This window comes from Taudactylus pleione, unplaced genomic scaffold, assembly GCF_031769625.1.
Source record: "Taudactylus pleione unplaced genomic scaffold, aTauple2 ptg000469l, whole genome shotgun sequence".
Taxonomy (NCBI): Eukaryota; Metazoa; Chordata; class Amphibia; order Anura; family Myobatrachidae; genus Taudactylus; species Taudactylus pleione.
The window spans coordinates 320,756-609,113 of record NW_028284871.1 but is presented as its reverse complement, the minus strand read 5'-3'; the positions used below and the strand labels follow the sequence as shown (position 1 = coordinate 609,113).

The 288,358-nt window shown below is 49.9% G+C and overlaps 2 protein-coding genes across 8 annotated transcripts; one reads left to right on the top strand and one right to left on the bottom strand.

Annotated features, from left to right (window-relative positions):
* Positions 1–46,754: 46,754 nt before the first annotated feature.
* Positions 46,755–243,449, top strand: LOC148504052 (V-set and immunoglobulin domain-containing protein 2-like). Its single transcript, XM_088448858.1, has 8 exons — positions 46,755–46,917; positions 47,256–47,300; positions 139,403–139,563; positions 143,881–144,085; positions 163,845–164,000; positions 216,996–217,115; positions 217,854–217,992; positions 243,155–243,449. Exons 1-8 carry the CDS (start codon positions 46,755–46,757, stop codon positions 243,447–243,449), a joined length of 1,284 nt encoding a protein of 427 aa, XP_088304984.1.
* Positions 243,450–247,736: 4,287 nt separating this feature from the next.
* On the bottom strand, positions 247,737–275,081 carry USF1 (upstream transcription factor 1). 7 transcript variants are annotated; one of them, XM_088448864.1, is made up of 11 exons: positions 274,973–275,081; positions 267,160–267,217; positions 267,026–267,075; positions 266,251–266,429; positions 265,894–265,995; positions 265,630–265,816; positions 265,460–265,547; positions 262,931–262,989; positions 249,473–249,567; positions 248,797–248,925; positions 247,737–248,718 (listed from the first exon to the last, which is right to left on the bottom strand). In XM_088448864.1, exons 2-11 carry the CDS (start codon positions 267,165–267,167, stop codon positions 248,629–248,631), a joined length of 987 nt encoding a protein of 328 aa, XP_088304990.1. In that variant the 5' UTR covers positions 267,168–267,217; positions 274,973–275,081; the 3' UTR covers positions 247,737–248,628. The 7 variants fall into 7 exon arrangements, with proteins under 7 accessions (XP_088304990.1, XP_088304989.1, XP_088304986.1 ...); XM_088448863.1 differs by having other exon boundaries at positions 265,624–265,816; positions 266,251–266,423; XM_088448860.1 differs by having other exon boundaries at positions 265,624–265,816; positions 274,973–275,080.
* Positions 275,082–288,358: the final 13,277 nt, after the last annotated feature.

The following is a 288,358-nucleotide window of genomic DNA, read 5'->3' as shown; positions in this document are numbered from 1 at the left end:
CTGCCTTTGTGTTAGTGTGACAGGTAATGGCTACACCTTGAGGCTATACATATACCTGTACATACATTGCAATGTGACTGTATATAACACACAGATGTAGGATGATTCTGCCTTTGTGTTAGTGTGACAGGTAATGGCTACACCTTGAGGCTATACATATACCTGTACATACATTACAATGTGACTGTGTATAACACACAGATGTAGGATGATTCTGCCTGTGTATTAGTGTGACAGGTAATGGCTACACCTTGAGGCTATACATATACCTGTACATACATTACAATGTGACTGTATATAACACACAGATGTAGGATGATTCTGCCTGTGTATTAGTGTGACAGGTAATGGCTACACCTTGAGGCTATACATATACCTGTACATACATTACAATGTGACTGTGTATAACACACAGATGTAGGATGATTCTGCCTGTGTATTAGTGTGACAGGTAATGGCTACACCTTGAGGCTATACATATACCTGTACGTACATTACAATGTGACTGTGTATAACACACAGATGTAGGATGATTCTGCCTGTGTATTAGTGTGACAGGTAATGGCTACACCTTGAGGCTGTACATATACCTGTACATACATTACAATGTGACTGTGTATAACACACAGATGTAGGATGATTCTGCCTGTGTATTAGTGTGACAGGTAATGGCTACACCTTGAGGCTATACATATACCTGTACATACATTGCAATGTGACTGTGTATAACACACAGATGTAGGATGATTCTGCCTGTGTATTAGTGTGACAGGTAATGGCTACACCTTGAGGCTATACATATACCTGTACATACATTGCAATGTGACTGTATATAACACATAGATGTAGGATGATTCTGCCTGTGTATTAGTGTGACAGGTAATGGCTACACCTTGAGGCTATACATATACCTCTACATACATTGCAATGTGACTGTGTATAACACATAGATGTAGGATGATTCTGCCTGTGTATTAGTATGACAGGTAATGGCTACACCTTGAGGCTATACATATACCTGTACATACATTACAATGTGACTGTGTATAACACACAGATGTAGGATGATTCTGCCTGTGTATTAGTGTGACAGGTAATGACTACACCTTGAGGCTATACATATACCTGTACATACATTGCAATGTGACTGTGTATAACACACAGATGTAGGATGATTCTGCCTTTGTATTAGTGTGACAGGCCCCGGTTTCATGTTTGTGAGCTATGTGTGTGTTTGTGTTACCTGTATACATATGAAGCTCCGTCATTATGTACTTTGTATCTCTATAATAAAGAACAACATGACCGCTGAACTTAACACTATAGCGCAGTAATAAGTAAACTGTAACCAGCAGATTATTTTCACCTTTTATACGACCACCATATTCGCAGCCTCTTATCTGCATTAATCTAGGGCTTTCCAAAGTCTGTAATACCTCTTTTCCACCAAAAACCCAGGTCCGACCCATTTACACTGCACCTTTGATCTGGGTTACTCCCAGGTCAGCTCTGTTCACACTGAACTCAGGTCTGCCCTGCTAAACCTCTGAGGTCATAAAAAGTGGGAGGTGAATGCTCGACAACCTCCAATCCGCTCATTTTAGGCATGATCCAGGTCAGATAACCTGTGTTGCACCGTTTACACTGCACCATGACCTGGGTCCATCCTGGGTCCAACCCTGGTAGCTACCTGGGTTGGATTGCAGGGTCACTTGACCCAGGTTATTTTTCAGGGACCCTTTTACACTGAGCTGCGACCTGGGTAGACCCAGCAAAAACCCAGGTTTTTGCTCTGGTGTAAAAGGGGTATTACTCAGAGTAGCTCCTACCTGGTAATGTCTTCTTTCACCAGCAGGCACCAGCGACAGTGAGGTACGGTACTCCGCTCCATTACTGCGGAACCGGATACAGCCAGGACAGGAATTATACTGTCAGCTATTTTATTTCCTCATCAATGCAAAATGAACCTTAACCCAAAATATAAGTTATGTCATATTGTACCCCCACAAATAAAGTAACTGTATTTGCTTCCAAAATCTACTATATATTGTGATAGGATCACTGGTAAAGTGGTCTGTGACAGGGACATTTATCCCAGATTCCTGTCCTATGTGTTTTACATCCCCAGGAGAAAGTCTGCAGTATAGCAGGCTTGATTCTCGGCTTTTTGAAAAGCCGGTTTGGGACCTGGGGGTTGTGGGTGAGAGGAGAGGGAGGGCTCCACCCACGGCCACTCCAGGTTTTGGTTCTCGCAGCCTGGTAACAGGCTTGTTAGGGTTTCCACCTGAGCGTGGCCAATATAAGCCTAGTGTGTTGAGGGCTGATTGTCTCACCTGGGAGAGTAGACAGGGAGTTTGCTCAGAGACACTTGGAAAACCTAACTGTGAGTGTTGTGCTGTGCTTTGTTGCTGGTGAGGGCATTAGGCCCTGCCAGGTTCTGGTAGTGAGGGAACTACCTGTGAAGTTAGTGCCCCGACAGGGCTAGGATTTATGTTTATGTTTTCTTTATATTTCTGACATTGTACAATAAAGACTGGCGCCGACCAGCTTGTACTCGCATCCAGACTGGTGTACTGCTTCCCTGCTGCTGTGTGTGTGTGTAAGGAAGGAGACCTCTACCCAGGAGAGGGACCCCCTAACCTAACTGTGTCACAATACCTATATTCTGTGTGTGTGACTGCGGGTGTATCTGCATGCCTGTATTCTGTGTGTGTGACTGCGGGTGTATCTGCATACTGTACCTATATTCTGTGTGTGTGACTGTGGGTGTATCTGCATGCCTGTATTCTGTGTGTGTGACTGCGGGTGTATCTGCATACTGTACCTATATTCTGTGTGTGTGACTGCGGGTGTATCTGCATGCCTATATTCTGTGTGTGTGACTGCGGGTGTATCTGTATACTGTACCTATATTCTGTGTGTGACTGCGGGTATATCTGCATGCCTATACTCTGTGTGTGTGACTGCGGGTGTATCTGCATACTGTAGCTATATTCTGTGTGTGTGTGCGGGTGTATCTGCATGCCTATATTCTTTGTGTGTGACTGCGGGTGTATCTGCATGCCTATATTCTGTGTGTGATTGCGGTGTATCTGCATGCCTATATTCTTTGTGTGTGACTGCGGGTGTATCTGCATGCCTATATTCTGTGTGTGTGACTGCGGGTGTATCTGCATGCCTATATTCTGTGTGTGTGACTGCAGCTGTATCTGCATGCCTATATTCTGTGTGTGACTGCGGGTGTATCTGCATACTGTACCTATATTCTGTGTGTGTGACTGCGGGTGTATCTGCATGCCTATATTCTGTGTGTGACTGCGGGTGTATCTGCATGCCTATATTCTGTGTGTGTGACTGCAGCTGTATCTGCATGCCTATATTCTGTGTGTGACTGCGGGTGTATCTGCATACTGTACCTATATTCTGTGTGTGTGACTGCGGGTGTATCTGCATGCCTGTATTCTGTGTGTGACTGCGGGTGTATCTGCATGCCTGTATTCTGTGTGTGTGACTGCGCGTGTATCTGCATGCCTATATTCTGTGTGTGTGACTGCGGGTGTATCTGCATGCCTATATTCTGTGTGTGACTGCGGGTGTATCTGCATGCCTGTATTCTGTGTGTGTGACTGCGCGTGTATCTGCATGCCTATATTCTGTGTGTGTGACTGCGGGTGTATCTGCATGCCTGTATTCTGTGTGTGTGACTGCGCGTGTATCTGCATGCCTATATTCTGTGTGTGTGACTGCGGGTGTATCTGCATGCCTATATTCTGTGTGTGTGACTGCGGGTGTATCTGCATGCCTATATTCTGTGTGTGACTGCGGGTGTATCTGCATGCCTATATTCTGTGTGTGACTGCAGGTGTATCTGCATACTGTGATAGGATCACTGGTAAAGTGGTCTGTGACAGGGACATTTATCCCAGATTCCTGTCCTATGTGTTTTACATCCCCAGGAGAAAGTCTGCAGTATAGCAGGCTTGATTCTCGGCTTTTTGAAAAGCCGGTTTGGGACCTGGGGGTTGTGGGTGAGAGGAGAGGGAGGGCTCCACCCACGGCCACTCCAGGTTTTGGTTCTCTTAGCCTGGTAACAGGCTTGTTAGGGTTTCCACCTGAGAGTGGCCAATATAAGCCTAGTGTGTTGAGGGCTGAGTGTCTCACCTTGGAGAGTAGACAGGGAGTTTGCTCAGAGACACTTGGAAAACCTATCTGTGAGTACTGTGCTGTGCTTTGTTGCTGGTGAGGGCATTAGGCCCTGCCAGGTTCTGGTAGTGAGGGAACTACCTGTGAAGTTAGTGCCCCGACAGGGCTAGGATTTATATTTATGTTTTCTTTGTGTTATTTCTGACATTGTACAATAAAGACTGGCGCCGACCAGCTTGTACTCGCATCCAGACTGGTGTACTGCTTCCCTGCTGCTGTGTGTGTAAGGAAGGAGTCCTCTACCCAGGAGAGGGACCCCCTAACCTACTGTGTCACAGTATATATATAAGAAGTTTATTTGTTTGTTGGTGAATACTGTACCTTCCACAGCTCTCAAGGTACAGCTTCCAAATCTTACATAGTTACTTAGTATAAAAAGGTTAGCTATTTAATTAGACCACATAGCAACAATGTGACAAATCTTATATATAAAATTCAGTGGTCTGTCCGGTTATGCATTGATTGGAATGAACCTAACGCGAGGTGGTCCACTTGGATCTTGCCCAGGTTTTAGGGGGCTTAGGATCCAAATCGGACCTCCTGTTGGTGTACGTTGGGCAGAACTTTGACCCGAGGACGTTGGGCAGAGATTTGACCCGGGGAGCTAGTTCTGGACCTTCCACTGGATGGATTTGGATGATATCACATAATAAAACTTAATAACTTGAAGGTTTAAACCCAGGCAACACCAGGTACTTCAGCTAGTGTGTTATAAGCTACCTATATATAAGAATATTTTATGATGTACAGTACAGAATTATCCTGAGATCACTTTACAAAATCCTAGACACACCATTCCAAGTCAGATGATTATAATTTGTAATACTTATTTATATAACGTGAACAAACTCAATTGGGAAATCCAGAAATAAAGCAAAATAGGGTATTAACCAATACAGAATGGGATTATAAGGGCCCTGTTCAAAGATACAAAGCCGATGTTTGGGGATCTGCGCTTGCACAGGAGCAGGTCTGCGCATGTACAGAACGGGACCTGCGCAATCGCTCGCAGCCCCGTTCTGTACACGGAGACCATTACTGTTCTACAAAACAGGGGCGTGTCTTCCCTCATTGTGCTGAGCCCAGGATGCAGACTTCCTGGACCTGGCTGGCCAGTTCTGATGGCCACTCTGAGTTAGCGTCAGCTTACACAAACTGGCCGCGGGCTGCGATGGTCCCGATGGTGATACAATGCTGTGCGTTCGGACACAGTACTCGGATCGCAGATGCAGGCAGGACGCATCTATTCCCTACAGGCGCCTCCTGCTGCATTTGTATTTTTTTTGTACATTAATGCGCACGGTATTGCGTCTCAGCATAGGTAGGTACACAGGGTCACGGGGTACTACAGTGGCATCAGATGTTATTACTATAAAACTGAATCATTTCTCAAAATATGATGAAGGAAGAATGAGGGGTTGTGTTCTTTAGCTTTTTTTCTATTGTGGAACTATAGGTCCCAGCATGCACAGGTGACCAGAATACTGGTAATGAGGTGCCACATACACCAGCATGCCCAGTCAGTCCTATGTGCATACTGTATGTACTCCAGGGAGTTTTGGGCAACTTGCTAAGTCACAGGGACCTTGCTTGGTAGAAAGGGGATTTTGTTTTGTGAGTTACTTCCTAAAAAACATGTAATAACCCAATTAGGGTTCAGGATGAGCGCACAGGTAAGTATGTGTAAATGGTGGCCTTACCTACGTCTACCTCTCTCCCAACAGTTGCTTCAATTGGTTACTAACTTACTACTTGTAATGTGGTTAGCGCTTACAGTATTACAGCAAGACACTTTGCACCATAAACACTGTTTTTTTATTCACAACTGAAATTCGGCACTCAAATTGATTAGAGTAATAACAATGACAATTGTATACAGGTGTTACATATTATACATTTTAGAACATTCACATATAGAGTAATGATACCTAGCAAGGTTTGGTATTTTATTGTACTGGAACCGCCTCTTATTCCAATATTAGTGTCTGCGGAAAAATGGTTAATACAATGCAATTCACAGTTCAAAACATAACCTGAATATCTGACCCCTAAAAATAGCAAATAACCCTGAACAGCTGTTTTAACGATTAATCAATAATTTACTAAAGTCCACAAATGGCTGGCCAGCTAAGTCTGTAAGGTGGTGCACATTTCATGACTAGTTGAAGGAATAAATGTGTAGGTAACTTTACTTTATGAATGGACTGGATCCTGCAATTTTCCTTTCCTTGCTTATAATATTCCTGTTTAGTGAAAGTTTGCTCTAGCAAAGTAAATGTTAGGTCTGCCCTGTATTAGTTACACTGTTATTCCGTGTATTCTTGTCAGCTGACAATAATGTTGCCACTTATATTCCAAGCTAACAATCCCTCTGCAGTGTTTCTTTTATAGCACTGTGGTTGGTGCAGAGAGAGGATGCATACAATGTAGATTGGCCTTTGTAGAATGCCAATCAAGCAAGTTCTGCAATCACATATTGGTTGTAATACAGTTAACTCCGGCTGTTCCTATACGATATGTAGGTAGCAGCAGACCTAACAAAAGGAGAGGGTGCAGGGTAATTCCCCAGTGCACTGTGACTGTATGTTAATATTCTGCTCAGGGCTGTAGCAGCTTATAGGAAATAATCCCTGCTTTATACTCACCTGAAACTCGCACATGTGCTGCAATGAAGAAATAACAGTTCCTTTTTAATGTCGGAGCTATAAAGGTTGATGAAACTGCCTACACAGGCGGAGGGAGTGTATATATTGGGGCTGGTCTATTCACTGATAAGCTGCGGGCAAACTAACTGATAGCTGCAGTCTCTATATTGTTTATTAGGCTATCACTGCCTGAATTAGTTATTCTCCGGGCTAGTTACACTAAAACTCCCTGGTGTAGTCTCTGTCACCTCTGTTAATTCACTGTTCAATTGTGACTGGGTCGCAGGGTAGCCCCACAGTAAGGTGAATTGGTGTGTGTTGGGTTATAGACCTCTCTGGCAGCTTAAACATGAGCAGTGCAATCACTGAGGTATACACCACCCTCTTGGTTCCTCTCCTCCTCTAGACCAGCCTCCAGCATTCACAGCCTCCCTCAGCCCGCCTCCAATACAGCTCCGGCCCGCCTCCTCTCCCAGCAGGCACCGATCCCCACAAGTCACACCCAGCTGCCGCCTTCCAGTCAGCGGAAAGCTCACTCCGCTCCTCCGCTTCCCATCGGTGAGCTCTGGGTAAGCGCACGGACCCTGCACCACACTCTGCCGCCTCAGGACTGCCCAATGGTCAGCTGGGCAGCTCCTCTTATCGCCTCCATCTGGGTCCTGATGCACACGCCGGCTGTATTCCCGCCGGGCTCGCGTGTCAATAATACAGTCACTGGCCCCCACTCACTGCAGGAGGGCAAAACAGGCTCCCCTGTAAAGTCTGGTGGGGGAGTCCTAGCCTCGTGCCCCTTCATATCAACAGTCCATGACAGGTGCTAGTCCACAAGCTCAGGGGGGGGGGGAAGAGGCAGCTCGGCTGGCACAAAATGGGGCTCACAAAATTCAATGCCGAGCTTAGTACAATACCAATTACAGCCCTGGGGGCAACAACCACACCAAGTCATACAGTAAATTATACAGTAATTTTATTTTGTATCACAGAGGCATTTTGTAGCTCAAAGGCAACCATCAGTGATACTCCCAAAACTCAGGGTATCACAAACACACAACTTTATATGATGCTCTATTGTCTAACTGGTAACCAGTATGAGTATGATATAACTCTCCCCAGTCTCAGAGTAGGACGCTCAGACCTGCAATCTGCATGGCTGCCCGATCTTAGTCAATGTTACCGATGTTTATTCCCTTGTACGTCGTCGGACAGATATGATAAGGCAGCGATGGGCGTCCCTATGCTCAGTTATGCTTTGGAACGCATAGATCCGATCGGTAAGAGATTGCAGCTGAAAGTGCATTAGTGTAAGTCTGGTAATCAGCCCCACAGTCTGTGGCTAGTACATAACCCTTTATGTCCCGATCTGCCCGGCATACTGTTATATAAGATATAACATGATGTCAATTTAAGGAAAGAAATTACTATATCTTAAGGTGCAACGATGGAAACATAGAATTCTATAAGGGCTGTGTGTGCGGTCTCTTAGGTAACGTTGCGTGCTTGACGCTGATACAGGACAAGAAAACGCAGCCAAAGAGGTGAAATCCCTCTGTGATAGGAAGAAGCTGTAGCACATTGTGGTCGCTTATAAAAGTGTTAATCGTTTCCCGATGTTATCTTGTGTGTTGTGACTCTGACAGGAACGTCACATAACTTCTACCAAGAGCCCCCCACAGGATCCAATCACACAGGATCATTGTATGTCTTGTATGTACTGTACATAACAAACAGTTATCATATAAAGGAAACTCCTGACCCACAGAGCTTACAATCTTTTGTGGTGGATCGTACACTGGGAGACAGAGAAAGCTGTTATAAATGACCAGATGTAAGTGTATGAGGACAGTTATTTGCCTGTTGTAAGACTTGAAAATACAAGTCTGGAGAAAATGCAATTTACAGTTCTCCTCGTGTGGATTAACAGATAGTCAGTACAAAGGTCCATAGCGTCTAGATAGACATCAGTTGTTAGACACTCAGTAGGTCGGTCGACTGGGACAAAATGTCGACACCCTAAATGTCAACATGTAACAAGGTCAACAGTACAAGATCAACGAGGTCAAAAGGATGGTTCAAAAATGGTCGACACAAAAATTGACACATTTATTATTATATTTCAGCCCTAATCTTCATCCTAACCCATGCCTTGGTGTCTTACCCTAACACTCCCTTCTGGTGCCTAACCCTCCCTCCTGGTGCCTAACCCTAACCCTCCCTCCTGGTGCCTAACCCTAACCCTCCCTCTTGGTGCCTAACCCTAACCATCCCCCCTGGTGACTAACTCTAACCATCCCCCCTGGTGACTGACACTAACCCTCCCTCCTGGTGACTAACCCTCCCTCCTGGTGCCTAACTCTCCCTCCTGGTGCCTAACCCTAACCCTTCCTCCTGGTGCCTAACCCTAACCCTCCCTCTTGGTGCCTAACCCTAACCATCCCCCCTGGTGACTAACCCTAACCATCCCCCCTGGTGACTGACACTAACCCTCCCTCCTGGTGACTAACCCTAACCCTCCCTCCTGGTGCCTAACTCTCCCTCCTGGTGACTAACCCTAAACCTCCCTCCTGGTGACTAACACTCCCTCCTGGTGACTAACACTCCCTCCTGGTGCCTAACTCTCCCTCCTGGTGCCTAACTCTAACCCTCCAGTAAGTGCCTAACCCTCCCTCCTGGTGACTAACACTCCCTCCTGGTGCCTAACTCTCCCTCCTGGTGCCTAACTCTCCCTCCTGGTGCCTAACTCTAACCCTCCAGTAAGTGCCTAACCCTAACCCTCCCTCCTGGTGCCTAACCATAACCCTCCAGTAAGTGCCTAACCCTCCCTCCTGGTGCCTAACCCTAACCCTCCAGTAAGTGCCTAACCCTCCCTCCTGGTGCCTAACCATAACCCTCCAGTAAATGCCTAACCCTCCCTCCTGGTGCCTAACCCTAACCCTCCCTCCTGGTGCCTAACCCTAACCTTCCCTCCTGGTGCCTAACCCTCCCTTCTGGTGCCTAACCCTCCAGTAAGTGCCTAACCGTAACCCTCCAGTAAGTCCCTAACCCTCCCTCCTGGTGCCTAACCCTAATCCTCCCTCCTGGTGACTGACCCTAACCCTCCCTCCTGGTGACTAACCCTAACCCTCCCTCCTGGTGACTAACCCTACCTCTCCCTCCTGGTGCCTAACTCTCCCTCCTGGTGACTAACCCTCCCTACTGGTGCCTAACTCTGACTCCTGGTGCCTAACCCTAACCCTCCAGTAAGTGCCTAACCCTCCCTCCTGGTGCCTAACCCTAACCCTCCAGTAAGTGCCTAACCCTCCCTCCTGGTGCCTAACCCTAACCCTCCAGTAAGTGCCTAACCCTCCCTCCTGGTGCCTAACCCTAACCCTCCAGCGTGCCTAACCCTAACCCTCTCTCCTGGTGCCTAACCCTAACCTTCCCTCCTGGTGCCTAACCCTCCAGTAAGTGCCTAACTGTAACCCTCCAGTAAGTCCCTAATCTTCCCTCCTGGTGCCTAACCCTAATCTTCCCTCCTGGTGTCTAACCCTAATCTTCCCTCCTGGTGTCTAACCCTAGCCCTCCCTCCTGGTGACTAACCCTCCCTCCTGGTGACTAACCCTCCCTCCTGGTGACTAACCCTAACCCTCCCTCCTGGTGAGTAACCCTAACCCTCCCTCCTGGTGACTAACCCTAACCATTCCTCCTGGTGACTAACCCTAACCATCCCTCCTGGTGACTAACCCTAACCATCGCGGTAGGTGCCTGACCCTAACCCTCGGGTAAGTGACTAACCCTAACCCTCCCTCCTGGTGCCTAACCCTAACCATCGAGGTAAGTGCCTAACCCTCCCTCCTGGTGCCTAACCCAAACCGTCGCGGTAGGTGCCTGACCCTAACTCTCCAGTAAGTGCCTAACCCTTTCCTCCTGGTGCCTAACCCTCCCTCTTGGTGACTAACCCTAACCCTCCAGTAAGTGCCTAACCCTATATAAAAAAAAAAATGTCGACCATTTTTGTGTTGTCCTTTTGACCCTGTTGACATTATTACATTTCGACCATTAGTGTGTCAACATTTTATCCTTGTCAACCTTTTGTCCCAGTCGACCAATTGACTGTCTAACATCTGGTGTCGATGTAAACGTTGTGTAACTAATCACCGTCTATCTATAATCCAGCACCCGCCCTCCTCTGCTTCCTCATCTAACATGCACAGTACATATTTCACTTCTTATATATGGACAGCACGGTTGGCGAAGTCGTTAGCATTACTGCCTCACAGCCAGTCATGAGTTCAATTCCGAACCAAGTCACTCTGTCTGGAGTTTGTATGTTCTCCACATGTTTGCATAGGTTTCCTCTAGGTTTCCTTCCACACTAAAAAAAATAAATAAATCATACCGTATGGTTAATTGGCTTCTGACAATGTGATTATAGTGCAGGGACTGATATGACAAATTATAGTGCAGAGACTGATGTGATAGATTATAGTGCAGGGACTGATGTGATAGATTATAGTGCAGGGACTGATATGATAAATTATAGTGCAGAGACTGATGTGATAGATTATAGTGCAGGGACTATGTGATAGATTATAATGCAGGGATTGATGTGATAGATTATAGTGCAGGGACTGATGTGATAGATTATAATGCAGGGATTGATGTGATTATAGTGCAGAGACTGATGTGATAGATTATAGTGCAGGGACTATGTGATAGATTATAGTGCAGAGACTGATGTGATAGATTATAGTGCAGGGACTGATGTGATAGATTATAGTGCAGAGACTGATGTGATAATTATAGTACAGGGACTGATATGATAGATTATAGTGCAGGGACTATGTGATAGATTATAGTGCAGAGACTGATGTGATAGATTATTGTGCAGGGACTGATGTGATAGATTATAGTGCAGGGACTGATGTGATAGATTATAGTGCAGGGACTGATGTGATAGATTATAGTGCAGGGACTGATGTGATAGATTATAGTGCAGGGACTGATGTGATAAATTATAGTGCAGGGACTGATGTGATAGATTATAGTGCAGGGACTGATGTGATAGATTATAGTGCAGGGACTGATGTGATGATTATAGTGCAGGGACTGATGTGATAGATTATAGTGCAGGAACTGATGTGATAGATTATAGTGCAGGGACTGATGTGATAGATTATAGTGCAGGGACTGATGTGATAGATTATAGTGCAGGGACTGATGTGATAGATTATAGTGCAGGGACTGATGTGATAGATTATAGTGCAGGGACTGATGTGATGATTATAGTGCAGGGACTATGTGATAGATTATAATGCAGGGACTGATGTGATGATTATAGTGCAGGGACTATGTGATAGATTATAATGCAGGGATTGATGTGATGATTATAGTGCAGGGACTGATGTGATGATTATAGTGCAGGGACTGATGTGATAGATTATAGTGCAGGGACTGATGTGATAGATTATAGTGCAGGGACTGATGTGATAGATTATAGTGCAGAGACTGATGTGATAGATTATAGTGCAGGGACTGATGTGATAGATTATAGTGCAGAGACTGATGTGATAGATTATAGAGCAGATTATAGTGAGTGTCACTCATCAGGGCAGTGTATATCTCTAAATCTATGATGAAATTTACGATGAGATATGTAAAATAATCTCTTTGCCCCGTTTTGAATGATTATGATAAACAGTGAAGGTAAACAATGGATCCTTGGGATGTTATATAATCTATTATAAGATAAGTGAGTAGTGAATATGTCCCCAGCTTTACAGGCACCCAAATATATTATTACTTAGAGGAAATATAACGGCATACAATAAATACACAGAAAATTTGGTGACAACACAATTTTATTATTATTGTTTTTGTTACATTTGGACTGTATTATTATATTATCTTTCACGGACAACAATTTTTATTTTAAATAATTAGGGGTGAGCGGGTTCGGATTTCTGAAATCCGAACCCCCCCGAGCCCTCCCGATCTGAGTCCGATCCGAGTCAGGCTCGAGTTTTCCCGCCTGACTTGTATCTGAAATCGAGGCAAAACGTCATCATCCCGCTGTCGGATCTTGCGGGTTTTGTATTCTATATAAGGTACCCGCGTCATCGCTATTTTCTCACTTGGCTGTGGACAGTGAAGAGGGAGGGTGGGAGTTAGGGCTGGCTGTGTAGTGTAGTGCAGTGTAGTAGTGTAGTAGTGTAGTGTAGTGTAGTGTAGTGCTGTGCTGCTGTTGTCCATAGGGGCTGTGTCCACTGCTCCAAAATCCATAGGGGCTGGCTGGGCTGTGTTGTGCAGTTTGTTGTCCACAGTGGCCGGCTGGGCTCTGTTGTGCAGTCAGTTGTCCATAGGGACTGTGTCCACTCCAAAGTCTATAGGGGCTGGCTGGGCTGTGTTGTGCAGTGTCTCATAAAGGCTGTAGTCCTAAAGGGGTGCTGTAGTGTTGTCCAGGGGGTGACCTGTCCATCCGGGGTGCTCCCCCCAAGTGCAAAAAACCCATAGTGGATGCCAAGAAAATATAATAAATTATTTTCTGTCTTTGTGAATTGAGTGCGCAGTAGCCGCACGTGCATCAGCGTGCGCCTGTTATAAATCAAGGGCCAGCTGGCTCGTCTGTTAAAGGGTGGTGTAACCCCCAAAGTGCGCTCCACAAAAAATAAACAATTCTTTTTTTTCTGTGTTTGTGTGCGAAATGTATGCGCAGTAGCCGCACGTGCATCAACAAAGGAGCAGCGCCAAGCGTGCGCCCGTGTCATAAGTCAAGGGCCGGTTTGGACATTCGGTCCGGACTGAAGGACGTGCCAACAAATTCTGACATGTCTACTGTCACTGCATATGATACTGTCACCACTGACAGAATGGTGGAGGATTACATTGGTGACAGCATCCAAGTAGGCATGTCAGACAGTCCGTACCTGTACTGGCAGGAAAAAGAGGCAATTTGGAGGTCCCTGTACAAACTGGCTCTATTTTACCTGAGTTGCCCCCCCTCCAGTGTGTACTCCGAAAGAGTGTTTAGTGCAGCCGGGAACCTTGTCAGCGAAAGGCGTAGGAGGTTGCTTCCTCAAAATGTGGAGAAGATGATGTTCATAAAATGAATTATCAACTCTTCCAGGGAGACCAGCCTCCAGAAGGTACAGAGGGACCTGTGGTTGTGGATTCCAGCGGGGACGAATTAATACTTTGTGAGGATGAGGATGTACACAACACTGAAGAGGGTGAGGAATCGGTGGATGAGGAGGATGAGGATGACATCTTGCCTCCGTAGAGCCAGTTTGTGCAGGGACACGTTAACTGCCAGCTTGTTTTGTGGGGGCCCAAACGAACCAATCATTTCAGCCACAGTTGTGTGGCAGACCCTGGCACTGAAATGATTGGTTTGTTAAAGTGTGCATGTCCTGTTTATACAACATAAGGGTGGGTGGGAGGGCCCAAGGACAAGTCCATCTTGCACCTCTTTTTTTTCTTTGCATTATGTACAGTTTGGGGCCTAGTTTTTCTAACTGCCATCCTGTCTGCCACTGCAGTGTCACTCCTAGATGGGTCACGTGTTTGTGCCGCCCACTCGTGTCGCTTAGCATAGTCATCCAGCTACCTCGGTGCAACCTTTTGGACATAAAAACACTATTGTGAGGTGTGAGGTGTTCAGAATAGACTGGAAATTAGTGGAAATCAAGGTTATTGAGGTTAATAATAGCATAGGAGCAGAAAAACCTACAAATTCTGTGATTTTAGCTGTTTTTATGCTTTTAAAAAAAAAATACAGATCCAAAACATGAAGAAAGATCCAAATCCAAAACCAAAACACAAAACACGAAAAGTGGCCGGTGCACACCCCTATAAATAATTAATAAGTTATATTTTAATTTGCATGGTAATTCCCCAATTTAATTGACATCATTAATGTCAAATAGTTTAGATCACTAGTCCGTGAGTGCCCCATTAAGGAATAATCTTTTCTCTTTTTCGTTTATTTGTACGGTGATATTTATTCCAGGGTGCACCTCCATTAAATGACATTATATTTATGAAACATTGGGATTTTTCCTATGACAAGGAAGGATTATATATATTTATATGTCTTTATTAATATCTGAGCGGGTAACTCCCTTTGTTCTGCCTAAATGTGTCAGTGAGTAATGACTACACCTGTGCACCTGCTGGGTGACCTGGGAAATGTGTCAGTGAGTAATGATTACACCTGTGCACCTGCTGGGGACCTGGGAAATGTGTCTGTGAGTAATGACTACACCTGTGCACCTGCTGGGGGACCTGGGATATGTGTCAGTGAGTAATGAGTACACCTGTGCACCTGCTGGGTGACCTGGGAAATGTGTCAGTGAGTAATGACTACACCTGTGCACCTGCTGGGGGACCTGGGATATGTGTCAGTGAGTAATGACTACACCTGTGCACCTGCTGGGGGACCTGGGATATGTGTCAGTGAGTAATGAGTACACCTGTGCACCTGCTGGGTGACCTGGGAAATGTGTCAGTGAGTAATGACTACACCTGTGCACCTGCTGGGGGACCTGGGATATGTGTCAGTGAGTAATGATTACACCTGTGCACCTGCTGGGGGACCTGGGAAATGTGTCTGTGAGTAATGACTACACCTGTGCACCTGCTGGGGGACCTGGGATATGTGTCAGTGAGTAATGAGTACACCTGTGCACCTGCTGGGTGACCTGGGAAATGTGTCAGTGAGTAATGACTACACCTGTGCACCTGCTGGGGGACCTGGGATATGTGTCAGTGAGTAATGACTACACCTGTGCACCTGCTGGGGGACCTGGGATATGTGTCAGTGAGTAATGAGTACACCTGTGCACCTGCTGGGTGACCTGGGAAATGTGTCAGTGAGTAATGACTACACCTGTGCACCTGCTGGGGGACCTGGGATATGTGTCAGTGAGTAATGACTACACCTGTGCACCTGCTGGGGGACCTGGGATATGTGTCAGTGAGTAATGATTACACCTGTGCACCTGCTGGGTGACCTGGGAAATGTATCCGTGAGTAATGATTACACCTGTGCACCTGCTGGGGGACCTGGGATATGTGTCAGTGAGTAATGACTACACCTGTGCACCTGCTGGGGGACCTGGGAAATGTGTCAGTGAGTAATGACTACACATGTGCACCTGCTGGGGGACCTGGGATATGTGTCAGTGAGTAATGACTACACCTGTGCACCTGCTGGGTGACCTGTGAAACCTGTCAGTGAGTAATTACTACACCTGTGCACCTGCTGGGTGACCTGGGATATGTGTCAGTGAGTAATGATTACACCTGTGCACCTGCTGGGTGACCTGGGAAATGTGTCAGTGAGTAATGACTACACCTGTGCACCTGCTGGGGGACCTGGGATATGTGTCAGTGAGTAATGACTACACCTGTGCACCTGCTGGGGGACCTGGGATATGTGTCAGTGAGTAATGACTACACCTGTGCACCTGCTGGGGGACCTGGGAAACCTGTCAGTGAGTAATTACTACACCTGTGCACCTGCTGGGTGACCTGGGATATGTGTCAGTGAGTAATGAGTACACCTGTGCACCTGCTGGGTGACCTGGGAAATGTGTCAGTGAGTAATGATTACACCTGTGCACCTGCTGGGTGACCTGGGATATGTGTCAGTAAGTAATGATTACACCTGTGCACCTGCTGTGTGACCTGGGAAATGTGTCAGTGAGTAATGACTACACCTGTGCTCCTGCTGTGTGACCTGGGATATGTGTCAGTGAGTAATGACTAAAGCTGTACACCTGCTGGGTGACCTGGGAAATGTGTCAGTGAGTAATAATTACACCTGTGTACCTGCTGGGTGACCTGGGATATGTGTCAGTGAGTAATGATTACACCTGTGCACCTGCTGGGTGACCTGGGATATGTGTCAGTGAGTAATGATGACCCCTGTGCACGTGCTGGGTGACCTGGGAAATGTGTCAGTGAGTAATGGCTACACCTGTGCACCTGCTGGGTGGCCTGGGATATGTGTCAGTGAGTAATGACTACACATGTACAGCTGCTGGGTGACCTGGGAAATGTGTCAGTGAGTAATGAATACACCTGTGCACCTGCTGGGTGACCTGGGAAATGTGTCAGTGAGTAATGACTGCACATGTGCACCTGCTGGGTAACCTTGGAAATGTGTCAGTGAGTAATGACTACACCTGTGCACCTGCTGGGGGAACCGGGAAATGTGTCAGTGAGTAATGATTACACCTGTGCACCTGCTGGGTGAACTGGGATATATTTCAGTGAGTAATGATTACCCCTGTGCACCTGCTGGGTGAACTGGGAAATGTGTCAGTGAGTAATGATTACAACTGTGCACCTGCTGGGTGACCTGGGAAATGTGTCAGTGAGTAATGATTAGACCTGTGCGCCTGCTGGGTGACCTGGGAAATGTGTCAGTGAGTAATGATTACACCTGTGCTCCTGCCGGGTGGCCTGGGATATGTGTCAGTGAGTAATGACTGCACCTGTGCACCTGCTGGGTGACCTGGGAAATGTGTCAGTGAGTAATGAGTACACCTGTGCACCTGCTGGGTGACCTGGGAAATGTGTCAGTGAGTAATGACTACACCTGTGCACCTGCTGGGTGTCCTGGGAAACCTGTCAGTGAGTAATGACTACACCTGTGCACGTGCTGGGTGACCTGAGATATGTGTCAGTGAGTAATGACTACACCTGTGCACCTGCTGGGTGACCTGGGAAATGTGTCAGTGAGTAATTACTACACCTGTGCACATGCCGGGTGACCTGGGAAATGTGTCAGTGAGTAATGACTACACCTGTGCACCTGCTGGGTAACCTTAGAAATGTGTCAGTGAGTAATGACTACACCTGTACACCTGATGGATGACCTGGGAAATGTGTCAGTGAGTAATGACTACACCTGTGCACCTGTTGGGTGACCTGGGAAATGTGTCAGTGAGTAATGACTACACCTGTGCACCTGCTGGGTGACCTGGGAAATGTGTCAGTGAGTAATGACTACACCTGTGCACCTGCTGGGTGACCTGGGATATGTGTCAGTGAGTAATGACTACACCTGTACACCTGATGGATGACCTGGGATATGTGTCAGTGAGTAATGACTACACCTGTGCACCTGCTGGGGGACCTGGGATATGTGTCTGTGAGTAATGGCTACACCTGTGCACGTGCTGGGTGGCCTGTGATATGTGTCAGTGAGTAATGACAACACCTGTGCACGTGCTGGGTGGCCTGTGATATGTGTCAGTGAGTAATGACTACACCTGTGCACGTGCTGGGTGACCTGGGATATGTGTCAGTGAGTAATGACTACTCCTGTGCACCTGCTGGGTGACCTGGGAAATGTGTCAGTGAGTAATGACTACACCTGTGCACCTGCTGGGTGACGTGGGAAATGTGTCAGTAAGTAATGAATATACCTGTGCACCAGCTGGGTGACGTGGGAAATGTGTCAGTAAGTAATGAATACACCTGTGCACCAGCTGGGTGACCTGGGATATGTGTCAGTGAGTAATGACTACACCTGTGCACCTGCTGGGTGACCTGGGATATGTGTCAGTGAGTAATGACTGCACCTGTGCACCTGCTGGGTGACCTGGGATATGTGTCAGTGAGTAATGACTGCACCTGTGCACCTGCTGGGTGACCTGGGATATGTGTCAGTGAGTAATGACTGCACCTGTGCACCTGCTGGGTGACCTGGGATATGTGTCAGTGAGTAATGACTGCACCTGTGCACCTGCTGGGTGATCTGGGATATGTGTCAGTGAGTAATGACTACACCTGTGCACCTGCTGGGTGACCTGGGATATGTGTCAGTGAGTAATGACTTCACCTGTGCACCTGCTGGGTGACCTGGGATATGTGTCAGTGAGTAATGACTACACCTGTGCACCTGCTGGGTGACCTGGGATATGTGTCAGTGAGTAATGACTACACCTGTGCACCTGCTGGGTGACCTGGGAAATGTGTCAGTGAGTAATGACTACACCTGTGCACCTGCTGGGTGACCTGGGATATGTGTCAGTGAGTAATGACTACACCTGTGCACCTGCTGGGTGACCTGGGATATGTGTCAGTGAGTAATGACTGCACCTTTGCACCTGCTGGGTGACCTGGGATATGTGTCAGTGAGTAATGACTACACCTGTGCACCTGCTGGGTGACCTGGGATATGTGTCAGTGAGTAATGACTACACCTGTGCACCTGCTGGGTGACCTGGGATATGTGTCAGTGAGTAATGACTACACCTGTGCACCTGCTGGGTGAACTGGGATGTGTGTCAGTGAGTAATGACTACACCTGTGCACCTGCTGGGTGACCTGGGATGTGTGTCAGTGAGTAATGACTACACCTGTGCACCTGCTGGGTGACCTGGGATGTGTGTCAGTGAGTAATGACTACACCTGTGCACCTGCTGGGTGACCTGGGATGTGTGTCAGTGAGTAATGACTACACCTGTGCACCTGCTGGGTGACCTGGGATATGTGTCAGTGAGTAATGACTTCACCTGTGCACCTGCTGGGTGACCTGGGATATGTGTCAGTGAGTAATGACTTCACCTGTGCACCTGCTGGGTGACCTGGGATATGTGTCAGTGAGTAATGACTACACCTGTGCACCTGCTGGGTGACCTGGGATATGGTGACAACACAGGACAGCAGGGCACAGACCTCCAGACAGGTCTGTCCTGTTGAAATCAGGCGAGTTGGGAGGTATGCAATCTTCCTCTTGTACTGCTTATAGAACCACAACACCTAAATGACAGGCTGTTCTATATAAAATAATTACTAACATCAATCACTAATACATATGTACAGGTTCCATGGAGCAACTATCGATGTTCCTGGCCAAAAGTGATCCGAACCGGGACTGGATTAGAGTGGGAACCCCAAAGTTTGCACATCTCTAGTTACGTGAGATGCAGCCGTACTCACTGTTATACGCTTGTTGGATGGAGCGGAGCAGGGTTATATACAGTCACTAGCCTGTAAGTGTATCTGATGACTGGGTAGTAGGACAGGGATGCTGGGGTTCTCTCTGGAGGTAAGTGGGAGGCTACTATCTCTCATTGTGTCACAACACAGTGACAACATGGCGCCGCACATGCACAGTAGCTAAGTCCATCTTGGAACAGGGAATAAAACATCCCTTTAGGGAGAAAATGGAGTGTGTGCAGTAGTGCTGACCACTGTCATCAGGATGAGCTATGCCCGGCTTACTATGCCTACCCAGCCTCCCTCCACCTGGCATGCGCAAGGCAGCCTCCGCTGGTAGATAGCAGCAGTAGGTGGCACCATCACTAACTGTAGCATCAGTGGAGCCTCAGTGGGGTAATGAATGCTGAAATGGGAATAATATAGTGGCATCCCTGTCACCATTGGCATCCACCTCTTGCATGTGCAGGTTGGGCAAATCAAAGTCATCCTAGTGCTGGTTAGCGGGCACAACAGCACATCCCTCCCTGCTACACCATGAGAGGAGCCACTCGCCTGCCATTGCAAATGAAGTAGAACTTGTACCTATATAAGGTGACAGAACTCTGAGGTAATACCTGATCATATACAGAAGGGGGCGACAAAGTGGCACCTGTTCAGTTCATTACAATTCTCCTGCTATTCCCTATAACACCACTGGGGTGCAGTATTGCAGACCTTTACAGTGTTACATACAGTACAAGCAGCTACACATAGACTGCACTTGTAAGACCCCCAAACCTGGGTATACGTAATGTAAGAATGGAGTTTCTGGGTTCGCTCTTATATACAGAGAGGTGAAGAGATGAGTAAACTGACTTTAGATGATTATAGCTGGTATTTTATTACACCTAAGAAATCACATCGGGTCAATTTGCAATGGGAATCACAAGTTCAATTACAATTCACAAAAATAAACAACGGAACAAGTTTTATTATTCAGGAACACAGCTTCCATGCAATCGCCAAATATTCCTCTCCTCCTGCTGGTGTCAGAATATTAATCCATGCAATACTTTATAAGCAACAATTTATTACAATTACGTTAAACAATATTATCAGTATCGATGCATGCAACAATAACAGCCTACCCCACAAATGTGATAAGGAGAACCGTATATAACTAATTATCCTAAACTTTAACCTTTAACTAAGTTTCACTGGCCAGATAATTAAATGTCCCTAAATACCGGTAGCGCTAAGTCTCTGTAAGTGTACACTGCGTTGCCCGGGTCCTCACTGAGTTTTTGCTGTATGAGATGCAGGGCAGTTTCTAGGGTCTGAGGCTCCCAGTGCGAGCAGTCAAAATGCGCCCCCCCCCCCCTCGAAGCAGTAATATTGTGGAGTGGGCGTGGCGTCATCATGAGGGGGTGTGGTATCACAGTAAGGGAGCGTGATCTAGAAAGACCACAGAATGACAGCCACCGTGACTACTGAGTACAAGGGTTTCTAACCTGTCAGAGGCAAAGCGCTGAAAAATATATGTAGCTAAATAAAAGATAGCCAGCATGCGCGCGCCTCCGGCGCGCGCTCAAAAAATGGGGTGTGGCCTAGCTGTCACAAGTCCACGCCGCATTTCTGTGTGCATGCCTGTGGTGTGACATTTGCAGAAGTATGACCTTGCATCACACCCGGTTTTAGTCGCGTTGGGAGCGAGCCCAGCCAGATCCACATAAAATACACTGCAACAAACCACTTCCACATAAAATATATTGGAAAAGCCAGAGGCACATAAACTACGTTTTAAAACCACATCCACCTCAAATACATTATTAAATCCAGAACCCCATAAAACACATTGAAAAAACATGATTCACATAATACACACTTCATTCCAGCCCCCTCCCTTACCATTCCAGCCCCCTCCCTTACCATTCCAGCCCCCTCCCTTACCATTCTCTACCCTCCCTTACCATTCCAGCCCCCTCCCTTACCATTCTCTCCCCTCCCTTACCATTCTCTCCCCTCCCTTACCATTCCAGCCCCCTCCCTTACCATTCTCTCCCCTCCCTTACCATTCTCTCCCCTCCCTTACCATTCCAGCCCCCTCCCTTACCATTCCAGCCCCCTCCCTTGCCATTCCATCCCGACAGGTCTTAGGCTTCCCCCCCACTGGCTCTCAGGCAAAAGTGCCCATTATGCAGTGCCCCCTGTAGTTGTCCCCATATGCAGTGTCCCCTGTATTTATGCCCCTTATGCAGTGCCCACAGTGGTAGTGTAACTTATGCAGAGCCCCCATTAGTAGTGCCCCCTGTAGTCATGTCCCCTGTAGTCATGCCCCCATCAGTAATGCCCCCAATAGTAATGGTTCCTGTTGTAGTGCCCCAGTAGTAGTGTCCCCAGTTGTATTGCCCCCAATAGTAATGCCCCCTGTACTAGTGTCCCCTTTATAAATTCCCCAGTATTAATGCCCCTGTATTAGTGCCCCCAGTAGAAGTGCCCCTGGCCCCTGAGTAATGCACCCAGTAGTGGTGCCTCCTAAGCAATAACCCCAGTAGAAGTGCCCCCCGAGTAATGTCCCCAGTAGTAGTGCCCGGGTGCCCCCAGTAGTGGTGTCTCCCCCAGTAGAAGTGCCCCCAGAGTAATGTCCCTAGTAGCTGTGCCCAGGTGCCCCCAGTAGTGGTGGCTCCCCCCAAGTATTGTCCAGGCTGCCTGCACACACACACAAAAAAAAAAAAAACCACAGTAACACTTACCTTCAGCCCCGCTCTGGCCCCAGCTCTGGCGTCCGCTCCGCTCGGCTGCTCCTCTCTCTGCACTATGGGAAAGACGTCATGACGTCCTCCCATAGTGCACATTGTGGGAGCCGGAAGCCGGAGCCTCCGTCTCCGTCTCCGGCTGCTCTGCTCTGCCGGGCGGCCGCTGGTAACTGAATCTCAGCGGGCGCCCGGCAGTTAACATGCTGTTTCTTCAGCAGGGGTAGGAGGCAGCGCGCCCCGTGCGATTGCACGGGTCGCCTGCCCCTAGAAACGGCCCTGATGAGATGGGTTTTCTTCCTATAAGAAATGTTCTGCACTGTGAATCCTAGCTGTCAGTCTCAGTTACTATGTTACTATCTCAGCACAGATGTGACAGCAATCCATGTTACTTCCAATAGCTACTTATGTTGCCAGATTTGTACCTTCAGCTGGAGCTAACTGAACAACTTGTATGTAGTCGCTTTGGATACATTTGTAACAATGGCGGAAGCCTCCTGCAGGATGGGAGAAAGTAAATCAATGTTCCTCCTCTGAGATGGTTATTCCTGCAGCTACTCTACGCTGTATTTCCTCTCTCTGCACATCAGGCGGTTATGCTGTAACAGCCTCCTCTCTCCTAATATCTCTAGGGCAGAGTCTCTCCTTTGTGTATGTGCCTCAATGTTTCATTTCACAGGTACATTTAATAAGCAGGGGTGATGTCAATCTGCCTGTTGCTGTCACTTTTTAGTGGCACCGGAAGCTATGTGGGTGGAGGATACTCCGTGTTTTATTGCGTGTAGCAATGGTGACTTATGGGGCTTCCGTTGGTGCTGAGGAAGTTAAGTGACTGCAGATACTGCTACTGTGGGTGCAAGCCTGCGGGGCGGGTGTCAGGAAATTACTTACCACCCTCAGGAACAGCTTCCACTCCCCGGGTGCTCTCTCTCTCTCTCTGCAGTGCCCGTCATGGTCCCGGGATTGCCCAGGCTGGTCCAGCCTCCGCCTGTGATGCGTGTTCCCAGCCTCCGCCTGTGCCGCGCCTCTTCCCGACAGGGCTTCCGCTTCCTGCCGCTGTAGTCTCTGATCACCGCGAAGTTTCCAAGCAGCACCGGAGTCTCTCTTAGCTCTTCCAGACTGGCCACGGACACCGTCCCGTCACCTCAGGTATCTGTCGCACACATACTAAGGTCTCTCCTCTCCACCGTCACCACCGGGAACTATGCACGCGTCTCGCGTCCAGGCTTTTATTTATCTCCTCTCTCCCTCGTGATCACTCTCAACAGCCTTCCCCTGAGTTCACGCGCTGACTCTGCCTATTCCCCCATGTCCAACAGGGATATTTCTCCCCTAGTTAGGTCCCTTGGTATAGTCCTGGCCTCGTGGAACCCCAAGTCGCACAGGGTCACTTTGCCCGGATGGCACCATAACTTCATCATTATGGGGGGGGGGGGGGGGGCAGTTCATACCAGACTATTCTGACAACATTGTGTTTAAAAAACACTCTCCCTTCAATAAAATACATTTTTATATATACATCTTAGAGACATTTATGAGTAAGTTACTGGCACAGCTTTACAGAAGTGGGGTCCCCTAATTTCAGGGTATCACACACTGACATATAATGAATAATATAATAATATGCAGCAGGACCAGAGTAACCATGGGGTGGATGGAGCTACTGCCCCATGTCTCCACATAAATATAGGCCCAATCTCCGTGACAGCATAATGATGAGCAGCTGTCTAGCTGGCCACACAGTCGCTCATAAATCATAAGTATTACAATGTTATATCTAGTTTTCTCACTGAGGGGGAAATGTATCAAACCTTGAAGAGAAATAAATTACCAACCAATCAATATCTAACTGTCATTTTATAGGTGGTTTTAGAAAAATGATAGTTAGAAGCTGATTGGTTGGTCCAACCCCTATCCATTGCCAATGCGAGAAAAAACAACCCCATTCAAGTCCTGCGCATTCATGTAATAACAGCTGGTGCAGCCCCTAGAAGCTAAATAGGACTATAATAAAAGCAGGAGACCCTCCCATTAATATAGCGCTATTTGCTATCGGCAGTCCCAGGGAGGGGGAACTTCTCCCCCCGGGACAGAGTGTCTGACCTGTGATTAGCAGACAGCGCTTCCAATGGGAAACCACTTCTGCTTTTATCATACCAGCCACAGGAGGAAGGTAAGAACCGGGGCCTGGGGGCTCACAGAGGAGGGGTGGGTATTACTGGGAGCACTGAAGGCCCTAAGTAACATCCACCACTGACCCTGTCTGACTTCATTTAGTGCCTTGAAATTTGCAGCTGGATGGTTGAAGATGTCAGTGTCACCAATCAGTCTAGTACAGCACCCAAAGTAATAAAGAGAATCAGTGAGAGGGAAGACCAAGGCTATCATTAATCTTAGTAGTTTGAGGGGTCCTTTCATCATCCCTTAATGACCCGTTACTCATGCAGAAATGCCATTCATCATCAGGGGATGGATAGGACCACATGAAGTTTTCGGAGTTTACCTGCGAGTAAAAGCGACATCTTCAATTGGTTTGAATCCGAGGGCCAGTGGTCTTTATATTACCTGTCATTTTCCCCCAGACTGCATGATAACATTAGTAATACCCCTTTCACATCACAAACCCAGCTCTGACCCGGGATTTTGAGGCTCGGTCAGACTTGGCTGTGACCCGAGTCAGAATTTTTTTACACTGCAGTTTCTACAAGGGTTATTCCCAGGTCGGCCCCGTTCATACTGAACCCTATGGATGTCATTATAAATTGACTTATTACAGCCTCACAGAGATAAGGTCACAAATGGGAACCAAAGGGAGAGGGGTGGGGACAGCTCACAGCATTGCAGCAATCATGGCAGACAGACTACCTGTGTGTGTTCCAGAGCTGGTGAGTGTTAGTGCTATCCTGCTGTTTCATTCAGCCAGTGAGAGCATGATGCAGCCTCTGACCATGTGCAGCATTCAGCCAGTGAGAGCATGATGCATCCTCTGACCATGTGCAGCATTCAGCCAGTGAGAGCATGATGCAGCCTCTGACCATGTGCAGCATTCAGCCAGTGAGAGCATGATGCATCCTCTGACCATGTGCAGCATTAAGCCAGTGAACGCATGATGCAGCCGACCATGTGCAGCATTCAGCCAGTGAGAGCATGATGAAGCCTCTGACCATGTGCAGCATTCAGCCAGTGAGAGCATGATGCATCCTCTGACCATGTGTAGCATTCAGCCAGTGAGAGGATGATGCATCCTCTGACCATGTGCAGCATTCAGCCAGTGAGAGGATGATGCAGCCTCTGACCATGTGTAGCATTCAGCCAGTGAGAGGATGATGCAGCCTCTGACCATGTGCAGCATTCAGCCAGTGAGAGCATGATGCATCCTCTGACCATGTGCAGCATTCAGCCAGTGAGAGCATGATGCATCCTCTGACCATGTGCAGCATTCAGCCAGTGAGAGGATGATGCAGCCTCTGACCATGTCCAGCATTCTGCTAGTGAGAGGATGATGCAGCCTCTGACCATGTCCAGCATTCTGCCAGTGAGAGCATGATGCATCCTCTGACCATGTGCAGCATTCAGCCAGTGAGAGCATGATGCAGCCTCTGACCATGTCCAGCATTCAGCCAGTGAGAGGATGATGCAGCCTCTGACCATGTGCAGCATTCAACCAGTGAGAGCATGATGCATCCTCTGACCATGTGCAGCATTCAGCCAGTGAGAGCATGATGCAGCCTCTGACCATGTGCAGCATTCAGCCAGTGAGAGCATGATGCAGCCTCTGACCATGTCCAGCATTCAGCCAGTGAGAGGATGATGCAGCCTCTGACCATGTGCAGCATTCAGCCAGTGAGAGCATAATGCAGCCTCTGACCATGTGCAGCATTCAGCCAGTGAGAGCATGATGCAGCCTCTGACCATGTCCAGCATTCAGCCAGTGAGAGGATGATGCAGCCTCTGACCATGTGCAGCATTCTGCCAGTGAGAGCATGATGCATCCTCTGACCATGTGCAGCATTCAGCCAGTGAGAGCATGATGCATCCTCTGACCATGTGCAGCATTCAGCCAGTGAGAGCATGGTGCAGCCTCTGACCATGTGCAGCATTCAGCCAGTGAGAGCATGATGCATCCTCTGACCATGTGCAGCATTCAGCCAGTGAGAGCATGATGCATCCTCTGACCATGTGCAGCATTCAGCCAGTGAGAGCATGGTGCAGCCTCTGACCATGTGCAGCATTCAGCCAGTGAGAGCATGATGCATCCTCTGACCATGTGCAGCATTCAGCCAGTGAGAGCATGATGCATCCTCTAACCATGTGCAGCATTCAGCCAGTGAGAGCATGATGCATCCTCTGACGATGTGCAGCATTCAGCCAGTGAGAGCATGATGCATCCTCTAACCATGTGCAGCATTCAGCCAGTGAGAGCATGATGCATCCTCTGACCATGTGCAGCATTCAGCCAGTGAGAGCATGATGCAGCCTCTGACCATGTGCAGCATTCAGCCAGTGAGAGCATGATGCATCCTCTAACCATGTGCAGCATTCAGCCAGTGAGAGCATGATGCAGCCTCTGACCATGTGCAGCATTCAGCCAGTGAGAGCATGATGCATCCTCTGACCATGTGCAGCATTCAGCCAGTGAGAGCATGATGCAGCCTCTGACCATGTGCAGCATTCAGCCAGTGAGAGCATGATGCAGCCTCTGACCATGTGCAGCATTCAGCCAGTGAGAGCATGATGCAGCCTCTGCCATGTGCAGCATTCAGCCAGTGAGAGCATGCTGCGGCCTCTGACCATGTGGTGCATTCAGCCAGTGAAAGCATGATGCGGCCTCTGACCATGTGCAGCATACAGTACACTTATTTCAGGAGGAGGAGGGGGCACAGTTTGTGGCTTAGAAGGCAACAACATATGTGCAAGAGGAGAGGCCTCATATCCTCCACCGTGACCACTATTCTGAAACTGAACATGTCGACTGACCGAAGATCGTAGACTCAAGACCACAAACATGGAGAAGCTTTCATGGTGACTGTGGAAGCTTTTCAGGACGTGCAGTGGATGGCTCACTTTTGGATATGGCGTGTGACGTTCTATTGCCTGCTGGACCTACTGGCCCCAGCACTTTCAAGGCAGTCCACCAACTTTAGGAGACCCATAGAGCCAAGCAGGAGGATAGCCATTGCATTGTGGTGGTATGTTACCCCAGGAGAGTACCGTACACTCTCCTGCCTGTGGTGGTATGTTACCCCAGGAGAGTACCGTACACTCTCCTGCCTGTGGTGGTATGTTAGCCCAGGAGAGTCCCGTACACTCTCCTGCCTGTGGTGGTATGTTACCCTAGGAGAGTACCGTACACTCTCCTGCCTGTGGTAGTATGTTACCCTAGGAGAGTACCGTACACTCTCCTGCCTGTGGTGGTATGTTACCCTAGGAGAGTCCAGTACACTCTCCTGCCTGTGGTGGTATGTTACCCTAGGAGAGTCCAGTACACTCTCCTGCCTGTGGTGGTATGTTACCCTAGGAGAGTACCGCACACTCTCCTACCTGTGGTGGTATGTTATCCTAGGAGAGTACCGCACACTCTCCTGCCTGTGGTGGTTAGTTACACTAGGAGAGTACCGTACACTCTCCTGCCTGTGGTGGTATGTTACCCTAGGAGAGTACCGCACACTCTCCTGCCTGTGGTGGTTAGTTACACTAGGAGAGTACCGTACACTCTCCTGCCTGTGGTGGTATGTTACCCTAGGAGAGTACCGCACACTCTCCTGCCTGTGGTGGTATGTTACCCTAGGAGAGTACCGCACACTCTCCTGCCTGTGGTGGTATGTTACCCTAGGAGAGTACCGTACACTCTCCTGCCTGTGGTGGTATGTTACCCTAGGAGAGTACCGCACACTCTCCTGCCTGTGGTGGTAAGTTACCCTAGGAGAGTACCGCACACTCTCCTGCCTGTGGTGGTATGTTACCCTAGGAGAGTACCGCACACTCTCCTGCCTGTGGTGGTATGTTACCCTAGGAGAGTACCGCACACTCTCCTGCCTGTGGTGGTATGTTACCCTAGGAGAGTCCAGTACACTCTCCTGCCTGTGGTGGTATGTTACCCTAGGAGAGTCCAGTACACTCTCCTGCCTGTGGTGGTATGTTACCCTAGGAGAGTCCAGTACACTCTCCTGCCTGTGGTGGTATGTTACCCTAGGAGAGTCCAGTACACTCTCCTGCCTGTGGTGGTATGTTACCCTAGGAGAGTCCAGTACACTCTCCTGCCTGTGGTGGTATGTTACCCTAGGAGAGTCCAGTACACTCTCCTGCCTGTGGTGGTATGTTACCCTAGGAGAGTACCGCACACTCTCCTGCCTGTGGTGGTATGTTACCCTAGGAGAGTACCGTACACTCTCCTGCCTGTGGTGGTACGTTACCCTAGGAGAGTACCGTACACTCTCCTGCCTGTGGTGGTACGTTACCCTAGGAGAGTACCGCACACTCTCCTGCCTGTGGTGGTACGTTACCCTAGGAGAGTACCGTACACTCTCCTGCCTGTGGTGGTATGTTACCCTAGGAGAGTACCGTACACTCTCCTGCCTGTGGTGTTATGTTACCCTAGGAGAGTCCCGTACACTCTCCTGCCTGTGGTGGTATGTTACCCTAGGAGAGTACCGTACACTCTCCTGCCTGTGGTGGTACGTTACCCTAGGAGAGTACCGTACACTCTCCTGCCTGTGGTGGTACGTTACCCTAGGAGTGTCCCGTACACTCTCCTGCCTGTGGTGGTATGTTACCCTAGGAGAGAACCGCACACTCTCCTGCCTGTGGTGGTATGTTACCCTAGGAGAGTACCGTACACTCTCCTGCCTGTGGTGGTATGTTACCCTAGGAGAGTACCGTACACTCTCCTGCTTCTGGTGGTAGATTGCATCATTTTCAACTCATCTGTCATAGACTGTAATTTGTGGACAGTCACAGTTATACTTATTTATTATCTGTATTTGTTTGTTGTGTCAGCTCGGTGTGTGTGATGGTTACTTTTACATCCACTACCCAGCTGACAGTAACCACCAATTTATTCATTGTACATACGGATTACAATTATCTCATGCGCTAACAATAGCCGGTATGTGTAGCTTCAGGACCTAATAGGCGCTACAAATATTATTGTCTGCTGCCATGATGTATAATTCATTTAAAGTGGTACAAATACTGTATGCTGTGCTACTGTACGTGGTGCTCCAGACTATGGGGTCTATTTACTAAGCAGTGTTAGGAGACAGAGTGCAAAGTGATAAGAAAGTGATAAAGTGCCAGCCAATCAGCTCCCAACTATCATCTCACAGGCTGTGTTTGAAAAATGACATTTGGGAGCTGATTGGCTGGCACCTTATCACTTTCTTATCACTTTGCACTCTGCCTCCTAACACTGCTTAGTAACTAGACCCCTATATGTGTACTATTAGACCCAAAGGACATAGTTAGAATGTACAGTGCTGTACAGGTAACTCCATGTGATTATGCTTTTTCTACCTAACCAATTTATTTTTTCCCATTAGAAATCCAAGACTGTTGATGGGGTGGAGATCCTGGGTCACATTATTGGGGATGCAGCCTATCCTTTACGGCGCTGGCTGATGAAGGCTCCACGCAACATGTACAGTTGGGCCCATAACAAATTGCATTTACCCACACCCTGAGTTCAGCCAGGATGGGCGCTGAGAATGCCTGATGTGGACCTGACGATGATGGCTGACATTGTAGCTGCGTGTTGTGTACTGCACAACATCTGTGAGCTTAGGAAGGAACAATTTCTGCCATGGCGGACTGTGCAGGAGTCAGATTGTGACCTATGTCGGGGACCATAGCTGTAGTGTAGAACAGAGTCAGGCAGCTCTAACAGCCAAACTTCCCTCACTAGTTACTGGAGCTACAGAAAGGCAAATGTCTGGTTTAAAAATAAAAATGGTTTATTTTTCGGTTCAACCTGTTTCTAAATTTGAACTTCAACACACAGTACAATGTATGTGGTATATTATTCTAGGTATACGGTCAGGAAGCCGGCGGTCAAAATGCCGACCGCCGGCTTCCCGATAACGTAATCCTGGGATTTAACATATGCATCGAAATACCGACGCCAGAACACCGACCCCGTCATCACAATCGTCCACGACGGGTAAGTAGAACACTTAGCCTGGGGATGGGGGGGTTTAAGTTTAGGGACCCCCGGGGAATTTAGGGTTAGGCACCCCCCTGTGGAAGGTTAAGGTTAGGCTAGGGAATGGGGGGGATTAGGGTTAAGCAACCCCCAGGAGGGTTAGGTTCAGGGTGCAGGAAAGGGGGGTTAGGGTTAGGCAGCACTGGGGGGAGGTTAGGGTTAGGCAGCACTGGGGGGAGGTTAGGGTTAGGCACCCCCGGGGGGAGGTTAGGGTTAGGCACTGGAGAGGGTTAGGGTTAGGCACTGGGGGGAGGTTAGGGTTAGGCACTGGGGGAGGTTAGGGTTAGGCACCCCCGGGGGGAGGTTAGGGTTAGGCACTGGGGGGAGGTTAGGGTTAGGCACTGGGGGGAGGTTAGGGTTAGGCACTGGGGGGAGGTTAGGGTTAGGCACTGGGGGGAGGTTAGGGTTAGGCACTGGGGGGAGGTTAGGGTTAGGCACTGGAGAGAGGTTAGGGTTAGGCACTGGGGAGAGGTTAGGGTTAGGCACTGGGGAGAGGTTAGGGTTAGGCACTGGGGAGAGGTTAGGGTTAGGCACTGGGGGGAGGTTAGGGTTATGCACTGGGGGGAGGTTAGGGTTATGCACTGGGGGGAGGTTAGGGTTAGGCACTGGGGGGAGGTTAGGGTTAGGCACTGGGGGGAGGTTAGCGTTAGGCACCCCCGGGGGGAGGTTAGGGTTAGGCACAGGGGGGAGGTTAGGGTTAGGCACTGGGGGGAGGTTAGGGTTAGGCACTGGGGAGAGGTTAGGGTTAGGCACTGGGGAGAGGTTAGGGTTAGGCACTGGGGAGAGGTTAGGGTTAGGCACTGGGGGGAGGTTAGGGTTATGCACTGGGGGGAGGTTAGGGTTAGGCACTGGGGGGAGGTTAGGGTTAGGCACTGGGGGGAGGTTAGGGTTAGGCACTGGGGGGAGGTTAGCGTTAGGCACCCCCGGGGGGAGGTTAGGGTTAGGCACAGGGGGGAGGTTAGGGTTAGGCACTGGGGAGAGGTTAGGGTTAGGCACTGGGGAGAGGTTAGGGTTAGGCACTGGGGAGAGGTTAGGGTTAGGCACTGGGGGGAGGTTAGGGTTATGCACTGGGGGGAGGTTAGGGTTAGGCACTGGGGGGAGGTTAGGGTTAGGCACTGGGGGGAGGTTAGGGTTAGGCACTGGGGGGAGGTTAGCGTTAGGCACCCCCGGGGGGAGGTTAGGGTTAGGCACAGGGGGGAGGTTAGGGTTAGGCACAGGGGGGAGGTTAGGGTTAGGCACTGGGGGGAGGTTAGGATTAGGCACCCCCGGGGGGAGGTTAGGGTTAGGCACTGTAGAGAGGTTAGGGTTAGGCACAGGGGGGAGGTTAGGGTTAGGCACTGGGGGGAGGTTAGGATTAGGCACCCCCGGGGGGAGGTTAGGGTTAGGCACTGGAGAGAGGTTAGGGTTAGGCACTGATGGAGCCTAGGGTTAGGCACTGGGGGGAGGTTAGGGTTAGGCACTGGGGGGAGGTTAGGGTTAGGCACTGGGGAGAGGTTAGGGTTAGGCACTGGGGAGAGGTTAGGGTTAGGCACTGGGGGGAGGTTCGGGTTAGGCACTGGGGGAGGTTAGGGTTATGCACTGGGGGGAGGTTAGAGTTAGGCACCCCCGGGGGGAGGGTAGGGTTAGGCACCCCCGGGGGGAGGGTAGGGTTAGGCACTGGGGGGAGGTTAGGGTTAGGCACTGGGGGGAGGTTAGGGTTAGGCACTGGGGGGAGGTTAGGGTTAGGCACTGGGGAGAGGTTAGGGTTAGGCACTGGGGGGAGGTTAGGGTTAGGCACTGGGGGGAGGTTAGGGTTAGGCACTGGGGGGAGGTTAGGGTTAGGCATTGGGGGAGGTTAGGGTTATGCACTGGGGGGAGGTTAGGGTTAGGCACTGGGGGGAGGTTAGTGTTAGGCACCCCCGGGGGGAGGTTAGGGTTAGGCACTGTAGAGAGGTTAGGGTTAGGCACAGGGGGGAGGTTAGGGTTAGGCACTGGGGGGAGGTTAGGATTAGGCACCCCCGGGGGGAGGTTAGGGTTAGGCACTGGAGAGAGGTTAGGGTTAGGCACTGGGGGGAGGTTAGGGTTAGGCTCTGGGGGGAGGTTAGGGTTAGGCTCTGGGGGGAGGTTAGGGTTAGGCACTGATGGAGCCTAGGGTTAGGCACTGGGGGGAGGTTAGGGTTAGGCTCTGGGGGGAGGTTAGGGTTAGGCACTGGGGGGAGGTTAGGCTTAGGCACCACTAAAAGAGGGTTAGGGCAGGAAAGGGTTAGGAATAGTAAAAATACTCCCCTTGTCGGAATCTTCACTGTTCTGTCTTCCGGCGTCGGTATTACTTCTGCCGGGCTTAGGTCCGGCCGCATCTCACACTGATATCATTATTCTAAAGGGTTTTGAATATACATTTTAAAATTGTAAACATATAAAATGTAACATAGCAAAATACTACATTCAAAATAGCCTGTTTTTAGTTAAAGCATTCCCTACTTACAGGATAAGTACATGTTATAACAAGCATAAAATCCACATAAATATGTAAAACATAAAACATTTTAGCACCAGAAGACATAGAACTTAGGCAAAATATTTTAAAACCAAAATGCAGAGTTATGGTAAATTCCTGCACTCAGGATAATCTGGATTTTCCTGGCTTTCAGGAAGTTGACTACGGTCATAGTAATGGGCCTGATTGTATGAGGTAGATTTGGGTAGTGTGGACCCTACTGTTGTGGTGGGACTGTGACCTGGGCTTGACGGTGACTAAACATTCGCTCTAGAAACTCCATCTGAAATTGCTGGGATTTCCTTTGGCGGTCATATGATTCCTTACTGTGACGATCCAGCGTGCCCATGAGCTGGGTAACACATGAATACGGCATATCACGCTCTGCCTGCAGAAACCTGTCTAGACGAGCGACTTCCTGTGCGGACATTGCAGCGTCCATTTCCTGCCATTTTTCATACAGGACACTTGTCATAACTCGGGCAGCTTGTTCTGTGTTATTGGGTCTTTTTGTCTTTGGCGGAACCGTACAGTATATACTATGGAAATAATAAACAATGATTCATCAGTGAGCGTATATAAGATAAGCAGTGGTGTTAGATAACGTGTTTGTGGCCTTCCTCCTCCTCCTCCTCCTCCTCCTCCTCCTCCACACAAGCTACAGTACACTCTGCTACACACATTGTTTTACTCTGTAGAATTATTATTTGAACTGTATGAATTGATCATTGTGTGTCTGTTTAACAAATGAATTTACAGTGGAGAACTGCCAGTCGGGTAGTTATCTATGAAAACTAATTGGTGACCATGAGCACCTTATCCGCTGGCACGCCTGTCCACCTTGTCACTGCATCATACATGTAATCCAGGGTGTTATGTTGTATCTTAATCTAATACTTACTATTTCTGCATAAAGTTGGGGTTTCGGCATTTCTGGGCATCACACTGGCACCAGCCTGTGTCTCAACAACCACCTCAATGCTTGGTGAAACGCTGTCATCATGGGTGCAGAATCTTGCGGAATGCTGTCATCTGGTAGTAACAGTGGCGAGGATGGGCATGCTTGTATGAGGCTGTAGGGCATGCTTGTGCGGCTGTAGGGCATCCTTGTGTGAGGCTGTAGGGCATGCTTGTGAGGCTGTAGGGCATACTTGTGAGGATGATAGGCATGCTTGTGAGGCTGATAGGCATGCTTGTGAGGTAGTTGTGCCTGCTTGTGAGGCTGATAGGCATGCTTGTGAGGATGATGGGCATACTTGTGAGGCTGATGGGCATGCTTGTGAGGCAGGTGGACATGTTTGTGTGAGGATGATGGGCATGCTTGTGAGGCTGATGGGCATGCTTGTGAGGCAGGTGGACATGTTTGTGTGAGGATGATGGGCATGCTTGTGAGGATGATGGGCATGCTTGTGAGGATGATGGGCATGCTTGTGAGGTAGATGTGCCTGCTTGTGAGGATGATGGACATGTTTGTGTGAGGATGATGGGCATGCTTGTGAGGATGATGGGCATGCTTGTGAGCTTGATGGGCATGCTTGTGAGGCAGGTGGACATGTTTGTGTGAGGATGATGGGCATGCTTGTGAGGATGATGGGAATGCTTGAGAGACTGATGGGCATGCTTGTGAGGATGATGAGCATGCTTGTGAGGATGATGGGCATGCTTGTGAGGTAGATGGACATGTTTGTGTGAGGATGATGGGCATGCTTGTGAGGCTGATGGGCATGCTTGTGAGGCTGATGGGCATGCTTGTGAGGATGATGGGCATGCTTGTGAGGATTATGGGCATGCTTGTGCCGATGATGGGCATGCTTGTGAGGTAGATGGGCATGCTTGTGTGAGGATGATGGACATGTTTGTGTGAGGATGATGGACATGTTTGTGTGAGGATGATGGGCATGCTCGTGAGGATGATGGGCATGCTTGTGAGACTGATGGGCATGCTTGTGAGGATGATGGGCATGCTTGTGTGAGGTAGATGAGCATGCTTGTGAGGCTGATGGGCATGCTTGTGTGAGGATGATGGGCATGCTTGTGTGAGGATGATGGGCATGCTTGTGTGAGGATGATGGGCATGCTTGTGAGGATGATGGGCATGCTTGTGAGGATGATGGGCATGCTTGTGAGGCTGATGGACATGTTTGTGTGAGGCTGATGGACATGTTTGTGTGAGGCTGATGGGCATGCTTGTGAGGATGATGGGCATGTTTGTGAGGATGATGGGCATGCTTGTGAGGATGATGGGCATGTTTGTGTGAGGCAGGTGGACATGTTTGTGTGAGGCAGGTGGACATGTTTGTGTGAGGTAGATGTGCCTGCTTGTGAGGCTGATGGGAATGCTTGTGAGGATGATGAGCATGCTTGTGAGGCTGATGGGCATGCTTGTGAGGCTGATGGGCATGCTTGTGAGGATGATGAGCATTATTGTGAAGCTGATGGGCATGCTTGTGAGGCTGATGGGCATGTTTGTGAGGCTGATGGGCATGCTTGTGTGAGGTAGATGGGCATGCTTGTGAGGCTGATGGGCATGCTCGTGAGGTAGATGGGCCTGCTCGTGAGGTAGATGGGCCTGCTTGTGAGGCTGATGGGCCTGCTTGTGAGGTAGATGGGCCTGCTTGTGAGGTAGATGGGCCTGCTTGTGAGGTAGATGGGCATGCTTGTGAGGCAGGTGGACATGTTTGTGTGAGGCTGATGGACATGTTTGTGTGAGGATGATGGGCATGCTTGTGAGGATGATGGGCATGCTTGTGAGGATGATGGGCATGCTTCTGAGGCTGATGGGCATGCTTGTGAGGATGATGGGCATGCTTGTGAGGTTGATGGGCATGCTAGTGAGGTAGATGGGCCTGCTTGTGAGGCTGATGGGCATGCTTGTGAGGATGATGGGCATGCTTGTGAGGATGATGGGCATGCTTGTGAGGCTGATGGGCATGCTTGTGAGGATGATGGGCATGCTTCTGAGGATGATGGGCATGCTTGTGAGGCTGATCGGCATGCTTCTGAGGATGATGGGCATGCTTGTGAGGATGATGGGCATGCTTGTGAGGCAGGTGGACATGTTTGTGTGAGGCTGGTGGACATGTTTGTGTGAGGATGATGGGCATGCTTTTGAGGATGATGGGCATGCTTGTGAGGATGATGATCATGCTTGTGAGGCTGATGGGCATGCTTGTGAGGCTGATGGGCATGCTTGTGAGGATGATGGGCATGCTTGTGAGGATGATGAGCATGCTTGTGAGGCATGTGGACATGTTTGTGTGAGGCTGGTGGACATGTTTGTGTGAGGATGATGGGCATGCTTTTGAGGATGATGGGCATGCTTGTGAGGATGATGATCATGCTTGTGAGGCTGATGGGCATGCTTGTGAGGCTGATGGGCATGCTTGTGAGGATGATGGGCATGCTTGTGAGGATGATGGGCATGTTTGTGAGGATGATGAGCATGCTTGTGAGGCTGATGGGCATGCTTGTGAGGCTGATGGGCATGCTTGTGAGGATGATGGGCATGCTTGTGAGGCAGGTGGACATGTTTGTGTGAGGCTGATGGACATGTTTGTGAGGATGATGGGCATGCTTGTGAGACTGATGGGCATGCTTGTGAGGATGATGGGCATGCTTGTGTGAGGTAGATGGGCATGCTTGTGAGGATGATGAGCATGCTTGTGAGGCTGATGGGCATGCTTGTGAGGATGATGGGCATGCTTGTGAGGCTGATGTACATGTTTGTGTGAGGCTGATGGACATGTTTGTGTGAGGATGATGGGCATGCTTGTGAGGATGATGGGCATGCTTGTGAGGTAGATGGGCATGTTTGTGAGGATGATGGGCATGCTTGTGAGGCTGATGGACATGTTTGTGTGAGGATGATGGGCATGCTTGTGAGGATGATGGGCATGTTTGTGAGGATGATGGGCATGCTTGTGAGGATGATGGGCATGCTTGTGAGGCTGATGGGAATGCTTGTGAGGATGATGAGCATGCTCGTGAGGCTGATGGGCATGCTCGTGAGGTAGATGGGCATGCTCGTGAGGATGATGGGCATGCTCGTGAGGATGATGGGCATGCTCGTGAGGTAGATGGGCCTGCTTGTGAGGCTGATGGGCATGCTTGTGAGGTAGATGGGCATGCTTGTGAGGTAGATGGACATGCTTCTGAGGCTGATGGGCATGCTTGTGAGGATGATGGGCATGCTTGTGAGGATGATGAGCATGCTTGTGAGGTAGATGGGCATGCTTGTGAGGATGATGAGCGTTATTGTGAGGCTGATGGGCATGCTTGTGAGGATGATGGGCATGCTTGTGAGGATGATGGGCATGTTTGTGTGAGGCTGATGGACATGTTTGTTTGAGGATGATGGGCATGCTTGTGAGGTAGATGGGCATGCTTGTGAGGATGATGGGCATGCTTGTGAGGCAGGTGGACATGTTTGTTTGAGGATGATGGGCATGCTCGTGAGGCTGATGGGCATGCTCGTGAGGATGATGGGCATGCTCGTGAGGTAGATGGGCCTGCTTGTGAGGCTGATGGGCATGCTTGTGAGGTAGATGGGCATGCTTCTGAGGCTGATGGGCATGCTTGTGAGGATGATGGGCATGCTTGTGAGGTAGATGGGCATGCTTGTGAGGATGATTAGCGTTATTGTGAGGCTGATGGGCATGCTTGTGAGGATGATGGGCATGCTTGTGAGGATGATGGACATGTTTGTGTGAGGCTGATGGACATGTTTGTGTGAGGATGATGGGCATGCTTGTGAGGCTGATGGACATGTTTGTGTGAGGATGATGGGCATGCTTGTGAGGATGATGGGCATGTTTGTGAGGATGAAGGGCATGTTTGTGAGGATGATGGACATGCTTGTGAGGCTGATGGGAATGCTTGTGAGGATGATGAGCATGCTCGTGAGGCTGATGGGCATGCTCGTGAGGTAGATGGGCATGCTCGTGAGGTAGATGGGCCTGCTTGTGAGGCTGATGGGCATGCTTGTGATGTAGATGGGCATGCTTGTGAGGTAGATGGGCATGCTTCTGAGGCTGATGGGCATGCTTGTGAGGATGATGGGCATGCTTGTGAGGTAGATGGGCATGCTTGTGAGGCTGATGGGCATGCTTGTGAGGCTGATGGGCATGCTTGTGAGGATGATGGGCATGCTTGTGAGGTAGATGGACATGTTTGTGTGAGGCAGGTGGACATGTTTGTGTGAGGCTGATGGACCTGTTTGTGTGAGGATGATGGTCATTCTTGTGAGGATGATGGGCATGCTTGTGAGGTAGATGGGCATGCTTGTGAGGATGATGGGCATACTTGTGAGGCAGGTGGACATGTTTGTGTGATGCTGATGGGCATGCTTGTGAGGTAGGTGGACATGTTTGTGTGAGGCTGATGGGCATGCTTGTGAGGCTGATGGGCATGCTTGTGATGATGATGGGCATGCTTGTGAAGCTGATGGGCATGCTTGTGAGGATGATGGGCATGCTTGTGAGGCTGATGGGCATGCTTGTGAGGTAGATGGGCATGCTTGTGCGGTAGATGGGTATGCTTGTGAGGATGATGGGCATGCTTGTGAGGCAGGTGGACATGTTTGTGTGCGGCTGATGGACATGTTTGTGTGAGGATGATGGGCATGCTTGTGAGGATGATGAGCATGCTTGTGAGGCAGGTGGACATGTTTGTGTGAGGCTGGTGTACATGTTTGTGTGAGGATGATGGGCATGCTTGTGAGGATGATGGGCATGCTTGTGAGGCTGATGGGCATGCTTGTGAGGATGATGGGCATGCTTGTGAGGATGATGGGCATGCTTGTGAGGCAGTTGGACATGTTTGTGTGCGGCTGATGGACATGTTTGTGTGAGGATGATGGGCATGCTTGTGAGGATGATGAGCATGCTTGTGAGGCAGGTGGACATGTTTGTGTGAGGCTGGTGGACATGTTTGTGTGATGATGATGGGCATGCTTGTGAGGATGATGGTCATTCTTGTGAGGCTGATGGTCATGCTTGTGAGGATGATGGGCATGCTTGTGAGGATGATGGGCATGCTTGTGAGGATGGTGGGTATGCTTGTGAGGCAGGTGGACATGTTTGTGTGAGGCTGATGGGCATGCTTGTGAGGATGATGGGCATGCTCGTGAGGCTGATGGGTATGCTCGTGAGGTAGATGGGTATGCTTGTGAGGATGATGGACATGCTCGTGAGGCTGATGGGCATGCTCGTGAGGTTGATGGGCATGCTTGTGTGTGGCTTATGGGCATGCTTGTGTGAGGCTGATGGGCATGCTTGTGAGGATGTTGGGCATGCTTGTGAGGATGTTGGGCATGCTTGTGAGGCTGATGGGCATGCTTGTGAGGTAGATGGGCATGCTTGTGAGGTAGATGGGCATGCTTGTGAGGATGATGGGCATGCTTGTGATGTAGATGGGCATGCTTGTGAGGATGATGGGCATGCTTGTGAGGATGATTGTCCTGCTTGTGAGATAGATGGGCATGCTTGTGAGGATGATGGGCATGCTTGTGAGGTTGATGGACATGCTTGTGAGGATGATGGGCATGCTTGTGAGGTAGATGGGCATGCTTGTGTGAGGATGATGGGCATGCTTGTGAGGCAGGTGGACATGTTTGTGTGAGGCTGATGGACATGTTTGTGTGAGGATGATGGGCATGCTTGTGAGATAGATGGGCATGCTTGTGAGGTAGATGTGCATGCTTGTGAGGATGATGGGCATGCTTGTGAGATAGATGGGCATGCTTGTGAGGTAGATGGGCATGCTTGTAAGGTAGATGGGCATGCTTGTGAGGTAGATGGGCATGCTTGTGAGGATGATGGGCATGCTTTTGTGAGGCTGATGGGCATGCTTGTGAGGTAGATGGGCATGCTTGTGAGGATAAATATTAAAGAAGGAGCGCATGTAAGGAGATGGTGGAGAAATGAGGAAACGACAGAGAATATAGTATCTATCTCATTTCCCCACCATCTCCTTACAAGCGCTCCTTCTTTATTTATTTATCTATTTAACACCAAATTTACCGGAGCTGCTAAATGAACTTAGCGTGGCACACACATAATTAATAGATGCTTGTGAGGATGATGGGCATGCTTGTGAGCAGGGCTGCCATCAGAAATCGTGGGGCCTGGTACTGACAAAGAAGGCAGGGGCCCCACGGGGAATGGCACAGAGGTGGGTGGAGCTTTGTATAATTTGGGTGGAGCTACACAGGGGGGGTTGGACATCAATTAGTGCATAACCGGTTTAAAATTCTCAAAGTTTGGGGTGGGGAAGGCAGGATGGGCATAGGTGGCACAGGGCTGGGATGGCTGGACTGGGAGGGTGCACAAGGCAGGGAAGGCTGGAACTTAATTGGGGGGCACAGGGCAGGGAAAGCTGGCTGGACTAAGGGGTGCATGGAAGGCTAGGTACACTAGGGCGGAGGCACAGAGCAGTGAAGGTTGGACTGGGGAGGGGGACGGGGCAGGGAAGGCTGGTTGGACTAGGGGAGCATGGGGCAGGGAAGGCTGGCTGGACTAGGGGAGCACGGGGCAGGGAAGGCTGGCTGGACTAGGGGAGCACGAGGCAGGGAAGGCTGGCTGGAGCAGGGGAGCATGAGGCAGGGATGGCTGGCTGGAGCAGGGGAGCATGAGGCAGGGAAGGCTGACTGGACTAGGGGAGCATGGGGCAGGGAAGGCTGGCTGGAGTAGGGGAGCATGGGGCAGGGAAGGCTGACTGGAGTAGGGGAGCATGGGGCAGGGAAGGCTGGCTGGACTAGGGGAACGTGGGGCAGGGATGGCTAGCTGGACTAGGGGTGCATGGGGCAGGGAAGGCTAGCTGGAGTAGGGGAGCATGGGGCAGGGAAGGCTGGCTGGAGTAGAGGGTTAGAGCAGGGGAGGCTCGCTGGAGTAGGGGAGCATGGGGCAGGAAAGACTGGCTGGAGTAGGGGAGCATGGGGGAGGGAAGGCTGACTGGAGTAGGGGAGCATGGGGCAGGGAAGGCTGGCTGGAGTAGGGGAGCAAGGGGCAGGGAAGGCTGGCTGGAGTTGGGGAGCATGGGGCAGGGAAGGCTGGCAGGATTAGGGGAGCACGAGGCAGGGAAGGCTGGCTGGAGTAGGGGAGCACGGGGCAGAGAAGGCTGTCTGGACTAGGAGAGCACAGGACAAGGAAGGCTGTCTGGACTAGGGGAGCACAGGACAAGGAAGGCTGGCTGGACTAGGGGAGCACGGGGTAGGGAAGGCTGGCTGGAGTAGGGGAGCATGAGGCAGGGAAGGCTGGCTGGAGTAGGGGAGCATGAGGCAGGGAAGGCTGGCTGGAGTAGGGGAGCATGAGGCAGGGAAGGCTGGCTGGGGTAGGGGAGCATGGGGTAGGGAAGGCTGGCTGGAGTAGGGGAGCATGGGGCAGGGAAGGCTGGCTGGAGTAGGGGAGCACAAGGCAGGGAAGGCTGCATGAGGCAGGGAAGGCTGGCTGGAGTAGGGGAGCACGAGGCAGGGAAGGCTGTCTGGACTAGGAGAGCACAGGACAAGGAAGGCTATCTGGACTAGGGGAGCACGGGGCAGGGAAGGCTGGCTGGACTAGGGGAGCATGGGGTAGGGAAGGCTGGCTGGAGTAGGGGAGCATGGGGCAGGGAAACGCTGGCTGGACTAGGGGAGCATGGGGCAGGGATGGCTGGCTGGAGTAGGGGAGCATGGGGCAGGTAAGGCTGGCTGGAGTAGGGGAGCATGAGGCAGGGAAGGCTGGCTGGAGTAGGGGAGCATGAGGCAGGGAAGGCTGGCTGGAGTAGGGGAGCATGAGGCAGGGAAGGCTGGCTGGAGTAGGGGAGCATGAGGCAGGGAAGGCTGGCTGGAGTAGGGGAGCATGGGGCAAGGAAGGCTGGCTGGAGTAGGGGAGCATGAGGCAGGGAAGGCTGGCTGGACTAGGGAAGCATGGGGCAGGGAAGGCTGGCTGGACTAGGGGAGCATGAGGCAGGAAAGGCTGGCTGGAGTAGGGGAGCATGGGGCAGGGAAGGCTGGCTGGAGTAGGGGAGCATGGGGCAGGGAAGGCTGGCTGGAGTAGGGGAGCATGGGGCAGGGAAGGCTGGCTGGAGTAGGGGAGCATGGGGCAGGGAAGGCTGGCTGGACTAGGGGAGCATGGGGCAGGGAAGGCTGGCTGGAGTGGGGGAGCATGAGGCAGGGAAGGCTGGCTGGAGTAGGGGAGCATGGGGCAGGGAAGGCTGGCTGGAGTAGGGGAGCATGAGGCAGGGAAGGCTGGCTGGAGTAGGGGAGCATGAGGCAGGGAAGGCTGGCTGGAGTAGGGGAGTATGAGGCAGGGAAGGCTGGCTTGGCTAGGGGAGCATGGGGCAGGGAAGGCTGGCTGGAGTAGGGGAGCATGGGGCAGGGAAGGCTGGCTGGACTAGGGGAGCATGGGGCAGGGAAGGCTGGCTGGACTAGGGGAGCATGAGGCATGGAAGGCTGGCTGGAGTAGGGGAGCATGGGGCAGGGAAGGCTGGCTGGAGTAGGGGAGCATGGGGCAGGGAAGGCTGGCTGGACTAGGGGAGCATGGGGCAGGGAAGGCTGGCTGGACTAGGGGAGCATGGGGCAGGGAAGGCTGGCTGGAGTAGGGAAGCATGAGGCAGGGAAGGCTGGCTGGAGTAGGGGAGCATGAGGCAGAGAAGGCTGGCTGGAGTAGGGGAGCATGTGGCAGGGAAGGCTGGCTGGACTAGGGGAGCATGGGGCAGGGAAGGCTGGCTGGAGTAGAGGGTTAGAGCAGGAAGGCTGGCTGGTTTCTTGCAGTAGGTGGAGGGGCACAGAGCAGGGAATCCTACCTTTCTTCAGAGGGCCCGGGGGAGACAGGGCAGATATAGAACAGCAGCCGGTGAGACACAGCGCCGCCGATGGTATGTGAAATATGACGCTCTCTGAGAGCCAATCACAGCTCGCGGACCGGCAGCCAATCAGGAGCGGCTGCAATGGCTGCTCCTGATTGGCTGGCGGTCCGTGAGCTGTAATGTCTTGCTGGGCGGCACTATATTTCAAATACCGCTGGCGGCGCTGTTTGTCCACGGCTTACGATTCATATATTCTGTGCTGCTGTCACCCGGGCCCGTGCTCTCTCTGGGCCTGGGACTCCGGGCCTGGCAGTCTCCCCCTGACGGTGGCCCTGCTTGTGAGGCTAGTGGACATGTTTGTGAGGCTGGTGGGCATGCTTGTGAGGTTTATGGCCCTGCTTGTGAGGTTTATGGGCATGCTTGTGAGACTGGCACACTGCTGGTGGTTTTCTGAGGCATATGGCCGGCTGCTTTCCCCTGCTGCTAAGATGGATGACAGGCTGACAGGTGTACATTAAGCTGTGTCTGAAAACACGGCCACATATGTCATAGTATTGCCACTCTAAGTGGGCAGCTCCACTTCTATTTCCATTGTCATGCACTTTCATAAAAATGTTCTGAGTGCCTTAAGTTTATATACCAGTCCTACGGAAGCCTCGGGATTCCAGGATCTTTGATATACTTTTGTAGATAAGTGTCTTTCACTGTGCTGTCATCTGTCATCTTCTTGTTTCCTCCTGGCCCCTTATGGCCAGCAACTCCCCCATCTCTTCATCACTCCAAATGGACATTGCTGTGGTGGTGTTATGGTATATTACACCCGTTTAATACAGGAATGCCGCCTCTGTTGTTTGCAGTGTGCTGAGCGTGTGTCCAGGGCTGTGGCTGCTGACATCATCAAAGGAGACAGAGGAACATCAAATCATCGCTGTGTCCTGGGTCCAGGGTTGTATCCATTCATACTGCACATCACCCAGCTTGTTTCCGAGTTCAACCCTGCTCGATTGCAGGGTTGAAATGTGAGTCACCGGACCCAACAATATTTCTGGTGGTACGTTCACACTGCACCTCGACCTAGCAATATCCTGGGTTACTTTTGCAATGTGAAAGGGGTCTAAAAGTCTTCTCATGTTCTTGCTCATGCAGTGGCTCAGTGTTCTAGCTGATGTGTACTCTGCTCATGGGATTCAAACCAGTGATGCAGGATTCCAAACCTGGGACATCACCACAACTATGTGCAGTGTTATTTATATTACCTATAATTTTTACTCAGACTGAATGATAACATTGGTAAAAGTCTCACCCAGCTTCGGCATGCGCAGTGGCCAAACATCGACCCGCTCGTGAATCAGGCCCAGAGCACCCAGGGATAGTGGGTGATGGTTGGTATGCTCAGTCAGGTGTCCTAAGTTGGAATGTTGCACCTTAAATGAATAAACACACGGTGCAACATCAACTATAAAGGACAGCCTTCTGCAGGATCATCTACCACAATCTACTAACAGTTGATCTACCTACTGGGGGCCTTTTGTCAATGTCATCCATCTTCCATAGAAGACTCTAAAAATCAGTCACCACATTTGGGAAGCAGGGACTACTACTGTCACTAGAGCACATCCATGGAGCATTGAGGAAGAGAAGACACCTAGTCAGCATCCAAGATAGAGAGATGAGGAAGAGAAGATGTCTTCCTCATCTCTTCTTGTCTTCCTCGTGTCTTGGATGCTGACTACTGTCCCTAGAGGAAGAGAAGACACCTAGAGTCCCTGCTTCCCAGGTGTGGTGACTTCTATTTTAGTGTCTTCTATGAAAGATGGATGACATTGACAAAAGGCCCCCATAGGCAGATCACCTGTTAGTAGATTGTGGTAGATGATCCTGCAGAAGCCTGTCATTTACTGTTGATGTTGCACCTTAAATAAATAAACACACGGTGCAACATTGCAATTTAGGACACCAACCATCATCCACTAGCTCTGTGCCATTGGGAACTCAGCCAGACTTTCGAACCAGGATGTTGATCATCACCAGTAGTAAACCTGGCAGCCATTCAGCATGACCAAGGCTAGGGTGAGACTTTTCCTATTGTCATCATTCTGTCTGGGAGAGAATTACAGGTAAAATAAATAACACTGGTCTTGGGATTCAAAGCAGGATTTCCTTGGTCATCGCCAGAAGTAATCCTAGCAGTCATTCAGCTGAGCACCGCATGACCAAGTACTTAGTGAGACTTTTACTAATATTATCATTCAGTCTGGAGAAAAATTACAGGTAATATAAATAACATTGGTCCTGGGATTCGAACCAGTGACCCCACCAGAAGTATGGGCAGAGTACAAAGCAGTAAGACCACTGAGCCACCACAGGATCAGGGATGGGAGGAAACTTTTACCAATGTTATCATGCATTCTGGTGGAAAATGACAAATGTTATTTATATTATCTGTAATTTCTGTAATTTTCCCCCAGACTGTATGATAACATTGGTAAAAGTTTCTTTGCATGCTTGGTCCTGTGGTGGCTCAGTGGTCTAGCGGATAGGCACTGTGCACATACTTCTGGTGGGGTCACTGGTTCGAGTCCCAGGACAAATTTGATTTACATTAACTGTAATTTTTCCCCAGACTGAATGATAACATTAGTGAAAGTCTCTCAAGATACTTGGTCCTGCGGTGGCTCTGCTGAATGACCGCTAGGATTACTTCTGGCGTTGAGCGTGGAGATCCTGGTTAGAATCCCTGAAGCAATGTTATTTATATTACCTGTAATTTTCCCCCAGATTGCATGATAACATTAGTAAAAGTGTCTTTAAATGCTTGGTCCTGTGGTGGCTCAGTGGTCTAACTCATAGGCACTTTGCACATAAATGTGGTGGGGTCACTGGTTCGAATCCCAGGACAAATGTAATTTATATTACCTGTAATTTTTCCAGAGACTGAATGATAACATAAGTAAAAGTCTTTCTAGATACTTGGTCCTGCGGTGGCTCAGCTGAATGACTGTCAGGTTTATAGCTGGTGATGACCATGGAGATCCTGGTTCAAATCTCTGGCAGTCTGGTTGAGTTTCCTGTGGCACAGAGCACCTTGGGCTAGTGGATGATGGTTGGTATCCTCAGTGAGGTGTCCTAGGTTGGATTGTTGCACCGTGTGTTTATTTATTTAAGGTGCAACATCAACTATAAAGGACAGCCTTCTACAGGATCATCTACCACAATCTACTAACAGGTGATCTGCCTACTTGGGGGCCTTTTGTCATTGTCATCCATCTTCCATAGAAGACACTCTAGAGGAAGAGAAGACGAGATGACCGCGAGGATGAGAGAGGAGGAGGAAGAGAAGACGAGAGAGAGGAGGAGGAAGACGAGAGAGAGGAGGAGGAAGAGAAGACGAGAGAGGAGGAGGAAGACGAGAGAGAGAAGACGAGAGAGGAGAAGGAAGAGAAGACGAGAGAGGAGGACGAGAAGACGAGAGAGAGGAGGAGGACGAGAGAGAGGAAGAGAAGACGAGAGAGAGGAGGAGGAAGAGAAGACGAGAGAGAGAGAAGGAAGAAGACGAGAGAGAGGAAGAGAAGACGAGAGAGAGGAGGAGGAGGAAGAGAAGACGAGAGAGAGAGAAGGAAGAAGACGAGAGAGAGGAGGAGGAAGAGAAGACGAGAGGGAAGAGGAAGAGAAGACGAGAGAGAGAGAGGAAGAGAAGACGAGAGAGAGAGAGAGAGAGAAGGAAGAAGGAAGAGAAGACGAGAGAGAGGAGGAGGAAGAGAAGACGAGAGAGAGAGAGAAGGAAGATGACGAGAGAGAGGAGGTGGAGGAAGAGAAGACGAGAGATCGGGCGAAGGAAGAAGACGAGACCGGGCGGAGAAGGAGAGAGGCCAGGCGGTCTTCTCTTCCTTCTCCGCCCGGTCTCGTCTTCTTCCTTCGCCCGATCTCTCGTCTTCTCTTCCTCCTCTCGTCATCTTCCTTCTCTTCCTTCTTTCTCTCGTCTTCTTCCTCCTCTCTCTCTCTCTCTCTCGTCTTCTCTTCCTCCTCCTCTCTCTCGTCTTCTTCCTTCTCTCTCTCTCGTCTTCTCTTCCTCCTCTCTCTCGTCTTCTCTTCCTCTCTCTCGTCTTCTTCCTTCTCTCTCTCTCGTCTTCTCTTCCTCCTCCTCTCTCTCGTCTTCTCTTCCTCTCTCTCGTCTTCTCTTCCTCCTCTCTCGTCTTCTCTTCCTCCTCCTCCGCCCGGTCTCGCGTCTTCTCTTCCTCCTCTTTCTTTCGTCTTCTCGCACTCTCTCGTCTTCTCTTCCTCCGTAGAGTGTCTTCTATGGAAGATGGATGACAATGACAAAAGGCCCCCAAGTAGGCAGATCACCTGTTAGTAGACTGTGGTAGATGATCCTGTAGAAGGCTGTCCTTTATAGTTGATGTTGCACCTTAAATAAATAAACACACGGTGCAACAATCCAACCTAGGACACCTCACTGAGGATACCAACCATCATCCACTAGCCCAAGGTGCTCTGTGCCACAGGAAACTCAACCAGACTGCCAGAGATTCGAACCAGGATCTCCATGGTCATCACCAGCCGTAAAGCTGGCAGCCATTCAGCTGAGCCACCGCATGACCAAGAACTTAGTGAGACTTTTACTAATGTTATCATTCAGTCTGGGGAAAAATTACAGGTAATATAAATAACATTGATCCTGGGATTCGAACTAGCGACCCCACCACACATATGTGCAGAGTGCCTATCAGCTAGACCACTGAGCCAAGACAGGACCAAGCATGTAAGGAAACTTTTACCAATGTTATCATACAGTCTGGGGGAAAATTACAGGTAATATAAATAACATTGGTCCAGGGATTCAAACCAGGATCTCCTTGGTCATCGCCAGCAGTAAACATTGCAGCCATTCAGCTGAGCCACCGCATGACCAAGTATATAGCGAGACTTTTACTAATGTTATCATTCAGTCTGGTGAAAAATTACAGGTAATATAAATAACATTGGTCCTGGGATTCAAACCAGAATCTCCATGGTCACCACAAGCAGTAATCCTGGCAGTCATTCAGCAAAGACACCGCAAGACCAAGTATATAGCGAGACTTTTACTAATGTTATCTTTCAGTCTGGGGGAAAATTACAGGAAATATAAATAACACTGGTTCTGGGATTCAAACCAGCAACCCCACTATAACTACAGTATGTGCAGAGCACCTATGAGTTATTCCACTGAGCCTGCCTATACCTCTAACCAGCAACCCCACCATAACTACAGTATGTGCAAAGCACCTATGAGTTATTCCACTGAGCCAGCCTATACCTCTAACCAGCAACCCCACTATAACTACAGTATGTGCAGAGCACCTATGAGTTATTCCACTGAGCCAGCCTATAGCTCTAACCAGCAACTCCACTATAACTACAGTATGTGCAGAGCACCTATGAGTTATTCCACTGAGCCAGCCTATACCTCTAACCAGCAACCCCACCGTAACTACAGTATGTGCAGAGTACTTATGAGTTATTCCACTGAGCCAGCCTATAGCTCTGACCAGCAACCCCACTATCACTACAGTATGTGCAGAGCATCTATGAGTTAGGCCACTGAGCCAGCCTATACCTCTAACCAGCAACCCCACTATAACTACAGTATGTGCAGAGCACCTATGAGTTATTCCACTGAGCCAGCGTATACCTCTAACCAGCAACCCCACCGTAACTACAGTATGTGCAGAGCACCTATGAGTTAGGACACTGAGCCAGCCTATACCTCTAACCAGCAACCCCAATATAACTACAGTATGTGCAGAGCACCTATGAGTTATTCCACTGAGCCAGCCTATACCTCTAACCAGCAACCCCACCGTAACTACAGTATGTGCAGAGTACTTATGAGTTATTCCACTGAGCCAGCCTATACCTCTGACCAGCAACCCCACCGTAACTACGGTATGTGCAGAGCACCTATGAGTTATTCCACTGAGCCAGCCTATACCTCTAACCAGCAACCCCACCATAACTACAGTATGTGCAGAGCACCTATGAGTTAATCCACTGAGCCAGCCTATACCTCTAACCAGCAACCCCAATATAACTACAGTATGTGCAGAGCACCTATGAGTTATTCCACTGAGCCAGCCTATACCTCTAACCAGCAACCCCACCGTAACTACAGTATGTGCAGAGTACCTATGAGTTATTCCACTGAGCCAGCCTATACCTCTGACCAGCAACCCCACCGTAACTACGGTATGTGCAGAGCACCTATGAGTTATTCCACTGAGCCAGCCTATACCTCTAACCAGCAACCCCACCATAACTACAGTATGTGCAGAGCACCTATGAGTTAATCCACTGAGCCAGCCTATACCTCTAAACAGAAACCCCATCGTAACTACAGTATGTGCAGAGCACCTATGAGTTATTCCACTGAGCCAGCCTATACCTCTAAGCAGCAACCCCACCGTAACTACAGTATGTGCAGAGCACCTATGAGTTATTTCACTGAGCCAGCCTATAACTCTAACCAGCAACCCCACCGTAACTACAGTATGTGCAGAGCACCTATGAGTTAGGCCACTGAGCCAGCCTATGCCTCTAATCAGCAACCCCACCATAACTACAGTATGTGCAGAGCACCTATGAGTTATTCCTCTGAGCCTGCCTATACCTCTGACCAGCAACTCCACTATAACTACAGTATGTGCAGAGAACCTATGAGTTATTCCACTGAGCCAGCCTATACCTCTAACCAGGAACCCCACTATAACTACAGCATGTGCAGAGCACCTATGAGTTATTCCACTGAGCCTGCCTATACCTCTAACCAGCAACCCCACTATAACTACAGTATTTGCAGAGCACCTATGAGTTAGGCCACTGAGCCAGCCTATACCTCTAATCAGCAACCCCACCATAACTACAGTATGTGCAGAGCATCTATGAGTTATTCCACTGAGCCAGTCTATACCTCTAACCAGTAACTACACTATAACTACAGTATGTTCAGAGCACCTATGAGTTATTCCACTGAGCCAGCCTATACCTCTAACCAGCAACCCCACTATAACTACAGCATGTACAGAGCACCTATGAGTTATTCTTCTGAGCCAGCCTATACTTCTAACCAGCAACCCCACCGTAACTACAGTATGTGCAGAGCACCTATGAGTTATTCCACTGAGCCAGCCTATACCTCTGACCAGCAACCCCATTATAACTACAGTATGTGCAGAGCACCTATGAGTTAGCCCACTGAGCCAGCCTATACCTCTAACCAGCAACCCCACTATAACTACAGTATGTGCAGAGCACCTATGAGTTATTCCACTGAGCCAGCCTATACCTCTGACCAGCAACCCCACTATAACTACAGTATGTGCAGAGCATCTATGAGTTATTCCACCTCTAACCAGCAACCCCACTATAACTACAGTATGTGCAGAGCACCTGTGAGTTAGGCCACTGAGCCAGCCTATACCTCTAACCAGCAACCCAACTATAACTACAGTATGTGCAGAGCACCTGTGAGATAGGCCTCTGAGCCAGCCTATACCTCTAACCAGAAACCCCACTATAACTACAGTATGTGCAGAGCACCTGTGAGTTAGGCCATTGAGCCAGCCTATACCTCTAACCAGCAACCCCATTAAAACTACAGTATGTGCAGAGCACTTATGAGTTATTCCACTGAGCCAGCCTATACCTCTAACCAGCAACCCCACCATAACTACAGTATGTGCAGAGCACCTATGAGTTAGGGCACTGAGCCAGCCAATACCTCTAACCAGCAATTCCACTATAACTACAGTATGTGCACAGCACCTATGAGTTAAGCCACTGAGCCAGCCTATACCTCTAACCAGCAACCCCACTATAACTACAGTATGTGCAGAGCACCTATGAGTTAGTCCACTGAGCCAGCCTATACCTCTAACCAGCAACCCCACCATAACTACAGCATGTACAGTGCACCTATGAGTTAGGCCACTGAGCCAGCCTATACCTCTAACCAGCAACCCCACCATAACTACAGTAAGTGCAGAGCACCTATGAGTTAGGCCACTGAGCCAGCCTATACCTCTAACCAGCAACCACACCATAACTACGGTATGTGCAGAGCACGTATGAGTTAGGACACAGAGCCAGCCTATACCTCTAACCAGCAACCCCACTATAACTACGGTATGTGCAGAGCACCTATGAATTAGGACACTGAGCCAGCCTATACCTCTAACCAGCAAACCCACCATAACTACAGTATGTGCAGAGCACCTATGAGTTAGGCCACTGAGCCAGCCTCTACCTCTAACCAGCAACCACACTATAACTACAGTATGTGCAGAGCACCTATGAGTTATTCCACTGAGCCATCCCATACCTCTAACCAGCAACCCCACTATAACTACAGTATGTGCAGAGCACCTATGAGTTATTCCACTGAGCCAGCCTATACATCTAAGCAGCAACCCCACTATAACTACAGTATGTGCAGAGCACCTATGAGTTAGGCCACTGAGCCAGCCTATACCTCTAACCAGTAACTCCACTATAACTACAGCATGTGCAGAGCACCTAGGAGTTATTCCACTAAGCCAGCCTATACCTCTAACCAGCAACCCCACTATAACTACAGTATGTGCAGAGCACCTATGAGTTAGGTCACTGAGCCATCCTATACCTCTAACCAGCAACCCAACTATAAGTACAGTATGTGCAGAGCACCTATGAGTTAGGCCACTGAGCCAGCCTATACCTCTAACCAGCAACCCCATCGTAACTACAGTATGTGCAGAGCACCTATGAGTTATTCCACTGAGCCAGCCTATACCTCTAACCAGCAACCCCACCGTAACTACAGTATGTGCAGAGCACCTATGAGTTATTCCACTGAGCCAGCCTATAACTCTAACCAGCAACCCCACCGTAACTACAGTATGTGCAGAGTACCTATGAGTTAGGCCACTGAGCCAGCCTATGCCTCTAATCAGCAACCCCACCATAACTACAGTATGTGCAGAGCACCTATGAGTTATTCCTCTGAGCCTGCCTATACCTCTGACCAGCAACTCCACTATAACTACAGTATGTGCAGAGAACCTATGAGTTATTCCACTGAGCCAGCCTATACCTCTAACCAGGAACCCCACTATAACTACAGCATGTGCAGAGCACCTATGAGTTATTCCACTGAGCCTGCCTATACCTCTAACCAGCAACCCCACTATAACTACAGTATTTGCAGAGCACCTATGAGTTAGGCCACTGAGCCAGCCTATGCCTCTAATAAGCAACCCCACCATAACTACAGTATGTGCAGAGCATCTATGAGTTATTCCACTGAGCCAGTCTATACCTCTAACCAGTAACTACACTATAACTACAGTATGTTCAGAGCACCTATGAGTTATTCCACTGAGCCAGCCTATACCTCTAACCAGCAACCCCACTATAACTACAGCATGTACAGAGCACCTATGAGTTATTCCTCTGAGCCAGCCTATACTTCTAACCAGCAACCCCACCGTAACTTCAGTATGTGCAGAACACCTATGAGTTATTCCACTGAGCCAGCCTATACCTCTGACCAGCAACCCCATTATAACTACAGTATGTGCAGAGCACCTATGAGTTAGCCCACTGAGCCAGCCTATACCTCTAACCAGCAACCCCACTATAACTACAGTATGTGCAGAGCACCTATGAGTTATTCCACTGAGCCAGCCTATACCTCTGACCAGCAACCCCACTATAACTACAGTATGTGCAGAGCATCTATGAGTTATTCCACCTCTAACCAGCAACCCCACTATAACTACAGTATGTGCAGAGCACCTGTGAGTTAGGCCACTGAGCCAGCCTATACCTCTAACCAGCAACCCAACTATAACTACAGTATGTGGAGAGCACCTGTGAGATAGGCCTCTGAGCCAGCCTATACCTCTAACCAGAAACCCCACTATAACTACAGTATGTGTAGAGCACCTGTGAGTTAGGCCATTGAGCCAGCCTATACCTCTAACCAGCAACCCCATTAAAACTACAGTATGTGCAGAGCACTTATGAGTTATTCCACTGAGCCAGCCTATACCTCTAACCAGCAACCCCACCATAACTACAGTATGTGCAGAGCACCTATGAGTTAGGCCACTGAGCCAGCCAATACCTCTAACCAGCAATTCCACTATAACTACAGTATGTGCAGAGCACCTATGAGTTAAGCCACTGAGCCAGCCTATACCTCTAACCAGCAACCCCACAATAACTACAGTATGTGCAGAGCACCTATGAGTTAGTCCACTGAGCCAACCTATACCTCTAACCAGCAACCCCACCATAACTACAGCATGTACAGTGCACCTATGAGTTAGGCCACTGAGCCAGCCTATACCTCTAACCAGCAACCACACCATAACTACAGTATGTGCAGAGCACCTATGAGTTAGGCCACTGAGCCAGCCTATACCTCTAACCAGCAACCACACCATAACTACGGTATGTGCAGAGCACGTATGAGTTAGGACACAGAGCCAGCCTATACCTCTAACCAGCAACCCCACTATAACTACGGTATGTGCAGAGCACCTATGAATTAGGACACTGAGCCAGCCTATACCTCTAACCAGCAAACCCACCATAACTACAGTATGTGCAGAGCACCTATGAGTTAGGCCACTGAGCCAGCCTATACCTCTAACCAGGAACCCCACTATAACTACAGCATGTGCAGAGCACCTATGAGTTATTCCACTGAGCCAGCCTATACCTCTAACCAGCAATCCCACCGTAACTACAGTATGTGCAGAGCAGCTATGAGTTAGGTCACTGAGCCAGCCTATGCCTCTAATCAGCAACCCCACCATAACTACAGTATGTGCAGAGCACCTATGAGTTATTCCTCTGTGCCTGCCTATACCTCTGACCAGCAACTCCACTATAACTACAGTATGTGCAGAGAACCTATGAGTTATTCCACTGAGCCAGCCTATACCTCTAACCAGGAACCCCACTATAACTACAGCATGTGCAGAGCACCTATGAGTTATTCCACTGAGCCTGCCTATACCTCTAACCAGCAACCCCACTATAACTACAGTATTTGCAGAGCACCTATGAGTTAGGCCACTGAGCCAGCCTATGCCTATAATCAGCAACCCCACCATAACTACAGTATGTGCAGAGCATCTATGAGTTATTCCACTGAGCCAGTCTATACCTCTAACCAGTAACTACACTATAACTACAGTATGTTCAGAGCACCTATGAGTTATTCCACTGATCCAGCCTATACCTCTAACCAGCAACCCCACTATAACTACAGCATGTACAGAGCACCTATGAGTTATTCCTCTGAGCCAGCCTATACTTCTAACCAGCAACCCCACCATAACTACAGTATGTGCAGAGCACCTATGAGTTATTCCACTGAGCCAGCCTATACCTCTGACCAGCAACCCCATTATAACTACAGTATGTGCAGAGCACCTATGAGTTAGCCCACTGAGCCAGCCTATACCTCTAACCAGCAACCCCACCATAATTACAGTATGTGCAGAGCACCTATGAGTTAGGCCACTGAGCCAGCCTATACCTCTAACCAGGAACCCCACTATAACTACAGCATGTGCAGAGCACCTATGAGTTATTCCACTGAGCCAGCCTATACCTCTAACCAGCAATCCCACCGTAACTACAGTATGTGCAGAGCACCTATGAGTTAGGTCACTGAGCCAGCCTATGCCTCTAATCAGCAACCCCACCATAACTACAGTATGTGCAGAGCACCTATGAGTTATTCCTCTGTGCCTGCCTATACCTCTGACCAGCAACTCCACTATAACTACAGTATGTGCAGAGAACCTATGAGTTATTCCACTGAGCCAGCCTATACCTCTAACCAGGAACCCCACTATAACTACAGCATGTGCAGAGCACCTATGAGTTATTCCACTGAGCCTGCCTATACCTCTAACCAGCAACCCCACTATAACTACAGTATTTGCAGAGCACCTATGAGTTAGGCCACTGAGCCAGCCTATGCCTATAATCAGCAACCCCACCATAACTACAGTATGTGCAGAGCATCTATGAGTTATTCCACTGAGCCAGTCTATACCTCTAACCAGTAACTACACTATAACTACAGTATGTTCAGAGCACCTATGAGTTATTCCACTGATCCAGCCTATACCTCTAACCAGCAACCCCACTATAACTACAGCATGTACAGAGCACCTATGAGTTATTCCTCTGAGACAGCCTATACTTCTAACCAGCAACCCCACCATAACTACAGTATGTGCAGAGCACCTATGAGTTATTCCACTGAGCCAGCCTATACCTCTGACCAGCAACCCCATTATAACTACAGTATGTGCAGAGCACCTATGAGTTAGCCCACTGAGCCAGCCTATACCTCTAACCAGCAACCCCACTATAACTACAGTATGTGCAGAGCACCTATGAGTTATTCCACTGAGCCAGCCTATACCTCTGACCAGCAACCCCACTATAACTACAGTATGTGCAGAGCATCTATGAGTTATTCCACCTCTAACCAGCATCCCCACTATAACTACAGTATGTGCAGAGCACCTGTGAGTTAGGCCACTGAGCCAGCCTATACCTCTAACCAGCAACCCAACTATAACTACAGTATGTGCAGAGCACCTGTGAGATAGGCCTCTGAGCCAGCCTATACCTCTAACCAGAAACCCCACTATAACTACAGTATGTGTAGAGCACCTGTGAGTTAGGCCATTGAGCCAGCCTATACCTCTAACCAGCAACCCCATTAAAACTACAGTATGTGCAGAGCACTTATGAGTTATTCCACTGAGCCAGCCTATACCTCTAACCAGCAACCCCACCATAACTACAGTATGTGCAGAGCACCTATGAGTTAGGCCACTGAGCCAGCCAATACCTCTAACCAGCAATTCCACTATAACTACAGTATGTGCAGAGCACCTATGAGTTAAGCCACTGAGCCAGCCTATACCTCTAACCAGCAACCCCACTATAACTACAGTATGTGCAGAGCACCTATGAGTTAGTCCACTGAGCCAGCCTATACCTCTAACCAGCAACCCCACCATAACTACAGCAAGTACAGTGCACCTATGAGTTAGGCCACTGAGCCAGCCTATACCTCTAACCAGCAACCCCACCATAACTACAGTATGTGCAGAGCACCTATGAGTTAGGCCACTGAGCCAGCCTATACCTCTAACCAGCAACCACACCATAACTACGGTATGTGCAGAGCACGTATGAGTTAGGACACAGAGCCAGCCTATACCTCTAACCAGCAACCCCACTATAACTACGGTATGTGCAGAGCACCTATGAATTAGGACACTGAGCCAGCCTATACCTCTAACCAGCAAACCCACCATAACTACAGTATGTGCAGAGCACCTATGAGTTAGGCCACTGAGCCAGCCTCTACCTCTAACCAGCAACCCCACTATAACTACAGTATGTGCAGAGCACCTATGAGTTATTCCACTGAGCCATCCCATACCTCTAACCAGCAACCCCACTATAACTACAGTATGTGCAGAGCACCTATGAGTTATTCCACTGAGCCAGCCTATACATCTAAGCAGCAACCCCACTATAACTACAGTATGTGCAGAGCACCTATGAGTTAGGCCACTGAGCCAGCCTATACCTCTAACCAGGAACTCCACTATAACTACAGCATGTGCAGAGCACCTATGAGTTATTCCACTAAGCCAGCCTATACCTCTAACCAGCAACCCCACTATAACTACAGTATGTGCAGAGCACCTATGAGTTAGGTCACTGAGCCATCCTATACCTCTAACCAGCAACCCAACTATAAGTACAGTATGTGCAGAGCACCTATGAGTTAGGCCACTGAGCCAGCCTATACCTCTAACCAGCAACCCCACCGTAACTACAGTATGTGCAGAGCACCTATGAGTTATTCCACTGAGCCAGCCTGTACCTCTAACCAACAACCCCACTGTAACTACAGTATGTGCAGAGCACCTACGAGTTAGGCCACTGAGCCAGCCTATGCCTCTAACCAGCAACCCCACCATAACTACAGTATGTGCAGAGCATCTATGAGTTATTCCACTGAGCCAGCCTATACCTCTAACCAGCAACCCCACTATAACTACAGTATGGGCAGAGCACCTATGAGTTAGGCCACTGAGCCAGCCTATACCTCTAATCAGCAACCCCACTATAACTACAGTATGTGCAGAGCACCTATGAGTTATTCCACTGAGCCAGCCTATACCTCTAACCAGCAACCCCACTATAACTACAGTATGTGCAGAGCACCTACGAGTTATTCCACTGAGCCTGCCTATACCTCTACCCAGCAACCCCACTATAACTACAGTATTTGCAGAGCACCTATGAGTTAGGCCACTGAGCCAGCCTATACCTCTAACCAGCAACCCCACCATAACTACAGTATGTGCAGAGCACCTATGAGTTATTCCTCTGAGCCTGCCTATACCTCTGACCAGCAACTCCACTATAACTACAGTATGTGCAGAGCACCTATGAGTTATTCCACTGAGCCAGCCTATACCTCTAACCAGCAACCCCACTATAACTACAGTATGTGCAGAGCACCTATGAGTTATGCCACTGAGCCAGCCTATAACTCAACCACCAACCCCACTATAACTACAGTATGTGCAGAGCACCTATGAGTTAGGCCACTGAGCTAGCCTATACCTCTAACCAGCAACCCCACTATAACTACAGTATGTGCAGAGCATCTATGAGTTATTCCACTGAGCCAGCCTATACCTCTAACCAGCAACCCCACTATAACTACAGTATGTGCAGAGCACCTATGAGTTATTCCACTGAGCCAGCTTATACCTCTTACCAGCAACCTCACCGTAACTACAGTATGTGAAGAGCACATATCAGTTATTCCACTGAGCCAGCCTATACCTCTGACCAGCAACCCCACCGTAACTACAGTATGTGCAGAGCACCTATGAGTTATTCCACTGAGCCAGCCTATACCTCTAACCATCAACCCCACTAAAACTACAGTATGTGCAGAGAACCCTTGAGTTATTCCACTGAGCCAGCCTATACCTCTAACCAGCAACCCCACCATAACTACAGTATGTGCAGAGCACCTATGAGTTATTCCACTGAGCCAGCCTATACCTCTAACCAGCAACCCCACCGTAACTGTAGTATGTGCAGAGCACCTATGAGTTATTCCACTGAGCCAGCCTATACCTCTAACCAGCAACCCCCCTGTAACTACAGTATGTGCAGAGCACCTATGAGTTATTCCACTGAGCCAGCCTATACCTCTAATCAGCAACCCCACCGTAACTACAGTATGTGCAGAGCACCTATGAGTTAGGCCACTGAGCCAGCCTATACCTCTGAGCAGCAGCCCACTATAACTACAGTATGTGCAGAGCACCTATGAGTTATTCCACTGAGCCAGCCTATACCTCTAACCAGCAGCCCCACCTTCACTACAGTATGTGCAGAGCACCTATGAGTTATTCCACTGAGCCAGCCTATACGTCTAACCAGCATCCCCACTATAACTACAGTATGTACAGAGCACTTATGAGTTATTCCACTGAGCCAGCCTATTCCTCTGACCAGGAAACCCACTATAACTACAGTATGTACAGAGCATCAATGAGTTATTCCACTGAGCCAGCCTATACCTCTAACCAGCAACCCCACCATACCTACAGTATGTGCAGAGCACCTGTGAGTTATTCCACTGAGCCAGCCTATACCTCTAACCAGCAACCCCACTGTAACGACAGCATGTGCAGAGCACCTGAGTTATTACACTGAGCCAGCCTATACCTCTAACCAGCAACCCCACTATAACTACAGTATGGGCAGAGCACCTATGAGTTATGCCACTGAGCCAGCCTATACCTCTAACCAGGAACCCCACTATAACTACAGTATGTGCAGAGCACCTATGAGTTATTCCACTGAGCCTGCCTATACCTCTAACCAGCAACCCCACTATAACTACAGTATTTGCAGAGCACCTATGAGTTAGGCCACTGAGCCAGCCTATGCCTCTAATCAGCAACCCCACCATAACTACAGTATGTACAGAGCACCTATGAGTTATTCCTCTGAGCCTGCCTATACCTCTGACCAGCAACTCCACTATAACTACAGTATGTGCAGAGCACCTATGAGTTATTCCACTGAGCCAGCCTATACCTCTAACCAGCAACCCCACTATAACTACAGTATGTGCAGAGCACCTATGAGTTATTCCACTGAGCCAGCCTATACCTCTAACCAGCGACCCCACCATAACTACAGTATGTGCAGAGCACCTATGGGTTAGGCCACTGAGCCAGCCTATACCTCAACCACCAACCCCACTATAACTACAGTATGTGCAGAGCACCTATGAGTTAGGCCACTGAGCCAGCCTATACCTCTAACCAGCAACCCCACTATAACTACAGTATGTGCAGAGCATCTATGAGTTATTCCACTGAGCCAGCCCATACCTCTAACCAGCAACCCCACAATAACTACAGTATGTGCAGAGCACCTATGAGTTATTCCACTGAGCCAGCTTATACCTCTTACCAGCAACTCCTCCGTAACTACAGTATGTGCAGAGCACCTATCAGTTTTTCCACTGAGCCAGCCTATACCTCTGACCAGCAACCCCACCGTAACTACAGAATGTGCAGAGCACCTATGAGTTATTCCACTGAGCCAGCCTATACCTCTAACCAGCAACCCCACTATAACTACAGTATGTGCAGAGCACCTATGAGTTATTCCACTGAGCCAGCCTATACCTCTAACCAGAAACCCCACCATAACTACAGTATGAACAGAGCACCTATGAGATATTCCACTGAGCCAGCCTATACCTCTAACCAGCATCCCCACCTTAACTACAGTATGTGCAGAGTACCTATGAGTTAGGCCACTGAGCCAGCCTATACCTCTGACCAGCAGCCCACTATAACTACAGTATGTGCAGAGCACCTATGAGTTATTCCACTGAGCCAGCCTATACCTCTAACCAGCAGCCCCACCTTCACTACAGTATGTGCAGAGCACCTATGAGTTATTCCACTGAGCCAGCCTATACCTCTAACCAGCAACCCCACTATAACTACAGTATGTGCAGAGCACCTATGAGTTATTCCACTGAGCCAGCCTATACCTCTAACCAGTAACTACACTATAACTACAGTATGTGCAGAGCACCTATGGGTTATTCCACTGAGCCAGCCTATACCTCTAACCAGCAACCCCACTATAACTACAGTATGTGCAGAGCACCTATGAGTTATTCCACTGAGCCAGCCTTTTCCTCTGACCAGGAAACCCACTATAACTACAGTATGTACAGAGAATCAATGAGTTATTCCACTGAGCCAGCCTATACCTCTAACCAGCAACCCCACCATACCTACAGTATGTACAGACTACCTATGAGTTATTCCACTGAGCCATCCTATACCTCTAACCAGCAACCCCACCGTAACTACAGCATGTGCAGAGCACCTATGAGTTAGGCCACTGAGCCAGCCTATACCTCTAACCAGCAACCCTACTATAACTACAGTATGAACAGAGCACCTATGAGTTATTCCACTAAGCCAGCCTATACCTCTAACCAGAAACCCCACTATAACTACAGTATGTGCAGAGCACCTATGAGATATTCCACTGAGCCAGCCTATACCTCTAACCAGCAACCCCACTGTAACGACAGCATGTACAGAGCACCTATGAGTTATTACACTGAGCCAGCCAATACCTCTGACCAGCAACCCCACTATAACTACAGTATGTGCAGAGCACCTATGAGTTAGACAACTGAGCCAGCCTATAACTTTGACCAACAACCCCACCAAAACTTCAGTATGTGCAGAGCATCTATGAGTTATTCCACTAAGCCAGCCTATACCTCTAACCAGCAACCCCACAATAGCTACAGTATGTACAGAGCACCTATGAGTTATTCCACTGAGCCAGCCTATACCTCTAACCAGCAACTCCACTATAACTACAGTATGGGCAGAGCACCTATGAGTTATTCCACTAAGCCAGCCTATACCTCTTACCAGCAACCCCACCATAACTAGAGTATATGCAGAGCACCTGTGAGTTAGGCCACTGAGCCAGCCCATACCTCTAACCAGCAACCCCACCATAACTACAGTATGTGCAGAGCACCTGTGAGTTAGGCCACTGAGCCAGCCTATACCTCTAACCAGCAACCCCACTATAACTACAGTATGTACAGAGCACCTATGAGTTATTCCACTGAGCCAGCCTATACCTCTAACCAGCAACCCCACTATAACTACAGTATGTACAGAGCACCTATGAGATAGGCCACTGAGCCAGCCTATACCTCTAACCAGCAACACCACTATAACTACAGTATGTGCAGAGCACTTATGAGTTATTCCACTGAGCCATCCTATACCTCTAACCAGCAACCCCACTATAACTACAATATGTGCAGAGCACCTATGAGTTAGGCCACTGAGCCAGCCTATACCTGTAACCAGCAACCCCACCATAACTACAGTATGCACCTATGAGTTAGGCCTCTGAGCCAGCCTATACCTCTAACCAGCAACCCCACTATAACTACAGTATGTGCAGAGCACCTATGAGTTATTCCACTAAACCAGCCTATACCTCTATCCAGCAACCCCACTGTAACTACAGCATGTGCAGAGCACCTATGAGTTAGGCCACTGAGCCAGCCTATACCTCTAACCAGCAACCCCACTATAACTACAGTATGAACAGAGCACCTATGAGTTATTCCACTAAGCCAGCCTATACCTCTAACCAGCAACCCCACTATAACTACAGTATGTGCAGAGCACCTATGAGTTATTCCACTGAGCCAGCCTATACCTCTAACCAGCAACCCCACTATAACTACAGTATGTGCAGAGCATCTGTGAATTAGGCCACTGAGCCAGCCTATACCTCTAACCAGCAACCCCACTATAACTACAGTATGTGCAGAGCACCTATGAGTTAGGCCACTGAGCGAGCCTATACCTCTAACCTGCAACCCCACTATAACTACAGTATGTGCAGAGCACCCATGAGTTATTCCACTGAGCCAGCCTATACTTCTAACCAGCAACCCCACTATAACTACAGTATGTGCAGAGCACCCATGAGTTATTCCACTGAGCCAGCCTATACTTCTAACCAGCAACCCCACTATAACTACAGTATGTGCAGAGCACCTATGAGTTATTCCACTGAGCCAGACTATACCTCTAACCAGCAACCCCACTATAACTACAGTATGTACAGAGCACCTATGAGTTAGGCCACTGAGCCAGCCTATACCTCTAACCAGCAACCCCACCATAACTACAGTATGTGCAGAGCATCTATGAATTATTCCACTGAGCCAGCCTATACCTCTAACCAGCAACCCCACTATAACTACAGTATGTGCAGAGCATCTGTGAGTTAGGCCACTGAGCCAGCCTATACCTCTAACCAGCAACCCCACTATAACTACAGTATGTGCAGAGCATCTATGAATTATTCCCCTGAGTCAGCCTATACCTCTAAACAGCAACCCCACTGTAACTACAATATGTGCAGAGCACCTATGATTTATTCCACTGAGCCAGCCTATTCCTCTTACCAGCAACCCCACCATAACTACAGTATGTGCAGAGCACCTATGAGTTATTCCACTGAGCCAGCCTATACCTCTTACCAGCAACCCCACCATAACTACAGTATGTGCAGAGCACCTATGAGTTATTCCACTGAGCCAGCCTATACCTCTGACCAGCAACCCCACCGTAACTACAGTATGTGCAGAGCACCTTTGAGTTATTCTACTGAGCAATCCTATACCTCTAACCAGCAACCCCACTATAACTACAGTATGTGCAGAGCACCTATGAGTTATTCCACTGAGCCAGCCTATACCTCTAACCAGCAACCCCACTATAACTACGGTATGTGCAGAGCACCTATGAGTTATTCCACTGAGCCAGCCTATACCTCTGACCAGCAACCCCACCGTAACTACAGCATGTGCAGAGCACCTATGAGTTATTCCACTGAGCCAGCCTATACCTCTAACCAGCAACCCCTCCGTAAGTACAGTATGTGCAGAGCACCTATGAGTTAATCCACTGAGCCAGCCTATACCTCTAACCAACAACCGCACCGTAACTACAGTATGTGCAGAGCACCTATGAATTATTCCACTGAGCCAGCCTATACCTCTAACCAGCAACCCCACCATAACTACAGTATGTGCAGAGCACCTATGAGTTATTCCACTGAGCCAGCCTAAACCTCTAACCAGCAACCCCACCGTAACTACAGTATGTACAGAGAACCCATGAGTTATTCCACTGAGCCAGCCTATACCTCTAACCAGCAACCCCATTATAACTACAGTATGTGCAGAGCACCAATGAATTAGGACACTGAGCCAGCCTATACCTCTAACCAGCAACCCCACCATAACTACAGTATGTGCAGAGCACCTATGAGTTAGGACACTGAGCCAGCATATACCTCTAACCAACAAACCCACCATAACTACAGTATGTGCAGAGCACCTATGAGTTAGGCCACTGAGCCAGCCTATACCTCTAACCAGCAACCCCACTATAACTACAGTATGTGCAGAGCACCTATGAGTTATTCCACTGAGCCAGCCTATACCTCTAACCAGCATCCCCACTATAACTACAGAATGTGCAGAGCATCTATGAGTTAGGCCACTGAGCCAGCCTATACCTCTAACAAGGAACCCCACTATAACTACAGCATGTGCAGAGCACCTATGAGTTATTCCACTAAGCCAGCCTATACCTCTAACCAGCAACCCCACTATAACTACAGTATGTGCAGAGCACCTATGAGTTAGGCCACTGAGCCAGCCTATACCTCTAACCAACAACCCCACTGTAACTACAGTATGTGCAGAGCACCTATGAGTTAGGCCACTGAGCCAGCCTATACCTCTGACCAGCAACTCCACTATAACTACAGTATGTGCAGAGCACCTATGAGTTATTCCACTGAGCCAGCCTATACCTCTAACCAGCAACCCCACTATAACTACAGTATGGGCAGAGCACCTATGAGTTATTCCAGTGAGCCAGCCTATACCTCTAACCAGCAACCCCACTATAACTACAGTATGTGCAGAGCACCTATGAGTTAGTCCACTGAGCTAGCCTATACCTCTAACCAGCAACCCCACTCTACAGTATGGGCAGAACACCTATGAGTTATTCCACTGAGCCAGCCTATACCTCAACCACCAACCCCACTATAACTACAGTATGTGCAGAGCACCTATGAGTTAGTCCACTGAGCTAGCCTATACCGCTAACCAGCAAGCCCACTATAACTACAGTATGTGCAGAGCACCTATGAGTTATTACACTGAGCCAGCTTATACCTCTTACCAGCAACCCCTCCGTAACTACAGTATGTGCAGAGCACCTATGAGTTATTACACTGAGCCAGCTTATACCTCTTACCAGCAACCCCTCCATAACTACAGTATGTGCAGAGCACCTATCAGTTATTCCACTGAGCCAGCCTATACCTCTGACCAGCAACCCCACCGTAACTACAGTATGTGCAGAGCACCTATGAGTTATTCCACTGAGCCAGCCTATACCTCTAACCAGCAACAACACTATAACTACAGTATGTGCAGAGCACCTATGAGTTATTCCACTGAGCCAGCCTATACCTCTAACCAGCAACCCCACCATAACTACAGTATGTGCAGAGCACCTATGAGTTATTCCACTGAGCCAGCCTATACCTCTAACCAGCAACCCCACCGTAACTGTAGTATGTGCAGAGCACCTATGAGTTAGGCCACTGAGCCAGCCTATACCTCTAACCAGCAACCCCACCGTAACTACAGTATGTGCAGAGCACCTATGAGTTAGGCCACTGAGCCAGCCTATACCTCTGACCAGCAGCCCACTATAACTACAGTATGTGCAGAGCACCTATGAGTTATTCCACTGAGCCAGCCTATACCTCCAACCAGCAGCCCCACCTTCCCTACAGTATGTGCACAGCACCTATGAGTTATTTCACTGAGCCAGCCTATACGTCTAACCAGCAACCCCACTATAACTACAGTATGTACAGAGCACCTATGAGTTATTCCACTGAGCCAGCCTATACCTCTAACCAGTAACTACACTATAACTACAGTATGTGCAGAGCACCTATGAGTTATTCCACTGAGCCAGCCTATACCTCTAACCAGGAACCCCACTATAACTACAGTATGTGCAGAGCATCTATGAGTTATTCCACTGAGCCAGCCTATTCCTCTGACCAGCAAACCCACTATAACTACAGTATGTACAGAGCATCTATGAGTTATTCCACTGAGCCAGCCTATACCTCTAACCAGCAACCCCACTATAACTACAGTATGTGCAGAGCACCTATGAGTTATTCCACTGAGCCAGCCTATACCTCTAACCAGCAACCCCACCATAACTACAGTATGTGCAGAGCACCTGTGAGTTAGGCCACTGAGCCAGCCTATACCTCTAACAAGCAACACCTCTATAACTACAGTATGTGCAGAGCACCTATGAGTTATTCCACTGAGCCAGCCTATACCTCTAACCAGCAACCCCACTATAACTACAGTATGTGCAGAGCACCTATGAGTTAGGACACTGAGCCAGCCTATACCTCTAACCAGCAACCCCACCATAACTACAGTATGCACCTATGAGTTAGGCCACTGAGCCAGCCTATACCTCTAACCAGCAACCCCACTATAACTACAGTATGTACAGAGCACCTATGAGTTAGGCCACTGAGCCAGCCTATACCTCTAACCAGCAACACCTCTATAACTACAGTATGTGCAGAGCACCTATGAGTTATTCCACTGAGCCAGCCTATACCTCTAACCAGCAACCCCACTATAACTACAGTATGTGCAGAGCACCTATGAGTTAGGACACTGAGCCAGCCTATACCTCTAACCAGCAACCCCATCATAACTACAGTATGCACCTATGAGTTAGGCCACTGAGCCAGCCTATACCTCTAACCAGCAACCCCACTATAACTACAGTATGTGCAGAGCACCTATGAGTTGTTCCACTAAGCCAGCCTATACCTCTAACCAGCAACCCCACCATAACTACAGTATGTGCAGAGCACCTATGAGTTATTCCACTGAGCCATCCTATACCTCTAACCAGCAACCCCACTATAACTACAGTATGTGCAGAGCACCTATGAGTTATTCCACTAAGCCAGCCTATACCTCTAACCATCAACCCCACCGTAACGTCAGTATGTGCATAGCATCTATGAGTTATTCCCCTGAACCAGCCTATACCTCTAACCAACAACCCCACTGTAACTACAGCATGTGCAGAGCACCTATGAGTTATTCCACTGAGCCAGCCTATACCTCTAACCAGCAACCCCACTATAACTACAGTATGAACAGAGCACCTATGAGTTATTCCACTGAGCCATACTATACCTCTAACCAGCAACCCCACTGTAACTACAGCATGTGCAGAGCACCTATGAGTTATTCCACTGAGCCAGCCTATACCTCTAACCAGCAACCCCACTATAACTACAGTATGAACAGAGCACCTATGAGTTATTCCACTAAGCCAGCCTATACCTCTAACCAGCAACCCCACTGTAACGACAGCATGTGCAGAGCACCTATGAGTTATTACACTGAGCCAGCCTATACCTCTAACCAGCAACCCCACTATAACTACAGTATGTGCAGAGCACCTATGAGTTAGGCCACTGAGCCATCCTATACCTCTAACCAGCAACCCCACTATAACTACAGTATGTACAGAGCACCTATGAGTTATTACACTGAGCCAGCCTATACCTCTAACCAGCAACCCCACTATAAGTACAGTATGTGCAGAGCACCTATGAGTTATTCCACTGAGCCAGACTATACCTCTAACCAGCAACCCCACTATAACTACAGTATGTACAGAGCACATATGAGTTATTACACTGAGCCAGCCTATACCTCTGACCAGCAACCCCACTATAACTACAGTATGTGCAGAGCACCTATGAGTTAGGCCACTGAGCCATCCTATACCTCTAACCAGCAACTACACTGTAACTACAGTATGTGCAGAGCACCTATGAGTTATTCCACTGAGCCATCCTATACCTCTAACCAGCAACTACACTGTAACTACAGTATGTACAGAGCACCTATGAGTTAGACCACTGAGCCAGCCTATAACTTTGACCAGCAACCCTACCATAACTTCAGTATGTGCAGAGCATCTATGAGTTATTCCACTGAACCAGCCTATACCTCTAACCAGCAACCCCACTATAACTACAGTATGTACAGAGCACCTATGAGTTATTCCACTGAGCCAGCCTATACCTCTAACCAGCAACTCCACTATAACTACAGTATGGGCAGAGCACCTATGAGTTATTCCACTAAGCCAGCCTATACCTCTTACCAGCAACCCCACCATAACTAGAGTATGTGCAGAGCACCTGTGAGTTAGGCCACTGAGCCAGCCCATACCTCTAACCAGCAACCCCACCATAACTACAGTATGTGCAGAGCACCTGTGAGTTAGGCCACTGAGCCAGCCTATACCTCTAACCAGCAACACCACTATAACTACAGTATGTGCAGAGCACCTATGAGTTATTCCACTGTGCCATCCTATACCTCTAACCAGCAACCCCTTTATAATTACAGTATGTGCAGAGCACCTATGAGTTATTCCACTGAGCCAGCCTATACCTCTGACCAGCAACCCCACTATAACTACAGTATGTGCAGAGCACCTATGAGTTATTCCACTGAGCCAGCCTATATCTCTAACCAGCAACCCCACTATAACTACAGTATGTGCAGAGCACCTATGAGTTATTCCACTGAGCCAGCTGTTACCTGTGACCAGCAACCCCACTATAACTACAGTATTTGGAGAGCACCTATGAGTTAGGCCACTGAGCCAGCCTATACCTCTAATCAGCAACCCCACCATAACTACAGTATGTGCAGAGCATCTATGAGTTATTCCACTAAGCCAGCCTTTACCTCTAACCAGCAACCCCATTATAACTACAGTATGTGCAGAGCACCTATGAGTTATTCCACTGAGCCAGCCTATACCTCTATATACCTCTGACCAGCAACCCCACTATAACTACAGTATGTGCAAAGCACCTATGAGTTATTCCACTGAGCCAGCCTATACCTCTAGCCAGCAACCCCACCGTAACTACACTATGTGCAGAGCACCTATGAGCTATTCCACTGAGCCATCCTATACCTCTAACCAGCAACCCCACTATAACTACAGTATGTGCAGAGCACCTATGAGTTATTCCACTAAGCCAGCCTATACCTCTAACCAGCAACCCCACTATAACTACAGTATGTGCAGAGCACCTATGAGTTATTCCACTAAGCCAGCCTGTACTTCTATATACCTCTGACCAGCAACCTCACTATAACTACAGTATGTGCAAAGCACCTATGAGTTATTCCAGTGAGCCAGCCTATACCTCTAACCAGCAACCCCACCGTAACTACAGTATGTGCAGAGAAGCCATGAGTTATTCCACTAAGCCAGCCTCTACCTCTAACCAGCAATCCCACCATAACTACAGTAATTGCAGAGCACCTATGAGTTATTCCACTGAGCCAGCCTATACCTCTGACCAGCAACCCCACCATAACTACAGTATGTGCAGAGCACCTATGAGTAATTCCACTGAGCCATCCTATACCTCTAACCAGCAACCCCACCATAACTACAGTATGTGCAGAGCACCTATGAGTTAGGCCCCTGAGCCAGCTGTTACCTCTGACCAGCAACCCCACCATAACTACAGTATGTGCAGAGCACCTATGAGTTATTCCACTGAGCCAGCCTATACCTCTGACCAGCAACCCCACTATAACTACAGTATGTGCAGAGCACCTATGAGTTATTCCACTAAGCCAGCCTATACCTCTAACCAGCTACCCCACTGTAACTACAGTATGTGCAGAGCACCCATGAGTTATTCCACTGAGCCAGCTGTTACCTCTGACCAGCAACCCCACCATAACTACAGTAGGTGCAGAGTACCTATGAGTTATTCCACTAAGCCAGCCTATACCTCTAACCAGCAACCCCACTATAACTACAGTATGTGCAGAGAACCCATGAGTTATTCCACTGAGCCAGCCTATACCTCTAACCAGCAACTCCACTATAACTGCAGTATGTGCAAAGCATTTATGAGTTATTCCACTGAGCCAGCCTATACCTCTAACCAGCAACCCCACTATAACTACAGTATGTGCAGAGCACCTATGAGTTAGGCCACTGAGCCAGCCTATATCTCTAACCAGCAACCCCACTATAACTACAGTATGTGCAGAGCACCTATGAGTTATTCCACTGAGCCAGCCTATACCTCTAACCAGCAACCAAACTATAACTACAGTATGTGCAGAGCATCTATGAGTTATTCCACTGAGCCAGCCTATACCTCTAACCAGCAACCCCACTATAACTACAGTATGTGCAGAGCACCTATGAGTTAGGCCACTGAGCCAGCCTATACCTCTAACCAGCAACCCCACCATAACTACAGTATGTGCAGAGCACCTATGAGTTATTCCACTAAGCCAGCCTTTACCTCTAACCAGCAACCCCACTATAACTACAGTATGTGCAGAGCACCTATGAGTTATTCCACTGAGCCAGCCTATACCTCTATATACCTCTGACCAGCAACCCCACTATAACTACAGTATGTGCAAAGCACCTATGAGTTATTCCACTGAGCCAGCCTATACCTCTAACCAGCAACCCCACCGTAACTACACTATGTGCAGAGCACCTATGAGTTATTCCACTGAGCCATCCTATACCTTTAACCAGCAACCCCACTATAACTACAGTATGTGCAGAGCACCTATGAGTTATTCCACTAAGCCAGCCTATACCTCTAACCAGCAACCCCACCGTAACTACAGTATGTGCAGAGAACCCATGAGTATTTCCACTAAGCCAGCCTATACCTCTAACCAGCAACCCGACTATAACTACAGTATGTGCAGAGCACCTATGAGGTATTTCACTAAGCCAGCCTATACCTCTAACCAGCAACCCCACTATAACAACAGTATGTGCAGAGCACCTATGAGTTATTCCACTAAGCCAGCCTGTACTTCTATATACCTCTGACCAGCAACCCCACTATAACTACAGTATGTGCAAAGCACCTATGAGTTATTCCACTGAGCCAGCCTATACCTCTAACCAGCAACCCCACCATAACTACAGTATGTGCAGAGAACCCATGAGTTATTCCACTAAGCCAGCGTATACCTCTAACCAGCAACCCCACCATAACTACAGTAATAGCAGAGCACCTATGAGTTATTCCACTGAGCCAGCCTATACCTCTGACAAGCAACCCCACCATAACTACAGTATGTGCACAGCACCTATGAGTAATTCCACTGAGCCATCCTATACCTCTAACCAGCAACCCCACCATAACTACAGTATGTGCAGAGCACCTATGAGTTAGGCCCCTGAGCCAGCTGTTACCTCTGACCAGCAACCCCACCATAACTACAGTATGTGCAGAGCACCTGTGAGTTATTCCACTGAGCCAGCCTACACCTCTAACCAGCAACCCCACTATAACTACAGTATGTGCAGAGAAACCATGAGTTATTTCACTGAGCCAGCCTATACTTCTAACCAGCAACCCCACTATAACTACAGTATGTGCAGAGCACCTATGAGTTAGGCCACTGAGCCAGCCTATACCTCTAACCAGCAACCCCACCATAACTACAGTATGTGCAGAGTACCTATGAGTTATTCCACTGAGCCAGCCTATACCTCTGACCAGCAACCCCACTATAACTACAGTATGTGCAGAGCACCTATGAGTTATTCCACTAAGCCAGCCTATACCTCTAACCAGCAACCCCACTATAACTACAGAATGTGCAGAGCACCTATGAGTTAGGCCACTGAGCCAGCCTATACCTCTAACCAGGAACCCCACTATAACTACAGCATGTGCAGAGCACCTATGAGTTATTCCACTAAGCCAGCCTATACCTCTAACCAGCAACCCCACTATAACTACAGTATGTGCAGAGAACCCATGAGTTATTCCACTGAGCCAGCCTATACCTCTAACCAGCAACTCCACTATAACTACAGTATGTGCAAAGCACTTATGAGTTATTCCACTGAGCCAGCCTATACCTCTAACCAGCAACCCCACTATAACTACAGTATGTGCAGAGCACCTATGAGTTAGGCCACTGAGCCAGCCTATACCTCTAACCAGCAACCCCACTATAACTACAGTATGTGCAGAGCACCTATGAGTTATTCCACTGAGCCAGCCTATACCTCTAACCAGCAACCCCACTATAACTACAGTATGTGCAGAGCACCTATGAGTTAGGCCACTGAGCCAGCCTATACCTCTAACCAGCAACCCCACCATAACTACAGTATGTGCAGAGCACCCATGAGTTATTCCACTGAGCCAGCCTATACCTCTAACCAGCAACCCCACTATAACTACAGTATGTGCAGAGAAACCATGAGTTATTCCACTAAGCCAGCCTATACTTCTAACCAGCAACCCCACTATAACTACAGTATGTGCAGAGCACCTATGAGTTAGGCCACTGAGCCAGCCTATACCTCTAACCAGCAACCCCACCATAACTACAGTATGTGCAGAGTACCTATGAGTTATTCCACTAAGCCAGCCTATACCTCTAACCAGCAACCCCACTATAACTACAGTATGTGCAGAGAAACCATGAGTTATTCCACTGAGCCAGCCTATACTTCTAACCAGCAACCCCACTATAACTACAGTATGTGCAGAGCACCTATGAGTTAGGCCACTGAGCCAGCCTGTACCTCTAACCAGCAACCCCACTATAACTACAGTATGTGCAGAGCACCTATGAGTTATTCCACTAAGCCAGCCTTTACCTCTAACCAGCAACCCCACTATAACTACAGTATGTTCAGAGCACCTATGAGTTATTCCACTGAGCCAGCCTATACCTCTATATACCTCTGACCAGCAACCCCACTATAACTACAGTATGTGCAATGCACCTATGAGTTATTCCACTGAGCCAGCCTATACCTCTAACCAGCAACCCCACCGTAACTACACTATGTGCAGAGCACCTATGAGTTATTCCACTGAGCCAGCCTATACCTCTAACCAGCAACCCCACTATAACTACAGTATGTGCAGAGCACCTATGAGTTATTCCACTGAGCCAGCCTATACCTCTAACCAGCAACCCCACTATAACTACAGTATGTGCAGAGCATCTATGAGTTATTCCACTGAGCCAGCCTATACCTCTAACCAGCAACCCCACTATAACTACAGTATGTGCAGAGCACCTATGAGTTAGGCCACTGAGCCAGCCTATACCTCTAACCAGCAACCCCACCGTAACTACAGTATGTGCAGAGCACCTATGAGTTATTCCACTGAGCCAGCGTATACCTCTAACCAGCAACCCCACCGTAACTACAGTATGTGCAGAGCACCTATGAGTTATTCCACTGAGCCAGCCTATACTTCTAACCAGCAACCCAACCGTAACTACAGCATGTGCAGAGCACCTATGAGTTAGGCCACTGAGCGAGCCTATACCTCTAACCAGCAACCCCACTATAACTACAGCATGTGCAGAGCACCTATGAGTTATTCCACTGAGCCAGCCTATACCTCTAACCAGCAACCCCACTATAACTACAGTATGTGCAGAGCACCTATGAGTTAGGCCACTGAGCCAGCCTATACCTCTAACCAGCAACCCCACCATAACTACAGTATGTGCAGAGCACCTATGAGTTATTCCACTAAGCCAGCCTTTACCTCTAACCAGCAACCCCACTATAACTACAGTATGTGCAGAGCACCTATGAGTTATTCCACTGAGCCAGCCTATACCTCTATATACCTTTAACCAGCAACCCCACTATAACTACAGTATGTGCAGAGCACCTATGAGTTATTCCACTAAGCCAGCCTATACCTCTAACCAGCAACCCCACCGTAACTACAGTATGTGCAGAGAACCCATGAGTTATTCCACTAAGCCAGCCTATACCTCTAACCAGCAACCCGACTATAACTACAGTATGTGCAGAGCACCTATGAGGTATTCCACTAAGCCAGCCTATACCTCTAACCAGCAACCCCACTATAACAACAGTATGTGCAGAGCACCTATGAGTTATTCCACTAAGCCAGCCTGTACTTCTATATACCTCTGACCAGCAACCCCACTATAACTACAGTATGTGCAAAGCACCTATGAGTTATTCCACTGAGCCAGCCTATACCTCTAACCAGCAACTCCACCATAACTACAGTATGTGCAGAGAACCCATGAGTTATTCCACTAAGCCAGCGTATACCTCTAACCAGCAACCCCACCATAACTACAGTAATAGCAGAGCACCTATGAGTTATTCCACTGAGCCAGCCTATACCTCTGACAAGCAACCCCACCATAACTACAGTATGTGCACAGCACCTGAGTAATTCCACTGAGCCATCCTATACCTCTAACCAGCAACCCCACCATAACTACAGTATGTGCAGAGCACCTATGAGTTAGGCCCCTGAGCCAGCTGTTACCTCTGACCAGCAACCCCACCATAACTACAGTATGTGCAGAGCACCTGTGAGTTATTCCACTGAGCCAGCCTATACCTCTAACCAGCAACCCCACTATAACTATAGTATGTGCAGAGAAACCATGAGTTATTCCACTGAGCCAGCCTATACTTCTAACCAGCAACCCCACTATAACTACAGTATGTGCAGAGCACCTATGAGTTAGGCCACTGAGCCAGCCTATACCTCTAACCAGCAACCCCACCATAACTACAGTATGTGCAGAGTACCTATGAGTTATTCCACTGAGCCAGCCTATACCTCTGACCAGCAACCCCACTATAACTACAGTATGTGCAGAGCACCTATGAGTTATTCCACTAAGCCAGCCTATACCTCTAACCAGCAACCCCACTATAACTACAGAATGTGCAGAGCACCTATGAGTTAGGCCACTGAGCCAGCCTATACCTCTAACCAGGAACCCCACTATAACTACAGCATGTGCAGAGCACCTATGAGTTATTCCACTAAGCCAGCCTATACCTCTAACCAGCAACCCCACTATAACTACAGTATGTGCAGAGAACCCATGAGTTATTCCACTGAGCCAGCCTATACCTCTAACCAGCAACCCCACTATAACTACAGTATGTGCAGAGCACCTATGAGTTAGGCCACTGAGCCAGCCTATACCTCTAACCAGCAACCCCACTATAACTACAGTATGTGCAGAGCACCTATGAGTTATTCCACTGAGCCAGCCTATACCTCTAACCAGCAACCCCACTATAACTACAGTATGTGCAGAGCACCTATGAGTTAGGCCACTGAGCCAGCCTATACCTCTAACCAGCAACCCCACCATAACTACAGTATGTGCAGAGCACCCATGAGTTATTCCACTGAGCCAGCCTATACCTCTAACCAGCAACCCCACTATAACTACAGTATGTGCAGAGAAACCATGAGTTATTCCACTGAGCCAGCCTATACTTCTAACCAGCAACCCCACTATAACTACAGTATGTGCAGAGAACCCATGAGTTATTCCACTAAGCCAGCGTATACCTCTAACCAGCAACCCCACCATAACTACAGTAATAGCAGAGCACCTATGAGTTAGGCCACTGAGCCAGCCTATACTTCTAACCAGCAACCCCACTATAACTACAGTATGTGCAGAGCACCTATGAGTTAGGCCACTGAGCCAGCCTGTACCTCTAACCAGCAACCCCACTATAACTACAGTATGTGCAGAGCACCTATGAGTTATTCCACTAAGCCAGCCTTTACCTCTAACCAGCAACCCCACTATAACTACAGTATGTTCAGAGCACCTATGAGTTATTCCACTGAGCCAGCCTATACCTCTATATACCTCTGACCAGCAACCCCACTATAACTACAGTATGTGCAATGCACCTATGAGTTATTCCACTGAGCCAGCCTATACCTCTAACCAGCAACCCCACCGTAACTACACTATGTGCAGAGCACCTATGAGTTATTCCACTGAGCCAGCCTATACCTCTAACCAGCAACCCCACTATAACTACAGTATGTGCAGAGCACCTATGAGTTATTCCACTGAGCCAGCCTATACCTCTAACCAGCAACCCCACTATAACTACAGTATGTGCAGAGCATCTATGAGTTATTCCACTGAGCCAGCCTATACCTCTAACCAGCAACCCCACTATAACTACAGTATGTGCAGAGCACCTATGAGTTAGGCCACTGAGCCAGCCTATACCTCTAACCAGCAACCCCACCGTAACTACAGTATGTGCAGAGCACTTATGAGTTATTCCACTGAGCCAGCCTATACCTCTAACCAGCAACCCCACCGTAACTACAGTATGTGCAGAGCACCTATGAGTTATTCCACTGAGCCAGCCTATACCTCTAACCAGCAACCCCACCGTAACTACAGTATGTGCAGAGCACCTATGAGTTATTCCACTGAGCCAGCCTATACCTCTAACCAGCAACCCAACCGTAACTACAGCATGTGCAGAGCAGCTATGAGTTAGGCCACTGAGCGAGCCTATACCTCTAACCAGCAACCCCACTATAACTACAGCATGTGCAGAGCACCTATGAGTTATTCCACTGAGCCAGCCTATACCTCTGACCAGCAACCCCACTATAACTACAGTATGTGCAGAGCCCCTATGAGTTATTCCACTGAGCCAGCCTATACCTCTGACCAGCAACCCCACTATAACTACAGTATGTGCAGAGCATCTATGAGTTATTCCACTGAGCCAGCCTATACCTCTAACCAGCAACCCCACTATAACTACAGTATGTGCAGAGCACCTATGAGTTATTCCACTGAGCCAGCCTATACCTCTAACCAGCAACCCCACTGTAACTACAGTATGTGCAGAGCACCTATGAGTTATTCCACTGAGCCTGCCTATACCTCTAACCAGCAACCCCACTATAACTACAGTATGTGCAGAGCACCTATGAGTTATTCCACTGAGCCAGCCTATACCTCTAACCAGCAACCCCACTGTAACTACAGTATGTGCAGAGCATCTATGAGTTATTCCACTGAGCCAGCCTATACCTCTAACCCGGAACCCCACCGTAACTACAGTATGTGCAGAGCACCTATGAGTTATTCCACTGAGCCAGCCTATACCTCTAACCAGCAACCCCACTATAACTACAGTATGTACAGAGCACCTATGAGTTATTCCACTGAGCCAGCCTATACCTCTAACCAGCAACCCCACTATAACTACAGTATGTACAGGGCACCTATGAGTTATTCCACTGTGCCAGCCTATACCTCTAACCAGCAACCCCACTATTACTACAGTATGTGCAGGGCACCTATTAGTTATTCCACTGAGCCAGCCTATACCTCTAACCAGCAACCCCACCATAACTACAGCATGTACAGGGCACCTATGAGTTATTCCACTGTGCCAGCCTATACCTCTAACCAGCAACACCACTATAATTACAGTATGTGCAGAGCACCTATGAGTTATTCCACTGAGCCAGCCTATACCTCTAACCAGCAACCCCACTATAACTACAGTATGTACAGAGCACCTATGAGTTATTCCACTGAGCCAGCCTACACCTCTAACCAGCAACCCCACTATAACTACAGTATGTGCAGGGCACCTATGAGTTATTCCACTGAGCCAGCCTATACCTCTAACCAGCAACCCCACTATAACTACAGTATGTGCAGAGCATCTATGAGTTATTCCACTGAGCCAGCCTATACCTCTAACCAGCAGAGAGTCTTTTCTCAATGTCTTATATCATCCAGCTGCAACTTTGAAGGAACTAAGATAAATAAAAATCCAGACAGGAACCAAACCAGGATCTCACTATGCTGTTTATAGAGGACCTGGCTGTTATCTCACTGATACATTGGGGCAAATGTAATAAGGTGTCTGTTTTGGTAAATTGCGAGTTTGGTGCTAAACTCGCAATTTTTCACAACTCTCCAATGTAATAGGGGTCTGTTCCCTAAAACTCGCATTTTTCAGAGTTACTAAAACTCTCCATTCTCTAACTCGCATCCAGATGTTTTCACATTGAAAACAATCAACTCGCCCAATGTAATAGTAATAGGGTCTGTTTCAGACTCGCAAAAAAAAGATTACCAAAAGTCCCCAAATAATAGACCTGCTTCAGGCTAGCGAGTACATCCTGAGCAGGTCAGATTAACACAGAAACATGCACATATCCATGAGATATGTACATGTTTCTGTGTGTACTAAAATGTTTTTAAATAAAAAAAAAAATGATGTGCTCCCCCTCCCCAAAAGCATAACCAGCCCCGGGCTTTATAAAACCTGTTCTGGTTTTAAAAATACAGGGGCCAAAATGCGTAGGGGGCCCCTGACTATTAAGAACCAGCACAGGGCTTTGTTGAGCTGGTCCTGGTTCTGGAAAATCAGGGGACAAAATGAGTAGGGGTCCCCTGAAAATTCCACAACCAGCACCGAACTCTTTCTAGCGGGGGGATAATACCACACCAGTTTCTCCGGCCAAAGCATTATCCCTGACCGCTAGTCAGTCCAGGCCGGGGATCCCTGGGGAGTTGAGGACCCCCCCAATAAAGGGGTCCCCTTCTCCAGGGCGCCCCAGGCCTAGACTGATAGCCTGGGGCTATCCCCGGCACCCTAGGGTGGTGGGTGCTGGGTTGATAGTGTAAAGTGTAAAAATAAAGTTTCCATATTGTCTTTAGTTGTAGAACCACAGGTACCAGCAAGCCTTCCCTGCATGCTGGTATTTGGTGACATTGTATCATTGATGTAACCACAAGATTAACCTCAAACCCCCAGATGTCCACATGGCCAGAAACAAGAGACCCTACCTTGTGTTATATCCTGCTGTAGTGCCCATTACAAGCATGCTTGTTGTTTTAGTTTTTAAATAGCTGAAAATTGAATCTTCTGGCCGTTGCATACCTATCTAATGGCACCAAGATGAGTGAGTATTGCAGCTCTGTCACTGAGTGTTAAAGAATAAATATCCTAAAACCTTTTTTAATTTTGGAACAAGCAGCAGCTGGAGGGCCAGACTTTGCAGCATTTCTGCCTTGCAGGACTGGCCCATAAGTACTATTTCTATAGGCAGAGTTTTTTGTTTAGCGCTGTTTGATGCTCCTGTCTGGCTCAGCTGGTAAGGGGCTGTCACCACTCTATGTGCACCATGTTACCTGGGGGCTGGGGCGGATTCATCACAAGTACAACAAAGCCAGTCACAGTGGTCCCTGCAGCATCGGAAATGATGTATTACTTTGGGAACCTGTACTGCTGAGGCTAGAACTAGTGGTGTCCTGTCAGTAACCTGCCCCTGGGTACAGAATCATTGCACACAGAAAGGAGCCTCCAATCCTAAGGCTCCTTACTGGGCCATTGGTTCTCTGTCCCGCATGATGCCTTGGTTGCGTTATTGAATACAAGATGGTGCCGGTAAATATAATGGTACTTTTTGTGTGACAAACTCCACTCAGTAATAAAAGAGAAATGTAGAAAATATTTTTTGACCTCAATAATCTAAAATCAAAATCCTTCCATTAATCAAGAACAGAAATGATTACACCCCTTGTAAGACTCAACTAATGCATTCAATTGTTATTTTCTAAAGGTGCCCACACACATACCGATCTGCACACGATCCCACGATGTGTGCGATGTGTGCGATTTCCCCTGAACTCTCCCCCGGCAGCTCCTACACACGATTTGGAGTAAAAAGCATAAGATCTATCGCGCTGCCTAACTTTTGTTTTTTTTTCCCCAGTGCATTTTGTCCCAGATTGTCAGATCTGCCCTACTGCACGGCAGATCTGACGATGCGATGTGCGACCAGCGGGGACGCGCATCACGATCGTGAGTTAGGACTCACAATTTCATCACGATTTGGCCATATTTTACACGATCTGTCGTCACAATTCGTCGGAATCGGCCAGATCGTGTAAAATATCGCTATGTGTGTGGGCACCTTAAGAGCAAGACCTCAGGCACATGGGTGTTATTGCAAATAAGTTTCATTAGTCTTAAATGTAAATTGTTCCACTGGAATTTTGTGTCTTACTGTGTTTTTATATTCTGTATGTGCTTTGTTACATTTTTTATGGGGGGGGGGGGGGGGTGACTGGTGTTCTCTTCATTTTGATACATTAAAGAATGCTCTGATAAAGTAAGGTTACAATATACGTTTCCATATTTGGAAAATAGATAAAAACATGATACCAAAAGCAACAAAAACACATTTATTATTATTACATAATAATATAACAGAAACCGATACATTGGGGCTCAGACATCTGTATAATTAAACAGGAAAGTAAAAATATTCACCTATCCGGCTTTGTAACGTTCTATGAACCACGAGATGTGCGCAGTTTTCCAACAATTGTGTAAGTGCCAGTGTTACATCACGTATATATAAGATACACTCACAGTATACCCAGATTTTATAAACACGCATTCACTATTAGGAATAAATAAAATAATAATAAAAAAGACACAACGACCTAATTTACATGCGGTAATAACTGCACAATAAGCTCTGCATTTATTACACATTTTTATTAAAATTATTTTTTTATTGGTTTTATTTTAAAAATCAATACCGGCAGCCAAGTTTGCAGTCAGAGTATAGAAGAAATGACATTAGGTCAAACGCAGAAATGAAGTGAGGAAGGTGATCAGGACGCAATATATTTTATATTCCTGTCACTGACGTGATTGCTCAACACAATGTTTTCCTAATACAGACAACAGGACACATTTACTGCATTCAAGACATATTTTATATCCTTCATGAATCGTGATAAAGTGGTAACCAGGGGGTGTGGCTAAATCCAGGAGGCATGGCCACACCCCTAACAAAAGCAAAGGGGCACCGTGCACTGAAAAGGGGGGCATTTTCCCCTATAGCAGCGTTACTTACCCCGGACCACCACTGGGCGCCTCCAACAAGACCGGGTAAACAGTAACCAACCCCCACCCCCACCCCCTTCCCTTCCCTTCCCTTCTCAGCACCGCTGATAGTAACTAATGATTAAACTCTTTACCATACGTTATGTAGCTCTGCCTGGCCTTTCCCTTGGGTAAACCAATTGGGGGGCTGCTCCTTAAACAGCAGAAATTAATACTGGGTCTATGTCCTAAGGCATAGATGTGGGAAAGAGGTAATAAGCCATCATTTGCCTTAGTTCTACTACCCAAATGCTGTATAAATCAGATATAAATAAAAAGTGCCCTCTAGTGGAGAAAGTAATAATGAGCGACTTTATTAAAGCATCTCCCCCTGTATATTATAGCACTTTGGGGAATGAGTACATATTGACTTTAGGCTAACTGATGAAATAAACGTGGTACACCTTGCTATTATCATGGCTGGTTATTATTAGTAATAATAATGACTTCAGGCTAGTCCCAGTCCTTACCCGCGTTGTCTTGGTTTAGGTTCTGCGACCATTTGGATAGGATAACACATTCTGTAAGTGATACCGTAGTAGCTAGAAGACAGTTCTGTGATTGGCGGGAAATGTCTGATATCATTCATGACCTTGAAGTGGATAGAGCCGGAAGCACTGGTGATGTCACTGGTGATGTCAGTGGGGCCGCCCACAAACGGCAGGTGTTCGCATGGGAACGCCTCCGTTTGTGAAGCCACCTCCCCGCCACGCCTACAAAACCGGGCGAGCTGTCGATCAACATCGACAGCCGCCCCTTTTGTAGTGAGCCACGGAGCGAGAGAATTTCTCTCTCGCTCCGGGACTTGCGCACGTGCAGTGCAGCCGCTGCACGTGCGCAGAGCACACCATCGACCAGCTCGCAAGCGATCAAGAGCTTGTGAGCGGGTCAGAATCAGGCCCTATGTACAGTATATACAGGTAGCACTAACATTAAACACATTTAAAGACTAAGGGCCTGATTCAGACCCACTCGCGAGCGGCTGTCCGCTCGCAAGTGGGTCGATGGTGTGCACTGAGCATGCGCACGACGGAGGGAGCTCCGTCATGCGCATGCGCCAGACGCGACGAACGAAGGACTTTCCTTCGCTCGTTGTGTCTGATCAAAAGGGGCGTGCTGTCGATGTTGATTGACAGCACGCCCCCTTTAATGGGCATGCCTCCCAGATGGGGGCGTTCCCAAGGGAACGCCTACCGTCAGAAGCCGGCCCACTGACATCACTAGTGATGTCAGTGGGAGTGATTTTGGCTCTGATAGAGCCAAAATCACTCCAGGGCTTGTGGTTGAAAACCCCGACCACAGGCTTCCGGTCGCAGTGGCGATGGTCGAGACCATCACGACCATCATCCTGCACGCTCGTTTGAGCTGTGGGTGGTGACCCACAGCTATATGAGCGTCCAGGAGGACGCTCCATTTTTATGGAGGACGGCCCTCATTCAGAGCGAGCGCTCTGCTCAGAGCGTCCGGCTCTGAATGAGGTCCTAAGACTATTATAAAAACCACACAAAGGAACCTTTCCCCCCTAGACAGTCAATAATCACCTCAGGACTATGTGAGCACGGACCGCTGCACAGCTGTGAGACTCGAGGGGGCACGGTCCTGCTGGGAGGGGTAATGCTGAACGAATTGCTGGTCCCGGCCGCTTGGCCCGAAGGGATTCCACTACTGGCGAGAGTAGGGCACGCTGTGAAAGTCACCCAGCTCCAGCTGGCCCACTAACAGCGCACCTGAGAGCTCCGGATACAGCAGTAAGTTCTGGCTGCGGATCTGTCCCTGGTCTCCCTTAGAAGAAAGTCCGTTGCTGGAAGTCGGTAGGGTCTGCAATCCTGGCAGGGTCTGGAGGTGCCTCATCCACTCCACATCAGTCCTGCCACGCCGGCCAGGTACCAAGAACAAATACCCCAGAAGCCTGGCTATGACCCTTTCTATCCCCCCTGCCCTGTGCAGAGAGTGGGTGGATTTTGAATCCCCAGATGTAAATGTCCCTGAGCTGCTGGGACCCCCTGCTGGGCTGGTGCCTGTGTGTATAGTGTATGACCAGCCCGTATCCCTGAGGTGTTGGGAACCCCTGCTGGGCTGGTGCCTGTGTGTATAGTGTATGACCAGCCCGTATTCCTGAGGTGCTGGGACCCCCTGCTGGGCTGGTGAATGTGTGTATAGTGTATGACCAGCCCGTATCCCTGAGGTGCTGGGACCCCCTGCTGGGCTGGTGCCTGTGTGTATAGTGTATGACCAGCCCGTATTCCTGAGGTGCTGGGACCCCCTGCTGGGCTGGTGCCTGTGTGTATAGTGTATGACCAGCCCGTATCCCTGAGCTGCTGGGACCCCCTGTGAGTATAGCGTATGACCAGCCTGTATCCCTGAGGTGCTGGGACCCCCTGCTGGGCTGGTGCCTGTGTGTATAGTGTATGACCAGCCCGTATCCCTGAGGTGCTGGGACCCCCTGCTGGGCTGGTGCCTGTGTGTATAGTGTATGACCAGCCCGTATTCTTGAGGTGCAGGGACCCCCTGCTGGGCTGGTGCCTGTGTGTATAGTGTATGACCAGCCCGTATACCTGAGGTGCTGGGACCCAGTGGCGTCAGAAGGGGGGTGCGGGGGGTGCGGGCCGCACCCGGGTGTCACCCGCCGAGGGGTGACACCAAGGTGCAGGCTCCCCCTCGGTGACAGGAGGCGGGTGCTGCACTGTAACATCATGTGCAGCACTCGGCTCCTGTCACAGAGAGGGAGCCTGCACTGCCCGCACCTCCGGCACCCCCCATTGATAACTAAGTGCTGGCGGTCTCGGGACGCGAAGCCACGCCCCCATTCCCAAGACCACACCTCCTCCATCGAGGCCACGCCCCCTTTCGGCGGAGTGCGCGGCTCCGCCGCGCTCAAGGCAATCCCTCCCCGCACCGGGTGTCACCGCGGGGAGGGACGCCACTGCTGGGACCCCCTGCTGGGCTGGTGCCTGTGTGTATAGCGTATGATCAGCCCGTATTCCTGAGGTGCTGGGACCCCCTGCTGGGCTGGTGCCTGTGTGTATAGTGTATGACCAGCCCGTATCCCTGAGGTGCTGGGACGCCCTGCTGGGCTGGTGCCTGTGTGTATAGCGTATGACCAGCCCGTATTCCTGAGGTGCTGGGACCCCCTGCTGGGCTGGTGCCTGTGTGTATAGTGTATGACCAGCCCGTATCCCTGAGGTGCTGGGACCCCCTGCTGGGCTGGTGCCTGTGTGTATAGCGTATGACCAGCCCGTATTCCTGAGGTGCTGGGACCCCCTGCTGGGCTGGTGCCTGTGTGTATAGTGTATGACCAGCCCGTATCCCTGAGGTGCTGGGACGCCCTGCTGGGCTGGTGCCTGTGTGTATAGCGTATGACCAGCCTGTATCCCTGAGGTGCTGGGACCCCCTGCTGGGATGGTGCCTGTGTGTATAGTGTATGACCAGCCCGTATCCCTGAGGTGCTGGGACGCCCTGCTGGGCTGGTGCCTGTGTGTATAGTGTATGACCAGCCCGTATCCCTGAGGTGCTGGGACCCCCTGCTGGGCTGGTGCCTGTGTGTATAGTGTATGACCAGCCCGTATCCCTGAGGTGCTGGGACCCCCTGCTAAGCTGGTGCCTGTGTGTATAGTGTATGACCAGCCCGTATCCCTGAGGTGCTGGGACCCCCTGCTGGGCTGGTGTCTGTGTGTATAGCGTATGACCAGCCCGTATTCCTGAGTTGCTGGGACCCCCTGCTGGGCTGGTGCGTGTGTGTATAGTGTATGACCAGCCCATGTTCCTGTGGTGCTGGGACCCCCTGATGCGCTGGTGCCTGTGTGTATAGTGTAAGGCCAGCCCGTATTCCTGAGTTGCTGGGACCCCCTGCTGGGCTGGTGCGTGTGTGTATAGTGTATGACCAGCCCGTATCCCTGAGGTGCTGGGACCCCCTGCTGGGCTGGTGCCTGTGTGTATAGTGTATGACCAGCCTGTATCCCTGAGTTGCTGGGAACCCTGCTGGGCTGGTGCCTGTGTGTATAGTGTATGGCCAGCCCGTATCCCTGAGGTGCTGGGACCCCCTGCTGGGCTGGTGCCTGTGTGTATAGTGTATGACCAGCCCGTATACCTGAGGTGCTGGGACCCCCTGCTGGGCTGGTGCCTGTGTGTATAGTGTATGACCAGCCCGTATTCTTGAGGTGCAGGGACCCCCTGCTGGGCTGGTGCCTGTGTGTATAGTGTATGACCAGCCCGTATACCTGAGGTGCTGGGACCCAGTGGCATCAGAAGGGGGGTGCGGGGGGTGCGGGGCGCACCCGGGTGTCACCCGCCGAGGGGTGACACCAAGGTGCAGGCTCCCCCTCGGTGACAGGAGGCGGGTGCTGCACTGTAACATCATGTGCAGAACTCGGCTCCTGTCACAGAGAGGGAGCCTGCACTGCCCGCACCTCCGGCACCCCCCATTGATAACTAAGTGCTGGCGGTCTCGGGACGCGAAGCCACGCCCCCATTCCCAAGGCCACGCCTCCTCCATCGAGGCCACGCCCCTTTTCGGCGGAGTGCGCGGCTCCGCCGCGCTCAAGGCATCCCTCCCCGCACCGGGTGTCACCGCGGGAAGGGACGCCACTGCTGGGACCCCCTGCTGGGCTGGTGCCTGTGTGTATAGTGTATAATCAGCCCGTATTCCTGAGGTGCTGGGACCCCCTGCTGGGCTGGTGCCTGTGTGTATAGTGTATGACCAGCCCGTATCCCTGAGGTGCTGGGACCCCCTGCTAAGCTGGTGCCTGTGTGTATAGTGTAAGGCCAGCCCGTATTCCTGAGGTGCTGGGACCCCCTGCTGGGCTGGTGCGTGTGTGTATAGTGTATGACCAGCCCGTATCCCTGAGGTGCAAGGACCCCCTGCTGGGCTGGTGCCTGTGTGTATAGTGTACGACCAGCCCGTGTTCCTGAGGTGCTGGGACCCCCTGCTGGGCTGGTGCCTGTGTGTATAGTGTACGACCAGCCCGTGTTCCTGAGGTGCTGGGACCCCCTGCTGGGCTGGTGCCTGTGTGTATAGTCATAGGTGCTGGGACCCCCTGCTGGGCTGGTACCTGTGTGTATAGTGTATGACCAGCCCGTATCCCTGAGGTGCGGGGACCTCCTGCTGGGCTGGTGCCTGTGTGTATAGCGTATGACCAGCCCGTATCCTTGAGGTGCTGGGACCCCCTGCTGGGCTGGTGCCTGTGTGTATAGCGTATGACCAGAACGTATCCCTGAGCTGCTGGGACCCCCTGCTGGGCTGGTGCCTGTGTGTATAGCATATTACCAGCCCGTATACCTGAGGTGCTGGGACCCCCTGCTGGGCTGGTGCCTGTGTGTATAGTGTATGACCAGCCCGTATCCCTGAGGTGCTGGGAACCCCTGCTGGGCTGGTAGCTGTGTGTATAGTGTATGACCAGCCCGTATCCCTGAGGTGCTGGGACCCTCTGCTGGGCTGGTGCCTGTGTGTATACTGTATGACCAGCCCGTATCCCTGAGGTGCTGGGACCCCCTGCTGGGCTGGTGCCTGTGTGTATAGCGTATGACCAGCCCGTATCCCTGAGGTGCTGGGACCCCCTGCTGGGCTGGTGCCTGTGTGTATAGCGTATGACCAGCCCGTATCCCTGAGCTGCTGGGACCCCCTGCTGGGCTGGTGCCTGTGTGTATAGCGTATGACCAGCCCGTATACCTGAGGTGCTGGGACCCCCTGCTGGGCTGGTGCCTGTGTGTATAGTGTATGACCAGCCCGTATCCCTGAGGTGCTGGGATGCCCTGCTGGGCTGGTGCCTGTGTGTATAGTGTATGACCAGCCCGTATCCCTGAGGTGCTGGGACCCCCTGCTGGGCTGGTGCCTGTGTGTATAGTGTATGACCAGCCCGTATCCCTGAGGTGCTGGGACCCCCTGCTAAGCTGGTGCCTGTGTGTATAGTGTATGACCAGCCCGTATCCCTGAGGTGCTGGGACCCCCTGCTGGGCTTGTGCCTGTGTGTATAGTGTAAGGCCAGCCCGTATTCCTGAGTTGCTGGGACCCCCTGCTGGGCTGGTGCCTGTGTGTATAGTGTATGACCAGCCCGTATGCCTGAGGTGCTGGGAACCCTGCTGGGCTGGTGCCTGGGTGTATAGTGTATGACCAGCCTGTATCCCTGAGTTGCTGGGAACCCTGCTGGGCTGGTGCCTGTGTGTATAGTGTATGACCAGCCCGTATCCCTGAGGTGCTGGTACCCCCTGCTGGGCTGGTGCCTGTGTGTATAGTGTATGACCAGCCCGTATCCCTGAGGTGCTGGGACCCCCTGCTGGGCTGGTGCCTGTGTGTATAGTGTATGGCAAGCCCGTATCCCTGAGGTGCAGGGACCCCCTGCTGGGCTGGTGCCTGTGTGTATAGCGTATGGCCAGCCCGTGTTCCTGTGGTGCTGGGACCCCCTGCTGGGCTGGTGCCTGTGTGTATAGTGTACGACCAGCCCGTGTTCCTGAGGTGCTGGGACCCCCTGCTGGGCTGGTGCCTGTATGTATAGTGTATGACCAGCCCGTATCCCTGAGCTGCTGGGACCCCCTGCTGGGCTGGTGCCTGTGTGTATAGCGTATGACCAGCCCGTATACCTGAGGTGCTGGGACCCCCTGCTGGGCTGGTGCCTGTGTGTATAGTCATAGGTGCTGGGACCCCCTGCTGGGCTGGTACCTGTGTGTATAGTGTATGACCAGCCCGTATCCCTGAGGTGCGGGGACCTCCTGCTGGGCTGGTGCCTGTGTGTATAGCGTATGACCAGCCCGTATCCCTGAGGTGCTGGGACCCCCTGCTGGGCTTGTGCCTGTGTGTATAGCGTATAACCAGAACGTATCCCTGAGCTGCTGGGACCCCCTGCTGGGCTGGTGCCTGTGTGTATAGCATATGACCAGCCCGTATACCTGAGGTGCTGGGACCCCCTGCTGGGCTGGTGCCTGTGTGTATAGTGTATGACCAGCCCGTATCCCTGAGGTGCTGGGAACCCCTGCTGGGCTGGTACCTGTGTGTATAGTGTATGACCAGCCCGTATCCCTGAGGTGCTGGGACCCTCTGCTGGGCTGGTGCCTGTGTGTATAGCGTATGACCAGCCCGTATCCCTGAGGTGCTGGGACCCCCTGCTGGGCTGGTGCCTGTGTGTATAGCGTATGACCAGCCCGTATCCCTGAGGTGCTGGGACCCCCTGCTGGTCTGGTGCCTGTGTGTGTATAGCGTATGACCAGAACGTATCCCTGAGCTGCTGGGACCCCCTGCTGGGCTGGTGCCTGTGTGTATAGCGTATGACCAGCCCGTATACCTGAGGTGCTGGGACCCCCTGCTGGGCTGGTGCCTGTGTGTATAGTGTATGACCAGCCCGTATCCCTGAGGTGCTGGGACCACCTGCTGGGCTTGTGCCTGTATGTATAGCGTATGGCTAGCCTGTATCCCTGAGGTGCTGGGACCCCCTGCTGGGCTGTTGCCTGTGTGTATAGCGTATGACCAGCCCGTATACCTGAGGTGCTGGGACCCCCTGCTGGGCTGGTGCCTGTGTGTATAGTCATAGGTGCTGGGACCCCCTGCTGGGCTGGTGCCTGTGTGTATAGTGTATGACCAGCCCGTATTCCTGAGGTGCTGGGACCCCCTGCTGGGCTGGTACCTGTGTGTATAGTGTATGACCAGCCCGTATCCCTGAGGTGCTGGGACCCCCTGCTGGGCTGGTGCCTGTGTGTATAGCGTATGACCAGCCCGTATCCCTGAGGTGCTGGGACCCCCTGCTGGGCTGGTGCCTGTGTGTATAGCGTATGGCCAGCCCGTATCCCTGAGGTGCTGGGACCCCCTGCTGGGCTGGTGCCTGTGTGTATAGCGTATGACCAGCCCGTATCCCTGAGGTGCTGGGACCCCCTGCTGGGCTGGTGCCTGTGTGTATAGCGTATGACCAGCCCGTATCCCTGAGGTGCTGGGACCCCCTGCTGGGCTGGTGCCTGTGTGTATAGCGTATGACCAGCCCGTATCCCTGAGGTGCTGGGACCCCCTGCTGGGCTGGTGCCTGTGTGTATACTGTATGACCAGCCCGTATCCCTGAGGTGCTGGGACCCCCTGCTGGGCTGGTGCCTGTGTGTATAGTGTATGACCAGCCCGTATCCCTGAGCTGCTGGGACCCCCTGCTGGGCTGGTGCCTGTGTGTATAGCGTATGACCAGCCCGTATCCCTGAGGTGCTGGGACCCCCTGCTGGGATGGTGCCTGTGTGTATAGCGTATGACCAGCCCGTATCCCTGAGGTGCTGGGACCCCCTGCTGGGCTGGTGCCTGTGTGTATAGCGTATGACCAGCCCGTATACCTGAGGTGCTGGGACCCCCTGCTGGGCTGGTGCCTGTGTGTATAGCGTATGACCAGCCCGTATCCCTGAGGTGCTGGGACCCCCTGCTGGGCTGGTGCCTGTGTGTATAGCGTATGACCAGCCCGTATTCCTGAGGTGCTGGGACCCCCTGCTGGGCTATTGTCTGTGTGTATAGTGTATGACCAGCCCGTATTCCTGAGGTGCCGGGACCCCCTGCTGGGCTGGTGCCTGTGTGTATAGCGTATGACCAGCCCGTATCCCTGAGGTGCCCGGACCCCCTGCTGGGCTGGTGCCTGTGTGTATAGCGTATGACCAGCCCGTATACCTGAGGTGCTGGGACCCCCTGCTGGGCTGGTGCCTGTGTGTATAGCGTATGACCAGCCCGTATCCCTGAGGTGCTGGGACCCCCTGCTGGGCTGGTGCCTGTGTGTATAGCGTATGACCAGCCCGTATCCCTGAGGTGCTGGGACCCCATGCTGGGCTGGTGAATGTGTGTATAGCGTATGGCCAGCCCGTGTTCCTGAGGTGCTGGGACCCCCTGCTGGGCTGGTGCCTGTGTGTATAGCGTATGGCCAGCCCGTATCCCTGAGGTGCTGGGACCCACTGCTGGGCTGGTGCCTGTGTGTATAGCGTATGACCAGCCCGTATCCCTGAGGTGCTGGGACCCCCTGCTGGGCTGGTGCCTGTGTGTATAGAGTATGACCAGCCCGTATCCCTGAGGTGCTGGGACCCCCTGCTGGGCTGATGCCTGTGTGTATAGCGTATGACCAGCCCGTATCCCTGAGGTGCTGGGACCCCCTGCTGGGCTGGTACCTGTGTGTATAGCGTATGACCAGCCCGTATTCCAGAGGAGCTGGGACCCCCTGCTGGGCTGGTGCCTGTGTGTATAGCGTATGACCAGCCCGTTTTCCTGAGGTGCTGGGATCCCCTGCTGGGCTGGTGCCTGTGTGTATAGCGTATGGCCAGCCCTTATTCCTGAGGTGCTGGGACCCCCTGCTGGGCTGGTGCCTGTGTGTATAGCGTATGGCCAGCCCGTATCCCTGAAGTGCTGGGACCCCCTGCTGGGCTGGTGCCTGTGTGTATAGCGTATGACCAGCCCGTATCCCTGAGGTGCTGGGACCCCTTGCTGGGCTGGTGCCTGTGTGTATAGCGTATGGCCAGCCCATGTTCCTGAGGTGCTGGGACCCCCTGCTGGGCTGGTGCCTGTGTGTATAGCGTATGGCCAGCCCGTGTTCCTGAGGTGCTCCTGAGGTGCTGGGACCCCCTGCTGGGCTGGTGCCTGTGTGTATAGTGTATGGCCAGCCCGTATCCCTGAGGTGCTGGGACCCCCTGCTGGGCTGGTGCCTGTGTGTATAGCGTATGTCCAGCCCGTATTCCTGAGGTTCTGGGACCCCTGCTGGGCTGGTGTCTGTGTGTATAGCGTATGACCAGCCCGTATCCCTGAGGTGCTGGGACCCCCTGCTGGGCTGGTGCCTGTGTGTATAGCGTATGACCAGCCCGTATCCCTGAGGTGCTGGGACCCCCTGCTGGGCTGGTGCCTGTGTGTATAGCGTATGACCAGCCCGTATCCCTGAGGTGCTGGGACCCCCTGCTGGGCTGGTGCCTGTGTGTATAGCGTATGACCAGCCGGTATACCTGAGGTGCTGGGACCCCCTGCTGCGCAGGTGCCTGTGTGTATAGCGTATGGCCAGCCCGTATCCCTGAGCTGCTGGGACCCCCTGCTGGGCTGGTGCCTGTGTGTATAGCGTATGACCAGCCTGTGTCCCTGAGGTGCTGGGACCCCCTGCTGGGCTGGTGCCTGTGTGTATAGCGTATGACCAGCCCGTGTCCTTGAGGTGCTGGGACCCCCTGCTGGGCTGGTGAATGTGTGTATAGCGTATGACCAGCCCGTGTTCCTGAGGTGCTGGGACCCCCTGCTGGGCTTGTGCCTGTGTGTATAGCGTATGACCAGCCCGTATCCCTGAGGTGCTGGGACCCCCTGCTGGGCTGGTGCCTGTGTGTATAGCGTATGACCAGCCCGTATCCCTGAGCTGCTGGGACCCCCTGCTGGGCTGGTGCCTGTGTGTATAGCGTATGACCAGCCCGTATCCCTGAGGTGCTGGGACCCCCTGCTGGGCTGGTGCCTGTGTGTATAGCGTATGACCAGCCCGTATCCCTGAGGTGCTGGGACCCCCTGCTGGGCTGGTGCCTGTGTGTATAGCGTATGACCAGCCCGTATCCCTGAGCTGCTGGGACCCCCTGCTGGGCTGGTGCCTGTGTGTATAGTGTATGACCAGCCCGTATCCCTGAGGTGCTGGGACCCCCTGCTGGGCTGGTGAATGTGTGTATAGCGTATGACCAGCCCGTGTTCCTGAGGTGCTGGTACCCCCTGCTGGGCTGGTGCCTGTGTGTATACTGTATGACCAGCCCGTATCCCTGAGGTGCTGGGACCCCCTGCTGGGCTGGTGCCTGTGTGTATAGTGTATGACCAGCCTGTATCCCTGAGTTGCTGGGAACCCTGCTGGGCTGGTGCCTGTGTGTATAGTGTATGGCCAGCCCGTATCCCTGAGGTGCTGGGACTCCCTGCTGGGCTGGTGCCTGTGTGTATAGCGTATGACCAGCCCGTATCCCTGAGCTGCTGGGACCCCCTGCTGGGCTGGTGCCTGTGTGTATAGCGTATGACCAGTCCGTATCCCTGAGGTGCTGGGACCCCCTGCTGGGCTGGTGCCTGTGTGTATAGCGTATGACCAGCCCGTATACCTGAGGTGCTGGGACCCCCTGCTGGGCTGGTGCCTGTGTGTATAGCGTATGACCAGCTCGTATCCCTGAGGTGCTGGGACCCCCTGCTGGGCTGGTGCCTGTGTGTATAGCGTATGACCAGCCCGTATCCCTGAGCTGCTGGGACCCCCTGCTGGGCTGGTGCCTGTGTGTATAGCGTATGACCAGCCCGTATCCCTGAGGTGCTGGGACCCCCAGCTAAGCTGGTGCCTGTGTGTATAGTGTATGACCAGCCCGTATCCCTGAGGTGCTGGGACCCCCTGCTGGGCTGGTGTCTGTGTGTATAGTGTATGACCAGCCTGTATCCCTGAGTTGCTGGGAACCCTGCTGGGCTGGTGCCTGTGTGTATAGTGAATGGCCAGCCCGTATCCCTGAGGTGCTGGGACCCCCTGCTGGGCTGGTGCCTGTGTGTATAGTGTACGACCAGCCCGTGTTCCTGAGGTGCTGGGACCCCCTGCTGGGCTGGTGCCTGTGTGTATAGTGTACGACCAGCCCGTGTTCCTGAGGTGCTGGGACCCCCTGCTGGGCTGGTGCCTGTGTGTATTGTCATAGGTGCTGGGACCCCCTGCTGGGCTGGTACCTGTGTGTATAGTGTATGACCAGCCCGTATCCCTGAGGTGCGGGGACCTCCTGCTGGGCTGGTGCCTGTGTGTATAGCGTATGACCAGCCCGTATCCCTGAGGTGCTGGGACCCCCTGCTGGGCTGGTGCCTGTGTGTATAGCGTATGACCAGAACGTATCCCTGAGCTGCTGGGACCCCCTGCTGGGCTGGTGCCTGTGTGTATAGCATATGACCAGCCCGTATACCTGAGGTGCTGGGACCCCCTGCTGGGCTGGTGCCTGTGTGTATAGTGTATGACCAGCCCGTATCCCTGAGGTGCTGGGAACCCCTGCTGGGCTGGTGCCTGTGTGTATAGTGTATGACCAGCCCGTATCCCTGAGGTGCTGGGACCCTCTGCTGGGCTGGTGCCTGTGTGTATACTGTATGACCAGCCCGTATCCCTGAGGTGCTGGGACCCCCTGCTGGGCTGGTGCCTGTGTGTATAGCGTATGACCAGCCCGTATCCCTGAGGTGCTGGGACCCCCTGCTGGGCTGGTGCCTGTGTGTATAGCGTATGACCAGCCCGTATCCCTGAGCTGCTGGGACCCCCTGCTGGGCTGGTGCCTGTGTGTATAGCGTATGACCAGCCCGTATACCTGAGGTGCTGGGACCCCCTGCTGGGCTGGTGCCTGTGTGTATAGTGTATGACCAGCCCGTATCCCTGAGGTGCTGGGATGCCCTGCTGGGCTGGTGCCTGTGTGTATAGTGTATGACCAGCCCGTATCCCTGAGGTGCTGGGACCCCCTGCTGGGCTGGTGCCTGTGTGTATAGTGTATGACCAGCCCGTATCCCTGAGGTGCTGGGACCCCCTGCTAAGCTGGTGCCTGTGTGTATAGTGTATGACCAGCCCGTATCCCTGAGGTGCTGGGACCCCCTGCTGGGCTGGTGCCTGTGTGTATAGTGTAAGGCCAGCCCGTATTCCTGAGTTGCTGGGACCCCCTGCTGGGCTGGTGCCTGTGTGTATAGTGTATGACCAGCCCGTATGCCTGAGGTGCTGGGAACCCTGCTGGGCTGGTGCCTGGGTGTATAGTGTATGACCAGCCCGTATCCCTGAGGTGCTGGTACCCCCTGCTGGGCTGGTGCCTGTGTGTATAGTGTATGACCAGCCCGTATCCCTGAGGTGCTGGGACCCCCTGCTGGGCTGGTGCCTGTGTGTATAGTGTATGGCAAGCCCGTATCCCTGAGGTGCAGGGACCCCCTGCTGGGCTGGTGCCTGTGTGTATAGCGTATGGCCAGCCCGTGTTCCTGTGGTGCTGGGACCCCCTGCTGGGCTGGTGCCTGTGTGTATAGTGTACGACCAGCCCGTGTTCCTGAGGTGCTGGGACCCCCTGCTGGGCTGGTGCCTGTATGTATAGTGTATGACCAGCCCGTATCCCTGAGCTGCTGGTGCCTGTGTGTATAGCGTATGACCAGCCCGTATACCTGAGGTGCTGGGACCCCCTGCTGGGCTGGTGCCTGTGTGTATAGTCATAGGTGCTGGGACCCCCTGCTGGGCTGGTACCTGTGTGTATAGTGTATGACCAGCCCGTATCCCTGAGGTGCGGGGACCTCTTGCTGGGCTGGTGCCTGTGTGTATAGCGTATGACCAGCCCGTATCCCTGAGGTGCTGGGACCCCCTGCTGGGCTTGTGCCTGTGTGTATAGCGTATGACCAGAACGTATCCCTGAGCTGCTGGAACCCCCTGCTGGGCTGGTGCCTGTGTGTATAGCATATGACCAGCCCGTATACCTGAGGTGCTGGGACCCCCTGCTGGGCTGGTGCCTGTGTGTATAGTGTATGACCAGCCCGTATCCCTGAGGTGCTGGGAACCCCTGCTGGGCTGGTACCTGTGTGTATAGTGTATGACCAGCCCGTATCCCTGAGGTGCTGGGACCCTCTGCTGGGCTGGTGCCTGTGTGTATAGCGTATGACCAGCCCGTATCCCTGAGGTGCTGGGACCCCCTGCTGGGCTGGTGCCTGTGTGTATAGCGTATGACCAGCCCGTATCCCTGAGGTGCTGGGACCCCCTGCTGGGCTGGTGCCTGTGTGTGTATAGCGTATGACCAGAACGTATCCCTGAGCTGCTGGGACCCCCTGCTGGGCTGGTGCCTGTGTGTATAGCGTATGACCAGCCCGTATACCTGAGGTGCTGGGACCCCCTGCTGGGCTGGTGCCTGTGTGTATAGTGTATGACCAGCCCGTATCCCTGAGGTGCTGGGACCCCCTGCTGGGCTTGTGCCTGTATGTATAGCGTATGGCTAGCCTGTATCCCTGAGGTGCTGGGACCCCCTGCTGGGCTGTTGCCTGTGTGTATAGCGTATGACCAGCCCGTATACCTGAGGTGCTGGGACCCCCTGCTGGGCTGGTGCCTGTGTGTATAGTCATAGGTGCTGGGACCCCCTGCTGGGCTGGTGCCTGTGTGTATAGTGTATGACCAGCCCGTATTCCTGAGGTGCTGGGACCCCCTGCTGGGCTGGTACCTGTGTGTATAGTGTATGACCAGCCCGTATCCCTGAGGTGCTGGGACCCCCTGCTGGGCTGGTGCCTGTGTGTATAGCGTATGACCAGCCCGTATCCCTGAGGTGCTGGGACCCCCTGCTGGGCTGGTGCCTGTGTGTATAGCGTATGGCCAGCCCGTATCCCTGAGGTGCTGGGACCCCCTGCTGGGCTGGTGCCTGTGTGTATAGCGTATGACCAGCCCGTATCCCTGAGGTGCTGGGACCCCCTGCTGGGCTGGTACCTGTGTGTATACTGTATGACCAGCCCGTATCCCTGAGGTGCTGGGACCCCCTGCTGGGCTGGTGCCTGTGTGTATAGTGTATGACCAGCCCGTATCCCTGAGCTGCTGGGACCCCCTGCTGGGCTGGTGCCTGTGTGTATAGCGTATGACCAGCCCGTATCCCTGAGGTGCTGGGACCCCCTGCTGGGATGGTGCCTGTGTGTATAGCGTATGACCAGCCCGTATCCCTGAGGTGCTGGGACCCCCTGCTGGGCTGGTGCCTGTGTGTATAGTGTATGACCAGCCCGTATGCCTGAGGTGCTGGGACCCCCTGCTGGGCTGGTGCCTGTGTGTATAGCGTATGACCAGCCCGTATACCTGAGGTGCTGGGACCCCCTGCTGGGCTGGTGCCTGTGTGTATAGCGTATGACCAGCCCGTATCCCTGAGGTGCTGGGACCCCCTGCTGGGCTGGTGCCTGTGTGTATAGCGTATGACCAGCCCGTATTCCTGAGGTGCCGGGACCCCCTGCTGGGCTATTGTCTGTGTGTATAGTGTATGACCAGCCCGTATTCCTGAGGTGCCGGGACCCCCTGCTGGGCTGGTGCCTGTGTGTATAGCGTATGACCAGCCCGTATCCCTGAGGTGCCGGGACCCCCTGCTGGGCTGGTGCCTGTGTGTATAGCGTATGACCAGCCCGTATACCTGAGGTGCTGGGACCCCCTGCTGGGCTGGTGCCTGTGTGTATAGCGTATGACCAGCCCGTATCCCTGAGGTGCTGGGACCCCCTGCTGGGCTGGTGCCTGTGTGTATAGCGTATGACCAGCCCGTATCCCTGAGGTGCTGGGACCCCATGCTGGGCTGGTGAATGTGTGTATAGCGTATGGCCAGCCCGTGTTCCTGAGGTGCTGGGACCCCCTGCTGGGCTGGTGCCTGTGTGTATAGCGCATGGCCAGCCCGTATCCCTGAGGTGCTGGGACCCACTGCTGGGCTGGTGCCTGTGTGTATAGCGTATGACCAGCCCGTATCCCTGAGGTGCTGGGACCCCCTGCTGGGCTGGTGCCTGTGTGTATAGAGTATGACCAGCCTGTGTCCCTGAGGTGCTGGGACCCCCTGCTGGGCTGGTGCCTGTGTGTATAGTGTATGACCAGCCCGTATCCCTGAGGTGCTGGGACCCCCTGCTGGGCTGGTGCCTGTGTGTATAGTGTATGACAAGCCCGTATCCCTGAGGTGCTGGGACCCCCTGCTGGGCTGGTGCCTGTGTGTATAGTGTATGACCAGCCCGTATCCCTGAGGTGCTGGGACCCCCTGCTGGGCTGATGCCTGTGTGTATAGCGTATGACCAGCCCGTATCCCTGAGGTGCTGGGACCCCCTGCTGGGCTGGTACCTGTGTGTATAGCGTATGACCAGCCCGTATTCCAGAGGAGCTGGGACCCCCTGCTGGGCTGGTGCCTGTGTGTATAGCGTATGACCAGCCCGTTTTCCTGAGGTGCTGGGATCCCCTGCTGGGCTGGTGCCTGTGTGTATAGCGTATGGCCAGCCCTTATTCCTGAGGTGCTGGGACCCCCTGCTGGGCTGGTGCCTGTGTGTATAGCGTATGGCCAGCCCGTATCCCTGAAGTGCTGGGACCCCCTGCTGGGCTGGTGCCTGTGTGTATAGCGTATGACCAGCCCGTATCCCTGAGGTGCTGGGACCCCTTGCTGGGCTGGTGCCTGTGTGTATAGCGTATGGCCAGCCCATGTTCCTGAGGTGCTGGGACCCCCTGCTGGGCTGGTGCCTGTGTGTATAGCGTATGGCCAGCCCGTGTTCCTGAGGTGCTCCTGAGGTGCTGGGACCCCCTGCTGGGCTGGTGCCTGTGTGTATAGTGTATGGCCAGCCCGTATCCCTGAGGTGCTGGGACCCCCTGCTGGGCTGGTGCCTGTGTGTATAGCGTATGTCCAGCCCGTATTCCTGAGGTTCTGGGACCCCTGCTGGGCTGGTGTCTGTGTGCATAGCGTATGACCAGCCCGTATCCCTGAGGTGCTGGGACCCCCTGCTGGGCTGGTGCCTGTGTGTATAGCGTATGACCAGCCCGTATCCCTGAGGTGCTGGGACCCCCTGCTGGGCTGGTGCCTGTGTGTATAGCGTATGACCAGCCCGTATCCCTGAGGTGCTGGGACCCCCTGCTGGGCTGGTGCCTGTGTGTATAGCGTATGACCAGCCGGTATACCTGAGGTGCTGGGACCCCCTGCTGCGCAGGTGCCTGTGTGTATAGCGTATGGCCAGCCCGTATCCCTGAGCTGCTGGGACCCCCTGCTGGGCTGGTGCCTGTGTGTATAGCGTTTGACCAGCCCGTATCCCTGAGGTGCTGGGAGCCCCTGCTGGGCTGGTGCCTGTGTGTATAGCGTATGACCAGCCCGTATCCCTGAGGTGCTGGGACCCCCTGCTGGGCTGGTGAATGTGTGTATAGCATATGACCAGCCCGTGTTCCTGAGGTGCTGGGACCCCCTGCTGGGCTGGTGCCTGTGTGTATAGCGTATGACCAGCCCGTGTTCCTGAGGTGCTGGGACCCCCTGCTGGGCTGGTGCCTGTGTGTATAGCGTATGACCAGCCCGTATCCCTGAGCTGCTGGGACCCCCTGCTGGGCTGGTGCCTGTGTGTATAGCGTATGACCAGCCCGTATCCCTGAGGTGCTGGGACCCCCTGCTGGGCTGGTGCCTGTGTGTATAGTGTATGGCCAGCCCGTGTCCCTGAGGTGCTGGGACCCCCTGCTGGGCTGGTGCCTGTGTGTATAGCGTATGACCAGCTTGTATCCCTGAGGTGCTGGGACCCCCTGCTGGGCTGGTGCCTGTGTGTATAGCGTATGACCAGCCCGTGTCCCTGAGGTGCTGGGACCCCCTGCTGGGCTGGTGCCTGTGTGTATAGCGTATGACCAGCACGTGTTCCTGAGGTGCTGGGACCCCCTGCTGGGCTGGTGCCTGTGTGTATAGTGTATGACCAGCCCGTATCCCTGAGGTGCTGGGACCCCCTGCTGGGCTGGTGCCTGTGTGTATAGTGTATGACCAGCCCGTATCCCTGAGGTGCTGGGACCCCCTGCTGGGCTGGTGCCTGTGTGTATAGCGTATGACCAGTCCGTATCCCTGAGGTGCTGGGACCCCCTGCTGGGCTGGTGCCTGTGTGTATAGCGTATGACCAGCCCGTATACCTGAGGTGCTGGGACCCCCTGCTGGGCTGGTGCCTGTGTGTATAGCGTATGACCAGCTCGTATCCCTGAGGTGCTGGGACCCCCTGCTGGGCTGGTGCCTGTGTGTATAGCGTATGACCAGCCTGTGTCCCTGAGGTGCTGGGACCCCCTGCTGGGCTGGTGCCTGTGTGTATAGCGTATGACCAGCCCGTGTCCTTGAGGTGCTGGGACCCCCTGCTGGGCTGGTGAATGTGTGTATAGCGTATGACCAGCCCGTGTTCCTGAGGTGCTGGGACCCCCTGCTGGGCTGGTGCCTGTGTGTATAGCGTATGACCAGCCCGTATCCCTGAGGTGCTGGGACCCCCTGCTGGGCTGGTGCCTGTGTGTATAGCGTATGACCAGCCCGTATCCCTGAGCTGCTGGGACCCCCTGCTGGGCTGGTGCCTGTGTGTATAGCGTATGACCAGCCCGTATCCCTGAGGTGCTGGGACCCCCTGCTGGGCTGGTGCCTGTGTGTATAGCGTATGACCAGCCCGTATCCCTGAGGTGCTGGGACCCCCTGCTGGGCTGGTGCCTGTGTGTATAGCGTATGACCAGCCCGTATCCCTGAGCTGCTGGGACCCCCTGCTGGGCTGGTGCCTGTGTGTATAGTGTATGACCAGCCCGTATCCCTGAGGTGCTGGGACCCCCTGCTGGGCTGGTGCCTGTGTGTATAGCGTATGACCAGCCCGTATCCCTGAGCTGCTGGTACCCCCTGCTGGGCTGGTGCCTGTGTGTATACTGTATGACCAGCCCGTGTCCCTGAGGTGGGGGCTGGGCTAGGAGTGAATAACAGGCAGGAGAGAGTTTCCTGGTCCCTGGGTGTAATTTAAAAACCAAGGTATTTGCCCACACATTGCAGGTTACTGAGAGGCGCCTACAGATGTCCCGGTAACTATTCCATGTGATTCCCATGCAGGTAAAAAGGGGGATCATCATATAAGGGATCATCACACAGGGGGCATTGCATAAGGAGCTCTAATACAGGGGGCATTGCATAAGGGGCTCTAATACAGGGGGCATTGCATAAGGGGCTCTAATACAGGGGGCATTGCATAAGGAGCTCTAATACAGGGGGCATTGCATAAGGAGCTCTAATACAGGGGGCATTGCATAAGGAGCTCTAATACAGGGGGCATTGCATAAGGGGCTCTAATACAGGGGGCAGCATTGCATAAGGAGCTCTAATACAGGGGGCATTGCATAAGGAGCTCTAATACAGGGGGCATTGCATAAGGAGCTCTAATACAGGGGGCATTGCATAAGGGGCTCTAATACAAGGGACATTGCATAAGGGGCTCTAATACAGGGGGCAGCATTGCATAAGGGGCTCTAATACAGTGGGCATTGCATAAGGAGCTCTAATACAGGGGGCATTGCATAAGGAGCTCTAATACAGGGGGCATTGCATAAGGAGCTCTAATACAGGGGGCATTGCATAAGGAGCTCTAATACAGGGGGCATTGCATAAGGGGCTCTAATACAGGGGGGCAGCATTGCATAAGGAGCTCTAATACAGGGGGCATTGCATAAGGAGCTCTAATACAGGGGGCATTGCATAAGGAGCTCTAATACAGAGGGCATTGCATAAGGGGCTCTAATACAAGGGACATTGCATAAGGGGCTCTAATACAGGGGGCAGCATTGCATAAGGAGCTCTAATACAGGGGGCATTGCATAAGGAGCTCTAATACAGGGGGCATTGCATAAGGAGCTCTAATACAGGGGGCATTGCATAAGGAGCTCTAATACAGTGGGCATTGCATAAGGAGCTCTAATACAGGGGGCATTGCATAAGGAGCTCTAATACAGGGGGCATTGCATAAGGAGCTCTAATACAGGGGGCATTGCATAAGGAGCTCTAATACAGGGGGCATTGAATAAGGGGCTCTAATACAGGGGGCATTGCATAAGGAGCTCTAATACAGGGGACATTGAATAAGGGGCTCTAATACAGGGGGCATTGCATAAGGAGCTCTAATACAGGGGGCATTGCATAAGGAGCTCTAATACAGGGGGCATTGCATAAGGGCCTCTAATACAGGGGACATTGCATAAGGGGCTCTAATACAGGGGCACTGCATAATGGGTTCAACTACAGTGGCATTGCATAAGGGACTGTAATATAGGGGACATTGCATAAGGAGCTCTAATACAGGGGGCACTGCATAATGGTTACAACTACAGTGGCATTGCATAAGGGGCTCTTATACAGGGGGCACTGCATAATGGGTACAACTACAGTGGCATTGCATACGGGGCTCTAATACAGGGGGCACTGCATAAGGGGCTCTAATACAGGGGGCACTGCATAATGGGTACAACTACAGTGGCATTGCATAAGGGGCTCTAATACAGGGGGCACTGCATAAGGGGCTCTAATACAGGGGGCACTGCATAAGGGGCTCTAATACAGGGGGCACTGCATAAGGGGCTCTAATACAGAGGGCAGTGCATTAGTTTTTATTAATAATAACCCTTTAAAAATTGCATAGAAGACTTTTTGTTATTCTTGCTGCCACACACTCTTCACGATCAGATTTTTCCTTCAGATATGAACGATAACGATTTAAAAATCGTTCAGTCGTTCATATCTGAAGGAAAATCGTTCATATCTGACATGCCTGAACGATGGACGATCAACGATGCGCGTTCCCGATGGTCAGATAACGATTTCTGACATCTGATGGGTTTGCAGTCAGACTTGGACGATTCCATTCATTTTAATGCAGTCAAAAATCGTTCAATCGTTCAGATCGTTTATCTGACAAATCTGACCGTGTGTACGCTTAGACCGTGAATATTCAGCCCGGTTGGTACTTTGAGTCTGACATAACCTGTCCTACATGTCAGGGAAACCACCACTCACCTCTTGTATCAAAAGCATCACCACTTCTAATAGGTAGAAAGCCAGCCATACAATAAATGAGACCTACCAGGAGTAGGGAGATGGAGTAAGAGAGGGTGTAATATACAGGGAGAGAGTAATATAGACAGGATGAGAGGAATAGAGTGAGAGAGTAATATACAGGGAGAGAGTAATATAGACAGGATGAGAGGAATAGAGTGAGAGAGTAATATACAGGGAGAGAGAGAGTAATATACAGGGAGAGAGTAATATACAGGGAGAGAGAGTAATATAGACAGGATGAGAGGAATAGAGAGAGAGAGTAATATACAGGGAGAGAGAGTAATATAGACAGGATGAGAGGAATAGAGAGAGAGAGTAACATACAGGGAGAGAGAGTAATATAGACAGGATGAGAGGAATAGAGTGAGAGAGTAATATACAGGGAGAGAGTAATATACAGGGAGAGAGTAATATAGACAGGATGAGAGGAATAGAGTGAGAGAGTAATATACAGGGAGAGAGAGAGTAATATACAGGGAGAGAGTAATATACAGGGAGAGAGTAATATAGACAGGATGAGAGGAATAGAGTGAGAGAGTAATATACAGGGAGAGAGTAATATAGACAGGATGAGAGGAATAGAGTGAGAGAGTAATATACAGGGAGAGAGAGAGTAATATACAGGGAGAGAGTAATATAGACAGGATGAGAGGAATAGAGAGAGAGAGTAATATACAGGGAGAGAGAGTAATATAGACAGGATGAGAGGAATAGAGAGAGAGAGTAACATACAGGGAGAGAGAGTAATATAGACAGGATGAGAGGAATAGAGTGAGAGAGTAACATACAGGGAGAGAGAGTAATATAGACAGGATGAGAGGAATAGAGTGAGAGAGTAATATACAGGGAGAGAGAGAGTAATATACAGGGAGAGAGTAATATACAGGGAGAGAGTAATATAGACAGGATGAGAGGAATAGAGTGAGAGAGTAATATACAGGGAGAGAGAGAGTAATATACAGGGAGAGAGTAATATACAGGGAGAGAGTAATATAGACAGGATGAGAGGAATAGAGAGAGAGAGTAATATACAGGGAGAGAGAGTAATATAGACAGGATGAGAGGAATAGAGAGAGAGAGTAACATACAGGGAGAGAGAGTAATATAGACAGGATGAGAGGAATAGAGTGAGAGAGTAATATACAGGGAGAGAGTAATATACAGGGAGAGAGTAATATAGACAGGATGAGAGGAATAGAGTGAGAGAGTAATATACAGGGAGAGAGAGAGTAATATACAGGGAGAGAGTAATATACAGGGAGAGAGTAATATAGACAGGATGAGAGGAATAGAGTGAGAGAGTAATATACAGGGAGAGAGTAATATAGACAGGATGAGAGGAATAGAGTGAGAGAGTAATATACAGGGAGAGAGAGAGTAATATACAGGGAGAGAGTAATATACAGGGAGAGAGTAATATAGACAGGATGAGAGGAATAGAGTGAGAGAGTAATATACAGGGAGAGAGTAATATAGACAGGATGAGAGGAATAGAGTGAGAGAGTAATATACAGGGAGAGAGAGAGTAATATACAGGGAGAGAGTAATATACAGGGAGAGAGTAATATAGACAGGATGAGAGGAATAGAGTGAGAGAGTAATATACAGGGAGAGAGTAATATAGACAGGATGAGAGGAATAGAGTGAGAGAGTAATATACAGGGAGAGAGAGAGTAATATACAGGGAGAGAGTAATATACAGGGAGAGAGTAATATAGACAGGATGAGAGGAATAGAGTGAGAGAGTAATATACAGGGAGAGAGTAATATAGACAGGATGAGAGGAATAGAGTGAGAGAGTAATATACAGGGAGAGAGAGAGTAATATACAGGGAGAGAGTAATATACAGGGAGAGAGTAATATAGACAGGATGAGAGGAATAGAGTGAGAGAGTAATATACAGGGAGAGAGAGTAATATAGACAGGATGAGAGGAATAGAGTGAGAGAGTAATATACAGGGAGAGAGAGAGTAATATAGACAGGATGAGAGGAATAGAGTGAGAGAGTAATATACAGGGAGAGAGAGTAATATAGACAGGATGAGAGGAATAGAGAGAGAGAGTAATATACAGGGAGAGAGAGTAATATAGACAGGATGAGAGGAATAGAGTTAGAGAGTAATATACAGGGAGAGAGAGAGTAATATAGACAGGATGAGAGGAATAGAGTGAGAGAGTAATATACAGAGAGAGAGAGTAATATAGACAGGATGAGAGGAATAGAGTGAGAGAGTAATATACAGGGAGAGAGAGAGTAATATAGACAGGATGAGAGGAATAGAGTGAGAGAGTAATATACAGGGAGAGAGAGTAATATAGACAGGATGAGAGGAATAGAGTGAGAGAGTAATATACAGGGAGAGAGAGAGTAATATAGACAGGATGAGAGGAATAGAGTGAGAGAGTAACATACAGGGAGAGAGAGTAATATAGACAGGATGAGAGGAATAGAGAGAGAGTAATATACAGGGAGAGAGAGTAATATAGACAGGATGAGAGGAATAGAGTTAGAGAGTAACATACAGGGAGAGAGAGTAATATAGACAGGATGAGAGGAATAGAGTGAGAGAGTAATATACAGGGAGAGAGAGAGTAATATAGACAGGATGAGAGGAATAGAGAGAGAGAGTAATATACAGGGAGAGAGAGTAATATAGACAGGATGAGAGGAATAGAGTGAGAGAGTAATATACAGGGAGAGAGAGAGTAATATAGACAGGATGAGAGGAATAGAGTGAGAGAGTAATATACAGGGAGAGAGAGAGTAATATAGACAGGATGAGAGGAATAGAGTGAGAGAGTAACATACAGGGAGAGAGAGTAATATAGACAGGATGAGAGGAATAGAGAGAGAGTAATATACAGGGAGAGAGAGTAATATAGACAGGATGAGAGGAATAGAGTTAGAGAGTAACATACAGGGAGAGAGAGTAATATAGACAGGATGAGAGGAATAGAGTGAGAGAGTAATATACAGGGAGAGAGAGAGTAATATAGACAGGATGAGAGGAATAGAGAGAGAGAGTAATATACAGGGAGAGAGAGTAATATAGACAGGATGAGAGGAATAGAGAGAGAGAGTAATATACAGGGAGAGAGAGTAATATAGACAGGATGAGAGGAATAGAGTGAGAGAGTAATATACAGGGAGAGAGAGAGTAATATAGACAGGATGAGAGGAATAGAGAGAGAGTAATATACAGGGAGAGAGAGAGTAATATAGACAGGATGAGAGGAATAGAGTGAGAGAGTAATATACAGGGAGAGAGAGAGTAATATAGACAGGATGAGAGGAATAGAGAGAGAGTAATATACAGAGAGAGAGAGTAATATAGACAGGATGAGAGGAATAGAGTGAGAGAGTAATATACAGGGAGAGAGAGTAATATAGACAGGATGAGAGGAATAGAGTGAAAGAGTAATATACAGGGAGAGAGAGAGTAATATAGACAGGATGAGAGGAATAGAGTTAGAGAGTAACATACAGGGAGAGAGAGTAATATAGACAGGATGAGAGGAATAGAGTGAGAGAGTAATATACAGGGAGAGAGAGTAATATAGACAGGATGAGAGGAATAGAGAGAGAGAGTAATATACAGGGAGAGAGAGTAATATAGACAGGATGAGAGGAATAGAGAGAGAGTAACATACAGGGAGAGAGAGTAATATAGACAGGATGAGAGGAATAGAGTGAGAGAGTAATATACAGGGAGAGAGAGTAATATAGACAGGATGAGAGGAATAGAGTGAGAGAGTAATATACAGGGAGAGAGAGTAATATAGACAGGATGAGAGGAATAGAGTGAAAGAGTAATATACAGGGAGAGAGAGTAATATAGACAGGATGAGAGGAATAGAGTGAGAGAGTAATATACAGGAAGAGAGACTAATATAGACAGGGTGAGAGTGTAATATAGAGTGAGACAGTGTAATATAGAGTGAGAGTGTCATATACAGGGAGAGAGACTAATATAGAGAGGGTGAGAGTGTAATATAGAGTGAGACAGTGTAATATAGAGTTAGAGAGTAATATACAGGGAGAGAGACTAATATAGACAGGGTGAGAGTGTAATATAGAGTGAGACAGTGTAATATAGAGTGAGAGAGTAATATACAGGGAGAGAGAGAGTAATATAGACAGGATGAGAGGAATAGAGTGAGAGAGTAATATACAGGGAGAGAGAGTAATATAGACAAGATGAGAGAAATAGAGTGAGAGAGTAACATACAGGGAGAGAGACTAATATAGTCAAGATGAGAGAAATAGAGTGAGATAATATACAGGGAGAGAGACTAATATAGACAGGGTGAGAGTGTAATATAGAGTGAGACAGTGTAATATAGAGTGAGAGTAATATACAGGGAAAGAGACTAATATAGACAGGGTGAGAGTGTAATATAGAGTGAGACAGTGTAATATAGAGTTAGAGAGTAATATACAGGGAGAGAGACTAATATAGACAGGGTGAGAGTGTAATATAGAGTGAGACAGTGTAATATAGAGTTAGAGAATAATATACAGGGAGAGAGACTATATAGACAGGGTGAGACAGTGTAATATAGAATGAGACAGTGTAATATACAGTGAGAAATATACAGTGATAGAGACTAATATAGACATGGTGAGTGTAATATAGAGTGAGACAGTGTAATATAGAGTTAGAGAATAATAAACAGGGAGAGAGACTAATATAGACAGGGCGAGACAGTGTAATATAGAGTGAGACAGTGTAATATAGACAGGGTGAGAGTGTAATATAGAATGAGAGTGTAATATACAGTGAGAAATATACAGGGAGAGAGACTAATATAGACAGGGTGAGAGTGTAATATAGAGTGAGACAGTGTAATATAGAGTTAGAGAGTAATATACAGGGAGAGAGACAAATATAGAGAGGGTGAGACAGTGTAATATAGAGTGAGACAGTGTAATATACAGTGAGAAATATACAGGGAGAGAGACTAATATAGACAGGATGAGACAGTGTAATATATATATAGAGAGAGTAATATACAGGGAGAGAGACTAATATAGACAGGGTGAGAGTGTAATATAGAGTGAGAGTGTAATATAGAGTGAGAGCATAATATACAGGGAGAGAGACTAATATAGACAGGGTGAGACAGTGTAATATAGAGTGAGACAGTGTAATATACAGTGAGAAGTATAGAGGGAGAGAGACTAATATAGACAGGGTGAGACAGTGTAATATATATAGAGAGAGAGTAATATACAGGGAGAGAGACTAATATTGACAGGGTGAGAGTGTAATATAGAGTGAGACAGTGTAATATAGAGTTAGAGAATAATATACAGGGAGAGAGACTAATATAGACATGGTGAGAGTGTAATACAGAGTGAGACAGTGTAATATAGAGTGAGAGCGTAATATACAGGGAGAGAGACTAATATAGACAGGGTGAGAGTGTAATATAGAGTGAGACAGTGTAATATAGAGTGAGAGAGTAATATACAGGGAGAGAGACTAATATAGACAGGGCGAGGCAGTGTAATATAGAGTGAGACAGTGTAATATACAGTGAGAAGTATACAGGGAGAGAGACTAATATAGACAGGGTGAGACAGTGTAATATAGAATGAGACAGTGTAATATAGAGTGAGAGTGTAATGGAGACAGGGTGAGAGTAATAGAGTGAGAGAATGTAATATACAGGGAGAGAGACTAATATAGACAGGGTGAGAGAGACAGTGTAGTATAGAGTGAGAGTGTAATATACAGGGAGAGAGTAATATAGAGTGAGACAGTGTAATAGAGAGTGAGAGTGTAATATACAGGGAGAGAGTAATATAGACAGGGTGAGAGAGACAGTGTAATATAGAGTGAGACAGTGTAATATAGACAGGGTGAGAGAGACAGAGTAATAAAGAGTGAGAGTAATATACAGGGAGAGAGACTAATATAGACAGGGTGAGAGTGTAATATAGAGTGAGACAGTGTAATATAGAGTGAGAGTAATATACAGGGAGAGAGAGTGTAATATACAGTACAGGGAGAGAGACTAATATAGATTGAGAGACAGCAACATTGAGAGGGTGAGAGAGTGAAATATAGACCAGAAGAGTGATACATCATATAATACAGACAGGAAGAGTGAGAGACAGTGTAATATACAGGGAGAGAGACAGTAATATAGAGTGAGTGTAATATACAGGGAGAGAGACTAATAATTAGTGAGATACTGTAATATAGAGGGAGGGTGAGAGTGTAATATACACAGGCAGAGAGAGACAGTGTAATATACAGAAAGAGAGTAATATAGAGTGAGAGAGAGACAGAGTAATATAGACAGGGAGAGAGACAGTGTAATATACAGAAAGAGAGTAATATAGAGTGAGAGAGAGTGTAATATAGACAGGGAGAGAGACAGTGTAATATACAGAAAGAGAGTAATATAGAGTGAGAGAGAGTGTAATATAGACAGGGAGAGAGACAGTGTAATATACAGAGAGAGAGAGAGAGAGTAATATAGAGTGAGAGAGAGTAAAATAGACAGGGAGAGAGACAGTGTAATATACAGAGAGAGAGAGTAATATAGAGTGAGAGAGAGAGTAATATAGACAGGGAGAGAAACAGTGTAATATACAGAGAGAGAGAGAGAGAGAGTAATATAGAGTGAGAGAGAGTAATATAGACAGGGAGAGAGAGTGTAATATACACAGAGAGAGAGAGAGTAATATAGAGTGAGAGAGAGACAGAGTAATATACAGAAAGAGAGTAATATAGAGTGAGAGAGAGTGTAATATAGACAGGGAGAGAGAGACAGTGTAATATACAGAAAGAGAGTAATATAGAGTGAGAGAGAGTGTAATATAGACAGGGAGAGAGACAGTGTAATATACAGAAAGAGAGTAATATAGAGTGAGAGAGAGTGTAATATAGACAGGGAGAGAGAGACAGTGTAATATACAGAGAGAGAGAGAGTAATATAGAGTGAGAGAGAGTAATATAGACAGGGAGAGAGACAGTGTAATATACAGAGAGAGAGAGAGAGAGAGTAATATAGAGTGAGAGAGAGTGTAATATAGACAGGGAGAGAGAGTGTAATATACAGAGAGAGAGAGTAATATAGAGTGAGAGAGAGACAGAGTAATATAGACAGGGAGAGAGAGTGTAATATACAGAGAGAGAGAGAGAGTAATATAGAGTGAGAGAGAGACAGAGTAAAATAGACAGGGAGAGAGACAGTGTAATATACAGAGAGAGAGAGAGAGTAATATAGAGTGAGAGAGAGTAATATAGACAGGGAGAGAGAGACAGTGTAATATACAGAGAGAGAGAGAGAGAGAGAGAGAGAGAGAGAGTAATAGAGTGAGGGACAGAGTAATATAGACAGGGAGAGAGACAGTGTAATATACAGAGAGAGAGAGAGAGTAATATAGAGTGAGAGAGAGAGTAATATAGACAGGGTGAGAGAGACAGTGTAATAATATAGAGTGAGAGAGAGTGTAATATAGACAGTGTGAGAGAGACAGTGTAATATAGAGTGAGAGAGAGTGTAATATAGACAGTGTGAGAGAGACAGAGTAATATAGAGTGAGAGAGAGTGTAATATAGACAGGGTGAGAGAGACAGTGTAATATAGAGTGAGAGAGAGTGTTATATAGACAGTGTGAGAGAGAGAGTAATATACAGAGAGAGAGAGTAATATAGAGTGAGAGAGAGAGTAATATACAGAGAGAGAGAGAGAGTAATATAGAGTGAGAGACAGTGTAATATAGAGTGAGAGAGAGTGTTATATAGACAGTGTGAGAGAGAGAGTAATATACAGAGAGAGAGAGTAATATAGAGTGAGAGAGAGAGTAATATACAGAGAGAGAGAGAGAGTAATATAGAGTGAGAGAGAGAGTAATATAGAGTGAGAGAGAGCGTTATATAGACAGTGTGAGAGAGAGAGTAATATACAGAGAGAGAGAGTAATATAGAGTGAGAGAGAGCGTTATATAGAAAGTGTGAGAGAGAGAGAGTAATATACAGAGAGAGAGAGAGTAATATACAGAGAGAGAGAGAGTAATATAGAGTGAGAGAGAGCATTATATAGACAGTGTGAGAGAGAGAGAGTAATATACAGAGAGAGAGTAATATAGAGTGAGAGAGAGCGTTATATAGAAAGTGTGAGAGAGAGAGTAATATACAGAGAGAGAGAGACAGTGTGTGTGAGAGGGAGAGTAATATAGACAGTATGAGAGAGACAGTGTAATATAGACAGTATGAGAGAGACAGTGTAATATAGAGTGAGAGAGAGTGTTATATAGACAGTGTGAGAGAAACAGAGTAATATACAGAGAGAGAGAGTAATATAGAGTGAGAGAGAGACAGTGTGTGAGAGAGAGAGAGTAATATAGACAGTGTGAGAGAGAGTAATATAGACAGTGTGAGAGAGAGAGTGTAATATAGAGTGAGAGAGAGCGTTATATAGACAGTGTGAGAGAGAGAGTAATATACAGAGAGAGAGACAGTGTGTGTGAGAGAGAGTAATATAGACAGTGTGAGAGAGACAGTGTAATATAGAGTGAGAGAGAGAGTAATATACAGAGAGAGAGACAGTGTAATATAGACAGTGTGAGAGAGACAGTGTAATATAGAGTGAGAGAGAGTGTTATATAGACAGTGTGAGAGATAGTGTAATATAGAGTGAGAGAGAGTGTAATATAGACAGTGTGAGAGAGTGTTATATAGACAGTGTGAGAGAAACAGTAATATACAGAGAGAGAGAGTGTTATATAGACAGTGTGTGAGAGAGAGAGTAATATAGAGTGAGAGAGAGTGTTATATAGACAGTGTGAGAGAGACAGAGTAATATACAGAGAGAGAGAGTGTTATATAGACAGTGTGAGAGAAACAGTAATATACAGAGAGAGAGAGTGTTATATAGACAGTGTGAGAGAGACAGTATAATATAGTGAGAGAGAGTGTAATATAGACAGTGTGAGAGAGACAGTGTAATATAGAGTGAGAGAGAGTGTAATATAGACAGTGTGAGAGAGAGAGTGTAATATAGAGTGAGAGAGAGTGTTATATAGACAGTGTGAGAGAGACAGAGTAATATACAGAGAAACAGAGTAATATACAGAGAGAGAGAGTAATATAGACAGGGTGAGAGAGAGAGAGTAATATAGAGTGAGAGAGAGTGTTATATAGACAGTGTGAGAGAGACAGTGTAATATAGAGTGAGAGAGAGTGTAATACAGACAGTGTGAGAGAGAGAGTAATATATAGAGAGAGGGAGTGTAATATAGAGTGAGAGAGAGAGTAATATAGACAGGGTGAGAGAGAGAGAGTAATATAGAGTGAGAGAGAGTGTTATATAGACAATGTGAGAGAAACAGTAATATATATAGAGAGAGAGTGTAATATAGACAGTGTGAGAGAGAGAGTAATATAGACAGGGTGAGAGAGAGAGTAATATAGAGTGAGAGAGAGTGTTATATAGACAATGTGAGAGAAACAGTAATATATATAGAGAGAGAGTGTAATATAGACAGTGTGAGAGAGACAGTGTAATATAGAGTGAGAGAGAGTGTAATATAGACAGTGTGAGAGAGACAGAGTAATATACAGAGAGAGAGAGAGAGAGTAATATAGAGAGAGAGGGAGTGTAATATATAGAGAGAGTAATATATATATATATATATATATATATATATAGAGAGTGTGTAATATAGAGTGAGACAGAGTGTTATATAGACAGTGTGAGAGAGAGTAATATAGAGTGAGAGAGAGTGTAATATATAGAGAGAGTAATATATATATATATATAGAGAGTGTGTAATATAGAGTGAGACAGAGTGTTATATAGACAGTGTGAGAGAGAGTAATATAGAGTGAGAGAGAGTGTAATATAGACAGTGTGAGAGAGAGAGTAATATAGACAGGGTGTGAGAGAGTAATATAGAGTGAGAGAGAGTAATATAGAGTGAGAGAGAGAGTAATATAGACAGTGTGAGAGAGAGAGTAATACAGACAGTGTGAGAGAGAGAGAGAGAGAGAGTAATATACAGAGAGAGAGAGAGAGTAATATAGAGTGAGAGAGAGCGTTATATAGACAGTGTGAGAGAGAGAGAGTAATATACAGAGAGAGAGAGACAGTGTAATATAGACAGTATGAGAGAGACAGTGTAATATATAGTGAGAGAGAGTGTAATATAGACAGTGAGAGAGAGACAGTGTAATATAGAGTGAGAGAGACTGTTATATAGACAGTGTGAGAGAGACAGTGTAATATAGAGTGAGAGAGACAGTGTGAAAGAGAGGGAAATGGAGCGACAGTAATGCAGCAAATAATGAGGAGGTGGGGGCTGAGAGGGGTGGGTGACCTAGGACAATGTTATGAGGGTGGGATGGGGCCATAATAACATGTCACAGACTCTCTGCAGATCGGGTGAGAAGACCCCAGCAGCTCATGTGCACCCCAAATGATGGTCACGGGCATCAGAGACCCCCTCCTGGCACTATGGCTCTTCTACAGCATCATCACAGGTAACGCAAGACACAGGCAGCAACAAGGTGGTCAGTGTACGTTATACAGAGACAGCGTGCGTTATACAGAGAGACAGCGTGCGTTATACAGAGACACAGTGTGCGTTATACAGAGACCCCCTCATGGCACTATGGCTCTTCTACTGAATCATCACAGGTAACGCAAGACACAGGCAGCAACAAGGTGGTCAGTGTACGTTATACAGAGAGACAGCGTGCGTTATACAGAGACACAGCGTGCGTTATACAGAGACACAGCGTGCGTTATACAGAGACACAGCGTGCGTTATACAGAGACCCCCTCCTGGCACTATGGCTCTTCTACTGCATCATCACAGGTAACGCAAGACACAGGCAGCAACAAGGTGGTCAGCGTGCGTTATACAGAGACACAGCGTGCGTTATACAGAGACACAGCGTGCGTTATACAGAGACACAGCGTGCGTTATACAGAGACACAGCGTGCGTTATACAGAGACACAGCGTGCGATATACAGAGACACAGTGTGCGATATACAGAGACACAGCGTGCGTTATACAGAGACAGCGTGCGTTATACAGAGACACAGCGTGCGTTATACAGAGACACAGCGTGCGTTATACAGAGACACAGCGTCCGTTATACAGAGACACAGTGTGCGTTATACAGAGACACAGCGTGCGTTATACAGAGATAGCGTGCGCTATACAGAGATAGCGTGCGTTATACAGAGACACAGTGTGCGTTATACAGAGATAGCGTGCGTTATACAGAGATAGCGTGCGTTATACAGAGACAGTGTGCGTTATACAGAGACACAGCGTGCGTTATACAGAGACACAGTGTGCGTTATACAGAGACCCCCTCCTGGCACTATGGCTCTTCTACTGCATCATCACAGGTAACGGAAGACACAGGCAGCAAAAAGGTGGTCAGTGTACGTTATAGAGAGACAGCGCGCGTTATACAGAGACAGCGCGCGTTATACAGAGACAGCGCGCGTTATACAGAGACAGCGCGCGTTATACAGAGACAGCGCGCGTTATACAGAGACAGCGCGCGTTATACAGAGACAGCGCGCGTTATACAGAGACAGCGCGCGTTATACAGAGACACAGCGTGCGTTATACAGAGACACAGCGTGTGCGTTATACAGAGACACAGCGTGCGTTATACAGAGACACAGTGTGTGCGTTATACAGAGACACAGCGTGCGTTATACTCAGACAGCGTGCGTTATACAGAGACACAGCGTGCGTTATACAGAGACACAGCGTGCATTATACAGAGACACAGCGTGCATTATACAGAGACACAGCGTGCGTTATACAGAGACACAGCGTGCGTTATACAGAGACACAGCGTGCGTTATACAGAGACACAGCGTGCGTTATACAGAGACACAGCGTGCGTTATACAGAGACAGTGTGCGTTATACAGAGTCACCCTCCTGGCACTATGGCTCTTCTACTGCATCATCACAGGTAACGCAAGACACAGGCAGCAACAAGGTGGTCAGTGTACGTTATACAGAGACACAGCGTGCGTTATACAGAGACACAGCGTGCATTATACAGAGACACAGCGTGCGTTATACAGAGACACAGCGTGCGTTATACAGAGACAGCGTGCGTTATACAGAGACACAGCGTGCGTTACACAGAGACACAGCGTGCGTTATACAGAGACAGCGTGCGTTATACAGAGACACAGCGTGCGTTATACAGAGACACAGCGTGCGTTATACAGAGACACAGCGTGCGTTATACAGAGACACAGCGTGCGTTATACAGAGACACAGCGTGCGTTATACAGAGACACAGCGTGCGTGTTATACAGAGACAGCGTGCGCGTTATACAGAGACAGCGTGCGCGTTATACAGAGACAGCGTGCGTTATACAGAGACAGCTTGCGTTATACAGAGACACAGCGTGCGTTACACAGAGACACAGCGTGCGTTATACAGAGACACAGCGTGCGTTATACAGAGACACAGCGTGCGTTATACAGAGACAGCGTGCGTTATACAGAGACACAGCGTGCGTTATACAGAGACACAGCGTGCGTTATACAGAGACACAGCGTGCGTTATACAGAGACAGCGTGCGTTATACAGAGACACAGCGTGCGTTATACAGAGACACAGCGTGCGTTATACAGAGACACAGCGTGCGTTATACAGAGACACGGCGTGCGTTATACAGAGACACGGCGTGCGTTATACAGAGACACAGCGTGCGTTATACAGAGACACAGCGTGCGTTATACAGAGACACAGCGTGCGTTATACAGAGACACAGCGTGCGTTATACAGAGACACAGCGTGCGTTATACAGAGACACAGTGTGCGTTATACAGACACACAGCGTGCGTTATACAGAGATAGCGTGCGTTATACAGAGACACAGCGTGCGTTATACAGAGACACAGCGTGCGTTATACAGAGACACAGCGTGCGTTATACAGAGACACAGCGTGCGTTATACAGAGACACAGTGTGCGTTATACAGAGACACAGCGTGCGTTATACAGACACACAGTGTGCGTTATACAGAGACAGCGTGCGTTATACAGAGACACAGCGTGCGTTATACAGAGACAGCATGCGTTATACAGAGACACAGCGTGCGTTATACAGAGACACAGCGTGCGTTATACAGAGACACCCTCCTGGCACTATGGCTCTTCTACTGCATCATCACAGGTAACGCAAGACACAGGCAGCAACAAGGTGGTCAGTGTACGTTATACAGAGACAGCGTGCGTTATACAGAGACACAGCGTGCGTTATACAGAGACAGCGTGCGTTATACAGAGACACAGTGTACGTTATACAGAGACAGCGTGCGTTATACAGAGACACAGCGTGCGTTATACAGAGACAGCGTGCGTTATACAGAGACACAGTGTGCGTTATACAGAGACCCCCTCCTGGCACTATGGCTCTTCTACTGCATCATCACAGGTAACGGAAGACACAGGCAGCAAAAAGGTGGTCAGTGTACGTTATACAGAGACAGCGCGCGTTATACAGAGACAGCGCGCGTTATACAGAGACAGCGCGCGTTATACAGAGACAGCGCGCGTTATACAGAGACAGCGCGCGTTATACAGAGACAGCGCGCGTTATACAGAGACAGCGCGCGTTATACAGAGACAGCGCGCGTTATACAGAGACAGCGTGCGTTATACAGAGACACAGTGTGTGCGTTATACAGAGACACAGCGTGCGTTATACAGAGACACAGCGTGCGTTATACAGAGACACAGCGTGCATTATACAGAGACACAGCGTGCATTATACAGAGACACAGCGTGCGTTATACAGAGACACAGCGTGCGTTATACAGAGACACAGCGTGCGTTATACAGAGACAGTGTGCGTTATACAGAGTCACCCTCCTGGCACTATGGCTCTTCTACTGCATCATCACAGGTAACGCAAGACACAGGCAGCAACAAGGTGGTCAGTGTACGTTATACAGAGACAGCGTGCGTTATACAGAGACACAGCGTGCGTTATACAGAGACACCCTCCTGGCACTATGGCTCTTCTACTGCATCATTACAGGTAACGCAAGACACAGGTAGCAACAAGGTGGTCAGTGTACGTTATACAGAGACACAGCGTGCGTTATACAGAGACACAGCGTGCGTTATACAGAGACACAGCGTGCATTATACAGAGACACAGCGTGCGTTATACAGAGACACAGCGTGCGTTATACAGAGACAGCGTGCGTTATACAGAGACACAGCGTGCGTTACACAGAGACACAGCGTGCGTTATACAGAGACAGCGTGCGTTATACAGAGACACAGCGTGCGTTATACAGAGACACAGCGTGCGTTATACAGAGACACAGCGTGCGTTATACAGAGACACAGCGTGCGTTATACAGAGACACAGCGTGCGTTATACAGAGACACAGCGTGCGTTATACAGAGACACAGCGCGCGTTATACAGAGACAGCGTGCGCGTTATACAGAGACAGCGTGCGCGTTATACAGAGACAGCGTGCGCGTTATACAGAGACAGCGTGCGTTATACAGAGACAGCTTGCGTTATACAGAGACACAGCGTGCGTTACACAGAGACACAGCGTGCGTTACACAGAGACACAGCGTGCGTTATACAGAGACACAGCGTGCGTTATACAGAGACAGCGTGCGTTATACAGAGACACAGCGTGCATTATACAGAGACACAGCGTGCGTTATACAGAGACACAGCGTGCGTTATACAGAGACACAGCGTGCGCTATACAGAGACAGCGTGCGTTATACAGAGACACAGCGTGCGTTATACAGAGACACAGCGTGCGTTATACAGAGACACAGCGTGCGTTATACAGAGACACAGCGTGCGTTATACAGAGACACAGCGTGCGTTATACAGAGACACAGCGTGCGTTATACAGAGACACAGCGTGCGTTATACAGAGACACAGCGTGCGTTATACAGACACACAGCGTGCGTTATACAGAGACACAGCGTGCGTTATACAGAGACACAGCGTGCGTTATACAGAGACACAGCGTGCGTTATACAGAGACACAGCGTGCGTTATACAGACACACAGTGTGCGTTATACAGAGACAGCGTGCGTTATACAGAGACACAGCGTGCGTTATACAGAGACACAGCGTGCGTTATACAGAGACAGCATGCGTTATACAGAGACACAGCGTGCGTTATACAGAGACACAGCGTGCGTTATACAGAGACACCCTCCTGGCACTATGGCTCTTCTACTGCATCATCACAGGTAACGCAAGACACAGGCAGCAACAAGGTGGTCAGTGTACGTTATACAGAGACAGCGTGCGTTATACAGAGACAGCGTGCGTTATACAGAGACAGCGTGCGTTATACAGAGACACAGCGTGCGTTATACAGAGACACAGCGTGCGTTATACAGAGACACAGCGTGCGTTATACAGAGACACAGCGTGCGTTATACAGAGACACAGCGTGCGTTATACAGAGACACAGCGTGCGTTATACAGAGACACCCTCCTGGCACTATGGCTCTTCTACTGCATCATCACAGGTAACGCAAGACAAAGACAGCAACAAGGTGGTCAGTGTACGTTATACAGAGACAGCGTGCGTTATACAGAGACACAGCGTGCGTTACACAGAGACACAGCGTGCGTTATACAGAGACACAGTGTGCGTTATACAGAGACACAGCGTGCGTTATACAGAGACACAGCATGCGTTATACAGAGACACAGCGTGCGTTATACAGAGACACAGCGTGCGTTATACAGAGACACAGTGTGCGTTATACAGAGACAGCGTGCGTTATACAGAGACAGCGTGCGTTATACAGAGACAGCGTGCGTTATACAGAGACACAGCGTGCGTTATACAGAGACACAGCGTGCGTTATATAGAGACACCCTCCTGGCACTATGGCTCTTCTACTGCATCATCACAGGTAACGCAAGACACAGGCAGCAATAAGGTGGTCAGTGTACGTTATACAGAGACAGCGTGCGTTATACAGAGACACAGCGTGCGTTATACAGAGACAGCCTGCGTTATACAGAGACACAGTGTGCGTTATACAGAGACACAGCGTGCGTTATACAGAGACACAGCGTGCGTTATACAGAGATAGCGTGCGTTATACAGAGATAGCGTGCGTTATACAGAGATAGCGTGCGTTATACAGAGACACAGTGTGCGTTATACAGAGATAGCGTGCGTTATACAGAGACACAGTGTGCGTTATACAGAGATAGCGTGCGTTATACAGAGACACAGTGTGCGTTATACAGAGACACAGCGTGCGTTATACAGAGACACAGTGTGCGTTATACAGAGACAGCGTGCGTTATACAGAGACAGCGTGCGTTATACAGAGACAGTGTGCGTTATACAGAGACACAGCGTGCGTTATACAGAGATAGCGTGCGTTATACAGAGATAGCGTGCGTTATACAGAGACACAGTGTGCGTTATACAGAGAGACAGCGTGCGTTATACAGAGACACAGCGTGCGTTATACAGAGAGACAGCGTGCGTTATACAGAGACACAGCGTGCGTTATACAGAGACACAGCGTGCGTTATACAGAGACACAGCGTGCGTTATACAGAGACACAGCGTGCGTTATACAGAGACACAGTGTGCGTTATACAGAGACACAGCGTGCGTTATACAGAGACACAGCGTGCGTTATACAGAGACACAGCGTGCGTTATTCAGAGACACAGCGTGCGTTATTCAGAGACACAGCGTGCGTTATACAGAGACACAGCGTGCGTTATACAGAGACACCCTCCTGGCACTATGGCTCTTCTACTGCATCATCACAGGTAACGCAAGACACAGGCAGCAATAAGGTGGTCAGTGTACGTTATACAGAGACAGCGTGCGTTATACAGAGACACAGCGTGCGTTATACAGAGACAGCGTGCGTTATACAGAGACACAGCGTGCGTTATACAGAGACACAGCGTGCGTTATACAGAGAGACAGCGTGCGTTATACAGAGACACAGTGTGCGTTATACAGAGACAGTGTGCGTTATACAGAGACACAGCGTGCGTTATACAGAGACACAGCGTGCGTTATACAGAGACAGCGTGCGTTATACAGAGACACAGCGTGCGTTATACAGAGACACAGTGTGCGTTATACAGAGACACAGCGTGCGTTATACAGAGATAGCGTGCGTTATACAGAGACACAGCATGCGTTATACAGAGACACAGCGTGCGTTATACAGAGACACAGCGAGCGTTACACATAGACAGCGTGCGTTATACAGAGACACAGTGTGCGTTATACAGAGACAGCATGCGTTATACAGAGACACAGCGTGCGTTATACAGAGACACAGTGTGCGTTATACAGAGACACAGCGTGCGTTATACAGAGACAGCGTGCGTTATACAGAGACCCCCTCCTGGCACTATGGCTCTTCTACTGCATCATTACAGGTAACGCAAGACAAAGGCAGCAACAAGGTGGTCAGTGTACGTTATACAGAGACAGCTTGCGTTATACAGAGACACAGCGTGCGTTACACAGAGACACAGCGTGCGTTATACAGAGACAGCGTGCGTTATACAGAGACACAGCGTGCGTTATACAGAGACACAGCGTGCGTTATACAGAGACACAGCGTGCGTTATACAGAGACACAGCGTGCGTTATACAGAGACACAGCGTGCGTTATACAGAGACACAGCGTGCGCTATACAGAGACACAGCGTGCGCTATACAGAGACACAGCGTGCGTTATACAGAGACACAGCGTGCGTTATACAGAGACACAGCGTGCGTTATACAGAGACACAGCGTGCGTTATACAGAGACACAGCGTGCGTTATACAGAGACACAGCGTGCGTTATACAGAGACACAGCGTGCGTTATACAGAGACACAGCGTGCGTTATACAGACACACAGCGTGCGTTATACAGAGACACAGCGTGCGTTATACAGAGACACAGCGTGCGTTATACAGAGACACAGCGTGCGTTATACAGAGACACAGCGTGCGTTATACAGAGACACAGTGTGCGTTATACAGAGACACAGCGTGCGTTATACAGACACACAGTGTGCGTTATACAGAGACAGCGTGCGTTATACAGAGACACAGCGTGCGTTATACAGAGACACAGCGTGCGTTATACAGAGACAGCATGCGTTATACAGAGACACAGCGTGCGTTATACAGAGACACAGCGTGCGTTATACAGAGACACAGCGTGCGTTATACAGACACACAGTGTGCGTTATACAGAGACAGCGTGCGTTATACAGAGACACAGCGTGCGTTATACAGAGACACAGCGTGCGTTATACAGAGACACAGCGTGCGTTATACAGAGACAGCGTGCGTTATACAGAGACACAGCGTGCGTTATACAGAGACACAGCGTGCGTTATACAGAGACACAGCGTGCGTTATACAGAGACACAGCGTGCGTTATACAGAGACACAGTGTGCGTTATACAGAGACCCCCTCCTGGCACTATGGCTCTTCTACTGCATCATCACAGGTAACGCAAGACACAGGCAGCAATAAGGTGGTCAGTGTACGTTATACAGAGACAGCGTGCGTTATACAGAGACACAGCGTGCGTTATACAGAGACAGCCTGCGTTATACAGAGACACAGTGTGCGTTATACAGAGACACAGCGTGCGTTATACAGAGATAGCGTGCGTTATACAGAGACAGCGTGCGTTATACAGAGACAGCGTGCGTTATACAGAGATAGCGTGCGTTATACAGAGATAGCGTGCGTTATACAGAGACACAGTGTGCGTTATACAGAGATAGCGTGCGTTATACAGAGACACAGTGTGCGTTATACAGAGATAGCGTGCGTTATACAGAGACACAGTGTGCGTTATACAGAGACACAGCGTGCGTTATACAGAGACACAGCGTGCGTTATACAGAGACAGCGTGCGTTATACAGAGACACAGTGTGCGTTATACAGAGACAGCGTGCGTTATACAGAGACACAGCGTGCGTTATACAGAGACAGCCTGCGTTATACAGAGACACAGTGTGCGTTATACAGAGACACAGCGTGCGTTATACAGAGATAGCGTGCGTTATACAGAGACAGCGTGCGTTATACAGAGATAGCGTGCGTTATACAGAGACAGCGTGCGTTATACAGAGACACAGCGTGCGTTATACAGAGACAGCGTGCGTTATACAGAGACACAGTGTGCGTTATACAGAGACACAGCGTGCGTTATACAGAGACACAGCGTGCGTTATACAGAGATAGCGTGCGTTATACAGAGACACAGTGTGCGTTATACAGAGACACAGTGTGCGTTATACAGAGATAGCGTGCGTTATACAGAGACACAGCGTGCGTTATACAGAGACACAGCGTGCGTTATACAGAGACACAGCGTGCGTTATACAGAGACAGCGTGCGTTATACAGAGACACACTGTGCGTTATACAGAGACACAGTGTGCGTTATACAGAGACACAGTGTGCGTTATACAGAGACACAGCGTGCGTTATACAGAGACACAGCGTGCGTTATACAGAGACACAGCGTGCGTTATACAGAGACACAGCGTGCGTTATACAGAGAGACAGCGTGCGTTATACAGAGAGACAGCGTGCGTTATACAGAGACACAGTGTGCGTTATACAGAGAGACAGCGTGCGTTATACAGAGACACAGTGTGCGTTATACAGAGACAGCGTGCGTTATACAGAGACACAGCGTGCGTTATACAGAGACACAGCGTGCGTTATACAGAGACAGCGTGCGTTATACAGAGACACAGCGTGCGTTATACAGAGACACAGCGTGCGTTATACAGAGACACAGCGTGCGTTATACAGAGACACAGCGTGCGTTATACAGAGATAGCGTGCGTTATACAGAGACACAGCGTGCGTTATACAGAGACACAGCGTGCGTTATACAGAGACACAGCGTGCGTTATACAGAGACACAGTGTGCGTTATACAGAGACAGCGTGCGTTATACAGAGACACAGCGAGCGTTATACATAGACAGCGTGCGTTATACAGAGACACAGTGTGCGTTATACAGAGACAGCATGCGTTATACAGAGACACAGCGTGCGTTATACAGAGACACAGTGTGCGTTATACAGAGACACAGCGTGCGTTATACAGAGACACAGCGTGCGTTATACAGAGACCCCCTCCTGGCACTATGGCTCTTCTACTGCATCATTACAGGTAACGCAAGACAAAGGCAGCAACAAGGTGGTCAGTGTACGTTATACAGAGACAGCGTGCGTTATACAGACAGTGTGCGTTATACAGAGACAGCGTGCGTTATACAGAGACACAGCGTGCGTTATACAGAGACAGCGTGCGTTATACAGAGACACAGTGTGCGTTATACAGAGACAGCGTGCGTTATACAGAGACACAGTGTGCGTTATACAGAGACAGCGTGCGTTATACAGAGAGACAGCATGCGTTATACAGAGACAGTGTGCGTTATACAGAGACACCCTCCTGGCACTATGGCTCTTCTACTGCATCATCACAGGTAACGCAAGACACAGGCAGCAACAAGGTGGTCAGTGTACGTTATACAGAGACACAGTGTACGTTACACAGAGACAGCGTGCGTTATACAGAGACACAGCGTGCGTTATACAGAGACACAGCGTGCGTTATACAGAGACACAGCGTGCGTTATACAGAGACACAGCGTGCGTTATACAGAGACACAGCATGCGTTATACAGAGACACAGCATGCGTTATACAGAGACACAGTGTGCGTTATACAGAGACCCCCTCCTGGCACTATGGCTCTTCTACTGCATCATCACAGGTAACGCAAGACACAGGCAGCAACAAGGTGGTCAGTGTACGTTATACAGAGACAGCGTGCGTTATACAGAGACACAGCGTGCGGTATGCAGAGACACAGCGTGCGTTATACAGAGAGACAGTGCGTTATACAGAGAGACAGCGTACATTATACAGAGACAGCGTACATTATACAGAGACAGCGTACATTATACAGAGAGACAGCATGCATTATACAGAGAGACAGCATGCGTTATACAGAGAGACAGCGTGCGTTATACAGAGACACAGTGTGCGTTATACAAAGAGACAGCGTACGTTATACAGAGAGACAGCGTACGTTATACAGAGAGACAGCGTACATTATACAGAGAGACAGCGTGCATTATACAGAGAGACAGCGTGCGTTATACAGAGACACAGCGTGCGTTATACAAAGACACAGCGTGCGTTATACAGAGATAACGTGCGTTATACAGAGATAACGTGCGTTATAAAGAGACACAGCGTGCGTTATACAGAGACAGCGTGCGCTATAAAGAGACAGCGTGCATTATACAGAGACACAGCGTGCGTTATGCAGAGACACAGTGTGCGTTATGCAGAGACACAGTGTGCGTTATGCAGAGACACAGTGTGCGTTATGCAGAGACACTGTGCGTTATGCAGAGACACAGTGTGCGTTATGCAGAGACACAGCGTGCGTTATACAGAGACAGCGTGCGTTATACAGAGACAGCGTGCGTTATACAGAGACACAGCGTGCGTTATACAGAGACACAGTGTGCGTTATACAGAGACACAGTGTGCGTTATACAGAGACACAGTGTGCGTTATACAGAGACAGCGTGCGTTATACAGAGACAGCGTGCGTTATACAGAGACACAGTGTGCGTTATACAGAGACAGCGTGCGTTATACAGAGACAGCGTGCGTTATATAGAGATAGCGTGCGTTATACAGAGACACAGCGTGCGTTATACAGAGACACAGCGTGCGTTATACAGAGACACAGCATGCGTTATACAGAGACACAGTGTGCGTTATACAGAGACACAGCATGCGGTATACAGAGACACAGCGTGCGTTATACAGAGACACAGTGTGCGTTATACAGAGACAGCGTGCGTTATACAGAGACACAGCGTGCGTTATACAGAGACAGCGTGCGTTATACAGAGACACAGCGTGCGTTATACAGAGATACAGCGTGTGTTATACAGAGATACAGCGTGCGTTATACAGAGACCCCCTCCTGGCACTATGGCTCTTCTACTGCATCATCACAGGTAACGGAAGACACAGGCAGCAACAAGGTGGTCAGAGTACGTTATAGAGAGACAGCGTGCGTTATACAGAGACAGCGTGCGTTATACAGAGACAGCGTGCGTTATACAGAGACAGCGTGCGTTATACAGAGACAGCGTGCGTTATACAGAGATAGCGTGCGTTATACAGAGACACAGCGTGCGTTATACAGAGACACAGCGTGCGTTATACAGAGACACAGCGTGCGTTATACAGAGACACAGCGTGCGTTATACAGAGACACAGCGTGCGTTATACAGAGACACAGCGTGCGTTATACAGAGACACAGCGTGCGTTATACAGAGACACAGCGTGCGTTATACAGAGACACAGCGTGCGTTATACAGAGACACAGCGTGCGTTATACAGAGACACAGCGTGCGTTATACAGAGACACCCTCCTGACACTATGGATCTTCTACTGCATCATCGCAGGTAACGCAAGACAAAGACAGCAACAAGGTGGTCAGTGTACGTTATACAGAGACAGCGTGCGCTATACAGAGACACAGTGTGCGTTATACAGAGAAACAGCGTGCGTTATACAGAGACACCCTCCTGGCACTATGGCTCTTCTACTGCATCATCACAGGTAACGCAAGACAAAGACAGCAACAAGGTGGTCAGTGTACGTTATACAGAGACAGCGTGCGTTATACAGAGACACAGCGTGCGTTATACAGAGACACAGCGTGCGTTATACAGAGACACCCTCCTGGCACTATGGCTCTTCTACTGCATCATCACAGGTAACGCAAGACAAAGACAGCAACAAGGTGGTCAGTGTACGTTATACAGAGACAGCGTGCGTTATACAGAGACACAGTGTGCGTTATACAGAGACAGCGTGCGTTATACAGAGACACAGCGTGCGTTATACAGAGACACAGCGTGCGTTATACAGAGACACAGCGTGCGTTATACAGAGACACAGCGTGCGTTATACAGAGACACAGCGCGCGTTATACAGAGACACAGCGCGCGTTATACAGAGACACAGCGCGCGTTATACAGAGACACAGCGTGCGTTATACAGAGACACAGCGTGCGTTATACAGAGACACAGCGTGCGTTATACAGAGACACAGCGTGCGTTATACAGAGACACAGCGTGCGTTATATAGAGACACAGCGTGCGTTATATAGAGACACAGCGTGCGTTATACAGAGACACAGCGTGCTTTATACAGAGAGACAGCGTGCTTTATACAGAGAGACAGCGTGCGTTATACAGAGACACAGCGTGCGTTATACAGAGACACAGCGTGCGTTATACAGAGACACAGCGTGCGTTATACAGAGACACAGCGTGCGTTATACAGACACACAGCGTGCGTTATACAGACACACAGCGTGCGTTATACAGAGACAGCGTGCGTTATACAGACACACAGCGTGCGTTATACAGACACACAGCGTGCGTTATACAGACACACAGCGTGCGTTATACAGACACACAGCGTGCGTTATACAGACACACAGCGTGCGTTATACAGAGACAGCGTGCGTTATACAGAGACAGCGTGCGTTATACAGAGATACAGCGTGCGTTATACAGACACACAGCGTGCGTTATACAGACACACAGCGTGCGTTATACAGACACACAGCGTGCGTTATACAGAGACACAGCGTGCGTTATACAGAGACACAGCGTGCGTTATACAGAGACACAGCGTGCGTTATACAGAGACACAGCGTGCGTTATACAGAGACAGCGTGCGTTATACAGAGACAGCGTGCGTTATACAGAGACACAGCGTGCGTTATACAGAGACACAGCGTGCGTTATACAGAGACACAGCGTGCGTTATACAGAGACACAGCGTGCGTTATACAGAGACACAGCGTGCGTTATACAGACACACAGCGTGCGTTATACAGACACACAGCGTGCGTTATACAGACACACAGCGTGCGTTATACAGAGACACAGCGTGCGTTATACAGAGACACAGCGTGCGTTATACAGAGACACAGCGTGCGTTATACAGAGACACAGTGTGCGTTATACAGAGACAGCGTGCGTTATACAGAGACAGCGTGCGTTATACAGACACACAGCGTGCGTTATACAGACACACAGCGTGCGTTATACAGAGACACAGCGTGCGTTATACAGAGACACAGCGTGCGTTATACAGAGACAGCGTGCGTTATACAGAGACACAGCGTGCGTTATACAGAGACAGCGTGCGTTATACAGAGACAGCGTGCGTTATACAGAGACACAGCGTGCGTTATACAGAGACACAGTGTGCGTTATACAGAGACACCCTCCTGGCACTATGGCTCTTCTACTGCATCATCACAGGTAACGGAAGACACAGGCAGCAACAAGGTGGTCAGTGTACGTTATACAGAGACAGCGTGCGTTATACAGAGACACAGCATGCGTTATACAGAGACAGCGTGCGTTATACAGAGACAGCGTGCGTTATACAGAGACACAGCGTGCGTTATACAGAGACACAGCGTGCGTTATACAGAGACACAGCGTTAGTTATACAGAGACACAGCGTGCGTTATACAGAGACACAGCGTGCGTTATACAGACACAGCGTGCGTTATACAGAGACACAGCGTGCGTTATACAGAGACACAGCGTGCGTTATACAGAGACACAGTGTGCGTTATAGAGAGACACAGCGTGCGTTATACAGAGACAGCGTTAGTTATACAGAGACACAGCGTGCGTTATACAGAGACAGCGTTAGTTATACAGAGACACAGCGTGCGTTATACAGAGACACAGCGTGCGTTATACAGAGACACAGCGTGCGTTATACAGAGACACAGCGTGCGTTATACAGAGACACAGTGTGCGTTATACAGAGACACAGCGTGCGTTATACAGAGACACAGTGTGCGTTATACAGAGACACAGTGTGCGTTATACAGAGACACAGCGTGCGTTATACAGAGACACAGCGTGCGTTATACAGAGACACAGCGTGCGTTATACAGAGACACAGCGTGCGTTATACAGAGACACAGCGTGCGTTATACAGAGACACAGCGTGCGTTATACAGAGACACAGTGTGCGTTATACAGAGACACAGCGTGCGTTATACAGAGACACAGTGTGCGTTATACAGAGACACAGTGTGCGTTATACAGAGACACAGCGTGCGTTATACAGAGACACAGCGTGCGTTATACAGAGACACAGCGTGCGTTATACAGAGACACAGCGTGCGTTATACAGAGACACAGCGTGCGTTATACAGAGACACAGCGTGCGTTATTCAGACACACAGCGTGCGTTATACAGAGACACAGCGTGCGTTATACAGAGACACAGCGTGCGTTATACAGAGACACAGCGTGCGTTATACAGACACACAGCGTGCGTTATACAGACACACAGCGTGCGTTATACAGACACACAGCGTGCGTTATACAGACACACAGCGTGCGTTATACAGACACACAGCGTGCGTTATACAGAGACACAGCGTGCGTTATACAGAGACACAGCGTGCGTTATACAGAGACACAGCGTGCGTTATACAGAGACACAGCGTGCGTTATACAGAGACACAGCGTGCGTTATACAGAGACAGCGTGCGTTATACAGAGACACAGCGTGCGTTATACAGAGACACAGCGTGCGTTATACAGAGACACAGCGTGCGTTATACAGACACACAGCGTGCGTTATACAGAGACACAGCGTGCGTTATACAGAGACACAGCGTGCGTTATACAGACACACAGCGTGCGTTATACAGACACACAGCGTGCGTTATACAGACACACAGCGTGCGTTATACAGACACACAGCGTGCGTTATACAGACACACAGCGTGCGTTATACAGAGACACAGCGTGCGTTATACAGAGACACAGCGTGCGTTATACAGAGACACAGTGTGCGTTATACAGAGACAGCGTGCGTTATACAGACACACAGCGTGCGTTATACAGACACACAGCGTGCGTTATACAGAGACACAGCGTGCGTTATACAGAGACAGCGTGCGTTATACAGAGACACAGCGTGCGTTATACAGAGACAGCGTGCGTTATACAGAGACAGCGTGCGTTATACAGAGACACAGCGTGCGTTATACAGAGACACAGTGTTCGTTATACAGAGACACCCTCCTGGCACTATGGCTCTTCTACTGCATCATCACAGGTAACGGAAGACACAGGCAGCAACAAGGTGGTCAGTGTACGTTATACAGAGACAGCGTGCGTTATACAGAGACACAGCATGCGTTATACAGAGACAGCGTGCGTTATACAGAGACAGCGTGCGTTATACAGAGACACAGCGTGCGTTATACAGAGACACAGCGTGCGTTATACAGAGACACAGTGTGCGTTATACAGACACACAGCGTGCGTTATACAGAGACACAGCGTGCGTTATACAGAGACACAGCGTGCGTTATACAGAGACACAGCGTGCTTTATACAGAGACACAGCGTGCGTTATACAGAGACAGCGTGCGTTATACAGAGACACAGCGTGCGTTATACAGAGACACAGCGTGCGTTATACAGAGACACAGCGTGCGTTATACAGAGACACAGCGTGCGTTATACAGAGACACAGTGTGCGTTATACAGAGACACAGTGTGCGTTATACAGAGACACAGCGTGCGTTATACAGAGACACAGTGTGCGTTATACAGAGACACAGTGTGCGTTATACAGAGACACAGTGTGCGTTATACAGACACACAGTGTGCGTTATACAGGGACAGCGTGCGTTATACAGAGACAGTGTGCGTTATACAGAGACACAGTGTGCGTTATACAGAGACACAGTGTGCGTTATACAGAGACACAGCGTGCGTTATACAGAGACACAGTGTGCGTTATACAGAGACACAGTGTGCGTTATACAGAGACACCCTACTGGCACTATGGCTCTTCTACTGCATCATCACAGGTAACGCAAGACACAGGCAGCAATAAGGTGGTCAGTGTACGTTATACAGAGACAGCGTGCGTTATACAGAGACAAGGTGGTCAGTGTACGTTATACAGAGACACAGCGTGCGTTATACAGAGACACAGCGTGCATTATACAGAGACACAGCGTGCGTTATACAGAGGCACAGCGTACGTTATACAGAGATACAGCGTGCGTTATACAGAGACCCCCTCCTGGCACTATGGCTCTTCTACTGCATCATCACAGGTAACGCAAGACAAAGACAGCAACAAGGTGGTCAGTGTACGTTATACAGAGACAGCGTGCGTTATACAGAGACACAGCGTGCGTTATACAGAGACACAGCGTGCGTTATACAGAGACACCCTCCTGGCACTATGGCTCTTCTACTGCATCATCACAGGTAACGCAAGACAAAGACAGCAACAAGGTGGTCAGTGTACGTTATACAGAGACAGCGTGCGTTATACAGAGACACAGTGTGCGTTATACAGAGACAGCGTGCGTTATACAGAGACACAGCGTGCGTTATACAGAGACACAGCGTGCGTTATACAGAGACACAGCGTGCGTTATACAGAGACACAGCGTGCGTTATACAGAGACACAGCGTGCGTTATACAGAGACACAGCGTGCGTTATACAGAGACACAGCGTGCGTTATACAGAGACACAGCGTGCGTTATACAGAGACACAGCGTGCGTTATACAGAGACACAGCGTGCGTTATACAGAGACACAGCGTGCGTTATACAGAGACACAGCGTGCGTTATACAGAGACACAGCGTGCGTTATACAGAGACACAGCGTGCGTTATACAGAGACACAGCGTGCGTTATACAGAGACACAGCGTGCGTTATACAGAGACACAGCGTGCGTTATACAGAGACACAGCGTGCGTTATACAGAGACACAGCGTGCGTTATACAGAGACACAGCGTGCGTTATACAGAGACAGCGTGCGTTATACAGAGACACAGCGTGCGTTATACAGAGACACAGCGTGCGTTATACAGAGACACAGCGTGCGTTATACAGAGACACAGCGTGCGTTATACAGAGACACAGCGTGCGTTATACAGAGACACAGCGTGCGTTATACAGAGACACAGCGTGCGTTATACAGAGACACAGCGTGCGTTATACAGACACACAGCGTGCGTTATACAGACACACAGCGTGCGTTATACAGACACACAGCGTGCGTTATACAGACACACAGCGTGCGTTATACAGAGACACAGCGTGCGTTATACAGAGACACAGCGTGCGTTATACAGAGACACAGCGTGCGTTATACAGAGACAGCGTGCGTTATACAGAGACAGCGTGCGTTATACAGAGACAGCGTGCGTTATACAGAGACAGCGTGCGTTATACAGAGACAGCGTGCGTTATACAGAGACACAGCGTGCGTTATACAGAGACACAGCGTGCGTTATACAGAGACACAGCGTGCGTTATACAGACACACAGCGTGCGTTATACAGACACACAGCGTGCGTTATACAGAGACACAGCGTGCGTTATACAGACACACAGCGTGCGTTATACAGACACACAGCGTGCGTTATACAGACACACAGCGTGCGTTATACAGACACACAGCGTGCGTTATACAGACACACAGCGTGCGTTATACAGAGAGACAGCGTGCGTTATACAGAGACAGCGTGCGTTATACAGAGACAGCGTGCGTTATACAGAGACACAGCGTGCGTTATACAGAGAGACAGCGTGCGTTATACAGAGACAGCGTGCGTTATACAGAGACAGCGTGCGTTATACAGACACACAGCGTGCGTTATACAGACACACAGCGTGCGTTATACAGAGACACAGCGTGCGTTATACAGAGACACAGCGTGCGTTATACAGAGACACAGCGTGCGTTATACAGAGACAGCGTGCGTTATACAGAGACAGCGTGCGTTATACAGAGACACAGCGTGCGTTATACAGAGACACAGCGTGCGTTATACAGAGACACAGCGTGCGTTATACAGAGACACAGCGTGCGTTATACAGACACACAGCGTGCGTTATACAGACACACAGCGTGCGTTATACAGACACACAGCGTGCGTTATACAGACACACAGCGTGCGTTATACAGACACACAGCGTGCGTTATACAGACACACAGCGTGCGTTATACAGAGACACAGTGTGCGTTATACAGAGAGACAGCGTGCGTTATACAGAGACACAGCGTGCGTTATACAGAGACACAGCGTGCGTTATACAGAGAGACAGCGTGCGTTATACAGAGACAGCGTGCGTTATACAGAGACAGCGTGCGTTATACAGACACACAGCGTGCGTTATACAGACACACAGCGTGCGTTATACAGAGACACAGCGTGCGTTATACAGAGACAGCGTGCGTTATACAGAGACACAGCGTGCGTTATACAGAGACAGCGTGCGTTATACAGAGACACAGCGTGCGTTATACAGAGACACAGCGTGCGTTATACAGAGACACAGCGTGCGTTTTACAGAGACACAGCGTGCGTTATACAGAGACACAGCGTGCGTTATACAGAGACACAGCGTGCGTTATACAGAGACACAGCGTGCGTTATACAGAGACACAGCGTGCGTTATACAGAGACACAGCGTGCGTTATACAGAGACACAGCGTGCGTTATACAGAGACACAGCGTGCGTTATACAGAGACACAGCGTGCGTTATACAGAGACACAGTGTGCGTTATACAGAGACACAGTGTGCGTTATACAGAGACACAGCGTGCGTTATACAGAGACACAGCGTGCGTTATACAGAGACACAGTGTGCGTTATACAGAGACACAGCGTGCGTTATACAGAGACACAGTGTGCGTTATACAGAGACACAGTATGCGTTATACAGAGACACAGTGTGCGTTATACAGAGACACAGTGTGCGTTATACAGACACACAGTGTGCGTTATACAGGGACAGCGTGCGTTATACAGAGACAGTGTGCGTTATACAGAGACACAGTGTGCGTTATACAGAGACACAGTGTGCGTTATACAGAGACACAGCGTGCGTTATACAGAGACACAGCGTGCGTTATACAGAGACACCCTACTGGCACTATGGCTCTTCTACTGCATCATCACAGGTAATGCAAGACACAGGCAGCAATAAGGTGGTCAGTGTACGTTATACAGAGACAGCGTGCGTTATACAGAGACACAGCCTGCGTTATACAGAGACACAGCGTGCGTTATACAGAGACACAGCGTGCGTTATACAGAGACACAGCGTGCGTTATACAGAGACAGCGTGCGTTATACAGAGACACAGCGTGCGTTATACAGAGACACAGTGTGCATTATACAGAGACACAGCGTGCGTTACACAGAGACAGCGTGCGTTATACAGAGACACAGTGTGCGTTATACAGAGACACAGCGTGCGTTATACAGAGACACAGTGTGCGTTATACAGAGACACAGCGTGCGTTATACAGAGACACAGTGTGCGTTATACAGAGACAGCGTGCGTTATACAGAGACACAGTGTGCGTTATACAGAGACACAGCGTGCGTTATACAGAGACACATTGTGCGTTATACAGAGACACAGCTTGCGTTACACAGAGACAGCGTGCGTTACACAGAGACACAGCGTGCGTTATACAGAGACACAGCGTACGTTATACAGAGACACAGCGTACGTTATACAGAGACACAGTGTGCGTTATACAGAGACACAGCGTGCGTTATACAGAGACACAGTGTGCGTTATACAGAGACACAGCGTGCGTTATACAGAGAGACAGCGTGCGTTATACAGAGACACAGCGTGCGTTATACAGAGACACAGCGTGCGTTATACCGAGACAGCGTGCGTTATACAGAGAGACAGCGTGCGTTATACAGAGACACAGCGTGCGTTATACAGAGACAACCTCCTGGCACTATGGCTCTTCTACTGCATCATCACAGGTAACGCAAGACACAGGCAGCAACAAGGTGGTCAGTGTACGTTATAGAGAGACAGCGTGCGTTATACAGAGACACAGCCTGCGTTATACAGAGAGACAGCGTGCGTTATACAGAGACACAGCCTGCGTTACACAGAGACACAGTGTGCGTTATACAGAGACAGCGTGCGTTATACAGAGACACAGTGTGCGTTACACAGAGACACAGTGTGCGTTATACAGAGACAGCGTGCGTTACACAGAGACACAGTGTGCGTTACACAGAGACACAGCGTGCGTTATACAGAGACACAGCGTGCGTTATACAGAGACACAGCGTGCGTTATACAGAGACACAGCGTGCGTTATACAGAGACACAGCGTGCGTTATACAGAGACACAGCGTGCGTTATACAGAGACACAGCGTGCGTTATACAGAGATACAGCCTGCGTTATACAGAGACACAGTGTGCGTTATACAGAGACACAGTGTGCGTTATACAGAGACACAGAGTGCGTTATACAGAGAGACAGCGTGCGTTATACAGAGACACAGCGTGCGTTATACAGAGACACAGCGTGCGTTATACAGAGACACAGCGTGCGTTATACAGAGATACAGCCTGCGTTATACAGAGACACAGTGTGCGTTATACAGAGACACAGTGTGCGTTATACAGAGACACAGTGTGCGTTATACAGAGACACAGCGTGCGTTATACAGAGACACAGCCTGCGTTACACAGAGACACAGTGTGCGTTATACAGAGACACAGCGTTAGTTATACAGAGACACAGCGTGCGTTATACAGAGACACAGCGTGCGTTATACAGAGACACAGCGTGCGTTATACAGAGACACAGCGTGCGTTATACAGAGACACAGCGTGCGTTATACAGAGACACAGCGTGCGTTATACAGAGACACAGCGTGCGTTATACAGAGACACAGTGTGCGTTATACAGAGACCCCCTCCTGGCACTATGGCTCTTCTACTGCATCATCACAGGTAACGCAAGACACAGGCAGCAATAAGGTGGTCAGTGTACGTTATACAGAGACAGCGTGCGTTATACAGAGACACAGCGTGCGTTATACAGAGACACAGCGTGCGTTATACAGAGAGACAGCGTTAGTTATACAGAGACACAGCGTGCGTTATACAGAGACACAGCGTGCGTTATACAGAGACACAGCGTGCGTTATACAGAGACACAGCGTGCGTTATACAGAGACACAGCGTGCGTTATACAGAGACAGACTTTATGTATTATACAGAGAGACAGCGAGCATTATACAGAGACAGACATTGTGTATTATACAGAGACAGACATTGTGTATTATACAGAGACACAGCGCGCGTTATACAGAGACAGACATTGTGCATTACACAGAGACAGCGCACGTAATACAGAGACAGACATTGTGTATTATACAGAGATATAGCGCGCTTTATACAGAGACAGACCTTGTGTATTATACAGAGATATAGCGCGCGTTATACAGAGACAGACATTGTGTATTATACAGAGATATAGCGCGCGTTATACAGAGACAGACCTTGTGTATTATACAGAGAGACAGCGTGTGTTATACAGAGACAGACATTGTGCATTACACAGAGACAGCGTGCGTAATACAGAGACAGACATTGTGTAATATACAGAGAGACAGCGCGCGTTATACAGAGACAGACTTTATGTATTATACAGAGAGACAGCGAGCATTATACAGAGACAGACATTGTGTATTATACAGAGACAGACATTGTGTATTATACAGAGACACAGCTCGCGTTATACAGAGACAGACATTGTGCATTACACAGAGACAGCGCACGTAATACAGAGACAGACATTGTGTATTATACAGAGATATAGCGCGCTTTATACAGAGACAGACCTTGTGTATTATACAGAGAGACAGCGTGTGTTATACAGAGACAGACATTGTGTATTATACAGAGATATAGCGCGCTTTATACAGAGACAGACCTTGTGTATTATACACAGAGACAGCGCACGTAATACAGAGACAGACATTGTGTATTATACAGAGATATAGCGCGCTTTATACAGAGACAGACCTTGTGTATTATACAGAGAGACAGCGTGTGTTATACAGAGACAGACATTGTGCATTACACAGAGACAGCGTGCGTAATACAGAGACAGACATTGTGTAATATACAGAGAGACAGCGCGCGTTATACAGAGACAGACTTTATGTATTATACAGAGAGACAGCGAGCATTATACAGAGACAGACATTGTGTATTATACAGAGACAGCGTGCGTAATACAGAGACAGACATTGTGTAATATAGAGAGAGACAGCGCGCGTTATACAGAGACAGACTTTATGTATTATACAGAGACAGCGAGCATTATACAGAGACAGACATTGTGTATTATACAGAGACAGACATTGTGCATTATACAGAGACACAGCGCGCGTTATACAGAGACAGACATTGTGCATTACACCTAGACAGCGCACGTAATACAGAGACAGACATTGTGTATTATACAGAGATATAGCGCGCGTTATACAGAGACAGACATTGTGTATTACACAGAGACAGCGCACGTAATACAGAGACAGACATTGTGTAATATACAGAGAGACAGCGCGCGTTATACAGAGACAGACATTGTGCATTACACAGAGACAGCGCACGTAATACAGAGACAGACATTGTGTATTATACAGAGACAGCGCGCGTTATACAGAGACAGATGTGTATTGTACAGAGAGAGAGTGTGCGTTATACACAGACAGATATTGTGTATTATAAAGAGACACAGCGCGCGTTATACAGAGACAGACATTGTGTATTATACAGAGACAGCGCGCGTAATACAGAGACAGACATTGTGTATTATAAAGAGACACAGCTCGCGTTATACAGAGACAGACATTGTGTATTATACAGAGATATAGCGCGCGTTATACAGAGACAGACCTTGTGTATTATACAGAGAGACAGCGTGCGTTATACAGAGACAGACCTTGCGTATTATACAGAGAGACAGCGTGCGTTATACAGAGACAGACATTGTGTATTATACAGAGACAGACCTTGTGTATTATACAGAGAGACAGCGTGCGTTATAGAGACAGACATTGTGTATTATACAGAGAGAGCGTGAGTTATACAGAGACAGACAATGTGCATTATACAGAGAGACATTATGTATTATACAGAGACAGATATTGTGTATTATATAGAGAGACATTGTGTATTATACAGAGACAGTATGTGTTACTGTATGTGACCAGTAGATGTAGGGGATCACTTCTGTATGTGACCAGTAGGTGTAGGAGATCACTTCTGTATGTGACCAATAGGTGTAGGAGATCACTTCTGTATGTGACCAGTAGGTGTAGGAGATCACTTCTGTATGTGACCAGTAGGTGTAGGAGATCACTTCTGTATGTGACCAGTAGGTGTAGGAGATCACTTCTGTATGTGACCTGAAGGTGTAGGAGATCACGTCTGTATGCGACCAGTAGGTGTAGGAGATCACTTCTGTATGTGACCAGTAGGTGTTGGAGATCACTTCTGTATGTGACCAGTAGGTGTAAGAGATCACTTCTGTATGCGACCAGTAAGTGTAGGAGATCACTTCTGTATGTGACCAGTAGGTGTAGGGGATCACTTCTGTATGTGACCAGTAGGTGTAGGGGATCTCTTCTGTATGTGACCAGTAGGTGTAGGGGATCACTTCGGTATGTGACCAGTAGGTGTAGGGGATCACTTCTGTATGTGACCAGTAGGTGTAGGAGATCACTTCTCTATGTGACCAGTAGGTGTAGGAGACCACTTCTGTATGTGACCAGTAGGTGTAGGGCATCACTTCTGTATGTGACTAGTAGGTGTAGGGGATCACTTCTGTATGTGACCAGTAGGTGTAGGGCATCACTTCTGTATGTGACCAGTAGGTGTAGGAGATCACTTCTGTATGTGACCAGTAGGTGTAGGGGATCACTTCGGTATGTGACCAGTAGGTGTAGGTAATCTCTTCTGTATGTGACCAGTAGGTGTAGGTAATCTCTTCTGTATGTGACCAGTAGGTGTAGGAGATCACTTCTGTATGTGACCAGTAGGTGTAGGGCATCACTTCTGTATGTGACTAGTAGGTGTAGGGGATCACTTCTGTATGTGACCAGTAGGTGTAGGGCATCACTTCTGTATGTGACCAGTAGGTGTAGGAGATCTCTTCTGTATGTGACCAGTAGGTGTAGGGGACCACTTAGGTATGTGACCAGTAGGTGTAGGTAATCTCTTCTGTATGTGACCAGTAGGTGTAGGTAATCTCTTCTGTATGTGACCAGTAGGTGTAGGAGATCACTTCTGTATGTGACCAGTAGGTGAAGGGGATCATTTCTATATGTGACCAGTAGGTGTAGGGGATCACTTCGGTATTTGACCAGTAGGTGTAGGGCATCACTTCTGTATGTGACCAGTAGGTGTAGTGGATCACTTCTGTATGTGTCCAGTAGGTGTAGTGGATCACTTCTGTATGTGACAAGTAGGTGTAGTGGATCACTTCTGTATGTGTCCAGTAGGTGTAGTGGATCACATCTGTATGTGACCAGTAGGTGTGTGGTATCACTTCTGTATGTGACCAGAAGGTGTAGGAGATCACTTCTGTATGTGACCAGTAGATGTAGGGGATCACTTCGGTATGTGACCAGTAGGTGTAGGGGATCACTTCGGTATGTGACCAGTAGGTGTAGGGCATCACTTCTGTATGTGACCAGTAGGTGTAGGAGATCACTTCTGTATGTGACCAGTAGGTGTAGTGGATCACTTCTGTATGTGACCAGTAGGTGTAGTGGATCACTTCTGTATGTGACCAGTAGGTGTAGGGTATCACTTCTGTATGTGACAAGTAGGTGTAGTGGATCACTTCTGTATGTGTCCAGTAGGTGTACTGGATCACTTCTGTATGTGACCAGTAGGTGTATGGTATCACTTCTGTATGTGACCAGAAGGTGTAGGAGATCACTTCTGTATGTGACCAGTAGGTGTAGGGGATCACTTCGGTATGTGACCAGTAGGTGTAGGGGATCACTTCGGTATGTGACCAGTAGGTGTAGGGGATCACTTCGGTATGTGACCAGTAGGTGTAGGGCATCACTTCTGTATGTGACCAGTTGGTGTAGGAGATCACTTCTGTATGTGACCAGTAGGTGTAGTGGATCACTTCTGTATGTGTCCAGTAGGTGTAGTGGATCACTTCTGTATGTGACCAGTAGGTGTAGGGTATCACTTCTGTATGTGACAAGTAGGTGTAGTGGATCACTTCTGTATGTGTCCAGTAGATGTAGGGGATCACTTCGGTATGTGACCAGTAGGTGTAGGGGATCACTTCGGTATGTGACCAGTAGGTGTAGGGGATCACTTCGGTATGTGACCAGTAGGTGTAGGGGATCACTTCGGTATGTGACCAGTAGGTGTAGGGCATCACTTCTGTATGTGACCAGTTGGTGTAGGAGATCACTTCTGTATGTGACCAGTAGGTGTAGTGGATCACTTCTGTATGTGTCCAGTAGGTGTACTGGATCACTTCTGTATGTGACCAGTAGGTGTATGGTATCACTTCTGTATGTGACCAGAAGGTGTAGGAGATCACTTCTGTATGTGACCAGTAGATGTAGGGGATCACTTCGGTATGTGACCAGTAGGTGTAGGGGATCACTTCGGTATGTGACCAGTAGGTGTAGGGCATCACTTCTGTATGTGACCAGTAGGTGTAGGAGATCACTTCTGTATGTGACCAGTAGGTGTAGTGGATCACTTCTGTATGTGACCAGTAGGTGTAGTGGATCACTTCTGTATGTGACCAGTAGGTGTAGGGTATCACTTCTGTATGTGACAAGTAGGTGTAGTGGATCACTTCTGTATGTGTCCAGTAGGTGTACTGGATCACTTCTGTATGTGACCAGTAGGTGTATGGTATCACTTCTGTATGTGACCAGAAGGTGTAGGAGATCACTTCTGTATGTGACCAGTAGGTGTAGGGGATCACTTCGGTATGTGACCAGTAGGTGTAGGGGATCACTTCGGTATGTGACCAGTAGGTGTAGGGGATCACTTCGGTATGTGACCAGTAGGTGTAGGGCATCACTTCTGTATGTGACCAGTTGGTGTAGGAGATCACTTCTGTATGTGACCAGTAGGTGTAGTGGATCACTTCTGTATGTGTCCAGTAGGTGTAGTGGATCACTTCTGTATGTGACCAGTAGGTGTAGGGTATCACTTCTGTATGTGACAAGTAGGTGTAGTGGATCACTTCTGTATGTGTCCAGTAGGTGTACTGGATCACTTCTGTATGTGACCAGTAGCTGTATGGTATCACTTCTGTATGTGACCAGAAGGTGTAGGAGATCACTTCTGTATGTGACCAGTAGGTGTAGGGGATCACTTCTGTATGTGAACAGTAGGTGTAGGGGATCACTTCTGTATGTGACCAGTAGGTGTAGGGCATCACTTCTGTATGTGACCAGTAGGTGTAGGAGATCACTTATGTATGTGACCAGTAGGTGTAGTGGATCACTTCTGTATGTGACCAGTAGGAGTAGGGGATCACTTCTGTATGTGACCAGAAGGTGTAGTGGATCACTTCTGTATGTGACCAGTAGGTGTAGTGGATCACTTCTGTATGTGACCAGTAGGTGTAGTGGATCACTTCTGTATGTGACCAGTAGGTGTAGGAGATCACTTCTGTATGTGACCAGTAGGTGTAGGGGATCACTTCTGTATGTGACCAGTAGGTGTAGGAGATCACTTCTGTATGTGACCAGTAGGTGTAGGGGATCACTTCTGTATGTGACCAGTAGGTGTAGGAGATCACTTCTGTATGTGACCAGTAGGTGTAGGGGATCACTTCTGTATTTGACCAGTAGGTGTAAGGGATCACTTCTGTTTGTGACCAGTAGGTGTAAGGGATCACTTCTGTATGTGACCAGTAGGTGTAGGGGATCACTTCTGTATGTGACCAGTAGGTGTAGGGGATCACTTCTGTATGTGACCAGTAGGTGTAGGGCATCACTTCTGTATGTGACAAGTAGGTGTAGGGGATCACTTCTGTATGTGACCAGTAGGTGTAGGGGATCACTTCTGTATGTGACCAGTAGGTGTAGGAGATCACTTCTGTATGTGACCAGTAGGTGTAGGGGATCACTTCTGTATGTGACCAGTAGGTGTAGGGGATCACTTCTGTATGTGACCAGAAGGTGTAGGGGATCACTTCTGTATGTGACCAGTAGGTGTAGGGGATCACTTCTGTATGTGTCCAGTAGGTGTAGGGGATCACTTCTGTATGTGACCAGTAGGTGTAGTGGATCACTTCTGTATGTGACCAGAAGGTGTAGGGGATCACTTCTGTATGTGACCAGTAGGTGTAGGGGATCACTTCTGTATGTGTCCAGTAGGTGTAGTGGATCACTTCGGTATGTGACCAGTAGGTGTAGGGGATCACTTCTGTATGTGACCAGTAGGTGTAGGGGGATCACTTCTGTATGTGACCAGTAGGTGTAGGGGATCACTTCTGTATGTGTCCAGTAGGTGTAGTGGATCACTTCGGTATGTGACCAGTAGGTGTAGGGGATCACTTCTGTATGTGACCAGTAGGTGTAGGGGGATCACTTCTGTATGTGACCAGTAGGTGTAGGAGTTCTCTTGTGTATGTGTCAGTGGGCACATGGTTACTATTCTGTATGTTGCAGTGTGTGTTAGGATACCCTTTAGTACATTGCCATTGGGCACATGGGATAACTTCTTTATGTAATCGGTGGTTACAGGGTTCAGACTTGTATGTACCCTGTGTGGAGCCTATATATTGTGACTCTCTCCCCTGTGTTTTAGGAGTTGGCACAGTGAAGGTGACTACTAATACCCCGAGCGTTCAGGTGACTAGGGGTGGAAGTGTCTTACTCCGTTGTTCCTTCCGAACAACAGCTGCTATCAACAGACTGAACATCATCTGGACAGTGTCTCCACTAGAGGAACCAAAGCACCCAATACAGGTGGATGTTCCCCAAGTTTGCAGATGTTGAATTAATGTTTTGAGGGGCAATAAGTTGTTTAAAGCAAATGGTTCATTCACCTTACTGCATGAGCCCGGAATTGTTCATAGCACATGTGTGATTGTATGTCTGTGCTATCAATGCCTGGCACACGCACCGAGAGACATTGCTCATCATCACTTCCATGTTATCTACCATGTCCAGAAGCTGTATGGTGTACACACATTACTGTCCATGAGACACGGTGATCAGGGCCGTTTCTAGGGGCAGGCAACCCGTGCAATCGCACAGGGCGCGCCGCCCAGCAGAAACAGTCTGTTAACTGCCGGGCGCCCGCTGAGATTCAGTTACCAGCGGGTGCCCGGCAGAGCAGCCGGGGAGACGGAGCTTCCAGATTCCGGCTCCCCCAGTGTGCACTATGGGAGGACGTCATGACGTCTTTCCCATATTGCAAAGCGGAGCACTATGCGGAGCGGACGCTGGAGCGGGGGTGAAGGTAAGTGTTACTGGTTTTTTTTTATGTGCAGGCAGCCTGGGGACATTACTCTGGGGGCACTTCTGCTGGGGGCACCAGGGCACTACTACTGGGGACATTACTCTGGGGGCACTTCTACTGGGGGCACCAGGGCACTACTACTGGGGACAATACTCTGGGGGCACCAGGGCACTACTACTGGGGACATTACTCTGGGGGCACTTCTACTGGGGGCACCAGGGCACTACTACTGGGGACATTACTCTGGGGGCACTTCTACTGGGGGCACCAGGGCACTACTACTGGGGACATTACTCGGGGGGCACTTCTACTGGGGGCACCAGGGCACTACTACTGGGGACATTACTCTGGGGGCACTTCTGCTGGGGGCACCAGGGCACTACTACTGGGGACATTACTCGGGGGGCACTTCTACTGGGGACATTACTCGGGGGGCACTTCTACTGGGGGCATTGCTTAGGAGGTGCCACTACTGGGGGCATTACTTAGGGCCCAGGGGCACTACTACTTGGGGCTTTACTACTTTGGGCACTACTACAAAGGGAGCATTACTATTGGGGGCACTAATACTGGGGCATTAATACTTCGGCAATACAACTGGGGTCACTACTACTGTACTGTTCCCGTATCTCACTCTCATCACTACTACTGTACTGTTCCCGTATCTCACTCTCATCACTACTACTGTACTATTCCCGTATCTCACTCTCATCACTACTACTGTACTATTCCCGTATCTCACTCTCATCACTACTACTGTACTATTCCCGTATCTCACTCTCATCACTACACTGTACTGTTCCCGTATCTCACTCTCATTACTATTACTGTCCTGTTCCCGTATCTCACTCTCATCACTACTACTGTCCTGTTCCCGTATCTCACTCTCATCATTACTACTGTACTACTTCTGTATCTTACTCTTATTATTACTACTGTACTACTTCTGTATCTTACTCTTATTATTACTACTGTACTACTTCTGTATCTCACTCTTATTATTACTACTGTACTACTTCTGTATCTTACTCTTATTATTACTACTGTACTACTTCTGTATCTTACTCTTATCATTACTACTGTACTACTTCTGTATCTTACTCTTATCACTACTGTACTACTTCTGTATCTTACTCTTATTACTACTACTGTACTACTTCTGTATCTTACTCTTATTACTACTACTGTACTACTTCTGTATCTTACTCTTATTATTACTACTGTACTACTTCTGTATCTTACTCTTATTACTACTGTACTACTTCTGTATCTTACTCTTATTACTACTACTGTACTACTTCTGTATCTCACTCTCATCATTACTACTGTACTACTTCTGTATCTTACTCTTATTATTACTACTGTACTACTTCTGTATCTCACTCTTATCATTACTACTGTACTACTTCTGTATCTTACTCTTATTACTACTACTGTACTACTTCTGTATCTTACTCTTATTACTACTACTGTACTACTTCTGTATCTTACTCTTATTACTACTACTGTACTACTTCTGTATCTTACTCTTATTACTACTGTACTACTTCTGTATCTTACTCTTATTATTACTACTGTACTACTTCTGTATCTTACTCTTATTATTACTACTGTACTACTTCTGTATCTTACTCTTATTATTACTACTGTACTACTTCTGTATCTTACTCTTATTATTACTACTGTACTACTTCTGTATCTTACTCTTATTATTACTACTGTACTACTTCTGTATCTTACTCTTATTACTACTGTACTACTTCTGTATCTTACTCCTATTATTACTACTTCTGTATCTTACTCTTATTATTACTACTGTACTACTTCTGTATCTTACTCTTATTATTACTACTGTACTACTTCTGTATCTTACTCTTATTATTACTACTGTACTACTTCTGTATCTTACTCTTATTACTACTGTACTACTTCTGTATCTTACTCCTATTATTACTACTGTACTACTTCTGTATCTTACTCTTATTATTACTACTGTACTACTTCTGTATCTTACTCTTATTACTACTACTGTACTACTTCTGTATCTTACTCTTATTACTACTACTGTACTACTTCTGTATCTTACTCTTATTATTACTACTGTACTACTTCTGTATCTTACTCCTATTATTACTACTGTACTACTTCTGTATCTTACTCTTATTATTACTACTGTACTACTTCTGTATGTTACTCTTATTATTACTACTGTACTACTTCTGTATCTTACTCTTATTATTACTACTGTACTACTTCTGTATCTTACTCTTATTATTACTACTGTACTACTTCTGTATCTTACTCTTATTATTACTACTGTACTACTTCTGTATGTTACTCCTATTATTACTACTGTACTACTTCTGTATCTTACTCTTATTATTACTACTGTACTACTTCTGTATCTTACTCTTATTATTACTACTACTGCTGTTTCTCTCCCCCCAATTCCCTCAGCTACACGATGTCTCTTTTCTTCTACTCCCCCCTCACTTAGCAGCTACATTATTCTCTCTACCAGCAGTTCCCACCTCTTTCCTCCCTCCATAGTACCCTCCACCTTCTCCTCTGTCTCCCCACCGCATCTCCTATAACTTTATTATTCACTTCTCTTCCTGCTGCACCACCACTAACACCTGCACACTCTCTTCTCTCCAAGTCACCTTTCTTCTTCTCCACCCACACCACACTAAACCTCCATCATGACCACCACCTGCTACCACCCTTCCTCATTTGGAAGCCCACCACATACCCACACTATCCCCTTGCTCTAAATCAATCTCACCCCCATACTACAGTAACCCTAATAATCTATTTCTTCTCTCGCCTCTTAACTTTGTCCCTCTCTCCTGTGTCCTCTGGAAAGCCAGTTCTGTATACTGTATAATAAACTGGTCCACGTTCATGACAGCTTCATCTCCAACTCATTGAATCTCCTAGCCATCACCAAATCTTGGATTTACCCATCTGACACCACTTCTCCTGCAGCTATCACCTTTGGGGGCCTCACTTTCTTTCACACTCCATGGCCTGGAGGTGGTGTTGGAGTCCTTCTATCCTCTGGTCACTCCTGACAACCCTTACATTATGAACCCTCCATTTCATTTTTTCCATTAGACGCTCATGTTATTCGCCTCTTTAATTCTTCGAGTAGCTGCCTTTTTCTCTCCCCCTGGTTTTAGCTCAAAATTTGTTGATAACTTTGCTTCCTGGCTCTTAATCTCAAACAGCCTCTCAAGACCCCATTTCTTCCTCAAAGCTTTCCAGCGCTCATCCTAACCCACTACTCCATGTTCCTTCCTCACAATCCAGCCCATCCGTGTAACACCTGTCTGTCTGCCCCTTCTCTTTAGAATGTAAGGTCTCACGAGCAGGGCCCTCTTCCCTCACGTGCTTCTCCTTCCCTTACTTATACTTTCATTTACAATGGCACCTAACACTTGTTATGCAGCAATGTGTATAAATCCTGTATCTGTCCTGCATGGTTTGTACTGTTATTATAATAACTGTTTTTCTTGTGTGCTCATTTGTTTATGTACTGTGTAAGGCGCTGCGGAACCCTTGTGACGCCATATAAATAACGGATAATAATAATATGAAATATCTTATAATCCATTAGATTGACATCAATATCTCTATACTCTATTATATGACCCAACTTGATTTGAGCAACTTCCACTTTGTGATATCTCTATACTCTATTATTGGTTCTCATTAATATAGGAATTACTAGCCACATTTGATTGCAAGCTCTTGTGCTAACTGATAGGACAGAGAGGACAATTTGTGTTCCTAAATGTCATTGTCTCCTCTTTGGACAGGTAATCTCGTATGAGCAGGGTCAGATCGTGGAAAGTTTGAGTGAATATTTGGGACGTGTAAGATTTGCCTTCCAACCCACCCACGATGCCAGTATCTTCATTAACCACACGCGTACGTCAGACACGGGCACATACCAGTGCACGGTGATAAACCCTCCAGATGGGGCAACACCTAACATTGCTGTGGTTGGACTCACTGTGCTTGGTAAGAAACAGATTTATGGTGATTTATCTGTTGTATCATTATCTCCATTTCTACATTATGTGCCATCAGTCTGGTTCTCTCTATCCTACAGTATCATACTCTCTATCCTACAGTATCATACACTCTGTCCTCTCATACTCTCTGTTCCTCCAATATAATACTCTGTGTCCTCTCATACTCTCTGTCCTCCAATATAATACTCTGTGTCCTCTCATACTCTCTGTGCTCCAATATAATACTCTGTGTCCTTCCATACTCTCTATCCTACAGTATCATTCTCTCTGTCCTACAGTATCATACTCTGTCCTACAGTATCATTCTCTCTATCCTACAGTATCATTCTCTCTATCCTACAGTATCATACTCTTTATCCTACAGTATCATACTCTCTGTCCTTTCATACTCTCTATCCTACAGTATCATACTCTCTATCCTACAGTATCATTCTCTCTGTCCTCCAATATAATACTCTGTGTCCTACAGTATCATACTCTCTGTCCTACAGTATCATACTCTCTATCCTACAGTATCATTCTCTCTGTCCTCCAATACTCTGTGTCCTACAGTATCATACTCTCTATCCTACAGTATCATTCTCTCTGTCCTCCAATATAATACTCTGTGTCCAATCATACTCTCTATCCTACAGTATCATTCTCTCTGTCCTACAGTATCATACTCTCTGTCCTTTCATACTCTCTGACCTCTAATATATTACTCTGTATCCTATCATACTTTCTGTCCTATCATACTCTCTAACCTACAGTATCATACTATCTGTCCAATCATACTCTCTGTCCGATCGTACTCTCTGCCCTATAGTAATATACTCTCTGTCCTATCATACTCTCTGCCCAATCATACTCTCTGTCCTACAGTATCATACTCTCTGTCCTCTCATACCCTCTGTCCTATCATAGGGCCTCATTCAGACCCACTCGCAAGCGGCTGTCCGCTCGCAAGTGGGTCGATGGTGTGCACTGCGCATGCGCACGACGGAGGGAGCTCCGTCGTGTGCATGCGCCAGACGCGACGAGCGAAGGACTTTCCTTCGCTCGTTGTGTCTGATCAAAGGGGGCGTGCTGTCGATGTTGATTGACAGCACGCCCCCTTTGGTGGGCGTGCCGGGGGCGTGCCTGCCAGACGGAGGCGTTCCCAAGGGAACGCCTACCGTCAGAAGCCGGCCCCACTGACATCACTAGTGATGTCAGTGGGAGTGATTTTGGCTCTGATAGAGCCAAAATCACTCCAGGGCTTGTGGTCGAAAACCCCGACCACAGGCTACAGGTCGCACTGGCGATGGTCAAGACCATCGCGACCATCATCCTGCACGCTCGTATAGGCTGTGGGTCGTGACCCACAGCTATACGAGCGTCCAGGAGGACGCTCCATTTTTATGGAGGACGGCCCTCATTCAGAGCGAGCGCTCTGCTCAGAGCGTCCGGCTCTGAATGAGGGCCATACTCTCTATCCTACAGTATCATTCTCTCTGTCCTACAGTATCATACTCTCTGTCCTACAGTATCATACTCTCTGTCCTACAGTATCATACTCTCTGTCCTACAGTATCATACTCTCTGTCCTACAGTATCATACTCTCTGTCCTACAGTATCATACTCTCTGTCCAATCATACTCTCTGTCCTACAGTATCATACTCTCTGCCCTATCATACTCTCTATCCTAGAGTATCATACTCTCTGTCCTACAGTATCATACTCTCTGTCCTTTCATAATCTCTATCCTGCAGTATCATACTCTATATCCTACAGTATCATTCTCTCTATACTACAGTATCATTCTTTCTGTCCTACAGTATCATACTCTGTCCTACAGTATCATTCTCTCTGTCCTTTCATACTATCTATCCTGCAGTATCATACTCTCTGTCCTACAGTATCATTCTCTCTGTCCTACAGTAGCATACTCTCTGTCCTACAGTATCATACTCTCTGTCCTACAGTATCATACTCTCTGTCCTACAGTATCATACTCTCTGTCCTATCATACTCTCTGTCCTACAGTATCATACTCTCTGCCCTATCATACTCTCTATCCTAGAGTAACATACTCTCTATCCTACAGTATCATACTCTCTGTCCTATCATACTCTCTATCCTGCAGTATCATATTCTGTATCCTACAGTATGATTCTCTCTGTCCTTTCATACTCTCTATCCTGCAGTATCATACTCTCTCTCCTACAGTATCATACTCTCTGTCCTACAGTATCATACTCTCTGTCCTTTCATAATCTCTATCCTGCATTATCATACTCTCTATCCTACAGTATCATTCTCTCTGTCCTACAGTAACATACTCTCTGTCCTACAGTATCATACTCTCTGTCCTACAGTATCATACTCTCTGTCCTACAGTATCATACTCTCTGTCCTATCATACTCTCTGTCCTACAGTATCATACTCTCTGCCCTATCATACTCTCTATCCTAGAGTAACATACTCTCTGTCCTACAGTAACATACTCTCTGTCCTATCATACTCTCTATCCTACAGTATCATTCTTTCTGTCCTACAGTATCATACTCTCTGTCCTACAGTATCATACTCTCTATCCTACAGTATCATACTCTCTGTCCTACAGTATCACTCTCTATCCTCCAATATAATATTCTCTATCCTACAGTATCATACTCTCTATCCTACAGTATCATACTCTCTGTCCTGCAGTATCATACTCTCTATCCTACAGTATCATTCTCTCTGTCCTACAGTATCATACTCTCTATCCTCCAATATAATATTCTCTATCCTACAGTATCATACTCTCTATCCTACAGTATCATTCTCTCTGTCCTACAGTATCATTCTCTCTGTCCTACAGTATCATACTCTCTATCCTACAGTATCATACTCTCTGTCCTACAGTATCATTATCTCTGTCCTACAGTATCATACTCTCTATCCTCCAATATAATATTCTCTATCCTACAGTATAATTCTCTCTGTCCTATAGTATCATACTCTCTATCCTACAGTATCATACTCTCTATCCTACAGTATCATACTCTCTGTCCTATCATACTCTCTATCCTACAGTATCATACTCTCTGCCCTACAGTATCATACTCTCTATCCTACAGTATTATTATCTCTGTCCTACAGTATCATACTCTCTATCCTCCAATATAATATTCTCTATCCTACAGTATCATACTCTCTATCCTACAGTATCATTATCTCTGTCCTACAGTATCATACTCTCTATCCTCCAATATAATATTCTCTATCGTACAGTATCATACTCTCTATCCTACAGTATCATTATCTCTGTCCTACAGTATCATACTCTCTATCCTCCAATATAATATTCTCTATCCTACAGTATCATTCTCTCTGTCCTAAAGTATCATACTCTCTATCCTACAGTATCATACTCTGTGTCCTACAGTATCATTCTTTCTGTCCTACAGTATCATACTCTGTGTCCTACAGTATCATACTCTCTATCCTACAGTATCATACTCTCTATCCTACAGTATCATTATCTCTGTCCTACAGTATCATACTCTCTATCATCCAATATAATATTCTCTATCCTACAGTATCATACTCTCTATCCTACAGTAACATACTCTCTATCCTCCAATATAATACTGTGTCCTTTCATACTCTCTATCCTACAGTATCATACTCTCTGTCCTTTCATACTCTCTATCCTGCAGTATCATACCCTCTATCCTACAGTATCATTCTCTCTGTCCTCCAATATAATACTCTGTGTCCTATCATACTCTCTATCCTGCAGTATCATATTCTGTATCCTACAGTATCATACTCTCTGTCCTATCATACTCTCTATCCTGCAGTATCATATTCTGTATCCTACCGTATGATTCTCTCTGTCCTTTCATACTCTCTATCCTGCAGTATCATACTCTCTCTCCTACAGTATCATACTCTCTGTCCTACAGTAACATACTCTCTGTCCTACAGTAACATACTCTCTGTCCTACAGTAACATACTCTCTGTCCTACAGTATCATACTCTCTGTCTGACAGTATCATACTCTCTGTCCTACAGTATCATACTCTCTGTCCTACAGTATCATACTCTCTGTCCTTTCATAATCTCTATCCTGCAGTATCATACTCTCTGTCCTACAGTAACATACTCTCTATCCTACAGTATCATACTCTCTGTCCTACAGTATCATACTCTCTATCCTACAGTATCATACTCTCTATCCTACAGTATCATACTCTCTGTCCTACAGTATCATACTCTGTCCTTTCATAATCTCTATCCTGCAGTATCATACTCTCTGTCCTACAGTAACATACTCTCTGTCCTACAGTATCATACTCTCTGTCCTTTCATAATCTCTGTCCTACAGTATCATTCTCTCTGTCCTACAGTAACATACTCTCTGTCCTACAGTATCATACTCTGTCCTTTCATACTCTCTATCCTACAGTATAATTCTCTCTGTCCTTTCATACTCTCTATCCTACAGTATCATACTCTCTATCCTCCAGTATCATACTCTCTATCCTCCAGTATCATACTCTCTATCCTCCAGTATCATACTCTCTGTCCTCTCATACTATCTGTCCTATCATACGCTCTGTCCTACAGTATCATACTGTGTCCTACAGTATCATTCTCTGTCCTACAGCATCATTCTCTCTGTCCTACAGTATCATACTCACTATCCTACAGTATCATTATCTCTGTCCTACAGTATCATTATCTCTGTCCTACAATATCATTATCTCTATCCTCCAATATAATATTCTCTATCCTACAGTATCATACTCTCTATCCTACAGTATCATACTCTCTATCCTACAGTATCATTATCTCTGTCCTACAGTATCATACTCTCTATCCTCCAATATAATATTCTCTATCCTACAGTATCATACTCTCTATCCTACAGTTACATTCTCTCTGTCCTACAGTATCATACTCTCTATCCTACAGTATCATACTCTCTGTCCTACAGTATCATTATCTCTGTCCTACAGTATCATACTCTCTATCCTACAGTATCATACTCTCTATCCTCCAATATAATACTGTGTGTCCTTTCATACTCTCTATCCTACAGTATCATACTCTCTGTCCTTTCATACTCTCTATCCTGCAGTATCAATCTCTCTGTCCTCCAATATAATACTCTGTGTCCTATCATACTCTCTATCCTGCAGTATCATATTCTGTATCCTACAGTATCATTCTCTTTATCCTACAGTATCATTCTCTCTGTCCATTCATACTCTCTATCCTGCAGTATCATACTCTCTGTCCTACAGTATCATACTCTCTGTCCAACAGTATCATACTCTCTGTCCTTTCATAATCTCTATCCTGCAGTGTCATATTCTCTATCCTACAGTATCATTCTCTCTGTCCTACAGTATCATACTCTCTGTCCTTTCATACTCTCTGTCCTACAGTATCATACTCTGTCCTACAGTATCATACTCTCTGTCCTTTCATACTATCTATCCTGCAATATCATACTCTCTGTCCTACAGTATCATTCTCTCTGTCCTACAGTAACATACTCTCTGTCCTACAGTAACATACTCTCTGTCCTACAGTAACCTACTCTCTGTCCTACAGTAACATACTCTCTGTCCTTTCATAATCTCTATCCTGCAGTATCATACTCTATATCCTACAGTATCATTCTCTCTGTCCTACAGTATCATACTCTCTGTCCTTTCATACTCTCTATCCTACAGTATCATTTTCTCTGTCCTACAATATCATACTCTCTGTCCTTTCATAATCTCTATCCTGCAGTATCATACTCTATATCCTACAGTATCATACTCTCTATCCTACAATATCATACTCTCTGTCCTTTCATACTCTCTGTCCTCCAATATAATACTCTGTGTCCTATCATACTCTCTATCCTACAGTATCATACTCTGTGTCCTTCAGTATCATTCTCTCTGTCCTACAGAATCATTCTCTCTGTCCTCCAATATAATACTCTCTGTCCTCTCATACTATCTGTGATATCATACTCTCTATCCTACAGTATCATACTCTCTGTCCTACAGTATCATACTCTCTATCCTACAGTATCATACTCTCTATCCTACAGTATCATACTCTCTGTCCTACAGTATCATACTCTCTGTCCTTTCATAATCTCTATCCTGCAGTATCATACTCTCTGTCCTACAGTAACATACTCTCTGTCCTACAGTATCATACTCTCTGTCCTTTCATAATCTCTGTCCTACAGTATCATTCTCTCTGTCCTACAGTAACATACTCTCTGTCCTACAGTATCATACTCTGTCCTTTCATACTCTCTATCCTACAGTATCATTCTCTCTGTCCTTTCATACTCTCTATCCTACAGTATCATACTCTCTATCCTCCAGTATCATACTCTCTATCCTCCAGTATCATACTCTCTATCCTCCAGTATCATACTCTCTGTCCTCTCATACTATCTGTCCTATCATACGCTCTGTCCTACAGTATCATACTGTGTCCTACAGTATCATTCTCTGTCCTACAGCATCATTCTCTCTGTCCTACAGTATCATACTCACTATCCTACAGTATCATTATCTCTGTCCTACAGTATCATTATCTCTGTCCTACAGTATCATTATCTCTATCCTCCAATATAATATTCTCTATCCTACAGTATCATACTCTCTATCCTACAGTATCATACTCTCTATCCTACAGTATCATTATCTCTGTCCTACAGTATCATACTCTCTATCCTCCAATATAATATTCTCTATCCTACAGTATCATACTCTATGTCCTACAGTATCATACTCTCTATCCTACAGTATCATTCTCTCTGTCCTACAGTATCATACTCTCTGTCCTACAGTATCATACTCTCTGTCCTACAGTATCATTCTCTCTGTCCTACAGTATCATACTCTCTATCCTACAGTATCATTATCTCTGTCCTACAGTACCATACTCTCTATCCTCCAATATAATATTCTCTATCCTACAGTATCATACTCTCTATCCTACAGTTACATTCTCTCTGTCCTACAGTATCATACTCTCTATCCTACAGTATCATACTCTCTGTCCTACAGTATCATTATCTCTGTCCTACAGTATCATACTCTCTATCCTCCAATATAATACTGTGTGTCCTTTCATACTCTCTATCCTACAGTATCATACTCTCTGTCCTTTCATACTCTCTATCCTGCAGTATCAATCTCTCTGTCCTCCAATATAATACTCTGTGTCCTATCATACTCTCTATCCTGCAGTATCATATTCTGTATCCTACAGTATCATTCTCTTTATCCTACAGTATCATTCTCTCTGTCCATTCATACTCTCTATCCTGCAGTATCATACTCTCTGTCCTACAGTATCATACTCTCTGTCCAACAGTATCATACTCTCTGTCCTTTCATAATCTCTATCCTGCAGTGTCATATTCTCTATCCTACAGTATCATTCTCTCTGTCCTACAGTATCATACTCTCTGTCCTTTCATACTCTCTGTCCTACAGTATCATACTCTGTCCTACAGTATCATACTCTCTGTCCTTTCATACTATCTATCCTGCAATATCATACTCTCTGTCCTACAGTATCATTCTCTCTGTCCTACAGTAACATACTCTCTGTCCTACAGTAACATACTCTCTGTCCTACAGTAACCTACTCTCTGTCCTACAGTAACATACTCTCTGTCCTTTCATAATCTCTATCCTGCAGTATCATACTCTATATCCTACAGTATCATTCTCTCTGTCCTACAGTATCATACTCTCTGTCCTTTCATACTCTCTATCCTACAGTATCATTTTCTCTGTCCTACAATATCATACTCTCTGTCCTTTCATAATCTCTATCCTGCAGTATCATACTCTATATCCTACAGTATCATACTCTCTATCCTACAATATCATACTCTCTGTCCTTTCATACTCTCTGTCCTCCAATATAATACTCTGTGTCCTATCATACTCTCTATCCTACAGTATCATACTCTGTGTCCTTCAGTATCATTCTCTCTGTCCTACAGAATCATTCTCTCTGTCCTCCAATATAATACTCTCTGTCCTCTCATACTATCTGTGATATCATACTCTCTATCCTACAGTATCATTCTTTCTGTCCTACAGTATCATACTCTCTGTCCTTTCATACTATCTATCCTGCAGTATCATACTCTCTATCCTACAGTATCATACTCTCTGTCCTTTCATACTCTCTGTCCTACAGTATCATACTCTCTGTCCTACAGTATCATACTCTTTGTCCTTTCATACTCTCTATCCTACAGTATCATTCTCTCTGTCCTTTCATACTCTCTATCCTACAGTATCATACTCTGTCCTTTCATACTCTCTGTCCTACAGTATCATTCTCTCTGTCCTATCATACTCTCTATCCTACAGTATCATACTCTGTGTCCTTCAGTATCATTCTCTCTGTCCTACAGTATCATACTCTCTATCCTAGAGTATCATTCTCTCTGTCCTCCTATATAATACTCTGTCCTCTCATACTATCTGTGATATCATACTCTCTATCCTACAGTATCTTTCTTTCTGTCCTACAGTATCATACTCTCTGTCCTTTCATACTATCTATCCTGCAGTATCATACTCTCTATCCTACAGTATCATACTCTCTGTCCTTTCATACTCTCTATCCTACAGTATCATACTCTCTGTCCTATCATACTCTCTATCCTACAGTATCATACCCTCTGTCCTTTCATAATCTCTATCCTACAGTATCATTCTCTCTGTCCTACAGTATCATACTCTGTCCTACAGTATCATACTCTCTGTCCTACAGTATCATACTCTCTATCCTCCAATATAATATTCTCTATCCTACAGTATCATACTCTATGTCCTACAGTATCATACTCTCTGTCCTTTCATACTATCTATCCTGCAGTATCATACTCTCTATCCTACAGTATCATACTCTCTGTCCTTTCATACTCTCTATCCTACAGTATCATACTCTCTGTCCTATCATACTCTCTATCCTACAGTATCATTCTCTCTATACTACAGTATCATTCTTTCTGTCCTACAGTATCATTCTCTCTGTCCTTTCATACTCTCTGTCCTACAGTATCATACTCTCTGTCCTACAGTATCATACTCTCTGTCCTTTCATAATCTCTATCCTGCAGTATCATACTCTATATCCTACAGTATCATTCTCTCTGTCCTACAGTAACATACTCTCTTTCCTACAGTATCATTCTCTCTGTCCTTTCATACTCTCTATCCTGCAGTATCATACTCTCTATCCTACAGTATCATTCTCTCTGTCCTACAGTATCATACTCTGTCCTACAGTATCATACTCTCTGTCCTTTCATACTCTCTATCCTACAGTATCATACTCTGTGTCCTTCAGTATCATTCTCTCTGTCCTACAGTATCATACTCTCTATCCTACAGTATCATTCTCTCTGTCCTCCAATATAATACTCTCTGTCCTCTCATACTATCTGTGATATCATACTCTCTATCCTACAGTATCATTCTTTCTGTCCTACAGTATCATACTCTCTGTCCTTTCATACTATCTATCCTGCAGTATCATACTCTCTATCCTGCAGTATCATACTCTCTATCCTACAGTATCATACTCTCTGTCCTTTCATACTCTCTATCCTACAGTATCATACTCTCTGTCCTTTCATACTCTCTATCCTACAGTATCATACTCTCTGTCCTTTCATAATCTCTATCCTGCAGTATCATACTCTATATCCTACAGTATCATACTCTCTGTCCTACAGTATCATACTCTATGTCCTACAGTATCATACTCTCTGTCCTTTCATACTCTCTATCCTACAGTGTCATTTTCTCTGTCCTTTCATACTCTCTATCCTACAATATCATACTCTCTGTCCTTTCATACTCTCTGTCCTCCAATATAATAATCTCTGTCCTATCATACTCTCTATCCTACAGTATCATACTCTGTGTCCTTCAGTATCATTCTCTCTGTCCTACAGTATCATTCTCTCTGTCCTCCAATATAATACTCTCTGTCCTCTCATACAATCTGTGATATCATACTCTCTATCCTACAGTATCATTCTTTCTGTCCTACAGTATCATACTCTCTGTCCTTTCATACTCTCTATACTGCAGTATCATACTCTCTATCCTACAGTATCATACTCTCTGTCCTTTCATACTCTCTGTCCTACAGTATCATACTCTCTGTCCTTTCCTACTCTCTATCCTACAGTATCATTCTCTCTGTCCTTTCATACTCTCTATCCTACAGTATCATACTCTCTGTCCTTTCATACTCTCTGTCCTACAGTATCATTCTCTCTGTCCTATCATACTCTCTATCCTACAGTATCATACTCTGTGTCCTTCAGTATCATTCTCTCTGTCCTACAGTATCATACTCTCTATCCTACAGTATCATTCTCTCTGTCCTCCAATATAATACTCTCTGTCCTCTCATACTATCTGTGATATCATACTCTCTATCCTCCAGTATCATTCTTTCTGTCCTCCAGTATCATACTCTCTGTCCTTTCATACTATCTATCTTGCAGTATCATACTCTCTATCCTACAGTATCATACTCTGTCCTTTCATACTCTCTATCCTACAGTATCATACTCTCTGTCCTATCATACTCTCTATCCTACAGTATCATACTCTCTGTCCTTTCATAATCTCTATCCTGCAGTATCATACTCTCTGTCCTACAGTATCATTCTCTCTGTCCTACAGTATCATTCTCTCTGTCCTACAGTATCATACTCTCTGTCCTACAGTATCATACTCTGTCCTTTCATACTCTCTATCCTACAGTATCATTTTCTCTGTCCTTTCATACTCTCTATCCTACAATATCATACTCTCTGTCCTTTCATACTCTCTGTCCTCCAATATAATACTCTGTGTCCTTCAGTATCATTCTCTCTGTCCTACAGTATCATTCTCTCTGTCCTCCAATATAATACTCTCTGTCCTCTCATACTATCTGTGATATCATACTCTCTATCCTACAGTATCATTCTTTCTGTCCTACAGTATCATACTCTCTGTCCTTTCATACTATCTATCCTGCAGTATCATACTCTCTATCCTACAGTATCATACTCTCTGTCCTACAGTATCATACTCTCTGTCCTACAGTATCATACTCTCTGTCCTTTCATACTATCTATCCTGCAGTATCATACTCTCTATCCTACAGTATCATACTCTCTATCCTACAGTATCATACTCTTTGTCCTTTCATACTCTCTATCCTACAGTATCATACTCTCTATCCTACAGTATCATTCTTTCTGTCCTACAGTATCATACTCTCTGTCCTTTCATACTATCTATCCTGCAGTATCATACTCTCTATCCTACAGTATCATACTCTCTATCCTACAGTATCATACTCTCTGTCCTTTCATACTCTCTATCCTACAGTATCATACTCTCTATCCTACAGTATCATACTCTCTGTCCTTTCATACTCTCTATCCTACAGTATCATACTCACTATCCTTCAGTATCATTCTCTCTATACTACAGTATCATTCTTTCTGTCCTACAGTATCATACTCTGTCCTACAGTATCATTCTCTCTGTCCTTTCATACTATCTATCCTGCAGTATCATACTCTCTGTCCTACAGTATCATTCTCTCTGTCCTACAGTAACATACTCTCTGTCCTACAGTAACATACTCTCTGTCCTACAGTATCATTCTCTCTGTCCTACAGTATCATACTCTCTGTCCTTTCATAATCTCTATCCTGCAGTATCATACTCTATATCCTACAGTATCATACTCTCTGTCCTACAGTATCATACTCTCTGTCCTTTCATACTCTCTATCCTACAGTATCATACTCTCTGTCCTCTCATACTATCTGTCCTATCATACTCTCTATCCTACAGTATCATTCTTTCTGTCCTACAGTATCATACTCTCTGTCCTTTCATACTATCTATCCTGCAGTATCATACTCTCTATCCTACAGTATCATACTCTCTATCCTACAGTATCATACTCTCTGTCCTTTCATACTCTCTATCCTACAGTATCATACTCTCTGTCCTATCATACTCTCTATCCTACAGTATCATTCTCTCTGTTCTTTCATACTCTCTATCCTACAGTATCATACTCTGTCCTACAGTATCATTCTCTCTGTCCTTTCATACTATCTATCCTGCAGTATCATACTCTCTGTCCTACAGTATCATTCTCTCTGTCCTACAGTATCATTCTCTCTGTCCTACAGTAACATACTCTCTGTCCTACAGTAACATACTCTCTGTCCTACAGTATCATACTCTCTGTCCTTTCATAATCTCTATCCTGCAGTATCATTCTCTCTGTCCTACAGTATCATTCTCTCTGTCCTACAGTATCATTCTCTCTGTCCTGCAGTATCATACTCTCTATCCTACAGTATCATTCTCTCTATACTGCAGTATCATACTCTGTGTCCTACAGTATCATACTCTGTGTCCTACAGTATCATTCTCTCTATCCTGCAGTATCATACTCTCTGTCCTACAGTATCATTCTCTCTGTCCTTTCATAATCTCTATCCTGCAGTATCATACACTCTATCCTGCAGTATCATACTCTCTATCCTACAGTATCATTCTCTCTGTCCTACAGTATCATACTCTGTGTCCTACAGTATCATACTCTCTATCCTACAGTATCATACTCTCTATCCTACAGTATCATTCTCTCTATCCTACAGTATCATTCTCTCTATCCTACAGTATCATTCTCTCTATCCTACAGTATCATACTCTATCCTACAGTATCATACTCTATCCTACAGTATCATACTCTATCCTACAGTATCATACTCTATCCTACAGTATCATACTCTATCCTACAGTATCATACTCTATCCTACAGTATCATACTCTCTGTCCTACAGTATCATTCTCTCTGTCCTACAGTATCATACTCTCTATCCTATAGTATCATACTCTCTGCCCTCTAATATAATACTCTGTCCTACAGTATCATACTCTGTCCTGTCATACTCTCTATTCTACAGTATCATACTACCTGTCCAATCATACTCTCTGCCCTACAGTATTATGCTCTCTGCCCTACAGTATCATTCTCTGTCCTCTCATACTCTCTGTCCTACAGTATCATTCTCTCTGTTCTACAGTATCATTCTCTGTCCTATCATACTCTCTGTCCTTTCATACTATCTATCCTGCAGTATCATACTCTCTATCCTACAGTATCATACTCTCTATCCTACAGTATCATACTCTCTGTCCTTTCATACTCTCTATCCTACAGTATCATACTCTCTGTCCTATCATACTCTCTATCCTACAGTATCATTCTCTCTATCCTACAGTATCATTCTCTCTGTTCTTTCATACTCTCTATCCTACAGTATCATACTCTGTCCTACAGTATCATTCTCTCTGTCCTTTCATACTATCTATCCTGCAGTATCATTCTCTCTGTCCTACAGTATCATTCTCTCTGTCCTACAGTAACATACTCTCTGTCCTACAGTAACATACTCTCTGTCCTACAGTATCATACTCTCTGTCCTACAGTATCATACTCTCTGTCCTACAGTATCATACTCTCTGTCCTTTCATAATCTCTATCCTGCAGTATCATACTCTATATCCTACAGTATCATTCTCTCTGTCCTACAGTATCATTCTCTCTGTCCTACAGTATCATTCTCTCTGTCCTACAGTATCATTCTCTCTGTCCTGCAGTATCATACTCTCTATCCTACAGTATCATTCTCTCTATACTGCAGTATCATACTCTGTGTCCTACAGTATCATACTCTCTGTCCTTTCATAATCTCTATCCTGCAGTATCATACTCTCTATCCTGCAGTATCATACTCTCTATCCTACAGTATCATTCTCTCTGTCCTACAGTATCATACTCTATCCTACAGTATCATACTCTATCCTACAGTATCATACTCTATCCTACAGTATCATTCTCTCTGTCCTACAGTATCATTCTCTCTGTCCTACAGTATCATACTCTCTATCCTACAGTATCATACTCTCTGCCCTCTAATATAATACTCTGTCCTACAGTATCATACTCTGTCCTGTCATACTCTCTATTCTACAGTATCATACTACCTGTCCAATCATACTCTCTGCCCTACAGTATTATGCTCTCTGCCCTACAGTATCATTCTCTGTCCTCTCATACTCTCTGTCCTACAGTATCATTCTCTCTGTCCTACAGTATCATTCTCTGTCCTATCATACTCTCTGTCCTGCAGTATCATACTCTCTATCCTACAGTATCATACTCTCTATCCTACAGTATCATACTCTGTCCTTTCATACTCTCTATCCTATCATACTCTGTGCCCTCTAATATAATACTCTGTGTCCTATTATACTCTCTGTCCTATCATACTCTCTATCCTACAGTATCATACTCTCTGTCCTACAGTATCATACTCTCTGTCCTACAGTATCATTCTCTCTGTCCTACAGTATCATACACTCTGTCCAATAATACTCTCGGTCCAATCACACACACTCTGTCCAATCACACACACTCTGTCCAGTCACACACACTCTGTCCAATCACACACACTCTGCCCAATCACACACACTCTGCCCAATCACACACTCTCTGCCCAATCACACACTCTCTGCCCAATCACACACTCTCTGCCCAATCACACACTCTCTGCCCAATCACACACTCTCTGTCCAATCACACACTCTCTGTCCAATCATACACTCTCTGTCCAATCACACACTCTCTGTCCAATCACACACTCTCTGTCCAATCACACACTCTGCCCTATCATACTCTCTGTCTGTCCACAGAAGAAACCCCAGAATCAGACCCCAGCACTTACCTTTGTGGATCCTGTCCTGCTGCGCTCTCCAGCTCCAGTGCTCACATGCTGGAAACACTGTCCTCCGGTCCATGGGTGTGGCCATCTTGGTTTTGCCCATGTGACTCCACTACCACCAATGAGATGCTTCTCCTTCTCTCTCAGCCAATCAGCGTTCTGTGGAGCCTATTAAAGGATTTCCTGTTGCACTCACTAATGGCCAATGCAACAAGTCCCTTAGCTTTACTAAGTGAGCCTCCTCACTGTGCTCTGTAGGTAATTGCTACCATCTAGTAAGTACTTCTCCATACAGCTTCTCAGCCGCACCAAGTAGCTTCCGTGCCATCACCAATCACCTTACGGCTACCCAGCCGCACCAAGTAGTTCCCATGCTACCACCGTTCTTCATACGGCTTTCCAGCCACACCAAGTACCGAGCTACCACCGTTCTCCATACGGCTTCCCAGCTGCACCAAGTAGCTCCCATGCTACCACCGTTCTCCATACGGCTTTCCAGCTGCACTAAGTAGCTCCCGTGCTACCACCGCTCTCCATATGGCTTCCCAGCTGCACAAAGTAGATCCTGAGCTACCACCAATCTCCATAGGGCTTCCCAGCTGCACCAAGTAGCTCCCGAGCTACCACCGTTCTCCATACGGCTTCCCAGCTGCACCAAGTAGCTCCCATGCTACCACCATTCTCCATACGGCTTTCCAGCTGCACTAAGTAGCTTCCGTGCTACCACCAATCACCTTACGGCTTCCTAGCCACACCAAGCAGCTCCCGTGCTGTTACCAGTTTTCTACCATCCTTCTGCACTCACTCATAAGTTCCTTCAAGTTATATACTCTCTCATGCTTAGAAACTTCATTAAACCAAGTCTCCTCCAGAGAGCATCCAGAGAACACAGCCTCAAAACCCCACATCTGTGACACAGTACATACTCTCTGTCCTATCACACTCTCTGTCCTATCACACTCTTTGTCCTAAGGAACTCTCTGTCCTATGATTCTGACTTTTCAGCATTTATGTACTAAGTGAGTTATCATGTGACTTACCTTTCCTACCTGTGCTGAAGGTCAGGTTTACTACTTGCCTTTGTTCTGTGAGCTCATGCATGGACGTTGCCATGTTTATGTCAGGTGACCACTTTCCCCCCAGTCAGAGTGCTCCTTGCTTCAGCTGACTCTCGCAGCCAATCAGTGACCAGCAACTGCTATGTAAAAGTGTCCATCCACTAGATGACAGGCAAAATACTGCACAATTACGACATTGTAATCATGCAGTCGTTTGTCTGTCTGTGATGAGCCTGCACTGAACGAGCAGTTGTTCAGTCTACACCAGTGATTCCCAACCTCGGTCATCAAGGCACACTAACAGTCCTGGTTTTGGTGATATCCAGGCTTGAGCACAGATGGTTAAATCAAAATAACTGAGGTACTAATTAAATCACCTGTGCTCCAGTATGGCTATCCTCAAAACCTGGACTGTTAGAGTGCCTTGAGGACCGTGGTTGGGAACCCCTGGTGTAGGCACATCAATCATCTGCAAACATGTTGAATCTGATGATATCGTCAGGTTGTACAACATATTTGTACGATGATAGATGTCTAAATGACCAGCAGGAGCGCACATCACTGGTCATTTTAGATATTTTTTAAACAATCTGCGAACGATTTTCAAACAATTATCAAACGATTATCGAATTATCAAAAGATAACGATATCGTTATAATTTAATCGCTCAATTTAATAGTCTAGTGGATGGGCACCTTAAAGCTGCCCATCCACTAGCAGACCTCAAAACGACTGCACAATTACGACATTGTAATCGTGCAGTCGTTTGTCAGTCTGTGATGCGCGTACACTGACCGAGCAGTCATTCATTGCAAACTCATCAACCATCTGCAAACATGCTTATCGTCAGGTTGTCCAGCATGTTTGCCCGATAATAGATGTCTAAACGACCAGCAGGAGCGCGCATTGCTGGTTGTTTTGCAAACGATTTTCAAATGATTATTGAATGATAACGATATCGTTATATCGCTCAATTTAATCACCTAGTAGATGGGCACCTTAATGGCGCATACACACGGTCAGATCTGTCAGATGAACGTTTGAACAATTTTTACCAATGACTTGAACGATTTTACCAATAATTTGAATGATTGAACGATTTCAGACAGTATTAAAATGAATGGAATCATCCAAATTTGACTGCAAACACATCAGATGTCAGATATCGCTATCTGACATGCGGGAACGCCCATCGTTCATCGTTGCTGGCTCACGTGTCAGATTTTCCTTCAGATATGAACGACTGAACAATTTTTAAAATCGTTTTCATTCAGATCTGACAAGATCTGACCGTATGTATGCACCATAAGTCTTCCCTGAAGACGAGATGACTGCCAGAGCAATAAGTCACATCCGAATTCCAGATTCCTGTTGTTGCAGCACGTCACATTGCTATTCCTGGCTCCAGTTAGTAGTAAGACTACGGTACTTCGTTTTCTACAGTTTATTGCTTTGCTGGATTCCCTATGCACTAAGACTTCCAAGCCTCAGGCTTTCCTGACATTGGGCACTTATCAGCTAAATTTCTGCAATTCCAGCTACAGCATATCTGCCGCCAGACTCTCAACTCTGTGCAGACTTCAGCTAGAGGGCCTGATCTATTGCGGTCGCAGCTCCGTAATCGCACGCAAGTCTGCTGCGAAAATATGCTAATGAATGCTACCGCAAAGACGTCGCAGACCAACATAAAGACGCCCACTTCCTCTATATCCGTAACCACCTGCAATGCAGCGAAAACATCGGTACCATGAAGTAACATTGGAGCCTCACACACAATTACAGCAGCTCTGACCTTATGCAGAAGTGTCTGCTTCTCAGATTGCTGCCGTGACTCCTTCCAGACTAATTATCCACCTGTGGGTCTCACCCGAGTATCTTGCCTGTATTTCCTAATTGCACAGAGTTCATCTCAGTCTTGTTACCAGCTGCTGGATTAGTGCACTCCTCATTCTGCTCCCCTCGGACAGTGGTGAATCTGTGTAGCCAGGAGCCTCTATGGACATGTCGGTGGTGGATGCTCCCAGCAGCTCTGAGGGTGCATAAAACACAATCAGAGCGTGTAAGGAGTATCCCCCACCAGGAGCTCTGAGACAGGGCATCCGCCAGCATTGCCAGTAGGGCGCTCAGCTATAAGATATTTTTAAGTACCTAACAAAGTAATAACAGCAACACAAACTAGAAGAGCCATCGGAAAACTTGGATCAGGCCATAGTTAGTTTTCACTGTACAAGTCCAGCATGTGACTTACCAGAGACCCCATCACCATATAGGACCTGCCTCCATACAGACTGAGCTACCTAGGCTTACACTGCCTAAACCGTTAAATATATCACAACGATGGCCCTTATTTTGTACCATGTAGAGATGGATAAGTATTATCCGGTTTCTCCAGAACCATTGATGTAAGCCCTGATCACTGATATACAATGTCAGGATTTCCATTTTGTTACCGTTCTGATTTCATTTACGTGAAAAACAATTGTGTAAGTCTAATTCCTGGTAAGAGTCGGCTTTGGCGTGACAATAAAGCACTGGGACCAACACTTACGGTGGTAGCGAATGTTTTGCCCACAGACCACTGTATGTGGCCCTTTTGCGCGTCACTTCAAAACTAAATCATTTCGTGTTGATGTCAGGAGGGAAAATGACAAATAAGGAAATCATATAAGACATCGGTTAAGAGAGACTCGCTGTAAATTCAAAATGGCTCCTGTGCAAAAAATGGCGGTTCGCTAGTTATTAACAATTCGATTCATTGACATTTATTTTATAGATAATAAAAGTGATTTTATTGTGTAATATTGCGTTGAATGCAGACCTTTCTTCTTATAGTTATACTATCACATTACTTCCTCGTTCCGGTCCCTTCGCTGCCAGTGCGCAAATGTGTCTCCGCTCCCTAAAAACTCACTTCTTCTTGCAAATTTATCAAAATGCAGAAAATCCTCTTAACTTCCTAGACTGCTATCACAGGTTGAGTCTCCCATATCCAAAATGCTTGGGACCAGGGGTATTTTAGATGATGGAATATTCTGTATTATGGAATAATTGCATATCATAATGAGATATCTTAGGAATGGGACCCCCAATATACACACAGAATGCATTTATGTGTTATATACACCTTATACACACAGCCTGCAGGTCATTATATACAATATGTTTAATAATTTGTGCCCTAAGGCACACATCCACTAGACGATCTGCCCCCTGTGATTTTCCCTTGATTTTTCCCTTCAAATTTTATCTTTCAGTCTGAACGATTTGCAAACGATAACAATACGAGAACAATAAATTGGATGGAAAACCAGCACGACGCACGATGCAGTAAACGACGAACGGAAGCGCACATCGTTCATCGTTTATGACATTTCAACGAACGATTTGTAAACGATAAATGAACGATATCGCTCACTTTTATCGTCTAGTGGATGCGCGCCTTTAGACAAAGTTTCTGTACATTGAACAATCAAAAGTTTCATTATCTCAGTCATGCCAAAAAAATTCCGTATTTCGGATAATTTGGATATGGGAAACGCAACCTGTACCCTCTCTACAGAGTTCACACAAAACTTACATGTGTTCTCTTTCTATACTCAAACAATTCTCTGACCCAATGATATTGCTGTGTGATTGGACGATGTAGAACACAATGACTTACAATATATGGCACTTACTCTTATGTATCAAACTCCTATATTCATATAGATTGTAAGCTTATCAGCCTCATTTCTCGTTGTTATATTACAATGTTTGCTCCCAATGTACATAAATAGATGAGGATAAATGTATGTTTAGTAACGATATGTGAACATTGGTTTAGAGAATTATACATATCTGGGTTCTATCTCTACAGTCCCTCCCTCAAGTCCGGACTGTTCCAGCGAAGGCCAAGGCAAAGAAGGAGGGAGGATTTATCTCCGATGTTCAGTAACAGAAGGGGTTCCAGTGCCAACGTTCAAATGGGAGAAAATCCAACCTGACGGTCAGGTGCTCATCACCAGCCAAGAAGGTGAGAACATCAAACCCTTCATCATTTCCCCTAATACGCTCTGGAACATTTCTAAAAACAGATGGAAGGGGACCGAGAATCAACAGGAAAAAGGGAAACTCTAATCCCCAGCTCAGAACCAGCCTCTAATTATTTGCACCCATATGTCCCTGATTCCTTCAGCTAATATCACCACTTCTACACTTAGACCACTGGCTATGTACAGAAACCTCTCATTAATTTGGCTGCTGCTAATGTAAGGAAAGGTCACCAGACTGCCTACATGAGCAGGCCAAGCCAATCGGTGACATAAGTGATGTGGCCTGAGTGACGTGGCCTGAGTGACGTGGCCTGAGAAAAGGGAGGGGAAGGGCAGGAAGAATGATCTCTGAAATCTCAACTATTTATAAGTCCTGGGTAGAGATTAATGATCCATTACTAATCTCATTGGTCACTTTTGAAGAAGCCTCAGATCTCTTGATCACTGATCATTTAATTCAACCTGTCAGCTCAGGAGAAATATTTAAAGGTGATATTTGAATACCTTACTCTCGGCCTGCCTATCCCTCCTCATATACATACAGTGTAAGCACAGCCCAGCATAGGGACGCCCACTGCTGCCTCCTCATATACATACAGTGTAATCACAGCCCAGCATAGGGACACCCACTGCTGCCTCCTCATATCCATACAGTGTAATCACAGCCCAGCATAGGGACACCCACTGCTGCCTCCTCATATCCATACAGTGTAATCACAGCCCAGCATAGGGACGCCCACTGCTGCCTCCTCATATCTGTACAGTGTAATCACAGCCCAGCATAGGGACGCCCACTGCTGCCTCCTCATATCTGTACAGTGTAATCACAGCCCAGCATAGGGACGTCCACTGCTGCCTCCTCATATCTGTACAGTGTAAGCACAGCCCAGCATAGGGACGCCCACTGCTGCCTCCTCATATCTGTACAGTGTAAGCACAGCCCAGCATAGGGACGCCTACTGCTGCCTCCTCATATCCATACAGTGTAATCACAGCCCAGCATAGGGACACTCACTGCTGCCTCCTCATATCCGTACAGGGTAAGCACAGCCCAGCATAGGGACGCCCACTGCTGCCTTCTCATATCTGTACAGTGTAATCACAGCCCAGCATAGGGACGCCCACTGCTGCCTCCTCATATCTGTACAGTGTAAGCACAGCCCAGCATAGGGACACCCACTGCTGCCTCCTCATATCCGTACAGTGTAATCACAGCCCAGCATAGGGACGCCCACTGCTGCCTTCTCATATCTGTACAGTGTAATCACAGCCCAGCATAGGGACACCCACTGCTGCCTTCTCATATCTGTACAGTGTAATCACAGCCCAGCATAGGGACGCTCACTGCTGCCTTCTCATATCTGTACAGTGTAATCACAGCCCAGCATAGGGACGCCCACTGCTGCCTTCTCATATCCGTACAGTGTAATCACAGCCCAGCATAGGGACGCCCACTGCTGCCTCCTCATATCCGTACAGTGTAATCACAGCCCAGCATAGGGACGCCCACTGCTGCCTTCTCATATCCGTACAGTGTAATCACAGCCCAGCATAGGGACGCCCACTGCTGCCTTCTCATATCCGTACAGTGTAATCACAGCCCAGCATAGGGACGCCCACTGCTGCCTCCTCATATCCGTACAGTGTAATCACAGCCCAGCATAGGGACACCTACTGCTGCCTTCTCATATCCATACAGTGTAATCACAGCCCAGCATAGGGACACCCACTGCTGCCTTCTCATATCTGTACAGTGTAATCACAGCCCAGCATAGGGACGTCCACTGCTGCCTTCTCATATCTGTACAGTGTAAGCAGAGCCCAGCATAGGGACACCCACTGCTGCCTTCTCATATCCATACAGTGTAAGTACAGCCCAGCATAGGGACGTCCACGGCTGCCTCCTCATATCCGTACAGTGTAATCACAGCCCAGCATAGGGACGTCCACTGCTGCCTTCTCATATCCATACAGTGTAATCACAGCCCAGCATAGGGACACCCACTGCTGCCTTCTCATATCTGTACAGTGTAATCACAGCCCAGCATAGGGACACCCACTGCTACCTTCTCATATCTGTACAGTGTAATCACAGCCCAGCATAGGGACACCCACTGCTACCTCCTCATATCTGTACAGTGTAAGCACAGCCCAGCATAGGGACACCCACTGCTGCCTTCTCATATCTGTACAGTGTAAGCACAGCCCAGCATAGGGACGCCCACTGCTGCCTCCTCATATCCGTACAGTGTAATCACAGCCCAGCATAGGGACACCCACTGCTGCCTTCTCATATCTGTACAGTGTAATCACAGCCCAGCATAGGGACACCCACTGCTGCCTTCTCATATACGTACAGTGTAAGCACATCCCAGCATAGGGACACCCATTGCTGCCTTCTCATATCTGTACAGTGTAAGCACAGCCCAGCATAGGGACGTCCACTGCTGCCTCCTCATATCCGTACAGTGTAATCACAGCCCAGCATAGGGACCCCCACTGCTGCCTTCTCATATCTGTACAGTGTAATCACAGCCCAGCATAGGGACGCCCACTGCTGCCTCCTCATATCCGTACAGTGTAAGCACAGCCCAGCATAGGGACGCCCACTGCTGCCTCATCATATCCGTACAGTGTAATCACAGCCCAGCATAGGGACACCCACTGCTGCCTCCTCATATCCGTACAGTGTAATCACAGCCCAGCATAGGGACGTCCACTGCTGCCTCCTCATATCTGTACAGTGTAATCACAGCCCAGCATAGGGACACCCATTGCTGCCTTCTCATATCTGTACAGTGTAAGCACAGCCCAGCATAGGGACGTCCACTGCTGCCTCCTCATATCCGTACAGTGTAATCACAGCCCAGCATAGGGACCCCCACTGCTGCCTCCTCATATCCGTACAGTGTAATCACAGCCCAGCATAGGGACGCCCACTGCTGCCTCCTCATATCTGTACAGTGTAAGCACAGCCCAGCATAGGGACGTCCACTGCTGCCTCCTCATATCCGTACAGTGTAATCACAGCCCAGCATAGGGACGCCCACTGCTGCCTCCTCATATCCGTACAGTGTAATCACAGCCCAGCATAGGGACACCCACTGCTGCCTCCTCATATCTGTACAGTGTAATCACAGCCCAGCATAGGGACGCCCACTGCTGCCTCATCATATCCGTACAGTGTAATCACAGCCCAGCATAGGGACGTCCACTGCTGCCTTCTCATATCCATACAGTGTAATCACAGCCCAGCATAGGGACGCCCACTGCTGCCTCCTCATATCCATACAGTGTAAGCACAGCCCAGCATAGGGACACCCACTGCTGCCTCCTCATATCCGTACAGTGTAAGCACAGCCCAGCATAGGGACGCCCACTGCTGCCTTCTCATATCCGTACAGTGTAATCACAGCCCAGCATAGGGACACCCACTGCTGCCTCCTCATATCTGTACAGTGTAATCACAGCCCAGCATAGGGACGCCCACTGCTGCCTTCTCATATCCGTACAGTGTAATCACAGCCCAGCATAGGGACACCCACTGCTGCCTCCTCATATCTGTACAGTGTAATCACAGCCCAGCATAGGGACACCCACTGCTGCCTCCTCATATCCGTACAGTGTAATCACAGCCCAGCATAGGGACGCCCACTGCTGCCTCCTCATATCCGTACAGTGTAATCACAGCCCAGCATAGGGACACCCACTGCTGCCTTCTCATATCTGTACAGTGTAATCACAGCCCAGCATAGGGACACCCACTGCTGCCTTCTCATATCCGTACAGTGTAATCACAGCCGAGCATAGGGACACCCACTGCTGCCTTCTCATATCTGTACAGTGTAATCACAGCCCAGCATAGGGACACCCACTGCTGCCTCCACATATCTGTACAGTGTAATCACAGCCCAGCATAGGGACGCCCACTGCTGCCTTCTCATATCTGTACAGTGTAATCACAGCCCAGCATAGGGACGCCCACAGCTGCCTCCTCATATCTGTACAGTGTAATCACAGCCCAGCATAGGGACGCCCACTGCTGCCTTCTCATATCTGTACAGTGTAATCACAGCCGAGCATAGGGACGCCCACAGCTGCCTCCTCATATCTGTACAGTGTAATCACAGCCCAGCATAGGGACGCCCACTGCTGCCTCCTCATATCTGTACAGTGTAATCACAGCCCAGCATAGGGACGCCCACTGCTGCCTCCTCATATCTGTACAGTGTAATCACAGCCCAGCATAGGGACGCCCACTGCTGCCTTCTCATATCTGTACAGTGTAATCACAGCCCAGCATAGGGACGCCCACTGCTGCCTCATCATATCCGTACAGTGTAATCACAGCCCAGCATAGGGACGCCCACTGCTGCCTTCTCATATCTGTACAGTGTAATTACAGTCCAGCATAGGGTAACCTACTGCTGCCTTCTCATATCTGTACAGTGTAATCACAGCCCAGCATAGGGACGTCCACTGCTGCCTTCTCATATCTGTACAGTGTAATCACAGCCCAGCATAGGGACACCCACTGCTGCCTTCTCATATCTGTACAGTGTAATCACAGCCCAGCATAGGGACGTCCACTGCTGCCTTCTCATATCTGTACAGTGTAAGCAGAGCCCAGCATAGGGACGTCCACTGCTGCCTCCTCATATACGTACAGTGTAATCACAGCCCAGCATAGGGACACCCACTGCTGCCTTCTCATATCTGTACAGTGTAAGCAGAGCCCAGCATAGGGACGTCCACTGCTGCCTCCTCATATACGTACAGTGTAATCACAGCCCAGCATAGGGACGTCCACTGCTGCCTCCTCATATACGTACAGTGTAATCACAGCCCAGCATAGGGACCCCCACTGCTGCCTTCTCATATCTGTACAGTGTAATCACAGCCCAGCATAGGGACGACCACTGCTGCCTCCTCATATCCGTACAGTGTAATCACAGCCCAGCATAGGGACACCCACTGCTGCCTCCTCATATCTGTACAGTGTAATCACAGCCCAGCATAGGGACACCCACTGCTGCCTTCTCATATCCATACAGTGTAATCACAGCCCAGCATAGGGACACCCACTGCTGCCTTCTCATATCTGTACAGTGTAAGCACAGCCCAGCATAGGGACGCCCACTGCTGCCTTCTCATATCTGTACAGTGTAAGCACAGCCCAGCATAGGGACGCCCACTGCTGCCTTCTCATATCCATACAGTGTAAGCACAGCCCAGTATAGGGACACCCACTGCTGCCTTCTCATATCTGTACAATGTAATCACAGCCGAGCATAGGGACACCAACTGCTGCCTTCTCATATCTGTACAGTGTAATCACAGCCCACCATAGGGACGCCCACTGCTGCCTCCTCATATCTGTACAGTGTAATCACAGCCGAGCATAGGGACGCCCACTGCTGCCTCCTCATATCTGTACAGTGTAATCACAGCCCAGCATAGGGACGCCCACTGCTGCCTTATCATATCCGTACAGTGTAATCACAGCCCAGCATAGGGACGCCCACTGCTGCCTCCTCATATCTGTACAGTGTAATCACAGCCCAGCATAGGGACACCCACTGCTACCTCCTCATATCTGTACAGTGTAATCACAGCCCAGCATAGGGACGCCCACTGCTGCCTTCTCATATCCGTACAGTGTAAGTACAGCCCAGCATAGGGACGTCCACTGCTGCCTCCTCATATCTGTACAGTGTAATCACAGCCCAGCATAGGGACGTCCACTGCTGCCTCCTCATATCTGTACAGTGTAATCACAGCCCAGCATAGGGACGTCCACTGCTGCCTTCTCATATCCATACAGTGTAATCACAGCCCAGCATAGGGACACCCACTGCTGCCTCCTCATATCCGTACAGTGTAATCACAGCCCAGCATAGGGACACCCACTGCTGCCTTCTCATATCCATACAGTGTAATCACAGCCCAGCATAGGGACACCCACTGCTGCCTCCTCATATCCGTACAGTGTAATCACAGCCCAGCATAGGGACGCCCACTGCTGCCTCCTCATATCCGTACAGTGTAATCACAGCCCAGCATAGGGACGCCCACTGCTGCCTCCTCATATCCGTACAGTGTAAGCACAGCCCAGCATAGGGACACCCACTGCTGCCTTCTCATATCAGAACAGTGTAAGCACAGCCCAGCATAGGGACACCCACTGCTGCCTCCTCATATCTGTACAGTGTAAGTACAGCCCAGCATAGGGACGCCCACTGCTGCCTCCTCATATCTGTACAGTGTAAGCACAGCCCAGTATAGGGACACCCACTGCTGCCTCCTCATATCCGTACAGTGTAAGCACAGCCCAGCATAGGGACGCCAACTGCTGCCTCCTCATATCTGTACAGTGTAATCACAGCCCAGCATAGGGACACCCACTGCTGCCTTCTCATATCCGTACAGTGTAATCACAGCCCAGCATAGGGACACCCACTGCTGCCTTCTCATATCCGTACAGTGTAATCACAAGCCAGCATAGGGACGCCAACTGCTGCCTCCTCATATCCGTACAGTGTAATCACAGCCCAGCATAGGGACGCCCACTGCTGCCTCCTCATATCTGTACAGTGTAATCACAGCCCAGCATAGGGACACCCACTGCTGCCTCCTCATATCCGTACAGTGTAATCACAGCCCAGCATAGGGACACCCACTGCTGCCTTCTCATATCCGTACAGTGTAATCACAAGCCAGCATAGGGACGCCAACTGCTGCCTCCTCATATCCGTACAGTGTAATCACAGCCCAGCATAGGGACGCCCACTGCTGCCTCCTCATATCTGTACAGTGTAATCACAGCCCAGCATAGGGACACCCACTGCTGCCTCCTCATATCCGTACAGTGTAATCACAGCCCAGCATAGGGACACCCACTGCTGCCTCCTCATATCTGTACAGTGTAATCACAGCCCAGCATAGGGACGCCCACTGCTGCCTCCTCATATCCGTACAGTGTAATCACAGCCCAGCATAGGGACACCCACTGCTGCCTTCTCATATCCGTACAGTGTAATCACAGCCCAGCATAGGGACACCCACTGCTGCCTCCTCATATCCGTACAGTGTAATCACAGCCCAGCATAGGGACACCCACTGCTGCCTCCTCATATCTGTACAGTGTAATCACAGCCCAGCATAGGGACGCCCACTGCTGCCTCCTCATATCCGTACAGTGTAAGCACAGCCCAGCATAGGGACACCCATTGCTGCCTTCTCATATCTGTACAGTGTAAGCACAGCCCAGCATAGGGACGTCCACTGCTGCCTCCTCATATCTGTACAGTGTAATCACAGCCCAGCATAGGGACACCCATTGCTGCCTTCTCATATCTGTACAGTGTAAGCACAGCCCAGCATAGGGACGTCCACTGCTGCCTCCTCATATCCGTACAGTGTAATCACAGCCCAGCATAGGGACCCCCACTGCTGCCTTCTCATATCTGTACAGTGTAATCACAGCCCAGCATAGGGACGCCCACTGCTGCCTCCTCATATCCGTACAGTGTAATCACAGCCCAGCATAGGGACACCCACTGCTACCTTCTCATATCTGTACAGTGTAATCACAGCCCAGCATAGGGATGCCCACTGCTGCCTTCTCATATCCGTACAGTGTAATCACAGCCGAGCATAGGGACACCCACTGCTGCCTCATCATATCCGTACAGTGTAATCACAGCCCAGCATAGGGACGCCCACTGCTGCCTCCTCATATCTGTACAGTGTAATCACAGCCCAGCATAGGGACGTCCACTGCTGCCTCCTCATATCTGTACAGTGTAATCACAGCCCAGCATAGGGACGTCCACTGCTACCTTCTCATATCTGTACAGTGTAATCACAGCCCAGCATAGGGACGTCCACTGCTGCCTTCTCATATCCATACAGTGTAATCACAGCCCAGCATAGGGACGCCCACTGCTGCCTCCTCATATCCGTACAGTGTAATCACAGCCCAGCATAGGGACGCCCACTGCTGCCTCCTCATATCCGTACAGTGTAATCACAGCCCAGCATAGGGACACCCACTGCTGCCTCCTCATATCTGTACAGTGTAATCACAGCCCAGCATAGAGACGCCCACTGCTGCCTTCTCATATCCGTACAGTGTAATCACAGCCCAGCATAGGGACGTCCACTGCTGCCTCCTCATATCTGTACAGTGTAATCACAGCCCAGCATAGGGACACACACTGCTGCCTCCTCATATCTGTACAGTGTAATCACAGCCCAGCATAGGGACGCCCCCTGCTGCCTTCTTATATCTGTACAGTGTAATCACAGCCCAGCATAGGGACGTCCACTTCTGCCTTCTCATATCCATACAGTGTAATCACAGCCCAGCATAGGGACACCCACTGCTGCCTCCTCATATCCGTACAGTGTAATCACAGCCCAGCATAGGGACACCCACTGCTGCCTTCTCATATCCGTACAGTGTAATCACAGCCCAGCATAGGGACGCCCACTGCTGCCTCCTCATATCTGTACAGTGTAAGCACAGCCCAGCATAGGGACACCCACTGCTGCCTTCTCATATCTGTACAGTGTAATCACAGCCCAGCATAGGGACGCCCACTGCTGCCTCCTCATATCTGTACAGTGTAATCACAGCCCAGCATAGGGACGTCCACTGCTGCCTCCTCATATCTGTACAGTGTAATCACAGCCCAGCATAGGGACGTCCACTGCTGCCTTCTCATATCTGTACAGTGTAATCACAGCCCAGCATAGGGACACCCACTGCTGCCTCCTCATATCTGTACAGTGTAATCACAGCCCAGCATAGGGACGTCCACTGCTGCCTTCTCATATCTGTACAGTGTAATCACAGCCCAGCATAGGGACACCCACTGCTGCCTTCTCATATCTGTACAGTGTAATCACAGCCCAGCATAGGGACACCCACTGCTGCCTTCTCATATCTGTACAGTGTAATCACAGCCCAGCATAGGGACGTCCACTGCTGCCTTCTCATATCTGTACAGTGTAATCACAGCCCAGCATAGGGACGTCCACTGCTGCCTTCTCATATCCATACAGTGTAATCACAGCCCAGCATAGGGACACCCACTGCTGCCTCCTCATATCCGTACAGTGTAATCACAGCCCAGCATAGGGACACCCACTGCTGCCTCATCATATCCGTACAGTGTAATCACAGCCCAGCATAGGGACGCCCACTGCTGCCTCCTCATATCTGTACAGTGTAATCACAGCCCAGCATAGGGACGTCCACTGCTGCCTCCTCATATCTGTACAGTGTAATCACAGCCCAGCATAGGGACGTCCACTGCTGCCTTCTCATATCTGTACAGTGTAATCACAGCCCAGCATAGGGACGTCCACTGCTGCCTTCTCATATCCATACAGTGTAATCACAGCCCAGCATAGGGACACCCACTGCTGCCTCCTCATATCCGTACAGTGTAATCACAGCCCAGCATAGGGACGCCCACTGCTGCCTCCTCATATCCGTACAGTGTAATCACAGCCCAGCATAGGGACACCCACTGCTGCCTTCTCATATCTGTACAGTGTAATCACAGCCCAGCATAGGGACACCCACTGCTGCCTCCTCATATCCGTACAGTGTAATCACAGCCCAGCATAGGGACCCCCACTGCTGCCTCCTCATATCCGTACAGTGTAATCACAGCCCAGCATAGGGACACCCACTGCTGCCTTCTCATATCTGTACAGTGTAATCACAGCCCAGCATAGGGACACCACTGCTGCCTCCTCATATCTGTACAGTGTAATCACAGCCCAGCATAGGGGCCCACTGCTGCCTTCTCATATCTGTACAGTGTAATCACAGCCCAGCATAGGGACGCCCACTGCTGCCTCCTCATATCTGTACAGTGTAATCACAGCCCAGCATAGGGACACCCACTGCTGCCTCCTCATATCTGTACAGTGTAAGCACAGCCCAGCATAGGGACGCCCACTGCTGCCTTCTCATATCTGTACAGTGTAATCACAGCCCAGCATAGGGACACCACTGCTGCCTCCTCATATCTGTACAGTGTAAGCACAGCCCAGCATAGGGACGCCCACTGCTGCCTTCTCATATCCGTACAGTGTAATCACAGCCCAGCATAGGGACGCCCACTGCTGCCTCCTCATATCCGTACAGTGTAATCACAGCCCAGCATAGGGACACCCACTGCTGCCTTCTCATATCTGTACAGTGTAATCACAGCCCAGCATAGGGACCCCCACTGCTGCCTCCTCATATCCATACAGTGTAATCACAGCCCAGCATAGGGACACCCACTGCTGCCTTCTCATATCTGTACAGTGTAAGCACAGCCCAGTATAGGGACGCCAACTGCTGCCTCCTCATATCCGTACAGTGTAAGCACAGCCCAGTATAGGGACGCCAACTGCTGCCTCCTCATATCCGTACAGTGTAATCACAGCCCAGCATAGGGACACCCACTGCTGCCTTCTCATATCTGTACAGTGTAAGCACAGCCCAGTATAGGGACGCCAACTGCTGCCTCCTCATATCCGTACAGTGTAAGCAGAGCCCAGCATAGGGACACCCACTGCTGCCTTCTCATATCTGTACAGTGTAAGCACAGCCCAGTATAGGGACGCCAACTGCTGCCTCCTCATATCCGTACAGTGTAAGCACAGCCCAGTATAGGGACGCCAACTGCTGCCTCCTCATATCCGTACAGTGTAATCACAGCCCAGCATAGGGACACCCACTGCTGCCTTCTCATATCTGTACAGTGTAAGCACAGCCCAGTATAGGGACGCCCACTGCTGCCTCCTCATATCCGTACAGTGTAAGCACAGCCCAGTATAGGGACGCCAACTGCTGCCTCCTCATATCCGTACAGTGTAATCACAGCCCAGCATAGGGACACCCACTGCTGCCTTCTCATATCTGTACAGTGTAATCACAGCCCAGCATAGGGACGCCAACTGCTGCCTCCTCATATCCGTACAGTGTAATCACAGCCCAGCATAGGGACGCCCACTGCTGCCTTCTCATATCCATACAGTGTAATCACAGCCCAGCATAGGGACACCCACTGCTGCCTCCTCATATCTGTACAGTGTAATCACAGCCCAGCATAGGGACGCCCATTGCTGCCTTCTCATATCCGTACAGTGTAATCACAGCCCAGCATAGGGACACTCACTGCTGCCTTCTCATATCTGTACAGTGTAATCACAGCCCAGCATAGGGACGCCCACTGCTGCCTCCTCATATCTGTACAGTGTAAGCACAGCCCAGCATAGGGACACTCACTGCTGCCTTCTCATATCTGTACAGTGTAATCACAGCCCAGCATAGGGACGCCCATTGCTGCCTTCTCATATCCGTACAGTGTAATCACAGCCCAGCATAGGGACGCCCACTGCTGCCTCCTCATATCTGTACAGTGTAATCACAGCCCAGCATAGGGACGCCCTCTGCTGCCTCCTCATATCTGTACAGTGTAATCACAGCCCAGCATAGGGACGCCCACTGCTGCCTCCTCATATCCGTACAGTGTAATCACAGCCCAGCATAGGGACACTCACTGCTGCCTCCTCATATCTGTACAGTGTAATCACAGCCCAGCATAGGGACACTCACTGCTGCCTCCTCATATCTGTACAGTGTAATCACAGCCCAGCATAGGGACGCCCACTGCTGCCTCCTCATATCTGTACAGTGTAATCACAGCCCAGCATAGGGACGCCCACTGCTGCCTCCTCATATCTGTACAGTGTAATCACAGCCCAGCATAGGGACGCTCACTGCTGCCTTCTCATATCCTTACAGTGTAAGTACAGCCCAGCATAGGGACGCCCACTGCTGCCTTCTCATATCCGTACAGTGTAAGCACAGCCCAGCATAGGGACTCCCACTGCTGCCTTCTCATATCCGTACAGTGTAATCACAGCCCAGCATAGGGACGCCCACTGCTGCCTCCTCATATCTGTACAGTGTAATCACAGCCCAGCATAGGGACACCCACTGCTGCCTTCTCATATCCGTACAGTGTAATCACAGCCCAGCATAGGGACACCCACTGCTGCCTTCTCATATCCATACAGTGTAATCACAGCCCAGCATAGGGACACCAACTGCTGCCTTCTCATATCCATACAGTGTAAGCAGAGCCCAGCATAGGGACGCCCACTGCTGCCTTCTAATATCCGTACAGTGTAAGCACAGCCCAGCATAGGGACCCCCACTGCTGCCTTCTCATATCTGTACAGTGTAATCACAGCCCAGCATAGGGACTCTCACTGCTGCCTTCTCATATCCGTACAGTGTAATCACAGCCCAGCATAGGGATACCCACTGCTGCCTTCTCATATCCATACAGTGTAATCACAGCCCAGCATAGGGACGCCCACTGCTGCCTTCTCATATCCATACAGTGTAATCACAGCCCAGCATAGGGACGCCCACTGCTGCCTTCTCATATCCGTACAGTGTAATCACAGCCCAGCATAGGGACGCCCACTGCTGCCTCCTCATATCTGTACAGTGTAATCACAGCCCAGCATAGGGACGCTCACTGCTGCCTTCTCATATCTGTACAGTGTAATCACAGCCCAGCATAGGGACGTCCACTGCTGCCTTCTCATATCTGTACAGTGTAATCACAGCCCAGCATAGGGACGTCCACTGCTGCCTTCTCATATCCGTACAGTGTAATCACAGCCCAGCATAGGGACGCCCACTGCTGCCTCATCATATCCGTACAGTGTAATCACAGCCCAGCATAGGGACACCCACTGCTGCCTTCTCATATCTGTACAGTGTAATCACAGCCCAGCATAGGGACACCCACTGCTGCCTTCTCATATCTGTACAGTGTAATCACAGCCCAGCATAGGGACACCCACTGCTGCCTTCTCATATCTGTACAGTGTAATCACAGCCCAGCATAGGGACACCCACTGCTGCCTTCTCATATCTGTACAGTGTAAGCACAGCCCAGCATAGGGACACCCACTGCTGCCTTCTCATATCTGTACAGTGTAAGCACAGCCCAGCATAGGGACGCCCACTGCTGCCTCCTCATATCCGTACAGTGTAATCACAGCCCAGCATAGGGACGCCCACTGCTGCCTTCTCATATCCATACAGTGTAATCACAGCCCAGCATAGGGACACCAACTGCTGCCTTCTCATATCCATACAGTGTAAGCAGAGCCCAGCATAGGGACGCCCACTGCTGCCTTCTAATATCCGTACAGTGTAAGCACAGCCCAGCATAGGGACACCCACTGCTGCCTCCTCATATCTGTACAGTGTAAGCACAGCCCAGCATAGGGACACCCACTGCTGCCTCCTCATATCCGTACAGTGTAATCACAGCCCAGCATAGGGACGCCCACTGCTGCCTTCTCATATCCATACAGTGTAATCACAGCCCAGCATAGGGACGCCCACTGCTGCCTCCTCATATCTGTACAGTGTAAGCACAGCCCAGCATAGGGACACCCACTGCTGCCTCCTCATATCTGTACAGTGTAATCACAGCCCAGCATAGGGACACCCACTGCTGCCTCCTCATATCCGTACAGTGTAATCACAGCCCAGCATAGGGACACCCACTGCTGCCTCCTCATATCTGTACAGTGTAAGCACAGCCCAGCATAGGGACGCCCACTGCTGCCTTCTCATATCTGTACAGTGTAAGCACAGCCCAGCATAGGGACACCCACTGCTGTCTTCTCATATCTGTACAGTGTAAGCACAGCCCAGCATAGGGACACCCACTGCTGCCTTCTCATATCTGTACAGTGTAAGCACAGCCCAGCATAGGGACACCCACTGCTGTCTTCTCATATCTGTACAGTGTAATCACAGCCCAGCATAGGGACTCCCACTGCTGCCTCCTCATATCTGTACAGTGTAATCACAGCCCAGCATAGGGACACCCACTGCTGCCTCCTCATATCCGTACAGTGTAATCACAGCCCAGCATAGGGACGCCCACTGCTGCCTCCTCATATACGTACAGTGTAATCACAGCCCAGCATAGGGACACCCACTGCTGCCTTCTCATATCTGTACAGTGTAATCACAGCCCAGCATAGGGACACCCACTGCTGCCTCCTCATATCTGTACAGTGTAATCACAGCCCAGCATAGGGACACCCACTGCTGCCTCCTCATATCCGTACAGTGTAATCACAGCCCAGCATAGGGACACCCACTGCTGCCTTCTCATATCCGTACAGTGTAATCACAGCCCAGCATAGGGACACCCACTGCTGTCTTCTCATATCTGTACAGTGTAATCACAGCCCAGCATAGGGACGCCCACTGCTGCCTCCTCATATACGTACAGTGTAATCACAGCCCAGCATAGGGACACCCACTGCTGCCTTCTCATATCTGTACAGTGTAATCACAGCCCAGCATAGGGACACCCACTGCTGCCTTCTCATATCCGTACAGTGTAATCACAGCCCAGCATAGGGACACCCACTGCTGCCTCCTCATATCCGTACAGTGTAATCACAGCCCAGCATAGGGACACCCACTGCTGCCTTCTCATATCCGTACAGTGTAATCACAGCCCAGCATAGGGACACCCACTGCTGCCTTCTCATATCCGTACAGTGTAAGCACAGCCCAGCATAGGGACACCCACTGCTGCCTTCTCATATCTGTACAGTGTAAGCACAGCCCAGCATAGGGACACCCACTGCTGCCTTCTCATATCCGTACAGTGTAATCACAGCCCAGCATAGGGACACCCACTGCTGCCTTCTCATATCTGTACAGTGTAAGCACAGCCCAGCATAGGGACACCCACTGCTGCCTTCTCATATCCATACAGTGTAATCACAGCCCAGCATAGGGACACCCACTGCTGCCTTATCATATCCGTACAGTGTAAGCACAGCCCAGCATAGGGACACCCACTGCTGCCTTCTCATATCTGTACAGTGTAAGCACAGCCCAGCATAGGGACACCCACTGCTGCCTTCTCATATCTGTACAGTGTAATCACAGCCCAGCATAGGGACGCCCACTGCTGCCTTCTCATATCTGTACAGTGTAAGCACAGCCCAGCATAGGGACACCCACTGCTGCCTCCTCATATCTGTACAGTGTAATCACAGCCCAGCATAGGGACGCCCACTGCTGCCTCCTCATATCCGTACAGTGTAATCACAGCCCAGCATAGGGACGCCCACTGCTGCCTCCTCATATCCGTACAGTGTAATCACAGCCCAGCATAGGGACGCCCACTGCTGCCTCCTCATATCCGTACAGTGTAATCACAGCCCAGCATAGGGACACCCACTGCTGCCTTCTCATATCCATACAGTGTAATCACAGCCCAGCATAGGGACGCCCACTGCTGCCTTCTCATATCCATACAGTGTAATCACAGCCCAGCATAGGGACGCCCACTGCTGCCTCCTCATATCTGTACAGTGTAAGCACAGCCCAGCATAGGGACACCCACTGCTGCCTCCTCATATCTGTACAGTGTAATCACAGCCCAGCATAGGGACACCCACTGCTGCCTCCTCATATCCGTACAGTGTAATCACAGCCCAGCATAGGGACACCCACTGCTGCCTCCTCATATCTGTACAGTGTAAGCACAGCCCAGCATAGGGACGCCCACTGCTGCCTTCTCATATCTGTACAGTGTAAGCACAGCCCAGCATAGGGACACCCACTGCTGTCTTCTCATATCTGTACAGTGTAAGCACAGCCCAGCATAGGGACACCCACTGCTGCCTTCTCATATCTGTACAGTGTAAGCACAGCCCAGCATAGGGACACCCACTGCTGTCTTCTCATATCTGTACAGTGTAATCACAGCCCAGCATAGGGACTCCCACTGCTGCCTCCTCATATCTGTACAGTGTAATCACAGCCCAGCATAGGGACACCCACTGCTGCCTCCTCATATCCGTACAGTGTAATCACAGCCCAGCATAGGGACGCCCACTGCTGCCTCCTCATATACGTACAGTGTAATCACAGCCCAGCATAGGGACACCCACTGCTGCCTTCTCATATCTGTACAGTGTAATCACAGCCCAGCATAGGGACACCCACTGCTGCCTCCTCATATCTGTACAGTGTAATCACAGCCCAGCATAGGGACACCCACTGCTGCCTCCTCATATCCGTACAGTGTAATCACAGCCCAGCATAGGGACACCCACTGCTGCCTTCTCATATCCGTACAGTGTAATCACAGCCCAGCATAGGGACACCCACTGCTGTCTTCTCATATCTGTACAGTGTAATCACAGCCCAGCATAGGGACGCCCACTGCTGCCTCCTCATATACGTACAGTGTAATCACAGCCCAGCATAGGGACACCCACTGCTGCCTTCTCATATCTGTACAGTGTAATCACAGCCCAGCATAGGGACACCCACTGCTGCCTTCTCATATCCGTACAGTGTAATCACAGCCCAGCATAGGGACACCCACTGCTGCCTCCTCATATCCGTACAGTGTAATCACAGCCCAGCATAGGGACACCCACTGCTGCCTTCTCATATCCGTACAGTGTAATCACAGCCCAGCATAGGGACACCCACTGCTGCCTTCTCATATCCGTACAGTGTAAGCACAGCCCAGCATAGGGACACCCACTGCTGCCTTCTCATATCTGTACAGTGTAAGCACAGCCCAGCATAGGGACACCCACTGCTGCCTTCTCATATCCGTACAGTGTAATCACAGCCCAGCATAGGGACACCCACTGCTGCCTTCTCATATCTGTACAGTGTAAGCACAGCCCAGCATAGGGACACCCACTGCTGCCTTCTCATATCCATACAGTGTAATCACAGCCCAGCATAGGGACACCCACTGCTGCCTTATCATATCCGTACAGTGTAAGCACAGCCCAGCATAGGGACACCCACTGCTGCCTTCTCATATCTGTACAGTGTAAGCACAGCCCAGCATAGGGACACCCACTGCTGCCTTCTCATATCTGTACAGTGTAATCACAGCCCAGCATAGGGACGCCCACTGCTGCCTTCTCATATCTGTACAGTGTAAGCACAGCCCAGCATAGGGACACCCACTGCTGCCTCCTCATATCTGTACAGTGTAATCACAGCCCAGCATAGGGACGCCCACTGCTGCCTCCTCATATCCGTACAGTGTAATCACAGCCCAGCATAGGGACGCCCACTGCTGCCTCCTCATATCCGTACAGTGTAATCACAGCCCAGCATAGGGACACCCACTGCTGCCTTCTCATATCCATACAGTGTAATCACAGCCCAGCATAGGGACACCCACTGCTGCCTTCTCATATCTGTACAGTGTAAGCACAGCCCAGCATAGGGACGCTCACTGCTGCCTCCTCATATCTGTACAGTGTAAGCACAGCCCAGCATAGTGACACCCACTGCTGCCTTCTCATATCTGTACAGTGTAATCACAGCCCAGCATAGGGACACCCACTGCTGCCTCCTCATATCCGTACAGTGTAAGCACAGCCCAGCATAGGGACACCCACTGCTGCCTCCTCATATACATACAGTGTAATCACAGCCCAGCATAGGGACGCCCACTGCTGCCTCCTCATATCTGTACAGTGTAATCACAGCCCAGCATAGGGACACCCACTGCTGCCTTCTCATATCTGTACAGTGTAATCACAGCCCAGCATAGGGACGCCCACTGCTGCCTCCTCATATACATACAGTGTAATCACAGCCCAGTATAGGGACACCCACTGCTGCCTCCTCATATCTGTACAGTGTAATCACAGCCCAGCATAGGGACACCCACTGCTGCCTCCTCATATCTGGACAGTGTAAGCACAGCCCAGCATAGGGACACCCACTGCTGCCTCCTCATATCCGTACAGTGTAATCACAGCCCAGCATAGGGACACCCACTGCTGCCTCCTCATATCTGTACAGTGTAATCACAGCCCAGCATAGGGACGCCCACTGCTGCCTTATCATATCCGTACAGTGTAATCACAGCCCAGCATAGGGACACCCACTGCTGCCTCCTCATATCTGTACAGTGTAATCACAGCCCAGCATAGGGACACCCACTGCTGCCTCCTCATATACATACAGTGTAATCACAGCCCAGCATAGGGACGCCCACTGCTGCCTTCTCATATCCGTACAGTGTAATCACAGCCCAGCATAGGGACGCCCACTGCTGCCTCCTCATATACATACAGTGTAAGCACAGCCCAGCATAGGGACGCCCACTGCTGCCTTCTCATATCCGTACAGTGTAATCACAGCCCAGCATAGGGACACTCACTGCTGCCTTCTCATATCTGTACAGTGTAATCACAGCCCAGCATAGGGACGCCCACTGCTGCCTCCTCATATCTGTACAGTGTAATCACAGCCCAGCATAGGGACACCCACTGCTGCCTTCTCATATCTGTACAGTGTAATCACAGCCCAGCATAGGGACGCCCACTGCTGCCTCCTCATATCTGTACAGTGTAATCACAGCCCAGCATAGGGACGCCCACTGCTGCCTTCTCATATCCGTACAGTGTAATCACAGCCCAGCATAGGGACACCCACTGCTGCCTTCTCATATCCGTACAGTGTAATCACAGCCCAGCATAGGGACACCCACTGCTGCCTTCTCATATCCATACAGTGTAATCACAGCCCAGCATAGGGACGCCCACTGCTGCCTCCTCATATACGTACAGTGTAATCACAGCCCAGCATAGGGACACTCACTGCTGCCTTCTCATATCTGTACAGTGTAATCACAGCCCAGCATAGGGACGCCCACTGCTGCCTCCTCATATCTGTACAGTGTAATCACAGCCCAGCATAGGGACACCCACTGCTGCCTTCTCATATCCATACAGTGTAATCACAGCCCACCATAGGGACACCCACTGCTGCCTCCTCATATCTGTACAGTGTAATCACAGCCCAGCATAGGGACACCCACTGCTGCCTCCTCATATCTGTACAGTGTAATCACAGCCAAGCATAGGGACGCCCACTGCTGCCTTCTAATATCCGTACAGTGTAATCACAGCCCAGCATAGGGACGCCCACTGCTGCCTTCTCATATCCGTACAGTGTAAGCACAGCCCAGCATAGGGACACCCACTGCTGCCTCCTCATATCTGTACAGTGTAATCACAGCCCAGCATAGGGACACCCACTGCTGCCTTCTCATATCCATACAGTGTAATCACAGCCCACCATAGGGACACCCACTGCTGCCTCCTCATATCTGTACAGTGTAATCACAGCCCAGCATAGGGACACCCACTGCTGCCTCCTCATATCTGTACAGTGTAATCACAGCCAAGCATAGGGACACCCACTGCTGCCTTCTCATATCTGTACAGTGTAAGCACAGCCCAGCATAGGGACACCCACTGCTGCCTCCTCATATCCGTACAGTGTAAGCACAGCCCAGCATAGGGACACCCACTGCTGCCTCCTCATATCCGAACAGTGTAATCACAGCCCAGTATAGGGACGCCACTACTGCCTTCTCATATCCGTACAGTGTAAGCACAGCCCAGCATAGGGACACCCACTGCTGCCTTCTCATATCTGTACAGTGTAAGCACAGCCCAGCATAGGGACACCCACTGCTGCCTCCTCATATCCGTACAGTGTAAGCACAGCCCAGCATAGGGACACCCACTGCTGCCTCCTCATATCCGAAACAGTGTAATCACAGCCCAGTATAGGGACGCCACTACTGCCTTCTCATATCCGTACAGTGTAAGCACAGCCCAGCATAGGGACACCCACTGCTGCCTCCTCATATCCGTACAGTGTAAGCACAGCCCAGCATAGGGACACCCACTGCTGCCTCCTCATATCTGTACAGTGTAATCACAGCCCAGCATAGGGACGCCCACTGCTGCCTCCTCATATCCGTACAGTGTAATCACAGCCCAGCATAGGGACACCCACTGCTGCCTCCTCATATCTGTACAGTGTAATCACAGCCCAGCATAGGGACACCCACTGCTGCCTCCTCATATCTGTACAGTGTAATCACAGCCCAGCATAGGGACACCCACTGCTGCCTTCTCATATCCCTACAGTGTAAGCACAGCCCAGCATAGGGACGCCCACTGCTGCCTCCTCATATCCGTACAGTGTAAGCACAGCCCAGCATAGGGACACCCACTGCTGCCTCCTCATATCTGTACAGTGTAAGCACAGCCCAGCATAGGGACTCTCACTGCTGCCTCCTCATATCCGTACAGTGTAAGCACAGCCCAGCATAGGGACACCCACTGCTGCCTCCTCATATCCGTACAGTGTAATCACAGCCACAGTGTAATCACAGCCCAGCATAGGGACACCCACTGCTGCCTTCTCATATCCGTACAGTGTAATCACAGCCCAGCATAGGGACGCCCACTGCTGCCTTCTCATATCCGTACAGTGTAATCACAGCCCAGCATAGGGACGCCACTGCTGCCTTCTCATATCTGTACAGTGTAATCACAGCCCAGCATAGGGACACCCACTGCTGCCTCCTCATATCCGTACAGTGTAATCACAGCCCAGCATAGGGACACCTACTGCTGCCTCCTCATATCTGTACAGTGTAATCACAGCCCAGCATAGGGACACCCACTGCTGCCTCCTCATATCTGTACAGTGTAATCACAGCCCAGCATAGGGACACCCACTGCTGCCTCCTCATATCCGTACAGTGTAATCACAGCCCAGCATAGGGACACCTACTGCTGCCTCCTCATATCCGTACAGTGTAATCACAGCCCAGCATAGGGACACCTACTGCTGCCTCCTCATATCTGTACAGTGTAATCACAGCCCAGCATAGGGACACCTACTGCTGCCTCCTCATATCTGTACAGTGTAATCACAGCCCAGCATAGGGACACCCACTGCTGCCTCCTCATATCTGTACAGTGTAAGTACAGCCCAGCATAGGGACGCCCACTGCTGCCTTCTCATATCTGTACAGTGTAATCACAGCCCAGCATAGGGACACCCACTGCTGCCTCCTCATATCTGTACAGTGTAAGTACAGCCCAGCATAGGGACGCCCACTGCTGCCTCCTCATATCTGTACAGTGTAATCACAGCCCAGCATAGGGACACCTACTGCTGCCTCCTCATATCTGTACAGTGTAATCACAGCCCAGCATAGGGACACCCACTGCTGCCTTCTCATATCTGTACAGTGTAAGTACAGCCCAGCATAGGGACACCCACTGCTGCCTCCTCATATCCATACAGTGTAATCACAGCCCAGCATAGGGACACCTACTGCTGCCTCCTCATATCTGTACAGTGTAATCACAGCACAGCATATGGACGCCCACTGCTGCCTTCTCATATCCGTACAGTGTAATCACAGCCCAGCATAGGGACACCCACTGCTGCCTCCTCATATCCGTACAGTGTATGCACAGCCCAGCATAGGGACGCCCACTGCTGCCTTCTCATATCCGTACAGTGTATGCACAGCCCAGCATAGGGACGCCCACTGCTGCCTTCTCATATCCGTACAGTGTAAGCACAGCCCAGCATAGGGACACCCACTGCTGCCTTCTCATATCTGTACAGTGTAATCACAGCCCAGCATAGGGACACCCACTGCTGCCTTCTCATATCCGTACAGTGTAAGCACAGCCCAGCATAGGGACACCCACTGCTGCCTTCTCATATCCGTACAGTGTAAGCACAGCCCAGCATAGGGACACCCACTGCTGCCTTCTCATATCCATACAGTGTAAGCACAGCCCAGCATAGGGACGCAACTGCTGCCTCCTCATATATGTACAGTGTAATCACAGCCCAGCATAGGGACGCCCACTGCTGCCTCCTCATATCTGTACAGTGTAATCACAGCCCAGCATAGGGACGCCCACTGCTGCCTTCTCATATCTGTACAGTGTAATCACAGCCCAGCATAGGGACGCAACTGCTGCCTCCTCATATATGTACAGTGTAATCACAGCCCAGCATAGGGACGCCCACTGCTGCCTCCTCATATCTGTACAGTGTAATCACAGCCCAGCATAGGGACGCCCACTGCTGCCTTCTCATATCTGTACAGTGTAATCACAGCCCAGCATAGGGACGCAACTGCTGCCTCCTCATATATGTACAGTGTAATCACAGCCCAGCATAGGGACGCCCACTGCTGCCTTCTCCTATCTGTACAGTGTAAGCACAGCCCAGCATAGGGACACCCACTGCTGCCTCCTCATATCTGTACAGTGTAATCACAGCCCAGCATAGGGACGCTCACTGCTGCCTCCTCATATCTGTACAGTGTAAGCACAGCCCAGCATAGGTACCCCCACTGCTGCCTCCTCATATCCGTACAGTGTAAGCTCAGCCCAGCATAGGGACACCCACTGCTGCCTTCTCATATCCGTACAGTGTAATCACAGCCCAGCATAGGGACGCCCACTGCTGCCTCCTCATATCTGTACAGTGTAAGCACAGCCCAGCATAGGGACGCCCACTGCTGCCTTCTCATATCTGTACAGTGTAATCACAGCCCAGCATAGGGACACCCACTGCTGCCTTCTCATATCTGTACAGTGTAATCACAGCCCAGCATAGGGACGCCCACTGCTGCCTTCTCATATCTGTACAGTGTAATCACAGCCCAGCATAGGGACACACACTGCTGACTCCTCATATCTGTACAGTGTAATCACAGCCCAGCATAAGGACACCCACTGCTGCCTCCTCATATCCGTACAGTGTAAGCACAGGCCAGCATAGGGACGCCCACTGCTGCCTCCTCATATCTGTACAGTGTAATCACAACCAGCATAGGGACACCCACTGCTGCCTCCTCATATCCGTACAGTGTAATCACAACAAGCATAGGGACACCCACTGCTGCCTCCTCATATCCGTACAGTGTAAGCACAGCCCAGCATAGGGACGCCCACTGCTGCCTCCTCATATACGTACAGTGTAAGCACAGCCCAGCATAGGGACACCCACTGCTGCCTCCTCATATCTGTACAGTGTAAGCACAGCCCAGCATAAGGACACCCACTGCTGCCTTCTCATATCCGTACAGTGTAAGCACAGCCCAGCATAGGGACACCCACTGCTGCCTCCTCATATCTGTACAGTGTAATCACAGCCCAGCATAAGGACACCCACTGCTGCCTCCTCATATCCGTACAGTGTAAGCACAGCCCAGCATAGGGACACCCACTGCTGCCTTCTCATATCCGTACAGTGTAAGCACAGCCCAGCATAGGGACGCCCACTGCTGCCTCCTCATATCTGTACAGTGTAATCACAGCCCAGCATAGGGACGCCCACTGCTGCCTTCTCATATCTGTACAGGGTAAGCACAGCCCAGCATAGGGACACTCACTGCTGCCTTCTCATATCTGTACAGTGTAAGCACAGCCCAGCATAGGGACACTCACTGCTGCCTTCTCATATCTGTACAGTGTAATCACAGCCCAGCATAGGGACGTCCACAGCTGCCTTCTCATATCTGTACAGTGTAAGCAGAGCCCAGCATAGGGACACCCACTGCTGCCTCCTCATATCTGTACAGTGTAATCACAGCCCAGCATAGGGACACCCACTGCTGCCTCCTCATATCTGTACAGTGTAATCACAGCCCAGCATAGGGACACCCACTGCTGCCTCCTCATATCTGTACAGTGTAATCACAGCCCAGCATAGGGACGCCCACTGCTGCCTCCTCATATCTGTACAGTGTAAGCACAGCCCAGCATAGGGACACCCACTGCTGCCTCCTCATATCCGTACAGTGTAAGCACAGCCCAGCATAGGGACGCCCACTGCTGCCTCCTCATATCTGTACAGTGTAATCACAGCCCAGCATAGGGACACCCACTGCTGCCTCCTCATATCTGTACAGTGTAAGCACAGCCAAGCATAGGGACACCACTGCTGCCTTCTCATATCTGTACAGTGTAATCACAGCCCAGCATAGGGACGCCCACTGCTGCCTCCTCATATCTGTACAGTGTAAGCACAGCCCAGCATAGGGACACCCACTGCTGCCTCCTCATATACATACAGTGTAAGCACAGCCCAGCACAGGACGCCCACTGCTGCCTCCTCATATCCGTACAGTGTAATCACAGCCCAGCATAGGGGACACTCACTGCTGCCTTCTCATATCTGTACAGTGTAATCACAGCCCAGCATAGGGACACCCACTGCTGCCTTCTCATATCCATACAGTGTAAGCACAGCCCAGCATAGAGACACCCACTGCTGCCTCCTCATATCCGTACAGTGTAATCACAGCCCAGCATAGGGACACCCACTGCTGCCTTCTCATATCCATACAGTGTAAGCACAGCCCAGCATAGAGACACCCACTGCTGCCTTCTCATATCCATACAGTGTAAGTACAGCCCAGCATAGGGACGCCCACTGCTGCCTCCTCATATCTGTACAGTGTAATCACAGCCCAGCATAGGGACACCCACTGCTACCTCCTCATATCTGTACAGTGTAAGCACAGCCCAGCATAGGGACACCCACTGCTGCCTTCTCATATCTGTACAGTGTAATCACAGCCCAGCATAGGGACACCTACTGCTGCCTCCTCATATCTGTACAGTGTAATCACAGCCCAGCATAGGGACACCTACTGCTGCCTCCTCATATCTGTACAGTGTAATCACAGCCCAGCATAGGGACACCCACTGCTGCCTCCTCATATCTGTACAGTGTAAGTACAGCCCAGCATAGGGACGCCCACTGCTGCCTTCTCATATCTGTACAGTGTAATCACAGCCCAGCATAGGGACACCCACTGCTGCCTCCTCATATCTGTACAGTGTAAGTACAGCCCAGCATAGGGACGCCCACTGCTGCCTCCTCATATCTGTACAGTGTAATCACAGCCCAGCATAGGGACACCTACTGCTGCCTCCTCATATCTGTACAGTGTAATCACAGCCCAGCATAGGGACACCCACTGCTGCCTTCTCATATCTGTACAGTGTAAGTACAGCCCAGCATAGGGACACCCACTGCTGCCTCCTCATATCCGTACAGTGTAATCACAGCCCAGCATAGGGACACCTACTGCTGCCTCCTCATATCTGTACAGTGTAATCACAGCACAGCATATGGACGCCCACTGCTGCCTTCTCATATCCGTACAGTGTAATCACAGCCCAGCATAGGGACACCCACTGCTGCCTCCTCATATCCGTACAGTGTATGCACAGCCCAGCATAGGGACGCCCACTGCTGCCTTCTCATATCCGTACAGTGTATGCACAGCCCAGCATAGGGACGCCCACTGCTGCCTTCTCATATCCGTACAGTGTAAGCACAGCCCAGCATAGGGACACCCACTGCTGCCTTCTCATATCTGTACAGTGTAATCACAGCCCAGCATAGGGACACCCACTGCTGCCTTCTCATATCCGTACAGTGTAAGCACAGCCCAGCATAGGGACACCCACTGCTGCCTTCTCATATCCGTACAGTGTAAGCACAGCCCAGCATAGGGACACCCACTGCTGCCTTCTCATATCCATACAGTGTAAGCACAGCCCAGCATAGGGACGCAACTGCTGCCTCCTCATATATGTACAGTGTAATCACAGCCCAGCATAGGGACGCCCACTGCTGCCTCCTCATATCTGTACAGTGTAATCACAGCCCAGCATAGGGACGCCCACTGCTGCCTTCTCATATCTGTACAGTGTAATCACAGCCCAGCATAGGGACGCAACTGCTGCCTCCTCATATATGTACAGTGTAATCACAGCCCAGCATAGGGACGCCCACTGCTGCCTCCTCATATCTGTACAGTGTAATCACAGCCCAGCATAGGGACGCCCACTGCTGCCTTCTCATATCTGTACAGTGTAATCACAGCCCAGCATAGGGACGCAACTGCTGCCTCCTCATATATGTACAGTGTAATCACAGCCCAGCATAGGGACGCCCACTGCTGCCTTCTCATATCTGTACAGTGTAAGCACAGCCCAGCATAGGGACACCCACTGCTGCCTCCTCATATCTGTACAGTGTAATCACAGCCCAGCATAGGGACGCTCACTGCTGCCTCCTCATATCTGTACAGTGTAAGCACAGCCCAGCATAGGTACCCCCACTGCTGCCTCCTCATATCCGTACAGTGTAAGCTCAGCCCAGCATAGGGACACCCACTGCTGCCTTCTCATATCCGTACAGTGTAATCACAGCCCAGCATAGGGACGCCCACTGCTGCCTCCTCATATCTGTACAGTGTAAGCACAGCCCAGCATAGGGACGCCCACTGCTGCCTTCTCATATCTGTACAGTGTAATCACAGCCCAGCATAGGGACACCCACTGCTGCCTTCTCATATCTGTACAGTGTAATCACAGCCCAGCATAGGGACGCCCACTGCTGCCTTCTCATATCTGTACAGTGTAATCACAGCCCAGCATAGGGACACACACTGCTGACTCCTCATATCTGTACAGTGTAATCACAGCCCAGCATAAGGACACCCACTGCTGCCTCCTCATATCCGTACAGTGTAAGCACAGGCCAGCATAGGGACGCCCACTGCTGCCTCCTCATATCTGTACAGTGTAATCACAACCAGCATAGGGACACCCACTGCTGCCTCCTCATATCCGTACAGTGTAATCACAACAAGCATAGGGACACCCACTGCTGCCTCCTCATATCCGTACAGTGTAAGCACAGCCCAGCATAGGGACGCCCACTGCTGCCTCCTCATATACGTACAGTGTAAGCACAGCCCAGCATAGGGACACCCACTGCTGCCTCCTCATATCTGTACAGTGTAAGCACAGCCCAGCATAAGGACACCCACTGCTGCCTTCTCATATCCGTACAGTGTAAGCACAGCCCAGCATAGGGACACCCACTGCTGCCTCCTCATATCTGTACAGTGTAATCACAGCCCAGCATAAGGACACCCACTGCTGCCTCCTCATATCCGTACAGTGTAAGCACAGCCCAGCATAGGGACACCCACTGCTGCCTTCTCATATCCGTACAGTGTAAGCACAGCCCAGCATAGGGACGCCCACTGCTGCCTCCTCATATCTGTACAGTGTAATCACAGCCCAGCATAGGGACGCCCACTGCTGCCTTCTCATATCTGTACAGGGTAAGCACAGCCCAGCATAGGGACACTCACTGCTGCCTTCTCATATCTGTACAGTGTAAGCACAGCCCAGCATAGGGACACTCACTGCTGCCTTCTCATATCTGTACAGTGTAATCACAGCCCAGCATAGGGACGTCCACAGCTGCCTTCTCATATCTGTACAGTGTAAGCAGAGCCCAGCATAGGGACACCCACTGCTGCCTCCTCATATCTGTACAGTGTAATCACAGCCCAGCATAGGGACACCCACTGCTGCCTCCTCATATCTGTACAGTGTAATCACAGCCCAGCATAGGGACGCCCACTGCTGCCTTCTCATATCTGTACAGTGTAATCACAGCCCAGCATAGGGACACCCACTGCTGCCTCCTCATATCTGTACAGTGTAAGCACAGCCCAGCATAGGGACACTCACTGCTGCCTTCTCATATCTGTACAGTGTAATCACAGCCCAGCATAGGGACGTCCACAGCTGCCTTCTCATATCTGTACAGTGTAAGCAGAGCCCAGCATAGGGACACCCACTGCTGCCTCCTCATATCTGTACAGTGTAATCACAGCCCAGCATAGGGACACCCACTGCTGCCTCCTCATATCTGTACAGTGTAATCACAGCCCAGCATAGGGACGCCCACTGCTGCCTTCTCATATCTGTACAGTGTAAGCACAGCCCAGCATAGGGACACCCACTGCTGCCTCCTCATATCTGTACAGTGTAATCACAGCCCAGCATAGGGACGCCCACTGCTGCCTCCTCATATCTGTACAGTGTAAGCACAGCCCAGCATAGGGACACCCACTGCTGCCTCCTCATATCCGTACAGTGTAAGCACAGCCCAGCATAGGGACGCCCACTGCTGCCTCCTCATATCTGTACAGTGTAATCACAGCCCAGCATAGGGACACCCACTGCTGCCTCCTCATATCTGTACAGTGTAAGCACAGCCCAGCATAGGGACGCCCACTGCTGCCTCCTCATATCTGTACAGTGTAAGCACAGCCCAGCATAGGGACACCCACTGCTGCCTCCTCATATACATACAGTGTAAGCACAGCCCAGCACAGGACGCCCACTGCTGCCTCCTCATATCCGTACAGTGTAATCACAGCCCAGCATAGGGGACACTCACTGCTGCCTTCTCATATCTGTACAGTGTAATCACAGCCCAGCATAGGGACACCCACTGCTGCCTTCTCATATCCATACAGTGTAAGCACAGCCCAGCATAGAGACACCCACTGCTGCCTTCTCATATCCATACAGTGTAAGTACAGCCCAGCATAGGGACGCCCACTGCTGCCTCCTCATATCTGTACAGTGTAATCACAGCCCAGCATAGGGACGCTCACTGCTGCCTTCTCATATCCGTACAGTGTAATCACAGCCCAGCATAGGGACACCCACTGCTGCCTCCTCATATCCGTACAGTGTAATCACAGCCCAGCATAGGGACGCCCACTGCTGCCTTCTCATATCTGTACAGTGTAAGCACAGCCCAGCATAGGGACACTCACTGCTGCCTTCTCATATCTGTACAGTGTAATCACAGCCCAGCATAGGGACGCCCATTGCTGCCTTCTCATATCCGTACAGTGTAATCACAGCCCAGCATAGGGACGCCCACTGCTGCCTTCTCATATCTGTACAGTGTAAGCAGAGCCCAGCATAGGGACACCCACTGCTGCCTCCTCATATCTGTACAGTGTAAGCACAGCCCAGCATAGGGACACCCACTGCTGCCTTCTCATATCCGTACAGTGTAATCACAGCCCAGCATAGGGACGCCCACTGCTGCCGTCTCATATCCGTACAGTGTAAGCACAGCCCATCATAGGGACACCCACTGCTGCCTCGTCATATACATACAGTGTAATCACAGCCCAGCATAGGGACGCCCACTGCTGCCTCCTCATATCTGTACAGTGTAAGCACAGCCCAGCATAGGGACGCCCACTGCTGCCTCCTCATATACATACAGTGTAAGTACAGCCCAGCATAGGGACGCCCACTGCTGCCTTCTCATATCTGTACAGTGTAATCACAGCCCAGCATAGGGACGCCCACTGCTGCCTTCTCATATCTGTACAGTGTAATCACAGCCCAGCATAGGGACGCGCACTGCTGCCTTCTCATATCTGTACAGTGTAATCACAGCCCAGCATAGGGACACCCACTGCTACCTTCTCATATACATACAGTGTAAGCACAGCCCAGCATAGGGACACCAACTGCTGCCTTCTCATATCCGTACAGTGTAATCACAGCCCAGCATAGGGACGCGCACTGCTGCCTCCTCATATCTGTACAGTGTAATCACAGCCCAGCATAGGGACACCCACTGCTGCCTTCTCATATACATACAGTGTAAGCACAGCCCAGCATAGGGACACCAACTGCTGCCTTCTCATATCCGTACAGTGTAAGCACAGCCCAGCATAGGGACGCCCACTGCTGCCTCCTCATATCTGTACAGTATAAGCACAGCCCAGCATAGGGACACACACTGCTGACTCCGCATATCCGTACAGTGTAATCACAGCCCAGCATAGGGACACCCCCTGCTGCCTTCTCATATCCGTACAGTGTAATCACAGCCCAGCATAGGGACACCCACTGCTGCCTTCTCATATCTGTACAGGGTAATCACAGCCCAGCATAGGGACGCCCACTGCTGCCTCCTCATATCTGTACAGAGTAAACACAGCCCAGTATAGGGACACTCACTGCTGCCTTCTCATATCCGTACAGTGTAATCACAGCCCAGCATAGGGACGCCCACTGCTGCCTCCTCATATCTGTACAGAGTAAGCACAGCCCAGCATAGGGACGCCCACTGCTGCCTCCTCATATCTGTACAGTGTAATCACAGCCCAGCATAGGGACGCCCACTGCTGCCTCCTCATATCTGTACAGAGTAAGCACAGCCCAGCATAGGGACGCCCACTGCTGCCTCCTCATATCTGTACAGTGTAAGCACAGCCCAGCATAGGGACACACACTGCTGACTCCGCATATCCGTACAGTGTAATCACAGCCCAGCATAGGGACACCCACTGCTGCCTCCTCATATACATACAGTGTAAGCACAGCCCAGCATAGGGACCCCCACTGCTGCCTTCTTATATCTGTACAGTGTAAGCACAGCCCAGCACAGGGACGCCCACTGCTGCCTCCTCATATCTGTACAGTGTAATCACAGCCCAGCATAGGGACGCCACTGCTGCCTTCTCATATCTGTACAGTGTAATCACAGCCCAGCATAGGGACACCCACTGCTGCCTTCTCATATCTGTACAGTGTAATCACAGCCCAGCATAGGGACGCCCACTGCTGCCTTCTCATATCTGTACAGTGTAATCACAGCCCAGCATAGGGACGCCCACTGCTGCCTTCTCATATCTGTACAGTGTAATCACAGCCCAGCATAGGGACACCCACTGCTGCCTTCTCATATCTGTACAGTGTAATCACAGCCCAGCATAGGGACGCTCACTGCTGCCTTCTCATATCCATACAGTGTAATCACAGCCCAGCATAGGGACGCCCACAGCTGCCTTCTCATATCCATACAGTGTAAGCACAGCCCAGCATAGGGACGCCCACTGCTGCCTCCTCATATCCATACAGTGTAATCACAGCCCAGCATAGGGACGCTCACTGCTGCCTTCTCATATCCATACAGTGTAATCACAGCCCAGCATAGGGACGCCCACAGCTGCCTTCTCATATCCATACAGTGTAATCACAGCCCAGCATAGGGACGCCCACTGCTGCCTCCTCATATCTGTACAGTGTAATCACAGCCCAGCATAGGGACGCCCACTGCTGCCTCCTCATATCTGTACAGTGTAATCACAGCCCAGCATAGGGACGCCCACTGCTGCCTCCTCATATCCGTACAGTGTAATCACAGCCCAGCATAGGGACACCTACTGCTGCCTTCTCATATCCGTACAGTGTAAGCACAGCCCAGTATAGGGACGCCCACTGCTGCCTTCTCATATCTGTACAGTGTAAGTACAGCCCAGCATAGGGACACCCACTGCTGCCTCCTCATATCCGTACAGTGTAATCACAGCCCAGCATAGGGACGCCCACTGCTGCCTTCTCATATCTGTACAGTGTAAGCACAGCCCAGCATAGGGACCCCCACTGCTGCCTTCTCATATCTGTACAGTGTAAGCACAGCCCAGCATAGGGACACCCACTGCTGCCTTCTCATATCCGTACAGTGTAATCACAGCCCAGCATAGGGACGCCCACTGCTGCCTTCTCATATCTGTACAGTGTAATCACAGCCCAGCATAGGGACGCTCACTGCTGCCTTCTCATATCCATACAGTGTAAGCATAGCCCAGCATAGGGACACCCACTGCTGCCTCCTCATATCCATACAGTGTAATCACAGCCCAGCATAGGGACGCCCACTGCTGCCTTCTCATATCTGTACAGTGTAATCACAGCCCAGCATAGGGACGCTCACTGCTGCCTTCTCATATCCATACAGTGTAAGCATAGCCCAGCATAGGGACACCCACTGCTGCCTTCTCATATCCGTACAGTGTAATCACAGCCCAGCATAGGGACGTCCACTGCTGCCTCCTCATATCCGTACAGTGTAATCACAGCCCATCATAGGGACGCCCACTGCTGCCTTCTCATATCCATACAGTGTAATCACAGCCCAGCATAGGGACGCCCACTGCTGCCTTCTCATATCCATACAGTGTAATCACAGCCCAGCATAGGGACGCCCACTGCTGCCTTCTCATATCCGTACAGTGTAATCACTGCCCAGCATAGGGACACCCACTGCTGCCTCCTCATATCCGTACAGTGTAAGCACAGCCCATCATAGGGACACCCACTGCTGCCTCCTCATATCCGTACAGTGTAATCACAGCCCAGCATAGGGACGCCCACTGCTGCCTTCTCATATCCGTACAGTGTAATCACTGCCCAGCATAGGGACGCCCACTGCTGCCTCCTCATATACGTACAGTGTAATCACAGCCCAGCATAGGGACGCCCACTGCTGCCTCCTCATATACATACAGTGTAAGTACAGCCCAGCATTGGGACGCCCACTGCTGCATTCTCATATCCATACAGTGTAAGCACAGCCCAGCATAGGGACGCCCACTGCTGCCTTCTCATATCTGTACAGTGTAAGCACAGCCCAGTATAGGGACGCCCACTGCTGCCTTCTCATATCTGTACAGTGTAAGCACAGCCCAGCATAGGGACGCCCACTGCTGCCTCCTCATATCTGTACAGTGTAATCACAGCCCAGCATAGGGACACCACTGCTGCCTTCTCATATCTGTACAGTGTAAGCACAGCCCAGCATAGGGACGCCCACTGCTGCCTCCTCATATCTGTACAGTGTAATCACAGCCCAGCATAGGGACGCCCACTGCTGCCTCCTCATATCTGTACAGTGTAATCACAGCCCAGCATAGGGACGCCCACTGCTGCCTCCTCATATCTGTACAGTGTAATCACAGCCCAGTATAGGGACGCCCACTGCTGCCTTCTCATATCTGTACAGTGTAAGCACAGCCCAGCATAGGGACGCCCACTGCTGCCTCCTCATATCTGTACAGTGTAATCACAGCCCAGCATAGGGACACCACTGCTGCCTTCTCATATCTGTACAGTGTAAGCACAGCCCAGCATAGGGACCCCCACTGCTGCCTCCTCATATCTGTACAGTGTAATCACAGCCCAGCATAGGGACGCCCACTGCTGCCTTCTCATATCTGTACAGTGTAAGTACAGCCCAGCATAGGGACGCCCACTGCTGCCTTCTCATATCTGTACAGTGTAATCACAGCCCAGCATAGGGACGCCCACTGCTGCCTTCTCATATCTGTACAGTGTAGCACAGCCCAGCATAGGGACACCCACTGCTGCCTCCTCATATCTGTACAGTGTAATCACAGCCCAGCATAGGGACACCCACTGCTGCCTTCTCATATCTGTACAGTGTAAGCACAGCCCAGCATAGGGACGTCCACTGCTGCCTTCTCATATCTGTACAGTGTAAGCACAGCCCAGCATAGGGACGCCCACTGCTGCCTCCTCATATCTATATAGTGTAAGCACAGCACAGCATAGGGACGCCCACTGCTGCCTTCTCATATCTGTACAGTGTAATCACAGCCCAGCATAGGGACGCCCACTGCTGCCTTCTCATATCGGTACAGTGTAATCACAGCCCAGCATAGGGACGCCCACTGCTGCCTCCTCATATCCATACAGTGTAATCACAGCCCAGCATAGGGACACCCACTGCTGCCTCCTCATATCCGTACAGTGTAATCACAGCCCAGCATAGGGACGCCCACTGCTGCCTTCTCATATCTGTACAGTGTAAGCACAGCCCAGCATAGGGACGTCCACTGCTGCCTCCTCATATCTATATAGTGTAAGCACAGCACAGCATAGGGACACCCACTGCTGCCTTCTCATATCTGTACAGTGTAAGCACAGCCCAGCATAGGGACGCCCACTGCTGCCTTCTCATATCTGTACAGTGTAAGCACAGCCCAGCATAGGGACGCCCACTGCTGCCTTCTCATATCGGTACAGTGTAATCACAGCCCAGTATAGGGACGCCCACTGCTGCCTTCTCATATCTGTACAGTGTAAGCACAGCCCAGCATAGGGACGCCCACTGCTGCCTTCTCATATCGGTACAGTGTAATCACAGCCCAGCATAGGGACGCCCACTGCTGCCTCCTCATATCCATACAGTGTAATCACAGCCCAGCATAGGGACACCCACTGCTGCCTCCTCATATCCGTACAGTGTAATCACAGCCCAGCATAGGGACGCCCACTGCTGCCTTCTCATATCTGTACAGTGTAATCACAGCCCAGCATAGGGACACACACTGCTGACTCCGCATATCCGTACAGTGTAATCACAGCCCAGCATAGGGACACCCCCTGCTGCCTTCTCATATCCGTACAGTGTAAGCACAGCCCAGTATAGGGACACCCACTGCTGCCTCCTCATATACATACAGTGTAAGCACAGCCCAGCATAGGGACCCCCACTGCTGCCTTCTTATATCTGTACAGTGTAAGCACAGCCCAGCACAGGGACGCCCACTGCTGCCTCCTCATATCTGTACAGTGTAATCACAGCCCAGCATAGGGACGCCACTGCTGCCTTCTCATATCTGTACAGTGTAATCACAGCCCAGCATAGGGACGCCCACTGCTGCCTTCTCATATCTGTACAGTGTAATCACAGCCCAGCATAGGGACGCCACTGCTGCCTTCTCATATCTGTACAGTGTAATCACAGCCCAGCATAGGGACACCTACTGCTGCCTTCTCATATCTGTACAGTGTAATCACAGCCCAGCATAGGGACGCCCACTGCTGCCTTCTCATATCTGTACAGTGTAATCACAGCCCAGCATAGGGACGCTCACAGCTGCCTTCTCATATCCATACAGTGTAAGCACAGCCCAGCATAGGGACGCCCACTGCTACCTTCTCATATCTGTACAGTGTAATCACAGCCCAGCATAGGGACACCCACTGCTGCCTTCTCATATCTGTACAGTGTAATCACAGCCCAGCATAGGGACGCCCACTGCTGCCTTCTCATATCTGTACAGTGTAATCACAGCCCAGCATAGGGACACCCACTGCTGCCTTCTCATATCCATACAGTGTAATCACAGCCCAGCATAGGGACGCTCACTGCTGCCTCCTCATATCTGTACAGTGTAATCACAGCCCAGCATAGGGACGCCCACTGCTGCCTTCTCATATCCATACAGTGTAATCACAGCCCAGCATAGGTACGCCCACTGCTGCCTCCTCATATCTGTACAGTGTAATCACAGCCCAGCATAGGGACGCCCACTGCTGCCTCCTCATATCTGTACAGTGTAATCACAGCCCAGCATAGGGACGCCCACTGCTGCCTCCTCATATCCATACAGTGTAATCACAGCCCAGCATAGGGACACCCACTGCTGCCTCCTCATATCCGTACAGTGTAATCACAGCCCAGCATAGGGACACCCACTGCTGCCTCCTCATATCCGTACAGTGTAATCACAGCCCAGCATAGGGACACCTACTGCTGCCTTCTCATATCCGTACAGTGTAAGCACAGCCCAGCATAGGGACGCCCACTGCTGCCTTCTCATATCTGTACAGTGTAAGCACAGCCCAGCATAGGGACCCCCACTGCTGCCTTCTCATATCTGTACAGTGTAAGCACAGCCCAGCATAGGGACACCCACTGCTGCCTTCTCATATCCGTACAGTGTAATCACAGCCCAGCATAGGGACGCCCACTGCTGCCTTCTCATATCTGTACAGTGTAATCACAGCCCAGCATAGGGACGCTCACTGCTGCCTTCTCATATCCATACAGTGTAAGCATAGCCCAGCATAGGGACACCCACTGCTGCCTCCTCATATCCATACAGTGTAATCACAGCCCAGCATAGGGACACCCACTGCTGCCTCCTCATATCCGTACAGTGTAAGCACAGCCCAGCATAGGGACGCCCACTGCTGCCTTCTCATATCTGTACAGTGTAATCACAGCCCAGCATAGGGACGCTCACTGCTGCCTTCTCATATCCATACAGTGTAAGCATAGCCCAGCATAGGGACACCCACTGCTGCCTTCTCATATCCGTACAGTGTAATCACAGCCCAGCATAGGGACACCCACTGCTGCCTTCTCATATCCGTACAGTGTAATCACAGCCCAGCATAGGGACACCCACTGCTGCCTCCTCATATCCGTACAGTGTAAGCACAGCCCAGCATAGGGACGTCCACTGCTGCCTCCTCATATCCGTACAGTGTAATCACAGCCCATCATAGGGACACCCACTGCTGCCTTCTCATATCCGTACAGTGTAATCACAGCCCAGCATAGGGACGCCCACTGCTGCCTTCTCATATCCATACAGTGTAATCACAGCCCAGCATAGGGACGCCCACTGCTGCCTCCTCATATCCGTACAGTGTAATCACAGCCCAGCATAGGGACACCCACTGTTGCCTTCTCATATCTGTACAGTGTAATCACAGCCCAGCATAGGGACGCCCACTGCTGCCTTCTCATATCCGTACAGTGTAATCACTGCCCAGCATAGGGACACCCACTGCTGCCTCCTCATATCCGTACAGTGTAAGCACAGCCCATCATAGGGACACCCACTGCTGCCTCCTCATATCCGTACAGTGTAATCACAGCCCAGCATAGGGACGCCCACTGCTGCCTCCTCATATCCGTACAGTGTAATCACAGCCCAGCATAGGGACGCCCACTGCTGCCTTCTCATATCCGTACAGTGTAATCACTGCCCAGCATAGGGACGCCCACTGCTGCCTCCTCATATACGTACAGTGTAATCACAGCCCAGCATAGGGACGCCCACTGCTGCCTCCTCATATACATACAGTGTAAGTACAGCCCAGCATTGGGACGCCCACTGCTGCATTCTCATATCCATACAGTGTAAGCACAGCCCAGTATAGGGACGCCCACTGCTGCCTTCTCATATCTGTACAGTGTAAGCACAGCCCAGCATAGGGACGCCCACTGCTGCCTCCTCATATCTGTACAGTGTAATCACAGCCCAGCATAGGGACGCCCACTGCTGCCTTCTCATATCTGTACAGTGTAAGTACAGCCCAGCATAGGGACGCCCACTGCTGCCTTCTCATATCTGTACAGTGTAATCACAGCCCAGCATAGGGACACCCACAGCTGCCTTCTCATATCTGTACAGTGTAATCACAGCCCAGCATAGGGACGCCCACTGCTGCCTTCTCATATCTGTACAGTGTAAGCACAGCCCAGCATAGGGACGCCCACTGCTGCCTCCTCATATCTGTACAGTGTAAGCACAGCCCAGCATAGGGACGCCACTGCTGCCTCCTCATATCTGTACAGTGTAAGCACAGCCCAGCATAGGGACGCCCACTGCTGCCTTCTCATATCGGTACAGTGTAATCACAGCCCAGCATAGGGACGCCCACTGCTGCCTCCTCATATCCATACAGTGTAATCACAGCCCAGCATAGGGACACCCACTGCTGCCTCCTCATATCCGTACAGTGTAATCACAGCCCAGCATAGGGACACCCACTGCTGCCTCCTCATATCCGTACAGTGTAATCACAGCCCAGCATAGGGACACCCACTGCTGCCTTCTCATATCTGTACAGTGTAATCACAGCCCAGCATAGGGACACCTACTGCTGCCTTCTCATATCCGTACAGTGTAAGCACAGCCCAGCATAGGGACGCCACTGCTGCCTCCTCATATCTGTACAGTGTAAGCACAGCCCAGCATAGGGACGCCACTGCTGCCTCCTCATATCTGTACAGTGTAAGCACAGCCCAGCATAGGGACGCCCACTGCTGCCTTCTCATATCGGTACAGTGTAATCACAGCCCAGCATAGGGACGCCCACTGCTGCCTCCTCATATCCATACAGTGTAATCACAGCCCAGCATAGGGACACCCACTGCTGCCTCCTCATATCCGTACAGTGTAATCACAGCCCAGCATAGGGACACCCACTGCTGCCTCCTCATATCCGTACAGTGTAATCACAGCCCAGCATAGGGACACCCACTGCTGCCTTCTCATATCTGTACAGTGTAATCACAGCCCAGCATAGGGACGCCCACTGCTGCCTTCTCATATCTGTACAGTGTAAGCACAGCCCAGCATAGGGACACCCACTGCTGCCTTCTCATATCCGTACAGTGTAATCACAGCCCAGCATAGGGACGCCCACTGCTGCCTTCTCATATCTGTACAGTGTAATCACAGCCCAGCATAGGGACGCTCACTGCTGCCTTCTCATATCCATACAGTGTAAGCATAGCCCAGCATAGGGACACCCACTGCTGCCTCCTCATATCCATACAGTGTAATCACAGCCCAGCATAGGGACGCCCACTGCTGCCTCCTCATATCCGTACAGTGTAATCACAGCCCAGCATAGGGACGCTCACTGCTGCCTTCTCATATCCGTACAGTGTAATCACAGCCCAGCATAGGGACGCCCACTGCTGCCTTCTCATATCCATACAGTGTAATCACAGCCCAGCATAGGGACGCCCACTGCTGCCTCCTCATATCCGTACAGTGTAATCACAGCCCAGCATAGGGACACCCACTGCTGCCTCCTCATATCTGTACAGTGTAATCACAGCCCAGTATAGGGACACCCACTGCTGCCTTCTCATATCCGTACAGTGTAATCACAGCCCAGCATAGGGACGCCCACTGCTGCCTTCTCATATCCGTACAGTGTAATCACAGCCCAGCATAGGGACGCCCACTGCTGCCTTCTCATATCCGTACAGTGTAATCACTGCCCAGCATAGGGACGCCCACTGCTGCCTTCTCATATCCGTACAGTGTAATCTCTGCCCAGCATAGGGACACCCACTGCTGCCTTCTCATATCCGTACAGTGTAATCACAGCCCAGCATAGGGACGCCCACTGCTGCCTTCTCATATCCGTACAGTGTAATCACTGCCCAGCATAGGGACACCCACTGCTGCCTCCTCATATCCGTACAGTGTAAGCACAGCCCATCATAGGGACACCCACTGCTGCCTCCTCATATCCGTACAGTGTAATCACAGCCCAGCATAGGGACGCCCACTGCTGCCTCCTCATATCCGTACAGTGTAATCACAGCCCAGCATAGGGACGCCCACTGCTGCCTCCTCATATACGTACAGTGTAATCACAGCCCAGCATAGGGACGCCCACTGCTGCCTCCTCATATACATACAGTGTAAGTACAGCCCAGCATTGGGACGCCCACTGCTGCATTCTCATATCCATACAGTGTAAGCACAGCCCAGTATAGGGACGCCCACTGCTGCCTTCTCATATCTGTACAGTGTAAGCACAGCCCAGCATAGGGACGCTCACTGCTACCCCCTCATATCTGTACAGTGAAATCACAGCCCAGCATAGGGACGCCCACTGCTGCCTTCTCATATCTGTACAGTGTAAGTACAGCCCAGCATAGGGACGCCCACTGCTGCCTTCTCATATCTGTACAGTGTAATCACAGCCCAGCATAGGGACGCCCACTGCTGCCTTCTCATATCTGTACAGTGTAATCACAGCCCAGCATAGGGACACCCACAGCTGCCTTCTCATATCTGTACAGTGTAATCACAGCCCAGCATAGGGACGCCCACTGCTGCCTTCTCATATCTGTACAGTGTAAGTACAGCCCAGCATAGGGACGCCCACTGCTGCCTTCTCATATCTGTACAGTGTAATCACAGCCCAGCATAGGGACACCCACTGCTGCCTTCTCATATCTGTACAGTGTAATCACAGCCCAGCATAGGGACACCCACAGCTGCCTTCTCATATCTGTACAGTGTAATCACAGCCCAGCATAGGGACACCCACTGCTGCCTTCTCATATCCGTACAGTGTAAGCACAGCCCAGTATAGGGACACCCACTGCTGCCTTCTCATATCTGTACAGTGTAATCACAGCCCAGCATAGGGACACCCACTGCTGCCTTCTCATATCCGTACAGTGTAAGCACAGCCCAGTATAGGGACACCCACTGCTGCCTTCTCATATCTGTACAGTGTAAGTACAGCCCAGCATAGGGACGCCCACTGCTGCCTTCTCATATCTGTACAGTGTAATCACAGCCCAGCATAGGGACGCTCACTGCTGCCTTCTCATATCCATACAGTGTAAGCACAGCCCAAATTAGGGACGCCCACTGCTGCCTCCTCATATCTGTACAGTGTAATCACAGCCCAGCATAGGGACACCCACTGCTGCCTCCTCATATCCATACAGTGTAATCACAGCCCAGCATAGGGACGCCCACTGCTGCCTCCTCATATCCATACAGTGTAAGCACAGCCCAAATTAGGGACGCCCACTGCTGCCTCCTCATATCTGTACTGTGTAATCACAGCCCAGCATAGGGACACCCACTGCTGCCTTCTCATATCTGTACAGTGTAATCACAGCCCAGCATAGGGACACCCACTGCTGCCTTCTCATATCTGTACAGTGTAATCACAGCCCAGCATAGGGACACCCACAGCTGCCTTCTCATATCTGTACAGTGTAATCACAGCCCAGCATAGGGACGCCCACTGCTGCCTTCTCATATCCGTACAGTGTAATCACAGCCCAGCATAGGGACACCCATTGCTGCCTTCTCATATCTGTACAGTGTAAGCACAGCCCAGCATAGGGACGCCCACTGCTGCCTTCTCATATCTGTACAGTGTAAGCACAGCCCAGCATAGGGACACCCACTGCTGCCTTCTCATATCCGTACAGTGTAAGCACAGCCCAGCATAGGGACACCCACTGCTGCCTTCTCATATCTGTACAGTGTAAGTACAGCCCAGCATAGGGACACCCACTGCTGCCTTCTCATATCTGTACAGTGTAATCACAGCCCAGCATAGGGACGCTCACTGCTGCCTTCTCATATCCATACAGTGTAAGCACAGCCCAAATTAGGGACGCCCACTGCTGCCTTCTCATATCTGTACAGTGTAAGCACAGCCCAGCATAGGGACACCCACTGCTGCCTTCTCATATCCGTACAGTGTAATCACAGCCCAGCATAGGGACGCCCACTGCTGCCTTCTCATATCTGTACAGTGTAATCACAGCCCAGCATAGGGACGCTCACTGCTGCCTTCTCATATCCATACAGTGTAAGCATAGCCCAGCATAGGGACACCCACTGCTGCCTCCTCATATCCATACAGTGTAATCACAGCCCAGCATAGGGACACCCACTGCTGCCTCCTCATATCCGTACAGTGTAAGCACAGCCCAGCATAGGGACGCCCACTGCTGCCTTCTCATATCTGTACAGTGTAATCACAGCCCAGCATAGGGACGCTCACTGCTGCCTTCTCATATCCATACAGTGTAAGCATAGCCCAGCATAGGGACACCCACTGCTGCCTTCTCATATCCGTACAGTGTAATCACAGCCCAGCATAGGGACACCCACTGCTGCCTTCTCATATCCGTACAGTGTAATCACAGCCCAGCATAGGGACACCCACTGCTGCCTCCTCATATCCGTACAGTGTAAGCACAGCCCAGCATAGGGACGTCCACTGCTGCCTCCTCATATCCGTACAGTGTAATCACAGCCCAGCATAGGGACGCCCACTGCTGCCTTCTCATATCCATACAGTGTAATCACAGCCCAGCATAGGGACGCCCACTGCTGCCTCCTCATATTCGTACAGTGTAATCACAGCCCAGCATAGGGACACCCACTGTTGCCTTCTCATATCTGTACAGTGTAATCACAGCCCAGCATAGGGACGCCCACTGCTGCCTTCTCATATCCGTACAGTGTAATCACTGCCCAGCATAGGGACACCCACTGCTGCCTCCTCATATCCGTACAGTGTAAGCACAGCCCATCATAGGGACACCCACTGCTGCCTCCTCATATCCGTACAGTGTAATCACAGCCCAGCATAGGGACGCCCACTGCTGCCTCCTCATATCCGTACAGTGTAATCACAGCCCAGCATAGGGACGCCCACTGCTGCCTTCTCATATCCGTACAGTGTAATCACAGCCCATCATAGGGACGCCCACTGCTGCCTCCTCATATACATACAGTGTAAGTACAGCCCAGCATTGGGACGCCCACTGCTGCATTCTCATATCCATACAGTGTAAGCACAGCCCAGTATAGGGACGCCCACTGCTGCCTTCTCATATCCGTACAGTGTAATCACAGCCCAGCATAGGGACGCCCACTGCTGCCTCCTCATATCCGTACAGTGTAATCACAGCCCAGCATAGGGACGCCCACTGCTGCCTTCTCATATCCGTACAGTGTAATCACAGCCCATCATAGGGACGCCCACTGCTGCCTCCTCATATACATACAGTGTAAGTACAGCCCAGCATTGGGACGCCCACTGCTGCATTCTCATATCCATACAGTGTAATCACTGCCCAGCATAGGGACGCCCACTGCTGCCTCCTCATATACGTACAGTGTAATCACAGCCCAGCATAGGGACGCCCACTGCTGCCTCCTCATATACATACAGTGTAAGTACAGCCCAGCATTGGGACGCCCACTGCTGCATTCTCATATCCATACAGTGTAAGCACAGCCCAGTATAGGGACGCCCACTGCTGCCTTCTCATATCTGTACAGTGTAATCACAGCCCAGCATAGGGACGCCCACTGCTGCCTCCTCATATCTGTACAGTGTAATCACAGCCCAGCATAGGGACGCCCACTGCTGCCTCCTCATATCCGTACAGTGTAAGCACAGCCCAGCATAGGGACACCCACTGCTGCCTTCTCATATCCGTACAGTGTAATCACAGCCCAGCATAGGGACGCCCACTGCTGCCTCCTCATATCTGTACAGTGTAAGCACAGCCCAGCATAGGGACGCCACTGCTGCCTCCTCATATCTGTACAGTGTAAGCACAGCCCAGCATAGGGACACCCACTGCTGCCTTCTCATATCCGTACAGTGTAAGCACAGCCCAGCATAGGGACGCCCACTGCTGCCTCCTCATATCTGTACAGTGTAAGCACAGCCCAGCATAGGGACGCCACTGCTGCCTCCTCATATCTGTACAGTGTAAGCACAGCCCAGCATAGGGACGCCCACTGCTGCCTTCTCATATCGGTACAGTGTAATCACAGCCCAGCATAGGGACGCCCACTGCTGCCTCCTCATATCCATACAGTGTAATCACAGCCCAGCATAGGGACACCCACTGCTGCCTCCTCATATCCGTACAGTGTAATCACAGCCCAGCATAGGGACACCCACTGCTGCCTCCTCATATCCGTACAGTGTAATCACAGCCCAGCATAGGGACACCCACTGCTGCCTTCTCATATCTGTACAGTGTAATCACAGCCCAGCATAGGGACACCTACTGCTGCCTTCTCATATCCGTACAGTGTAAGCACAGCCCAGCATAGGGACGCCCACTGCTGCCTTCTCATATCTGTACAGTGTAAGCACAGCCCAGCATAGGGACACCCACTGCTGCCTCCTCATATCCGTACAGTGTAATCACAGCCCAGCATAGGGACACCCACTGCTGCCTTCTCATATCTGTACAGTGTAATCACAGCCCAGCATAGGGACACCCACTGCTGCCTCCTCATATCCGTACAGTGTAATCACAGCCCAGCATAGGGACACCCACTGCTGCCTCCTCATATCTGTACAGTGTAATCACAGCCCAGCATAGGGACGCCCACTGCTGCCTTCTCATATCCGTACAGTGTAATCACAGCCCAGCATAGGGACGCCCACTGCTGCCTTCTCATATCTGTACAGTGTAATCACAGCCCAGCATAGGGACGCTCACTGCTGCCTTCTCATATCCATACAGTGTAAGCATAGCCCAGCATAGGGACACCCACTGCTGCCTCCTCATATCCATACAGTGTAATCACAGCCCAGCATAGGGACGCCCACTGCTGCCTCCTCATATCCGTACAGTGTAATCACAGCCCAGCATAGGGACGCTCACTGCTGCCTTCTCATATCCGTACAGTGTAATCACAGCCCAGCATAGGGACGCCCACTGCTGCCTTCTCATATCCATACAGTGTAATCACAGCCCAGCATAGGGACGCCCACTGCTGCCTCCTCATATCCGTACAGTGTAATCACAGCCCAGCATAGGGACACCCACTGCTGCCTCCTCATATCTGTACAGTGTAATCACAGCCCAGTATAGGGACACCCACTGCTGCCTCCTCATATCTGTACAGTGTAATCACAGCCCAGTATAGGGACACCCACTGCTGCCTTCTCATATCCGTACAGTGTAATCACAGCCCAGCATAGGGACGCCCACTGCTGCCTTCTCATATCCGTACAGTGTAATCACAGCCCAGCATAGGGACGCCCACTGCTGCCTTCTCATATCCGTACAGTGTAATCACTGCCCAGCATAGGGACGCCCACTGCTGCCTTCTCATATCCGTACAGTGTAATCACTGCCCAGCATAGGGACACCCACTGCTGCCTTCTCATATCCGTACAGTGTAATCACAGCCCAGCATAGGGACGCCCACTGCTGCCTTCTCATATCCGTACAGTGTAATCACTGCCCAGCATAGGGACACCCACTGCTGCCTCCTCATATCCGTACAGTGTAAGCACAGCCCATCATAGGGACACCCACTGCTGCCTCCTCATATCCGTACAGTGTAATCACAGCCCAGCATAGGGACGCCCACTGCTGCCTCCTCATATCCGTACAGTGTAATCACAGCCCAGCATAGGGACGCCCACTGCTGCCTCCTCATATACGTACAGTGTAATCACAGCCCAGCATAGGGACGCCCACTGCTGCCTCCTCATATACATACAGTGTAAGTACAGCCCAGCATTGGGACGCCCACTGCTGCATTCTCATATCCATACAGTGTAAGCACAGCCCAGTATAGGGACGCCCACTGCTGCCTTCTCATATCTGTACAGTGTAAGCACAGCCCAGCATAGGGACGCTCACTGCTACCCCCTCATATCTGTACAGTGTAATCACAGCCCAGCATAGGGACGCCCACTGCTGCCTTCTCATATCTGTACAGTGTAAGTACAGCCCAGCATAGGGACGCCCACTGCTGCCTTCTCATATCTGTACAGTGTAATCACAGCCCAGCATAGGGACACCCACTGCTGCCTCCTCATATCTGTACAGTGTAATCACAGCCCAGCATAGGGACACCCACTGCTGCCTTCTCATATCTGTACAGTGTAATCACAGCCCAGCATAGGGACGCCCACTGCTGCCTTCTCATATCTGTACAGTGTAAGTACAGCCCAGCATAGGGACGCCCACTGCTGCCTTCTGATATCTGTACAGTGTAATCACAGCCCAGCATAGGGACACCCACTGCTGCCTCCTCATATCTGTACAGTGTAAGTACAGCCCAGCATAGGGACGCCCACTGCTGCCTTCTCATATCTGTACAGTGTAAGCACAGCCCAGCATAGGGACACCCACTGCTGCCTCCTCATATCCGTACAGTGTAATCACAGCCCAGCATAGGGACGCCCACTGCTGCCTCCTCATATCTGTACAGTGTAATCACAGCCCAGCATAGGGACACCCACAGCTGCCTTCTCATATCTGTACAGTGTAATCACAGCCCAGCATAGGGACACCACTGCTGCCTTCTCATATCTGTACAGTGTAATCACAGCCCAGCATAGGGACGCCCACTGCTGCCTTCTCATATCTGTACAGTGTAAGTACAGCCCAGCATAGGGACACCCACAGCTGCCTTCTCATATCTGTACAGTGTAATCACAGCCCAGCATAGGGACGCTCACTGCTGCCTTCTCATATCCATACAGTGTAAGCACAGCCCAAATTAGGGACGCCCACTGCTGCCTTCTCATATCTGTACAGTGTAATCACAGCCCAGCATAGGGACGCCCACTGCTGCCTCCTCATATCCATACAGTGTAAGCACAGCCCAAATTAGGGACGCCCACTGCTGCCTCCTCATATCTGTACTGTGTAAGCACAGCCCAGCATAGGGACACCCACTGCTGCCTCCTCATATCCATACAGTGTAATCACAGCCCAGCATAGGGACGCCCACTGCTGCCTTCTCATATCTGTACAGTGTAAGCACAGCCCAGCATAGGGACACCCACTGCTGCCTTCTCATATCTGTACAGTGTAATCACAGCCCACCATAGGGACGCCCACTGCTGCCTCCTCATATCCGTACAGTGTAATCACAGCCCAGCATAGGGACACTCACTGCTGCATTCTCATATCCATACAGTGTAATCACAGCCCAGCATAGGGACACCCACTGCTGCCTTCTCATATCTGTACAGTGTAATCACAGCCCAGCATAGGGACGCCCACTGCTGCCTTCTCATATCTGTACAGTGTAATCACAGCCCAGCATAGGGACGCCCACTGCTGCCTCCTCATATCTGTACAGTGTAATCACAGCCCAACATAGGGACGCCCACTGCTGCCTTCTCATATCTGTACAGTGTAATCACAGCCCAGCATAGGGACGCCCACTGCTGCCTCCTCATATCCATACAGTGTAAGCACAGCCCAGCATAGGGACGCTCACTGCTGCCTTCTCATATCCGTACAGTGTAATCACAGCCCAGCATAGGGACACCCACTGCTGCCTCCTCATATCCGTACAGTGTAATCACAGCCCAGCATAGGGACGCCCACTGCTGCCTTCTCATATCCGTACAGTGTAATCACAGCCCAGCATAGGGACGCCCACTGCTGCCTCCTCATATCCGTACAGTGTAATCACAGCCCAGCATAGGGACGCCCACTGCTGCCTTCTCATATCTGTACAGTGTAAGCACAGCCCAGCATAGGGACGCCCACTGCTGCCTCCTCATATCTGTACAGTGTAATCACAGCCCAGCATAGGGACGCCCACTGCTGCCTTCTCATATCCGTACAGTGTAATCACAGCCCAGCATAGGGACGCCCACTGCTGCCTCCTCATATCCGTACAGTGTAATCACAGCCCAGCATAGGGACGCCCACTGCTGCCTTCTCATATCTGTACAGTGTAAGCACAGCCCAGCATAGGGACGCCCACTGCTGCCTTCTCATATCCGTACAGTGTAAGTACAGCCCAGCATAGGGACGCCCACTGCTGCCTCCTCATATCCGTACTGTTTAAGCACAGCCCAGCATATGGGGATGCCCACTGCTGCCTCCTCATATCCGTACAGTGTAATCACAGCCCAGCATAGGGACGCCCACTGCTGCATTCTCATATCCGTACAGTGTAAGTACAGCCCAGCATAGGGACGCCCACTGCTGCCTCCTCATATCCGTACAGTGTAAGCACAGCCCAGCATAGGGACGCCCACTGCTGCATTCTCATATCCGTACAGTGTAAGTACAGCCCAGCATAGGGACGCCCACTGCTGCCTTCTCATATCTGTACAGTGTAATCACAGCCCAGCATAGGGACACCACTGCTGCCTTCTCATATCTGTACAGTGTAAGCACAGCCCAGCATAGGGACACCCACTGCTGCCTTCTCATATCTGTACAGTGTAATCACAGCCCAGCATAGGGACGCCCACTGCTGCCTCCTCATATCTGTACAGTGTAATCACAGCTCAGCATAGGGACACCCACTGCTGCCTCCTCATATCTGTACAGTGTAAGCACAGCCCAGCATAGGGACGCCCACTGCTGCCTCCTCATATCTGTACAGTGTAATCACAGCCCAGCATAGGGACACCCACAGCTGCCTTCTCATATCTGTACAGTGTAAGCACAGCCCAGCATAGGGACACCCACAGCTGCCTTCTCATATCTGTACAGTGTAATCACAGCCCAGCATAGGGACACCCACTGCTGCCTTCTCATATCCGTACAGTGTAATCACAGCCCAGCATAGGGACGCCCACTGCTGCCTTCTCATATCTGTACAGTGTAAGCACAGCCCAGCATAGGGACGCCCACTGCTGCCTCCTCATATCCATACAGTGTAAGCACAGCCCAGCATAGGGACGCCCACAGCTGCCTTCTCATATCCGTACAGTGTAATCACAGCCCAGCATAGGGACACACACTGCTGCCTCCTCATATCTGTACAGTGTAATCACAGCCCAGCATAGGGACACACACTGCTGACTCCGCATATCCGTACAGTGTAATCACAGCCCAGCATAGGGACACACACTGCTGCCTTCTCATATCTGTACAGTGTAATCACAGCCCAGCATAGGGACGCCCACTGCTGCCTCCTCATATCTGTACAGTGTAATCACAGCCCAGCATAGGGACACCCCCTGCTGCCTTCTCATATCCGTACAGTGTAAGCACAGCCCAGTATAGGGACACCCACTGCTGCCTCCTCATATCTGTACAGTGTAATCACAGCCCAGCATAGGGACACCCACTGCTGCCTTCTCATATCCGTACAGTGTAATCACAGCCCAGCATAGGGACGCCCACTGCTGCCTCCTCATATCCGTACAGTGTAATCACAGCCCAGCATAGGGACGCCCACTGCTGCCTCCTCATATCCGTACAGTGTAAGTACAGCCCAGCATAGGGACGCCCACTGCTGCCTCCTCATATCCGTACAGTGTAATCACAGCCCAGCATAGGGACGCCCACAGCTGCCTTCTCATATCCGTACAGTGTAATCACAGCCCAGCATAGGGACACCTACTGCTGCCTTCTCATATCTGTACAGTGTAAGCACAGCCCAGCATAGGGACGCCCACTGCTGCCTCCTCATATCTGTACAGTGTAAGCACAGCCCAGCATAGGGACACCCACTGCTGCCTCCTCATATCTGTACAGTGTAATCACAGCCCAGCATAGGGACACACACTGCTGACTCCGCATATCCATACAGTGTAATCACAGCCCAGCATAGGGACACCCCCTGCTACCTTCTCATATCCGTACAGTGTAAGCACAGCCCAGCATAGGGACCCCCACTGCTGCCTTCTTATATCTGTACAGTGTAAGCACAGCCCAGCATAGGGACGCCCACTGCTGCCTCCTCATATCCGTACAGTGTAAGTACAGCCCAGCATAGGGACGCCCACTGCTGCCTCCTCATATCCGTACAGTGTAATCACAGCCCAGCATAGGGACGCCCACAGCTGCCTTCTCATATCCGTACAGTGTAATCACAGCCCAGCATAGGGACACCTACTGCTGCCTTCTCATATCTGTACAGTGTAAGCACAGCCCAGCATAGGGACACCCACTGCTGCCTCCTCATATCTGTACAGTGTAATCACAGCCCAGCATAGGGACACACACTGCTGACTCCGCATATCCATACAGTGTAATCACAGCCCAGCATAGGGACACCCCCTGCTACCTTCTCATATCCGTACAGTGTAAGCACAGCCCAGCATAGGGACCCCCACTGCTGCCTTCTTATATCTGTACAGTGTAATCACAGCCCAGCATAGTGACGCCCACTGCTGCCTTCTCATATCCGTACAGTGTAATCACAGCCCAGCATAGGGACGCCCACTGCTGCCTCCTCATATCTGTACAGTGTAATCACAGCCCAGCATAGGGACGCCCACTGCTGCCTCCTCATATCCGTACAGTGTAAGTACAGCCCAGCATAGGGACGCCCACTGCTGCCTCCTCATATCCGTACAGTGTAATCACAGCCCAGCATAGGGACGCCCACTGCTGCCTTCTCATATCCGTACAGTGTAATCACAGGCCAGCATAGGGACACCTACTGCTGCCTCCTCATATCCGTACAGTGTAAGCACAGCCCAGCATAGGGACGCCCACTGCTGCCTCCTCATATCCGTACAGTGTAAGCACAGCCCAGCATAGGGACGCCCACTGCTGCCTCCTCATATCCGTACAGTGTAAGTACAGCCCAGCATAGGGACGCCCACTGCTGCCTTCTCATATCCGTACAGTGTAATCACAGCCCAGCATAGGGACACACACTGCTGACTCCGCATATCCATACAGTGTAATCACAGCCCAGCATAGGGACACCCCCTGCTACCTTCTCATATCCGTACAGTGTAAGCACAGCCCAGCATAGGGACCCCCACTGCTGCCTTCTTATATCTGTACAGTGTAAGCACAGCCCAGCATAGGGACACCCACTGCTGCCTCCTCATATCCGTACAGTGTAAGTACAGCCCAGCATAGGGACGCCCACTGCTGCCTCCTCATATCCGTACAGTGTAATCACAGCCCAGCATAGGGACGCCCACAGCTGCCTTCTCATATCCGTACAGTGTAATCACAGCCCAGCATAGGGACACCTACTGCTGCCTTCTCATATCTGTACAGTGTAAGCACAGCCCAGCATAGGGACACCCACTGCTGCCTCCTCATATCTGTACAGTGTAATCACAGCCCAGCATAGGGACACACACTGCTGACTCCGCATATCCATACAGTGTAATCACAGCCCAGCATAGGGACACCCCCTGCTACCTTCTCATATCCGTACAGTGTAAGCACAGCCCAGCATAGGGACCCCCACTGCTGCCTTCTTATATCTGTACAGTGTAATCACAGCCCAGCATAGTGACACCCACTGCTGCCTTCTCATATCTGTACAGTGTAAGCACAGCCCAGCACAGGGACGCCCACTGCTGCCTTCTCATATCCGTACAGTGTAATCACAGCCCAGCATAGGGACGCCCACTGCTGCCTCCTCATATCTGTACAGTGTAATCACAGCCCAGCATAGGGACGCCCACTGCTGCCTCCTCATATCCGTACAGTGTAAGTACAGCCCAGCATAGGGACGCCCACTGCTGCCTCCTCATATCCGTACAGTGTAATCACAGCCCAGCATAGGGACGCCCACAGCTGCCTTCTCATATCCGTACAGTGTAATCACAGCCCAGCATAGGGACACCTACTGCTGCCTCCTCATATCCGTACAGTGTAAGCACAGCCCAGCATAGGGACGCCCACTGCTGCCTCCTCATATCCGTACAGTGTAAGCACAGCCCAGCATAGGGACGCCCACTGCTGCCTCCTCATATCCGTACAGTGTAAGTACAGCCCAGCATAGGGACGCCCACTGCTGCCTTCTCATATCCGTACAGTGTAATCACAGCCCAGCATAGGGACACCTACTGCTGCCTCCTCATATCCGTACAGTGTAAGCACAGCCCAGCATAGGGACACCCACTGCTGCCTCCTCATATCCGTACAGTGTAAGCACAGCCCAGCATAGGGACACCCACTGCTGCCTTCTCATATCTGTACAGTGTAAGCACAGCCCAGTATAGGGACACCCACTGCTGCCTCCTCATATACATACAGTGTAATCACAGCCCAGCATAGGGACGCCCCTGCTGCCTTCTCCTATCCGTACTGTGTAAGCACAGCCCAGCATAGGGACACACACTGCTGCCTTCTCATATACGTACAGTGTAATCACAGCCCAGCATAGGGACACACACTGCTGGCTCCTCATATCTGTACAGTGTAATCACAGCCCAGCATAGGGACTCCTACTGCTGCCTCCGCATATCCGTACAGTGTAATCACAGCCCAGCATAGGGACACCCCCTGCTGCCTTCTCATATCCGTACAGTGTAAGCACAGCCCAGTATAGGGACACCCACTGCTGCCTCCTCATATACATACAGTGTAAGCACAGCCCAGCATAGGGACCCCCACTGCTGCCTCCTCATATCCGTACAGTGTAAGCACAGCCCAGCATAGGGACACCCACTGCTGGCTCCTCATATCTGTACAGTGTAAGCACAGCCCAGCATAGGGACTCCCACTGCTGCCTCCTCATATCTGTACAGTGTAAGCACAGCTCAGCATAGGGACTCCCACTGCTGCCTCCTCATATCTGTACAGTGTAATCACAGCCCAGCATAGGGACGCCCACTGCTGCCTCCTCATATCCATACAGTGTAATCACAGCCCAGCATAGGGACACCCTCTGCTGCCTTCTCATATCTGTACAGTGTAATCACAGCCCAGCATAGGGACGCCAACTGCTGCCTCCTCATATCTGTACAGTGTAAGCACAGCCCAGCATAGGGACGCCCACTGCTGCCTTCTCATATCCGTACACTGTCATCACAGCCCAGCATAGGGACGCCCACTGCTGCCTTCTCATATCTGTACAGTGTAAGCACAACCCAGCATAGGGACGCCCACTGCTGCCTCCTCATATCTGTACAGTGTAATCACAGCCCAGCATAGGGACGCCCACTGCTGTCTTCTCATATTCGTACAGTGCAAGCACAGCCCAGCATAGGGACGCCCACTGCTGCCTCCTCATATCCGTACAGTGTAAGCAGAGCCCAGCATAGGGACTCCCACTGCTGCCTCCTCATATCTGTACAGTGTAAGCACAGCCCAGCATAGGGACGCCCACTGCTGCCTCCTCATATCTGTACAGTGTAATCACAGCCCAGCATAGGGACACCCACTGCTGCCTTCTCATATCCGTACAGTGTAATCACAGCCCAGCATAGGGACACCCACTGCTGCCTTCTCATATCCGTACAGTGTAATCACAGCCCAGCATAGGGACACCCACTGCTGCCTCCTCATATCCGTACAGTGTAATCACAGCCCAGCATAGGGACGCCCACTACTGCCTTCTCATATCTGTACAGTGTAAGCACAGCCCAGCATAGGGACGCCCACTGCTGCCTTCTCATATCTGTACAGTGTAATCACAGCCCAGCATAGGGACGCCCACTGCTGCCTTCTCATATCTGTACAGTGTAATCACAGCCCAGCATAGGGACACCCACTGCTGCCTCCTCATATCTGTACAGTGTAATCACAGCCCAGCATAGTGACGCCCACTGCTGCCTCCTCATATCCGTACAGTGTAAGCACAGCCCAGCATAGGGACACCCACTGCTGCCTCCTCATATCCGTACAGTGTAGGCACAGCCCAGCATAGGGACACCCACTGCTACCTCGTCATATCCGTACAGTGTAATCACAGCCCAGCATAGGGACGCCCACTGCTGCCTTCTCATATCCGTACTGTGTAAGCACAGCCCAGCATAGGGACACCCACTGCTGCCTTATCATATCTGTACAGTGTAAGCACAGCCCAGCATAGGGACACCCACTGCTGCCTTCTCTTATCTGTACAGTGTAAGTACAGCCCAGCATAGGGAAGCCCCTTCTGAATGGTTCCTCGGTGCGGACGCAATCACAAAACAGCAGCTCTGGATGCGCCGTGCGGCTTACAGACATGTGCAATGGCCATCAGTCACATGATCTGCGTAGATATCGGCATTGTGTAATTCTCTGAGCCAGTTATAAATGTGACATTACTGTGCCACAGGTTACCGTGGGTCTGCCACTATCACCAATCTCACGTTGGAAACATCTGGTCTGTATCGCTGTACGGTGACCAATCCGCTGGGCTCTCGGTCCTGTGCGGTGGAGCTGCAGATACGTGTAGGTGAGAGATTGATAGTATAAACTAGTCTTTATAGAGACTCCCATCAGTCCCTGCCCAGTGCTGCTTACACTCTATATTCCCTATCACATGTACACACACATATTGTGCAGCGCTGTACAGTGTACGTCACTCCCTTCAGACCCTGCCCAGTGCCGCTTACACTCTATATTCCCTATCACATGTACACACACATATTGTGCAGCGCTGTACAGTGTACGTCACTCCCATCAGTCCCTGCCCAGTGCCGCTTACACTCTATATTCCCTATCACATGTACACACACATATTGTGCAGCGCTGTACAGTGTACGTCACTCCCATCAGTCCCTGCCCAGTGCCGCTTACACTCTATATTCCCTATCACATGTACACACACATATTGTGCAGCGCTGTACAGTGTACGTCACTCCCATCAGTCCCTGCCCAGTGCTGCTTACACTCTATATTCCCTATCACATGTACACACACATATTGTGCAGCGCTGTACAGTGTACGTCACTCCCATCAGTCCCTGCCCAGTGCTGCTTACACTCTATATTCCCTATCACATGTACACACACATATTGTGCAGCGCTGTACAGTGTACGTCACTCCCATCAGTCCCTGCCCAGTGCTGCTTACACTCTATATTCCCTATCACATGTACACACACATATTGTGCAGCGCTGTACAGCTGCTTACACTCTATATTCCCTATCACATGGTCACACACATATACGGTCGCTGTTTTGTGTTGCAGGAGGACTGAGCTCAATGAGCATTTTTGCTGCTATCTCAATGACCCTGATAATGGGATTGGTTCTCTTAGTGCTCTTTGCTCTGGTCTTGTGCTTCCACCATCAGAGTCGCAGAAAGCATCAAGATGAAGAGATGTACAGGTAAGGGTGGGATAGCAGGGACAGGTAGGAGAGAGATGTACAGGTAAGGGTGGGGGAGCAGTGACAGGTAGGAGAGAGATGTACAGGTAAGGGTGGGGGAGCAGTGACAGGTAGATGTACAGGTAAGGGTGGGATAGCAGGGACAGGTAGGAGAGAGATGTACAGGTAAGGGTGGGGGAGCAGTGACAGGTAGGAGAGAGATGTACAGGTAAGGGTGGGGGAGCAGTGACAGGTAGATGTACAGGTAAGGGTGGGAGAGCAGTGACAGGTAGGAGAGAGATGTACAGGTAAGGGTGGGAGAGCAGGGACAGGTATGAGAGAGATGTACAGGTAAGGGTGGGAGAGCAGGGACAGGTAGGAGAGATGTAAAGGTAAGGGTGGGAGAGCAGTGATAGGTAGGAGAGAGATGTACAGGTAAGGGTGGGAGAGCAGTGATAGGTAGGAGAGAGATGTACAGGTAAGGGTGGGATAGCAGGGACAGGTAGGAGAGAGATGTACAGGTAAGGGTGGGAGAGCAGTGACAGGTAGGAGAGAGATGTACAGGTAAGGGTGGGAGAGCAGTGACAGGTAGGAGAGAGATGTACAGGTAAGGGTGGGAGAGCAGTGACAGGTAGGAGAGAGATGTACAGGTAAGGGTGGTGGAGCAGCGACAGGTAGGAGAGAGATGTACAGGTAAGGGTGGTGGAGCAGCGACAGGTAGGAGAGAGATGTACAGGTAAGGGTGGGAGAACAGTGACAGGTAGGAGAGAGATGTACAGGTAAGGGTGGGAGAACAGTGACAGGTAGACGTACAGGTAAGGGTGGGGGAGCAGTGACAGGTAGATGTACAGGGAAGGGTGGGAGAGCAGTGACAGGTAGGAGAGAGATGTACAGGTAAGGGTGGGAGAGCAGTGACAGGTAGATGTACAGGTAAGGGTGGGAGAGCAGTGACAGGTAGGAGAGAGATGTACAGGTAAGGATGGGAGAGCAGTGACAGGTAGGAGAGAGATGTACAGGTAAGGGTGGGAGAGCAGTGACAGGTAGGAGAGAGATGTACAGGTAAAGGTGGGGGAGCAGTGACAGGTAGACGTACAGGTAAGGGTGGGAGAGCAGTGACAGGTAGATGTACAGGTAAGGGTGGGAGAGCAGTGACAGGTAGGAGAGAGATGTACATGTAAGGGTGGGGGAGCAGTGACAGGTAGGAGAGAGATGTACAGGTAAGGGTGGGAGAGCAGTGACAGGTAGGAGAGAGATGTACAGGTAAGGGTGGGAGAGCAGTGACAGATAGGAAAGAGATGTACAGGTAAGCGTGGGGGAGCAGTGACAGGTAGGAGAGAGATGTACAGGTAAGGGTGGGGGAGCAGTGACAGGTAGGAGAGAGATGTACAGGTAAGGGTGGGAGAGCAGTGACAGGTAGGAGAGAGATGTACAGGTAAGGGTGGGGGAGCAGTGACAGGTAGACGTACAGGTAAGGGTGGGAGAGCAGTGACTGGTAGATGTACAGGTAAGGGTGGGAGAGCAGTGACAGGTAGGAGAGAGATGTACAGGTAAGGGTGGGAGAGCAGTGACAGGTAGATGTACAGGTAAGGGTGGGAGAGCAGTGACAGGTAGGAGAGAAATGTACAGGTAAGGGAGGGGGTGCAGTGACAGGTAGGAGAGAGATGTACAGGTAAGGGTGGGAGAGCAGTGACAGGTAGATGTACAGGTAAGGATGGGAGAACAATGACAGGTAGAAGAGAAATGTAGAGGTAAGGGTGGGAGAGCAGTGACAGGTAGGAGAGAGATGTACAGGTAAGAGTGGTGGAGCAGTGACAGGTAGGAGAGAGATGTACTAGTAAGGGTGGGGGAGCAGTGACAGGTAAGAGAGAGATGTACAGGTAAGGGTGGTGGAGCAGTGACAGGTAGGAGAGAGATGTACAGGTAAGGGTGGTGGAGCAGTGACAGGTAGGAGAGAGATGTACATGTAAGGGTGGTGGAGCAGTGACAGGTAGGAGATGTAGAGGTAAGGGTGGGAGAGCAGTGACAGGTAGGAGAGAGATGTACAGGTAAGTGTGGGAGAGCAGAGACAGGTAGGAGAGAGTTGTACAGGTAAGGGTGGTGGAGCAGTGACAGGTAGGAGAGAGATGTACAGGTAAGGGTGGGAGAGTAGTGACGGATAGGAGAGAGATGTACAGGTAAGGGTGGGGGAGCAGTGACAGGTAGGAGAGATGTACAGGTAAGGGTGGGAGAGCAGTGACAGGTAGGAGAGAGATGTACAGGTAAGGGTGGGAGAGCAGTGACAGGTAGGAGAGAGATGTACAGGTAAGTGTGGGAGAGCATAGACAGGTAGGAGAGAGATGTACAGGTAAGGGTGGGAGAGCAGTGACAGGTAGGAGAGAGATGTACAGGTAAGGGTGGTGGAGCAGAGACAGGTAGGAGAGAGATGTACAGGTAAGGGTGGTGGAGCAGAGACAGGTAGGAGAGAGATGTACAGGTAAGGGTGGGAGAACAGTGACAGGTAGACGTACAGGTAAGGGTGGGAGAGCAGTGACAGGTAGATGTACAGGTAAGGGTGGGAGAGCAGTGACAGGTAGATGTACAGGTAAGGATGGGAGAGCAGTGACAGGTAGGAGAGAAATGTAGAGGTAAGGGTGGGAGAGCAGTGACAGGTAGGAGAGAGATGTACAGGTAAGGGTGGGAGAGCAGTGACAGGTAGGAGAGAGATGTACAGGTAAGGGTGGAGGAGCAGTGACAGGTAGGAGAGAGATGTACAGGTAAGGGTGGGAGAGCAGTGATAAGTAGGAGAGAGATGTACAGGTAAGGGTGGTGGAGCAGTGATAGGTAGGAAAGAGATGTACAGGTAAGGGTGGTGGAGCAGTGACAGGTAGGAGAGAGATGTACAGGTAAGGGTGGGAGAGCAGTGACAGGTAGATGTACAGGTAAGGATGGGAGAGCAGTGACAGGTAGAAGAGAAATGTATAGGTAAGGGTGGGAGAGCAGTGACAGGTAGGAGAGAGATGTACATGTAAGGGTGGTGGAGCAGTGACAGGTAGGAGATGTACATGTAAGGGTGGGAGAACAGTGACAGGTAGGAGAGAGATGTACAGGTAAGTGTGGGAGAGCAGAGACAGGTAGGAGAGAGTTGTACAGGTAAGGGTGGTGGAGCAGTGACAGGTAGGAGAGAGATGTACAGGTAAGGGTGGGAGAGTAGTGACGGATAGGAGAGAGATGTACAGGTAAGGGTGGGGGAGCAGTGACAGGTAGGAGAGAGATGTACAGGCAAGGGTGGGAGAGCAGTGACAGGTAGGAGAGAGATGTACAGGTAAGGGTGGTGGAGCAGAGACAGGTAGGAGAGAGATGTACAGGTAAGGGTGGGAGAACAGTGACAGGTAGACGTACAGGTAAGGGTGGGAGAGCAGTGACAGGTAGATGTACAGGTAAGGGTGGGAGAGCAGTGACAGGTAGATGTACAGGTAAGGATGGGAGAACAGTGACAGGTAGAAGAGAAATGTACAGGTAAGGGTGGGAGAGCAGTGACAGGTAGGAGAGAGATGTACATGTAAGGGTGGTGGAGCAGTGACAGGTAGGAGATGTACAGGTAAGGGTGGTGGAGCAGTGACAGGTAGGAGAGAGATGTACAGGTAAGGGTGGGAGAGCAGTGACAGGTAGGAGATGTACATGTAAGGGTGGGAGAACAGTGACAGGTAGGAGAGAGATGTACAGGTAAGTGTGGGAGAGCAGAGACAGGTAGGGGAGAGTTGTACAGGTAAGGGTGGTGGAGCAGTGACAGGTAGGAGAGAGATGTACAGGTAAGGGTGGGAGAGTAGTGACGGATAGGAGAGAGATGTACAGGTAAGGGTGGAGGAGCAGTGACAGGTAGGAGAGAGATGTACAGGTAAGGATGGGAGAGCAGTGACAGGTAGGAGAGAGATGTACAGGTAAGGGTGGTGGAGCAGAGACAGGTAGGAGAGAGATGTACAGGTAAGGGTGGGAGAACAGTGACAGGTAGACGTACAGGTAAGGGTGGGAGAGCAGTGACAGGTAGATGTACAGGTAAGGGTGGGAGAGCAGTGACAGGTAGATGTACAGGTAAGGATGGGAGAGCAGTGACAGGTAGGAGAGAAATGTAGAGGTAAGGGTGGGAGAGCAGTGACAGGTAGGAGAGAGATGTACAGGTAAGGGTGGAGGAGCAGTGACAGGTAGGAGAGAGATTTACAGGTAAGAGTGGTGGAGCAGTGACAGGTAGGAGAGAGATGTACAGGTAAGGGTGGGAGAGCAGTGATAGGTAGGAGAGAGATGTACAGGTAAGGGTGGTGGAGCAGTGATAGGTAGGAGAGAGATGTACAGGTAAGGGTGGGAGAGCAGTGACAGGTAGGAGAGAGATGTACAGGTAAGGGTGGGAGAGCAGTGACAGGTAGATGTACAGGTAAGGATGGGAGAGCAGTGACAGGTAGAAGAGAAATGTACAGGTAAAGGTGGGAGAGCAGTGACAGGTAGGAGAGAGATGTACATGTAAGGGTGGTGGAGCAATGACAGGTAGGAGATGTAGAGGTAAGGGTGGGAAAGCAGTGACAGGTAGGAGAGAGATGTACAGGTAAGTGTGGGGGAGCAGAGACAGGTAGGAGAGAGTTGTACAGGTAAGGGTGGTGGAGCAGTGACAGGTAGGAGAGAGATGTACAGGTAAGGGTGGGGGAGCAGTGACAGGTAGGAGAGAGATGTACAGGTAAGGGTGGGAGAGTAGTGACGGATAGGAGAGAGATGTACAGGTAAGGGTGGGAGAACAGTGACAGGTAGGAGAGAGATGTACAGGTAAGGGTGGGAGAGCAGTGATAGGTAGGAGAGAGATGTACAGGTAAGGGTGGTGGAGCAGTGATAGGTAGGAAAGAGATGTACAGGTAAGGGTGGGAGAGCAGTGACAGGTAGGAGAGAGATGTACAGGTAAGGGTGGGAGAGCAGTGACAGGTAGATGTACAGGTAAGGATGGGAGAGCAGTGACAGGTAGAAGAGAAATGTACAGGTAAGGGTGGGAGAGCAGTGACAGGTAGGAGAGAGATGTACATGTAAGGGTGGTGGAGCAGTGACAGGTAGGAGATGTACAGGTAAGGGTGGTGGAGCAGTGACAGGTAGGAGAGAGATGTACAGGTAAGGGTGGGAGAGCAGTGACAGGTAGGAGATGTACATGTAAGGGTGGGAGAACAGTGACAGGTAGGAGAGAGATGTACAGGTAAGTGTGGGAGAGCAGAGACAGGTAGGGGAGAGTTGTACAGGTAAGGGTGGTGGAGCAGTGACAGGTAGGGGAGAGATGTACAGGTAATGGTGGGAGAGTAGTGACGGATAGGAGAGAGATGTACAGGTAAGGGTGGGGGAGCAGTGACAGGTAGGAGAGAGATGTACAGGTAAGGGTGGGAGAGCAGTGACAGGTAGGAGAGAGATGTACAGGTAAGGGTGGTGGAGCAGAGACAGGTAGGAGAGAGATGTACAGGTAAGGGTGGGAGAACAGTGACAGGTAGACGTACAGGTAAGGGTGGGAGAGCAGTGACAGGTAGATGTACAGGTAAGGGTGGGAGAGCAGTGACAGGTAGATGTACAGGTAAGGATGGGAGAGCAGTGACAGGTAGGAGAGAAATGTAGAGGTAAGGGTGGGAGAGCAGTGACAGGTAGGAGAGAGATGTACAGGTAAGGGTGGAGGAGCAGTGACAGGTAGGAGAGAGATGTACAGGTAAGAGTGGTGGAGCAGTGACAGGTAGGAGAGAGATGTACAGGTGGGGGTGGGAGAGCAGTGATAGGTAGGAGAGAGATGTACAGGTAAGGGTGGTGGAGCAGTGATAGGTAGGAGAGAGATGTACAGGTAAGGGTGGGAGAGCAGTGACAGGTAGAAGAGAAATGTACAGGTAAAGGTGGGAGAGCAGTGACAGGTAGGAGAGAGATGTACATGTAAGGGTGGTGGAGCAATGACAGGTAGGAGATGTAGAGGTAAGGGTGGGAAAGCAGTGACAGGTAGGAGAGAGATGTACAGGTAAGTGTGGGGGAGCAGAGACAGGTAGGAGAGAGATGTACAGGTAAGGGTGGGAGAGCAGTGACAGGTAGATGTACAGGTAAGGATGGGAGAGCAGTGACAGGTAGAAGAGAAATGTACAGGTAAGGGTGGGAGAGCAGTGACAGGTAGGAGAGAGATGTACATGTAAGGGTGGTGGAGCAGTGACAGGTAGGAGATGTAGAGGTAAGGGTGGGAGAGCAGTGACAGGTAGGAGAGAGATGTACAGGTAAGTGTGGGGGAGCAGAGACAGGTAGGAGAGAGTTGTACAGGTAAGGGTGGTGGAGCAGTGACAGGTAGGAGAGAGATGTACAGGTAAGGGTGGGGGAGCAGTGACAGGTAGGAGAGAGATGTACAGGTAAGGGTGGGAGAGCAGTGACAGGTAGGAGAGAGATGTACAGGTAAGGGTGGGAGAGCTGTGACAGGTAGGAGAGAGATGTACAGGTAAGGGTGGTGGAGCAGAGACAGGTAGTAGAGAGATGTACAGGTAAGGGTGGGAGAGCAGTGACAGGTAGGAGAGAGATGTACAGGTAAGGGTGGTGGAGCAGTGACAGGTAGGAGAGAGATGTACAGGTAAGGGTGGGAGAGCAGTGACAGGTAGGAGAGATGTACAGGTAAGGGTGGGGGAGCAGTGACAGGTAGGAGAGAGATGTACAGGTAAGGGTGGGAGAGCAGTGACAGGTAGGAGAGAGATGTACAGGTAAGGGTGGGAGAGCAGTGACAGGTAGGAGAGAGATGTACAGGTAAGGGTGGGGGAGCAGTGACAGGTAGGAGAGAGATGTACAGGTAAGGGTGGGGGAGCAGTGACAGGTAGGAGAGAGATGTACAGGTAAGGGTGGTGGAGCAGAGACAGGTAGGAGAGAGATGTACAGGTAAGGGTGGGAGAACAGTGACAGGTAGACGTACAGGTAAGGGTGGGAGAGCAGTGACAGGTAGATGTACAGGTAAGGGTGGGAGAGCAGTGACAGGTAGATGTACAGGTAAGGATGGGAGAACAGTGACAGGTAGAAGAGAAATGTACAGGTAAGGGTGGGAGAGCAGTGACAGGTAGGAGAGAGATGTACATGTAAGGGTGGTGGAGCAGTGACAGGTAGGAGATGTACAGGTAAGGGTGGTGGAGCAGTGACAGGTAGGAGAGAGATGTACAGGTAAGGGTGGGAGAGCAGTGACAGGTAGGAGATGTACATGTAAGGGTGGGAGAACAGTGACAGGTAGGAGAGAGATGTACAGGTAAGTGTGGGAGAGCAGAGACAGGTAGGGGAGAGTTGTACAGGTAAGGGTGGTGGAGCAGTGACAGGTAGGAGAGAGATGTACAGGTAAGGGTGGGAGAGTAGTGACGGATAGGAGAGAGATGTACAGGTAAGGGTGGTGGAGCAGAGACAGGTAGGAGAGAGATGTACAGGTAAGGGTGGGAGAACAGTGACAGGTAGACGTACAGGTAAGGGTGGGAGAGCAGTGACAGGTAGATGTACAGGTAAGGGTGGGAGAGCAGTGACAGGTAGATGTACAGGTAAGGATGGGAGAGCAGTGACAGGTAGGAGAGAAATGTAGAGGTAAGGGTGGGAGAGCAGTGACAGGTAGGAGAGAGATGTACAGGTAAGGGTGGAGGAGCAGTGACAGGTAGGAGAGAGATGTACAGGTAAGAGTGGTGGAGCAGTGACAGGTAGGAGAGAGATGTACAGGTAAGGGTGGGAGAGCAGTGATAGGTAGGAGAGAGATGTACAGGTAAGGGTGGTGGAGCAGTGATAGGTAGGAGAGAGATGTACAGGTAAGGGTGGGAGAGCAGTGACAGGTAGGAGAGAGATGTACAGGTAAGGGTGGGAGAGCAGTGACAGGTAGATGTACAGGTAAGGATGGGAGAGCAGTGACAGGTAGAAGAGAAATGTACAGGTAAGGGTGGGAGAGCAGTGACAGGTAGGAGAGAGATGTACATGTAAGGGTGGTGGAGCAGTGACAGGTAGGAGATGTAGAGGTAAGGGTGGGAGAGCAGTGACAGGTAGGAGAGAGATGTACAGGTAAGTGTGGGGGAGCAGAGACAGGTAGGAGAGAGTTGTACAGGTAAGGGTGGTGGAGCAGTGACAGGTAGGAGAGAGATGTACAGGTAAGGGTGGGGGAGCAGTGACAGGTAGGAGAGAGATGTACAGGTAAGGGTGGGAGAGTAGTGACGGATAGGAGAGAGATGTACAGGTAAGGGTGGGAGAACAGTGACAGGTAGGAGAGAGATGTACAGGTAAGTGTGGGAGAGCAGAGACAGGTAGGAGAGAGTTGTACAGGTAAGGGTGGTGGAGCAGTGACAGGTAGGAGAGAGATGTACAGGTAAGGGTGGGAGAGTAGTGACGGATAGGAGAGAGATGTACAGGTAAGGGTGGGAGAGTAGTGACGGATAGGAGAGAGATGTACAGGTAAGGGTGGGGGAGCAGTGACAGGTAGGAGAGAGATGTACAGGCAAGGGTGGGAGAGCAGTGACAGGTAGGAGAGAGATGTACAGGTAAGGGTGGTGGAGCAGAGACAGGTAGGAGAGAGATGTACAGGTAAGGGTGGGAGAACAGTGACAGGTAGACGTACAGGTAAGGGTGGGAGAGCAGTGACAGGTAGATGTACAGGTAAGGATGGGAGAGCAGTGACAGGTAGGAGAGAGATGTACAGGTAAGGGTGGGAGAGCAGTGACAGGTAGGAGAGAGATGTACAGGTAAGGGTGGGGGAGCAGTGACAGGTAGGAGAGAGATGTACAGGTAAGGGTGGGGGAGCAGTGACAGGTAGGAGAGAGATGTACAGGTAAGGGTGGGGGAGCAGTGACAGGTAGATGTACAGGTAAGGATGGGAGAGCAGTGACAGGTAGGAGAGAAATGTAGAGGTAAGGGTGGGAGAGCAGTGACAGGTAGGAGAGAGATGTACAGGTAAGGGTGGAGGAGCAGTGACAGGTAGGAGAGAGATGTACAGGTAAGGGTGGAGGAGCAGTGACAGGTAGGAGAGAGATGTACAGGTAAGGGTGGGAGAGCAGTGATAGGTAGGAGAGAGATGTACAGGTAAGGGTGGTGGAGCAGTGATAGGTAGGAAAGAGATGTACAGGTAAGGGTGGGAGAGCAGTGACAGGTAGGAGAGAGATGTACAGGTAAGGGTGGGAGAGCAGTGACAGGTAGATGTACAGGTAAGGGTGGGAGAGTAGTGACGGATAGGAGAGAGATGTACAGGTAAGGGTGGGGGAGCAGTGACAGGTAGGAGAGAGATGTACAGGTAAGGGTGGGAGAGCAGTGACAGGTAGGAGAGAGATGTACAGGTAAGGGTGGTGGAGCAGAGACAGGTAGGAGAGAGATGTACAGGTAAGGGTGGGAGAACAGTGACAGGTAGATGTACAGGTAAGGGTGGGAGAGCAGTGACAGGTAGATGTACAGGTAAGGATGGGAGAGCAGTGACAGGTAGGAGAGAAATGTAGAGGTAAGGGTGGGAGAGCAGTGACAGGTAGGAGAGAGATGTACAGGTAAGGGTGGAGGAGCAGTGACAGGTAGGAGAGAGATGTACAGGTAAGAGTGGTGGAGCAGTGACAGGTAGGAGAGAGATGTACAGGTAAGGGTGGGAGAGCAGTGATAGGTAGGAGAGAGATGTACAGGTAAGGGTGGTGGAGCAGTGATAGGTAGGAGAGAGATGTACAGGTAAGGGTGGGAGAGCAGTGACAGGTAGATGTACAGGTAAGGATGGGAGAGCAGTGACAGGTAGAAGAGAAATGTACAGGTAAGGGTGGGAGAGCAGTGACAGGTAGGAGAGAGATGTACATGTAAGGGTGGTGGAGCAGTGACAGGTAGGAGATGTAGAGGTAAGGGTGGGAGAGCAGTGACAGGTAGGAGAGAGATGTACAGGTAAGTGTGGGGGAGCAGAGACAGGTAGGAGAGAGTTGTACAGGTAAGGGTGGGAGAGCAGTGACAGGTAGGAGAGAGATGTACAGGTAAGGGTGGGAGAGCTGTGACAGGTAGGAGAGAGATGTACAGGTAAGGGTGGTGGAGCAGAGACAGGTAGTAGAGAGATGTACAGGTAAGGGTGGTGGAGCAGTGAAAGGTAGGAGAGAGATGTACAGGTAAGGGTGGGAGAGCAGTGACAGGTAGGAGAGATGTACAGGTAAGGGTGGGGGAGCAGTGACAGGTAGGAGAGAGATGTACAGGTAAGGGTGGGAGAGCAGTGACAGGTAGGAGAGAGATGTACAGGTAAGGGTGGGAGAGCAGTGACAGGTAGGAGAGAGATGTACAGGTAAGGGTGGGGGAGCAGTGACAGGTAGGAGAGAGATGTACAGGTAAGGGTGGGGGAGCAGTGACAGGTAGGAGAGAGATGTACAGGTAAGGGTGGGGGAGCAGTGACAGGTAGGAGAGAGATGTACATGTAAGGGTGGGAGAGCAGTGACAGGTAGGAGAGAGATGTACAGGTAAGGGTGGGAGAGCAGTGACAGGTAGGAGAGAGATGTACAGGTAAGGGTGGGAGAGCAGTGACAGGTAGGAGAGAGATGTACAGGTAAGGGTGGGAGAGCAGTGACAGATAGGAGAGAGATGTACAGGTAAGGGTGGGAGAGCAGTGACAGGTAGGAGAGAGATGTACAGGTAAGGGTGGGAGAGCAGTGACAGGTAGGAGAGAGATGTACATGTAAGGGTGGTGGAGCAGTGACAGATAGGAGAGAGATGTACAGGTAAGGGTGGGGGAGCATTGACAGGTAGGAGAGAGATGTACAGGTAAGGGTGGGGGAGTAGTGACAGATAGGAGAGATGTACAGGTAAATGTTGGGGACAGTGACAGGTAGGAGAAGTGTACAAGTAAATATTGGGTTCCGTGACAGGTAGGAGAGATGTACAGGTAAATGTTGGGGAGCAGTGACAGGTAGGAGAGGTGTACAGGTATGGTAGAAAAGGTGTACAGGTAAAATGTTGGGAACCGTGACAGGTAGGAAAGCTGTACAGGGAAATGTTGGGGACAGTGGCAGGTAGGAGAGGTGTACAGGTAAATGTTGGGGATAGTGAAAAGGTAGGAGAGGTGTACAGGCAAATGTTGGGGAGTAGTGACAGTTACTGTAGGAAAGGTGTACGGGTAGATGTTGGGGACAGCGACAGGTAGGAAAGTTGTATAGGTAAATGTTGGGGACAGTGACAGGTAGGAGAGGTGTACAGGTAATTGTTTTGGATAGTGACATGTAGGAGAGGTATACAGGTAAATTTTGGGGACAGTTATACAGGTATGAGAGGTGTACATGTAAATGTTGGGGAGTGACACGAAGGAGATGTGTAGAGGTAAATTTTGGGGCAGTGACAGGTAAGAGAGGTGTACAGGTAAATGTTGGGGACAGAGGCCCTGATTCAGAGACGGTCGCTCTGACAGAGCGCTCGCTCTGATTCAGTTTTTGTGTATTTTAGAATGGCCTTCTGCCGCTCTCATAGCTGTGGGTGACCACCCACAGCTATACCGAGCGGCCAGGAAGACCGTCACGATGGTCAAAACCATCGGGATTGCGACGAGACCCTTGTGGTAGGGTCTCGTTTCCGCAAGCCCCAGAGAGCTTTCGGCTCAAAGAGAGCCGAAAGTTCTCCCACTGACATCACTTGTGTTGTCAGTGGGGCCGCCCCCAGATGGTAGGCTTTCTCATGGGAACGCCTCCGTCTGGGCAGCCACCCCCCCGGCCCGCCCACCAAAGGGGGTGTGCTGTCACTCAACATCGACAGCACGCCACCTTTGGTGCGAGACCCAGAGCGACGGCTTGCCCGTCGCTATCCGGGCCTCGCACATGTGCACCCCGGAGCCGGCTCCGTCGTGCGTATGCACTCTGGGCCAGCGTCGACCCGGTTGCGAGCTCTCATCGCTTGCGACCGGGTCTGTATCAGGCCCAGTGACAGGTAGGAGAGGTGTACAGGTAAATGTTGGGGACAGTGAGAGGTAGGAAAGGTGTACAGGTAAGTGTTGGGGACAGTGACGGGTAAATGTTCGGACAGTGACAGGTAGGAAAGGTGTACAGGTAAATGTTGGAGACAGTGACAGGTAAATGTTGGAGACAGTAACAGGTAAGGTAGGAAAGGTGTACAGGTAAAAGTTGGGGACATTGAAAGGTAGGAAAGGTGTACAGGTAAATGATGGGGAAAGCGACAGGTAGGAAAGGTGTACAGGTAAATGTTGGGGACAGTGACAGGTAGGTGTACACGTAAATGTTGGGGACAGTGACAGGTAGGAAGGTTGTACAGGTAAATGTTGATACGGTGACAGGTAGAAAAGGTGTACAGGTAAATGTTGGGGACAGTGACAGGTAGGAGAGATGTACAGGTAAATGTTGGGGACAGTGACAGGTAGGAAAGGTGTACAGATAAATGTTGGGGACAGTGACAGGTAGGAAAGGTGTACAGGTAAATGTTGGGAACAGTGACAGGTAGGAAGGTTGTACAGGTAAATGTTGATACGGTGACAGGTAGAAAAGGTGTACAGGTAAATGTTGGGGACAGTGACAGGTAGGAGAGATGTACAGGTAAATGTTGGGGACAGTGACAGGTAGGAAAGGTGTACAGATAAATGTTGGGGACAGTGACAGGTAGGAAAGGTGTACAGGTAAATGTTGGGAACAGTGACAGGTAGGAAGGTTGTACAGGTAAATATTGGAGACAGTAACAGGAAAGGTAGGAAAGGTGTACAGGTAAATGTTGGGAAAAGCGACAGGTAGGAAAGGTGTACAGGTAAATGTTGGGGAGCAGTGACAGGTAGGAAAGATGTACAGGTAAATGTTGGGGACAGTGACAGGTAGGAAAGGTGTACAGGTAAATGTTGGGGACAGTGACAGGTAGGTGTACACGTAAATGTTGGGGACAGTGACCGGTAGGAAGGTTGTACAGGTAAATGTTGATACGGTGACAGGTAGAAAAGGTGTACAGGTAAATGTTGGGGACAGTGACAGGTAGGAGAGTTGTACAGGTAAATGTTGGGGACAGTGACAGGTAGGAAAGGTGTACAGGTAAATGTTGGGGACAGTGACAGGTAGGAAAGGTGTACATGTAAGGTAGGAAAGGTGTACAGGTAAATGTTGGGGACAGTAATACAGGTATGAAAGGTGTACAGGTAAATGTTGGGGATAGTGACAGGTAAGAGGTGTACAGGTAAATGTTGGGTACAGTGACTGGTAGGGGAGGTGTACAGGTAAATGTTGGGGACAGTGACAGGTAGGAGAGGTGTACAGGTAAATGTTGGGGACAGTGACAGGTAAGAGGTGTACAGGTAAATGTTGGGGACAGTGACAGGTAGGTGTACAGGTAAATGTTGGGGACAGTGACAGGTAGCAGAGATGTACAGGTAAATGTTGGGGACAGTGACAGGTAGGAGAGGTGTACAGGTAAATGTTGGGGACAGTGACAGGTAGGTGTAAAGGTATATGTTGGGAAGAGTAACAGGTAAGAGGTGTACAGGTAAATGTTGGGGAAAGTGACAGGTAGGAGAGATGTACAGGTAAATGGTGGGGACAGTGACAGGTAGGAGAGGTGTACAGGTAAATGTTGGGGACAGTGAAAGGTAGGTGTACAGGTAAATGTTGGGGACAGTGACAGGTAGGAGAGTTGTACAGGTAAATGTTGGGGACGGTGACAGGTAGGAGAGATGTACAGGTAAATGGTGGGGACGGTGACAGGTAGGAGAGATGTACAGGTAAATGGTGGGGACAGTGACAGGTAGGAGGTGTACAGGTAAATGTTGGGGACAGTGAAAGGTAGGTGTACAGGTAAATGTTGGGGACAGTGACAGGTAGGAGAATTGTACAGGTAAATGTTGGGGACAGTGACAGGTAGGAGAAGTGTACAGATAGGAGAAGTGTACAGGTAAATGTTGGGGACAGTGACCGGTAGGAGAAGTGTACATGTAAATGTTGGGGACAGCGACAGGTAGGAGAGATGTACAGGTAAATGTTGGGGACAGTGATAGGTAGTAGATGTGTACAGGTAAATGTTGCGGACAGTGACAGGTAGGAGAGTTGTACAGGTAAATGGTGGGGACGGTGACAGGTAGGAGAGATGTACAGGTAAATGGTGGGGACAGTGACAGGTAGGAGGTGTACAGGTAAATGTTGGGGACAGTGAAAGGTAGGTATACAGGTAAATGTTGGGGACAGTGACAGGTAGGAGAATTGTACAGGTAAATGTTGGGGACAGTGACAGGTAGGAGAAGTGTACAGATAGGAGAAGTGTACAGGTAAATGTTGGGGACAGTGACAGGTAGGAGAAGTGTACATGTAAATGTTGGGGACAGCGACAGGTAGGAGAGATGTACAGGTAAATGTTGGGGACAGTGATAGGTAGTAGATGTGTACAGGTAAATGTTGCGGACAGTGACAGGTTAAGAGAGGTGTAGAGGTAAATGTTGGGGACAGTGACAGGTAGGAGAGAAATACAGATAAATATGGGGACAGTGACAGGTAAGAGGTGTACAGGTAAATGGTGGGGACAGTGACAGGTAGGTGTACAGGTAAATGTTGGGGACAGTGACAGGTAGGAGAAGTGGACAGGTAAATGTTGGGGACAGTGACAGGTAGGGGAGGTGTACAGGTAAATGTTGGGTACAGTGACTGGTAGGAAAGGTGTACAGGTAAATGTTGGGGACAGTGACAGGTAGGAGAGGTGTACAGGTAAATGTTGTGTTCCGTGACAGGTAGGTGTACAGGTAAATGTTGGGACGGTGACAGGTAGAAAAGGTGTGCAGGTAAATGTTGGGGAGAGTGACAGGTAGGAGAAGTGTACAGGTAAATGTTGGGGACAGTGAAAGGTAGGAGAGGTGTACAGGTAAATGTTGGGGACAGTGAAAGGTAGGAGGTGTACAGGTAAATGTTGGGGACAGTGACAGGTTGGAGAGGTGTACAGGTAAATGTTGGGGACAGTGACAGGTAGTAGATGTGTACAGGTAAATGTTGGAGACAGTGAAAGGTAGGAGAGGTGTACAGGTAAATGTTGGAGACAGTGAAAGGTAGGAGAGGTGTACAGGTAAATGTTGGGGACAGTGACAGGTAGGAGAGGTGTACAGGTAAATGTTGAGGACAGTGACAGGTAAGAAGTTTACAGGTAAATTTTGGTGACAGTGACAGGTTAAGAGAGGTGTACAGGTAAATGTTGGGGACAGTGAGAGGTAGGAGAAGTGTTCAGGTAAATGTTGGGGACAGTGACGGATAGGAGAACTGTACAGGTAGATGGTGGGGACAGTGACAGGTAGGAAATTTGTACAGGTAGATGGTGGGGACAGTGACAGGTAGGACATTTGTACAGGTAAATGGTGGGACGGTGACAGGTAGGAAAGGTGTACAGGTAAATGTTGGAGACAGTGACAGCTGGAGAGGTGTACAGGTAAATGTTGGGGACAGTGACAGGTAGGTGTACAGGTAAATGTTGGGGACAGTGACAGGTAGGTGTACAGGTAAATGTTGGGGACAGTGACAGGTAGGAGAGAAATACAGGTAAATGTTGGGGACAGAGAGAGGTAAGAGGTGTACAGGTAAATGTTGGGGACAGTGACAGGTAGGAGAGGTGTAGAAGTAAATGCTGGGTACAGTGACAGGTAGGAGAGGTGGAGAGGTAAATGTTGGGGACAGTGACAGGTAGGAGAGGTGGAGAGGTAAATGTTGGGGACAGTGACAGGTAGGAGAGGTGGAGAGGTAAATGTTGGGGACAGTGACAGGTAGGAGAGGTGTACAGGTAAATGTTGGGGACAGTGACAGGTAGGAGAGGTGTACAGGTAAATGTTGGGAACAGTGACAGGTAGGAGAAGTGGAGAGGTAAATGTTGGGGACAGTGACAGGTAGGAGAGGTGTAGAGGTAAATGTTGGGGACAGTGGCAGACAGGAGAGGTGTACAGGTAAATGTTGGGGACAGTGACAGGTAGTAGATGTGTACCGGTAAATGTTGGATACAGTGACAGGTAAGAGGTGTACAGGTAAATGGGGACAGTAAGAGGTATGAGAAGTGGACAGATAAATGTTGGGGACAGTGGTAGGTAGGAGAGATGAAAAGGTAAATGTTGGGGACAGTGACAGGTAGGAGAGTTGTACAGGTAAATGTTGGGGACAGTGACAGGTAGGAGAGTTGTACAGGTAAATGTTGGGGACAGTGACAGGTAGGTGTACAGGTAAATGTTTGGGACAGTGATAGGTAGGAGAGGTGTACAGGTAAATGTTGGAGGAAGTGACAGGTAGGAGGTGTACAGGTAAGGTAGGAAAGGTGGACAGATAAATGTTGGGGACAGTGACAGGTAGGAGAGGTGTAAAGGTAGAAGTGTACAGATAGGAGAAGTGTACAGGTAAATGTTGGGGATAGTGACAGGTAGGAGAAGTGGACAGGTAAATGATGGGGAAAGCGACAGGTAGGAAAGGTGTACAGGTAAATGTTGGGGAGCAGTGACAGGAATGAGAGGTATACAGGTAAATGTTGGGGACAGTGACAGGTTAGAGAGGTGTACAGGTAAATGGTGGGGACAGTGACAGGTAGGAGAGGTGTACAGGTAAATGTTGGGGACAGTGACAGGTAGGAAAGGTGTACAGGTAAATGTTGGGGACAGTGACAGGTAGGAGAGTTGTACAGGTAAATGTTGGGGACAGTGACAGGTAGGTGTACAGGTAAATGTTGGGGACAGTGACAGGTAGGTGTACAGGTAAATGTTGGAGGAAGTGACAGGTAGGAGGTGTACAGGTAAGGTAGGAAAGGTGGACAGGTAAATGTTGGGGATAGTGACAGGTAGGAGAAGTGGACAGGTAAATGATGGGGAAAGCGACAGGTAGGAAAGGTGTACAGGTAAATGTTGGGGAGCAGTAACAGGAATGAGAGGTATACAGGTAAATGTTGGGGACAGTGACAGGTAGGAGAGGTGTACAGGTAAATGGTGGGGACAGTGACAGGTAGAAGAGTTCAGGTAAATTTTGGGGACAGTGACAGGTAGGAATGTTGTACAGGTAAATGTTGGGACAGTGACAGGTAGGAAAGGTGTACAGGTAAATGTTGGGGACAGTAGCAGGAATGAGAGGTGTACAGGTAAATGTTGGGGACAGTGACAGGTAGGAGAGGTGTACAGGTAAATGTTGGAGATAGTGACAGGTAGGAGAGGTGTACAGGTAAATGTTGGGGACAGTGACAGCTGGAGAGGTGTACAGGTAAATGTTGGGGACAGTGACAGGTAGGAAAGGTGTACAGGTAGATGGTGGGGACAGTGACAGGTAGGAAAGTTGTACAGGTAAATGTTGGGATGGTGACAGGTAGGAAAGGTGTACAGGTAAATGGTGGAGAAAGTGACAGGTAGGAGAGGTGTACAGGTAAATGTTGGAGACAGTAACAGGTAAGGTAGGAAAGGTGTACAGGTAAATGGTGGAGACAGTGACAGGTAGGAGAGGTGTACAGGTAAATGTTGTGTTCCGTGACAGGTAGGTGTACACGTAAATGTTGGGGACAGTGACAGGTAGGAAAGTTGTACAGGTAAATGTTGGGACGGTGACAGGTAGAAAAGGTGTGCAGGTAAATGTTGGGGAGAGTGACAGGTAGGAGAGTTGTACAGGTAAATGTTGGGGACAGTGACAGGTAGGAGAAGTGTACAGGTAAATATTGCGGACAGTGACAGGTAGGAGAAGTGTACATGTAAATGTTGGGGACAGCGACAGGTAGGAGAGATGTACAGGTAAATGTTGGGGACATTGACAGGTAGTAGATGTGTACAGGTAAATGTTGGAGACAGTGACAGGTAGGAGAGATGTACAGGTAAATGTTGGGGACAGTGACAGGTAAGAGGTGTACAGGAAAATTTTGGTGACTGACAGGTAGGAGAAGTGTACAGGTAAATTTTGGGGACAGTGACAGGTAGGAATGTTGTACAGGTAAATGTTGGGGACAGTAGCAGGAATGAGAGGTGTACAGGTAAATGTTGGGGACAGTGACAGGTAGGAGAGGTGTACAGGTAAATGTTGGAGATAGTGAGCGGTAGGAGAGGTGTACAGGTTAATGTTGGGGACAGTGACAGCTGGAGAGGTGTACAGGTAAATGTTGGGGACAGTGACATGTAGGAGAGGTGTACAGGTAAATGTTGGGGACAGTGATAGGTAGGAAAGGTGTACAGGTAAATGTTGGGGACAGTGACAGGTTGGAGGTGCACAGGTAAATGTTGGGGAGAGTGACAGGTAGGTGTACAGGTAAATGTTGGGGACAGTGACAGGTAGAAGTGTACAGGTAAATGTTGGGGACAGTGACAGGTAGGAGAGGTGTAGAAGTAAATGCTGGGTACAGTGACAGGTAGGAGAGGTGGAGAGGTAAATGTTGGGGACAGTGACAGGTAGGAGAGGTGGAGAGGTAAATGTTGGGGACAGTGACAGGTAGGAGAGGTGGAGAGGTAAATGTTGGGGACAGTGACAGGTAGGAGAGGTGTAGAGGTAAATGTTGGGGACAGTGGCAGATAGGAGAGGTGTAGAGGTAAATGTTGGGGACAGTGACAGGTAGGAAAGGTGTACAGGTAAATGTTGGGGACAGTGACAGGTAGGAGGTGCACAGGTAAATGTTGGGGAGAGTGACAGGTAGGTGTACAGGTAAATGTTGGGGACAGTGACAGGTAGAAGTGTACAGGTAAATGTTAAGGACAGTGACAGGTAGGAGAGGTGTACAGGTAAATGTTGGGGACAGTGACAGGTAGGAGAGTTGTACAGGTAAATGTTGGGGACAGTGACAGGTAGGAGAGTTGTACAGGTAAATGTTGGGGACAGTGACAGGTAGGAGAGTTGTACAGGTAAATGTTGGGGACAGTGACAGGTATGTGTACAGGTAAATGTTTGGGACAGTGATAGGTAGGAGAGGTGTACAGGTAAATGTTGGAGGAAGTGACATGTAGGAGGTGTACAGGTAAGGTAGGAAAAGTGTTCAGGTAAATGTTGGGGACAGTGACAGGTAGGAGAAGTGTACATGTAAATGTTGGGGACAGTGACAGGTAGGAGAAGTGTACAGATAGGAAAAGTGTACAGGTAAATGTTGGGGATAGTGACAGGTAGGAGAAGTGGACAGGTAAATGATGGGGAAAGCGACAGGTAGGAAAGTTGTACAGGTAAATGTTGGAGACAGTGACAGGAATGAGAGGTATACAGGTAAATGTTGGGGACAGTGACAGGTAGGAGAGGTGTACAGGTAAATGTGATGTTCCGTGACAGGTAGGTGTACACGTAAATGTTGGGGACAGTGACAGGTAGGAAAGTTGTACAGGTAAATGTTGGGACGGTGACAGGTAGGAAAGATGTACAGGTAAATGTTGGGGACAGTAGCAGGAATGAGAGGTGTACACGTAAATGTTGGGGACAGTGACAGGTAGAAAAGGTGTGCAGGTAAATGTTGGGGAGAGTGACAGGTAGGAGAGTTGTACAGGTAAATGTTGGGGACAGTGACAGGTAGGAGAAGTGCACAGGTAAATGTTGCGGACAGTGACAGGTAGGAGAAGTGTACAGGTAAATGTTGGGGACAGTGACAGGTTAAGAAAGTTGTACAGGTAAATGTTGGGACAGTGACAGGTAGGAAAGGTGTATAGGTAAATGTTGGGGACAGTAGCAGGAATGAGAGGTATACAGGTAAATATTGGGGACAGTGACTGGTAGGAGAGGTGTACAGGTAAATGGTGGGGACAGTGACAGGTAGGAGAGGTGTACAGGTAAATGGTGGGGACAGTGACAGGTAGAAGAGTGCAGGTAAATTTTGGGGACAGTGACAGGTAGGAATGTTGTACAGGTAAATGTTGGGACAGTGACAGGTAGGAAAGGCGTACAGGTAAATGTTGGGGACAGTAGCAGCAATGAGAGGTGTACAGGTAAATGTTGGGGACAGTGACAGGTAGTAGAGGTGTACAGGTAAATGTTGGAGATAGTGACAGGTAGGAGAGGTGTACAGGTAAATGTTGGGGACAGTGACAGCTGGAGAGGTGTACAGGTAAATGTTGGGGACAGTGACATGTAGGAGAGGTGTACAGGTAAATGTTGGGGACAGTGACAGGTAGGAAAGGTGTACAAGTAAATGTTGGGGACAGTGACAGGTAGGAGGTGCACAGGTAAATGTTGGGGAGAGTGACAGGTAGGTGTACAGGTAAATGTTGGAGACAGTAACAAGTAAGGTAGGAAAGGTGTACAGGTAAATGTTGGGGACAGTGATAGGTAGGAGAGGTGTACAGGTAAATGTTGTGTTCCGTGACAGGTAGGTGTACACGTAAATGTTGGGGACAGAGACAGGTAGGAAAGTTGTACAGGTAAATGTTGGGACGGTGACAGGTAGAAAAGGTGTGCAGGTAAATGTTGGGGAGAGTGACAGGTAGGAGAGTTGTACAGGTAAATGTTGGGGACAGTGACAGGTAGGAGAAGTGCACAGGTAAATGTTGCGGACAGTGACAGGTAGGAGAGGTGTACAGGTAAATGTTGGGGACAGTGACAGGTAGGAGAAGTGCACAGGTAAATGTTGCGGACAGTGACAGGTAGGAGAAGTGTACAGGTAGAAGTGTACATGTAAATGTTGGGGACAGCGACAGGTAGGAGATGTACAGGTAAATGTTGGGGACAGTGACAGGTAGGAGAAGTGTACATGTAAATGTTGGGGACAGTGACAGGTATGAGAAGTGTACAGATAGGAGAAGTGTACATGTAAATGTTGGGGATAGTGACAGGTAGGAGAAGTGGACAGGTAAATGATGGGGAAAGCGACAGGTAGGAAAGGTGTACAGGTAAATGTTGGGGAGCAGTGACAGATAGGAAAGTTGTACAGGTAAATGTTGGGGACAGTGACAGGAATGAGAGGTATACAGGTAAATGGTGGGGACAGTGACAGGTAGGAAAGTTGTACAGGTAAATGTTGGGATGGTGACAGGTAGGAAAGGTGTACAGGTAAATGGTGGAGACAGTGACAGGTAGGAGAGGTGTACAGGTAAATGTTGGAGACAGTAACAAGTAAGGTAGGAAAGGTGTACAGGTAAATGTTGGGGACAGTGATAGGTAGGAGAGGTGTACAGGTAAATGTTGTGTTCCGTGACAGGTAGGTGTACACGTAAATGTTGGGGACAGAGACAGGTAGGAAAGTTGTACAGGTAAATGTTGGGACGGTGACAGGTAGAAAAGGTGTGCAGGTAAATGTTGGGGAGAGTGACAGGTAGGAGAGTTGTACAGGTAAATGTTGGGGACAGTGACAGGTAGGAGAAGTGCACAGGTAAATGTTGCGGACAGTGACAGGTAGGAGAGTTGTACAGGTAAATGTTGGGGACAGTGACAGGTAGGAGAAGTGCACAGGTAAATGTTGCGGACAGTGACAGGTAGGAGAGGTGTACAGGTAAATGTTGGGGACAGTGACAGGTAGGAGAAGTGCACAGGTAAATGTTGCGGACAGTGACAGGTAGGAGAAGTGTACAGGTAGAAGTGTACATGTAAATGTTGGGGACAGCGACAGGTAGGAGATGTACAGGTAAATGTTGGGGACAGTGACAGGTAGTAGATGTGTACAGGTAAATGTTGGAGACAGTGACAGGTAGGAGAGATGTACAGGTAAATGTTGGAGACAGTGACAGGTAGGAGAGATGTACAGGTAAATGTTGGGGACAGTGACAGGTAGGAGAAGTGTACAGGTAAATGTTGGGACAGTGACAGGTAGGAAAGGTGTATAGGTAAATGTTGGGGACAGTAGCAGGAATGAGAGGTATACAGGTAAATGTTGGGGACAGTGACAGGTAGGAGAGGTGTACAGGTAAATGGTGGGGACAGTGACAGGTAGGAGAGGTGTACAGGTAAATGGTGGGGACAGTGACAGGTAGAAGAGGTCAGGTAAATTTTGGGGACAGTGACAGGTAGGAATGTTGTACAGGTAAATGTTGGGACAGTGACAGGTAGGAAAGGTGTACAGGTAAATGTTGGGGACAGTAGCAGGAATGAGAGGTGTACAGGTAAATGTTGGAGATGGTGACAGGTAGGAGAGGTGTACAGGTAAATGTTGGGGACAGTGACAGCTGGAGAGGTGTACAGGTAAATGTTGGGGACAGTGACATGTAGGAGAGGTGTACAGGTAAATGTTGGGGACAGTGACAGGTAGGAAAGGTGTACAGGTAAATGTTGGGGACAGTGACAGGTAGGAGGTGCACAGGTAAATGTTGGAGACAGTGATAGGTAGGAGAGATGTACAGGTAAATGTTGGGGACAGTGACAGGTAGGTGTACAGGTAAATATTGGGGACAGTGACAGGTAAGAGGTGTACAGGTAAATGTTGGGGACAGTGACAGGTAGGAGAAGTGTACAGGTAAATGTTGGGGGCAGTGACAGGTAGGAGAGGTGTACAGGTAAATGTTGGGGACGGTGACAGGTAGGAGAGATGTACAGGTAAATGTTGGGGACAGTGACAGGTAGAAGTGTACAGGTAAATGTTGGGGATAGTGACAGGTAGGAGAGGTGTAGAGGTAAATGTTGGGGGCAGTGACAGGTAGGAGAGGTGTACAAGTAAATGTTGGGGACAGTGACAGGTAGGAGAAGTGTACAGGTAAATGTTGGGGACAGTGACTGGTAGGCGAGGTGTACAGGTAAATGTTGGGGACAGTGACAGGTAGAAGTGTACAGGTAAATGTTAGGGACAGTGACAGGTAGAGGTGTACAGGTAAATGTTGGAGACAGTGACAGGTAGGAGAAGTGTACAGATAAATGTTGGGGAGAGTGACAGGTAGGAAAGGTGTACAGGTAAGGTAGGAAAGGTGTTCAGGTAAATGTTGGGACAGTGACAGGTAGGAAAGGTGTACAGGTAAATGTTGGGACAGTGACAGGTAGGAGAGGTGTACAGGTAAAAGTTGTGGACAGTGACAGGTAAGAGGTGTACAGGTAAATGTTGGGGACAGTGACAGGTAGGAGAAGTGTACAGGTAAATGTTGGGGACAGTGACAGGTTAAGAGAGGTGTACAGGTAAATGTTGGGGACAGTGACAGGTAGGAGAGTTGTACAGGTAAATGTTGGGGACAGTGACAGGTAGGTGTACAGGTAAATGTTGGGGACAGTGACAGGAAGGAAAGGTGTACAGGTAAGGTAGGAAAGGTGTACAGGTAAATGTTGTGGAGTGACAGGTAGGAGAGGTGTACAGGTAAATGTTGGCGATAGTGACAGGTAGGAGAGGTGTAGAGGTAAATGTTGGGGGACAGTGACAGGTAGGACAGGTGTAGAGGTAAATGTTGGGGGACAGTGACAGGTAGGAGAGGTGTAGAGGTAAATGTTGGGGGACAGTGACAGGTAGGAGAAGTGTACAGGTAAATGTTGGGGACAGTGACAGGTAGGAGAGGTTTACAGGTAAATGTTGGGGACAGTGACAGGTATGAGAAGTGGACAGGTAAATGTTGGCGACAGTGGTAGGTAGGAGAGATGTACAGGTAAATGTTGGCGACAGTGACAGGTAGGAGAGTTGTACAGGTAAATGTTGGGGACAGTGACAGGTAGGTGTACAGGTAAATGTTGGGGACAGTGACAGGAAGGAAACGTGTACAGGTAAGGTAGGAAAGGTGTATATGTAAATGTTGTGGAGTGACAGGTAGGAGAGGTGTACAGGTAAATGTTGGCGATAGTGACAGGTAGGAGAGGTGTACAGGTAAATGTTGGGGACAGTGACAGGTAGGAGAGTTGTACAGGTAAATGTTGGGGACTGTGACAGGTATGAGAAGTGTACAGGTAAATGTTGGGGACAGTGACAGGTAAGAGAGGTGTACAGGTAAATGTTGGGGACAGTGACAGGTAAATGTTGGGGACAGTGACAGGTAAGAGAGGTGTACAGGTAAATGTTGGGGACATTGACAGGTAGGAGAGGTGTACAGGTAAATGTTGGGGACAGTGACAGGTAGGAGAGGTTTCCAGGTAAATGTTGGGGACAGTGACAAGTAGGAGAGGTGTACAGGTAAATGTTGGGGACAGTGACAAGTAGGAGAGGTGAACAGGTAAATGTTGGGGACAGTGACAGGTACGTGTACAGGTAAATGTTGGTGACAGTGACAGGTAAGAGAGGTGTCAGGTAAATGTTAGGGACAGTGACAGGTAAGAGAGGTGTACAGGTAAATGTTGGGGACAGTGACAGGTAGGTGTAGAGGTAAATCTTGGGGACAGTGACAGGTAAGAGAGGTTATTACATAACAGAGTATGGTGTATACAGCCGTCCCCCCCGATTATTACATAACAGAGTATGGTGTATACAGCCGCCCCCCCCCCGATTATTACATAACAGAGTATGGTGTATACAGCCGCCCCCCCCCGCTTATTACATAACAGAGTATGGTGTACACAGCCGCCTCCCTGATTATTACATAACAGGGTATGGTGTATACAGCCGCCTCCCCGATTATTACATAACAGAGTATGGTGTATACAGCCGTCCCCCCCCCCCGATTATTACATAACAGAGTATGATGTATACGGCCGCCCCCCCGATTATTACATAACGGGGTATGGTGTATACAGCCGTCCCCTGATTATTACATAACAGAGTATGGTGTATACGGCCGCCCCCCAATTATTACATAAGAGTATGGTGTATACGGCTGCCCCCCGATTATTACATAACAGAGTATGGTGTATACGGCCGCCCCCCCGATTATTACATAACAGAGTATGGTGTATACAGCCGCCCCCCCCCCCGATTATTACATAACAGAGTATGGTGTATACAGCCGCCCCCCCCCCCCCCGATTATTACATAACAGAGTATGGTGTATACAGCCGCCCCCCCGCTTATTACATAACAGAGTATGGTGTATACAGCCGTCTCCCTGATTATTACATAACAGGGTATGGTGTATACAGCCGCCTCCCCGATTATTACATAACAGAGTATGGTGTATACAGCCCCCCCCCCCCCCCCCCGATTATTACATAACAGAGTATGATGTATACGGCCGCCCCCCCGATTATTACATAACAGGGTATGGTGTATACAGCCGCCTCCCCGATTATTACATAACAGAGTATGGTGTATATAGCCGTCCCCCCCCCCCGATTATTACATAACAGAGTATGATGTATACGGCCGCCCCCCCCCGATTATTACATAACAGGGTATGGAGTATACGGCCGACCCCCCTGTAGAACATTTCCACTTCCTTGCACTAATATGATACCCCCATTAGCAATATGTGAGAAATGAAATGACGTTTCGGGGAGGACACAGAGAATCATGTTTTCCGTCTCTGCAGGGTGGAAACTCTATCATCAAGACCCCAGCACATTACCAGGAGCCCCCACAGTGACACCGGCAGCAGGCGGGCCATTCCCATGTGGGCATCAGGTGTTCCTTTGGGGCAGAAAACTACTCCCATCATGTACAATATACGGAGAGGTCATGTGTCCGTCACACCTCACATTGGGCGGCACAGAACGCCGCCGGGGACAGAGGGCTCCACCACAGACAGCGAGGAAGACAACACAAGCCCTGTGCCGGTTCCTCTCACCTCATCGCTTTACTCTGTCACATCTGGATACCTAGTGTAGTACGCGGGCGGGTCACACTACAACACCCTAATTCATTGCACGCGGGCGGGTCACACTACACCACCCTAATTCATAGCACACCGATGGGTCACACTATAACCCCCTAATTCATAGCACACCGATGGGTCACACTATAACCCCCTAATTCATAGCACACCGATGGGTCACACTACAACCCCCTAATTCATAGCACACCGATGGGTCACACTATAACCCCCTAATTCATAGCACACCGATGGGTCACACTACAACCCCCTAATTCATAGCACACCGATGGGTCACACTATAACCCCCTAATTCATAGCACACCGATGGGTCACACTACAACCCCCTAATTCATAGCACACCGATGGGTCACACTACAACCCCCTAATTCATAGCACACCGATGGGTCACACTACAACCCCCTAATTCATAGCACACAGATGGGTCACACTACAACCCCCTAATTCATAGCACACAGATGGGTCACACTACAACCCCCTAATTCATAGCACACAGATGGGTCACACTACAACACCCTAATTCATAGCACACGGATGGGTCACACTATAACCCCCTAATTCATAGCACACGGGTGGTCACACTATACACGCTAATTCAGAGAACACGGGTGGTCACACTATACACGCTAAATCAGAGAACACGGATGGTCACACTATACACGCTAATGCACACGGGTGGTCACAGTATACACTAATGTAATGCATACAGGTGGTCACACTAAACACGCTAATGCACACGGGTGGTCACACTACACACGCTAATGTAATGCACACGGGTGGTCACACTATACACGCTATTTCAGAGCACACAGATGGTGACACTACACACGTTCATGCACATGGGTGATCATGTTACACACGCTAATGTAATGCACACGGGGGGGTCACACTACACACGCTAATGTAATGCACACGGGTGGTCACACTAAACACGCTCATGTAATGCACACGGGTGGTCACACTATACACACTAATGTAATGCACACGGGTGGTCACACTATACACACTAATGTAATGCACACGGGTGGTCACACTATACACACTAATGTAATGCACACGGGTGGTCACACTATACACACTAATGTAATACACACGGGTGGTCACAGTATACACACTAATGTAATGCACACGGGTGGTCACAGTATACACACTAATGTAATGCACACGGGTGGTCACACTATACACACTAATGTAATGCACACGGGTGGTCACAGTATACACACTAATGTAATGCACACGGGTGGTCACACTATACACACTAATGTAATACACACGGGTGGTCACAGTATACACACTAATGTAATGCACACGGGTGGTCACAGTATACACACTAATGTAATGCACACGGGTGGTCACAGTATACACACTAATGTAATACACACGGGTGGTCACAGTATACACACTAATGTAATGCACACGGGTGGTCACACTATACACACTAATGTAATGCACACGGGTGGTCACAGTATACACACTAATGTAATACACACGGGTGGTCACACTATACACACTAATGTAATGCACACGGGTGGTCACACTATACACACTAATGTAATGCACACGGGTGGTCACAGTATACACACTAATGTAATGCACACGGGTGATCACACTATACACACTAATGTAATGCACACGGGTGGTCACACTATACACACTAATGTAATGCACACGGGTGGTCACAGTATACACACTAATGTAATGCACACGGGTGATCACACTATACACACTAATGTAATACACACGGGTGATCACACTATACACACTAATGTAATGCACACGGATGGTCACAGTATACACACTAATGTAATGCACACGGGTGGTCACACTATACACACTAATGTAATGCACACGGACGGTTCAGATTATCCAGAGACTCACAGTCCTGAGAAGACAATTGGACGGTTGCTAATCATGTCCCTGATCTCTGTATGTTTATTACAGTGTATAAAGGCCCCAAACAGGTTTTCTTTAGGTATATAGCATTTTGAACGAATATAAAATATTATACTGTAAACTATGCAGGAAACTGAAGAGACAGATGATAGACTGTTACCCCAAAGTGTATTAAATGGATGAAGGGTGTAAATCCTCTCACTGTCCTGAATATTTCTATTTTCTCTGCTTTCTCTTCAGCCAGATCTCCCCAGCACCTCCTTATAATAACTGCGCCTGTGGTGTAATAGTGACACTTACAGCTCATTATAATAGGTGATAACAGCGGTACAGCAACAGCAGCGCCACCAGTCTCCTGTTATAGGATAGAACCCACCTCGCAGTACAGAGTACAGTGCAATGCTCCTCCCCCCACATATATATAATAACTGCGCCTGTGGTGTAATAGTGACACTTACAGCTCATTATAATAGGTGATAACAGCGGTACAGCAACAGCAGCGCCACCAGTCTCCTGTTATAGGATAGAACCCACCTCGCAGTACAGAGTACAGTGCAATGCTCCTCCCCCCACATATATATAATAACTGCGCCTGTGGTGTAATAGTGACACTTACAGCTCATTATAATAGGTGATAACAGCGGTACAGCAACAGCAGCGCCACCAGTCTCCTGTTATAGGATAGAACCCACCTCGCAGTACAGAGTACAGTGCAATGCTCCTCCCTCCACATATATATAACTGCGCCTGTTGTGTAATAGTGACACTTATAGCTCATTATAATAGGTGATAACAGCGGTACAGCAGCAGCAGCGCCTCCAGTCTCCTGTTATAGGATAGAACCCACCTCGCAATACACAGAGTACAGGAACAGTGCAATGATCCTCCCCCCACATATATATAATAACTGCACCTGTGGTGTAATAGCGACACTTACAGCTCATTATAATAGGTGATAACAGCGGTACAGCAACAGCAGCGTCACCAGTCTCCTGTTATAGGATAGAACCCACCTCGCAATACAGAGTACAGTGCAATGCTCCTCCCCCCACATATATATATAATAACTGCGCCTGTTGTGTAATAGTGACACTTATAGCTCATTATAATAGGTGATAACAGCGGTACAGCAACAGCAGCGTCACCAGTCTCCTGTTATAGGATAGAACCCACCTCGCAATACAGAGTACAGAGTACAGTGCAATGCTCCTCCCCCCACATATATATATATAATAACTGCACCTGTGGTGTAATAGCGACACTTACAGCTCATTATAATAGGTGATAACAGCGGTACAGCAACAGCAGCGCCTCCAGTCTCCTGTTATAGGATAGAACCCACCTCGCAATACAGAGTACAGGAACAGTGCAATGCTCCTCCCCCCACATATATATAATAACTGCACCTGTGGTGTAATAGTGACACTTATAGCTCATTATAATAGGTGATAACAGCGGTACAGCAACAGCAGCGCCTCCAGTCTCCTGTTATAGGATAGAACCAACCTCGCAGTACAGAGTACAGTGCAATGCTCCTCCCCCCACATATATATAATAACTGCACCTGTTGTGTAATAGTGACACTTACAGCTCATTATAATAGGTGATAACAGCGGTACAGCAACAGCAGCGCCTCCAGTCTCCTGTTATAGGATAGAACCCACCTCGCAGTACAGAGTACAGGAACAGTGCAATGCTCCTCCCCCCACATATATATAATAACTGCGCCTGTTGTGTAATAGTGACACTTACAGCTCATTATAATAGGTGATAACAGCGGTACAGCAACAGCAGCGCCTCCAGTCTCCTGTTATAGGATAGAACCCACCTCGCAATACAGAGTACAGAGTACAGAGCAATGCTCCTCCCCCCACATATATATATAATAACTGCACCTGTGGTGTAATAGTGACACTTATAGCTCATTATAATAGGTGATAACAGCGGTACAGCAACAGCAGCGCCTCCAGTCTCCTGTTATAGGATAGAACCCACCTCGCAATACAGAGTACAGTGCAATGCTCCTCCCCCCACATATATATATAATAACTGCACCTGTGGTGTAATAGTGACACTTATAGCTCATTATAATAGGTGATAACAGCGGTACAGCAACAGCAGCGCCTCCAGTCTCCTGTTATAGGATAGAACCCACCTCGCAATACAGAGTACAGAGTACAGTGCAATGCTCCTCCCCAGCACCTCCTTATAATAACTGCGCCTGTGGTGTAATAGTGACACTTATAGCTCATTATAATAGGTGATAACAGCGGTACAGCAACAGCAGCGCCACCAGTCTCCTGTTATAGGATAGAACCCACCTCGCAGTACAGAGTACAGGAACAGTCACCTCATATAGACACATTACTGCAGGCAGACACCATCGCCATGTGGTATAAATATGGCATTTATTCAGGTAAATACACAACTGACTACTACTGCCAAAAAGTGTAAGAATATGGCCAAGCACCTTCCTGACAGGGACTCTCCCACCCCCCAGGGACAGGACACTAATGAGTGGGGCCATACAAAGCCTGACCCTAAGATCATCATGAGGAGGGGTAGGGTATTCCCTGGCGACGTGAAGGTGGGAGCAGGGGCAGAGGATTTCAGGGGGCGCATTTCAAAAAGGAAAGTTACCATCACATAATGATTACATAGAATACTTTCCCCCATCGTTATGTGGCCTCATTACCTGACTGTACAGAACGCGCCATTAATCTCTACGCCGGAGGAGGAGTGCAAAGGTTATATTTACCGTGCCTGCCCCATTATGTGACTATGCCAACAACAGTGTGCTTGGGTTAGAAGTCAAAGAAACCTACAACAGGAACCACACGTCCTGGAAGGACCCTGCGGCACAGAGGTTACACCCGGAGACCAGGTAGAGAGCAGGGAGGAGAAGTGCAGGGCCAGGGAGGAGGAGGACTAAGGGCAGATCTCTCCATAAATAAAGCAAAAATAAGACTGCGAAGACTGTACAGCACATTATAACCTAATAAAGGAAAGTCACAAAGCCAGGCCAGCACCGAGCATTCAAGACAAAAAGTACAAAAAATGGACAAATATACATTTCTACATATCCTTCTGTGCGTTTCGCCCTCTGCCCCCACTCAGGGCCGCCCCGGGACTGTTACAGGGTGGTATTGTCACATAGCAGTAGCAGGCTGGACACGTGTCCACGGAAAGGAAAACGAGGCAGGACTTCCGGTGGAAGCTGTGAATCTTGGTCCACTGCGCGAGCGCATAGTCTCATTGTATCAGTCTCCCGGCCGCTCCTGTCAGCGCGTGTCGTTTTTGATGATTATTTCCACTCCGTGGTGTCGAAGCTGGGCTCGAAGAATGAGATTCTTATTCTTCAGTTCCTCCACCTGGCAGAGACGGAGACTGGTCAGTGTCACCATGTACCCGCCCCAATTCCCCCCCACCCACGGGCAGCAGTCACGCACCTGCTGCCGTAACATCTCATTATCCATCTGCAGCTGCTCCAAGTTCTGGAGCTCCTCACCCAGGCGGAGGTTACCCTGGCGCAGCTCCTGGATGTAGTCACAAGCTTTAGAGAGGATGCCACCTTTACTCTGTGGGAAGAGGTACAGGAGGAGGTAACACACATCCTGAGGAGAGGGTCTGATCAGGATAACCTCAGTCTACACACATGGTACAGGTCATCCATATCTAACAGATGAGGCCTCCGCCCCTATGGCAGGGATTATAGACAGATACATGTATACGATGAGGCCGTAGGGATGACAGGAGGAGGTAACACACGTCCTGAGGAGAGGGCCTGATCAGGATAACCTCAGCCTACACACATGGTACAGGTCACCCATATCTAACAGATGAGGCCTCCGCCCCTATGGCAGGGATTATAGACAGATACATGTATACGGTGAGGCCGTAGGGATGACAGGATGAGGTAACACATGTCCTGAGGAGAGGGCCTGATCAGGATAACCTCAGCCTACACACATGGTACAGGTCAGCCATATCTAACAGATGAGACCTCCGCCCCTATGGCAGGGATTATAGACAGATACATGTATACGGTGAGGCCGTAGGGATGATAGGGTGTGTCAGGGATCAGCTGGTACAGAAAGGATACTGAGAAAAGAGCCCTCTCCGTACCTGGCCAGACTTGGTGTTCTCCATGGAACAGTCCGGGATGATCTTAGAGAGCTGAACAATCCAGTTATTAATCTTGTCCCGTCGGCGACGCTCCACTGGGAGAGAGAGAGAACATATAAACCTACAGCCACCAACCACATATGTACGGGTTGCCACAGTGTCATGTTTATTTATATATATATATTTTTTTTTATTTTATTTATTCAGATGTCCTCACTGACTCATCAATGCCCCCCAAGCTCCTGGACCTAGAAACATGAAAATCGGGGAGTATATTCCTTCCATGATGTAGGTGCCCACTAAGAAGGGATTTTTTGCAATTCGACGCCTTAGGGGGAGTAAAGGGCTAAAATGTGTCCTCCCCCTGTGCAGTGTCCTGACTGTCTCATAGTGACTGCAGCACAGATCATATTCACCAACTGTCACCCCCAAGTGCTGCCAAACATCACTGGCAGTTGGTGTGAGGGGAGGGAATGGAATGTGTTACTACACAGGTGAGAGAGACACAGGTGAGAGAGACACAGGAGGGCATTCACACACACACTTGGAGAAACACACGCTGGCAAGGACACACCAGGGAGACACGGGTGAGAGAGACACGGGTGAGAGAGACACGGGTGAGAGAGACACGGGTGAGAGAGACACGGGTGAGAGAGACACGGGTGAGAGAGACACGGGTGAGAGAGACACGGGTGAGAGAGACACGGGTGAGAGAGACACGGGTGAGAGAGACACGGGTGAGAGAGACACGGGTGAGAGAGACACGGGAGGGCATTCACACACACACTTGGAGAAACACACGCTGGCAAGGACACACCAGGGAGATACAGGAGGGCATTCACACAAACACTTGGAGAAACACATGCTGGCAAGGACACACCAGGGAGACACAGGTGAGAGACACAGGTTGGCATTCACACACACACTTGGAGAAACACACGCTGGCAAGGACACACCAGGGAGACACAGGTGAGAGAGACACAGGTGAGAGAGACACAGGTGAGAGAGACACAGGTGAGAGAGACACAGGTGAGAGAGACACAGGTGAGAGAGACACAGGTGAGAGAGACACAGGTGAGAGAGACACAGGTGAGAGAGACACAGGTGAGAGAGACACAGGTGAGAGAGACACAGGTGAGAGAGACACAGGTGAGAGAGACACAGGATAGCATTCACACACACACTTGGAGAAACACACGCTGGCAAGGACACACCAGGGAGAGACAGGTGAGAGAGACACAGGTGAGAGAGACACAGGTGAGAGAGACACAGGTGAGAGAGACACAGGTGAGAGAGACACAGGAGGGCATTCACACACACACTTGGAGAAACACACGCCTGCAAGGACACACCAGGGAGACACAGGTGAGAGAGACACAGGTGAGAGAGACACAGGTGAGAGAGACACAGGTGAGAGAGACACAGGTGAGAGAGACACAGGTGAGAGAGACACAGGTGAGAGAGACACAGGTGAGAGAGACACAGGTGAGAGAGACACAGGTGAGAGAGACACAGGTGAGAGAGACACAGGAGGGCATTCACACACACACACTTGGAGAAACACATGCTGGCAAGGACACACCAGGGAGATACAGGAGGGCATTCACACAAACACTTGGAGAAACACATGCTGGCAAGGACACACCAGGGAGACACAGGTGAGAGACACAGGTGAGAGAGACACAGGTGAGAGAGACACAGGTGAGAGAGACACAGGTGAGAGAGACACAGGTGAGAGAGACACAGGTGAGAGAGACACAGGATAGCATTCACACACACACTTGGAGAAACACACGCTGGCAAGGACACACCAGGGAGACACAGGTGAGAGAGACACAGGTGAGAGAGACACAGGTGAGAGAGACACAGGTGAGAGAGACACAGGTGAGAGAGACACAGGTGAGAGAGACACAGGTGAGAGAGACACAGGTGAGAGAGACACAGGAGGGCATTCACACACACACTTGGAGAAACACACGCTGGCAAGGACACACCAGGGAGACACAGGTGAGAGAGACACAGGTGAGAGAGACACAGGTGAGAGAGACACAGGTGAGAGAGACACAGGTGAGAGAGACACAGGTGAGAGAGACACAGGTGAGAGAGACACAGGAGGGCATTCACACACACACACTTGGAGAAACACATGCTGGCAAGGACACACCAGGGAGACACAGGTGAGAGAGACACAGGTGAGAGAGACACAGGTGAGAGAGACACAGGTGAGAGAGACACAGGTGAGAGAGACACAGGTGAGAGAGACACAGGTGAGCATTCACACAAAAACACTTTTAGAAACACACATGCTGGCAAGGACACACCAGGGAGACACAGGTGAGAGAGACACAGGATGGCATTCACACACACACACACTTGGAGAAACACATGCTGGCAAGGACACACCAGGGAGAGACAGGTGAGAGAGACACAGGTGAGAGAGACACAGGTGAGAGAGACACAGGTGAGAGAGACACAGGTGGGCATTCACACACACACTTGGAGAAACACACGCTGGCAAGGACACACCAGGGAGACACAGGTGAGAGAGAGACACACAGGTGAGAGAGAGAGACACACAGGTGAGAGAGAGAGACACACAGGTGAGAGAGAGAGACACACAGGTGAGAGAGAGAGACACACAGGTGAGAGAGAGAGACACACAGGTGAGAGAGAGAGACACACAGGTGAGAGAGAGAGACACACAGGTGAGAGAGAGAGACACACAGGTGAGAGAGAGAGACACACAGGTGAGAGAGAGAGACACACAGGTGAGAGAGAGAGACACACAGGTGAGAGAGAGAGACACACAGGTGAGAGAGAGACACACAGGTGAGAGAGAGACACACAGGTGAGAGAGAGACACACAGGTGAGAGAGAGACACACAGGTGAGAGAGAGACACACAGGTGAGAGAGAGACACACAGGTGAGAGAGAGACACACAGGTGAGAGAGAGACACACAGGTGAGAGAGACACAGGTGAGAGAGACACACAGGTGAGAGAGACACACAGGTGAGAGAGAGACACACAGGTGAGAGAGAGACACACAGGTGAGAGAGAGACACACAGGTGAGAGAGAGACACACAGGTGAGAGAGAGACACACAGGTGAGAGAGAGACACAGGTGGGCATTCACACACACACACTTGGAGAAACACACGCTGGCAAGGACACACCAGGGAGACACAGGAGAGAGAGACACAGGTGAGAGAGAGACAGGTGGGCATTCACACACACACACACTTGGAGAAACACACGCTGGCAAGGACACACCAGGGAGACACAGGTGAGAGAGAGACACACACAGGTGAGAGAGAGACACACACAGGTGAGAGAGAGACACACACACAGGTGAGAGAGAGACACACACACAGGTGAGAGAGACACACACACAGGTGAGAGAGAGACACACACAGGTGAGAGAGAGACACACACAGGTGAGAGAGAGACACACACAGGTGAGAGAGACACACACAGGTGAGAGAGACACACACAGGTGAGAGAGACACACACACAGGTGAGAGAGACACACACACAGGTGAGAGAGACACACACACAGGTGAGAGAGACACACACAGGTGAGAGAGACACACACAGGTGAGAGAGACACACACAGGTGAGAGAGACACACACAGGTGAGAGAGACACACACAGGTGAGAGAGACAGGTGGGCATTCACACACACACTTGGAGAAACACACGCTGGCAAGGACACACCAGGGAGACACAGGTGAGAGAGAGACACACAGGTGAGAGAGAGACACACAGGTGAGAGAGAGACACACAGGTGAGAGAGAGACACACAGGTGAGAGAGAGACACACAGGTGAGAGAGAGACACACAGGTGAGAGACACAGGTGGGCATTCACACACACACTTGGAGAAACACACGCTGGCAAGGACACACCAGGGAGACACAGGAGAGAGAGACACAGGTGAGAGAGAGAGACACAGGTGAGAGAGAGAGACACAGGTGAGAGAGAGAGACACAGGTGAGAGAGAGAGACACAGGTGAGAGAGAGAGAGACACAGGTGAGAGAGAGAGAGACACAGGTGAGAGAGAGAGAGACACAGGTGAGAGAGAGAGACACAGGTGAGAGACACAGGAGGGCATTCACACACACACTTAGAGAAACACATGCTGGCAAGGACACACCAGGGAGACACAGGTGAGAGAGACACAGGTGAGAGACACAGGTGAGAGACACAGGAGGGCATTCACACACACACTTGGAGAAACACATGCTGGCAAGGACACACCAGAGAGACACAGGTGAGAGAGACACAGGTGAGAGAGACACAGGTGAGAGAGACACAGGTGAGAGAGACACAGGATGGCATTCACACAAACACTTGGAGAAACACACGCTGGCAAGGACACACCAGGGAGACAGGACAGCAGGCTTCTCCCCAGAAGACTGCCAAGATGCAGCTTCAATCCCCTGGAGATATCCACTCATAATAATGGCTAAGTAAACTGTACATTAGATAGTCTATATGGGTATTTGTAACAAGTTTGTATTAATCTGTGTTTAGCTTATATAGATAGTTTGTAGTGATGTATTTAGTGATTAATATTGTGATTCATAGTAGAATCTTTGTTAGCGGCCAGGTTATCAGGCTGTAATGCTTTGGTTATGCCTTAGTTTGTGTTAATCTGTAGTAGACAATATGTAAAACTTTGCAGTGATTTGGGGTCAGTTGTATACATATAGCTGGCTGTGTTATCGGTATACTTTTCCCCCTTCCTTCCCATGTGCTAAGATGGAAATTGGGGAAAATATTGCTATCTGTAGATATATAATTGTTTGATATCAGCTGATGATGAATGAACCCGTAACTCGGTAATGGTCAATTACATTGTACTAAGTTTCTAAGTAATGTACACTGTTTAGTAGATTATACTTTGGGAAACATTATATAATGGAATCAGGTTGATATCAGCTGCTGGTTGTGGTCCCATGGGAGTTGTGGATTGCTGGCCATATTGTGATAGTATTGTGAAGTTATATATTATCATAGTTTGGGCATTTAAAGATGGCTACTACCCCCATGTGGTGTGAACAAAGGAAACTCCATGTGCTCCATGTGTCCCCATTGAATTGTGTGCTTGATTCAATGGAAGTTGGGAATTACTAGTCTTGTGATCATAGTTATAATTCTACCCAGTTTTGGTGTTGTATAGTACAAATAGGTTGTTATGGGTATTATAATTATGATCATTAATGGATATATGATTAATGGAGTTTGCCTAGGGATCATGAGGCTTGTACACAAAGGAAATTCCATGTGCTCCGGCCCTTCCCCCTCCCCACGGTCTAGTGGGCACTGGATGGGGTCTGTAGTAGGATGGTATTGTTGTATATTGGAATCAGCTTGTGTTGTACATGTTGGAATATTAAATGGTGCAGTGTTTGCCTGATGTGTTGGCATATGATATTCAGCTTGTATATTTAATTAACTATGGCATTATGGGAGATTTCAATTAGGGTTTTTCAAAATGGAGTTTGTGATCAGAGGCCATGCGGTTTGAACAATAGGGCAAAGCGTCCCAACAACCATATACATATATATATCTCTCTCTCTCTCTATCGAAGATTGATTAGAAGAATATAAAACGTTTTACTTATAATACTTTGTGTGTATCGTTATCTTTATGAAAGGAAATGATCCAAATGATTTAAAGGGTATATAATTCTGGTTAACACTTTGCGAAGTTCATATAACAAGAGATATGGTAAGAACTTACCTTTGTTATCTCTGTTTCTACGAAGTCCATAGGGTCCACAGGGTTGACCTTGGGGGTATAGCTGGATCTGGATCCATGGGCACCACGCAGTTAAAGCTTTAGCTGCTCCCAGGATGCACTTGGGTCCGTCCTCCTCTATACCCCGCCCCCGGCCACAGCACCTCAGTTGGTAAGCAGCCAAGGCCGGAGGAGGAGTCTAAACAGTGAGAAGGAAGACTGGAACACACAAGAAACCATACTCACAGAAATGGGAGACGGAAAACCGGTGACCAGCCACACAGCCCATTTGAAGCCAGGTGAGTCAGGGCGGGCGCCCTGTGGACCCTATGGACTTCGTAGAAACAGAGATAACAAAGGTAAGTTCTTACCATATCTCTTGTTTTCTACTTCAGGGTCCATAGGGGGTCCACAGGGTTGACCTTGGGGATGTCCCAAAGCAGTACAACTAAGGGCGGGGACGCTCCTGTGCTGAAAGGAGTACCCGGCGCCCAAAGGATGCATCCTGAGAGGCAAAGGTGTCAAACGCATAGAACCTTAAAAACGTTTGAATTGAAGACCAAGTGGCCGCCTTACACAGCTGAACAGCAGAAGCGCCACGTCTAGCAGCCCAAGAGGGACCCACAGAACGAGTGGAATGAGCCTTACCAGAGGCTGGCACAGGTAAGCCCTCCTGTGCATAAGCCTCACAAATAACGGAACGAAGCCAACGGGCTAACGTTTGTTTGTTGGCAGGCCAACCCCTCTTGTGAAAACCAAAGAGGATAAACAAGGAATCAGACTTCCTAACCGAAGCCGTCCGGTCTACATAAATTCTAAGTGCCCGGACCACATCTAAGGAAGTCTCACCAGCTGAAAGATCAGGGGACTGAAAAGCTGGCACAACAAGTTCCTGATTAATATGGAACTTCGAGACCACTTTGGGCAAAAACTCAGGACGAGTGCGGAGCACCGCTCTGTCCTGGTGAAAAATCAGGAAAGGAGGGCGACAGGAAAGCGCCCCCAATTCAAACACCCTCCTGGCCGAAGCAATTGCCAGGAGAAAAACCGTCTTAAATGTCAGCCACTTGAGCTCCACCGCCTCAAGAGGCTCAAACGGAGGACCCTGCAGGACCCGTAGCACCACCGCCAAGTCCCAAGGAGCCACAGGAGGCACAAAGGGAGGCTGGATCCTGAGAACACCTTGGAAAAAGGTGTGAACGTCTGGTAGTAATGCAATCCGCCGTTGAAACCACACGGACAAGGCGGACACATGAACCTTCAGAGATGCAAGGCGTAAGCCGAGATCCAATCCTGACTGAAGAAATTCCAAGATCCTAGAAACTCGGAACACCTGAGGATCATAATGTCTGGACTCACACCACTGAAAGTAAGTGTGCCACACTCTGTGATAAATCCGTGCTGAAGCAGGCTTGCGTGCCCTGAGCATGGTACCAATAACCGAACTGGAGAAGCCCCGAGACCTCAAGACGGCTGTCTCAAGAGCCACGCCGTCAAAGACAGCCGACCCAGATCCGGGTAAAGGCAGGGCCCCTGAGACAACAGGTCCCGACGCTGAGGAAGAGGGTACGGAGCGTCGATGGAGAGGCTCCTGAGATCGGAGTACCAAGGACGTCTGGGCCACACCGGAGCTACCAGCACGAGCATGCCGCCGTCCTGCTTGAATTTCCGCAGAACCCGAGGAAGCAGGGATATCGGAGGAAACAGATACGCCAGGTGAAACGTCCATTTCACCAACAGCGCGTCCACCAGACTTGCACCTGCGTCTCTTGTCCTTGACCCGTAAACGGGCAACTTGTGATTGTGACGGGAGGCCATCAAGTCCAGCTCCGGCAGTCCCCACCTGTCCACGAGTAGCTGAAACACCTCTGGGTGAAGCGACCATTCCCCGGGATGCACGTCGTGACGGCTGAGGAAGTCCGCCTCCCAATTGAGGACTCCGGGGATGAAGACCGCCGAGATCGCTGGAATGTGACCCTCCACCCAAGTCAGGATACGAGACACCTCCGACATCGCTGCCTGACTGCGAGTTCCGCCTTGGTGATTGATATACGCCACCGTGGTGGCGTTGTCGGACTGCACCTGTACCGCCCTTCCGTGAAGAGCGGGGCCGGACGACTGCAGGGCCCTGAATACTGCCCGCAGTTCCAGGATGTTGATGGGGAGAAGTGCTTCTTCCGCTGACCAACGACCCTGAAGCGACAAAGAGCCGGTCACTGGCCCCCAACCCCGGAGACTGGCATCCGTCGTGAGCAGAACCCAGTCCGGGATCCAAAATGGGCGCCCCTCGACCAGATGAGCTGTCTGAAGCCACCAAGCCAAAGATAGCCGAACGTCCGGAGACAACACCAGCACCTGAGAGCGGATCCGGTGAGGTAACCCGTTCCATTCTGATAGAATCAGCCCCTGCAGGGGCCGGGAATGGAACTGGGCAAATTCCACCATGTCGAATGTCGACACCATGGACCCCAGAACTCTCATAGCCGAATAGACCGACAGGCGGCAACGGCTCAGGCAACTGCGTATCCGCAGCTGTAGGGAGGCGACCTTCTCCGGAGTCAGGAAGATCCTTTGCTGACGCGAATCCAGCAGGGCTCCCAAATGAACCATCCGCTGTGATGGAATCAGGGAGGACTTTTTCCAATTTATCAACCACCCGTGTGCTTGCAGGCAAGCGATCGTCAGGTGGAGATGTTGAAGCAGTACCTCCGGGGAGCTCGCCAGCAACAGGAGGTCGTCCAGGTACGGCAGCAGCCGTACATTCTGGTTCCGAAGATGTGCGGCCATGACCGCCATAATCTTCGTGAACACCCTCGGTGCCGTGGAGAGACCAAAGGGTAGCGCCCGGAACTGATAGTGGTGTTGAAGGATAGCGAACCTCAGATACCGCTGGTGTGAAGATGCTATCGGAACATGGAGGTAGGCGTCCTGGATGTCCAGGGACACCATGTAAACCCCCGGTTCCATCGCCAGAATGATGGAACGTAACGTTTCCATCCTGAACTTGGGAACTCTGAGGAATTTGTTCAGAGACTTCAAGTTGAGGATAGGGCGATGAGAACCATTGGGTTTCTGCACCAGAAACAGAGACGAATAATACCCCGTCCCTCGTTGTGAAAGAGGAACGGGAACAATGACCCCTGCTTTCAGCAAGGACTCTATAGCCTCCTGAACCTGTAACGCCTTGGTCTTGTCCTGAGAAGGACTTGTGCAGAAAAACTGGTGGGGTGGTCTGTGCCGAAAAGACAGGGCGTACCCCTGGGAGACCACTTCTCGAACCCAGGCATCCGTGGTGGTATTGTGCCAGCACTGGGCAAATAGAAGAAGTCGGCCTCCCACTCTGAGGTCCCCCAGAGGGAGGCCCGTCCCATCAGGCCGCAGGTTTATCTTCCTGCTTGGAAGAAGGGCGCCGAGCACTCCAGGCTTGCTTCTTGGGTTTAGAGGCCGTCTTACTCGCAGACTGTCTCGGGAAGGACTGACCTTTCGCCTTACCCTGAACCCGAAAGGAACGAAAAGCCGAACTCCGAACCTTAGCAGGCAGTGCCGCCGAAGGGAGGAAGGCCGACTTGGATTTAGCCAGGGTGTCCACTATGTTGTCCAAGTCCGGACCAAATAGTAATTCCCCATTGAAAGGTAAGGCCTCCAGACCTTTCTTTGAATCAGAGTCCGCTCTCCAGGACCGCAACCATAAGGATCGGCGGGCAGACACCGCTGCAGCCGATACCCGCGAGGTCAGCAGACTAGCATCTAAAGAAGCTTCTCCAATGTAAGAAGCAGCGTCCCTCATTTGTCCCAACAACGCCCGCTGGACATCCGGAGCGTCGTCCGGGAAGGTATCTTCCAATGCATTGGCCCACCCCTCAATGGCCTTGGCCGGTGGAGTTTCCCATTTTTTACAATGTGCCTCAGGGAAGGGGTAATTAGAAGCCAACCGCTTCTGAGGAAGGAATCTCTTACTGGGCGCCTGCCAAGCTACCGCCATATGATCCGTCAACTGATCCGACAGGGGAAACACCGCAGAAGCCACCTTAGTTTTTTTGAAACTAGGAAACTTCGACTTAGGAACCGGTGCCTCATCTTCTATAAGAAGAATAGCTCGCACCGCCCTAACTAGTGCTCGCACATTAATGGACGACTTGGTATCCATTTCCTGGACCGAGGCGTCCGAGTCAGTGTCATCAGGGACCTCCCCATCATCTTAGGAACCCTCTGAGTCCGATACCTGAGCAGCCCGTGTCATGAGTGGGCGTTTTGAAATCCTAGAAGGCATGTCAGTCTGCAACATTGACTGAAAAGCCGAGGAAGCGGCCGCCAAATTTTGCACGGAGTTGGAGAGCACATCCACCCAGGGTGGAGGAGTCACCATAGGGGCCTGAAAAGGTACCACAGGCTGCTGCGGCACAGGGGAAGCCTGTATATACATAGGCAACCCCGCATAGGGACCCACCGACTGAGACCCAGGAGGACTCCGCAATAACTGCGGGACACCCGGGGAATGGGGGATGGTCGGCTGGGACAACGACCTAGTAGGGAGAGCAGTCGGGACCGACAGACGGTCCGCAATAGACACCAGCACTTGAGAAAACATCGCCCACGGTGGTTCCTGCGCCAGAGAAGGTCTGGATGGGCCAGGAGCCACCTGGCATCGACTACACAGGCCATCCTGAGACAAATCCTCCCTATCTACTCCTGCAGAACAGCGTCCGCAGGAGGCCAACACCGGAGCCACTGAGCGCTCAACCTCCTCGTCTGACATGACAGAATATATTATATATCTGGCACCAGGGTAGAAGTAAAACGCACTCACCGGTGTGCTGAACAACAGCCCACAATATGGCACTGAGTAGCACACAACTGTATGTGACGGACCTCACAAATACGTGATCTATATAAGTGAGGTCAGTAGAAACGCCCCTCCCCCACACACCTGTAGGGCTTGTAGGAGAAGTAAAGGGATAGGTATAAGCTGACAGTAAGCGGAAAATAAGCACAGACAGCAGCACTAGCAATAGTCACATACCATGCAGGAAGATATACTCACTGCACCTTTACACTACAATCAACCTGCCCAGATTCAGTGTCTGGGAGGGCTATAGTGCTGTGTACGCTGTCCTTAATCAGGGGAGAGGTACACAGGGGGACCGGTCCGCGTGCTCCCTGAAGATCTGCGCTGCCACTGTGAGAAAATGGCCGCTGGAGACCTCAGAGGAGGAGTGGCCGAGGAATCTGCAGCTCAGCGACGCCAGACTCCGTGTTGAAAGGAACGCTGAGCTGAGGAGCCGCTGACAGGGAAGGCTTCCTCCCCTGGCTGGCCATTAACCCCAGGGATGCTGGCTTCCCGCTTGCCATATATCCCTGGTGGTCTAGTGGTCCCACGGGTTATTCCTCCTCAGAGGGGGAGCCCGCCGCCACCGCTAGCGGCCCCCGGTCTGTCCCCTAGGACCGGGGGCAAAGGACTGCATCTGCAGGCAAAACCCGCGAGCCGCCGCTAATCGGCGACTCGCGGCTTACCTTGTCCCCGGCGACTCCGGCAGCAGTCCAGGGAGGGACCCAGAGTCCGGCTAGTACGGACTCTGGCCTCCCGCTGCGATCCCCAGTGCAGTACTGGCGTCGCGGCGCCAGCGGGGAAGGAGAGCGGCAGCGTGGGCGTCTGTATAGACAGCCCGTCGCTGCCACACTAGAGCCTCTGTTTTAAAATAAAAATCTAACAGGCTCTTTTTTTTTTTTTTTTTTTTAAATAAAAATAGAAAGCTTTTCGGGGCTGCTCCTGCAGCCCCCCTGCGCAGGTGACCCGACTCCGGCCGGGCACCAACTCAAACTGAGGTGCTGTGGCCGGGGGCGGGGTATAGAGGAGGACGGACCCAAGTGCATCCTGGGAGCAGCTAAAGCTTTAACTGCGTGGTGCCCATGGATCCAGATCCAGCTATACCCCCAAGGTCAACCCTGTGGACCCCCTATGGACCCTGAAGTAGAAATTTATGTTACTTATAACCTGATCGTTATTATATGAAAAATAGAATATTTGCTTCAGATATATTGGGATTAAACAAGCTGGCAATGGCCTGTACGTACAAATAGAAAAAAGGAAAACACCCCTTATCAGGAGGGAATGTGTTACTACACAGGTGAGGGGAGGGAATGTGTTACTACACAGGTGAGGGGAGGGAATGTGTTACTACACAGGTGAGGGGAGGGAATGTTACTACACAGGTGAGGGGAGGGAATGTGTTACTACACAGGTGAGGGGAGGGAATGTGTTACTACACAGGTGAGGGGAGGGAATGTGTTACTACACAGGTGAGGGGAGGGAATATGATACTACACAGGTGAGGGAGGGGAATGTGTTACTACACAGGTGAGGGAGGGGAATTTGTTTGTGAAACCGGGTACAGCAGATCTCTCATACTAACTCAAGGTTTTTCTATTATTAAAAAAAAAAAAAAAAAAAAAGAAGAGGAAAGAATAAAAATAAGCTTAAAATATTCAACCGCTATCCCAGGCCACTGAGGGAAGGGACGTTATTCCCACGGCGGGGGTCTGACACTGAGGGAAGGGACGTTATTCCCACGGCGAGGGTCTGACACAAATATGGAGTTCCATGCAAAGTTCTATTTCATCTGTGAATGTGGCCCTTTATTTGAAAGTTAGGAGCGGTTTAGTGGGTGGAACTGGGACCCCTGACTTCAGGACAGCCGAGGTCAGTACGGTACCTGTACCCAGGGCAGCCGAGGTCAGTACGGTACCTGTACCCAGGGCAGCCGAGGTCAGTACGGTACCTGTACCCAGGGCAGCCGAGGTCAGTACGGTACCTGTACCCAGGGCAGCCGAGGTCAGTACGGTACCTGTACCCAGGGCAGCCGAGGTCAGTACGGTACCTGTACCCAGGGCAGCCGAGGTCAGTACGGTACCTGTACCCAGGGCAGCCGAGGTCAGTACGGTACCTGTACCCAGGGCAGCCGAGGTCAGTACGGTACCTGTACCCAGGGCAGCCGAGGTCAGTACGGTACCTGTACCCAGGGCAGCCGAGGTCAGTACGATACCTGTACCCAGGGCAGCCGAGGTCAGTACGATACCTGTACCCAGGGCAGCCGAGGTCAGTACGATACCTGTACCCAGGGCAGCCGAGGTCAGTACGATACCTGTACCCAGGGCAGCCGAGGTCAGTACGATACCTGTACCCAGGGCAGCCGAGGTCAGTACGATACCTGTACCCAGGGCAGCCGAGGTCAGTACGATACCTGTACCCAGGGCAGCCGAGGTCAGTACGATACCTGTACCCAGGGCAGCCGAGGTCAGTACGATACCTGTACCCAGGGCAGCCGAGGTCAGTACGATACCTGTGCCCAGGGCAGCCGAGGTCAGTACGATACCTGTGCCCAGGGCAGCCGAGGTCAGTACGATACCTGTACCCAGGGCAGCCGAGGTCAGTACGATACCTGTGCCCAGGGCAGCCGAGGTCAGTACGGTACCTGTACCCAGGGCAGCCGAGGTCAGTACGATACCTGTACCCAGGACAGCCGAGGTCAGTACGGTACCTGTACCCAGGACAGCCGAGGTCAGTACGGTACCTGTACCCAGGACAGCCGAGGTCAGTACGGTACCTGTACCCAGGACAGCCGAGGTCAGTATATCATCTGTATCAGGGCAGATAGCTGTATGAAATGGACACACACAGGAGCGATACGACGCCCGCAGGAGGCCCAGCTGCCGTACCTTCATTGTGCTGCGCCCGTCTCTTCTCATCCCGTGTGGTGCGAGGACCCTCTGATTTCCTAGTGGAAGCAGTGAACACCCCAGCAAAGGAGAATTAGAACATTTGGGTATACAGGGACACAGACAAGTTGTTTCGCATTAATGTAATGATAATAATAATAATGGATCCTGCTTATTACATTACGACTGTGATACATTACTATGTACTAGAGACCGTCACCCTTCATGGTTTAATGCTCTCTAACATGAACAATCCAAACTTATTAGGATTGTATTTATCTGATCTAAAGAGCCAGACATAGGGGTATAGTCACTGATGTGCAGGAGATGTTACCCATAGCAACCAGATTCTACTTGTCATATATCTAGCACTTTCTAGAAGATAATAGCTTGAATCTTGGTTGCTATAGGCAACAACTTCACTTCTAATCACCCGCACTTTAGTAACTATCCCCCTATGTCTGTCCTCCTTCCACTCATCTCAGTACGGCTGACAGTAACCATGAGGGGGAATAAGGCGTGAGGTGCCTCTCTGTGTATGCCTCGTTATTATGCTGAGGGGGAATAAAGCATGAGGTACCTCTCTGTGTATGCCTCGTTATTATGCTGAGGGGGAATAAAGCATGGAGGTGCCTCTCTGTGTATGCCTCGTTATTATACTGAGGGGGAATAAAGCATGGAGGTGCCTCTCTGTGTATGCCTCATTATTATGCTGAGGGGGAATAAAGCATGAGGTGCCTCTCTGTGTATGCCTCGTTATTATGCTGAGGGGGAATAAAGCATGGAGGTGCCTCTCTGTGTATGCCTCGTTATTATGCTGAGGGGGAATAAAGCATGGAGGTGCCTCTCTGTGTATGCCTCGTTATTATGCTGAGGGGGAATAAAGCATGGAGGTGCCTCTCTGTGTATGCCTCGTTATTATGCTGAGGGGAATAAAGCATGGAGGTGCCTCTCTGTGTATGCCTCGTTATTATGCTGAGGGGAATAAAGCATGGAGGTGCCTCTCTGTGTATGCCTCGTTATTATGCTGAGAGGGAATAAAGCATGGAGGTACCTCTCTGTGTATGCCTCGTTATTATGGTGAGGGGGAATAAAGCATGGAGGTGCCTCTCTGTGTATGCCTCGTTATTATGCTGAGGGGGAATAAAGCATGGAGGTACCGCTCTGTGTATGCCTCGTTATTATGCTGAGGGGGAATAAAGCATGGAGGTGCCTCTCTGTGTATGACCTCGTTATTATGCTGAGGGGGAATAAAGCATGGAGGTGCCTCTCTGTGTATGCCTCGTTATTATGCTGAGGGGGAATAAAGCATGGAGGTGCCTCTCTGTGTATGCCTCGTTATTATGCTGAGGGGAATAAAGCATGGAGGTGCCTCTCTGTGTATGCCTCGTTATTATGCTGAGGGGGAATAAAGCATGGAGGTGCCTCTCTGTGTATGCCTCGTTATTATGCTGAGGGGAATAAAGCATTGAGGTGCCTCTCTGTGTATGCCTCGTTATTATGCTGAGGGGAATAAAGCATGGAGGTACCGCTCTGTGTATGCCTCGTTATTATGCTGAGGGGGAATAAAGCATGGAGGTGCCTCTCTGTGTATGACCTCGTTATTATGCTGAGGGGGAATAAAGCATGGAGGTGCCTCTCTGTGTATGCCTCGTTATTATGCTGAGGGGGAATAAAGCATGGAGGTGCCTCTCTGTGTATGCCTCGTTATTATGCTGAGGGGAATAAAGCATTGAGGTGCCTCTCTGTGTATGCCTCGTTATTATGCTGAGGGGGAATAAAGCATGGAGGTGCCTCTCTGTGTATGCCTCGTTATTATGCTGAGGGGGAATAAAGCATGGAGGTGCCTCTCTGTGTATGCCTCGTTATTATGCTGAGGGGGAATAAAGCATGGAGGTGCCTCTCTGTGTATGCCTCGTTATTATGCTGAGGGGGAATAAAGCATGAGGTGCCTCTCTGTGTATGCCTCGTTATTATGCTGAGGGGGAATAAAGCATGAGGTGCCTCTCTGTGTATGCCTCGTTATTATGCTGGAGTGGTTACCCTATAAGACTGAGAATGGTAGTTGTGCTTTTCTCCTGTCCTGTAGGATTGTTGGCATTAGCAGACGTTAGGCAGATTTCGTACCTCCCTGATCTAGTTCATCATCCCTATCTCTCTATTGTGTGTTAATTTACTGTATTTGTTCATCACACTGAAATGAAGACCACAAGCAATAAGAACGTAGAATAATACCAGGAGGATTCCCTTATAATAGTCACAGCGTAATAAAAAAACCTGCAGGGAAATGTAACCACCTCTAGCAGCAACAGCCAGACACACGCTCAGATTGGCATAGTCGGCATACAGACTGAGCTGCCGGCTGAGGCACTACAAGTCATAGAAACGTCCATCTTCCAACCCGATAATACAGTTCTATACCCCACCCCTTCCTGCTTCTGCGTAAGTGCCTTCTACTGTGCCCCCGGGTGCCCGGAATGGGACAAGCTAAGGCCTCACAGACAGGGTATTTGCAGAACAGATACTCACGGCGAGTACGGGTGGGTTCTCGGGGCGATGGAGCGCTGAGCACCTCCCTGCAGGACATCTTGAGGAGACATCATTACAAAGAATTGACCTGTCAGGAGAAGACCGATGAAGTAAGTCAGTGACTTTTAGGTAGTGGTCCCAGGACGGAAAAAGCCAAGTCTTACCCGCACCCGTGGAGGCAGCTTGTCCGAGAAGAGCCTCACTGTTCTGTGTCGTTACTACGGTGGTCGCAGTGGCCCCGGTTCCCACCGATGTGCTGGTATCTGCCACGGCGGGGAAATAGGTGTAATGGGTCTCTGTGGCTGAGACATCGTTCTCCCCAGTTTCATCGCTGGTAAATGCACCCTGGATGACGGCCTGTGGGGCAGAGAGGACCCATTAGCGCCCAGTGCCACGGGTGACCGGTGACCATTACAGAGGAGAATATAAATTACCTGGGTCATAGACTGGGCTGCAGGGAACCCACTGATGGCCCCAGACCCTTCCGTCTGTCCATCCAGCTGACCCTCTGCTACTTGTATTACCCTATACATCACCTGCACAGGGAACAAGATGGAGATCTATCAGCGTCACCATCAGGCTCGCTCATAAAGGAGAACTCAACCTTTAATGCTTATTAGCAATGACCCCCCCCAATGGTGTAACTAGTGTGGTGAGATTCCCATTGCACACGGCCCAGAATGCACCAGGAAGCCGATAAGCGTCTCCATCCCTTCTGTCTGCACAAAGCCTAGTAAGTGCCAGGAGGAGCCTGGTAACAAGGTAGAAAGGTGGTAAGCAGATTTATTTACCCCGTCACTGCACTCTGCCAGACAGGACACCGCCTCCATCCCGATTCCTGTGCCACCTACCTGCGTGCCACCGCTGTCTGTACGGAACACATACTTAACGCTGGGATCGGAGAAGGTGGCGGCTGATTGGATGCTAGCGATCGCAACGCTGGTGGGATCTTCACCTGTCGCCACTGCACCTTGTGAGGAAAAGAGTGAGCCGTTATGTAACAGGTGAGAAGACAGCCCACCGCCCCATACTACACTGCCCCCTGTCACTACCCCATACTACCCTGTCCCACGCCACTGCCCCCTGTCACTACCCCGTCCCACCGCCCCGGGCCTCTGCCCCCTGTCAATACCCCATACTACCCCGTCCCACCCCACTGCCCCCTGTCACTACCCCATACTACCCCGTCACACTGCCCCACGTCACTACCCCATACTACCCCGTCACACTGCCCCACGCCACTGCCCCGTCACTACCCGGTCCCACTGCCCCACGCCACAGTCCCGGGCCACTGCCCCCTGTCACTACCCCATACTACCCCGTCCCACGCCACCAGCCTGGGCCACTGCCCCCTGTCACTACCTAGTCCCACTGCCCCCTGTCACTACCCCGCCCCAAGACCACCGCCCCCTGTCACTACCCCATACTACCCTGTCCCACGCCACCGCCCCGGGCCACTGCCCCGTCACTACCCCATCCCACTGCCCAAAGCCACCGCCCCGGGCCACTCCCCCGTCACTACCCCATACTACCCCGTCCCACTGCCCTGTGCCTCTCAGCACTCACCTTCCTGTACACGGACTGAGCCTTCCTCAATCTCTGCTGCTTTCTGCTGCCTACAAGGGAAATCACAGACATCCAGACACCAGCATGAGGCGACACGGCACACGGGTGATCATAACATGTCCAGCGACACTCACCCCTTCATCTCCCTGCTCGGTTACACATCAGATGTGGCTTCCAGGCTGCTTGTAGGCTCTGCAAGAGGAGAACATCAATGATTACAGGAGAGACCCCTGGGGCAGCACATGCTGAGAATATAGTACAATGTCTCCCATCCCCCGGGGCATCAGCCGGCTGCCCCCTGACCCGACCCGCTGGTGCTAATAGACTGTTGGCTATTTCTCATACTCCACATTATTACTGCCCCCATAAGACAACCGCTCACACGCCATATCCTACATACCAGGGGCCGCCATCCAGTCAGGTGCATTAAAGCACCACTTGGGGGGCACCGACAAAACCATTTCAGAACCAATATTTTACCAGCTTCTGTCTTGTATAAAATAGCAGCCCCCCCCCTCATCACCACAGAGCCCCTCCGGTGACAATTAGTCCTCATCAGCATATAATAATGGCGCTGCGCTCTAAAAACAAACCACAATCACGTCGTATCAGATGCCACCAAGCCGTACACAATACCCCGATTCTACCAACTCACAGAAAAGAGGGACAAGTCTTCTCTACGAGCCTCTGATCTAGACCCAACGTGATAACAGCTGGCAGACTACTTATTGAGGCACACTGAGCTCGCTCCTGGCAGTGCATGGGTCTCTCTCCCTCATGGGATGTGTCTCAGAGGGGCACTGAGCTCGCTCCTGGCAGTGCACGGGTCTCTCTCCCTCATGGGATGTGTCTCAGAGGGGCACTGAGGTCGCTCCTGGCAGTGCATGGGTCTCTCTCCCTCATGGGATGTCTCAGAGGGGCACTGAGCTCGCTCCTGGCAGTGCACGGGTCTCTCTCCCTCATGGGATGTGTCTCAGAGGGGCACTGAGGTCGCTCCTGGCAGTGCATGGGTCTCTCTCCCTCATGGGATGTGTCTCAGAGGGGCACTGAGCTCGCGCCTGGCAGTGCATGGGCCGCTCTCCCTCATGGGATGTGTCTCAGAGGGGCACTGAGCTCGCTCCTGGCAGTGCACGGGTCTCTCTCCCTCATGGGATGTGTCTCAGAGGGGCACTGAGGTCGCTCCTGGCAGTGCATGGGTCTCTCTCCCTCATGGGATGTCTCAGAGGGGCACTGAGCTCGCTCCTGGCAGTGCATGGGTCTCTCTCCCTCATGGGATGTGTCTCAGAGGGGCACTGAGGTCGCTCCTGGCAGTGCATGGGTCTCTCTCCCTCATGGGATGTCTCAGAGGGGCACTGAGCTCGCTCCTGGCAGTGCACGGGTATCTCTCCCTCATGGGATGTGTCTCAGAGGGGCACTGATCTCGCTCCTGGCAGTGCATGGGTCTCTCTCCCTCATGGGATGTGTCTCAGAGGGGCACTGAGCTCGCTCCTGGCAGTGCACGGGTCTCTCTCCCTCATGGGATGTGTCTCAGAGGGGCACTGAGGTCGCTCCTGGCAGTGCATGGGTCTCTCTCCCTCATGGGATGTCTCAGAGGGGCACTGAGCTCGCTTCTGGCAGTGCACGGATCTCTCTCCCTCATGGGATGTGTCTCAGAGGGGCACTGAGCTCGCTCCTGGCAGTGCATGGGTCTCTCTCCCTCATGGGATGTGTCTCAGAGGGGCACTGAGCTCGCTCCTGGCAGTGCATGGGTCTCTCTCCCTCATGGGATGTGTCTCAGAGGGGCACTGAGGTCGCTCCTGGCAGTGCATGGGTCTCTCTCCCTCATGGGATGTCTCAGAGGGGCACTGAGCTCGCTCCTGGCAGTGCACGGGTCTCTCTCCCTCATGGGATGTGTCTCAGAGGGGCACTGAGGTCGCTCCTGGCAGTGCATGGGTCTCTCTCCCTCATGGGATGTGTCTCAGAGGGGCACTGAGCTCGCGCCTGGCAGTGCATGGGCCGCTCTCCCTCATGGGATGTGTCTCAGAGGGGCACTGAGCTCGCTCCTGGCAGTGCATGGGCCGCTCTCCCTCATGGGATGTGTCTCAGAGGGGCACCGAGCTGGCTCCTGGCAGTGCATGGGCCGCTCTCCCTCATGGGATGTGTCTCAGAGGGGCACTGAGCTCGCTCCTGGCAGTGCATGGGTCTCTCTCCCTCATGGGATGTCTCAGAGGGGCACTGAGCTCGCTCCTGGCAGTGCACGGGCCGCTCTCCCTCATGGTATGCGTCTCAGAGGGGCACTGAGCTCGCTCCTGGCAGTGCACGGGCCGCTCTCCCTCATGGTATGCGTCTCAGAGGGGCACTGAGCTCGCTCCTGGCAGTGCATGGGTCTCTCTCCCTCATGGGATGTCTCAGAGGGGCACTGAGCTCGCTCCTGGCAGTGCACGGGCCGCTCTCCCTCATGGTATGCGTCTCAGAGGGGCACTGAGCTCGCTCCTGGCAGTGCACGGGCCGCTCTCCCTCATGGTATGCGTCTCAGAGGGGCACTGAGCTCGCTCCTGGCAGTGCACGGGCCGCTCTCTCTCATGGTATGCGTCTCAGAGGGGCACTGAGCTCGCTCCTGGCAGTGCATGGGCGGCTCTCCCTCATGGGATGTGTCTCAGGGCGGCACTGAGCTCGCTCCTGGCAGTGCATGGGCCCCTCTGCAAATTAATACTTCAGGGGAAATCGTGTGTAGGATGCCGGGGGGTAAGAAGGGCAGTAGGGGGAGTGATAACCAGGTAGGGGTAGGAAGGGCAGTAGGGGGAGTGATAACCAGGTAGGGGTAGGAAGGGCAGTAGGGGGAGTGATAACCAGGTAGGGGTAGGAAGGGCAGAAGGGGGAGGGATAACCAGGTAGGGGGAAGTAGGGCAGTAGTGGGGGAGATAACCAGGTAGGGGGAGTGATAACCAGGTAGGGGCAGGGAGGGCGGTAGGGATAACCAGGTAGGGGTAGGAAGGGCGGTAGGGGGAGTGATAACCGGGTAGGGGCAGGGAGGGCGGTAGGGATAACCAGGTAGGGGTAGGAAGGGCAGTAAGGGGAGGGATAACCAGGTAAGGGTAGGAAGGGCAGAAGGGGGAGGGATAACCAGGTAGGGGGAGGAAGGGCAGAAGGGGGAGGGATAACCAGGTAGGGGGAGGAAGGGCAGAAGGGGGAGGGATAACCAGGTAGGGGTAGGAAGGGCAGAAAGGGGAGTGATAACCAGGTAGGGGTAGGAAGGGCAGAAAGGGGAGTGATAACCAGGTAGGGGTAGGAAGGGCAGAAGGGGGAGGGATAACCAGGTAGGGGTAGGAAGGGCAGTAGGGGGAGTGATAACCAGGTAGGGGTAGGAAGGGCAGTAGGGGGAGTGATAACCAGGTAAGGGTAGGAAGGGCAGTAGGGGGAGTGATAACCAGGTAAGGGTAGGAAGGGCAGTAGGGGGAGGGATAACCAGGTAGGGGGAGGAAGGGCAGAAGGGGGAGGGATAACCAGGTAGGGGTAGGAAGGGCAGTAGGGGGAGGGATAACCAGGTAGGGGGAGGAAGGGCAGAAGGGGGAGTGATAACCAGGTAGGGGGAGGAAGGGCAGAAGGGGGAGGGATAACCAGGTAGGGGGAAGTAGGGCAGAAGGGGGAGGGATAACCAGGTAGGGGGAAGTAGGGCAGTAGGGGGAGGGATAACCAGGTAGGGGTAGGAAGGGCAGAAGGGGGAGGGATAACCAGGTAGGGGTAGGAAGGGCAGAAGGGGGAGGGATAACCAGGTAGGGGGAGGAAGGGCAGAAGGGGGAGGGATAACCAGGTAGGGGGAGGAAGGGCAGAAGGGGGAGGGATAACCAGGTAGGGGTAGGAAGGGCAGAAAGGGGAGGGATAACCAGGTAGGGGTAGGAAGGGCAGAAAGGGGAGTGAAAACCAGGTAGGGGTAGGAAGGGCAGAAGGGGGAGGGATAACCAGGTAGGGGTAGGAAGGGCAGTAGGGGGAGTGATAACCAGGTAAGGGTAGGAAGGGCAGTAGGGGGAGGGATAACCAGGCAGGGGTAGGAAGGGCAGAAGGGGGAGGGATAACCAGGTAGGGATAGGAAGGGCAGTAGGGGGAGTGATAACCAGGTAGGGGTAGGAAGGGCGGTAGTGATAACCAGGTAGGGGTAGGAAGGGCAGAAGGGGGAGGGATAACCAGGTAGGGGGAGGAAGGGCAGTATGGGGAGTGATAACCAGGTAGGGGGAGGAAGGGCAGAAGGGGGAGTGATAACCAGGTAGGGGGAGGAAGGGCAGAAGGGGGAGTGATAACCAGGTAGGGGCAGGAAGGGCAGAAGGAGGAGGGATAACCAGGTAGGGGTAGGAAGGGCAGAAGGGGGAGGGATAACCAAGTAGGGGTAGGAAGGGCAGAAAGGGGAGTGAAAACCAGGTAGGGGTAGGAAGGGCAGAAGGGGGAGGGATAACCAGGTAGGGGTAGGAAGGGCAGTAGGGGGAGTGATAACCAGGTAAGGGTAGGAAGGGCAGTAGGGGGAGGGATAACCAGGCAGGGGTAGGAAGGGGAGGGATAACCAGGTAGGGGTAGGAAGGGCAGTAGGGGGAGTGATAACCAGGTAGGGGTAGGAAGGGCAGTAGGGGGAGTGATATCCAGGTAGGGGTAGGAAGGGCAGTAGGGGGAGTGATATCCAGGTAAGGGTAGGAAGGGCAGTAGGGGGAGTGATAACCAGGTAGGGGTAGGGAGGGGGGCAATGGTAATAGCCAGGGAAGAAATGGGGAAGGGGGTAGTGGTAGGAATGGGGGAGTGGGTAGCAGTAGTAATACCCAGGGAAGGAATGGTGGAGGGGGGCAGTAGTAATACCCAGGGAAGGAATGGGGGAGGGGGTAGTAGTAGTAATACCTGGGGAAGGAATGGGAGAGGGGGGCAGTAGTAGGAATGGGGGCAGTAGTAATACCTGGGGAAGGAATGGGGGAGGGGGGAATTGGTAGGAATGGGGGAGGGGGCAGTAGTAATACCCAGGGAAGGAATGGAGGGATGGGGCAGGGAAGGAATGGGGGAGGGGGGGAGGTAGTAATACCCAGGGAATGAATGGAAGGAGGGGGCAGGGAAGGAATGGGGGGAGGGGGTAGTAGTAGTAATACCCGGGGTAGGAATGAGGGAGGGGGGCAGTAGTAATACCCAGGGAAGGAATGGGGGAGGGGGGCAGTAGTAATACCCAGGGAAGGAATGGGGGAGGGGGGCAGTAGTAATATTCAGGGAAGGAATGGGAGAGGGGGGCAGTAGTAATACCCAGGGAAGGAATGGGGGAGGGGGGCAGTGGTAGGAATGGGGGAGGGGGGCAGTAGTAATACCCAGGGAAGGAATGGGGGAGGGGGGGCAGTAGTAATACCCAGGAAAGGAATGGAGGGAGGGGGCAGGGAAGGAATGGGGGGAGGGGGTAGTAGTAATACCCGGGGTAGGAATGAGGAAGGGGGGCAGTAGTAATACCCAGGGAAGGAATGGGGGAGGGGGGCAGTAGTAGGAATGGGGGCAGTAGTAATACCTGGGGAAGGAATGGGGAAGGGGGGGAAGTGGTAGGAATGGGGCAGTAGTAATACCCAGGGAAGGAATGGGGGAGGGGGGCAGTAGTAATACCCAGGGAAGGAATGGGGGAGGGGGGTAGTAGTAGGAATGGGGGCAGTAGTAATACCTGGGGAAGGAATGGGGAAGTGGTAGGAATGGGGGAGGGGGGCAGTAGTAATACCCAGGGAAGGAATGGGGAGGGGGGTAGTAGTAATACCCAGGGAGGGAGGGGGCAGGGAAGGAATGGGGGGAGGGGGTAGTAGTAGTAATACCCGGGTAGGAATGAGGGAGGGGGGCAGTAGTAATACCCAGGGAAGGAATGGGGGAGGGGGGCAGTAGTAGGAATGGGGGCAGTAGTAATACCTGGGGAAGGAATGGGGAAGGGGGGAAGTGGTAGGAATGGGGAAGGGGGGCAGTAGTAATACCCAGGGAAGGAATGGGGGAGGGGGGCAGTAGTAATACCCAGGGAAGGAATGGGGGAGGGGGGCAGTGGTAGGAATGGGGGCAGTAGTAATACCTGGGGAAGGAATGGGGAAGGGGGGGAAGTGGTAGGAATGGGGGAGGGGGGCAGTAGTAATACCCAGGGAAGGAATGGAGGGAGGGGGCAGGGAAGGAATGGGGGAGGGGGTAGTAGTAGTAATACCCGGGGTAGGAATGAGGGAGGGGGGCAGTAGTAATACCCAGGGAAGGAATGGGGGAGGGGGGCAGTAGTAATACCCAGGGAAGGAATGGGGGAGGGGGGTAGTAGTAGTAATACCCGGGGAAGGAATGGGAGAGGGGGGCAGTAGTAGGAATGGGGGCAGTAGTAATACCTGGGGAAGGAATGGGGGAGGGGGGAATTGGTAGGAATGGGGGAGGGGGCAGTAGTAATACCCAGGGAAGGAATGGAGGGATGGGGCAGGGAAGGAATGGGGGAGGGGGGGAGGTAGTAATACCCAGGGAATGAATGGAAGGAGGGGGCAGGGAAGGAATGGGGGAGGGGGTAGTAGTAGTAATACCCGGGGTAGGAATGAGGGAGGGGGGCAGTAGTAATACCCAGGGAAGGAATGGGGGAGGGGGGCAGTAGTAATACCCAGGGAAGGAATGGGGGAGGGGGGCAGTAGTAATACCCAGGGAAGGAATGGGGGAGGGGGGCAGTAGTAATACCCAGGGAAGGAATGGGGGAGGGGGGCAGTGGTAGGAATGGGGGAGGGGGGCAGTAGTAATACCCAGGGAAGGAATGGGGGAGGGGGGGCAGTAGTAATACCCAGGAAAGGAATGGGGGAGGGGGGGCAGTAGTAATACCCAGGAAAGGAATGGAGGGAGGGGGCAGGAAAGGAATGGAGGGAGGGGGTAGTAGTAATACCCGGGGTAGGAATGAGGGAGGGGGGCAGTAGTAATACCCAGGGAAGGAATGGGGGAGGGGGGCAGTAGTAGGAATGGGGGCAGTAGTAATACCCGGGGAAGGAATGGGGAAGGGGGGCAGTAGTAATACCCAGGGAAGGAATGGGGGAGGGGGCAGTAGTAATACCCAGGGAAGGAATGGGGGAGGGGGGCAGTAGTAGGAATGGGGGCAGTAGTAATACCTGGGGAAGGGAAGGGGGGGAAGTGGTAGGAATGGGGGAGGGGGGCAGTAGTAATACCCAGGGAAGGAATGGGGGAGGGGGGCAGTAGTAGGAATGGGGGCAGTAGTAATACCTGGGGAAGGAATGGGGAAGGGGAGGAAGTGGTAGGAATGGGGGAGGGGGGCAGTAGTAATACCCAGGGAAGGAATGGAGGGAGGGGGCAGGGAAGGAATGGGGGAGGGGGTAGTAGTAGTAATACCCGGGGTAGGAATGAGGGAGGGGGGCAGTAGTAATACCCAGGGAAGGAATGGGGGAGGGGGGCAGTAGTAGGAATGGGGGCAGTAGTAATACCTGGGGAAGGAATGGGGAAGGGGAGGAAGTGGTAGGAATGGGGGAGGGGGGCAGTAGTAATACCCAGGGAAGGAATGGAGGGAGGGGGCAGGGAAGGAATGGGGGGAGGGGGTAGTAGTAGTAATACCCGGGGTAGGAATGAGGGAGGGGGGCAGTAGTAATACCCAGGGAAGGAATGGGGGAGGGGGGCAGTAGTAATACCCAGGGAAGGAATGGGGAGGGGGGCAGTAGTAATACCCAGGGAAGGAATGGAGGGAGGGGGCAGGGAAGGAATGGGGGGAGGGGGTAGTAGTAGTAATACCCGGGGTAGGAATGAGGTACGGGGGCAGTAGTAATACCCAGGGAAGGAATGGGGGTGGGGGGCAGTAGTAATACCCCCGGCTGTGTGTACAGACCGTTGCTGGTCTCAGGCCTCTGTGTGTCAGTGACAAAGACGGATAGGCCCCGCCCCTTCCCAGTACACTCTAGAACCACGCCCCTACCCACAGGTTCCCCCATCCCACGCCAGACTCACGGAAAGTCCCCGGATCACCTGAAAGTCTCCCCCCGCTCTGAGGCGCCGGCTCCGGTCCCACCAGCCATGGAGATCCTGACATGCGCAGAGCACCCAGCTGACGCCATCTTTATTTTGGGCGGAAGGTCTCGACATTTCCGCTCATAGAGCCATCATTATTGTGGGCGCCCCGCCCCGCCTTACCCGGTCACGGGGTCATGACATCATCAGAGGACCATATTAATTAGTCCAATTGGATCTGATGCCAATAAGGGGGGCAATAAGCGGCCCCAAAAAGATAGTTACACTACAAATCCCAGCATGCCCTGCCACAGTTAAGCTCGTTAGCCTTTGTAAAATGTTGCAATGCATGCTGAGATTTGTAGTTCAACAACAGCTGGAGGGCCGCTTATTTATCCCCCCCCTGATTCTAGCATATCTAGGGACGGGACATCGAAAGAAAACATCGGAAGTACCGATGATTCTAACATTGAATACAAAACATTATTTAGATGGAGCCGATGATTACCGATGTTTCTGGGGTTTGTTGTCAGCAATCTCTGGGCCTCATTCAGAGCCGCTCGCTGGCCCAGCACAGACAGCCCGGTGTAATGAGTGACAGGAGAGTCCGTGTGTGGGTGGTAACAGGGGCACTAATAACGGGGAGTGGAGGTGGGAACGCAGGCGTGCCGGAGTGTAGCAGCGCCGTCTGTAAGGCGGGCATAATTATCAGTCAGCGTCACAGTACGCGTCACCTGCCTGTGTATTACACTGAAGTTTTCGCAGTGCTTGCGGCAGGGTAAGGGAACCCCAAGCGCTGCGATCGCTACCGATGGTGCTCGATGTACCAATGTTTTATATCACTTCCTGGAGATGACGTGCGCTAGTGGGCGACTCTACATACGCTAATGGGTGTCTGCATACACAGAGCGATCGCTCGCACAGACAAAGTGGGCGTGCTTATGCCTTAGCGAGCGCTCGCTTCCCATCTCGTCACTTAGACAAATTAGCATACGCTGGATGTGAGCGATCGGAATCAGGGTCTCTGTACATAGACATTAATACACTAATACTTTTACAATAGTTATTATACAATGTCTGTCTTCATGGAGGTAGCCGTGTGTGTGTGGTAACGGGGGAAGGTGGATGTGCGGACACAGGCGCAGGGGCGGATTGGGTCGCCGGGCTGGTTCCCGCTGGGCCGGTCCCTTAGCTGCCCTTAGGGGACGGCGGCCGCACTTCCCTCACCCCGGATGCCCGGCTGCCGCGAACGGGGCTCGGCTCCGATTTACAGGCTGCTACACTATCTAATGTAAAATGGCCGCCGGGGGCAGTGACGGATGCAGGGGGGGGCGATTGGGACGATGTGCCCCCCCTAGCACAGACAGTACACATCGTGCCCTGAGCTGAGCAGTCTGTGATCAGCCTGTGTAATGCGCGGAGAGCGGACAGCAGAGAGCGCACAGGCCCCGATCACAGACTGCTCAGCTCAGGGCACGATGCGGACTGTACGGTGGCCGGAGTTCTCCCCTGACCTCCAGCTTCCGGCTCTCCCCACGGGCACTATGGGAGAGATGTCATGGCGTCTCTCCCATACTTCTGAGGAGCAGCCTGGCGGACCAGATGGCGGAGGACGCAGGAGCGGGTTTAAGGTAAGTTTTTTTTGTGTGTGTCAGCGGCTATAAGGGCACTACAGGGGGCGTTACTATAAGGGCACTACAGGGGGGCTTTACTATAAGGGCACTCCAGGGGGGCATTACTATAAGGGCACTACAGGGGGCATTACTATAAGGGCACTACAGGGGGGCTTTACTATAAGGGCACTCCAGGGGGGCATTACTATAAGGGCACTACAGGGGGCATTACTATAAGGGCACTACAGGGGGGCTTTACTATAAGGGCACTCCAGGGGGGCATTACTATAAGGGCACTACAGGGGGCATTACTATAAGGGCACTACAGGGGGGCTTTACTATATGGGCACTACAGGGGCATTACTATATGGGCACTACAGGGGGCATTACTATAAGGGCACTACAGGGGGCATTACTATATGGGCACTACAGGGGGCATTACTATAAGGGCACTACAGGGGGGGCATTACTATATGGGCACTACAGGGGGGGCATTACTATATGGGCACTACAGGGGGGGCATTACTATATGGGCACTACAGGGGGCATTACTATAAGGGCCCTACAGGGGCATTACTATAAGGGCCCTACAGGGGCATTACTATAAGGGCACTCCAGGGGGGCTTTACTATAAGGGCACTACAGGGGGCATTACTATAAGAGCACTACAGGGGCATCACTATAAGAGCACTACAGGGGGCTTTACTATAAGGGCACTACAGGGGGGCATTACTAAAGGAGAGCACTACAGGGGCATCATTATAAGAGCTATGCAGGGGGCATTATTAATAGGGTATTACCATATGGGCGCTGCAGGGGCATTACTATGGGGTCATTTCCATATGTGGTCTATACAGGGGCATTACTATGGGGGCGTTACCATATGGGCACAGGTGCATTACTGTGGGGACATTACTACATTTAGAGTGCCACTCATCCATTTACTATATATATATATTTGTGTTTACTTGTGTGTGTATATTATATATATATATAGATATATATAGATATAGATATATGGAATGCCAACCCCCCCCCCTCCTCGCACCCTAAAGCTATCCCTTTTCCCTCAGTACCTAACCCTCCCCCTAGTGCCTAGCCCCTAACCCACCCCCTAAACCTAAGATTGCTGTGGCCCCCCTGACTGTATCCGTATTGGTGTTTCGCTGTAGTTACCACTGTGCTTCATGCAAGGGGTTAGTAGTAGCCGCGACTGCACCCAATTTAGAATCAGGCCCTATAAGGAGGGAGTACCCTGTCCCCTCACCATACCCCGTCCTCATTAGGGCTGCTTCCATCCCAATCCGCCCCTGCACAGGCGTGTCAGGGTGTCTACACAGCGTCTTATGGGTGAGCAGAATTAGCAAAGATGCGTCACTGTACATGTCACTGGGTTGTATTTCAGCCTGCAGTGGTCGCAGTGATCGCAGTGCTTACGGTGGGGTAGGGTCTACCTGAAGTGCTGTGTGCAGCTCCGATGGCTCTCTATGTTACCGATTAATCACACACTTCCTGGAGATGATGTGTGCTTAGAAAGTAAGGTGGGCGTCTTTATACTGGCGCGCGCTCACTCTGCCGTCGCTCTCTAAGACATAGGGGGCGTCCGTACACCAGACAGTGCATTCGTTCACAGCTTAGTGTCTGGGTCTCAGATCCAATGTCACAGAGCACCACACCGCATCACACAGCGCCACACCGCATCACACAGCACCACACCGCATCACACCGCATCACACAGCACCACACAGCGTCACACAGCACCACACAGCACCACACCGCGTCACACAGTGCCACACCGCACCACACAGCGCCAGGCAGCGCAGGGTCGCACAGCAGTGACAGCACCGCACAGGGTCGCACAGCAGTGACAGCACCGCCCAGGGTCGGACGGCAGTGACAGCACCGCCCAGGGTCGCACGGCAGTGTCAGCACTGCCCAGGGTCGCACGGCAGTGACAGCACCGCCCAGGGTCACACGGCAGTGACAGCACCGCCCAGGGTCGCATGGCAGTGTCACCACCGCCCAGGGTCGCACGGCAGTGAAAGCACCGCACAGCGTCGCACGGCAGTGACAGCAACGCACAGCGTCGCACGGCAGTGACAGCACCGCCCAGGGTCACACGGCAGTGTCAGCACCGCACAGGGTCGCACGGCAGTGTCAGCACCGCCCAGCGTCGCACGGCAGTGACAGCACCGCCCAGGGTCACACGGCAGTGACAGCACCGCACAGCGTCACACGGCAGTGACAGCACCGCACAGGGTCACACGGCAGTGACAGCACCGCACAGCGTCACACAGCAGTGTCAGCACCGCCCAGGGTCACACAGCAGTGTCAGCACCGCCCAGGGTCACACAGCAGTGACAGCACCGCACAGGGTCACACAGCAGTGACAGCACCGCACAGGGTCACACAGCAGTGTCAGCACCACACAGCAGTGTCAGCACCACACAGCATCACACAGCAGTGTCAGCACCGCACAGGGTCACACAGCAGTGTCAGCACCACACAGCAGTGTCAGCACCACACAGCATCACACAGCAGTGTCAGCACCGCACAGGGTCACACAGCAGTGTCAGCACCACACAGCAGTGTCAGCACCGCACAGCAGTGTCAGCACCGCACAGGGTCACACAGCAGTGTCAGCACCGCACAGGGTCACACAGCAGTGTCAGCACCGCACAGGGTCACACAGCAGTGACAGCACCGCCCAGGGTCACACAGCAGTGACAGCACCGCACAGGGTCACACAGCAGTGTCAGCACCGCACAGGGTCACACAGCAGTGTCAGCACCGCACAGGGTCACACAGCAGTGACGGCACCGCACAGGGTCACACAGCAGTGACGGCACCGCACAGGGTCACACAGCAGTGTCGGCACCGCACAGGGTCACACAGCAGTGTCGGCACCGCACAGCGTCACAGCAGTGTCGGCACCGCACAGGGCCACACAGCAGTGACGGCACCGCACAGCGCCACACAGCAGTGACGGCACCGCACAGGGTCACACAGCAGTGTCAGCACCACACAGCATCACACAGCAGTGTCAGCACCGCACAGGGTCACACAGCAGTGTCTGCACCACACAGCGTCACACAGCAGTGACAGCACCGCACAGGGTCACACAGCAGTGACAGCACCGCACAGCAGTGACAGCACCGCACAGGGTCACACAGCAGTGTCAGCACCGCACAGGGTCACACAGCAGTGTCAGCACCGCCCAGTGGCCCTGATTCAGAGCCGGACGCTCTGACAGAGCGCTCGCTCTGAATCAGGGCCGTCCTTGCTCCTTTTTGGAGCGGCCTCCTGGCCGCTCGCATAGCTGTGGGTGACCACCCACAGCTATAGCGAGCGGCCGAAATGATGGTCGATGGTCAAGACCATCGCGACCATCGGGCTTGCGACGAGACCCTGCGGTAGAGTCTCGCTGCCGCAAGCCCTGGAGTGCTTTTGGCTCTATCAGAGCCGAAATCACTCCCACTGACATCACTAGTGATACTTCCTTCCCCTTGTAGTGTATTGTTATGTTTGTTGTTATGGTGATGGAGGGAGGAAACACACGTCATGATGGACGCCGGGCGGGTGCGCTGTCACGTCTCCGGCGCGGTCACACATAGGAGTGAGTGTTTATAAAGTAAGATGTTATGTTTGCTCTTTTGCAACCTGATGATAGTGCATTAAAAGCACTGAAACGTTGATGACCACTTGAATTGTGAGTGGAGTGGTTTTTATGGACGAGTGCCACACATTCTTTACATTATATATATATATATATATATATATATATATATATAAACACTTAGAGGGTGCAAAATAGTCAAAAAATGAGAGATATGGTGAGAACTTACCTTTGTTATCTCTCTTTCTTCGAAGTCCATAGGGTCCACAGGGTTGACCTTGGGGTATGGGTTGGGAATCGAATACGGGCACCAAACAGTTAAAGCTTTCAGCTCCCAGGATGCACTGGGTCCACTCTCCTTATAACCCCGCCCCCAAGCTAGAGGCAACTCAGTTTGTAAGTAGCCAAAGGCCGGAGGAGGAAAGACAGAGAGAGAAGACTGGAACACTCAAGACCATACTCACAGAGAAGGAGACGGGAAACCGGTGATCAGCCACACAGCCCATATGAAGCCAGGTGCATCAGGGTGGGTGCCCTGTGGACCCTATGGACTTCGAAGAAAGATAACAAGGGTAAGTTCTTACCATATTTCTAATTTTCTTCAGGGTCCAAAGGGGGTCCACAGGGTTGACCTTGGGGATGTCCCAAAGCAGTCCTTGTAAGGGTGGGGACACTCCTGTGCTAAGAAGAGAATCTGTCGCCCAAAGGAAGCATCCTGAGAGGCAAAGGAATCCAATGCATAGAACCTTAGAAAGGTCTGGACAGAAGACCACTTGGCCACCTTGCAAGGCTGAACAGCTGAGGTACCATAGCGAGCCGCCCATGAGGGGCCCACAACCCAAGTAGAATAAGCATCAACAGAAACTGAAACAGAAAGGCCTTCCTATGGGTAGGCCCCTGTGATAGTCATACGAAGCCATCTAGCCAATGTTTGTTTATTGGCCGGCCATCCTTTCCTGTGAAATCCATAGAGCACAAATAAGTAGTCTGATTTCCGGAAGGAACTGGTACGAACCACGTAAATCCTGAGAGGCCGGACCACAGTCACTGAGGCCACACCAGCCGAGAGGCCTGGAGAATGAAATGTTGGTACAATAATTTCTTGAATAATATGGAACTTAAAAACCACTTTAGGAAGAAACACAGGGCGAGTGCAACTCACAACCCTGTCTTGGAGAAATATCCAGAAGAGGGAGCCACATGAGAACGCTCCCAAACCCAACACTCTCCTGGCAGATGCAAAAGCCAAAAAAAAGATAGTCTAAGCCATAAACCACGTAAGGGCTATCAAAACTAGTGGTTCAAATGGAGGCCCCAGGAGGGCACAAATAACCACTGCCAAATCCCAAGGAGCCCCTAGGGGGGATAAAGGGAGGTAGAATCCAGAAAACACCTTGAAGGAGGGTCTGGATACCTGGGAGTGGAGCAACTCCACATCCGAACCATACTGACAGTGCAGAGACCCACACTTACAGGAAGGCCAGGCAGAGGGCTAGACCCAAGCCAGCTGAAAGGAATGCCAGAACTTTCTAAAAATCCTAAACACCTGAGGATTGTAGCTACAGGTACGATACCATAAGAATTATGTATGCCACATTCTGTGGTAGATCCCAGCCAAAGCTGGCTTACTCGCTCTAAACATCCTGATGATGACAGAGCCAGAGAATCCTTAGGACCACAGTAGGGACGCAGTCAAAGACAAACTATTCAGGTCCAGGGAAAGGCAAGCACCCTGAGACAACTGGTCCGGATATTGAGGCAGCAGGAACGTAGTGTCAATGGAGAGATTTCGAAAATCTAAGTACTTTTGACATCTGGGTCAATCTGGAGCCACCAGCAGGACAATACCTACGTCTCAATTGAACTTCTGAAGAACTTGAGGAAAAAGGGAGACAGGAGGAAACAGGTACACAAATTGGAAGGTCCACCTCACTGACAATGCGTCTCTGAAGGTTGCTTCGGTATCTCTAGTTCTGGACCCTAACACTGTCAGTGTGTGATAGAGTGAGGAGGCAATGAGGACCACCTCTGGGAGGCCCCCTCTGCTCACAAGGAGTTGAGACCTCTTTCGGAGAAGAGACCAGTCCCTGGGATGCACGTCGTGATGGCTGAGGAAGTCCGCTTCCCAATGGATAACTCCCAGAATGAACACTGCAGAGATGGCCGCGAGGAGACCCTTGGTCTATGGAAGAATGTGTGACATTCCTGTCATTGCTGACCAACCTCGAGTGTCTCCTAGATGTAAGCCACTGTTGTGACATTGTCGGACTGAACCTTTACAGGTTTACCGTGGAGTATGTGTTAGGCCAGAGTGAGGGCCCTAAGACAGCTCGAAGTTCCAAAAAGTTGATTGGCAGGGTTGAATCGACAGACGTCCAACTGCCCCGAAAGGGGTGCGGACCGGTCACTGTACCCCAGAGACTGGTGTCCGTTGTAAGGATTACCCAGTCCGGGATCCAAAAAGGGGCGACCCTTGGTTAGATGAGATGGCTATAGCCACCCAGATAGAGACAGACGTACCTCCTGAGAGCGCATCATCATCTGAACATTGATCCGATGGAGAAACCCGTTCCACCTGGAGAGGATCAGTTTTTGCAAAGGCCTGGAATGGAAATGAGCATATTCCACCCTTCCGAAAGTAGACACCCTGGATTCCAGAACCCGCATTACTGAGTGTAATGACACTCGTCGACTGTGGAGACATCCACGCACTCGTAGTTGAAGAGTGGATCTCTTGTCTGACGTCAGAAGGATTCTCCGATTCTGAGAATCCAGACGGGCTCCCAGATGAATCATACCCTGTGAGGGATTGAGGGAGGACTTTTTCCCAGTTGATTAACTATTCTTGCTTGTGAAGGAAAGCAATGGTTAACTGGAAATGGCTTTAAAGTACCTTGGTGATCCTGCTAAGAGCGGGAGGTCATCCGGATACAGGAGCAGTCAGAATACCCTGAACAGGTGGGCGGTCATAAAAGCCATAAATCTGGTAAACCCCAGTGGGGCTGTGGACAGTCCAATGGGCAGAGCCTGAAAATTGGAAGTGTTGCTGTGGCACAGCAAACCTGAGATAACGCTGATGAGAGGGCTCTATATGTACCCGTAGGTACGCGTCCTGAATATCCAGCGATACCATAAAGTCCCCAGGTTCCATAGCTCGGATGATGGAGCGTAGGGGTTCCCTCCTGAACCTAGGCACCTTTAGGAATTGGTTCAGGGATTTGAGATAGAGGATAGGCCAGTGAGGACCATTCAGCCTCTGCACCAGAAAGAAAGTAGAATAACCAGTCCCTCGCTAAGATAGTGGGGCTGGCATAATTACCCCTGCTTACCGCAAGGACTGCATAGCATTCTGGATTAGTAAGGCCTTGTTCGGGTCTGAAGAAGGGCCTGTGTAGCAAAACATGTGGGGATGCCATCTGTGCAATGAGAGGGCATACCCGTGAGAGATTTTAACTCTTACCCAAGCATCCGTGGTGACTTGACACCAGCACTGGGCGAACTGAAAAAGTTGGTATCTCACTCTGGGATCCCCCAGATGAAGGCCTGTCACATCAGGCTGAAGGTTTATCCTCTGGTTTAGAAGCAGGGCGTCTGGAGTTCCCGGTCTGCTTGGTTCCGGGTATGGTGGCCCTCGTGGAGGCCAACAGCCTAGGAAAGGACTGGACTTTAGGATTTCCCTGAGGACAAAAGGACTTAACAGATGTAGTACGAGACCTTGTAGTGGAAGCAGCTGAAGGTGGAAATGTCGTTTGTGATACTGCCAACGTTGCTACAATCTTGTCAAGGTCATGGCCAAACAAGATCTCCACATTATAGAGTAATCAATTTTAAGGCCTATCTTGTAGTCCACCTCTGCCTTCCAGGAGCGCAGCCATAGGGTATGGCGGGCAGATACAGTCGCGGCCGAAATCCTGAAAGTTAGGAGACTGGCATACAATGTCGTTACTCCAACATATGAAAACTGCATCTTGAATGTGAGCAGCAAGAGACATCTGATCCCCAGAAGTTTTTGAGGGAAAAAAGGTCTACAAATGCATCAGCCCATCTCTCAATAGCACTAGTCACCCAAGCGATAGACGTGGTTGGACGGGCAACAGCCCCTGAAAGTGAGTATTTTGCTTTCAGGCAAAGTTACCACTACGTATGCGTAGAATCCGTCCAGGCAGGGATGGGAGGCATAGTAGCGCTCTTAATCAGACGAGTAACAGGAGAATCCACTGCAGGAGGTGATCCCTATTACTTGCAATGACCCACAGGGAATGGTAACATGAGGCCAAACGCTTTTGTGATACCTCTTATCTGGCGATAGCCAGACTCCCGCCATGTGATCCACCTGCTGGTCAGAGAGGGGAAAAAACAGCCAAAGCCACTTTAATGCAGTGGTCAGGGAACAGGGGTAAATTATCCCTCATGGGTTAAAATGAAATTCCTGGGGGTAATGGATGGACAGCTGGGCATGCATATGAATCTGAATGATTCATATGTATGCCCGGCTGTGCTGCAGGGAGGTTCTAAGCGGGACGCTCGCTGAGATGTTATTACCAGCTGGCATCCGGCTCCTTCCCTGCAGCGCCGCGTTAGCCGGAGGCTGGAGTTCTCTTCTGAGCTCCAGCTTCTGGCTCTCTCCATGCGCACTATAGTCATGACGTCTCTCCCATAGTTCCGAGGAGCAGCCGGGCGGACAGGACGGCGGCGGATGCAGGAGCTGGGATTAAGGTAAGTGTTTTTTTTTGTACAAGCGGCACTACAGGGGCATTATATGGGGGCACTACTACAGGGGCACTATATGGGGGTACTATAGGGGCATTATATGGGGGCACTACTACAGGGGCATTATATGGGGGCACTACAACAGGGGCACTATATGGGGGCACTACTACAGGGGCATTATATGGGGAACTACTACAGGGGCACTATATGGGGGCACTACTACAGGGGCATTATATGGGGGCACTACTACAGGGGCATTATATGGGGAACTACTACGGGGGCACTACTACAGGGGCATTATATGGGGGCACTACTACAGGGGCATTATATGGGGGCACTACTACAGGGGCATTATATGGGGGCACTACTACAGGGGCACTATATGGGGAACTACTACAGGGGCACTATATGGGGAACTACTACAGGGGCATTATATGGGGGAACTACTACAGGGGCACTATATGGGGGCACTACTACAGGGGCATTATATGGGGGCACTACTACAGGGGCAGTATATGGGGGCACTACAACAGGGGCACTATATGGGGGTACTATAGGGGCATTATATGGGGGCACTACTACAGGGGCATTATATGGGGGCACTACAACAGGGGCACTATATGGGGGCACTACTACAGGGGCATTATATGGGGAACTACTACAGGGGCACTATATGGGGGCACTACTACAGGGGCATTATATGGGGGCATTATATGGGGAACTACTACGGGGGCACTACTACAGGGGCATTATATGGGGGCACTACTACAGGGGCATTATATGGGGGCACTACTACAGGGGCATTATATGGGGGCACTACTACAGGGGCACTATATGGGGAACTACTACAGGGGCACTATATGGGGAACTACTACAGGGGCATTATATGGGGAACTACTACAGGGGCACTATATGGGGGCACTACTAGGGGCACTACTACAGGGGCATTATATGGGGGCACTACTACAGGGGCATTATATGGGGAACTACTACGGGGGCACTATATGGGGGCACTACTACAGGGGCATTATATGGGGGCACTACTACAGGGGCACTATATGGGGGCACTACTACAGGGGCACTATATGGGGAACTACTACAGGGGCACTATATGGGGGCACTACTACAGGGGCATTATATGGGGAACTACTACAGGGGCATTATATGGGGGCACTACTACAGGGGCATTATATGGGGGCAGTACTACAGGGGCAGTATATGGGGAACTACTACAGGGGCACTATATGGGGGCACTACTACAGGGGCATTATATGGGGGCATTATATGGGGGCAGTACTACAGGGGCAGTATATGGGGAACTACTACAGGGGCACTATATGGGGGCACTACTACACGGGCATTATATGGGGGCACTACTACAGGGGCATTATATGGGGGCAGTACTACAGGGGCAGTATATGGGGAACTACTACACAGGCATTATATGGGGGCACTACTACAGGGGCATTATATGTGGACAGTACTACAGGGGCACTATATGGGGGCACTAGTACAGGGGCATTCATTTTTTGGGGTAGTACTACAGGGACATTATATGGGGAACTACTACAGAGGCATTATATGGGGCACTACTACAGGGGCACGGTATGGGGGCACTACAACAGGGGCATTATATGGGGGCACTACTACAGGGGCATTATATGGGGGCACTGCTACAGGGGCATTATATGGGGGCACTATATGGGGGCACTACTACAGGGGCACTATATGGGGGCACTACTACAGGGGCATTATATGGGGGCACTACTACAGGGGCAGTATATGGGGAACTACTACAGGGGCACTATATGGGGGCACTACTACACGGGCATTATATGGGGGCCCTACTACAGGGGCATTATATGGGGGCACTACAACAGGGGCACTACAACAGGGGCACTATATGGGGGCACTACTACAGGGGCATTATATGGGGAACTACTACAGGGGCACTATATGGGGGCACTACTATAGGGGCATTATATGGGGGCACTACTACAGGGGCATTATATGGGGAACTACTACGGGGGCACTATATGGGGGCACTACTACAGGGGCATTATATGGGGGCACTACTACAGGGGCATTATATGGGGGCACTACTACAGGGGCATTATATGGGGGCACTACTACAGGGGCACTATATGGGGAACTACTACAGGGGCACTATATGGGGGCACTACTACAGGGGCATTATATGGGGAACTACTACAGGGGCATTATATGGGGGCACTACTACAGGGGCATTATATGGGGGCACTACTACAGGTGCATTATATGGGGGCAGTACTACAGGGGCAGTATATGGGGAACTACTACAGGGGTACTATATGGGGGCACTACTACAGGGGCATTATATGGGGGCACTACTACAGGGGCATTATATGGGGGCAGTACTACAGGGGCACTATATGGGGAACTACTACAGGGGCACTATATGGGGGCACTACTACACGGGCATTATATGGGGGCACTACTACAAGGGCATTATATGGGGGCAGTATATGGGGAACTACTACAGGGGCATTATATGTGGACAGTACTACAGGGGCACTATATGGGGGCACTAGTACAGGGGCATTCATTTTTTGGGGTAGTACTACAGGGACATTATATGGGGAACTACTACAGAGGCATTATATGGGGCACTACTACAGGGGCACTGTATGGGGGCACTACTACAGGGGCATTATATGGGGGCACTACAACAGGGGCATTATATGGGGGCACTACTACAGGGGCATTATATGGGGGCACTACTACAGGGGCATTATATGGGGGCACTACTATATGATTTCCTTCCTTTCAAATCAACGGGGCAACATCGGTATTTCTAAATATATTTCGGGGTAAAAGGTAAAAAAGTTCCCTGACCCCTGCCTTAAAGCTTAAACTGAGGGTGATGTGATTTAGGTGCAGGTTCAACATCCTCTATAACTAGAATGGACCTGACCACCAGCACCAGAGCAGGGATAATAATACTTGATTTAGTCTCCCCCCCGTGTGAGAGGGATAGGAGTCCGATACATTATCCATTTCTCCATTGGCTGACGATCTGTGTTAGACAGCAGTGCAGACTGGGAAGTAACCACAGGGCGGTTATTACGCAACTTTGTGTTTTGTAGAAACGACATCCACCCAGGGTGGCTGTTGTGGTAATCCCTGCCAGGGGAATGACAGACTATTGTGGTACCATAGGTAATTACATGTACTATGAAAAACCCTGGTAGGGAGCGATAGTCTGTGTCACAGGGGAAAGTGCAAGAACTGCGAGATACCCTGAGAGGGAAGGGCAGCATGTTAAGGTAACCCCAAGCGGGTTACAACTATGGGGGCCGGCAAGCGATTCGCAATGGAGGCCAGAGTCTTGAGAAACAAACCACCCAAGGGGGGTCCTTTAAGGGGCCCGGCACCTGATGGCACCTTAGACATAACCCTTCCTGAGTCAAATCCTCCGTACTCACA

Excerpts from the sequence above, each read along its gene's own strand:
- LOC148504052 (XM_088448858.1), top strand. The coding sequence starts at position 46,755 with ATGACGAGAGAGAGGAGGTGGAGGAAGAGAAGACGAGAGATCGGGCGA. Across the intron at positions 144,086-163,844 it reads GGTTGGACTCACTGTGCTTG|TCCCTCCCTCAAGTCCGGAC; the intron begins GTAAGAAACAGA and ends CTATCTCTACAG. Across the intron at positions 217,116-217,853 it reads GGAGCTGCAGATACGTGTAG|GAGGACTGAGCTCAATGAGC; the intron begins GTGAGAGATTGA and ends TTTGTGTTGCAG.
- USF1 (XM_088448860.1), bottom strand. Across the intron at positions 265,548-265,623 it reads AGCTGCCTCCACGGGTGCGG|GTCAATTCTTTGTAATGATG; the intron begins GTAAGACTTGGC and ends TTCTCCTGACAG. Across the intron at positions 248,926-249,472 it reads AGAACACCAAGTCTGGCCAG|AGTAAAGGTGGCATCCTCTC; the intron begins GTACGGAGAGGG and ends CTCTTCCCACAG.